This window comes from Candoia aspera, chromosome 4, assembly GCF_035149785.1.
Source record: "Candoia aspera isolate rCanAsp1 chromosome 4, rCanAsp1.hap2, whole genome shotgun sequence".
NCBI lineage: Eukaryota > Metazoa > Chordata > Lepidosauria > Squamata > Boidae > Candoia > Candoia aspera.
This window is the reverse complement of record NC_086156.1, coordinates 86372977-86614274: the sequence shown is the minus strand read 5'-3', so window position 1 is coordinate 86614274 and position 241298 is coordinate 86372977. Positions and strand designations below refer to the sequence as shown.

General features: G+C 41.9%; 9 protein-coding genes and 1 long non-coding RNA gene across 15 annotated transcripts; 3 read left to right on the top strand and 7 right to left on the bottom strand.

Moving 5' to 3' along the window:
• Positions 1-1886: 1886 nt before the first annotated feature.
• LOC134497275 (uncharacterized) lies at positions 1887-2876 on the bottom strand. The gene is made up of 2 exons (XR_010067904.1): positions 2763-2876; positions 1887-2186 (listed from the first exon to the last, which is right to left on the bottom strand). It is a non-coding gene; the product is annotated as an uncharacterized LOC134497275 (long non-coding RNA).
• Positions 2877-4474: 1598 nt separating this feature from the next.
• BCL2L12 (BCL2 like 12) lies at positions 4475-16872 on the top strand. Its single transcript, XM_063300943.1, has 6 exons — positions 4475-4680; positions 5463-5833; positions 11505-11666; positions 12345-12451; positions 15025-15276; positions 16000-16872. Exons 1-6 carry the CDS (start codon positions 4526-4528, stop codon positions 16048-16050), a joined length of 1098 nt encoding a protein of 365 aa, XP_063157013.1. The 5' UTR covers positions 4475-4525; the 3' UTR covers positions 16051-16872.
• Positions 16873-17440: 568 nt separating this feature from the next.
• RUVBL2 (RuvB like AAA ATPase 2) lies at positions 17441-29130 on the top strand. The gene is made up of 15 exons (XM_063300940.1): positions 17441-17553; positions 20172-20220; positions 20803-20858; positions 21874-22015; positions 22165-22294; positions 22715-22781; positions 22944-23050; positions 23544-23637; positions 24031-24154; positions 25117-25211; positions 25817-25935; positions 26558-26677; positions 26813-26942; positions 27988-28102; positions 28812-29130. The coding sequence occupies exons 1-15, from the start codon at positions 17539-17541 to the stop codon at positions 28835-28837; spliced, it is 1389 nt and encodes a 462-aa protein (XP_063157010.1). The 5' UTR covers positions 17441-17538; the 3' UTR covers positions 28838-29130.
• Positions 29131-29253: 123 nt separating this feature from the next.
• On the bottom strand, positions 29254-43573 carry PNKP (polynucleotide kinase 3'-phosphatase). 4 transcript variants are annotated; one of them, XM_063300937.1, is made up of 17 exons: positions 43388-43573; positions 41326-41465; positions 40337-40383; positions 39752-40183; positions 38521-38600; positions 37985-38042; positions 37790-37897; positions 36477-36548; positions 36322-36370; positions 36042-36112; positions 34638-34730; positions 32852-32948; positions 31847-31908; positions 31653-31762; positions 31472-31559; positions 29957-30018; positions 29254-29589 (listed from the first exon to the last, which is right to left on the bottom strand). In XM_063300937.1, exons 2-17 carry the CDS (start codon positions 41450-41452, stop codon positions 29469-29471), a joined length of 1677 nt encoding a protein of 558 aa, XP_063157007.1. In that variant the 5' UTR covers positions 41453-41465; positions 43388-43573; the 3' UTR covers positions 29254-29468. The 4 variants fall into 4 exon arrangements, with proteins under 4 accessions (XP_063157007.1, XP_063157006.1, XP_063157008.1 ...); XM_063300936.1 differs by lacking the exon at positions 43388-43573 and adding an exon at positions 42669-42816; XM_063300938.1 differs by lacking the exon at positions 43388-43573 and adding an exon at positions 42287-42550.
• A 2581-nt stretch (positions 43574-46154) lies between these two features.
• On the bottom strand, positions 46155-77716 carry TRPM4 (transient receptor potential cation channel subfamily M member 4). The gene is made up of 25 exons (XM_063300931.1): positions 77591-77716; positions 77413-77480; positions 75616-75793; positions 74846-75026; positions 73431-73597; positions 72799-72976; positions 71718-71782; positions 70703-70885; positions 70408-70507; positions 66977-67092; positions 65328-65672; positions 64003-64131; positions 61165-61294; positions 59329-59474; positions 57826-57938; positions 57316-57414; positions 55279-55632; positions 54979-55111; positions 54564-54738; positions 53228-53396; positions 51522-51703; positions 50590-50722; positions 49060-49132; positions 48471-48567; positions 46155-46611 (listed from the first exon to the last, which is right to left on the bottom strand). The coding sequence occupies exons 1-25, from the start codon at positions 77615-77617 to the stop codon at positions 46607-46609; spliced, it is 3546 nt and encodes a 1181-aa protein (XP_063157001.1). The 5' UTR covers positions 77618-77716; the 3' UTR covers positions 46155-46606.
• Positions 77717-98387: 20671 nt separating this feature from the next.
• PPFIA3 (PTPRF interacting protein alpha 3) lies at positions 98388-154623 on the bottom strand. 3 transcript variants are annotated; one of them, XM_063300932.1, is made up of 30 exons: positions 154428-154623; positions 144071-144374; positions 133761-133862; positions 132433-132597; positions 130460-130534; positions 128226-128306; positions 127606-127824; positions 126389-126535; positions 126007-126141; positions 125745-125828; positions 124373-124504; positions 123392-123454; positions 123084-123163; positions 122486-122549; positions 118169-118353; positions 115918-116140; positions 114044-114210; positions 112751-112896; positions 112186-112279; positions 111793-111874; positions 110635-110835; positions 110431-110493; positions 109385-109411; positions 106291-106466; positions 104543-104640; positions 104195-104370; positions 103574-103642; positions 103315-103486; positions 102041-102115; positions 98388-99738 (listed from the first exon to the last, which is right to left on the bottom strand). In XM_063300932.1, exons 2-29 carry the CDS (start codon positions 144305-144307, stop codon positions 102057-102059), a joined length of 3522 nt encoding a protein of 1173 aa, XP_063157002.1. In that variant the 5' UTR covers positions 144308-144374; positions 154428-154623; the 3' UTR covers positions 98388-99738; positions 102041-102056. The 3 variants fall into 3 exon arrangements, with proteins under 3 accessions (XP_063157002.1, XP_063157004.1, XP_063157003.1); XM_063300934.1 differs by having other exon boundaries at positions 112769-112896; XM_063300933.1 differs by having other exon boundaries at positions 122486-122546.
• On the bottom strand, positions 105256-105873 carry LOC134495460 (fatty acid-binding protein, adipocyte-like). The gene has a single exon (XM_063300942.1). The coding sequence runs from the start codon at positions 105818-105820 to the stop codon at positions 105485-105487; it is 336 nt and encodes a 111-aa protein (XP_063157012.1). The 5' UTR covers positions 105821-105873; the 3' UTR covers positions 105256-105484.
• A 21314-nt stretch (positions 154624-175937) lies between the features above and the next one.
• On the bottom strand, positions 175938-183063 carry LIN7B (lin-7 homolog B, crumbs cell polarity complex component). Its single transcript, XM_063300930.1, has 6 exons — positions 182277-183063; positions 181604-181722; positions 180806-180877; positions 179053-179262; positions 177584-177747; positions 175938-176423 (listed from the first exon to the last, which is right to left on the bottom strand). The coding sequence occupies exons 1-6, from the start codon at positions 182311-182313 to the stop codon at positions 176402-176404; spliced, it is 624 nt and encodes a 207-aa protein (XP_063157000.1). The 5' UTR covers positions 182314-183063; the 3' UTR covers positions 175938-176401.
• Positions 183064-190928: 7865 nt separating this feature from the next.
• On the bottom strand, positions 190929-204211 carry SNRNP70 (small nuclear ribonucleoprotein U1 subunit 70). Its single transcript, XM_063300941.1, has 10 exons — positions 204126-204211; positions 202981-203137; positions 202761-202823; positions 202514-202568; positions 202262-202326; positions 201635-201697; positions 200575-200656; positions 194285-194386; positions 192275-192362; positions 190929-191829 (listed from the first exon to the last, which is right to left on the bottom strand). Exons 2-10 carry the CDS (start codon positions 203125-203127, stop codon positions 191178-191180), a joined length of 1317 nt encoding a protein of 438 aa, XP_063157011.1. The 5' UTR covers positions 203128-203137; positions 204126-204211; the 3' UTR covers positions 190929-191177.
• A 10929-nt stretch (positions 204212-215140) lies between these two features.
• On the top strand, positions 215141-235933 carry KCNA7 (potassium voltage-gated channel subfamily A member 7). Its single transcript, XM_063300929.1, has 2 exons — positions 215141-216166; positions 232921-235933. Exons 1-2 carry the CDS (start codon positions 215591-215593, stop codon positions 233809-233811), a joined length of 1467 nt encoding a protein of 488 aa, XP_063156999.1. The 5' UTR covers positions 215141-215590; the 3' UTR covers positions 233812-235933.
• Positions 235934-241298: the final 5365 nt, after the last annotated feature.

Sequence of the window (241298 nt, the reverse complement as noted above, 5' to 3'; positions counted from 1 at the left end):
TCGATCTGCCATTTTTTCCCCATTGGAAGCCCCAATTTAGTGTTAATTTTAGAAGATCCACTAGAGGGAGTGGAAACATTAATGGGAAGATTAAAGGATATATTATTGGTGTATTACAGGCTTCAGGATTAATAATCAGAAGTCAAAGATGTTAACAAAAATATGAAATTGGAAGATCAAATGGAACTGATGGAGAAAACTGATTTTAAGATTGAGAAAAAAGTAAAATAATTGGGTATTACTATGACAAATATGAATTGTATATTATTTCAAAATAATTACGTTAAGACATGGGCTGAAATTAAGAAGGACATATTAAGATGCGAGAAATTAAAACTATCACTGTTGGGGAGAATTTCTGTGATAAAAATGAATGTTTTGCCAAAAATGATGTTTTGTTTCAGACAATACCTGTTTTGACAATGGATGTACCATTTAAACAATGGCAAAAAGACATCTAAATTTATATGGCAAGGCAAAGAACCATGAGTTAAATATAAGTGTTACAAGATGCAAAGGAAAGAGGAGGATTGGATTTACCAGATATGAAATTGTATGTCGCTGCTTATTGTTTGGTCTGGATGAAAAAATGGATGTTGCTGAGAAATAAGAGACTTTTACAGTTAGAAGGTCATGACCTGTGATTTGGATGGCATGGGTATTTATAGTATGACAAAGTTAAAATTAATGTGGACTTTAAAAATCATTTTATTAGATGTGCCATACTGAGGATATGGAATAGATATACCCAGTCCAAACCCAGATTGTGCCCAAAAACAACTTTATGGATTTCACCTCAAGCATTTTATAGAAGAGAATGGCATATAAAGATAAATGGTTAACATACTGAGACTTACTGGAAAATTATCAAAGGGAATTTAAAATCAAATCAAGAGAACTAATAGCATAAGGATATAGCTGTCAGTGGTTTTCCCATTTACAGTTACTTGAAATATTTAAAATGGATAAAAAAATCTTATGGTATGGAGCAGAGTAAATCAGAATTTGAAATACAATTGTGTGCTGATGATGAGCATGTAATTGCTAAAATGTACAAACTTTTATTGAAATTTGAAACAGGTTAAACAGTGTATGATAAAGTGGGCTAAGAATTTTGGTTATAATATACAGATGGATCAATGGGAAAATATGTGATTAGATGGGTTGAGATTTACATTGTGTTATGATCTCAAAGAGAATTTTTATAAAATGATGCATCATTGGTACATGATGCCACAGAAATTATATGTTATGTATAAAGGTACTTCAGATGTATGTTGGAAATGTGAACAGCATGAAGGGACATTTTCTCATGCTTGGTGGACATGTAAAAAAGCTAAAAAAAATTGGATTCAAATACATACTTTGATACAGAGGATTTTAAAGATCAATGTTCAGTTGAAGCCAGAACTTTTCTGTTTAGGATTAACGGTTAAAAGTTACAAAAAAGCCATGGAAGATTCTTTCAATATATGATTACTGTGGCAAGATGACTATATGCACAGAGATGGAAAGATTCAACGTTACCCATTATGGAGGAATGGTTGGTGAAGTTGACAGATTTTGCTGAAATTGATAAATTGCCTTCTTTGATTGCTGGAAGCCTGTTATGGACTTTTTGCATAAAAATAATTAAAAAATGAACTTGTGGTTTACAGTTTTGATGATTAGACAGGACAGATTATAGAAAGAAGAGTAATATGATAATTTGTTAGATAAGTTAAAATATATTGTACTTATATCTGCTGTGAAGAAGTTATCAGAAGCCACTTCCTCTTATATATTTTTTTTGTTTCTTTTCCATTTTTCTTTAACCTTTTTTCTTCTCTTGCACTTCCTACTTATTCTCTGATTTCCTTCTTTTTCCCTTTTCTTTCTTACTTTATATTAGTTTGGGTTAGTTTTTAATCTTCTTGTTCAAAAGTTTTAATAAAAATATATTTTTTTAAAAAAAAGGACAAATACAAACATAAAGGTACGCAAGGCCCTCAGGACTTGGCTTTGTGCCTGAGCTTGGAGCCCAGGGTGTGTGACGGAGCCTGTTTCCTGGTTATACTGAATGCTGATTGTTGCTTTTATAATTTTATCGGCTGCTATGTGTTTTATATTTTTTGTATATGTTTTTAGCATTTTTAATACTGTTAGCCACCCAGAGTCATATATTTCAGATGGGAGGCCATATAAACCTGTGAAACAAACGAATGGTTACATAAAGTAGTTCCAGGATCAAAAGAAGTACCCCTGTGAGTAAGCCTACACTAGGAAACAGGAATTGCATGGACTTGGGCTTGGTGGCATACTGTAGAAGTGGAATCCGTAATGTGGTTCTTATAGGGAAAACCTATGATGCTCCAATCCTATGTAGCTAATTGACTGACGTCATTCAGAATGGCATACCCCAACTTTTTAAAAACTGCTGTTCTGTACTGCAGTCCAGAAATATTTCTCCTTCCCATCCTTTGAAAACAGGCTGATGGGTGAGGGTGCTCTCGGACGGTTTGTGTCTTCTGTGATAAAGTCACTAACGGTGTTGGCCTAAGGCCAAAGAGACCAGGGCTGGATTCAAAATAAATCCCAGCTGGGCGTTAAGGTCCTTGGGTGACCTTGTTAGTCAGGTCCTATGCCCTACCTTATGTTTCTCATACCGAAAAATGATCAGGGGAGGGCCAAAGTGCCCCCTCCCTCCTTACAGGAAAATAGGTTGAAAATTAGTAAATATAACATATTTTGAGGTTTGTCTAAAATACCCTTCTGACACGTACCACGTCTTTCCAATCTCAATTAACAGAAGGCATCTTTTTTCTCAACCCACGTCAGCCATTGCATTTAATCAGCAGGTCGTATCTGACAGACGTATTCAATGCGCTGTATTATTTTACCTTTTAAGTATTTTCCCTGATCCCTTCATTCTAAACATTCTTGCCGATTCCAGCTTCGGCCAATACGGGAACGATTCATTTCCTAACGGGCAGTCAGTGGGGGGGTGGGAGAAATGATCGCTGGGGTGCGGCGCGGATGGTTTGCACACACCCTTTGGCGCAGCCAAGCACGAGCGCCGCTGACCCCGCGGTCGAAGTCTGACCCACAGCACCCCTTTCGGGGAAGACGGGGGAACGAAACTGGAAGTTAGCAGCGGAGAACGATAAGCGCATGCGCGGATCAGGAGAAGAAACTTCAGGAGAAGCTTTGCCGAAGGAGTGGAGAACATTTCAGGGTGAGTAGATGGACTCCCCCCCCGCCCCCGCTTTAGTAGTTGTGGGTTAAATCTATTCTCCTGGCAAGGGTGACGGTTTGGGGATCGCAGTCCATCCTGAAATGGATTCCTTTATCCCAGAGTAGGGTGGGAGGGGCAAAGGCTGGCAGGAGAGATCCGGGTCGGGAAAGGCGATGAATGAACCGCGGGAGAAGATGCAAGAAATGCAGGTTTCAGGTTGTCTCTCTTCCCTAGAAGTCCCGCCGTCCTCATTGCGGCTGCGTCTAAAGCTGACCTTCAGTTTTAGACTGAAACTGATAGATTGGGAGATCTGAGAGTGAGAATCGAAAGGTCTGAGAAGAAAACAGTTCCGGGTACTGTAGTAAGTGCCTTTTATGGCTGCCGTTTTGAGAGAATAGGAATGATGTTGGAAAGGTTGAATTGTGAAGGAGGCTTTAGGAAACAGATGGAAGAGGCAGAAGAAGAGATGCTCTGATGCACTGGCTAGAGAAGTGTTTCTCAACCTTGGCAACTTTTAAGATACAGGTATGTGGACTTCAACTCCCAGGATTCCCCAGCCAGCTGGGGAATTCTGGGAGTTGAACTCCTTATATCTTAAAGTTGTTAAGGTTGAGAAACACTGGACTAGAGAGCTGGACTATAGAGGCCAAGTCCAAATCTCCACTTGACCACAAAGCTGAGTGGCTGTTATCAGTGTAGTCTACTTCCCATGAAAGCTGTGAAGATAAAATCTGACAAAACCATGTAGCCCAACTTGCCTGCCTCAGAGAAAACCGCCCAGAGTCCCTCCTTTTGGGGGGGGGAGAGATGGGCAGTGATAAAATTCAATAAATAAATAAATAAAACATGGGAAATAAATTAAAATTCTGAAAGAAGAGTGTCATATTTGGAGTGAGGAAGGATTTTTTCTACCAGCTCTATTGAAAGTTGTTAGCTGAGGGTTGTTGCTTTTTTTTTTTGGCACAGCAGTGATCTTAGCATGATTTGATTCTAGATTGCACAGGATGGGTGAATGGATAGGTTTGTCTTTGGGCAGGCAGCTGAACGAAATGCTAACAAATTCAGGAGAGAAGGGGAATGTGATTGAAAGACCTTGGCATGTGAAGAGCCAAGGATATGTGAAGAACCATCCCAGAAATGGTGAGAAAGCAGGTGCAAGGGATGATGGGAAAAGGAGACAGCTGGCAAAAGAAAAGGCTAATATTCTCTGTGGGTTTGTTTCCTTTTTCCTTCCAGGGGTGATGGTAGATGTAAGAAGAAAGGAATCTTCTCCTGACTTGTGCCAGCCCAGCCTCGCATTACTCTAAGTTCATGGCTGGTAGCCCGCTGCCCCCCAAGAGGAAGGTGATTGAGGAGACCCGGCTGGTGTTGGAAGCGTTCCTGCAAGGGGCACTCAGCAGCGGAGAGGAAGGGGCCCCAGGTCATGTAGGCCGTGGGTACCATGACCCCCAGAGTTACATGTCCAGGTAATGGTTTAGCAGTTGAAGATTTGGGTTACCTGCAGAGGAAGGAAATAAATAGAGCAGCATTTCTCAACCTTGGCAGCTTGATGATGTGTAGACTTCAACTCCCAGAATTCCCCAGCCAGCCATGTGTGGAGTTGAAGTCCACACATTGTCAAACTGCCAAGGTTGAGAAATGCTGAAATAGATTGGGCAAGAATCCAACAATCTGTAAATGGCAAGGGCCTCTACAGTGTTGAAACTTAAAATCTAGGCTTGGGTTCTGTGGGGTAAATCTTCTGGCCTAATAGAAAGGCTTCTGATTTTAAGGAGAAGGTTAGGGGGCTGAGAGACCCGAGGTTTAAATAATTTGGCCAGAGGTGCAATGAAATTCAGGATTTTTTCCAAAGACACTTATTTCAGTTCCTCTGCCCTCAGAGGCAAAACAGGCACCAATCTGAGACTAATTTTCTCCAGAAAGCCTCTACTGTTACCATATCCATCCTTTTAATATGCCAGCTAAGGCTTCCTCCCCCCCTCCCAAAACCTTGTTTAGTCTTCCTGGCTTGGTGTTTAAATAATTTTGCCAACCCTCTGCCATATGTGTTGTTCTGCTGTTTCTCACAATTTTATTGCTTTCAGTTTCATGAGGTTGAATGGCTTGGCTGCTCTGAGACACCTCTGAGGATTGTAGAATGACTGAAGAAATACGTGCAAATAAAAATGATAAAAATCAACCAAGGAGATTGGGGAATAGAACAACAGATCGCGGTTCCCATTTTCAGTGTGCTTTCTTCTGTCCACAGGTCCCCAGTGGAATTTGATCTGGGGTGTCCTGCCTGCAGCCCTGCCCACGAAGAAAGCAACTCCGCGGAAGGGAAAAAACATGGCTTCCGCACCAGCATTAAGCATCTGTTGCAGAAGCGATCCAGCTCTCGAGGGCCCTCTGACAGTCTGCTCTCCCCTGGGGACTCCTTAAAGAAGTCTAAGTCAGGGGCCGAAGGAGCCCACCAGAAGCGCCCCTTCTCCTTCAAGAACCTCCTGAGGAAGAAGGGGGCTGCCTCAGCGGAGATAGCCGATCCTGTTGCTCACCCCAGCCGCCCCGACTCTTTGCCTCTTGTCACCTGCTATTGTAGAAAGCAGGCAGCTGAGCCAGAAGCGACCCAGACAGCAGGCAGTACGAAGCTTTGCTACTTGCGCTTTTGTCTCCCTGCTTCTTTACTATGGTGCTCAAGGCTTGCTTGGATGGATGGGTGATGGATGGATGGATGGAAATGTATCTTGGCTTCTTGGAGGAAGAATGAGATAAAGTTAACTTTTATCTTTCCAAAGTTCACTGTGAACAAAGATTTGAGTCTGGTTGTCTCCAAGGTGATCGCTCTGCTCTTTATACCACATTAGGCTGTATTTGTTTATTTTCTTTGATAAAACTTTCCTGAAGCACTGGGAACTCCCTGGCTCCCACGTTGGATGCAGCCCTCAGGATCTTCTTCTTAGCCCACTCAGACTAAGGTAGAAGCCACTCTCAATTTCCATAGCCTATCTTAAGGCCAGGTCAGATCATTCCATATCTCTCTGTGCATACTCAAAGATCACCTCATTCTCTGTGCCCAGAAGAACAAGGAGTGACCTGTTTATAGCAGGAAGTGCAGGAAGTTCAGCAAATCATTGACTCCCCCAAACGGTGACTTCAGAAAGGCTCTTAGGAGATAGCTCTGGAAGCAATTTCCCCATTGCCATTAGAAGGGATCCCATTGATTGCTAGGCCATAATTATGTTTGCTAATTGACTTTGTGAACCTTTTTTTTTTTTAAAAAAATGTTGGCCTGCCTGTTTTTCAAATCGCTTAAGGATGTTTTTCATGGTTCCCCCTTAGCTAGACAGATTATAGGCTGTGTATGGTTGGGATCAGTTGAAATTAGGCAACCGGTAATCAACAGAATTTAAGAGCATGATATCCTACAATTTTTCCACAGAAAAAAGAAGTTTAAGCTTTTGGATCACCTTAAGAATAATCATGTTGTTGTTGTTTATTCGTTTAGTCGCTTCCGACTCTTCGTGACTTCATGGACCAGCCCACGCCAGAGCTTCCTGTCGGTCGTCAACACCCCCAGCTCCCCCAGGGACAAGTCCATCACCTCTAGAATATCATCCATCCACCTTGCCCTTGGTCGGCTCCTCTTCCTTTTGCCTTCCACTCTCCCTAGCATCAACATCTTCTCCAGGCTGTCCTGTCTTCTCATTATGTGGCCAAAGTATTTCAGTTTTGCCTTTAGTATCGTTCCCTCAAGTGAGCAGTCTGGCTTTATTTCTTGGAGGATGGACTGGTTTGATCTTCTTGCAGTCCAAGGCACTCTCAGAATTTTCCTCCAACACCACAGTTCAAAAGCATCTATCTTCCTTCTCTCAGCCTTCCTTATGGTCCAGCTCTCGCAGCCATATGTTACTACGGGGAACACCATTGCTTTAACTATGCGGGCCTTTGTCGTCAGTGTGATGTCTCTGCTCTTAACTATTTTATCGAGATTTGTCATTGCTCTTCTTCCAAGGATTAAGCGTCTTCTGATTTCCTGACTGCAGTCAGCATCTGCAGTAATCTTTGCACCTAGGAATACAAAGTCTTTCACTGCTTCTACATTTTCTCCCTCTATTTGCCAGTTATCAATCAAGCTGGTTGCCATAATCTTGGTTTTTTTGAGGTTTAGCTGCAAGTCAGCTTTTGCACTTTCTTCTTTCACCTTCATCATAAGGCTCCTCAGTTCCTCTTCGCTTTCAGCCATCAAAGTGGTATCATCTGCATATCTGAGATTGTTAATGTTTCTTCCAGAGATTTTAACTCCAGCCTTGGATTCCTCAAGCCCAGCTTGTCGCATGATGTGTTCTGCATACAGGTTGAATAGGTAGGGTGAGAGTATACAGCCCTGCCGTACTCCTTTCCCAATCTTAAACCAGTCCGTTGTTCTGTGGTCTGTCCTTTCCGTTGCTACTTGGTCGTTATACAGATTCTTCAGGAGGCAGACAAGATGACTTGGTATCCCCATACCACTAAGAACTTGCCACAATTTGTTATGGTCCACACAGTCAAAGGCTTTAGAATAGTCAATAAAACAGAAATAGATGTTTTTCTGAAACTCCCTGGCTTTTTCCATTATCCATCGGATATTGGCAATTTGGTCTCTAGTTCCTCTGCCTTTTCTAAACCCAGCTTGTACATCTGGCAATTCTCGCTCCATGAACTGCTGAAGTCTACCTTGCAGGATCTTGAGCATTACCTTACTGGCATGTGAAATGAGTGCCACTGTTCGATAGTTTGAACATTCTTTAGTGTTCCCCTTTTTTGGTATGGGGATATAAGTTGATTTTTTCCAATCTGATGGCCATTCTTGTGTTTTCCAAATTTGCTGGCATATAGCATGCATTACCTTGACAGCATCATCTTGCAAGATTTTGAACAGTTCAGCTGGGATGCCGTCGTCTCCTGCTGCCTTGTTATTAGCAATGCTTCTTAAGGCCCACTCAACCTCACTCTTCAGGATGTCTGGCTCTAGCTCACTGACCACACCGTCAAAGCTATCCCCGATATTGCTATCCTTCCTATACAGGTCTTCTGTATATTCTTGCCACCTTTTCTTGATCTCTTCTTCTTCTGTTAGGTCCTTGCCATCTTTGTTTTTGATCATACCCATTTTTGCCTGGAATTTACCTCCCATGTTTCTAATTTTCTGGAAGAGGTCTCTTGTCCTTCCTATTCTGTTGTCTTCTTCCACTTCCGCGCATTGCTTGTTTAAAAATAATTCCTTATCTCTTCTGGCTAACCTCTGGAATTTTGCATTTAATTGGGCATATCTCCCCCTATCGCTGTTGCCTTTTGCTTTCCTTCTTTCTTGGGCTACTTCTAGTGTCTCAGCAGACAGCCATTTTGCCTTCTTGGTTTTCTCTTTCTTTGGGATGTATTTTGTCGCCGCCTCCTGAACAATGTGGCGAACTTCTGTCCATAGTTCTTCCGGGACCCTATCTACTAAGTCCAGTCCCTTAAATCTGTTCTTCACCTCCACTGCATATTCCTTAGGAATATTAGTGAGCTCATATCTAGCTGATCTGTGGGTCTTCCCTAATCTCTTTAGTCTGATCCTAAATTGTGCAAGAAGAAGTTCGTGATCTGAACTACTGTCAGCTCCAGGTCTTGTTTTTACCGACTGTACAGATGTCCGCCACCTTTGGCTGCAAAGGATGTAGTCAATCTGATTTCGGTGTTGTCCATCTGGTGAAGTCTATGTATAAAGCTGTCTCTTAGGTTGTTGGAAGAGAGTGTTTGTTATGCACATTGAGTTGTCTTGGCAAAATTCTATCAGCCTATGTCCTGCTTCGTTTTGTTCTCCCAGGCCATACTTACCTGTAATTCCAGGTGTCATTTGATTGCCCACCTTAGCATTCCAGTCTCCTGTGATGAAAATAACATCTCTTTTAGGCATGTTTTCCAGTAGGTGCTGCAGATTCTCATAGAACTGCTCTACTTCAGCTTCTTCAGCATTTGTGGTTGGGGCGTATATTTGGATCACTGTGATGTTAGATGGCTTGCCCTGAATTCGAATTGAGATCATTCTATTGTTTTTTGGATTGTATCCAAGCACTGCTTTAGCCACTTTACTATTAATTATGAAGGCTACTCCATTTCTTCTGTGGTCCTCTTGTCCACAGTAGTAGATCTGGTGGTCATTTGATGTGAAGTGGCCCATTCCAGTCCATTTCAGTTCACTGACGCCCAAAATGTCTATCTTTAATCTTGACATCTCACCAATAACCACATCCAATTTGCCCTGGCTCATAGATCTTACATTCCAGGTTCCAATGGTGTGTTGATCCTTAGAACATCGGATTCGCCGTTCACCACCAGCACCATCGGCCGCTAGCCGTCTTTTCGGCTTTGAGCTAGCTGCGTCATCACGTCTGGGGCTAGTTGAACTCATCCTGTGTTCCTCCCCAGTAGCATTTTGACCATCTTCCGACCTGGGGGTCTCATCTTCTGATGGTATACCGACATATCTCTGGTTGTACTGATCCATTTAGTTTTCACGGCAAGAATACTGGGGTGGGTTGCCATTACCTTCCCCAGGGATCGCATTTAGTCTGACCTCTCTGTCATGACCTTCCCGTCTTGGGTGGCCCTTCACGGTTTAGCTCATGGCATCATTGAGGTGCTCAAGCTCCAGCACCACGACAAGGTAACGATCCTTTGCTGAAGAAGAATAATCATACGCTCCCCCAAACCTAACATTTGAAGTGTTCTGCCCCCTCCACACACATTCTCCATGACCCACTAATAAAATGAGGAAATAGATAAGATGTATAACCCCCAGCAGTCCAAAAAAGTCTTTAAAATGCCCAATTCTTGTTCTAAAGCAAGATTGGATAGGTGCTAAATATGTGTTTCTCAGGAGATTTTGAGCTGCAAGAAATCTGCAAGAAATTCTGTCTGTAGATTAAGAACAAGAACAAATTGGATTTAGTTCCTAAATTAGGCCACTGAGATGGAAAACATACAGTATTTCTATGTGGAAGAACTGTTTACTTAGTGCTGGTACTAAAATTCTTGGTCTGAGGAAGTCATACTCAGGGAATCATATCCCTCAATTCCAAGTATACCCTTTCTACCTCTACCTCCTCCTATTTTCCTGGTGAAGCTCATACCTAGCACTACTAGTAGTACTATTTCATCAGGCAAGCCTGAAGTCATTCAAAAATTCGGAGTGTTTCCGGAATGTTGAATTTCCCCTTGACAATATCATTTAAGTTGCCTTTCCTAACCATTAGATACCCAAAGTGATAGCCATAACATAAAAATAACATTCCCACTCCAATATTAACATATTCTTAAAATCACTCCCTACCTTAAATATACCTTCCTAATATTATATCCCTCATTCAGGACAGAGTGACCCTTAATTGAAAGACAAGATTTATTTATATATTTGTTAGATTTATAGCCCAGCTTCCTTCTGGAGCTCCAGATGATATATAAGCACTCCTTCCTCCCATATTTCCCCACAACAACAGTCCTAGAAATAGGTTGGGCTGAGAGAGAGAATGGTTGGCCCAAAGTCACCCAGTGAGCTTTTGTGGTTAAGGTGAACTTGAACTGCCCCTTTCCACTGACAGTCCAACTCCTTAAAAAAAGCAATGCTTTTACACAACACCTGTTTATATAATCAGAAAGGTAGGCTTGTCTTCCTTTTGCATGCTACTCGACATCAGAGATCTAATTCTTATGGTACTGTAACAAGTAAATTCAAAACTGTTTGAAACACTTTACCTCCTCTAATCCCCACAGAGATTAATATTTCTACTGATAGTGCCATCAGTAATAAACTGCTGTAGTAAAGAGATTTGTCTTCCTTTTATTTTTGCCTATTCTGTTTAGTTCAGACCTTGCAAATCCTTTCCAAAATATAACTTGGTTATTTGACAGATAATCAGGTTACCATAGCCTCAGTAGATGGCAGTACTTAGCTGGCTTTGCTGATCTCAGAAAGCTAAGTAAGATCACATCTGGTTAGTTCTTGGATGGTAGACCAAGAGGACATTCCAAGTAAAATGGGAAGTAAATGAAAAAAAAATCCTAGAAGAAGGCAATAGCAAAACACTTCCATATGGCTGCTGTCAAAACTACAGACGTGTCCAGGTATTCACTAGGAGTTGGGCTTGATTTGAATCTTTACCTTTATCATGTTATTAGTGTTGAAGTCACCCTTTAATGTTTCACTGTTCACCCTGTTTCTTGTATCCTCCTTGATAAAGGATTTGGCTTTTTTGTGCACCTTGCTTTAATAACTTTCAATTCTTTATTCCAGATGGTGAAGTTGAGGGTGCTGAGTTTTATACTTTGGTGGCCCAGAAATTAGATTACTTTGTGAAACACCAACAACGGGTCAGCCCTGCAGCAGCAAAAAACTCACTTTCTCCCACAGATCTGAACACTACAATTCCCACAGACACAACCTCCGGCAGTTCAGGTAGTGAATTTATTTTCTTGTATGTTTAAGATGCCTCGTCCAAAAAGCCTGGGTTTATATTTGTGGTAACACAGGAGTCCCTTCCTGATCCCTGGATCAGGTATCTCAGCTTTTCCTATACTGTCACCTTCCAGGTGAGATTTTAATTCCCAGAAGTTCCAGCCAGCTTTTGGCCAACACACGTGGAAGGCACCAGATTGGGGAAGTATGTTTGGGAAAATACAAATGGAATCATGTGGAAGGAAGGATGACTCTGAATTTAAAACAGTCTCTCCACCTGAAAAACAAAGCTTAGATGAAAAAGTTCATCTGCTTCTTTTACAACAGTCTTAGCAAATCCTAACTGATCACTCTGTTTTAAATTAAAAATTTAATTCAATTCATCTAAATAATTTGGGGGGAAAATAGTCTTCCTTTCAAGCATAGGTATCCACAGGAGGGTAGGGATCAAATGACGACAAATACATCCTGATATCATCACAGAATGATAATGACCAACATATTTCCATCAGACATTACGATGCCAGCTGGCAGAAATTACATAATCATATCATTTGTGCAATGAGATCCCAACGCACATGCCATCATTTTGACATCTGTGTGGTTTAAAACTAACGACTGTTCTTTCAGGGAAATACTGTATTATATTTTGGAATCACAATAATATTTTTTGCTCAGTTGCCTTGGAAAAGGTGCCAGGAGAATTGGATGAGAAACAGAAAGAGCAGATCCTTCAGAGGCTGGTTACCCTTCTGGAAGAGCAGGCTGCTGTCTTCAATAAAAAGGTATACGTGCATGGAGTGCTGACATTCATACTGCCAGAGTCAGGCACTGGGTGTGATGTGGCTGCTGCTCAGTGTATTTAATTTATGTTGGGTTGCTTTGCCAAGTATATTCCTCCATTTTTTCAGTATATGTTTTGTAAATCTTGGGTTTTCCCCAAGTCTTCTAATAAGCCCCTGTTGTCTTTGGCTACCTAAGGTTCCCCACTCAAAGAATTTGTTTTGTGTGATACATAAAATTAACAAGTGGAAACAAACTTTGCATAGCTGAAGCTCCTCACTTGCCTTTCTCTGTTTTATAATCTATTGAATTCACTTTTAATTAGGTATGTGGAAGACTGCAGTTTAAGATGTTTTTTTTGGTCAACTTTTAGGCATAGATTTCTATTGGGTCTGTACAATTATTCAGATTTGATTTGGAAGAGATGTTTCAGAATGTGTAGGAGTCTGAACACAGCATATGTCTGCAACTCATTGACGCAGTCCTGGAAACAGACACAGCTACTTTATTGAGTCTCAGACTTCAGGCATTCCTACATGTTCCAAAGCATTTTTTAAATCAAATCTGTAACATTGCACAACCCTAATAGTTAATCTAGAGATAAGCCACAATGACTACATTAGAATTTACTATACTGTAGTTGCACTACACATATCCTTTTTTCCCACTGCTGTCTTTCTAAATGCTAATCTGGTTTTAAGCAAAAAAATCTTCCATTCTATAGTACTTTTTCTTCTGGTAATGTGGTGCCTTAGGGTGGGGGTGGGGTTTATTACAATCTCTCAATTACCTGGAGGATCAGATATTTATAAAGGTAACATAAGTATAAGTAGTTTCTGTTTGAAGGAACAAAACATCATGCTTATTTATAGATTGACTCTTTTTCACAATGTCTATCAGTGCTTCTCTTCATATTCTATCTATCTATCTATCTATCTATCTATCTATCTATCTATCTATCTATCTATCTATCTATCTATTAATCGGTTCAGTCGTGTCTGATTCTCAAAGACTGCCTGAACAAGTCTCTGCAGTTTTCTTGGCAGGGTTTTTCAGAAGTGGTTTGCCATTGCCTCCTTCATAGGACTCAGAGAAACTGACAGGCCCAAGGTCACCAAGCTGGCTTTGTGCCTAAGGCAGGACTAGAACTCACGGTCTCCCAGTTTCTAGCCTGATGCCTTAACCGCTACACCAGACTGGCTCTCTTCATACACTGTATACTTCTCTAACTTCCTTTTCCCTCTTTGCTTTTGTTAAATGTCAGTTTTCTCCTGTCACTGATAACTCCTGTATGTATCCCTCACTGCTTCTCTCCTGTAGTTCATATAGCCCTCTGCCCCAACTTCCTTATAAAGAAGTGCCCAGTTAAGTGTTTATTTGCCTTTCACTCAAGCAACAATTTACCATTTCATCACACCCACAAATTTTATAATTCTTAAGAACGACCAGCAAATAGGAAATTTGAACTGAACTAATGTTCTAAGTCTTAGAGCATTTGTGTCTTTGCAAGAGATTCTGTTTTTATCTCGCCTTTTCTCATCATTTTTAATAGTTGCATTATTTCCAGCAAAGGACCAACTAATTCATGATTGCATCATTATTGGCTTTATAGATCTTTGCTGGAGATAATTTGCAAGTCCCTTAGGAATATTCCAGTATTCAAAACTTTTAGGTAAAAAGTTACTAGTACTGAATTACATATGCAAAAAAAAATGTTTATAATTTTTGTGGCATTGATCAACTAGGTAATTGTGGAATCTTATGTTTTCTTCAGTTCACAAAAAACAAACTTTATTCATATAAATAAAGGTTCCCCAGACATAGGCTGATTGGTTCTGGAATGAGTGTATATACCACCTAAATTCTGCCATGTTATAAAAGCAAAATATAATTGAAAATAGTAGGATTTATTATATGTGCTCTACACAATTTTTTTTCCTTTCCACTAATATGCTGTTGTTCTTTTTTAAACTTCTGGCACTATATTTTCCTATTCTCCATGCAAGGAAAAAGTATTTCAGTCAAAGAAAAAATAATATTTCCACTCCTTGACTAGATTGAATCTTTTAAATGATGACTCTTTGTTAAGTACATATCAATTAATGACTGTGCTGTTGAGTTCCATAAGGTTTCTGAGGAACAGCTTCCAAATGAAGAGTGGTAGTAGAATATTAGGGTAGGAAGTTGGCTACTCCCACCCCAGGCACCTTAAGCAGATAGTTGTCCAGCCTTTATTTTTGCACCTCTACCAAAGGAGAATCCAAGTCACAAGTCTCCATTGTCAAATAATTCAATAAGGAAATGTTTCTTATTGTTTTGACTAAATCTGCTCCTTTGCAATTGACACTCATTCTATTCCTATTCTATCAGCAAAAGAAGTTAAGTGTGTTTCATGTTTGATGCAACCACATTTCACATATTTGAATACTGCTATTAGGTTTCCCCTCAGCCCTCCAAGTCAGAAGTTCTTATCTGGGGCACAGTGGATCATCTCAGTTTAATTGCAGTTGTCCCTTAAAAGCCTTCCCCTAACATCTGAACTCTTGCCATTCATCTCCTTTTCTTTCATTGGCAGATCGAAGCTGACCCACTGCTACGAAATACTCTCTCCCGCCTCTCCTACCGCAGCTTTACTCACCTGGCCGAAGCCTTCACGGCACGTACCCCACCTGGTGTCTCTAGTCCTCAGCTAGCCAAGCTGGCCCTCACCATGGAGCTCACAAGGAAAGTGGCTGGCATCAACAGCCACACAGTACATACCCTCATGGGCTACAGTTTGAAGTATATGGATATGTTCATACCTTGGCTGCAGCAGCAAGGTGGCTGGGTATGTGGAGAGACATGTAGTTCCCTGGGTTTTACTTATGCTGGGCCAGATCACATAAAAACAGGACCCCAAAAAATGATACAGAGAAAAAATCCTGATATTTTGCTCAAAATTTAATCAAGATTACTTGAGGTTCTGGTTAAGTACTTTGGGATAAAAAGCCATCTCTTTGCTAAATTGTGTGCTTTTTAACTTATAAAGTTGGAATAAGACACCCTATTTAACTGAAGAGTTGTACATTAGCTAAAAGCTGCAGCTAAGAGCTCATGGAGCACCACAAGAGCAACTTAGTTCTATAGTAGAAGGGAACTGATATTAAGTGTACAGTGGACGGGAACTTGTGTTCTCTATCCCTGCAGAAGCAAATACAATCTACCCTTTCTACAAAAAAAGAGAAATCAAAAGCCGTAATTAGATAATTATTGCAGGGCTATTCTTGTGACAAGGGGACTACATTTTAACATTTTTGGTCTCCCAGGGGAATAACAGTGATATAATAGCATTGCTCCAAGTATACAGGGCCATTTTTTTGTCTTCTAAAACCAGAGGGTTTCCCCCTTTGTGTGTCACAATTCTGTCTGCTGTTCAGAATTGCATCATGACACAGTGGAAGTAGTTACAAAGCCGGTAGATATATAGATAGGTAGGCAGGCAGGCAGGCAGGCAGGCTTAATGGTACAGTGGAAATGGCTGTCATTTATAATAACGTATTTTTCTTTATAGGAGAACATTGTAGCCCAGGAGGAGATATTATTTGACTTGCAACTTGACTGAACAATCCTCCCTGTGCCAGTGGCAATGCTCTTATGATGAATCTTGTCTGCAGAAACCTGAGTGCTGGCTAGTGCTTTAAAAGTCTCTGTGAAAAGCTCCACTGTCTCTTTCCAGCAAGGTTAAATCCAAAGAAACAGTTCTTGTTTTAGTAGCTGTGACTGGAGCTGAGATATGAAGAATTTGCAGAAACCGATTCTAAACTTCTGTGCTTGGCATACCACAATATGTCGAATTTTGTTGCCAACTGTTCCGGCAGAAATGTAAAGTAGTTACTCCCTCATGGACCTGTTAATGTCAAAATATTTCTGAAAGGCCATTATTCAGAGCTGCCTGCCATCAGAGACAAGAAAAGTGATCTCAGTAGGAGCCACCCTTCTTTTAAGAAAGCCCTACTGAGGAAGGCTTGCTGATTTTCTTCTTTTCAACCAATATCTTTTTTTTCCTCCAATTTTACACTTGAAGTTAAATAAATACTCTCAATCTTATTTTATCCCTGTTTTAAGATATCTGTTCTGTAATTACTGTCTTTGTGGTTTTGCCTTTGTTCTAAATTTTTTTTGTTTGGAACTGCTCTGAGAAACTTTGGGATTTCAGAACAAGGAAAATGTATGAAGTTAATTTCTATGCAAAGCTGACTTGCAGGAGAGTCTTGTTAATTCCAGTGGGACTACCTTCTAAGTATATATGGGGAGAAGAGAAACTTAAATGAATGTAACACTCAGGGATATGGGAGTGTGTTGGTTTAACAGCAACAGCTTCCCTGAAGCACTGAATATTGTCCTGTGATTTTTTTTTGAAAAAATAAAATTTTAAAGAATCTTATATTTCGGTGTCAAATACTTTTGCTAGCAACTGTCTCTTTTCTTGGGTGACCCTATTCTAATGACTTGATGGCACATAATCAGCCTTTGGCTGTGCTGGTTTGGAACTGAAGTTTTTAAGTCCAGCATAGTGCACCATGCTGCAGAAGAACAGCTTGACTGATATATCAAATGATTTAAAACTCGTGGGACCTTTGGAGATAAATGTATATTCGTTCGAAACAAAGTGAGCTGTTCTGAATGAGCCCCTGAACTACTTCCCCGAAGTCCAGCTCTGGCCGCATGATTGTTGCTTGCTCCGTTTCCCACCCGATCCTATAGAGGATCTAGAGCAGTCCCATTTTTAAATTATTTTTCTTCAGTACAAGCAGATCGTAATGCGCTTAGAGCAGCGTCACTGCAATTGGCCCCGAGGACGAGCAGGAGACGGGTTGAACGCAACTCCGCCTGGAAAGCGCAAATAAGAAACACGCTCAAAGTACCTCTAGGCAAGCTAGAGCGGTCGACGATCACCGAGGAAGACCAAGTGATCAGTGAGGCTCGACTACACATTCACCCGAGGCACTTCCTGTTTCCGGCTTCCGCTCTCGGCCTCTTGGAGTTTGGAGAAGGCGGAGCGGGCTGGAGCTTAGAAACGGCGCGAGAGGAGGGTTGCAGGAGCAGCAGCATGGCAACGGCCGCGGTGAGCGACAGCCTTGTTTTCGTCTTAGAAAGAGACCCAGATAACCCTCCTTCCCCATACGAATACACTCTGGCTCTCTGGTCGTCAGTGAGCTTCTGATGGGGGATCGAGGACCGAAATAACCCCCGTGGGGTGCGTTAGTGCCCCTTCTCCCCATTCGCTCCCTTCCAGAAAAGACTAGGCTTCTCCTGTCTGCTCTCCTTCAGATGCGTTGGACTACAACTCCCATCATTCGTTGCCAGCCCACATGACTAAAGTGGGAACAGTAGTTCAGCTCGTTGGGAAGACAACACACTGGGCCAGATTTCCATGTCGTATGAATTGCATTCATGTACAGCTTTCCCTCCGAGGAAGTTAGTTTCACTACTTTGTCCTTTCAACCCTGTAAATTAGATTGGGATTGCTGAAATCCATGCTGCGAGCTTTATAGCGGCGAGGTGACTAATGCTGATCTGATTTGAAGAATTTTGCTTTTATTGTATTTTAATCTGTAATTATTTTAATTTTATTGTAAACCGCTTAGAGTCGCTCTTAGTGAGATGGGCGGTGATGAAATATTAAATAAATAAAATAAAACTTCGTTTTGGCTGTGTTCACAAGATGCTTAGCCAGGTTGTTTAGATTTAGCAACAGCCTTTGCCCAATATGTAAAGCTTGGCTATGGTTAGCCTTCTGAATTTTTGCTAGATTTTGGTATGGTTCATTGTATGGTTTGTTTTCAGAAGACACATTAATTCAGTAACTGGTTTAAGCATGTTGTGTGAATGTGATCTATTGCCCTTTTATTTCCTTGTTTTAAATCAGGGGCTGGCAGTCTTTGTGCAGAGGCAAGTGCATCAGTTTTGAGGGTGGGGGTTGTATTCAGCCTACCATATCTGGGCGGTAATGGTGTGGATGACCACTTTTTGGCAGCAGAAACTCTTTGTTGCCATCTTGTGGTTGTCTGGATTTTTACAGCCCACATATGGTAGCTCTAGGCTATATACCTACACTCTCAGAACTTTCCTCTTATCCCTTTTCCTGAGTCAACCATACTAGGGCTGCCAGGAGGGAGTTGGGACAGTGATTAACTTGCCTCCCAGTGATTTGGATTAGATTTCTGCTTCTCCATTATCAGAATGGGAAAGTGCCCCTCAGCCACATCCAGAATAGCTGTTGGGTGGATGTCCGGGAACTCTTGTCGCACTGGCAAATTATGGGTCCTGTTAAACAACTGATACATGGCCTGATGATTTGGGGGAGAAATTGGAATGCTATAGAGTACTGTATGCCAAAAGCCAGTTTGGTGTCAGGTAAAGGCAAACCACTTCCATTCTGATGCCAAAGAACCACATAGACATGTTCATGAAGTCAGCAAGAGTTGAGCTTGACTAGAAGGAGACTATATTTTTATACACCAATATTGCTACCATCTATGAGAACCAGTTTGGTGTAGTGGTTAAGGCTAGAAACTGGGAGACTGTGAGTTCTAGTCCTGCCTTAGGCCCAAAATCAGCTGGGTGACCTTGGGCCAGTCACGCTCTCTCATCCCTAAGGAGGCGGCTAGGGTAAACCACTTCTGAAATCTTGCCAAGAAAACTGCAGGGACTAGTCCAGCCAGTTGCCAGGAGTCAAAAACTGACTCTGAAAAAAAAATAGTATGCCATGCAGGTTGCCAAATCACATTCTGAACTATCTAAGGATATTAATCTGGATCATCTCTGACACTAGAACCACTATGGTATTCTAAGTGTATTGTTTGTTCACTCTGGCTCTCATGTTTATATACTGTATGTGCACACATGCAAATACAGTGTTTATGCAAATGTATGCTATCTGTCCTAATAGTCAGAAATCACGCTGAGACGAGGAGTGGGTCTGTAGTGTTTATTACTGCTACATAAGACAGAATCCTAACAAACTGAAGAAGCGTGGGAAAAACCCAGACATATAAACCCCAAAGGTTAAGGCGGGTCTGATCTGTGTCTCTTTGAATGGCAGCTTAATTCCTCAGTACTACGCCTGCGTTTTCCACCCTGGATCGAGGCCCCCTCCTGCTCGCCATCAGTACTCATGACACTATCACTCATATAACTGCCATACTGTATTCAGCTTCCCAGTCTAACCTCATTCACAGTACCATGCTGCTTCTACCTATCTGACCTATCTCTTTGCCCATCTTTCTTTTTCTTCCTTTCTCTCCATCTTCCAATTATATTTCATTTTCTTCCATCCATTCCATTCCATATATATCATTCAATTTTTTTTCATCAAGTGGCTGTTAATACTTGGGACTCATATCTATACGTATGATCTAATTATGTAATATTCTGTGTTTGGAGTGATGTGAGATTATAAGAATGTTCACATTTGGAATTTCAGCCCATTTTGCATTTTGTGTTTTGGATACCACACAGAGAACATGTAAAGTGATTCTTATATATCACGTATCATATGAGGTGTTTCCAAATGAAATAACTGTTTTGAAAGAGATATAGAGAGTGCTTGATATTTTGCTTCTCTGCTCTATGTCTACATAGCAGAAACAATTCAGACCAAAATATGTTACCTTATTTGGGATTTAGGACAGAAAAGTTTTGAGATTCTGAACAACCTCATAATCTTCTCTCCTTTCTCAGGCTACAAAAGTTCCTGAAGTTCGGGATGTCACCCGGATTGAACGCATTGGTATGTTTTCATTGCTGCCTCTTCCTAGGATAATTTTCAATTTTATCCCTATGGGGTAGTTTACTGTTAAATCAATAATTGTGGGATAAATCTAACAAATAAATAAACATGCTGCTGTCTGTATGGAAAATGGATGTCTAATCAACAGCTACTGCAGGGCTAGCTGGCATTGTAATTTTGATTCTCTTGGTATACAGCAAGATAGTTAATGCTGAGGTCTCAGGACAGCTTCTTTATTTGTGGCTTCCCAAATAAAATGGACCAAAATGGATCGTATCCTTTATTTTGAGTGAGGAAAATCATAAAAAATTTAGAGAGATCTTAAAATAGGTTTAATGTACTTTAAAAACAAAACTGCAGAAGTCACCCTCCCTCCAAATTAAAAAAAAAAAACCCTTTCCAAAACTCTGCTTGCACCTACCTACTTGATATTGCCTCAACCACTTTGCATCATCACCCTGCCAATGGTGGGACTTGCCCTCCAAAACAGTATTAAGTAAAGCCCCCAGTCAGAAAGTTGTCTGCTTCTGGTATACAATCTCACCAACCTCCTTTGAAATAATCTTTCTCTCACATTCACAGGTGCCCACTCCCACATTCGAGGGCTTGGCTTGGATGATACATTGGAACCCAGACAGGTACTTGAGAAAAGAATTTTCAGAAAGTTTTTGGATTGATCAAAGTTGGGGGATAAAGCAGTTTTTCAAGTGAGAGAGTGAAATAATTGATGCAATCATTGAGGGGAGAAGTTTGGTGTTTAAATTTTTGCTGTTTAAATTGCGAAAGAAGAAAAATTGTTCATTAGCCAAATTATTCAGTTAATTGGCTACATCTGTGCTGATGTGCTTTGCAAATAAATGGATTTAAATGTAAATAAATTATCTGACTTAAATGTAAATAAATTATCTTAGAGGAAACAATATATGGAAGATTAAAAATATATAGTACACCCACATTTCTAAACAGTCCTCTAGCTGAAACTCCCAGCATTAGAATGCTTATTCTGTTAAGAAAAAAACTAAGTTCTTCAGACAATTGTATGAATGATGGAGGATGACTGTTCCCCCATTTGCAATTAGAAGTACATGATATTCGTTCTTTTATTTGTTTCTCTGCCACTGGTATGGAGCTCAAAAGGACATGACCATCTACAAAAAACAAAGGGAAGATAGAAAAATACATTCTGACCAAAAAGGAACCAAGTTCAGTTACTGTGTCATGCATGTATATACAAGGGAGTGAGTTTTCTTTTTTCTTATCAAGATGAAGACTGGACAGCTTTAGATTAGTTTTTCTCTGGCCATTTTTTTACAAGTACAATACAAGTAACATCATTACTATTTACTACTTGAATGTTCTCCAGGAAATTATTAGCCTTGATTATCTCCTACTGTTATCTGTAGAAGATAAGTAAGATAGATAATGTTCTTGGTTCTAATTTTGCAACTGAAAATGCAGGTGTTAAATCCATAACTCATTACATACAGTAGTTGTATAGTGTTAATTTGTGCATTTTAAGAGAGATTAACAGAAAAGTGTTACAGCATGGGGATCCAAATGTGAGAAATATGCTCTGTGAGGATTGAAATACTGTAAAGGAAAAGAAGTATGTCCTGCTTGTCCATTTTCCCTCCTTTTTTTCCTTCCTGTTAGGTATCCCAGGGCATGGTAGGACAATTGGCTGCTCGTCGAGCTGCTGGGGTGATTTTGGAGATGATAAAGGAAGGCAAAATTGCTGGTCGGGCTGTCTTGATTGCTGGCCAGCCGGGCACAGGAAAAACAGCCATTGCGATGGGTAAGGGCAAATTCTAGAAACCAGCAGAGCTGCTGATGTCTTGAATGATGCTGGGTCTACCAACATGAAGGTTCCTCACTCTGAGTCTCTTTTCTGGCTGCCTTCTCATTCTCATTATGTAGTAACCATGCTATTGTCTCCTCTTCCAGGAATGGCCCAGGCACTGGGTCTTGACACCCCTTTTACAGCCATTGCTGGGAGTGAAATATTCTCTTTGGAGATGAGCAAAACTGAGGCGCTAACTCAGGCCTTTCGCCGTTCCATTGGTGTCCGCATCAAGTAAGGAGTTGCCACAAATTCTTATTCTCTGAGGGCGGACTGGGGTCTGGGCTCCAACAGGAAGGATATCTCTGAGGTCCAGAAACTGAGAACCAGAGAGTTAAACAACATGAGGAAATCAACAGCCAGGTTTCTTATTGTTTACATCTATGAAATGCTTGTACACCGATTTTAGCTTGTTAGCCACAATATTTTCTGTGTTGCTTTCGATGTTTTGACAGTTACTGTGACACAATAAAAATAGAGCTATAGCTTTAGCTTCTTAAATGGGAAGTAGAAACAAATAAAAGGGGGGGATTTCTTGATTGACTTTGAAATTATATTTTGACCTCTTGTGAGAAAAGAGTCTCTCTGGAGTGAGAGATGCTGCAGGATGCCCGCTTTCTTTCTTCTGTGACCATTTCAATGCTTTTTTTACAGGGAGGAAACAGAAATAATTGAAGGTGAAGTTGTGGAGATTCAAATAGATCGTCCAGCAACTGGCACTGTGAGTTGATGCTAGAGCATAATATGGGAAAGATGGAGTTGGCTGTCTGCAATATGGAGTTGGCTGTCTCCATTTGCCCAGTAACTGCGGTGCTGTCTATAGAAGCCTCTTTGTCAAGGTCATGATCACTGGAAGATGATGATTGCTGCCTTCCTGTTGCAGGGTGCCAAGGTCGGGAAGTTGACCTTGAAAACAACAGAGATGGAGACGATCTATGACTTGGGCACCAAGATGATAGAGTCACTGACCAAGGAGAAAGTGCAAGCTGGGTGAGCTTGGGGACAAAGAAGAGGGCAATAGTTGCAAATAGACACAGATGAAAAGCAAAAGCTTGTACTGGAGGTGGTGGCAAAGACTTGAAGTTTTTGATTTATCTGGTAGAGAGTGACTTCCTTAAAATCACTCAGTTAATTCTGTGGTCAAGTACAGACTTGAATGTCGATCTCTCTGGTCCAGCGCTCTTAACTCTGCATTGGCTCTCCAGCAGACATTGGGATGACTTGTCAGGATCCCAGTGCTCTCACTGTGGTGTAACTGGAGATCATGGAATGAGAAGTGTGTATGGGGTGAAACAAAACAGGTAGCAGATGGGGAGCAGAAAGTAAGTTCATCCTTGAAAAATGTCTTTCAGTTTTGAGTAGAAAAGAGAAATTAGCTGCTGCTTCTGAAGTCGTAGGAGACATTGAGTTTCTTCATGAGATGTCTTTCACCAGTGTTGAATGGCAGGCCCAGTCTAAGGATTACCTCTGTCTGTTTCCACAGGGATGTCATTACGATAGACAAAGCCACAGGAAAGATTACCAAACTAGGACGTTCCTTCACTCGGGCCCGGGATTATGATGCAATGGGCTCTCAGGTATTGCTGTGGGCCAAGAGGTAAATCTGTGGGAGGCTAGAAAGAGGCCCCAAGGTTCAGCTGTGGGGAGAGGGGAGGCATGGATTGTAGTTTGAGATGCACAGCCTTTACAGGCACTATGGACTGTTGCCAAGATATAGAGGATCTGCTTTGGAGGCCAAAGGTCTCCAGTTTAGGCCCTGATAAAGGATCCTAGAAGCAGGACTGAGAAAGACCTCCATCATAGTCCTAGGAGAGTAGATAATGTTGGGCTTAGCTGGATATGGTATCTAGCTAAGCTTTAAATGTACCCACTTTTCAGATACTTTCTGTCTGAGCTCAGAATTACAGGGCTGGGCTTAGGGAGCAATGCGTTAGGGAGGATTCAGGTTTAACTGCACCTGTCCAATTTAGACAAAGTTTGTGCAATGCCCTGATGGAGAGCTGCAGAAGCGCAAGGAAGTCGTGCATACAGTCTCGCTACATGAAATCGATGTCATCAATAGCCGCACCCAAGGATTTCTGGCACTCTTTTCTGGTAGGAGGATGGAGTGGGAGAAAATGGAGACTGTATATCAAAACTCTGGACTTTGGTGTTTTCAGTCAAGAACCTAGTTATTATGTTGAATTCAAGAGGCTAAGATACCGTATGACACCATATACCATATCTATAGGATAGATATCTTCTCGAAGTGTCCTAATGTAGCCTTCCTTTACCTATGCCAATCATAAAGCCCATTATTCTATGCTGGCATGGTAGCTGGAGAGTGAAGGAGTTGTAATTCACTACAGCTACATGATTGGCAAAAAACCATCAATAGATTTAATACAGGATAGCAGTCTGTTTGTAAGTATTTTGTCCTGTAATCCAACACAAGTTCCATAGATTATATTTCTAGTAACTTTAAGCCTGTGGAATTCATGGAAAGTTTATTTTTATTTATTAATAAAAATATAAAATATAGGATCATGAGATTTATGTAACGGTAATTAATGGTCCAGATAGAATGGTCTTTTACTGTGAATTGTAATAAGTCTACTGAAATTATATCTGATGGTTGTTGTGATAGCTGAAAAATGTAAATAAGGGGGAACAATGAGTATGATCTTCATTTATTCCTTTCCTTTTATTTATTTACCCAAATATACTTTGAATAGTATTTTTTCAGAAATTGTAATTATTGAACCCTGATTAACTGAGAAAATATCTACCAAGCCATAAAGTGGAAATTGTTTTATGTGGGGTGGTGGCAATAATTTTTCATTTTTAAAAAATTTTTACATTGTTAATGATTTTTAGTAGAAAAAAGTAAGGCAACAAAGGATAAGTGATACTTACAACTAAGTAAGAAAATTTAAAAAACAGTCCCCTCCCCTCAAATCTTGGAATTAGAGTGGGTTTTTTTTTCAGGTATTCTATCTACATAGAGAGAGAGATGAAATGTGTGGGTAATAGCATCTCATGTTTCCTCTCATTTCTGATCCTATGTCTGTTTTCAGGTGATACAGGAGAAATAAAGTCAGAGGTGCGGGAGCAGATCAATGCCAAGGTAGCAGAGTGGCGAGAAGAGGGCAAAGCTGAGGTGATCCCTGGGGTGAGTTGTATGTTTTAGAGGGGGCATTAAACCTCCAGGCCCTCTCACTTGTTTTGTATAGGTAGTCCTTGCTTACCGACCACTTGTTTAGCGACTGTTCAAAGTTACGGCAGCACTGAAAAAATAACTTTATAGACAATTTGACTGTTTACAAAGTTCACAGTGTCCCTCAGTCACGTGATTGCCATTACAGTCAATATGTGTTGTCCGGTGCCTGACCAGTGTTTTTTTCCTTTCCCCCCCCTTGCAAAGCAGAGAGATTGGAGAGGAAGGGATTGCAAGAGAGTAAGCTGTTTAGCAATGACATTGTTTTCAATGTGTACAAGACAGTAAGCAGTCATTTGAGCATTCCAAAGGGTGGGGGAGTGGTTAGAAGGCAAACAAAAGCCAAAGGTGTGAAACTGGGTAGCCTTGTCTCTTTCTAGCTAGAAAGCACAGTCACGATCACGTGATTTCCCACTTAGCGACCACATTGCTTAGCAGCGGAGTTGCCAGTCCCAATTAGGGTTGTTAACTGAGGACTATCTGTACTTTATCTCTGGCTTGAAAATTCTGGAGACATAAACCTTCTCCCATGTAATATTTCATCTCTCCTTATTCTGTAGGTTCTCTTCATTGATGAAGTCCACATGCTGGATATTGAGTGCTTCTCCTTTCTTAATCGGGCCCTGGAGAGTGACATGGCACCTGTCCTCATCATGGCCACCAATCGTGGCATCACCAGGTTGGTATCAGGTGATTCAGTGAGTGGCTGAAAGATTTCATTATGGAGAAATGCATTAAAAGTCTGCTTCCAGAGGACCCAGATTCTGTGAGCTGTAATCTAGGCAGCAGTCCCTATTCTTTGCTCTGCATAATAGATTGCATCTCTCATGGGGCTGAGTGATATGCTAGTAGGACTCTGAAATGATTGTAATGCCTATATGGATCCTTCCTCCTTTTAATGAGATTAAAGTTGAGCTACAATGAGGTTTTGCTCTGTGCAGTGAAGGAAGGCAGTGAGATATTGGTAGACAAGGGTACAATTGAAAGTAAGATTATGTAAGAACATAGTACATTGCCGAACGGAGAGCTGTTATAAAGTATTAGAGATGTGGATGTTTTTAGTAAAGTCAGGTAAGAATGCACAGAAACAGTTGTTCTCAAGTAGTGACTTTTAAGAGGACTAAAAGCAAAGGTGAATCTGATAACAAACGCTGTAAGCTTACCTATATTCATTAAGGGTGCAGAAAGAAAAACCTGTTTTCCAAAGATGAATCCTTGACAATAGATCTTCACACTGTTCTTTCTACTGGCTTGTTGGTCCTGCGGACCCCACTCATTAATTTCTTCCCCTTTCAATGCAGGATTCGTGGCACCAACTATCAAAGCCCCCATGGCATTCCTATTGACCTGCTGGATCGTATGCTGATCATTTCAACCTCTCCGTACAGTGACAAGGAGACCAAGCAAATACTGAAAATCCGGTGAGGAGTACATTGCAACAGTGCTCCTACATTAGAGTTGCCTGTATTATAGTTGCCCCCTTCCCAACTACAACCCTTACAGTGGTTTATTTTTGTACATTCTGTATACTGAGCATTGTCAGATTTCTCTTACAGGTGTGAAGAGGAAGATGTTGAGATGAACGAAGATGCCTACACAGTACTAACCCGCATCGGTTTGGAGACTTCCCTGCGGTATGCCATCCAGCTCATCACAGCAGCCAACTTGGTGTGTCGCAAAAGAAAGGTGAGCTCAGACCCTGGTATGGTCTTTAATGTCTTCTGGGAGGAGATTGAGAAGGGCAGTAGGACGTTCTTGGCCATATAAAGATCTGGAGCAACAGCACTGTTGGTGGACCATGCTGTTGCTCAAGATCTTTATATGGCCAAGAACGTCCTACTGCCCTTCTCAATCTCATGTGCAGTATAAAACTCAAACAGATCAGGAACTCTGCACAGAGTTGGATCACTGTTTATGGACAGCTTTAAAAATTCACCAATACATTGGTAGGATTAAAAGTTTATTAATAAGAAAGAATTGAGAGACATTTAAAGCAGGGACCATTTAGAAATTTGGAGTCCAGTTATAATTTTGAGGTCTTGGTGGTGGTATGCTGAGGCCAGAAAAATCATCCAGTGGTCCTTGTTCCTTTTATCCAGAGACTCAGATGTGTAGAAAGAAATGCACATTCACAATTTGTAATGTTTACTTCCTGAATTAAAGCTCCACTTTTTCATACATTTTTACATTCCTACTAAACTGAAAGTCTATCAGAATAGGCTAGGTTTGAATTCCGAAACAATCGGTGTGGAAAGCACCCCATTTCTGGTAACTTGTGGATTGCTCCTGAACCTTAAAATTCCCATGCATTTGCAGTTTTCTCACACCTCCCAGTACCTTTCTGTGGTGTATTATTGCTTCATCCACTTCATATGGGAACAGTGTTATTTTGGGAACCATTGTTCATTACATGTCTTCTTCAAAGTCATCACTGTCCATATGCTGGGGAAGCTGAAATCTTCTGAAAGGAACCTTTTTTGGCCTGGTTTGTGCAAGTCTCAGATTCTCCATGCAAAAATGTGACATAAAACTATACATCATCAACCACCCATGGCAATGATTCCATATTCTCACAATAATGCTTGCTATATGGTTAACTTATTCTGACTGTGGAGAGGACCGTCATGAGCAGAACAGTTTTACTACTTTTGTGGTGGAATTAGTGTAGGGTCTTTTCATGGGTTGCTCCGTGTGCCAGGAATGCTGACTCTTTTCCCTTTCCTGTTCTCAGGGCACAGAGGTTCAGGTTGACGACATCAAGCGTGTGTACTCCCTGTTCCTGGATGAGTCACGCTCCACTCAATACATGAAGGAATATCAAGATGCTTTTATGTTTAATGAACTCAGTGAGTAAAAGTATGAGGAATAATCAGAGATCTCCCAGATTCAAGATCACCTTCCCCTGTAGTTAGCCATTTTTCCTAATGGCAACATTCTTACACTGAGCTATAAAGTTTGGGTTTAAAAAGCAACATGCTGAACTATGAACAAGCAAGTACATTATGGGAATGTGTTGTGTGAATCCATTCTATTGAAATTAAGACTTAACCAGCAAGCACACACAATGTCATTGCAAACAATTGAGTTTTCTACTTTAGCCAGGCCATCAGCGATGACTTTTCACTCCACATCCTAAGTTCACTGTTCTTTTATGGTAATGTGAATGATTGACCATGCACCAAGGTTTCCCATGGTGAAAGATCATATTATGGTTTGTCTGCCAGAAAGTATGAAAGCTGCTAAACAACATGAAATGGGAACATAGAACAAGATGTTCCAGGCTGGAGGCTGTCAAGTACGGGCACGTAGCCTTTCGACGCTAGTGCTCTTTACTTGGTTGGTGGTACAGACTGCAGTAGGCTTACTAATACCATTTTGTAAAATGAGTTCCATGATCACCAGGGATCCTGAGAAATTTCATGGAATTGAAATTTTAAGAGCAGCTCCTCTTAATCATCATGATTATTTATTGAGGATGATCCCCCACTCCTACCCCAGAAAAACCATCTTGGTAGTGTTTCTCCATCTTGAAGCTTTTTTGTTTTTATTTTTCAGAGGGGGAGACCATGGATACATCATGATGAGGTTTGAATACCCAGATAAGGCTGTGTGAATGGGTATTCCTTTATTGTTAATTAGTTTTTTATATAAATAAAGCTTTTAGTGAACTTCTGCAGTGTTTGAATTGGAAAGGCAAAAAAAATCAGCATTTTTGGTATTTCAGTAACTGTTTCCTTTCTGTGCCTATACTGAAATCCATTAGTGTTGCTCACTGCTCTAAATATGGTGCTTTCCTCAAACAGATCTGTTAAATTCTGCAAACTGTACTTCTGTGACAACATTTTGCCTCTCTCAAAAGGATTATGCTAATCAACCAAGAGTCAATTCTGTTGGATTCTGCCGGCTGGCATCAGCATTTTCTCTTCCTTTTTTTCACCAATCCATAAGATAGCCCATATTGTTGAGCGGAGGGTTGTGTAGGAAAAGACAATAGCAGTTCAACTTTCAAGACTTTATTTCAGACAGCTTCTAAGACATTTTTTCACAGAAAAGAGTCATTATAGAAATGTCTCTGCCCCCTTTTAGAGTTTCAGCCCAATTACAAAGTTTCTGTTTGACCAGCAGGGAGAGCTTACGTGCTCCATCAGTGTGCCTTCTCTGGCAAAGGCAGGACAAAAAGACCCTGTCCAATATTATGCTGCTGGTTTGATGTCAGCCCTCTGAAAACTGCCGGTAAAGTGATTCCAGTTCAGAGTCTGTAAACTGAGGCACAAAATTAATCTTGAGGATTTCAGAGAAACCCTCCTCCAGCGATGGCTCCACATACTTACTCCTGTCAGAAAGAAAGATGATAATTAAGTGGAGCTCCCCCCTGGGGGGGGGCGGCTTTTGCAGAGCTCTTTTGGCCGCCACACCATGGGATTTTTGCAAGGATGGAAAGGGACTGAGGAAGCTGCCTGAGGAAACTAAAGAGCAACAGAGATGTAAGTAAAGAAAAGGGGCAGATTTTATTCCCACATAACATGGTAATTAGCTTTTTAAAGTCAGCTTTTGGAAATAAGTGTTACAGTAGCAGAAACAGATGATCCTGCTAAATCTCCAACAGAAGTAGCTTAGCTACTCTGGGAAGAAGAAAGCCTGCCCAGAAAGGAATTGTTTCCCTTTGCTGCTCTCCCTCTTCAAGACTTTCAGAAACTTACTTATAGGTGTTCAAGACAATGTTGTTGACAGGCACGTGTTCTTTCTCTGTCATTTCCCGGAACTAAAACAAGCAAAGCAGAGAACTCTAGTCAGCAGGACATAGAAATGGGGAAAATAAATTGGATGACACTTAAGACAAATACGTGTAGTTGTCGACTTAGGATGGCAGTTGGGATTGGAATTTCCATTGCTAAGCAGTGCGGTCATAAAGCATGACTGCATCGCTTAATGATGGCAATCCCTGGTTGTCCTGGTTGCCATTGCAAATCCCACAGCCGTTAGGCGAGGCAACTTCCTGCCACCTTCCCACAACCAAGTCAGTGGGGAAGCTGGCAGGAAGTTGCAAGTCCCAGGTGTCTCGCAAGCAGGCTGGCAGGCAGGCAAGTGGCTGCTGCCAGGTGGGGGAGGGGGGGCTGCATGAGGGAGGTGTGAGGCTCCGCAAGGGTGTGCGAGAGGCCAGTGCAGTGCGAGTGTAGAGTTGCTGGGGGAGGGTATACGGGTGGGGGAGACGTACCTGAGCGACTTGCGACCTTCCCTGCCAGCTTCCCCACCGACTTTCTGGGGAAGCCAGCAGGGGAGGTTGCAAATGGCGATCATGTGATCGCGGGGCGCTGCAACCGGTCATAACTGCGAGCTGGTTGCCAAGCGCCCAGATTGTGATCATGTGACTGTGGGGATGCTGGGATGGCCAGAACACCAAAGACTGGTCATAACCACCATTAGTTCAGCACCGTCATTACTTCAGTCACTGAACAAATGGTTGTAAGTCAAGGACTACCTGTACACATAAAGAGGAACAGTAGAACATCACTTATCTACAGAGAACACAAGATACTGCTTTGGCTTGTGGGATAAAGGAGTTTCAGGAAGGGCTCTGAGAGGGCTTCAGAGGACTCCAGAATCAGAAGATCTTTCACCTTCCAAGACAGAATACCTGTACTAGAAGAAACTGCAAGCTACCAACACTACATTCATCTTCAGGTAAAAGTGCAATTTACAGCGAAAACAAAAACAAAAATTTCTAGGGATGTACAACTATTCAGATTCAATGTGGGGAAGATGCACCGGACACACCTGCTGTACCTCTCAGTGGCTCTTGGAGCACCTTTCGGCACATTTCTAATGTGTACGTTATAGGAGGCATACACAGCTCATATATTTCTGGAGATGACACAATTCATAGACCACCTGCTGCTGTCCTGCGCCAGTGCTACTAGAAATTAGCTTCCTGGTTGGCTTATAATAGTAAAAAAGAGAAAAATCCTGCAACCTTGATTCACTACTCAGAAGGGGAGTGGGGGGTGGAGATTGAATTCAAAGAAATTTGCTTTCCCAGATGAAGAAGGGTTAAGAAGTATTTCATAGTATAAGGCCGGGCTTCTCAACCTCCACAACTTTTAAGATGGGTGGACTTCGACTCCCAGAATTCCCTAGGCAGCATGGGGATTCTGGGAGTTGAAGTCCACCCATCTTAAAGTTGCTGAGGTTGAGAAACGCTGGCGTAAGGTACTTACTCTGTTGTTATGCTTGGCTTGTTCTAATGAGGCTGTAAAAAGGAAGCAGCGGCAGGGAATATTGGCCTTCTCAGCACACTCTGTATACCTAGGTAGGGGAGAAGCATGGTAATTTTTCAAAGAATCTGATCATTTCCCATCCTCGGACTTAAACCATATCTGCTAGAGGGAGGAGCCTTACCTTCGTCTTGATTCCAGGTCAGGATTGGTATTATCCACTACAACACTCTTTCCTGCTTGCAGTGATGTTTCACACAATGCCACACATTTCTTCCATGAACCAAGTGTATCCTGAAGGGGAGAAAGGCAGGATACATGGGAAGGGAGGAAGCAGTCAAGTATGGTGAGAAGAGTTTTAGCCCTCCCATTGCTTACCTGGTTGACATAAACATATCCAACTGAGGCCAAATGTCGCTTCAAAAAAGTTGATTTGCCAGCTGGAGTGAGGGAAAAAAAAGCTGGAGATAGCAGTATGAACAATGGGGTAGAGCAGGGATTTCTAAATGTCTACAGAACTCCAGGGACATCAGCACACATGCCTTAATGTGTGCATACATTTCTTTAAGATGGCATCCATGATCCTTGCAACATTCACAATAGGTGCTCCTCTTAGTTTCTGGACAAGCCTACATCTGACTAGGAAGTACTGGCAGACACTGAAAAACTTGCTGAAGAACTCAGACCAGGAAATAGCTTCAATTACCATGAGCTGCCCGAGCTTTTTCTCATAGGGCTGTGTAGCATTCCAGATTCACACTGGAAAAAAGGAGTCAGATTGGATGCGGGGCTCATCTTGAAGCTTCCTTAAACCAAACATGGATTTTCCTGGAACTTTAAGGAGTTGCCAATGGTATGCACCCCACATGAGTGCCAAATCACTGTTTCTTTTTTGAAACAGGATTGCTGCACAGCCTTCATTTCTAGACCCCAAAACTGCATGGGAAATGTGTTTTTCAGAATATGCCTCTTCTGCAGCACAAACCTCTACTGTGGTACAGACTTGTCATCTCATTTTCCCTTCTTGGCTAACCAAAGGCCAAAAAGCTTGAAGTTTCTTCACATCACACATTAACCCCTGGTTAAATAAACTATGGTTTACTGAATTAACCAAATTCCAAGCTTCATACTGCACTCTATACTAGCCAACTACTTTCTAGCCAAACATGTATGGAGCCCATTGAATGGTTGCAATAGAAGCTAGCTCTGGGCTCACCACTCGAGCCATATGGAAATCTCCTGGCAGATGACAAGAACAAAAGTTCAGGGAAGATTCCGAGATCAGAAGAAGACTTCATGTTTTGCATACCACTGTTTTCCCATTAACCCCAACATCTGAAGATGACACTGCATGAATTCTGAAGGGCAAAGGTGATCACTCACCAGCAGGAAAGCCAACAGCCACAACTAGCTCTGGGGAGGATGAGATCAGGCAAGCGTTGGGGGGATCATAGAGCCGAGCTTTGGGATCTATCACCCGCTAAATTCAGGAACAGAGAGGAAAGCAGTGTTTTAATACTAGAATACAAACTTGGATCCTGGATGCGCTTTGCAAATCTCAGTCATGCCTGATTTTTTTGGCCTGTTCCCCAGTTTTGCACTTGTCAGATCTTACTGGGCCCAGTGGCAGCAGAGCAGGTGAAAAACCACACATTTTTCAAGAACCGGAGTATTAATATGTGAATATAAAAGAGTGCAGAAGGTTTTCTTTTTCCATTCCAAAATTGTTCCACCGAGCAGTGGATAACACAACTTCATTGCCATAGTTTTGCATTTGGCTATGACCCTATTGCCTACATTGCCTTTGGAAAAAAAGTATTTTAAGGAGAGAGAGATATAACATTTTTTGCACAACTCAGAAATGGAATGTCACATGCTGCAATTCTGTAGTTTTCATTGGGAGTACATAAAGATTCCTTGTACTGGAATAGTTCTTTTGTCTCCCATAAAATCAACCTAGGTTCAAGCAAATGTTTCTTTGGGAATGCCCTAAAGCAGCGTTTCTCAACCTTGGCAACTTCGAGATGCGTGGACTTCTGGCTGGGAATTCTGGGAGTTGAAGTCCACACATCTTAGAGTTGTCAAGGTTGAGAAACACTGCCCTAAAGTGCCTTCATGTCTGCATGTCCCATTCAGGCCTCCATAAGACTTCTTTGAAACTTCCATAAGGCAAAGGCCAATAACACATTGCATACTTTGCATTACACCCTTAGGAGTATATAAACCACAGAACTGAAATCTTCTGCAAGTCAAAGTGCTGTGCTCATAACTAGAGTAACTATACCAGTTCTGTGCTGGGAGCAAATGTATGAGGAATGGGTTGTATTCTGAAGATTTTCGCAAGCCACTTTACAAGCTCTTTCTTCTCTCTTTCACGTAATATCTTTTAGGAGGATCAGAGGAATACAGAGGAACTGCAAGAGCCATTAAAATAAGAACATGTCCTTACAGGGCTTAGTATATATTGCCTTTTCATGAATGTGAAACCAGAAGGGCATTACACTGAATTGCTTTAGTGCTTCCAGCTGGGAATTGACCCAGCTCCAGCTTCAGCGAACTTGGGATTTAGTATTATTTTGGACAGTTTTTGGTTTATTGTTAAAGCCAAACCAGGAACTGTAGTTTAAAATGATGCCTAATTGGTTAAACAGAGCAGCATTTGTAGTTGCAGTTTTCAACAATTCATCATTTTAAGATGGTGCAGCTTCATCTCAGCTTACCTTGACAAAAACCTCAGTGGGCTTGGATCTAGTCAATATTTTAATGATCTTCAACTTCCAGAAAATGGGAAGTTGAACATCCCAGAAGAAGACAATGGCAACTGCTTGTTATCAAGAAAACTGCATGATGACTTCATATGGTCACCAGCTGAGCTTGACCTCTTGGAGTCTCTACCTTTTTTAGAGTTTATTTTAAGCAAAGGTGCTTGGTTTGCATATTGGGAACAAAACAGGAACTGGGGAAATTGAAAGTGAATCCAATGTATTCTTCTCTGCCATGCAAGTGGAGAGAGAGGCTAGCTGGTCTTTCTTCGTGGGCATCATATTAATGGGGTAAGGAATCCAAGCTAAGGCACACAGACTGCTTTGAGGTCACAGGTGGCCCACAACTCTATATAAATAGAAACTGGAAGAGAAGCTGGTTTAAAAGAGAAAGAGAATTGACTCACGGGATCAAAGTCAGGGAGTGCAAATGGTGCCTGTTTCCAACCCAGGAAATACTCTTCAGGGGTGTGAAAGGGAAGCCCGGCATTCAAAGCAAACTGTGTGGATAAGCAAGTCAGCTATTAATGTGGGGGAAGGAGATAAGCATCAGCAGATGAGAATGGTCTGTCCTCTGGCCTCCTGAAGATACATGTGCTCAAATCCAAGTAGACCCAGTTTGCCTCTGATCCTGTTCATTTTGCGTCATTTGTTTCTAGGTTCATTAGAAATCTGAAACTGGGGCCAGAACTGAGATAATGGAAATAACCTTTCACCTTCAGAGATCTCACTATTGATACATTCTCCCTCTTCTTTACAAACTAGCCGGTCATCCCTTGTTTTAAAAAAAGATTCAGGCTGCCAAATTTCTTACTGAATGTAAAACTAAGGCCATCCTTTTCAGTTTCAGAAGTTTGTAATCTTTGATGAGGAACAGGGCTAGGGAACTTGTGGCTCTTTGCATGTTGTTGAACCCCAATTCCCAGCAGCTCCAGGGCCATAGGTTTCCTGTCCATCCATGCATAAAAGTGACTAAGTTGGAAGGCTGGGAATTATGAAGATGTGAAGACTACCAACTCATTGTTGTATATTCTATGCTGATGCTATGCTGGCCAGGATTGTGTATAAATGCATATCCATGCAGCTTTTCTGCATTTTTTCCCAGCTGTAAAATGTCCTGCAAATTCCTGTTTTTCACTGATTGGATTGCCAAATCCTTCCTAAACCTCTAATCATCTTTATCTGCCTCAAGGAACTTTAAATTAATGTTACAGCCCTGTTTAGGTTAATTATGACTTCCATAATTTAGCGTAAAGATATTGAATTTTAGCAATCCCTACATTCAAACAAAAAAGCAACCTTATATATTATTCTGGATCAGTTTTCCAAATTATTTGTAGGACATATAGATATTTAAAGAGGGGCAAAGAAACCAAGAGAGGTGAAAAAAAATATCTCCCCCAATTCTACTGGAAAAGTATTAAAAACTGCCATCTGTAACATGGCTAGGAAAAGTAGACTATCAATTTTTGCAATAGTATTTTTTTAAAAAGTTGGCTTTAGTTTAGCTCAGAAGAGAAGAAAATAAATTCATGAATTTTGAATCTGACAGAAAGCAGGGATTCTGCAGCAAACCCACAGTCACACAGAATCCTACCCATAGAATGCTTGTGTCAAACTATCATATCATAGACAAGTAAAGAAAGAAGAGACACATCAATCATGCTGATAACTGGATTAAAGACAAAAGAAACAGCAAGGGATGTGGATGTTCTCAAACTGATCATCTTCTCATCCAGGAAGTCCAAAATGATTAATCCTGAGACAAGAGGGAATGCAAGATGCAAGGAGGAGTAGGTTTTCTCCCTTACCAGGCGGTCACTACAAGAAAAATCTTTCTTCTTCTGTCCAGGGGCCCAGTTTGCTGGACGCCCAGCAGCATCTATGGAGGGGAAGAAAGACATGAACACACCCATTGCCATGAGGTGGTAAACTGATCACCAGCATATCAGTAATAATTTGAGAACTGGCCTTTGAATTTTGAGGGCCCTAGAAAGTATCATTGGCCAGGACAGCAAAAGTAGATTCTGGGAGTGTCAAGTCCACTCTTCTACCGTAATGTCAAACGGTCTTCCTTTGCGTTTGACTCACCTCCCACGTAGACACTTTCTTGCAAAGACACTGCTAAGCCACCATTTGCCTTGAAAGAACGGGGAGAGAGAGAAAAGGAAAGTCCAGACACGGAACAGCAGAGTATGCTTTTGCTCCTTCCCAGCCTTCTTCATATGCACACCCTCTTTTTGTACCTTTTTGCACAGATGATCCCACATACCAAGGACAGGTTTGCGGTACATTCCTGAACTGGTTGCCACAAAGACCTGCAGAGAAAGGGAGGCAATAAAAGGGAGTGATCCGGTTGGCCCTGCAGCCCATCCTTCCCTCAGAAAATGACTCTCATATTTAGCAATTACTATTTATTTATTATGATCTGGGTAGAATCTTATGACAGTCAGTCAGTCGGTCTATTCCCAACTGATGAATCCCACTGAATTCAGGTGAAGCTGGTGAATGAGGAGTTGGAACATTTCTGCAAGATTACCCATTTGGGATACCTGATCCATCTCTGAGCATCTCAGAATGACAGCGTAGCTATAGCAACTGCAAGAGACCACAGGTGCACTAACAGCAAGCACACAGATACCACTTGTGAAGGGAAGGAGCAGAGCAGCCATTTATCTTAGCTTAGGGCCCATGGCTGCCATTCTTCTTTCTCTGATGCAACCAGAATAAAGGCTGGAGATGGACACAGCTTGGAGAGGTAAGAAACCTCTCCTGATTTGCCAAATGCAATTCCTCATCAAATCAAATGGTCTACTTGAAAATATTTGAACCCCAGTTTTCCATTAAATCCTAATGGATCTACAAGACAACTTAATAACAAAATAAAATGCTATTAAATATATATAATGGAACAAAACCACACAACAGCAGTATGAAAATACCATGCAAAGTAAAACATACCAAAATTAGCTACAGAATACTGGTTACTTACTACCTTTAAACTTTCTCTGAAATAGAATAGACTTCCCTAATTTGCACTTCTCTGCCAAATGTCAGTTAGGGATGATGGAAGTTGCAAATTCAACCCATCTAAATGGACATCAAATGAGACAAAACTATAGAGATGTCATAATCTGCTGCTTGAGCTGCCGATTACAGAGAACCAAGCAAATCTCTCTTCCTAGAAATCGCCATAATTTAGGTGCTACAACCAAGAAACATTTGAGAAATATTGGTTCGTTCCTTTAATCTCTACCTCCTATTTCTTTCCCTTCTGGTCCAAAACTTGAAGCTTTATTGAAGGCATATTTTTTTCCCCACGTTTTCTTTATTCTATGTGCCACGATATGCAACATAATGGCTATTTAACCACTGTTAGCTGCCCAGAGTCATGATGATGAGATGGGCAGCCATGCAAATGGAAATAAATTAATGATAAATTAATATTTTATAAGACTAACTGGGCTTTGCCACAGACATCTAAAGCCATCCCTGCTCAACCCTGTTGCTTGCTTTGCCAAGCAACTTGGGTGAAGTGCTGTCTCTCCCATCAGCTCACCTGCAATGGGACACCCAGTTGCTCAATCACAGCTTCTACTTTGGCTTTGAAAACTTCAGGCCTGAGGCGCCCACGGCCAATGCCCAGCTGGTTGGTAAAGATCACAAGCTGCCAACAGGATGGAGAAAAGGAAAGATTATTTGCAGTGAGAAGGGTATAAGACAAGAAGGGGATTTGAGATAAGAACAACCATACCTTGTACCCTTCGCTCTGAAGCTGCTTCAGCTTGCGAGGTACCTCAGGGTACAGGATCCTGCAAATCAGGAAAGAGTTAGGGTTGCTGTCTGTATGCTCCTTCTCATATGATACAATGCTATTATCATCACTAAAGTTAGCAAAAACATGTAAACCATAATGCAGAAACCATAATGCAGTTCCACTTTTAGTCCTTTGCTCTGCAAAAGTGCTAAGTCTTTCTCACTGCATTTGACTTTTCCACACGGAAGTATCACCATTCTTCTTTTTTTAAAATCTTTTTTATATTTCTGTTCTGTCTGACTTGAAGGAGCTTGAGGTGATGTAGTTCCCTTCTTCTTGTAGTTCTCCCAAGGGCATTCCCACATAACATTACAGGCTGAGAAAGCAATTGATTCCACAAGTTTCAGAGATAAGGAGAGCTTCAAATCCAGCACTGCCCGTTCCTCATCTAAAGGAACTTCCACATCAACTGACTGTCTGTCTACAAACTTGCTTCCTCTTCTACTTCCCTTGGTATTTAGCTCTCTGTTTACCTCCAGTCATCAGGACTTGTAGGAAACACTTTCCCAGATTGTGTTGTGATAAGGGTTCCATCCAGATCAAACCCTGCCACCTGGGTGAAAGAGCAACAAGGGAGAAAACCAAAACGTCCATTTAGCCTAACATCAAGACCCACCAACCATCTCAGGCAGGCTGCACCCAAAATCAACACTTTGCCTGACAGCACTCTTTTAAGTATTCTTACAAAATATTTATTTATTAACATTTATAACCTATCTTTCATTCATTCAGGAGCTCCTGGCAGCATATATAGTGTTCCTCTCCAATTTTTTGCATAACAACCCTGTGAGGTAGATTATGCTGAGAGAGAATGACTGGCCCAAAGTCACCCAGTGAGCTTCCATGGATGAGGGTGAACAAGAACATTAGTTTACTACTTTAACCAGTATGCCATCCTGGTTCCCTAGATTTCTTAGGCACTTCTGCAGGTAAAAAGCAAAATGTCTAGACTTTACACAAACAGGACACTGCCTGCCAGTCCTGGGGACTATGAGAAAGATACTCTCTTAACAACAGGAATCCCCCAAATATAAAAATTCCCTGGACTGCCTGGAAGAGCCAGTTTGGTCTAGTGGTTAAGGCACCAGTCTAGAAACCAGGAGACTCTGAGTTCTAGTCCCGCCTTAGGCACAAAAGCTGGCTGGATGACCTTGGGCCAGTCACTCTCTCTCAGCCCAACTCACCTCACAGGGTTGCTGTTGTGGGGAAAATAGGAGGAGGAAGGAGTATTAGATATGTTTGCCACCTTGACTTATTTATAAAAAATAACAAAGGCGGGATAAAAAAAGATCTAAAAAAATTATGACAGTATAGTAATAATTGAAATTGGGGCTCTCTCCAACAGAAATATACATAATTGCAACATATTGGATAAAAGGCCTTTTCCCAAAAGTGATACCAGTTTTCTTTCGCCCCATGGAACTCACAAGTGAATACTTTGTTTACTCCTTAATCTACACCTTGTTCCTCTGCATTTGTAAACAAAAGAGCAAAAACGTAAGAAACTGCCTTACTCTGTTGTTAGAGACTGATATCCACTCTACTTGCATAGCTCTGGACCAGTTACATAAATATTTACTTTATATTTCAAAGAGCTGGGTGGAATGCAGAAATAAACAGTTTCCCCTCCATTTTCCTTGAGCAACACCCAAATAAGCAGTGTTTTTGAAGCTAGATTTCAAAGCAACAGGCAAGGAGACTTACTTTAGTACTCGGTACTATTCCTTTCTTGGTGAAGACCAGCAGCTTGCCCCGGTCCTCCCAGGAATCACAGGGCTGGGGGGCCAGCTTTGAAAGAGGCTTCTGAGGAGAAGAGTGTGCCTGCGCTGCCGTCTCTTGCAGCTGCCTCAGTTTCTCAGCCACAGAAGTGTCATCATCTTCCTCATCCTCAGAAGGGCAGGAAGCCTTGAGACGTTTGACTGTGTGGGCCTCGCCATCTTCTTCTGTCTTCTTCTGAGTCCGCTTACTGCAGAAGAATTCCAGCGGGTTTTTCTTTGCGGAGTTATCCCCTTGCTCAAAGCGGATGCAATATGGGTACAGTCCATTTACCAGGCACAAAGTTTCTCCTTCTTGGAGGGTTGTGCTGTCTCCGCAATGCAGGTGTATCTCTTCCACAGAGGTGGGATTTACCCCTCGCTGCCAACACATAATATGACAGTCTCACCCAGAACCACTGGCTCTTAGACCCAGGGGATGGGTGGAGAAGTCTGAAACCTGTCCCTGCTTCTGGGAATCAAGAAGCTCCCACTGGGAATCAAGCGGGATATTCCAAAGTTTTCCCCAACTCACCTGTGTGACTCGAACTGACCGGTAGGCATAGTTTGCCAGCAATTCCACTGTGAGAGCAGAGAAAGAGAAGAGAGGGCTCATTATTAGGGGTGTGCAAAATATTTCAAGGTCAGAATATCTTGATCCTGAAACTATTCAGTCCAACCTTATTTATTTTATTTATTTGATTTCTATAGCCACCCAGAGTCATTTGTTGAGATGGGCGGCTATAGAAATCAAATAAATAAAATAAATAAACCTCCCCAGAAATATTCCAACTAATCTCACAGTCTGTTCTGAAGATGGGCCAACATGCTTTTTGAAATTCAAATTCAAACTACAAAGCAACTCGGGAAGAATACATATATACATAAGACAAGACCAAAAGAACTGGAGGGGTGGTATTTTTTTAAAAAAAGAATGGTGAGTTTGTTGGGGAATATTGGAATGGAGTGGAGAGAAATGGACAAAAGAAAGGAGAAATGTGGAGAGCAAAGGAAGGGAACAAGAAACAAAAGGAAAACTAAGATCATTTACTTCATTTACTCAAGCTTTTGGAATCCTTGTGTTAACCTGACCCCATTTTTACCTCTATCTTTCCATTCTCTTCAACAAAAAAGTAGCTAACTAGTTAACACTGAAGAACTTCGCATTGTATTTGAATCGATAGCCAAAATAAGAGAAAATAAGGCACAGAAAATATTTGGGCTGTTGGATTGCTAGAATATAAACCACAGGAGATGATGCAACTTCCTGTAACAGAACAGACCACTGAATCTTAGCTAAATCTCAACATTCCTCATATGTTTTTTATAGTCCATTTATGTAGATCACTCACTCTTTTCCAATTATAACATTTATACAGGGAGGATTCGAAGCATGACACACAACTGTCCAATGCAGCCACCCCAAATGTTAGGAAAGTCAGTGAACTAACTGGGGAAGGAGAAGAAAAATGTAGTTTTTTGTACTAACAGTGATATATTTTCTAAAAAAGAAAAATTACAGACCTTGTGTTCTAGAACATTTCTTATCAGTGACAAGTGTTTCTGGACCCCTGCCCAGAACCACAGTCACACCATCAGGCAGAAGAACTGGACCATGTCGTTTATCTTGACTGATGAGAAAGCACTGCATACTGCTGGGCAGCCTGCAAGCAACGAGAGACATCTGGCTTACAAGCAACACAGGGCCATGCACAGATGGCACATCACAGTCTTCCATGTTCCCCCATAAATCAGATCCCACTAAAGCATGCAAGAAATACATCCCATACTAAGAACATGTGTTGAACTGTGGGAGCAGGTTGAGAGGTTGCGGTATGAAGAGAAAGGCCTGAATTAAGAAAGTTTTGTTCTCTGAGACTATAAATCAACTAGAGGAACAAGGCAAGGTGGGCGGGCCAAATGGAAACAAGATATCCATCCATCCATCCATCCATCCATCCATCCATCCATCCATCCATCCTGCCCTATGAAGAGCAGAACTGTGGCTGCATCCTAGAGTTGTTACAAGAGAACTATCTAAATTATCTAAATGTATTATCTAAATCAGTGTTTCTTAATTTTTTTGCACTCAAGATCCCTTCCCACTTTTAAAAATTACGGAGGACCCCAAAAGAGCTTTTGTTTGAAAGGGGTATATTTATCAATATTTACCATATTAAAAATTAAAATTGATGCATACATAGAATATTTATTGAATCATGTAAAAATATTAAACCCATGAGATATTAACGTAAACAAAATGTTTTTCATGAAAAAGCCCTGTATTTTTTTTAACAAATAAAAAATAAGACTAAGAGTGACCATGTTTTAAATGTTTGCAAATATCTTCAATATCTGGCAAATCATTTTGATTTCTCCCTTGAGAGGGTCTTGGGGGGACCACATTTTAAGAAACACTGATCTAAATTATTCAAAATCCTGGATAGCTGCCAAGGAAAGACTGCAGGAGAGAGGAAATAACAACCTCGATTGGGATTATATACGTCTACGCGTTTAGAAAGAGGTCTTCTTTTTATGAATGGGAGGGCAAAACCGCCTTTCAGGTTTTGTCGCCCACACTGAGCGGGAAGAAAAAGTTCCACCGTACGAAGGCTCCTAACTAAAAGGGGCCATGGCACTCTTTTTCCGCATCCGCAGGAACATGAAAACCTAACCGAGACGTTATTCCAGAATACGAAGTCCGAAGGGGCGAACGACACCTTTCTCCGACCCGACTAGGAAGTGAACTTCATCCGCCCCCGGACGAAACAATGTAGCTTTGATCCAAAGCACCCCCTCTCTATAGAGGTAGGAAAATAGAGAGAGACACACACCATCGACACCGAGGAGCAAAAAACGCAAGCCACCTGATTTCCATGTCCTATGGATGCAAAACGTCATAGAGCTGAAAGAAAACTAATTCGCTTTTAAAGGGAGATTGTCCATTAGGAGCGGCGTGTGACTCTGAGGCTACAGCCTCGCACACCTTTGCTCAGGACTAATCCACACTAAGCAAAAGTTTGCACAGAATCGGAATGGCACATCCCCTTTCTGAACCCAGCACTTCCTGATTCATTGCGCGGGGGGATGGTTCCTCATCACTAGAGTCCTCCTATTTTCCCACCACACGCACAGACACGCGAATGGGAAAGCAGGTGTTTTCGTGCAGTTATTAATTGGATCGCGAAAACAGATTGCAGGGAAGAAATTAAAACTCCTCTTTCCCCTCCCAGGTCCTTGCTGCTATCAACTCTGCAGCCCCCCACCCCGTCAACAACCTTCCCCAACCTGGCGCTCTCCAGACAGTTCCCATCACTGGTGGGGAAGCCTGGAGTTGTCCTCCATAGCGTCTGGAGGGCGCCAAGTTGAGGAAGGGAAGCACACCCAGCCACGATGGAGAAGGAAGAGTCACTGGTTGCTCAATTGATGTAGTTGGAAACTGTAGGGGTAGGTCGTCATAGAGAAAATCTATCTATGTGGTCGCTAGGAGTCGAAATCGAAAACGACTTGATGGCACATAATTAAAAAAAAATCAAAGAAACTGTTTGGCCGTTGCGTAGTGACAAATCGCCTTCCCCAAACGCACCTTAGGCTGCGGCAAAGGTCGGTCTAGTTAAGTGGTTTTCTCGGCGCTCCATCCAGCCCAAATTCGGCGCTGAGCGATCCGCAGAAGCAGCAGCCTCGTGCTTCCGGGGCGGGCTGGCGGCAGACCCGTCGCCTTTGCATTTTAAGTGAAGCACGGCATCGATGCGGGCCAACTCGGAAATAGTGTGCCACTCTCTATTCCTATCTCTACGGTAGCCTGGCGCTTCCATCAGGCCCCCTTCCGGGGGTGCACGAGAGGGATTGGGAATGAGTTCCGGCAACTTTGGTTCCGTCTCAAGTTGCTCAGTGAAGTGGCTGGGACACTCCTCCCTCCCCGCTTGTGTAATTTGGCAGCTCAGAAGTGGCCTACGTCATTCCCAAAGGATAATTGGCAAAATAGCCTGTAATCTTTTTTAAGTTTGATGTCATTAAAAACAAAAAAGATGTGCAACATGGGGGTGGGGGGTTGACATTCGTAAAGTGAGAATTGGAGTATATGGTCAAGTCACCGTAGCAATTTATGGAATATTAGTATATGCCAGTGTTTCTCAACCTCAGCAAGTTTAAGATGTTCCCCAGCATGCTGGCTGGGGAATTCTGGGAACTGAACATCTTAAACTTGTTTAGGTTGGGAAATATTGGTGTATGACTTTCTTTCTGCCCCTTTTGTGTGTGTGTGTCTATGTGTGTGATTTAATTCCATGTTAAGGTCAATCTAAATCTAAAAGTAATTTTTTCAGTTGGTGGGAATTTCATAGTGATGATGATCAGGAACTTTTGTACAAAAAGATTTAAAGGTTTCTGGATTTTTAAAAATTAATACCTTGTTAGCATTTCATCAAATGCATTTAATTAAATATATTATAAACTATCACATAGTCAATAGCACTAATTTCCTTCTGTTATTAATTAAAATTCCAGACATAAGTTTTCTAATGCTTCTGTAATGTACCTCTAGCAGTGCTGGAAGAAGTAATATTTCTTTTGCTATAAAAGTGACATTTTTAAGGGAAAATTGATTTGGTATGTGTGGTTTGATTTGTAAATGCCCTTTCAGTAACAGTTCATAAACAAGTTCACAGTTTAAAAACCATAAAAAAACTGAAAACTAACATTGAAAACTTAATGCTATAATTATTCTCTGAAATAAATTTTATCTTCTAGCAATGTAATGCCTTCCCCCCCCATTATCTATAACTACTATCTAACCATAACAACTGCTTCCCTCTCTTGCTAATCTCCAGAGTGCTGGGGAGACACCCGTGATTAAAAAGAAAGCTGAGAATCAATATTCCATTAAGAGAGCAGCAGATTTTTTGACCTCAGGTCAGGACATAATCAAATATGATGGAGAGCTATGATCCTCTTTGATAGGATTGATTGCTGGATTTAAGAAACAAACTTAAAAACAGCTGTGGAAATGAGGCAGGGAGTAGCTGTATTCAAAACTGTTGTCCTCATAAAGCTGCTCCTAACACAGCCCGGGAGGAAATACATGTCCTGATACCATAAATATTGATTTCTCAATGAAACTAACCACAGTTGGAACAACCGTAACTTGACAAATAGTGCAGGGAAAAGACTAAATGCCTGAATCTCAGTAACTCCTTTGTTCAGTTAACTTTGCTTAGTCTTGGCTATTTTTATTTTCCTATTTGAAAAACATTCTAATATTTACTGCTGTTAGGTTTCCTTACAAAAAGAAAAAAGTAGAATTTGTTTTACTGACCCAGACATCACCAATGTTGAAAGTACGGGGGGGGGGGGAATTCAGGTTAAATATGGAGGATTGCGACCTTTTGTCTGTTAGCAAACAGGCAACTTCCTCCCCTGCATATAAAAGATCTTTAGTCATGTACAGGTTGAAATGGATGTTTCTTGATCCATCAGAACATTCTTTGTACTCCTCAGAATTGAGTGGGCTAACCAAGAGTCTTGTCTGGTCTTTTTTTTTTTACATTAAAATCCTAATGGTCCATTAATATATTTTTTTAAATTAGAAAGCAATCTCTTCTCAAGACACCACAGTAACCTACATGATTAAGTGTGTGTCCTTTTTCTTATGAATTGGCTTGCAGGTGTCAGCCATAATTGTTTTTGGTGAATCCCAGCAAGCAGAACAGGTAGATGAATCATCAGTTAGAAAAGTTCTAGTTTCTACTCCTTGCTATGTTAGAATATGGTATCACACATGTCTTCACTCACTCAATTGCTGACCTTGTACAGTAGCAACTGCATGGCTTCTAGACTGGTTGGCAGGTAGCTAAGAACAAGATGCCGAGCAAACATGCAGTTGGGAAATTATGTAGTATCAGCCAGGATTGTGCATGTGAAGATTTAGGGAGCTGATTACCTTAAGAATGCAGGAGCTTTTTTGTAACAGGTCACACCATTGCCTTGTCTACTTTCACTGATAATAGCATTAAGGCTTTCAAGCACAGAGAAGACTTTTCTATCACCTTTTCTGTCAAGATTCTTTTAACAGGAGTGCCATGGTCTGAACCTTGGGCCTTCTGCATATGAGGCATGAGCTTTCACTGACCCCCAACCTTCCTTACTGAGGCACAGAATGTCCTAACTATTCTCATTTATATTACACCAGGTGTATCCAACCTCCACCCTAGAGCTCTGACCACCATAGCAGAAACTTGGTGGCACCGTTTCTCACTAATTTTTGTCAGGAATCACAGGAAAACCATAGCATATCCAACAAAAACAAAGAACATTTCCCCAAGCACCCCAGAAAAACCAGCCTCACCTGCATTGCATCAGTATTATATCTTGCTTTGAGGAGCTCAATGTAATTGTGGCCCAGCCACCAAAAGATTGCCCATCTCTATAGTTAAACAAATACAGCATTTTCTCAAACAAAAACAGCACCTGCTTCAGGTATCAATGTAAGTATAGGAAAGGGATGATTATCCATTGTTTTTGCACTTCTGGCATATCAGTTTTTTTAATTGTCCACATTACTGTCATTCTCATTGAAATGCTCTGAGGTAGATCATTCTTATTTCCAATGAAGGAAACTAAAGTCAGAGGGAGGGTGTTTGCAGCTGAACTGAAATGTGATCCTGCACCCTCTCAACCATTTCCAGCTGAAGCTTAACTTCTGTCCAATTCTCTGAGGCACCAGGTGTCGAGACACTTTTGGGATTCTGAGAATAGCAGCAGCTGACCACTCTTCTTCATTATCCTTTTTCACGAGCCATGGAAAAAATCAGTCTGTAGGAAGAGACCAACAAAAGATGTAAACTATTAGCTGTTACATCCAAATGGTCCACCAGGGGGCAGTGCATTCTCATCAGGCTAACCAAGTTGTAGGTAGGTGAAAAGTGAGATTAGCTGTACAGTATGCTGTTGGGGAGTATTTCTTCTGAAATAAAATGCTACCTCCAACAGTGGAATTTTCCACATCAGAGGAAGAAATCATTTGATTTTTCCCTTCCACACTTGCAACTAGCCCCTTCCATCCCTCCAGCTGATGCTACTTGGTCTTTACAGAAGAACTTGTGGGAGAAATGAAGGGGACCAAGGACCGGAAGACTTAAGATGTCATCTGGTTGCACCTAATTATTGTTGCCTTCAGGAACTTTAGTAATTCAGCTGTAATTTCTCACATTCCTGTAATGGAACTCAGCTTCACCAGTGAGACTAGAAAGTCTAGTTAGTAAAGGGTGCATGCCATCTGCATCAACACAGCAGTTGCTGTATTGCTTTTCACCACAACCTTCACCCATCTTTATTTTGCAAAGGGCAAACACGTAAGACCCAATACAGATTCAGTTAACTAAAAAAGCAGGACGCTTTTTTAAAAACCTGTATTTCACGCTCTACTGAATATAATGTCAAGAATATATGTGAATTGTGGCAGTACAGAAATTAAATAAGTAAATAAATAACATCAATTGAATGTACAATTGAAGTGTTTTATATATATATATATATATGTGTGTGTGTGTGTGTGTCTATATATATATTTTTAATGGTAACACTTTTCCGGAGATGAGGAGCAGGCTGAAGTGTAACATTACAACTATCCCTAAATCAGTGCTGTGCACAACCAGAAGTTTCAAAGCTACTCAGAAGTTTTACAGTGGAAATCCTATGACAGAGAAATGTATATGCATGTTTCAAGGAGCGCCATGACAGTATTGAGCCTAATCTGCTTGTCTTAGGTGGCAATCATGTGGTACCCCAAGCTTCAGATGATTTTTTCCATTCTTTTCTTGCAAGAGCAGTGAAAGAAGGCTACTGCAGATCGGGAGCTCTAACCTCTCTATGTTCACCATGATGCTGTGGGAAGACCCATAGTGGTTCTTTACCCCTGTCAGGATTCATAGAATCAACTCTGGCACTATAGAGCACAAAAAAGAAGCTGTGTACGAGGTGCCCGAAAAGAGGTTGTAGTTCCTGTAAATCTATAGCCACCCTGATGCACCTTAGGAAAGGAGGAAGGATACAAATAAATGAAATGACATCACTGAAGATGCTGGAACAGCTTAGCCTAAAAAACAAAACAAAAAAAGGGGGGGGACTGCTATTTCTTCCCATCTGTTTTGTTGGTCTGAGCATAATGGAGGTTTGGAATAAGGTGGTTCCTCCAGCTCTGGATCTCACTACCCTTACCAGTAAGAAAGTTTTCCAGAGAAATATATTTATTGAACTAGCATGTTTTGTATATCTTCAGAGGGGTGTGGACACAAACACCTGGAGTTTTCTAATTCTCTTGCAAAAGACGCTGATGCATGGCAGCCTCATCCAATCCAGTGAGGCCTTGGACCATTCTTCTCCAATCTTTTGCCCTCTAGATGGAAATATGAAAAGGAGCTAAATATCTCCATGGCCTATGAAGATTTTCTTCGGTAATATGGCCAACTTTTCTGTGGTTCATTCCCTGTAAGTTCATTCATGGCAAGCATTAACTCATAACTGTACACAAATATGTATATACATGCGAAAATGCACACTGAGAGTTATACATACAGTAGATAATATTGTGCTTTCCTGTACCCAAAGTATTGGTCATCTGTCCATTAAGTATATATATCCTTAAGAATTCCTGAATTTACCTGTCTGCTCACCTTTTTTCTGAACCGGAGGGGCCTGCATTCCTTTTGCTATGTCGCTCTGGGCCAAGGTATCCACCATCCAAGACAGGGCCCTGGTACAATACTCCATCTAATGGGAACCAATGGAGAAATGTGTTTAGGAGGTAGTGTTTCTGGAGGATTATAGGAGGCAGTAGTTGTCTTAACCTGCCATATTACATCATATTGTGATTTCCTTGATGCTGGCTTAGCACACCACTGTGGTTTTTTTAAATGAAACATAGTTAAAACAAACTATGATTTCCTTAGATCTATGAATCCATTAATGAGGAAATACTGTTTTAGTCCTAGGATGAGAAATCTGTGGTTGGTGAACTACAATTCCCAACAGCTCTGGTTGGTATGGGTGGTGGAGAGGAAAATTCAACAACATCTTGAAGATCCCAAACATCCCCCACCCCTGAATTCTCTCTCCTGTTCTTCACATTTCTTAGTTAATGTGGCTAGCATTTTTCACCTCCTAGTGGCTGCCACTTGGAATGCCTTTGTCCCCATCAGTTCCCAAGGGATTCTATTGTCCTCCCTGTTCCCGTTCCAAAGAGTCCATTACTGTTTCTCATACCTGCATCTCAAGGGTCTTCAGACGTCGCTCTGATTCTTTGATATCAGAAAGCTGCTTTAAAACCTGATCGACTCTGCAGAGTTAGAGGTATGAGGCAGTTACAAAGAGGAGAAACATTCAGCCTTCCTTCTTTCTCTATAGAGGTATGAGATGGTCCTTTTATCCTCTCTGATGATCACCTAGATTTGATTCCAATGCTCTCCCTTTCACCACATAAGAATGCTAGAAGTGTTTCACTAAACATCAGAAAACCTGTTCTAATACCAACTAGGCCAGTGTTTCTCAACCTTTACGGCTTTAAGATGAGTAGACTTTAACTCCCAGAATTCTGGCTGGGGATTTCTGGGAGTTGAAGTCCACCTATCTTAAAGTTGCCAAGGTTGAGAAACGCTGATCAAGGCAGAAAGATTGAATTTTAAGAATTTGGAGACAGGCTTTCTTAAAGTATCTCTTTCTCCTGGAAGGGAGGCCAAACACTCTCCTAAGCATATCTCAGTACTGAGTAGAAAAATCTGTTTATGCATGTGCTAATGTTAACAGTCATACTTAGGACAGATCCATTGAAATGAATGGGACAAGCTAGTAATGACTAATGTAAACCCCATGGCTTTTAGTGGCTCTCCCCTAAGTATGGGCATTTCTATACCACATCAGGAACAGAGGCAAGGTGAGGAAAGAGTTCTGACTTAACAAGGGAATGCACCACCCAGGAGTTCTGCAAAGCTACAGTCACCCCCTGTTATGGAGATTGCCGGTGAAGAAGAGGGGGGCCCTCTCCAGGAGGAAAAGCTAAATCTTCTGATCTCAGTGTGGTTCTCCCCTCTATATTCTTGACACACACACACACACCACAAAAAAAGACTAGCAGCAACTCTGTGATGATACTGATTGCAGTCCAAGGCACTTCCCCAAAAGGTTGAACTGCATTTAGCCCCACTATTGCGAATTTTAGGAACTGTTGATCAATAAATAGGAAGGATTCTCTAGATAAGGCATGCACCGAAACCCTTTGTTCTCATTTTCCCAAGCAGTACCTCTGGAAGAAGCCACCCCAAATAGCTGAAAGAAATCAGGTTTAGGAAATCTGTCTATGATTCTGCACCAACTAAAGATAGGTATGAAATTTGATCTCCACAAATTTCAGTGCAAACTGATTTGATCTGCACATCCTGGACAAACACGGTGGACTTCTAAATGCCATTTATACTTTGGATTTTGCACTTCTTTGCATTTGATGATTTGTTCTTGATTCAATACACGTTTTAAAATAAGATGGGTTTTAAAATGCACATTTTGAGATTAAATGATTACATTGTATTTTAAGAAATTGTTTAAAATACCCATTTTAATGCAATTTGCACAAACTTTTGAAAAATTTCAGTAAGGAAACAAAATAGACACCTTAATTAACCTAAAACTGATTCAGACTGGACTTGGACTGATCAGTCCTTCCCTAGTCTCAACTACATCCTCCTTTTTTCTCTTTAAGTATCCTCCATTCAACTCTTCTCCACCATTCCCCATCCTTACTTTTGGGAAGTTCTCCGGAGCCGCTCAGTGTCGCTGTCACGTTTCTGTCGAGCCTGAGTCACTAAGTAATTTTCTTTCTGCACCGATTCCCATGTCAGTAGCCTCCTATCTTGCGTCTCGGAGAGTTCTAGCACTGTCCGAAATAGACGTAATTGTTGGTTCACAAACTGGTAAAGATTCAGGAGTCAGTTTAGTAAACAGCCACCTGCAGCTATCCATTATCAGTGAAAAGAAGCTCTCCCCACCAGCTGATATGAAACACATTACAAAGCAACTACGAAAGTCTCTGCCCTAATGTGTCAAGGGATCAGTTGGCTATACACTGGAAATGGTTCAGTTGCTGAAATTTTTGAAACCATATCTCTCCCATCTCAGCAAACCTTGTTAAAGATTCTCACAGAGGAAGAATCTTGCTTGGAAGAAGTGAAAATCTTGGGTAGCAGCCAAGGGTGTGATAAAACATTAGGGGCAGAATGAAGAAGAGAATGGTCGAGGATGGTATAGAGTTAGAATTAATCCTTTTTGATATTCACAAAGAAAGCTGGTATAGAGCAGTGGTTTCCGCATTATACTTGGACGGTAGAGACCCAGCTCCCTCCACTGGAGAGTTCACTACATAATGTCGGACTAGTTACTCTCTCCGCTCTCCTCCTCTGTGAATCTATCCCACGGAGTAGTTGTGGAGCTGAACTTAGGGAAGTCTTATGTATGCCCACCTGAGCTTTCAGATGAATGGAGAAATGTAAAGAGAATGAATGAATGAATGAATGAATGAATGAATGAATGAATGAATGAATGAACGACCTTGCACTGCCTTCCCATATCTGATGGTCTCTAGATTTGTTAACACTGCAAGAGTTCCAGCATCCCTAGGCAGGTTATCCCCATCCATCCATCCATCCATCCATCCCAAAGTTGCCTATAGCACTCACAGAAGTCACGTCCCTTTGCAGACTGCACCTTGCGGACATGGCGCTTGAAGAAAAGATGTAGGTGGCTGATCAGGATGAAGGGTGGAGCCAATGCAGGCCGGCTATGATACTCCAGGATGAGGTTGTAGCGCTGTGATTTCCAGTAGATATCGCTGTTCCCTTGCACTTTGGAGAATGTGTAACTGTTGGCAGGAGAAACAATATGTTAGTCCCACCTTCCTCCAAGTTGGGGGAGTTCAGCTGGAATGGATCATCCCCCAGCCTGCACACGGTTGTAGGCGACATATGGATGGAGAAGAAAACATGAGCCAACCCAGGCTGTTTATCTACGTTTCCTGTTCTACAGGAAAATCTCCACTCCCCAACACTTTTGCTCATCAGATGATGCATCTTTTCACTCTTGGTTCCAGACTGGATGCTGACTGTTACCCTTCCCTTCCTCAGAAGGAGGAACCTTCATTTTAGTCTTGTTCTGCTTTACAGTTGTTTGTTTATCAGGGTTGTAACTAGCTCAAAAGTCTTGGAGGCCAGCCAAAGAATTGGGGACCATCCTTTTTAACCAGAACGATTGGGGGTGGGCTGAAGAAAATTTAGAGGAGCAGCCCTCCTGCCACACCAGCCATGGGCTTTATATTTGCTTAGCAGGAGATATTTTTCAGCTGCCCATTGAAAAACAGATTTTCCTTGAACTTGAACCATGGAAGAAGTCGTAAAAATATTGTGAATATATTATTTATAATTTTATTTTTATTTTTTTTATTCTACCTTTATTATTTTTACAAATAACTCAAGGTGGGGAACATACTTAATACTCCTTCCTCCTCCTCTTTTCCCCACAACAACAACCCTGTGAGGTGGGTTGGGCTGAGAGAGAGTGACTGGCCCAAGGTCACCCAGCCGGCTTTCTTGCCTAAGGCGGGACTAGAACTCTCAGTTGCCTGGTTTCTAGCCCAGCACCTTAACCACTAGACCAAACTGGCTAGGACACTGCCACAAGTAAAGTATGATCATATGGTTAGTTCAACTCAGTTTGAACTATCTTTGAAAATATTTTGTTGAAAGCTGAGCTTAAAAAGGCTAAGATCAGTACACTGTAAATTAGTTTTGAAAAGTATATCTCATGTCCTATTGAACTTGATTGGGACCATATTTTCTTCCCAGAAATTTTTATAGTGTTTTTAGAACGTTGTTTTTTTTTTTACTGTGGAGCTTTGTGTAAGTTTTGGAAGTTTTGTTTTGTTTTTTAACTGTGATATGACTATTTTAGGGCTTACACTAGTTTTCATCTCTCTCCTGCTTGACATGGCAGGAAACTGAATGTCAGTTTTCAGCCGTCATGGTCAGAAGAGGCTCTAAGCTTAGGCCACAAAAAGAGAATTCAGGTCTTCAGGTGGCCTGCCCCTGGGATAATGGGTGACCTCTCTCTGCCTGAGATCCTAGACAGCCAAAACCAGAATAAATAATCCTGCTTGGGCCAGGCAAACCAGCAGTCTAGCTTTATATACAGCAGTGTTTCTCAACCTTGGCAACTTTAAGCTGTATGGACTTTAAGCTGTGTGGCAATGGCTGGGGTTTCTGGGAGTTGAAGTCCTCACAGCTTAAAGTTGCCAAGGTTGAAAAACACTGATATACAGTATATGCTTCCAATGGCTTATACACCTGTACAAACACATCCCCAAAAATGTTGGAATTGGAGGTAGTGGTACCTGAACATCGCAATCAGCAAGTTGAGGAGCAGAATATTGGCTACCAGCAGGAAGATCACAAGGAGAAGAAGTACCAGCCAGTTAGCATAGGTATTGGTACAAGGGTTTGCGTCTTCCATCAAGATGGCTAAAGGGTCATAGGTGCAATTCGAGGCTGTAATCTGGGCAGCTAGGGAAGAATACCAAGGAAAAAACATGAGATGAAGACTCCTAGATTGAGGAAGGCATTTCTGCTACTTTTCCAGAAGACAGAGTGCACAGAATTCTTGCATAGGGTAGCTTTTTCCCTAGCTAGTTTAGTGTTTAATTACCTTTCTCCAAATTTGGTTTCCTTAAGATTCAGATCCTTCAGATTCAGGATCTTTCAGAACTTTCCTTCCTCTGGGCTTACAGTTCTCATCAGCCCTGTGCACTGGCCATATTGGCTAGGACTGATGGAAGTTGCAGCCCAAAAGTTCTGGAGTGGCCCAGATTTGGAAAGGCTACTCTGAAATAAAAGATAAAAACCTAAGAATCATTCTACTGGATCAGACTAGCTTGTTGAGTGCAGAATCCCATTCCTATCAGTGGCCATCCAGATATTTTACAGAAGCTATAGGTTTCTCAAGAAGGCACCTTCATAAGGTGACACTGTCTCTCCTTTTTTGTCAACTAGCATTTGATATTCTGAAATATACTGCTTCTAAGCTTGTATAAAAATATGAAGGCCTAGTGGGAAGGAAAAGAAAAAGAAAAATATTGCAAATATTTCTACTTATTTCCTTTTTCCTCACAAGTCTTTACAACTCTAAACTCGCAGAGATTACTGAGTTGTCATGGCCAATAGTCCAATCTCATTCTAAGGTAATCCAAATCATTGGTCAGTTGCTAATGAATTCCTTATATTTATAATGCTCTGTATGAAAGACTGTTCTTTTATGCACCTTCATAAGCCTACTCTTAATTTTATTAGTTGTTTCCATCTAATATTTTTTAAACCAACACTTTTGTAATCATCTTGTTCTTTATGTTTTCCATTCTAGACTATCCCTGTCTGTATTTAGGAACTAGCTTAATCGCCATAGGTAACCAGAAATTCCATGCAGGTGAGGGAGCAGACTGCCAGAGGAGAGATGGAAAGCTCTGTCCTTTTTCTGCATTCAGCACAGAAACCAAGTCAAATGAGTCTTTGGAAATAAATAAATAAGAAAGAAAGAAGTTGTTTAACAGTCCCCAGCAGGCTATTACCTATTTGGTACTTTATCCGTAAGCCTGCACTACTCTTTCTTGAGTCTCAACAGGCCAAACTGGTTGTGAATCCAGAAGAGAAGTCATCAAGCACCCCCGAAATACATACCATCAATTTCACTGAGTGGGATCTGTCCAAAAATTTGCAAGTAAGGTCTGTAGAAAACACGTCGGAATATCCAAGGGAGTCGTCGATCATGGGGGAGAAGGAGACCCTCAGTCGTGACCCCATAGGCTACCAACCATACCCCAAGAAAGAAGAGAAAGAAAAATACATCCTTCATCTATGAAGAGAAGGAGAGAACAAGGAGATTAATTGCCATATTGAAAGACAATTTGCTCTCTTATATTAAACACAGTAGCCTTTGCATCTCTATTTTATTTGCACTTTGGCTTCAATTTCTTTAGACATCCTCTGTTCATTCTTGAACAACAGCAGCAACAACAAAAACAACATTCTTGCACATTCAACTATCCTCTTTCTGGATATTATTCCATGTGCATCAAAAAATGCACCTTCTCACCATCTTGCCAACAATAATCATCTTGGGCCCCAGCTGTTTGTTGACAGCAAAGATGTGGATGAGACGAAGGGTGAAGACCATGAAATCGAGGCACAGAATGGTGCGTCCTGATTCGTATGACTGAGGAAACAGCCTGTGATGTAGACAATGGCGTAAGGAAAACAAGAAACGAATTCTACAGAGTACAAACCATTCCTTTTTACCTCCAGCACCGTTAATCTCTGACTTTACAACCCTACTCAAAAACTTCAGAGTAAATGAATAGCACTGAAAGCTCCTGTGATACAGGGGGGTGCTTACCTGCATACTAGCCCTATCATGAAGAGTAGCAGGGCTGTGATATCAAGCTGGTTCCACGTGTCCAGGAGGTACCGTCGTATTCGCTGCAACAAAGGATGGGAACCCACAAAGCATCCTTGACGCACCTCTTCACAAACCAGTGTGAAGACCCAGATATACAGAACTATCTCAGTGCCAGATGGACCTTTGGGAGGTGGAGGGTCAAAATCCAGCAGCAAGACGTAGGAGAAGAGGAAGAGGAAGAGCAAGTACATCACCACATTGCCCAGGAATGCTGTCACAGGTGCCACCCAAAACTGATGCCACCGTCGTAACCAGGATTGTCGAGCAGAAAGCGGGGAGGGAGCTTCCAAACTGCTGGGTCAGGATATGAAAAGGAAAGGAAGGGAGAAATGTGTGAATTCCACCTTAAAAACAAATGGATTGACTCTATCGCTTTGATCAATTCGTTCATTAAATAAAGGCTTATGCATTTGCCTATGAATAAATGTTTGTGAGTGACCTGGAAAACATATATTCTGAAAGGGGGCAAATGCATTTTAAAATAAACAAGCTAATAAGAATTGTGCTTTTTTTTCACTTTTTGTGAATGTCCACGTCTAATGGCATTGTTCAGAATAGGGTGTCCTCCTATGAGAAAGAAGGAAAATGCCTCTTAAGGAAGTATTTCTCATCCATGGTTTTTGGATACACTGAGTATGTTAAATATGATTCGACAACAAAGCATTTATTGCATAGTATTTTTATATAAAATTTCAGTATTCAATATTATTTTATTAGCCACAGTGATAAACATAAGATTTAAGTAATTATCTGCATCCTTTTCAAATGCCAGAACAACTTGTCTGCAATGCTGCTTGATGCTTTAAATTTCTCTCCGCACCTTTTCTCTCCCTCTCCCTCTCCCTCTATAATATGTGTATGTATAAAGGTAAAGGTTTCCCTTGACATTAAGTACAGTTGTGTCCGACTCTAGGGGGCGGTGCTCATCTCCGTTTCAAAGCCGAAGAGCCGGCGTTTGTCCGTAGACACTTCCAAGGTCATGTGGCTGGCATGACTAAACGGAACGCCGTTACCTGCCCGCCGAAGCGGTACCTATTAATCTACTCACATTTGCATGTTTTCGAACTGCTAGGTTGGCAGGAGCTGGGACTAGCAACGGGAGCTCACCCCGTCACACGGATTCGAACCGCTGACCTTCCGATCGGCAAGCTCAGCAGCTCAGCGGTTTAACCTGCAGCGTCACTGCGTCCCACTATGTATATGTATGTATGTATAAAAATAAATAGCCTAATTTATTAAAATCACTTAAGCAATTTTTTTGTCTATTATATTCTTCCCCCAGTGGTGACTGGGAGACCCAGTCCTTTGGCTACTTAAAATCTTACTGAGCAGCTACTTTGATTCCTGAAATGCTACTGGGCATTGCCTGAATAATTCCAGCCATGTAGTTGCATCAATCAAGGTTAGACAGCTATATGACAAGCTTAGCAAACCACAAAAGGCCATAGACAAGTGCTTTGGGAGACCTATGATATCCAATATCCAATGATTTTTCCTAGCTGTTTGCTGAACACTGGAGGAGTGTTTCTCTGTGTTGTAGTTTTTGCTGCCCTGAAATCTGAAGAGAAATTGTGCAGTCATTGCATTCCATTCAGCATGTGCAGAATTCCATTCTTACTGTGTAGTAAGAAAGATATCAAGTTGACAGCCTGCAAATGGCTCTGGATTTCTTTTATCTTCAAGATGTGTGACCTTCCAGGTGATGTTGAATTTCAACTTCCATCAATCCTAGGCAATAGTGAGGAATGCTAGAAGTTGTAGTTCATCTAAATTTCAAGGCCACATTTCCACTTCTGGATTTTTCAATACTTTTTGATGAAAGCTGGACATTCACAGAAAAAAAAAACTAGAATATCCTCAAGAGATCCAGGCCGCCATCAGTCCCATTGCATCAGTAGCCTTCATTTACGATAACCCCTACTTCTGCCCCCCCCCACGGCCCATGTTTCCCAAGATCATGACCATTCCCCCTACTCAGAGAACATGTCTCCGATGGTACTTTTCACATCCGTATCAAGACTGTCCAGTTCAAACCGTTCCAAGGAATCCAGCCTCAGGTCTTCATCCATGCTCCTATAAAAGATCACATGATTGATCAGAGTGACTGCCTGACCAAGTACATATTTTTAAATGCAGATGCATTTAAATTCAACCACAAGTCATAGCACTGCTAGAAAATCCAGGGACAAGGACCTAAGAGCTGAACTCATTTGTTCCACTTGTTCTAGCAGGTGGATTGATCGCCCTCTGGCAGGGCAACTCCAGAGTTTGGAAGGCCTGCTAAAAAGAGAACTGTTGCTCCTGAGCTAAGGAAACTATACACGTTCATGCTCTATTACCTAAAGAAGACATCCACTAATTTTGGTATTCAGGAATTACAGTTATTAAATATCTATAATAACTATAGGCTGCACAGCAATGTATTGCTCCTCCCTCTCCGCCACACCATTAAGTGTAAATCAGACCATGCCCAGCAGCACCCACCTGAATGTAATGAGTTTAGTAAAGATGAGAAGCGGGCAAAAAAATGTGAGAAGCAGCTGCCAGACAGAGGTACTTTGGTCCATTTCTCCCCACCAGTTTTGGGTAAGCAGGGACTATTGGAAAAACACAAGAAAAACAGCTTTGAGAAACACTGAGACATTCCACTGCCCTCGCCCCAACTTTATCAGCATCCCAGCGGTGCTTGACAATACTTGTGCCCTCCAGGTTGTAAACCTAAGCATGCAGAATTCAACGCTCAACCCATAGTAGTCAATGGGAAGTAGGTTCACCCCAAGGTTGGAGCTTCCCCAATCAGCTGGTAGAACGAATCCAGGATTCAGAGTATTGTAGAACTGGAAAAACCTCAATAGTGATTCAGTTTCCTGCTACAACAGAAAGTCCACCACTTTGGCATACCTGGCAGTTACTCATCCAACTGTGGTTGAAAAACCTCTGATGAAAAAAGTCCATCACTGCCTGAGGCAGCTTGCTCCACACTCAGCCAGATTATTCTAATGTTCAACTGTTATCTTCTTTTCTGTTATCTGTTATCTTCTTTTTTTAAACTTCTTCTGTTATCTGTTATCTTATTTTTTTAACTGTTATCTTTTCTTTATCTTACCTATTTCTCAGGCACTGATCTCACCCACTTTGCTGCCATTTATCTGGATGATCTGAGTCTTGAACATATAAGAAAGAGCTCATTTAATGACTGCCCTGTTTAGTGACCATTTGGTTATGATGGTGCTGAAAAAGTAACTTTATGATGGGTCCTCGCACTTACAACCATCACTGCATCCCTGCAGTCATATGATCGAGATTTGAGCACTTTGCAACCAGCAGGCATTTACAACTGTTGCAGTGTCCCGTGGTCACATGATCGCTATTTGCGCACTTCGCAGCCAGCTTCTGACAAGAGGTCAATGGAGAAGCCGGCAGTAAAATTACAAGTCATGGTCAGGTGATGTTTCGCTTAATGACCTGTGGTGACCCGCTTAACGACCATGGCGCAAGTGAATCATGTTGTGGTCACATGATGTCTCGCTTAACTACCACGTTGCTTAGTGATGGAGTTGCCAGTCCCAGTTGTGGTTGTTAAGCAAGGACTACCTGTATCTCCTAATCTAAAGTTGCTAGCCTGCATTTTTCAGTCATACAATGTTTTGGTTGTTTTTTTAAAGCTATTACTTACCCAATCTTATATAAATGTTATTCCATAAAAGCTCTGTCCCAGGCAAATAATTTCTAAATAAACACAATCCCATGGTAGGAACCTGTGGCCCTCTGCAAGAAAATGAATTATATCGCCCAGCCCTCTACACCATTAATCATTCACCAACTTCTGGAGGGCCGTAAGTTCCCTGCTGAGCATGATATTTAAGAGGTCCAAAGGGACATAGTCCATATCCAGATCAAATACAGGATGGAATCTAGTGACCCTATTCATACTTAAACAGCAAGCACCCTTGAAGCCTAGCTCAGTGGATCTCTATACAGTCATACCTGTACACCATCCTGTGCAAAAAAGAGGCGGGCATCAGCCTGGTGAGCCAACTGGAGGATAGTGGCTCCACCCCAGAGGTGGGAACAGCGCACCAGTAGTTTGTAGGCCCGTGGCTCACTATTACGGTAACATTCACCAAATACTCCTAGAATTGTGGAGGTAAGAGGGAGGAGAGACATATTTGAGCATAAAAAGTCAAGGAATTACAAACTTCTGCACATTCCACAACCCACCCTTAATTTTAAGAACCATTAATAAAACAGCAGTTAACATTAATATAACACTCGCAGAGGCTTTGCAAACAGCCAAACCATCAGTTTGCTAAGACTTTCCAACTCATGTCCACATAAATTTGTAACAATTCTGACCTGTCTTTAGATCTTTCCCGCATTCATACTGATATTCATATTGTTAAAATCATGTGAAAGTCTATCCTTTTGCTAGTCTAGAGCTGACAGAGAAGGTAAATCAATCAGAGTTTTCCCACTTGCCCCTAAACAGGTCAGTAACTGAGTGTCCTTTGTACCTACCCAAATGTTCTACAGGCTGACAAAAATCACTTGATTCTCTCATTCCACAAAAATAATGTAAAATAATGTGTTAGCATTGCTCCCCATACACACTCCAGTGATCCATACCTGCATTCCTATATATTTGTCTACATTTGCTCACAACCATCTAAGAGGCTCAGAGATGGAGGCAATGGAAACTTGATTATAAAAATAACAAATATTCCTGGATGTGGCAGCCCTATGGTGATATAGCAATTACCTTGCACTCAAAAGTGGATGTCAACTAGACAATCTGACACTAAGCTTCATTCAGAAACTTTTACGGGTAGCTTCTCATTAAAGTTTTTCCAAGTAACTGCAACCATGACATCAAACCTTCACACAGAAGTTCTTCTAAGTGGTGAAGGTGGGGGAATGAATTAGTTGAAAAAAATGCAAATACAAATACTAAGTCATGGTAGCTCCACGATGCTTAATCTTTCTGAACAGGGAGGGGGAGAAAAGGTAGACGGCAGATGCTATACTTTCCCTCATTTCAGATGAAATGAATAGCTAAAGCTGAGTGCAGGACTGAGAGGTTATGGCAAGAAATTGCACCCATGGAAAACATCCATTTCCTAGGCTGCATATGTGTTGCAGTTCAAAGGAAAAAAGGGTTGTTTTTAATAGGAAACATGATGGAGGGCTAAGAAACATTGGGTTTGAGATGGGACAGCTTGGATATCATCCTACCAGCCAGAAGATGGGACATTCTACTAGTGGACTAAAAAAGAAGTCTGAAGTGTGTAAAATGTTTTTTCCATTCTCACTAATCCCAATAACTGGTCAATTTTACATCAATTTTACAAAACAGTGAGTAGAGATGGTCAATGCAAAAATCATCCAAAGCTAGCTAGTAAATCTATATTTGAGCAATAAGGGATTTGAAATCTATTTCAGCTAAATGCCAAAATTTTCAAAACCCCTGGACTTCAGGAAAATCTGAGAACCTACCACCGGGATGCTCCATTAACTCTTTCATTTCATGAGCATTACAATCTACTTTTTTCTCTCCTCTTCCTATATTCCCCTGTATGAAGAATTGCATGTTCTATTATGTCAAAAATCTCTTCCACTTTCCCCTAACATAGACTCACTCCTATTATGTCCTGTAGATGGCTTGGAAGTCACTTTCATAATCTATATGCCTGTTGGCATGATGGGGACATTAGTTCAATATATCTAGACTGGCTGATCCAGACAAATATCTTCAGTCATGTCAAAAATCAGCCCCTTTTTCTCTTGCCAATCATTTCTCCTCTCACCCCTTTTCCCATCTCACACCTATGGCCAAGTGTTCAAAGTGCATTGCCAGATCCTTCATGGCCATCACTTCTTCTGCCTCTGTCTCTAGATGTGAAAGCTCCCGCAATATCTGTGCTGCTGCCAATGCCCCGGCCACTGCATCAGGTGCCTGGGATGGAAAGAATCAATCAGTGGAGACAGAGGGCAGATCTACATGTGCTTTATAACCCATCAGTATGATAACTGCTTCAGTGACAAAACAAGTCATGCGTGTTTCAACATATTATTTTCTCTCTTGAGTCTTCTTTCCTAATTTCGTTTACAGAAAGTGTTTTAGGCAATTGTGACATCCCTGCACTGCCAAATACAGTTTGTTTCAAAGCTGTTTAAGGGAAATACATACTGGCTACTTGTAGAAACAAGGAAAATCAAGCAAAAGATTTTTCAATCAACATTGTAAAGCTGACCAAGGATTTCAGAAATTGACTAATATTAGGTCTGATCCAATTGTGAAATTGACTAGAGAATGGTCAAAGTACCAAAGAAACAGTTGGAGGAACTTGCCCCCGATCCTTTCTTCCTTCAAGAACTTTATCTTTTCTTTAAAGTAAACTACAACAAATGCTCAGAAAGAAAATGATTGTTCAAGTTTGCCTATAATTGCAGACAGGAAACTGGGCAAAAATAACAAAGCAAATACAGCATCAACTGAAATCTGTCACTGCAGTGCCATTAGTCACCAAAACACATTGTTCTTATAGCATCTTCTATTTCTCTGACAATTACAATATGTTTTTGCTTTATCTCCACATGCTTACTGAGCAGCAATTTCAGTTTGGAAAATTATTACTCCTGCCAAACCTCATACATCCTGCTGTGGAACATTTCTGTTAAGGAGCATAGAGAAGATTGGCATGAAGATAAGTCCTTGACTTTCATTCTGAGCATATTCCTCTGCCTTATGCCCTGTCCCATCCACCCCTCTCTCAAGAATGCAACTAGATGAGAAAGCAACAGAGTTGTGTTTATAGCAGACATATTTTAAAAGGGTAACAGCAGCTAAATTAATTCACTGGCAGATAAGGTTTTTCTCTTTTCCTCTGCACCATTTCCTGGATTTGAATTATACCCCTGGACTGCTACTTGATCCCTACATAAACCATTTTAAAAAAAAGCAAGAGAACCAATTAGGGAGTTCCCACTAAATTGGTTTCACTCTTCTATCAGCCATGCTGATCTGGGTCTGGCGGTGCGTTTCGGTGACTCCACAGTGCTGAAAGGCTTGGATCAGCCTTGAGAAGCAAAGCCAATTAGATGGTTTGGCAGCAATTCTTCTGGAGCTGCAGGGCAGGGAGTCTCCCAGTGCTAGAAACATCTACCTCATCTTGCTTTCTGGCTCCTGGATTCCCCCCCTCTCTCCTGTTGCCAAGGTGCCTCATCATTATCCATTCCCATCCATGCCAGTCACTCCAGAGTGGCCTTGCCACTCCACCAGCACAATGACAATTGTGGGTTGGTTTGTTTCCTTGCTTTTCCTCACCACAAAAAGCAAATGTAGCGAGAGAAGAGTGACTGTTATCCCCATGTCTCTCTAGCCACAGCACCCACACGCCCTGTTTATCATCTTTAAATGGCATGTTCCCGTGACATTGATTTGTCTCATCCCCAGCAAACAACAGAAGCAGCTTAAAGTTGTCTTTAGCTGTTCCACTTTTAAAGTAGCACTTCCCCTCTTCTCCTGATATGGTTTTTGCCATGGATGTGATCTAGGATGCTTCATCCACAACATAGTTGATGATGGGGTCAGTGGTTGGGATCTGCTCAGCTCCTATTGGCTACTAGGCTGCTGCTAGCATGATTCTCCCCTCTAGTCACGGGGCACTACTCTCCACGGCCATTTTGGCTTGGGCTGCTGGAGATACCAGACACCCAACTTTCACAGAGGATTCTGCCCCTAATGCTTGCCTGCTGCTCCTCAAAGTGCTTGTGAAGTCTTACATGGGCTCTTTGTATGCAACGGGTTTAGCTTTTTTTGAAAGAGCACTAGACCGGTTTCTAGTAGTCCTGCACTGCGTAAGAAAGTCAATTTAAATTGGAATGGGAGCTGGGTTCTGCTAGCTGTGTGTTGCTGTCGCCAATAAGTGCGTTAACATATTTTCTGCTGCTTCTGTACTGCTCCGCTGTCCCTGTTAAGCAAGCTCACAAGTCGCAGGTGCAGGAGACAGACACGACGTGATGAGGGAGAGAACCTGATCAGATACATTGTAAGAGCTTCCTCTTGCTTCATCTCATGCTCTTCTTCCATATCTGCAACCTGCCAGCCAGGCTATATTTAGACATGAGTTTAGTGCTCTTTTAAAAGAGAGCTAAACTCATGCTTAGAAATAGGCTAATTTACAGCTTACAGGCATGGTGTGCCCATATTTCATGTTAATCAGGCAACTTGACAGTTGACCAAACTTGGCATCCAAAGCACCTGCCTACGCTCATAATCTCACCTACCTTACGTTAAAGAGAGCCATAGGTGCTGCTTGATGGGATGTGAAACAAAGCCAGGGGGATCCATCAATTACTTTCCTTAACTTGTCTTGAATTAAAATTGTAAGGACAGCCCTGATCTCATTACTTAGGCAAAATAGGGCTCAGCCATCAGGAAAGCATAATTTATGCCAGCACATTTTTCTGCCAACTTGAAGCAAGAAAGTACTTTCTTGTGCTGATTTACTGTAAGGGCACCCAGGCAATCAGGTTCTGGGGTACCAGAGGAATTCATAACAGTCATCTCATTTTCCTTTCTATGCATTTGCAATATAATGTTTCTAGCTCTGTAGAATACATTGCCTAATGTTATTGCTAGATTCCTATCAAAATACAGACCATTTCCCAGAAATAAATTGCCATCTCTTTTCGATTCAGCAACACCGCCCAGATAAATAGATCGGTCCATGGATCTGGTGAAAACTCATTTTGGTACGTGGAATCTCCATTGGGTAATAATCCCTTTTTCTAGGCAGAGAAAGCAGTTTGATCAACATGAGAAAGAGAATATTCACAGACACACATTCTTGGCTTGGCTTGGTTTCATAAACTAATCAAAATTCATTATCAAAATCAGAACAAAAACTTAATCCAATTTTTAGCCTCAGCAACATCCCAAATACCTGAGATTTTGCTGTGGAATTTAATATGCTCCAAACTTCTCGAGTCCTAAAGCCATTTTTAAAACATTCCTGCTTCTTTCCAAAACATTTCCCCACAGTGAAACTGGAAACTTGATTTTAAATATTCACAAAATCTGATAGTAAGAATCTGTTTCAGCTGCAGCTAGCATTGTATATTATATAGCCCTGAACTTCCACTATTATTAAAGATAAGATTATGCAATAGATCGATTTTTTGTATGTTTTAAATCAATCATTAGTTTATCAAAACCTGCAGCAATTATTTGAAATAATAATGCAGCAACAAAGAAGTGATCTTGGAAACAATGCATGCCATTTAAATTCAAAGTGTTAAATGCATCTCCAATGCAACCACAGTAAGCCAGCCTTTTTTAGGAGTATTTTCATCCTTTTGCTGATAGGAAGAATGTTATGGGAAGGAAGTCAACTGGAGAGAGGGATTCAGCTTTCCTCAGTCTGCCTTGAAAAGGCCAATTTTAGCTGTTTTAAACTCTTTTTCAGCAATACACGGCTAGGCAAGACCAAACCCATCAGCAGGCTAGAGAGAAGACAACCAGGCACCCTGGATTAAGATCACAGGGCTAAAAACGTGGAAATATTTCCTGGAGTTGCCACTTAGGGAACCACAGGGGTTCCTTTCCCATTTTTAAAACTCATTGTATTCAAAATGCTATCCTCTCCTAAAGAGAAAGAGGCTTAAAGCATCAACTATACGAGAAGCATATTTATTTAGTTTATCTCCCATTTTCCCTCTGAGAACTCAAGTTGAGCGGGGTGCAATCTCTCCATGTGTTATCCCCACAACAACAACCCTGTGAGATAAGTTGGGATGAGAGAGAGGACAACTAGTGAGCTCCACGGTTGAACAGAGTTGTGAATCTAGGTCTTCCTAGTCTTCAGTCCAATATCTTAACAAGTACACTACCCTGGCTTACATGTTTCCTAGTTCTCAAAGCATCCTACTTGTCCTTGTGTACTCCCTACCTAATCAAATTTACACAGCTGAATGTCACTACTTACACCTGCCCCTCTGTGGCCAGTAGGGTATAGTCCTACATAAAAAGGAGCACAGACATCCCCTAGTAGCTCATGCAGGATAACAGCCACATGAGACAAATGACAATCAGGCAGAGATGGTTCCAGCAGCAAGTCTTCAGAAAGTGTGGACGGCTCAGGGCCTGTCCCTTGGCATCGCTCCAAAAGCTGGTGCAGCAGTGAGACCTTGGGGGACCCAGCATACAGGTGTTCCAGCTTTCCCCATGTCAGGAACTGTCCAACATCCAAGCCGTTCTCCACAAAGAGGCGCACCAATTCAGGTCGATTACCTAGCAAGGCATCATGCATTGGCTTCTCCAGCAGGTTGGGCTGCAAGAAATGGCAGAAGAAGAATAAAATATTTACATCTCTGGAGAATAGCTGATGGGAACTACTTAGTGATCAAGGCTGGGCCCTCCATTAGATAAAGTATGGCAACGGCAGCTTGCAGGGGTATGGGTACAACAAGTTATTCTTCCATGAATCCGTGGCTGCTCTCTTCTGTTGGAGGACAATGCTACATATCACAACACACAGTAGGCTGTTGCCTCAGCTGTGGTGGAGGACATTATTCTGTTACCCGGACTGAGATAAGTTCAGCCAGTTTCTGTTTATGGATACCATCTCATCCTTCACCTTTAGGCAGCAACATTTCTTGAGCCAGCCCTGTTGATCCTCGGCAATGTGTGATTCTGAAAGTCAGTAAGTCTTTCAACAGAGCAGTCATCACACTTCGACTATCCTGGAAAGGATTTGGGGTGAACAATGGCCATGCTCTGCCTCTCAAATAAAGGATTCACCTTGTACTGTATTGCCCAACTTCTCATCTCCATATTCTGCTCCCTCCCAAACAGTTTGTGGCTAGTCTTCAACTCATCTCCTTCTTCCTCCTAACTCAATATAGCTTCATCACCCCACATGAGTTTGGGAAAGAATCCAAGGATCCCTGCAGCAGAATGGGCAGACACTCCCAAATGCAGCAGCAGCAGCAGCTTACCACATGGCAGAATTTAGTGAAGGAAGAAATCATTATGTCTGAAATCTAAAATGATTTAATGGCACCACTGCACTTAAAATGATTGTCTTGCAAGTATGGACATTGTAAGAGGAGAGCCATGTTACACTACACTACTAGCCCCAGATCAGGAGAAGTCTGGTTGCACCTATCTAGACTCTCATGTTTTATTTAAAGGCATAAACTTTTTGTGAGCTACAGGCTACCAGCTCATGAAAGCTTATGTCTTTTAATATAATTTGTGAACTGGAGAAAGTGCTACCGGACTCCTCCTGGTTTTCTGCAAGTATAGGAAATTCTGTTTAAAAATGGAGTAAACTCTTCATGAGCACTAAAACTATTTCTGAGCAGGCCTGGTGTGCATTGTCCTGAGCTATGCATTCCTTCTGCACCTTCCACAATCAAACAACCCCCATATGCAGGCAACTGCTCAACCCACATGCTATTTTGAGGTCATGAAAGCCAGAGTCCAACACATATGGAGGGCACAAGATAGGGAAAGGCTGTTTGTGTACCTAAAACAACTTAATTCAAGGCTGTTATTTTCTATTCCACATTCCTCATGCTTTTTGTATGTCCCAGTAGAGGATTAAAAGCTAGAACAAATCTGCCAACTCACCTCCCAGAGAATGTCCCCACGGAACAATTCTGTGCCGGCAATGTCCACCCGATTCCAGGCCACAGCCAGACGTAGCTCATCCAGATAACAGGTGGCCTTGCTTGACCGCTTACAAGCTGCCAGGAGGAGAGACGAAGAGACTCCCATGGGTATAATTGTCATTGTGTGTATGTGTGTATATAATTGGAAGTTTTAACATCAGTAATAAGAACTAATACAAACTAAAACAGAACAGAGAAAAGGAAAAGGAAATAAATAAATAAAAGGAAAAGCTAAAAGTGCAATAAGAAAAAAGGTAGAAGAAAGTAGAAGAAAAAGATATTAAAAAAAGATATAAAGATACAAGGAAGTGGCTTCCGATCTTCTTCATAGCAGTTATAAGTGTAATTATATTTTAACCTCTCTCTCTAATGTTACATCATGATTCTCTTCTTTCTATAATCTATCCTGTCTGATCATCAAAACCATAAATTGCAAGGTCATTTTTCTTCATTTTTACGCAACAAGTCCATAAGGGGTAATTGTCATTGTTCGTAGTTCTGCTCTAATTTAAATGTCAGTTATTTTTCTGCCTGGCTCACTATTGATAAAACAGTGTCTGTACTTTCAAGGCAGTTTTTGTAATGTCTATATCTTCGACAAGAAACAGGTAGGAATGGGTGCCTGTATCTGATGTAACCTATGCATGACATCACCTCCAAGGTTTTCTTCCTTGTATTGCTAGTGCCTTCTCTAAGTCTCCCACTGACAAAGGTGTGTCATATCTAGTCACTGTCTAGTCACTTGTGAACTGTCTAGCTGAGCTACTTTCCTTATCCCAGGATCTTCTAGAAGTTTTGGGACTGCAGCTCCTAGAATTCCTAATAGGCTGACCAGGATGGCTGATTGCTTGGTACACGTGAGACAAATTACAAATAGCTTATCAATTAACAATCACAATGGGTTAAAAACCCATTGCGTTTGTGGAGACCTTGCAAAACAGCTTGAAACCTTCAAAAGGTTTCAAGGGATTCAAAAGGAAATTAATTAACAGTCGCAATGTGTTAAAAACCCATGTTTGCTGAGACCTTCCAAAATTGATAAACTACTCTTAATCTGTCTCACATGTACCCAGATTACAAGTATCTTATCAATTAACAATCGCAATGTGTTAAAAACCCGTTGTGTTTGTTGAGACCTTGCAAAATAGCTTGAAACCTTTTGATGTATATGAGTTTAGCAACCTCTCACTCAGTGGTGCTGTTTAAGTCTTGTTTTTCCAAGATGGTCACTCTGAGGTCTGCAGTAGACTGTCCTGGAGGTGGGGTGGGGGTTAAAATGCACTTTATCCTTGTTTTGAATCCTGATGTCAAACTTGTGTCCATTAATTATTTTGCACAAAGTTTGTTCTGTTTGTCCTATGTAGAATCCAGAGGGGCATTAAAGAAAGAGAAGGTGCCTCTAATTTTGTGTATGATATTGTGCGGGCCTGTGATGGTGCTCTTGATGTACAGTAGGTATGGGAGCAAAGTAGACATCTGGGTTTGTTGCAGTCTGGTTCCCATCATTATCCTGTTTTATCTTGTTGTTTATGGGAATCTGCTTCAGTTGGTTGGCTGTATACAAGTATGGGCCTGTCACCCATATTTGCCTAAGAAGATGCAGTATCATTGTCCAGTATGGGCTGTAGTATATTAATAATGTGTGTTAGTGGTTTGAGCTATGAGTTGTAGATGACAAACCAGTGATATTCTGTTGTCCTCTTTTTGTGGTCTGTCTTTTAATAGGTTCTCCCTGGGAACTGATGTGGCTCTGTTGATTTGTCTGTTGATCTTGTTGGCTGTTATTCAGTCTCCTGAATGCCTGGTTTAATTCTGTCAGTTGTGTATCTCTGTCAAGTGTGTCAGAACAAATCTGTTTGAAGCAAAGAGCTTGGCTATAGATGATAGATTTGGTGGTGTGTTCTGTGTGGAAGCCGGAAGCATGTAGATGTACATGGCAATCTGTAGGTTTCCTATATTATGTGGTGTTACATGTCCAGTTTGTAGCTTCACTATGATATCAAGAAAGTGTTGCCTGCTTGTTTTGTAGATAGGTTGAAGCTAAGGTTGGTGAGGTGGAAGTTGTGGAAGCCATGATAGAATTTTATGACAGGCTGATTTCCATGGGTCCAGATGATGTTATCTCATCAATTAACCTCAAGTAAAGGAGGGGCTTCATGAGTGGGAGCTGAGAAAGGTGTGTTCTAAGTCAGCCATGATGTTGGCATATTGAGGAGCCATGCATGTATTCATGGCTGTGCTACTGATTTGCAGATACATGTTACTGTCGAAGTAGCAATATATGGTGGCTACAATGGTGTTCTTAGGGAGATTGCCTATGGAGTCCAGTCTTCTTAGGAAGTCTGTGGTGTCTCTTATATAGCTGGGAGTGGCAATTCTGGGAACCACATTTTAGTGAATCCAGCAGACACCCTTTGGGGAAAAGGCATAGCTCAAAAACCCCATGTCCTAATGTTCCATATAATGTTAACTTCCATTATATTAAAATATAAAAGGCATGATTACTGTTTCTCTGGATCCTAAAAAAGCATAACTGATTGGAACTGAGTTTATTTATTTAAAAGGGGGCTGATCAGATTTTTTTTTTTACTGAAGCCCCCAAATCCACCCAATTCTGCCATATGCCAGGTAGTATCTGGAGGTGGGTGTGGTGACATTCCTTTAAAGTTAAGAAACAGGATGCTTCTGGGCATATGCTCAGCTTAGAAACTAGCTTCATGCCAGAACAAAGTACACAGAATGAAGCTCACCATCATTCTCCCTGATCTAAAATCAGAAGGAGTAGCACCTTATCTGACTAGCAAATCTTATTAAAAGGCATAAGTTTTTGTGGGCTGCACACAAAAGCTTAGGTCTTTTAATAAAATGTGTTAGTTGGAGAGGGTACTACCAGACTCCTCCTGATTTTGTGTCACCTTATGGCTCTCCTCCTACAGTGTCTCTCTGATTTAAAAGATTTATAGCTTGCTTTTCTCTTTAAATATCTAAAATGTTACTTACTACATTATGTTTTTATTTATAACTGATGATGGCATTTTATAAAGTGTCTTAATAGGATCTGAATCCTGAAATATGGGACTAACACCATTTGGCACTATGGCTCTTGGGTGTGTTAGGATAACGTACTACACACACACATACACACACACACACACAACACGCACAAGTAGAGCCATGTTTTGTATGAGTTCAGTTATCCAACAAGATCCCAGGGATAAGACTGCTGGTGATTTTCCAAGATTGTGGCATTTACTGTAATCTCTTTTTCAATTCCAATTTAATCTAATGGTGTCCACAGCACCATATGCGATTGCATATTTGTGCCCATTGCCCCTCACATGAAAAAGCTGCCAATCTTTGAATCAGGGATGTAAGTGCTAAGCTAGTTACCTTTCACTAGAGCTTTGAGCAGGACAGTCTCAAACTCTTCCAAACCCTCTTGGTCTGAATAGACAGTCACCAATTCTCTCAGATTCCCAATTCTTTCCACCTAGTAAGAGGACAAGTAGAGAGGTCAGTGGAAATATCTTGGAAAAGAGAGAGAGAGATTCCCAAGTGCCCTTGGACTTAGGAGTGTTGAAAGTTCCTATAGAACAGGAAGAAATAGGAATGCATTCCAACAGCTCTGAGTGATATAAAGAGAAAGGACAAATGGAAAGTAAAGTGGTTGCATTCTAGGTCCTACCTGCTTGGCCAGCACCTCCAAGTCATTGTCTGGGAACTTTCCCTGCATTTTCTTCACTGCCAGAGTTTTCAGAGACTCCCCAGGTTGTGTCTCTTCCAGCAACTCAGCCAAGCAGTCCGCTGCTCCCCCAGATCCGGCTAAGAGGAGACAGGGAATGGAGGCATGCACAGCCTCCGATACACGCTGGGGAAGTGAACAAGGCTAGTGTGAGCAGATGTGTGCTTCAGGAAGGAGCTACAAAGCCAGCCTTCCCTGATCCAATGCCTCATCTCCTCCTATCATCCCCAACCAGCCTCATCATCCCCAACCATTCCTCATAGTCTTCCTCTTTGACCTCTGAATTTTTATTTGTTCATGTCTGATCAGGTCCACTGCTGTTCTCATCTCCCGTAATCTCAGATCTTTAACTCTCTCCTCTTGTTTTTTCCCTCCTGCCTATCTTTACAAATTCAAAAACTGGATATATTTTCCCCCTCACACTTTCTTCCATAAGGAGAATTGTTCACTGTCTCACATTTCATGACCCCTCTCTCCATCTCTTGCTTTGTTTCCAGCATGCCCTGCCTGTTTTCTGTTGCCAGAATCTTTCCCTCCTCTTCATTTCTTTGACCACAAATAAATTGTATCAAAGCTTTTACACATTTCCTTCCATATTTCATGTTCTACGCACAAGAAGACTAAACTTTCCATCTTGGTCTATTTGTTTCTTCAGTTCTGTGTTTCCCCTTTGTCCTCCTAAGCCCAGAATAGAATTAGGTAATTGAGACTCTGGACTTAATGATCTTATTGGTGTTTTCTTTTTAAATGAATATCTGTCATCTATCTATCTGCAAATAATTTTATGGAGCCACTCTTCCACTGGAAAAAGAGGGCACATTTCTTCACGTCCAAATGTGGCAACTTAGCTCTATTCTCTTTGGAGTGGAACTACAGGCCATTTCCCTAAAGTCTGATTATGAAACTGTTTCTGTTCAAGGCCCCTTCATCTTCTTCCACAAGACTCCGGTCCCTTTACCTGGAACATGGCTGAGTCCCCACCGATGAGCAGCAACAACACAGGAATCTCAATGCTCCCTTCACCTACGGGGTAGGGGAATGGCAAGCAAGATGCAGAAAAATTAGGCAAGGGAACAGAGGCCCAAGAAAACCAAGTCCTAGTAAAATGATGTGAGAGTACCAACTGCAAACATTTTCTGAGATTACTCTAGGAAGAAAATAAGGTCAAGATAATGATCCCCTCAAACTAAGTTAAATCCTGATGATGACATAGATGCATCATATTGTTTTCTTGGCCACAGTAGGAAAGTAGTTTGTCAGTGCTTTCTACTGGGGTGTTTTTTCCTACTTATCAGTCTTGCCTACAGCTGTGGGATTTCTTAGTGGCTTCCCATGCAAGTATTATCCAGGATCAAACCTGCCTAGCTTTTCAAGATCAGAAGAAAAGAAATTTCTATGGAAAAGAAATTTCTATGAAAAAGGTTGACCAGGGGCATAAAGATATAACAAAGCAATCCACAGAATTCTGAGTAAATATGGATTAACCAATGCAGCCCTCTGACTGGGATCCAGTTTGGGAGTAATTAACACAAATAGTTATGTGCAAAGGGTCTGTAAAGATGCCAGAGCATTGTATTTGTTAAAGAATCAGAGGAAACAGGATCCTTGGATCAAAAGAAGAGATAAACTGTTATTGTAGACACAGTGGAGACAACAAGGGGATTAGAGTCAGGGACTTACAAAACAGGAGGGGCTTCTTCCCATGGAGTAAAGATGCAGAAATGAAGGAAATGGAATCAGAAGACAGCATAAAAATTGTGAGTGTGGATGGACCCCCACCCCCACCCCCAGGCAGACACCCCTGAACATAGGGCTTATATCTCACCCTGGGAAAGCTAGGCCTTTGGCCTCATTTCTAGGGATGTAGAACAGACTGCAGTTCTCATATTCTTTGGGTTTAGCTATCTACGGATTAGAGAAGCTGAAGTCTGACACATCTGGAGGTAGAGAAATACTATTAGACAGTCTGTTGCAGTAAGCTTGATAAACAGGGTCACATCCTGTTCCATGTTCCTGTCTACATGGAAGAAGTTCCTCACCACCAGCTCCCACTTTCTGCTGGGCAATATAGCGTTCCAAACGGGCACGGAAGGCAGCCTCTCCACTCGCTCTGCCCAGCGTCCCATCGTCCACCAAGAAGAAGGCAGAATGATTGGCATCTAGAGGGCAGAAAGGACTCACAGGGTTTGTCCGGGGGTAACGTGCTGGGAAGGAACCCTTCAGGAGGAGAAAATAAGCAAATGAATCAAACAAGGATAAAGATGGGCATTATTGTGTTTTGTCACCTTGAGCTAAACCAGGAACTCAACTTTTGGGAGGTCAAGAATTAAGTGGCATCATGGAAGATACAGGGCATACAGTGCAACGAAAAAGAAATGGGCAAAGCCAGCACTAAAGTTGAGTTGAATTGAAATAGTTAATTGAATTAGTTTAATCAAATCAGTTAAATACAATTAATATAGCTCACTCTGCATGTATTATTTTCCCATTTCTGATATTAAAAATGATTCTCTAATGCAACTTGGGTGGGGGCTCTTATGGAGCACATCTATGGCTTTCAGGGGACGCCTACATCCCTGAGACCTCAATCACCCCAATCTGTAACCTTTAAGTCCCAGACTTAACCCATCATCTCTGTTTCTTAGCCCTTCCCTTCCCCAGCCCCTCCTACCTTGGGGTTCACAAGACAATGGTGCTGCTCAACGATACCCCATGGAGCAATGCCCATCGCTACAACTCGAGTGCTGGGGTTGGTACTGGCCATTGCGTGGTCCCTCACCGCTTCCCCCACATATCGGCCCACACCGGCTTGGAGACCACTTGTCATAATCCAGGCACCTATGTAGGAGCAATAAATATAGGTAGGAGCTACATAAATGTATTGGCTATTCACAATACAGTATTTTAATTGTTGTGAAATCATATAAATGTTGAATAGAAGTTAAATAAATTAGGTATTATTCAATCTTTTAAGATACTGTACTTTCCAGGCCTGATATTGAAAATTCAAGCCAAGCCATGGGTGACCACAAGGCAGTTAAAAAAGTCAAGATGGAAACCGTGACCATGCAATCAAAGTCTTTTACCCCCCCGTGGACACCCTGGGCCAAGCTATCAGAATTCTGCCTGAAAATTTCCCTTACCACCATCACTCACATGAGACCTGTTATAATGGCTCACGTGACTGAGAAATGGCTGTACATGCCTATTGAACAAAGTGCAATCATAGTACATGTAAATAAACTCTTATCTCAAAAAGGTACCTATTAAAGGATCAATCAGGTTAGAACCAGCCTTGTCAGCATCCACTCATCCATAGAGCCTACATTACCCTTTCAAATACGATTGCTGTTACACACCCAGAAACAGCACTGTTAGGCACAGTCAGCATTTTAAAAAAGCCACCCTCAAGGAAGGGACAATTTGTCCACGCGAGTGTCCTCCCTGCTCAGTAAGCATACTATCCCTCCACACCTTCCTTTACTCGTGCAATAGTAAAGTATCACAAAAATCTTGTTCAAATGCACGCAGTTTGCCAGACATGGAACAAAGGATTTCGTATTTTTTCCTGCATACCTCGTTAGCAAAAGTGGCTGGATTAGGCAGACATAATCACCACCCACCAAAGTGAAGACTTTTGTTACCAGCAGTGTATGGATTCTGTGTACCAGTGTTTTTCAACCATATCCACTTTAAGATGGGTGGACTTCAGCTCCCAGAATTCCCCAGCCAAGATTGAAAATACACTAATATAAAACATGCCAGATCTTCCTATTCTTTAATATTCAAGAACCCTAAACTAAGAAGCATATTTATTTAGGTTTACCTAGTTGCTATATAACATGCACCTGGAGCTTTTAATTAATTTTACATCCCAAGGAAGCCTCGCTTTACCTATCTGCTCCATTTCTCCGAGAGCAGAGTGAACTCTTATTCCAGCAAACCTGATTGTCATTATTCTGATGTATCCCATATCACATTAACTGTTGGTTCCCCAGCCTTCCCTTCAAAACATTTGTCCCCTTGTCCTGCAGTGATGTTTTAAAACAGTTGCTAGAATTAAAGCCAAGCACAGGATGAGCTTACCTGTGCTCTGAGCTGCTTTAACCAGCCCCTTTCTCAGCACATCTTTGAGCCAGGCCCTTACATGCCCCTCGCCTTCACCTCCCACCACTGACACCACCAAGTTGGGATGCGGGATTTTCCAGTGGTGCGTTACTAGAACATAGGCATTTGCAGGATCAGATGAGTCAGAGAGGCGAATGAACTGCAAGGGAGAGAAAAGGGTTAGACTGAAGACCAGAAACCCTGGTTGATAGCTTGGTCCAGGGCCATCCCTGCTTTGTCATCCTTCAGGCATGTTACTCTCTGGATTCGTCTTGTCTTCTTTCTTCCCACCTAGTTGTTCCCCTCGGTGGGCCACTCGGAGAGACTCTTCCGGGTGATGGTTTATAAGATGGTTGGGGCATCTGCCTGCCAAGATAGCCAATGTGGCCACTTCACAAGGCATTGCACTGAGCACCCATTCAAAGAGAGATCTATAGAGCAGCCAGCTCAATAGCTGGCCAGAAGATATGGTCAAGACAAGGGTAGATTTGTGCAGGAGGGAACAATGAGAGGAATCATGGATCTTCATCCTGCCTCAGGGTGCATGTCCTTCTGAGCTGCTCCTGGCTCTGTCCTCTAGTATCCTATCATTAGATCATCCCTGAGTACATATGCCCTCCCTCTTGTCATTGCATTCAGAGCCAGGAAAAAGTTGCTTTGTCTTTACTATAGGGCCACAATCTCTTGCCATAATCCTGACTTTGCCCTATGGAATCCATAGCTTAGCTCTTGTCCCATCGCAAGCTCACCTTGCTAGGTCTACGGCCAGTGCCTAGAAATTCCACCTCCCCATAAGCATCAGTTGGCCTCTCTGTGGTATGTTGTGCCGAGTCCCATTTGCTGACAATGGCGGCTCCAAAGGCATCTTCTATGGCTACAGATGTGTGGTTTCTGCGGGGTCTGCCACACTGACAGAGATTGGAGGCACTATGAAGCAGAGAATGACAGGGAAGGGAGAAGAAGAAGGTTGAATCTCTTAACTCTGAGGCCCAGTAGAACAACATTCTTTCCTTTATTGTTTTAGTTTAGATCGCATTTTAATGCTCAGGTTTTTTTAATGTTGCAGTTTTCTTGGCAAGATTTTGGAAGTCACCCAGCTGGCTTCATGCCTAAGGTGGGACTAGAACTCACTGTCTCCTGGTTTCTAGCCTGGTACCTTAACCACTAGAACAAACTGGCTCTCCAGTTTTCTCAGTAATTCAGTAACGCTCAGATATAGATAACTCCTAATAACAGGCAGGGGAAAAATTACTTACAAAGGAAAAGTTCTGGAACAAGTATACCAGTCAATCAATCTGTATTGAATCAGTTATTTTGCTGAATAGGGGTATTGTGTTCAACTCTTGAGTGTTGCCTGAAGACGGATATAGAGCAAACCTATGGCTCTCCAGATGTTCAACTCTAGTTCCCATCATCTCTCACCACTGGCCAAAAAGGCTGGGGCTGAGGGGAACTGGAGTCAAGAACTTGTGCAGGCTCAACAAATCCCTCATTCTTGATATAAGCAAACTGGAAGAGTTTCAGGGGAGGGCAAAGAAGAGGATCAGGCATTTGGAAACTTGAAGGACCAATGTATGTTTAACTTCAGGAAGTGTAGACTGAAGATGAACATACTCAGAAAGTGATATTTGGCATAACAACAATAATAGAAATGACAGCACACAACAGACATGTTTAGGGGGCTATGCAATGTGATAATGGGCTTTATGGGATGGGATAATTGTAGCCTTCCAAATACAAATATTTCTGAATAGCACTACAACTTCTAGCATCCTTCAGAAGTGATCATGCATTTTGAAATGTAGTTCAAGAACTTCTAGAAGAGAAGGAATGGAGTTAATGCAGCAGAACAAGGAGAGGAGAGAAATGGCGTCTTGGATGAAGAAACAAAAAAGATGCCAGGAATTGAAGTCATGGGAGAGTGGAGGTGGAGAGAAAACAGGGAGAGAGAGAACAAAATGGAGGAAATCTGTGTGGAGGGCTGGCTAGAATTATTTTATTACCAAAAGACAAGATGACATTTCTTTGCCATTCTACATACCCATTTAGAAATCAATTGGATTTAATTTGCATCTTGTTTCTGTACCAACAAGAAATCATTCTCCACTTCATCTAAATAAGGCTGATCATTTGAGGAGCACAACACAAGGATGCAGGCCACACGTAACTCTGTCTTCCAAAATAGAGGGATGGCCAGGAAAATGGTAGAGGACACTCTCTCACAATCCACTAGCCAGTTCCTGAGGCAGTGCTTCAGTTTCAAAGATGACTAAACAGAAATATTGGGCAAAGAGGAACTTACTGGAACAAAAAGTGGCATAGAGGATGCCATGAATACATTGAGCAAAATGCTCTACCCAGAGTTTAGCAGTGCTGAAATGTAAAATATGGTTAGCGTGAGTGAAGCTTAAGACTCATATGGGGATTATAGTGCAGTTTTGAGAGAAAAACTTTAAAAAGCTAAGCTGTAAATGAGCCTCAGAGGGAGCTAGAAGTGCCCACTTACCTGTAGGTAAGAGAAGAAAGAAAAATCAAGCTTCACTCACCCGGTTTCATCAGGTTGCTCAATGAAAGTTGTGCAGACTTTCTTCTTGAAATATCTGGGGATCCATGCCTGGAAAGAAATCAGCAGTTAGGAAACCTCTCAAGAAACGGTCAGCATGTTCCAGCGGTTTAGGTTACTCACAGCATAGCACAGGAAACACCTGACTGAGGAGCCAGTACCTGATCTTTCTGGTCGGAAGTGGCCATGGAGCAGGGCAATCAGGTACGTCCACAGACTGGTTGGAGCAGAAGTCCCAAGGCACTGTGCCCGTTGTCTAATCTACTGTGCATAAGTGAGAGAACAAGCAGGAAGAGCAGTTTCAAAACCCAGCCTCTTGGCAGCAGCACCGCACCCTATGCAGGAACTTGTTGAACTGGATAATCACCTCCCAGTGAGCACAGTGAAGTTCCTTAAGAGCTAGGTTTTCAAGAGTTATCTGCCTAGCAGTATTGATATTATTGGTGTGTCTGTGTGTTTATGGGGGGTGGTGTACTGAGGTGTTCACAATGAAGTCCACCATAGAGTCCTCTCAGTATTATCCAAATCACGCCTTCGCTCTGCGATCTGATACTGTCTTCAGTATACACATTTATATGTGAGTCACCCAAAGGCAAATTTTAATCAGCATCTTTCTGTATGGGCAAGAGTGAGGCTACAGATGTGTCTGAAAGTCATCTTGAAGTGTTTTTCTTTCCTGGCATTAAAAAAAAATCAAATCCTGTAATTTGCTTTAATTGGACATGAAGTGTTGAGCTATTAATGGGTGGAAAACTGAGGTGACTTGGTTAACGCTGGGGTTTTTCTCTCTTTCTTAAGTCATTTCTAATTCCTCTGAGGTTGGAGGGGATTTGGAGCATATAACATTGTTATTGCAAATGGGAAAAGAGGGTAGTAAAAGCTTTATAGCAAGGGTTGGGCTTTATTTATTTATTTAATCAGCCACAATCACTCTAGGGCAGTATTTCTCAACCTTGGCGATTGTAAGATATGTGGACTTCCACTCCCAGAATTCCCCAGCCAGCATACTGGGAGTGAAGCCCACACCTTACAATTGCCAAGGTTGAGAAACATTGCTCTGGGGGTTAATTTATTAGAACTGGGTTTCTTGGCACTGACCTTTCAAGGTCTTTATTTCACTTAATATTTCTATTTACTGCTATCTTTCTCTCCTCCTCCTCCTCTTCCTCCTCCTCCCTGTCCAAGCACTGACCTTAATTGAAAATGCAGAAGCTTTTGAAGTTAGGCCAGGAAATTTGGGCGAGAAGACTAGAGTACCATTTACCACACACAGAAAAAGAAAGCAAAAGAGGTCACAACTTTGCAAAAAAGTATGCATGTACCTATTTAAATGAATATATATGCAAACAAGAAATAACTGCTATATAATTTAAGTAGACATAAAACACAAAAGGCTGTGAACAGGTGACCTGTTCACTTTGATTTTTGATAAAAAAGTTTTGATAAAAATTTTGATTTTTTTGATTAAAAAAACCCCTTTGCAATGCCAACTGGGAGGTTCCCAGTTTCTCTTCTTCAACTTCTTTAGTGTTAAACCACCAGCGTTGAAGTCGGAAGTTCTTCAAAGACAGAACACAAAAGTGACTGTCTGAAGTTGCCAAGACGATTGTCCACTGTATAGTGCGATGCACATCCACCCCAGCAACGACTGTCAGCAGCCCTATCAGGGCCAGCTGATCCCCTGCTCTCCACTGCTTTAAAAAGGATGCAGGATTGAAGAGTTATCCACAGAAGTGACATTTTAGGAGATCTATGAACTTTATGCATTTACTTTACAGAGGAAGTGTTCTCAGTAAGCTGTCCTATCCTACAAAAATGCTCGGCTATTAATTAAACTCAGGGCAAACACATAGCAAAATCTGGAGGAAAAGGTTCAGCTTTCTGTAACACAGCTTTGAGCTCTTGCTCTAAAACCTTTCCTCATCACGCCTTCAAACACTTGCTCTAAAACAGAGGTCAGGCATGTTTTTTCTGACAAGTCACAGAAAGCATGCAGAGCGTGGCTTCTGGAATTCTTTCCAATCCAGCTGTGACAGGTTGGGGAAAGGAAGACCTTAGCAGAGTAATTCCCACCCAACTTACTCATGTTTGGAAGATTCCAGGACTACAGATAGATTTAAATATGAGGAAAAGGAAGTAGATATTATTGCACACAAAATCCTCACTCTTTGTCCATCAAGAGAGAGCCAGAGATCTGCCAGACGGAACTGCATTGGCACAGCCCTCAACTCAGGAGGCTGTTGGCTGAGGCCCAACGCCCCATGCACTGGACTAGGAGGTCTTTATAGATTAAACATACTAGGCCACCCAACATCATTCTTCTCTCTTATGATCCCTACATCTGTCAGACCCATGAAGATTCTGTGGGGCCCATTCATTTGCTGGGCCAGAGATTTTTGAATAGCCCACTTGCAGTCACCCCAGAGCCATTTTCCACTCCCAATTATGAAATTTAGATTGATTACCAATCAAGACTGACTAGCTGGTTTTTAGGTGACAATGTCTTACCGAAAACCTCCTGTGCTATACCAGCAGTGGCCATATGTTTGAAGGGGTCATCTGGGAGGTATGGACTGAATACACACCGCTCTGCATCATGTGACTGGGAGGAGGGAGGGGGCTTAGAATGGAGGAATTCCCAATATTCCAAGCAGCTGTCCAACAGGGATTGGGAGTGGGGTGATTTTTCTTTTTTTCTGTTGCCCAGACATGACAGTGTGGTGCAGCGGTTAAAGTGCTGGACTATGACTGGGCAGAGAGAACCAGGTTCTAGTCTTCCCTTAGCCATGGAAGCTTCTTGGGTGACTTTAGGCCAGCCTGCCTCTCTCTCAGCCCCAATTATTCATCTGGGTTATTGTTATGGGGGAAAATAGGAAAATAACATTTAAATCATTTTGAACTCCTGGAAGAAAGGTAAAGGTAAAGGTAAAGGTTTCCCTTGACGTAAAGTCCAGTCGTGTCCGACTCTAGGGGGCGGTGCTCATCTCCGTTTCAAAGCCTTGGAGCCGGCGTTGTCCATAGGACCCTTCCGGGTCATGTGGCCAGCATGACTCACGGAACGCCGTTACCTTCCCGCCGAAGCGGTACCAATTAATCTACTCACATTTGCATGTTTTCGAACTGCTTGGTGTGCAGGAGCTGGGACGAGCAACGGGAGCTCGCCCCGCCGCGCGGTTTCGAACCGCCGACCTTCCGATCGACAGCTCAGCGGTTGTATGTATCTGTAGTGTTCAAACAATGGGCTGTTTACCCAGCTATAGTTTAAAAAAAACACAGCCACATGATACATATTTGATGTATTGTGTAGTTTGGCCCTCGGACCATAACTGTTGCAGCCAGCCCAAGAAATCTAATACTGAGTCTACACATGCAGCAGAATGAGGTGAAAGAGAGTTTCATATTGCAGGGGAAGAATCATAGTTTTAAATGCTCTCCTATGTTACAAGTTTTAAGAAAAATAGGGGAACTAGGTTTTAATAAAGTATTCTTTATATGCTATTTTTCTACCTGCAGGGAGCTTTATTTCCCCATAGAAATTCAATTAAAAATGAGTAACTGCAATTCTAATGGTGTGCATTGAAATTTAGCACTTAAGGTTATTTTATTTATTTATTTTCTGTCCCGCCTTTATTATTTTTATAAATAACTCAAGGTGGTGAACATAACTAATACCCCTTCTTCCTCCTCTTTTCCCCACAACAACCACCCTGTGAGGTGGTTTGGGCTGAGAGAGAGTGTCTGGCCCAAGGTCACCCAGCCGACTTGCATGCCTCAGGTGGGACTAGAACTCACAGTCTCCTGGTTTCTAGCCCGTTGCCTTAACCACTAGACCAAACTGGCTCTTATTGCATGGATTGGCAGCTTTGCGTGCATATGGGGTGGGGAAGGTTGCCAAATATCATGGACAATACAGATGGACATGTCAATTTCATTTTATCTCCATTTGTTATTTTTGTGAATCTGCCAAGTTAGTTTTTTTCTCAATTTCTATTTTTCTGAAATTGGCAATCTTGCTTCTCTGAAACTGAGATTTTTTTTAAAAAAATCACACTGAAAACTATATTTTGGTGTATGGTTTTCCAAATATAGGCATTTTTTGACAAAAAATAGAGTGCTTAAACAGTTTTCTTAATATATTTAAAATTTTTTATGACTATGTATTTTTGTATAAACTTTTGCCTACTATATCTTATCTTAATGGCAAAGTGAATTGCAAAATTCAGAAAAGTGGGAGTTTTAAATGATAATTAGGTTCTGTCTCATGTATTGGTTAAAAATACTAAATCACCTAGGTGTGCATTTAAATACTGTATAAGCCGAATAATTTTCCTTTCTACCATCTCTAATGGATAAATCTGTGTCTTGAACAGGGCAAGGATTTTTCAAGGAGAAGGGAAGATCCCCCCCACTTGTTTTAGGTGTGTTAAGATTATTTTAAAAGTTATACAACAACTTATGTGTCAAAAATGGCAAGACATTATATTACTATTTATTAGCAATTATGCTTCCAAAATACAGTGGCATTGTTGGAAAAAGCTCCAGAGGCCTGAGTGAATCAGCTACATGTATTTTAGTAAAGAATCAAATAAATATGCATATAGTTAAAGGTTGTTTTATTTGTTTGTTTGTTTGTTTGTTTGTTTAGTGAATGGCATACAATGCCAGGGAGTCTACAATGTTTTTACACACGGTAGATGTTCTGGCACCGACAGTTGCTAGTTCTTTGTTGCACCGGTACACTGCAAGAGGGTGAGCCAACTTCGCACCAGCTGGTCAGCAGCATTCCCAGGGAAGTTGGCTCATCCGGGGCTTTTTCTCCACCGATCCTCTGCCAATCGTGTCCAGGCAGTTAAAGGTAATCCTCGCTTAACAACCACAATGGGGACCAGCAACTCCATCACTAAGTTACACGGTCATTAAGTGAGACATCACGTGACCGCGACTTGCGATTTTATTGCTGGCTTATTCATTGACTCTGCTTGTTGGAAGCCAGTGGTGAAGCATACAAATGGGGATCACATGACCGTGGGACGCAGCAACAGTTGTAAATGCCCTTCAGTTGTGAAGCGCTTGAATCTCAATGACGTGACTGCAGAGACATTGCAATGGTCATGTGTGCAAGGTGCAACTTTAACAGTCTTAAAGTTACTTTTTCAGTGCCATTGTAACTTTGAACAGTCACTAAAAGGGCAGTTGTTAAGTGAGAACTACCTGTATATGTATGTGAATTTATAATTAGGAGACTACCCAAATGTGGGCTGTAAGACACCAGTGTCCACTAGATGGCAGCAAAGAGTTATAGAAAATTCCAATTCTTTGTTGCCCTCTGGTAATTGTCCTGACTTTACAGTCCATGCAGGATAACATTTAGGCAACTTTTTGCTACCCAGATGCTATGGTGACTCATGCCTTTATCATCTAGTGCAATGTTTTTCAAACTTTTGGCAGCTTTATGATGTGTGGACTTCAACTCCCAGAATTGCTGGCTGGGGAATTCTGGGAGTTGAAGTCCACACATCTTAAAGTTGCCAAGGTTGAAAAACACCGATCAAGTGCTTGGACCACTGCACTTCACTCTGCATGGGGCTGACCTCATAGATGACTCAGATGCTTCAGCTGTCCATACAACAGAATAACACCTATATTCTGGGAGCTGTGTTGGTTGCCAGTGGGTTTCTGGGTCCAGTTCAAGGTGTTGGTCATTTCCATAAAACCCTTTTCATGCTCCAGATAGAATCTGTCTGTTAAGTTTTGGCTGAGAAGGCATACTATGGAACATCCCCACCCCAGCAAGTTCTGGGTGAGGGCCCAGAAGCAAACCACCTCACTCTGGAAAAGCTTGCCCCATTTCCGTTAATATTCATGGAAACTGTCAAGATGATTCTCTTCTGTAGAGCACAGGGCAGAGGGTACCACTGAACTAGCATGAGAATCGTTGATGAGCTGAAGTACAAGTGGCTATAAAAAAAATGAATGAATGAATGAACTGTTTTGAGGGAGGAGCAAGGTTATGATGCAGAAAAGGCATGGGTAAAGACAACATTTTTTGGATTTTTTTCCCACTAAGTTTTGTACTTGCCTGTTTTTAACATTATTTTAGGACTCCCTTGGGCTGAAGCTACAGTATTTACCAGTTTCCTGCCTCAGAGTATTAGGAAACAGAGCTTCTGATTTTTTTTACCATTACCATTTTTTATCATTTACCAAAGATTGGGAGAAAGTTTTGAGGGCTGCAAAACAGAAATTTACAGGCTGTTTGATGCTTCTAAAATGACACTTGCCACATTCTTCTTCTAAAACTATTTATAAACATCGGTCTGATAAATCAGGTGCATATTTTTCTTTTCTTTTTTTCACCAAGCGTAATGGATTAATACTTCTTTAAATGTGGCAGCACTGAAAGTTATGTTATGTTGCCAGTTTAGCAGAGTGCTATTCTGGTTACCAGAGAACATATTTCTCTTGTGAAGCTACCAAGGGAAGTTATGACTAGACAATCACTGTGCTTCATTCTTGAAATTGTATGACCAGGACAGGCTACAGTGATAGGCATGATCATCTTCCATTCATAACCTCCCCCATTTTCTCAATAATTATTCCATTGTATTTCTTATTACTGTTAAACAGGGAAAACTGGAATAGCTCCTCAGTGTACCGGCAAGAGTGGGCAAAATTTGCCTTGAAGCATGAGGTTTTGTTTTATTCCAGGCAGGCAGTGTGGGTCCACCTTTAAGTCATGGGAGTCATTAACACTAATGAAAAAAAAAACATTTCATTCTATTGTCAAGAATACCTGGAGCTCCTTAGAAAAGTAATGCCTAACTCTCTAAAAGAGGACTTTCAGCACAGTTCATGTCTGAATATGTTTGTTTGTCTGTACATGTCTAGTCAGAAGACAATCCAGTTGGTCTTGATGGGATCAACTCCAAAATAAGCATGAATGGGCGTACAGCCTTCACTTAGCCACTAACATTTCATTTATGCTTGTGTCACTTGATTTCTACAACTTCAGTTGTGGTGACTCTATAGGAAATGCTTATGATTTGAGAAGATCTATTTTTGTTGTTTATTTGTCTAGTTGCTTCTGACTCTTCGTGACTTCATGGATCAGCCCACGCCAGAGCTTCCTGTCAGTCGTCACCACCACGAGCTCCCCCAAGGTCAAGTCCATCACCTCTAGAATATCATCCATCCATCTTGCCTTTCATCGGCCCCCCTTTTGCCTTCCACTTTCCCCAGCATCAGCATCCTCTCCAGGGTATCCTGTCTTCAAAGCAATATTTCCAATGCACAGCCATTGCATGCCACAGCTATCTGCTACTGCAGGTTACTTCAAGCAGCTCCTATCTGCTGTTGCAAATTGTCATTTGAAGAAGCATTTTCCAAGGAAAGAAGGCACAACCACAGTTCCTGAAACCCTTTAGGGTAGGATTTGCAGCCACATTGTAACCTTTAATGTGCCAAAAGGGAGAAATGATTAAATACATGGTGTAACGGTATGTGGGAATGACCTTGGGAGATAGGAGGGAGAGCCGCAGACTGGACAACCAGCATGTAAAAGATGTCTCAGCCCACAGAAGGAGGGAAGGCATAGGAAGGGTTTCAGAAGGGACCCTCCCTAGTTATCTGGAGAGTAAAAGGAAAGGAGGGGAGAAATACTTTCAGTCTTGCAAGGTTCTGTTAATAAAACCTTGCAATAAAGATACCACTAGTACTCCTGGTTGTGCTTCTTGTCTGGACTACCTCGCAGGGCTAACACATGGGGAGTGATCACATTAACAAAATCAACTTTAGTTTTTGTCCAGGTCTGGTTTTTGGCACAGTTTCCAATGTACAACCTAAAGGCCAAACATATCCCAGGCCACTAAAAATCCTATTCTTAGGATTTTCCTCTTTTTGTACCATCACTGGGCAGCTCAGTTATTTTCATTCTTGTACTTAATGATCTTCCAGCAGGCCCACTTTGAAAGGCTGTATATTATTTGTTATGGAAAAGAATAATAAATTTTAAAGTAAAAAGAATAAAATCAGCCTCTATAACTGGCCATTTTCCATACCTTCTGGGAAGGCCATATTCAAGAACTTGGAGAAACTAGTTGCTTCAGGAATGTTTCCATTTCGATCAAGAACATATACATGAACTAAAAGTTTCATCCTTTCCTGTCTCTCATTCATACCTTAGTTCAGGAGTTCTCACAACCTTAACCCCAAAGCTCCTGCTTTGCATGTGATGAGCAGAGATGCCAAGAACTCAGATAATTGGCATGGAATCTACCAGTTGTAGCTAGAATTGTTCAGAATCAAAGGTCCTTAGATTATTTGCAGAGTGGGATCTGCTTGGCAGCTAGTGCATCCCTTTTTGTGCCTTCAAGGCGACCTTAAATTTCAGGTCCTGACAGGATATTGAATTCCAACCTGAGCAGCTGCTTATTGGGAGGGCCTGGTCTAAGTTCCCAAAGAGTAAGAAATTCCTATTTTTAGTAGAGTAGCAATTAAGAGAGGGTCTCACAAGGTGTCAGTGAAGTAGGATTCTCTGAGGAAGAGACAAGCATAGAAAGGCAAATTCAGTAGCTAGCAGAAACTTGTTGAAGAGCAAAAGGAAAGGAGAAGCAGAACCTTTCGCAAACAGTCTTCCCTAATCTGGGTGTCTTCTATATGTCTTGGGACCCCAACTTTAAGGACTTGTTAGCTAAGTATTGCAGGACGAGTGTTCCCAAGACATCTGAAGGGTAGCAGGTTATGGAAAGGGGCAAACGTGTTCATCAGGACCTGTTGTGAGAGGTTTGTGACTGTGCTTTGTGATGATGTTTGGGTGTAGCATCCACACATGAGTAGTTTATCTCCATAAGCCTTAGAGAGGTTAGATGTGAATTTCTCCTAGAGTCTGGTGGTGTTCAACAGCCTGATTGGCTAGACTGTGACCTGTCATGGGCCCTTCTTGCACTGCCCTCTGGAGAACAGAACACCAGGAATCAGTAGGAGTACGGTAGGGCGGCACAGGTATTTATAGATCTCAGCCAGCACTTTGGATTCGGTTTCAGCTCCCAGGACCCATCAGCACATTCCTGAGGCTGCTGGGAATGTGAGAGCTCCTCCAGATCACTCTCTCTCTCTCTCTCTTTAAATACTCGGGACCATCACTTTAGCTTCTGACCACATAATTCCCTTCAACCACCCTCCAAAGCTCTTTATGCCGTACCCCAGTCTTTTCCTGATCCATCCACTTTGCTCTTTTGATACTGCTCACAAAACCTGGAGGTTGTGCCTTTCAGTCTGCCCAGCCTTGCACCGCATCCAACATCAGAAAACCGAAGAAGGAGATGCTGATAATGTGTCTATGTTTGTTTGTTTGTTTATTTTCTATCCCGCCTTTATTATTTTTATAAATAACTCAAGGTGGCGAACATACCTAATACTCCTTCCTCCTCCTCTTTTCCCCACAACAGCAACCCTGTGAGGTGAGTTGGGCTGAGAAAACGTGACTGGCCCAAGGTCACCCAGCCAGCTTTCATGGCTAAGGTGGGACTAGAACTCACAGTCTCCTGGTTTATAGCCCGTTGCCTTAACTGCTAGACCAAACTGTTGCTTTATTGCAGTCCAAGCATAAGTAAAATGGCCATGTTACAGCAAATAAATACACATACACACAACAGCAGTTACAACAAGCAAATTGTTATTTCTATCCTTCTTTCACCTTCTTCAGCCCAATTTCTAGTCTGTCTGGTTTAGTAAAATCCAGCTATCAGCTCTAAACCCACAAAGTCTTTCTCTCCTTTCAAGGACAGACCCCTTGGTCTAATTCCCAGACAATAAAAGAAACCAAGATTCTGCTAGATTATACACTCCTCAGTCTGAGATCCTCCTAGGAGCTGTAGCTCATATTTCTCACTGCACTAAAACTTGCTGGCTTCTACTTTGAGGGACTAAGGGGCAGTTGCTCTGAGCAGCTAATAATAGCATGGCAGTATGGCAAAGAGTTTAGTTCCCTAATGCTGCTTCTCCACCCGTTCCAACCCAGTCCTGTCATATAAGGGCATGGCAGGAAGCCCATGGCTTGATTTTCTCATCTATCCTGGAGGCTGGGTCAGGCCACCATTGGCTGGGGGCTGAAGGGCTAATCTAGGCCAGCTGCAAACATCACTCACATAAGCCCTAACTGGAAATTGTATTCTAGCCCTGAGTTCTCCTTGTGTGCTGTCTGCCTTTCCTGATTGCCTGTCTCCGGGACCTCCACTGAGAATTCTGGGTGCAAGCAGCAGGGCTTTCACCCTGCCTGAATTACCATGGCTTCCTGGAAAGTTTGTATGCTTGGCCTTCTTCTGGTCCTGCTCTGTTCATTCCAGCTTCCTAGAACACAGGGACAGCAACACCATCACCATAGTGATGTAGAATACCATGGAAATGAACAGCATCATCCCAAAGAGCACCACCATGATGGGCACCATGATCAACATACCAAAGTTGATGGTGGTGGTGATGATGATGATGGCCATGCTCACCACCATGCTGCTCACTATAACAATGCTGGACATTACCAAGGAAGCCATCATTCTCAACATGATGATGATGATGATGAAGAGGAACACCATCATCCTCATAGTGCAGATCATCACATTGACCATCACCACCATGATGATAGTAATGATGATAATGATGATAGCCATGGCGAGCATCATCATGATAAACAACATGGGAATCATCACCATGATGATGATGACCATTATCATCAGGGACATCATGCTGACCACCATCACCACAGTTACAACTATGACAAAGAGGAGCATCATCATGGAGACCATCAGCATCATGAAGATGATGATGAAGATGATGCTGAACACCCCCACCACTACCATCATCAAAGGCATGATGATGATGACGATGAAGAAGAAGAAGATGATGATGATGATCAGCCACATTATGATCATCACAGCCACCACCAGCACCAAAAAGATGATGACAATGATGACAGTAATGATGATAAATACCACCAACACCATCATAGACATCATGGAGATCAGCACCATGATGATCACGACAGTGATGATGATGATGAAGATAATGAAGAAGATGATCATCATCATCACCGCCATCACCAGAAGGATGCTGCTGTTGAAGATGATGAGGAAAATGATGATGGTGATGAGCATCACCATCACCATCAAGAAGAAGGAGAAGGAGAAGGAGAAGGAGAAGGAGAAAGCAATGGTAGTGATGAAGATGATGAAGATGTAGATGAAGATGAAGATGAAGATGAAGATAAGATTCACAGGCACCATCACCGCATTGTCCGTCATCACCATAGGAAACATGGTGATAAGGAAGAGGAGTCTGATGAAGTACCTTCTAAGGAGAAGGATGAGCATAAGCGTGAACGACCCAGACAAAAGCACCACAAACATGAAGGCCATGAAAAAGCCAAGAAGCACCATAGAGAGGAAGAAGGTGAGAAAAATTTGCTGAATATTATGGGGAGGTATATTGATGGATGTAAGGTTTTTGTTAGGGAAATCTTGTCCCACCTGCTCTCAAGCCATCATAGACAAAGGGATATGAGGGCTACATCTGAAGGACAGCAGGTTGGGGAAAACTGTGTTGGGAAAAGCAGATATGATGGGGAAAGCCAGCAATGCAAGCTTCCAGCCTCCATCATACCCTGCTTTAACGTCTGAGAGAATCTGAAAATTATGCCCCTGCTGACCTATCTGTTTCCCACTTAAACAATCCAATCTCCAAGATCCTATTCCAGCTTTCCCACACCTGATAGCCTCAGATGTATAGGACTACAGCTTCCACAACTCATAGGTCATGCTCTTTGTGAATAATGGGAACTAGATCTACTCTGGTGAGGTGAGGGAAAACAACCTCATGCTTTTACTCTTGGCTCTCAGCCTCTTACCAAATCAAATGAACTTTATACCTTCTTTGGCAAACTCGAAAGTCCAGCTATCTCCTGTTCAGCCCCTACCCTGTAGGCCCCATTTCCCGCTTTGTTTATAGTCCCCCTCTAGACCTATCCCACCAAGAAAACCAGAGAACAACCATGATGGAGCTGTCTGTGTGTCTCTCTTTTCATTTGAAGAAGAGGATGAGGAGGAAGAGGAAGAGGAAGAGGAAGATGAGGAAGGTGAAGACAATGAATATGAAGCAGGTTCTGTTTGCCACTACTGTGCCTTCTGCAAGGTAATGAAAGAAAACCTTTGCAAGTGACTTTGATTGACAGGTTATTATTCCCAGTTAGGAACTCACGTACAGGTTGCTGACCTACAGCAGCCCCACTGATATGGCCAATGGTGAGGGTTGGTGGAAGTTATCATTCAGAAATTTCTGGATGAACACTGGTTCCTTATTCCCGTTCTAATCCCAAAGTGGGATGCCTCTTCATTCCTCCTAGAAGTAGATATAGTTTCCTTCTTAACCCCTTGTAATAAGTTATTTTGCTAAATGATTTGGGAATGTTACATAATATGTCCTTCACAATCTTCCTTCAATTTGGATGTTTGCAGCAGAAATGGGAACTCTGCCTTTGTGCCTCTATCTTTCCACTAATGCATTTGGGGCATTTGGGGCTTTACTATGGCATGGATTCTCCCCCTTTTCCTCTCCTTATTTCTGGTTCTGTCTTTGCTGAAAGCCTATTTTACTTACTTCTTATCAGCAAAGCTAGTCTGCTGCTGATCTAGACATTTTGGTTCAGAGACGGCAATTTGGTGTGTGTGTGGGGGGGGCGTATCTGTGAGATCAAGTCACAGAGGAATGTGAAACGTGGAGTTTGGCTGTAAGGCCTTCCCTTGCTATAAGCACTCTGTTTCTGCTTATATAGTGTGCATATATGACATAGATGAGCATAGAATCCTCTCTGAACAATAATACAATAATGTTATATGTCTGTGTACGTGTATGTGTGTACACACCCACATATATACCCTTAAAATTTTCTCATAATTCATCCTGCCATAGATTTATTGTCCATATTTCCCAAGGTTGGTGAACTGTTGCAATGCCAGCAAATTAACTTGTTTATTTTCTACCTCTTAACTCCAGATTTATTCTAGGAAGTTACTGAAAATCTACGGAATATTTTTATTGGAACTGATGCTATTTAAAAGTGTAATAAATAGCCCAGAAAATAACAGCAAAGAATCTTGAAAAACCCTTTAGTTTGATTGTTTTATTCAAATTATATATTAATTTTAGTCTATATTGGGCACATTATTTACTAACAGATTACCTTTGTGTGTGTGTGTATAGACATAGATATATTGATTAGATATTGATAGATAAATGATAGATAGATAGATAGATAGATAGATAGATAGATAGATAGATAGATAGATAGATATAGAGGATAGAAACTTTGGGCTGTATATCAGGCTGGATTTGATGAGGAAAAGATTATTTAGCATGCATGTGGGTGAGTATGTAGTGTCTGTCAGCACCTCCTTAAATCAGATGTGAGCCTAAGAAAAGATGCAGCTTCCTTAAGGTGTTACCAGTGGGTGCAACATGAACATTGCAGACCCTTAATATATACATGCAATTTGGATAGAACTATTGAATATGACTTTTAAAAATATTTCTATTTCTCTTTAAGAAACATATATGTTAATGCATTAGCATACCTAAATTAATGTAATTTATTTGTATGTGTGTATGTACACATGCACAAATACACAATACTATAATTGCAAACTTCTGGTCCCAGGCCCATCAGTGCTTGTACTTCTGAAGTTTAAACTGTACATCAGAAAGCCCCTTTTCCTGAGCATTTCCTATGCTTTAATTTTATATTATTAATTGTAAGCTGCTCGGAGTCTTTGCAAATGGAGCAACATATAAGCCAAAATAATTAATACATACATACTGCTGCCCTCCTACACAGCTTTGGGCATTGCTCCACAGATTCTCTTCTCAATTCACCTTCCTTCCTTGTGTTGGCCTTTGACAATCCCCCCACAAACAAAAACACTGGGTCAAAAATTTTGGCTCCTCTTGTTTTGGGGGTCTGTAGGGATGCTCTTGGGGGGTCACAAAAGGGAGCCGTGGCTCTGCATGCATCCGACACTTGCCCACCCAGCTCTGCTCTAGAGGAGGAAGAAGGACAAGTCTCTTTTTATTTTAAAAGCATGGGATGCTAAATTTGGGGACGCTGTGGAGGCCCAGATTCATCCTCAATGGTCCTGCTTTAACAATGCCATTGGCATCTGGTTGGGACCAGAGTCTGTCTTGGAGAAGCCCAAATCCTGTGGCTGAACATCACTGAGAGACTAGGTGGTACACAACATCAAAATGCAACATGAGGAACAATATAGCAATATAATAAAACTGTAAACAGCCAAGAGTGGTGCAGATCTTCTAGCTGCTTAATCACCAAAGGCCTTCCAGAAAAGCCAGGTTTTAAGTGTGCTCCAGAAGACCATAAGAGTGGGGGGCATTCTTGCCTTGAGGCCTCCCCTCCTGTTCCAAAGGCCTTGGGGGCTCCCCTCCAAAGCATCCAGAGCACATCCTGCAATGCAACCCTGGTGCATCTCTCAAGCTGACAGGAGTTGCAAATCTCTGCTTTGGGGCAGGACAGTTGTGTTGCAGCAGGCAGGCTCAAGGGACTAGGTGTTATCCTTGCTGGGTTTGGGGTGATCTTCTTTGCAGACATTTCAGTGTCTCCGCATTGCCCGGCTAAGCAACCTACCACCCCCTTCCCCTTCCCCCTCTCTGTCTTTTTTCAGCACTGTGGGGAGTGTGACAAGTGCCCTTGTAAAGATGGGGACAGCAGTGACTACTGTATGAGTTGCCAGGTTGGTATTTCAGCCTCTGTGATCTCTTCTCTGTCCTCTCCTGCATTGCTTGGTAGTCTGGTTTCATGAATTTTATTACAGTAACTTCTCATACCCATGTTCTTTTCCTCACACAGTATTGTCATTTCTGCTACATTTGTCCTGTGTGTGAGACAGCCTGTGCACCAGGTGAGCAGCAAGTTACTTTTTATTTGTTTGTTTAATGGACAGGATGTCAAATTCAGTCAGGGCAAAAGATAAACCTGAGTTCAAATCCTGACTGGTTCAGTTGAGTTGCCATCTCTCAGGTTATTGAGAAGAATCAGGAGGGAAAAAAAACCCCTCAAACATCTCTGTGACTGGATTCACATATCACATTAAGCCATATATTTTATTTTGGCTTAGCATGTTGCATGAATGCAGCCGCTGCAGTTTCTAAATCATGGCTAATAGCTGTCAATGATGCAAACTCACTCAATTGTGGTTTATTCAATGAACTATGATGAGGAAATCATGGTTTGGGGTGATGTATGAACCCAGCCTATGTATGCTTCTTGGAGACAAGATGATACAAATTAACAATTAACAGAGGACTTCATCTTCCTGAACTTTGTTCTAGTAACATGAAACTCTTACTTGTTCTATTTTATGCAGGAAGCATCGTAGATGAATTGTCTGGAGCCTTATTTCAGTAAGTGAGGGCCTCCTTCCAGAGTGGCACAAATCCTTTTTCTCTCCTCAGTTCTGATTTTGCCATCTCTATTTTCGTTGTTTTTAGCAAGCTTTCCATTTAGTACTTGGGTCAGCCATGAGTATGATAGCTAATGTTCCTCTACCCGAGTGTTGCCCTGATGACCTCTAGGAGGAAGAGCAGGGTGCAAATTTAAGAAATTGTCATTAGATTATAATACAACCATGTAGAATGATAGAAATAACAACGCAGAAGGAAAATTATCACCATCAAGCACTGAATAATCTTTTTTTTTTTTTGGCAGGACGATTGCTACCATATTTGAGCAGCAGCAACACTGATGCACCCTCTGGTGGAGAAGCCAAAATTAGGAGAGATGGTGACCCTTGACTTTTAGAGCCAAACTGTAAACAAGGGCAAATATATTGTATGGTTGTTCTTTTCAGCAGTTTTTTCCTCTTCCTCATGTTTGCAAAAAGCCTCCTAAGGTTGCTTTTCTCTTTTTGGGGGAAAAAGGCAAGAGAGTTCTCCTGTTTCCTCAGAAGGCAGGAAAGCGACTTGAGGTTGATACCAAGTGGACAAATGGCAAGTAAAGGGGAGATGTAGCAAACCATCTGCTTCCTTCCTTTGTTTGCTCCTAAAATCTACCTTTTTCAACTGCTTTTGATTAAAATAATAATAATAAAAAACTCCTGCTGGGAGGAAGGATCATAGAACTGTTGTCTTGTGCAATTGGGCTTTTATAAACAGCAGGGAGAGCCTCCCCGTGCAAGCCAGGGCACACTGAGTGAGAAGACCAGCTTATACCAAGACATTTCACCTTGAGATAGGGAATACCTGTTGTCTGTCTGTGTCTTCCTGGCTATTAAATCTCTGAGAACCTCATCACCCTTGCAGCTGACTCCTGAGCAATAGGTCCACTGCTCATGCTTTAGTCCAGCTTTCCCCCACTCATGACCTCCAGATTTGCTGGAGTGCAACTCCTATGTCAGCTACAAGAGTAATCAAAGCCTGCCATCTCTGGACAGTCCCAGATGGAACAAGACAGTCTTAGCTGAATAAGCCAGAATAGGAGGTGATTCATGTTATTGTGAGTTTGCATCATTTGATGTTTGTTTCTGAATTGTGACTTGGTTCAGTGAAAAATATCCTGTCCAGCACCATAATGAAAGTTAGATCTATTTGAATTTGGATCTAGGTGCATTTATTTTTTTTCAATACTTAGCCTCTCCTTCTGCCCAGAGGGCCCTCGGTGTTTGGTCGGTGAATGACTCTTTCAGGATAGGAACAACTGTCACTCAATAATGGCCTTCATCAAAAGATTATAGGCCTACCTAAGCCAGCTTTCTACTCTGCACAACCTTTTAAATATTTTATTTATTTATTTATTTATTTATTATTTTACAACAGTTTGTATGCTGCCTATTAGTAATGACTCTAAGTGGCTTACCTAAAACCTCATGCTACCAATCTCTCCTCTCCCAGCTCCCTCTGGTTTTTGGAAAACTACTGTCTTCATGGCATGTTATTCTTCAGTAGAATAACAAAAGGGAAAACTGAAAACATAAAATTGTATTGCTACTAAGTATGATTCCTGTCCTTTGCCCAAGGAACTCTGAACATTTGTAGACTTTATGAAGAATGCAGAAGAATCTGACATGGGCAGCCATTTCCTCATACAGCAGCTTTCATAACCTGGGACCTTTCCAATGGTCTGGACTATGACACCTTCTAGAGAAGGTTGTCATAGACTAAGTCCTACCACAAATCCTTTCTGAAAAGCCATCACAGCTAAACTAGTAGTACTTTCAGGAGCTAGGTTTCTAGTGCTACCCATCTAAAGATACCAGGTCCATTTCTTCTTGTATAACTGTACAAAGAAAAGACAGTTTGGAAAAGAAGATGTTGCTATTTAGGCCACCATTAATATTCTGTGCTTCAAAGTCATGCACAATAAAAATGCTGATGCCGAAGTAACCTTTTGTAGGCACAGCCACAGGCTATATACCCTGTTCTACAAACTTAAAAACTGTTTTTCTTATTTAAGTGTTTTGTGCAGTTTTCTTTAACCGGGTGTTGAGAAATGAGTTAGTTTACAACCCCCATTGTCCATTCCATTCCCAGCCATTATTGCTTATGTATTAGCTAGGATCCCTCACTTAACAAGGGGTACAAATGATCTGTCCTATCACCTTTCCTTTTCCTGCATTATATCATGCTGCATCTGATGAAGTGCCTTCCTTTATTCAAAGGTAAAAGACCCTTTTCTTTTATGTCTGGCCATCGCACTGAATCCCAGGAAGCCAGAACTGGAAATTATACATTAAACCAAATAGGGAACTCCAACTGAAGACTGGAGTCCATAGACTCAGACTGAGGATAAATTGCAGCTAGACCTTAGCTAAGGATAACTGATGATTTGTCTCATTTGTTCAGATGTGGATTAAGTTTTTGAAAAAGATCAAAGCACAAGAAAGAAATAGTTTGATCAGGGGTATTGACAGATCCTACTGCTTCAAGAAGTAAACAGTGTGAACAAAATCTCAAAACAAATGTGGTAGATAGACTCAAAGCTCAAATCCCAGCTTCCTCATGACCTCAGATTTTGAGACTTACCTGCTTTGGCTCAAATCAAAGTAATCCTCTCTCCCCACTCCAATGATGGATGCTCTTCAGATTTTTTAAATCTTAATTTATAGCCTCTGCTTTGTCTAGTTTTCATGAAGAATAAAATTAAAAACTTGCTTCTGATAAGGCTGCATGTTTTCTCTAAAGCCTTCACTTTGATGAAGTTGCCCTAGGAAATTTAGTTATCATAGGAGCTCAAGACACTTTAGGGGAATTGGGAAAGTAAGGGGTGTATTTTTTTTCCTCATGAAATGGAGGTAACCTTTTGGATGCAATGAAGAATAGGGCAATGTCTTGCTACTGCTCCATTCTTCCTTGATTTACTCTTCCTTGGATCCTGTATTTCATCAAGGAAAAGAAAAGCCACCCCTTATCCTTTAAAATCCTATTAGGAGTGGCACCTTTCTCGTGACCATTGACCACTGAACCTGCTGTTGGCTAAAATCAAACCTGCTAGCAATGTGGGCTTCTGCACTTAGTGCACTAGGTTGACACTGGATTAAGACTGCCAGATCTGGGCTGCACAAATCCAGATAACCATTATGGCAGCAAAAAGATACCACAGACTTTTCCCTTTTTGCAGCCTGTATCTGGTAGACCAGATTATCCTTGAAAACGCTACCAAAACACATACAAACTGGATGCTAATGGGGACCTGTGGTCTGACTGGGGCAGGTGCAGAGGTACTGATGCTAGCAAAATGCCCATCCTTATTATGAATGGAGAAATGTATTTATAGAAAGAGAGTTAGTGTTATAGAGAACATGGGGGAAGTTGATTGTAGGGAGGAAGGGTCTCAAGCATATCTGTATCCATTGGTAATAGAGCCCAGGTCTGTGTTTCCATGGACATATCTTTTTTTCCCTAAAATAAGAGGAAAGCAGTTGTCCATGAAGAGGTGATAAAACCAATGGGTTCACTCTTGGACCTGAGGGGAGACTGGACAAATCCCAAAGCCTTTGAACAAAAGGCTTTTTACCCTCATGTATCCTGTTTTCAAAGAATTCAATGGACACACAAAGCATTAACCAGCTGCCAGGAGGAAAAAACAAACCTGGTCTCTTTGTTGTTTATTGCTCCAATTACGTTAGTATGGAGAGGAAGACTATTAACTAGGGGCACCTCTAGATAGATGGCTCCTACCACAAACAATCTAATGGCATTGCGGAACCATGCATTCTGGTAAAGAGAAAAAAATTAAGTGGAAGACATACTCATCTGAACAGCCTATGAAGTTCATTAGCTCAGGGTGATTGCTTAAGAAAAGCTATGCCTGGAAACAATCTAAATTCCACATTCTGGCTGCTTCTGCAGTTGTTATTATTAACCCTCAGTTTAATGGATTTCAGTTTAACGGTCTTTGGATTTAATGGACAATGCTTGCTGAATGAGATATGTTGTGCTGAAGCACCAGCTGAGGCAGGGAAGGGAAGGTGCTGGGAAAATCAAGTGAGCAGACAGAATGCATTGAGACATTAGTGGTGGCAGCTAAGAGAAGAGATGGAAGTCCTTGGAACAATTGGGGGTAGGGGGGGCCTCTGATATATGCCATGCTGGGAGCTACTGAGGGGGAAGGGGGGGCCTCACACTCTTTTATTGCTACAATACTCCTGTCAGGTGAGTCAGGTGGGCTGAGATGGTGAGTAACCCTAAGTCACCCAGCAAGCTCCATTGCCAAGTGGGAACTTGAGCCTTGGTGTTCCCAGTCTTTTTGTACTAATGTTGAGGTTACATCAGAGATAGCACTATGTTATCATTAGAGTGGTGGCATGGCAGATACAAAAGCTAAAGCTGGCAAGGTCAAAAGCAAAGAGTCTAAAGCAGTATTCTAAAACCTAAACCACATCCTGTTCCGGTCTTTAGACCAGTGTTTCTCAACCTTAGCAACTTTCAGATGCATGGACTTCGACTCCCAGCAAGCTGCTGGGGAATTCTGGGAGTTGAAATCCACACATCTGAAAGCTGCTGAGGTTAAGAAACACTGGTCTAAAGACCGGAACAGGATGTGGTTTAGGTGTTAACAGGACATGGTTCAGGTTCCTTCCCTTCAAAGACCAAGAAATAAGGGGCAAGAAGTCTGCTACCAAATAAAAGTGGAAGAAAAAGACCTGTTTTAAACCCTGAAGCTATTATGTAAAGCAGGCGGGATTGCTAGATTTGTAGTAGCTGCTCCTCATTATTAGGGCTTATGATCTAAGCCATGTCCTTGAGTTTTCCACTAGCTCTTAAGTGCTGGTTGTGTTTCCAGAAAGCAATTTATCGCGGTGCCCTTGGTGCAGCTCTGGATGCAGGATCTGAAACCAGGCAGTACTAGGCAGAGTAAGAACGCCTTGCAGTCTCCCTCCAGCCTTGGTTCTGTTAGAAAACAGAAGAACGCTGGGCAATTAAAGGCTAGAAGAGAAGCAAAGAATTGTCTCACAGAAAACAGGAGGAGATTCTTTTGCCAATTCTGTACCTTGGTCATAAAGAAAAATCTGCAGATCCTAGAAAATGTTTTCAAACTCTTTTTTCTTTGTTATTTTAAAAAACATTTCTTAGCTCACTCCACTTGTGACCTTCCTTCTCTCCCTTCCCTGGAAGCAAACGGGAACTAAGGGAACCAGAAGAAGCCCTTTCTTCCGGCACCTCAGCTTCCTGCTTACCCCTCACAATCTCCCTGACAGATTTTATTTCCACCAAGGTTGTGTTTTTTTATCTCCCCTCCCCATGGTTTTTTTTTGTCATGCAAAACTACTCTTGTTTTGCCCCTCACATCCACACACTCTCCCCAGAAGAAACAACTGAAATAAAAATGTTAAAAAAAGGTGAAAATATATAAACATCAAATAAAAACTATTGGCGTGCAGGGGAGAGGGGTAGCAAGACACATGATTAAATTAACAGAGAACCTGTAATGGCGGTCGAAAAAGAAATTCAATTTACACGAGATTCCACAGCACAGATATACACAGAAAATACAACTCTTATATTACAATAGTCTTGGAGGGAGGGAAATCTGTGTGCCATATCATAAAAGTCCAGAGTCCTGTCTCCCATGACCATCACAGGCTGAGGTCTACCCTTTCCAGTCTGAGCATCTCGGGCTTGAATTTCCCACTCTCTGCTCTTGTGAGAGAAAAATAAAAGAAGATAAAATCTGATGCTCCATCAAGATAGCGTCATCACGCCAGATGGACCTCATATCCACTGGGACTGCTTAATGCCAGCACCAAGAGAGTTTGGGAGACAACTTCTCGTCCTTCTTTCCCCCACCCTACTCCCCAGGCTTTTTCTCGTCCTCCTCATGATCCTGGGATAGTCCCTTGGAGGAACAGGGAGCCACAAAGGCAGGGGGAAGAGGAGGAGGAAGAGGAAAGTCTTTTATTTGTGCACTTGTGCCGAGAGGCAGCTACTTCCAGATAGAAGCAGGACCTTTATATCCGGGCACCGCAAATTTGGAGCTCTGCGGGTCCGGCCTGGGGGCAACTTGCTCTTTGTGGTGGGCATAAGCAGAGGGAGGCACACCGGCTTTGCCCCTCCCGGCTTTGACACTCTCCCCTTGCTGAGAAGCGGGATGGGGAGGGGCCAAAAAAGAGAAAGAACTGGCCTCTGAGCAGCAATCCCCTTCTTGCCATCCGGAGGTGAAACGGGACCCCTTCATAGCAGCAACGCAATGAAAGGGAGAAGAAAAGTGCTGACAGAACATTTAGCACCCTTGGGAGGGCAGGGAAGGGGAACTGGCCAAGATGGGCTGGTTGCTCCAATATGTGGCACATAGCAACAGGAAAGAGAGGCACCCCCTCACCCCCGCCCCCGTCAGAAGGGTCTGGCGGCAGAGCATCGGGGCAGGATGTGCGGGCAACCACATTTTCTCATTCACATTCTTAGGTCCCTGCCCGGAACAAACAACAACAATAAATAGAGGCCAAGGTGGAAGGCCGTTTCCCTCTGCAGCTCTGGGGGAGGAGCCTCTCCTTGGCTTGAGTCCCTTGAGTTCTTCAGTGACCATCAGCCACTGCTGCTGCTAGGAAGAGGGCAGTGGAGAGGAACATGGTTGGTTGGTCGGTCGGTCTGTCCATCGTCTCCCACGTGCTTCCGTATTCCTTCTTGGCAACAGTGGCGGCAGCAGCTCTTCATACCCTCATGTCAGCACACGATGGGGAAGGAGAGGCAGCGGTGGCAGCAGCAGCAGCAGAGGGTCTCCTGTCCAAGGCAGGGAGGTCAGACATACTTGGGACAGCAGCTTGCAAGAAAAAGAGTAAGAAGAGTAAGAAAAAAGCATCTCTTTCCTTCAGGACGTCTTAACAGTTCTGAAGAGAGCCAGTTTGATCTAGTGGTTAAGGTGCTGGGCTAGAAACCAGGAGTCTGTGAGTTCTTGTCCCGCCTTAGGCATGAAAGCTAGCTGGGTGACCTTGGGCCAGTCACTCTCTTTCAGCCCAACTTGGTGCACTGTAGACTAGCCTCCTCATGATGTACCCCGGGCAACGTGACTTGTCACAGCTAAATAGTCTACACGTCTGGCTGCTGGACCTCACAAGGATTTCCCAGCAAGAAAAAGCAGCATGAACATCGAACTGCTATGTCATACAATAAAAAAAAAAACAGTTCTGAAAGGTTGTTTCTTTGGTTTTTACCCCAATTTTCCTCCACAGCACACATGACACTCTATACCAATGTTTCTCAACCTTGGCAACTTGAAGAGGTGTGGACTTCAACTCCCAGAATTCCCCAGCCAGTATGCTAGCTGGGGAATTCTGGGAATTGAAGTCCACACCTCTTCAAGTTGCCAATGTTGAGAAACACTGCTCTATACAAACCTGTTCCCATTATTCTCCCAAAATACTGGGAAGTAGGTAAGAAAAGAGAGGTGCCAAGCCAAAGGTCATCCCGGAACATTGTGAGTTATAGCTACACCGCCATAACTCAACACCAAGCCTTAAACCATGTTAGCCCTCTCTTTCTTTCAAGTGAGAGGCTCCCTCTGGATTAGATTTCATTTGAGAAAACAAAACCAACCCCCCCCCCCGATTCATTTCTCAGAAAACTTTCTTCCCTCTTGATTTTCCAATTCATACTAAGGAATAACATAGGTAGCTTAGTTGTTATGCTAACACATATAGGATGCTTAGCCTGGTTACTGAATCAATTCATCTTCTGTGTTTGTACCCAGAACCATAAACTTAACCACATGGGTTGGGCTCACACAATTTTGTGAGCCATGGAGAAACACAAGGTCAATGCTAGCCAAGGTTAGCTTGTGTGCAACTGTACCGGTGAGGTATTTAACTGACTTGGTTGAGCCTATTGTGTGAACAGAGGCAGTGAGTCACATGCTCATACCCTGGAACTATGCGTGAAAGTTGCTTGCAAAGAAGAAAGCCACAGTTGGACAATACCATTATGGGGACCAACCAAAATGGTCTGAAAGAGATGAACTTTTTAAAGTTTTCAGTTCCTCAGAACTGTTCCTCAAGCAAAAAGTTACAAAAAATATAGGATGAGGAAAAACCCTAAAGTCCAGAAAATTAAGCTAGTTTTTTCAGCCTTGAAGTCTACAGTTCAAAGTCGTCCTCAAGATGGAGATTGTCAGCTATATGCAACTGTTAAGTGAGAGGTGTCATTGATATTAAGGTATTCCTATCCTTCAGGGACAAAGAATAGTGGTTGCTATCCTCACAGAGGCCACTAGTACCTATTTTGTCTGTTGCCATAGATGAAATTCACAGGCTCCTATACTGGCAGAAAACAGAAATAAAGAAACATTTACAATTTTTATGTCAAGAAAGCCAAAAAATATTTTGGGGTCAGAGATTGCTTGCCCTACGATAAAAAAAAGTATGCATTTTTAATCTGCAGCTTTTACTATCTAGAATGTTATGCTTGTTTGGCACTGGCAAACTATGTAGACCCCTATTACTGCAAAGTATTTCACCACCACTATAAATGGTGTTGGGAGACCTGGTTAGTACTTGGATGTGAGAATATCAGGAAATCCTAGGGATATAGATTAGATCAGGGAGTTTAAAAAATTCAGAAGTCAGCAATAACAAACATAACCATATTGTTGCCAAGAAAACAACACAGATATGTTCATGTAATCAGAAGTTGGGCTAGTTCCAATGGAAAGTTTATTATACCTTACTTTAAATATGGATTGTTCCTAATAGAAAGGAACACGGTTTTTTATCTGTGAGGGTGTGCATTTTATCTGAAAAATTGACTCACTGTATTGGGATATAACAGAATCCAATACAATACATTACAATACATGTCAATTATTGAGTTCCATTTATTACATTTTGTCATTGGCAACCATCTCCTTGCAGAAACCTTTTTAGCAAGATGCCTTCTAGTTGTTTTACATGTATTTGATGTTCAGCTGTTTTATTTTGTTTCTAAACAAAAAAGAAAGATCAGAATTCTGACCATGATAGTCTATCCTTTGGACACAGTCACATCACATGGGTGTGTGTTTTGCTTTGTATGTTTCCAGGGTGCCCTATGCCCTACTAAAGCATAAGCAGTGATGAATAGCAGTAGCCTACCTCCACCATCTTGGCATTAACAGGAGTACGTTCGCACTGACATACTGTCTGTCCGTTGGCTACCTAATGAGTTCCCTGAGGGGGAAAAACAGGAGAAGAAAAGACAAAAGAGAAAGCATTCATAAATACATCCACCAGAGCTTTGGAAAATACTTCTTGACTGGCCAAAGGTGCCCTGAACTGTTAATGTCTTGGCCCATGTGCTGGCCAAAGGAAGAGCCTTTATTACCTACAAGTTTTCTCCTCCTAACCCATAAACAGATAAAATACACCCCCACCCACACACCTTTGAGGTCCCCAGCCTGGCCATTATTGTTGAAAATTCTCACCCTTCCACATTATTCTGCATTAGGAAATACATGAAAATTGAAATGTAAGGGCTAAGATTCTTTTTAAACATTGACTCCTCCCTGTAAACTTAAGGAAACGAAGCAGCCGCACCAACTGACACTGGCAGACTCTCCAGGAAGATGAACTGCTTCTCTCAACAGCAAAAAGGTTTAGTTGTTATCCAAAACCATTTTATCCTACAAGAGTCCCACAATGGGTCCTGCCAGAGGTAGCGGTCTTGATAGCACCAGTCCAGTCCAGATAACAAATGGCTTTTTCACAAGTACATACAACAGAGACGAGGAACTTGCAGCCTTCCAGATGTTACTGAATTACAATTCCCAGCATCCCTCACCAATGGCTATACTAGCGAAGGCTGTTGGGTGTTGTAGTACAAATTTCCCATCCCATAATTGTTTGCTGTGATAATGAGAAAGAAATTTGTGTGATTCAAGAACACTCTCTTCCTTATTAGCTTGAGGATGCAGAGAGGGGGGGGGGGGAAGCATACTTTCCTGACAGCAGGAAGCTTCTAATTTTATCTTTTGTTTGTTCCTTTTTTTTTTAACGTATAAGCAGCTTCAGCAGATGGCAGCACTTAACTGTCATTGTCTGGACTTGAAAGCTAAGCAAGGCCAGGCCAGTTCAATATTTGGATGGATGAGTCCCAGAGAATCTCAGGGCTGTAAACTAGATTGGAAAGGTGAAAAAAATTCCTGGGAGAAGAGAAAAACAAACCACTTCCATATGGTTACCAGGAAAACCACATAGATGTCTCCACCAGGAACCAAGCTTGACTTTAAGGCGGCTTTATATTTTTATTGGATAAGCTGCCCAAAGAGTATTTTGATAAATAAATGGAAATTAAAGCACAAAAAGAAACATGTGCCTCCATTCTATGCTCCAGTCCAGAATGCAGGTTTGGGTAGTCTAAGAGTACATACCCTCTGGCTGCATCTTACGAAGCTGCACCCCGGGTGAGGTAATGGAGGCCACGGAGGCTGTGCGGAAATTGGCTGGCAACATCTCAGCTGAGTCAGGGCTGACACCACGGAGGTCTTTCTCCCGGAACATCTTCCGCCAAGATGGGGAACGACTGAAGGTCTTGGCACTGTCCTAGAGGCAAAGGGGCAAGAAAGTATGGGCCAACAGTAAAGTATGAGGATGCCTCTCAAGATTAGATACTCTGGAGGAAGAACTCACCTCATCCAGTCGCCGGTCTGTTCCCATGGTGATGAGGTTCCCAAATTCTTTTTCTAAGATCTGCCGAGCCTAGTTTTTTAACAAAGTACGTTATTTTAGTCTTCCTTTTCATTCCTCTGTTCTTCTGTAAAGCACAGGGCCCCCTCCAACCCTCCCTTTTTTTCTCTCTCACAAAGTTTTAAGGAATAGAGAAAAAAGGGCCTTGGGATCCCATTGCTAGGACTCTGTGTGATAGGACTTTGGAATAAGGACTTTAGAATAAGAATTGGCAACATTGTGCCCATGGATTCCAGGCACTTACAATTAAATAAAAATTAAAACAATCAAATAATTAACACGAGTTGCAAATCTCTTGCAAGATTTTTGCAATATTGCATGAAAACTTCAACAACGTGTCTGGACAACTGTGGGGACTATGTGCGTTAGTTTCGGTATTTAAGTTTACCACTGAAGTCAGAGCAGCCTACTTGTCATACTAAAGGCACTAAAACCCACTAGGTTATTGCTACATTGAGAAAGGCTCTAGATTCCCTTCTTCCCCTCATGGAAGCGCCAGGCACAGCTCACGACTCCTTGGTCCTCTTCCCACATTTACCCAGCTTTCCTGTGCTTACTCCTGACCTGTGTGTTTTGGGTTGGGATCTGCAGCAGCAGGGCCAAGTCATTGCAGTCAAAGGTGTCATCCAGGGCCAGGAGGGCTCCATGTACCCCGCTTTCAACTAGGTTGTTGGCAAACTCTTTCAGCCCAATCATCTGCACCCAGCACATCACACGCTCGTTAGACCACACCATCACATCTACAAAGGGATGGGGAGGGGAAGGGAAGAAACAAGCTTAGCACCGAATTCAATCCTATGACCACCCACCGCTGCTAGGTCAGTGCCATCCCTTATTTACTTTCCCCAATTAAGATTTGTAGATGCTGCTCAATGCCAACCTGTCATCTTATTTTCTCTCATCCATATCTACCTTTGTTCTGGTTTTGACTCTCCTCTCGTCTTGTTTCCAGTTCCTTTCGGTCATAGTTAAGACGTTTCAGGCACATGATCCCATAATGAAGGCTCACCCTTGGAAGATATATAGAAGTTACACCTGAGACATGGCAAATGGCTCACTATGGGATCATCTACTACATTGGTAAGTGCTGGTGGAGTTATTTAATGGCAGCAGCAGTACTAATTAATGCTGGGTAGCTTGATCATGGAGTTGGAGCTCCCATTAAAATTCCTAAAAACCGCTTGATATTGAACAGACATTAACTTGTTGTGGGAGGGGGTAAATGATGAAACGTGTGTTGCAACATTGCGACGCAAACTCTACCCCTTCTGTACATGCACTGTGACATTGCACACATGTATATAAGAGGTGGAGCTTGCATTGCAATGCCACTATGCACATTTTGACGAAAACTCCACATTCAGCAGACACTTCTGTGAGCATTGGGTAGAAATCAAAATGCTATCTCTCACTTCCAGCACTGATTGGAAGTGCACCAGGGCAGGACTTTGGGACAAAATCCAGGCCTCCACTGAACAGAAAGTCTCCATAGTAAAGCAAGGTCGACTTACCATATTCTGAAGCAAGTAACTATATATATTTCTATCTAAAGAGAGTTCCTTGCAAGATCATTATGTCCATAGTCTACTGTATTTTTCTTAACTGCACCATTGGGAATGAAGGTAAACACTTTATTGAATAACCAAAATGTTTTGGATTAGGAACAAAAGTAGTTGGGAGCTGGTCTGTCAAATTCAGCTTCTGAAGAACATTGATTGGTAAGGCTCTGCTCCTTGAACCAAGCTTTCTATTTTGCTTTGGGATCCTGCCAATTTGTACAATATGGATTTTTCATGCTTTCTCATACATTCTAGTGGAGCTAGTTTTGTTCATAACACATTCCACAACCATTTTTCAATCCACTATTTTTCTTTTTATTATTGCCTCTTTGCCATCCCATTTCTGTACCTGATTGAGTAAGCCATTATCTAGCATCACAACACTCTTTATTTTTCTGTCATCCGCTGTGATCTCATCAAATTCTTCTCCCAATTTGAAGGAAAGCTCAGTGTTCTTGAAACTGCTCTCTGTCTTGATGGTTATAACATCCCCATTGCAGTTGATAATTACACTGGGCTTGGCAATGTCAGCTATTTCCCTAGTGGCAAAGCCCACACCCAGCTCCTTCATGTAGTCATCAAACTTTTCACTTGAAATTAGTTTCCAAGTTCCCCAAAATGGATCGCACATTGTGAAGAACTAAGTCTTCTAACACACTCCAAACACCCACCTAAAAGCCTCAGTGTGGCACCAATCATTGCGAATGATTGGAAAACAGGACTGTAGCAGATGCCCAAGATGATGATGATGCTGGATCCAGGCTAAGCAACTGAGGGGTGTCCTGGTAAATTTTCAGTTTGGTCTGCACAGAGCATTTCCTTGAGGATTTCAGTTCTAAATGTTCCATTTTAAGGCTGAGAAGAGCAAGTGATATTCCAGGCAGCTTCACCCAGCCCTAATCTTAATATCCCCATGAAACTGCAGTTCCAGAATCTTTTGTAAGTGGAGGAACATTAATAGATAATGTTATATGCAGTTGAAACTACAGACCTTTGCACACATATGTGGGTGTATGCCTCATAAACTTAGTGCTGCAAGTTGTGTCAGTCACATGAATCTGTTCCTCCACATGGAAGACTCAAGCCATTTGTTCTTCTCACCTATGGAAGCTGTCCACCATCTTGAGCTGGCCCCGTAGTTCCTTCTTGTTGAGGTGGTCCAACATCCGGGCATCAACTAGCGACTCCATGAAGTAACTGCGGTACTGGGGCAAGCCTAAGCTGGGCAGCCAATCATTTCCCACCCACTCATGGTTCATATCTCCATAAGCCAGGATCTGCAAAAGCAGAGAAGGGAGAGACTGAAGGGCTATATTTGCAGAATGAACATAACCTGGTCATTGAAATAACCTATTTTCTGGATTCACAATACACTGAACTATAAACTACAAGGCAAATGGATGACAACCACAAAGGACAAACCAAAGTTAACACTAACCAAGCTTAGTGTGTTATATGAATGCATCTGACCTGGTTAAGCATCTTTTGTTAACACAACATGTGAGTGAGAAGAAATGTGCTCTCTTTCCTTCCACATGTATGGAAGATCTGCATTGTAGCCTTTCCATTTTCTTGCTCCTGCAATTTTTGAACATCCACTATAAATCCATATCCATTAATTTGCATCCATTGCTTCAGTTAAGTTCAGTTACTAACCTGGCTTTTCTACGTAGCCTAGAAATCATTCTGTGAACTTGGGGCAGGTCAATGTCTCTTAGCAATACATATGTCATAGGATTGTTGTGAGGATAAAATGGGAAAGACTTTGGAATTAGTGCATGTTTATGGCTCTCTTCCTTTACTGTGTGAACTTGCCTGTGTTTTTTGTGTCTTGCTCTAGAGCAGTGTTTCTCAACCTTGGCAACTTCAAGATGTGTGGACTTCGACTCCCAGAATTCTGGGAATTAAAGTCCACACAACTTGAAGTCGTCAAGGTTGAGAAACACTGCTCTAGACATTTTCATGTTAAGGCAGCTTTTTCTAGATATATCATATGACAATTCTCTTTCCCAACCATGCTACTGGGAAATAAGGGAGCTGTAGTCCAATAGAGAGATAGAGATAGAGATAGAGATAGAGAGATAGAGATAGAGATAGAGATAGAGATAGATTTTGGAGGGCACCAGATTGGGAAGATTGTTCCAAGGTTTCTGATATTAGAAGTTGTCCATCCCAGAGCCTTTCCTTGATGGCATTCCAAAAACAATATACCTTCCAAAAACAGTTGATTTTTCATGTTGATTTTTTTTCTATTGCAGATGCTGAGTTAAAATTACTCCATTTCATCAGCATAACAATTTAGCTGCTAGCTGTTGCCTGATGAATGCTTCTTTTAAAATATATTTTGGGAATCAGAAGATTATTTTTGATTTCTGTATCCCTTACTGTGGATATAAGAAACCTTAAAATGGTGCTGCTATCTCCAGTCCAGATGGTACTGACGCAAATGGACCGTAGATCTGAGTCAGTGGCAGGCTTCAGATACTGTGCTCTATCAAATGTTTGTTTGATTTTGTGCTATGTGAACCCCATCATTGTGGCTTGCACACTACCTTTTCAGGTTTAATACATTGAGAAAATTCAGGGAATTGTTGTTTCTTCATGGTTAAAATATGCTTACTACTATGTAAAAAAAAATGTTGCGGGCTTTGCTAAACAAAGCAGAGAAATCTTAAATAAAAGCAGAAAAAGCAGCCTAGCTGAGAGAATAATTTTCCAGCCAGGATCCAGTACTGAATAATTTTCTAATCTGGGATCTGATGTGAAATCCCTATACCAGGAAATCCTAACATTTATTCTTAGTGAGTTTGAAACCTTCCTATGAGAAGCAATTGCCTCTGGATAGGTCACTGAGAACTGATAGCTCCCCCTGACTTTTAAATGCTTTCTTTCTGTACTTGGAGCTCAGCCATTAAGTCTACAAGTAGCATGCTCACAAGCTGTGAAGACTATTATAACAGAATCATAGAGGTAGGAGACCAGTGAATCCAACCCTCTGCTCAGAGCGGGAATCCAAGCTACAGCATCGCAAACCGATGTCTGCCTAGCCTGTACATGTATCTATCCAGTGAAAGGAACTCAGCTACATTCCTAAATAATTGGCTCCATTGTTGAACTGCTTTTCCAGCTCGGACCTTTTCCCTTACATTCAGTGAGAATCTCCTTCTAATTTAAAACCATTATTCTGTGTCTTCACACAATAGAGAATAGCTTTTAGCCATCGTCTATGTGACAATCCTTCAATTACTTGAAGGATCTTATATTCCTGCTAATCTCTCTTTGCAAGATTTAATTTCCAGGTTTTTGACTGATCATCTTCACTGCCCTTCTGTGAATCAGTTTCAGTTTCTCTGAAACCATCTTAAATTGTAGGTATTTAGAACTTGAGTTGTAGCCAGTGCAGAATATTTTTTTTCCAACCAAAACAGGAGAGGTTTTCAAGACATCCTTTTCCTTTTTGCTTATTTCCAAAAACAGAGAACTTCTTCTGGTTAATGTGTGCAGCTATTCACAGACAAGATTCATCCTGGCTATCCAGAAACTCAGAAGATATAGAAACAGCAGACAGATACCCATAATACATTGAAAACAGAGAAAAAAGGAAAGGGAATCAAATAGATCCATAGGATTGTTTTTCTCTTCCAAACACTGCCATAATCTCTGATTACTGTAATGAAATACCAGCTGCACCTGAGTGAATAATTCTGTTTAAACAAATATTTACATAGAACTTCCTCAAATGAGCAATACAGTAAAATTATCTATTGGAGCTAAAGGGAGAATTCTGCAGAATTTCTGTTATGAACTTCAGCACTGATTCAGGAGCAATTTGTAAGAAGCATGTTTTTGATTCACATATTTCCCTTCACTTTTATTTATTTAGCGACATATATCATTGTTTATATTATGTGGAGTTTTAAAAAAATCACATGGCTGTGTGATGAGGAGGGTGGAGATAAACAGGGTGACACAGAGAGATGGGGAGTGCGGACTGTGTAATGTATAAAAAACATTCAATAAAGCATTAATACTGGAACATAAAACAAAAAGAGAGAAACTGCATTCTTGGGAAACCTTCCATTCACTTAATGAACTGCTGGTGCTTTTAGCATCAGTCCTGCTCTCTGCCATAAAAGGAAATGCACACATACAAACATATGCATATTAGGAGTCAGCATGTGAATCCCGCCCATACCTGCTCCAAGCTGATTTCCTTTGTCTCCTGTATAGTGGTTAAATGGAAAGCAGGAAGGAAAGTAGAAAGGAACCATTATGGCAAGCTTTAGATGTACTTTATTCACAAACACATCACAGCAGCTCAAAGCTAATAGAAAAGTCCCTATTGTGGTAAGCAATTTCCATTTGGTCTTAAGTAAATCTACACATGCAATAAAAAGAGATGGTGGAGTCTGGAAGTTGAATGGATCCCATTACATTAACCAATGAGCCCAACTGTGTCCATGCAAAAAAAACAGAAAATTGTTCCTGCTAAGAAGAAACCAAGTACCACAGGGAGAGAATTGGGTTACAGTTTTTCTTCCTACTCTCTTCCAATAAAAATGGCCTCCTACAACCAGAATAATCCACCCTACTTGTTCATTCTGCTGCATCTGGAGATCTGGTCTCAAGTTAAACAGAACCAGTTTGCAGCAATCAAGGAAATCAGGATTAAAGGAGACAATCAAATGAGTTCAGGAAAGAGTGACTACTGTACTCTATCAACAAATTCCTTAGGTTGCCATTCCTGTTTTCAGGTAGTAGACCGTGCACATCATTTCAGATGGTTTCAAATTGTTTCACTCAATGACAGTTTCTAGATCTGGCAACCATGCAGATCCCACAGTCCCACTGCTGTTCTGAATGTAACTTGCATGGTGACACAGAATGATAGATTAGCTCAACATAGGACACTATTCAGGGTCGGCACTAGTCAGGAAAGGCTGGCCCACATTGGATCAATGTTTATTACTGGTCCTTCCAAACAGAAGGAAACTAGATTGCTTTCATCAAGTGCTGTCCATGGATTTCCTGCCAAATCAACAGGAAGAAAACAGTCAACTTGGGTAGGAAAGCTGCTAGCAAGATAACTCCAAAGGTAGTGCCATCTAATCTTCTAGCCATGCATACATACAGAATCACACACAGGAAATTGCAATATATGGTCCTAGAAACAGCCACAACATAGAGCCCAAGAGGGAAGGCAGCTGATTGGAGGACAGCACCCATAGCAGCAACACTTACTGGCTTTGTTGTGGCTGTGAGAGATTCCATCTCTTCATGTGTCATCCACACATTTCCAGTAGACTAGCAAGAATAGCAGAGGAAAAAAAAGAGAGGAGGGGGGGGCAGTTGTGAACAAGTGGAGAAAGCAGAAAGCTGTCAGCTTTCCTGTTGGTCAACAGAGGGCCCAGCAGAGGGCAGTGTGATAGAAAGCCTGCCACTTACTGTACGTGAAGTCGCAGGGGCTGAGGGACTGGTCAGGGAAACCATCTCCTGAATGGCAAGGCGCAACTTAAGCCGGTGCAAAGGGTTACTGATGCCGATTTCTCGCTGGATTTCTGTGTCAGACAGGTTGGCCATAATGGCACCACTCTTGACGTTGGCACGGCAAGCAGCCACATACCAGGCTGGCATGCCCACCCATAGCTGCCAGAGTAAATGAGAAGAGAGGTTAAGTAGGTGTTAAGCTTGTGCAGCTCTGAAGGAAATAAAGTCCCTAACCCATGGATCTCATTTGGCCCTGGTTGGAAGTCCCCATGAAATTATTGTTGGTTCTTGGATGAGCAAATTTATCCCTTTAATCCACCATCAAAAGTTGGGATTTAATGTTCCCTGCCAGTGCTGGGGTGGGAAGACTTCACAGCTCCATGTTCCATGTATTCTTTAGCCATGATGGAATGCTGCCATATGATGGAAAACAATCTCTTTCTGTGGAACTTGTGTGTGCTTCAAAAAATATTTGGAAACACTGCACCAGCAGAGAATCTCTGCTCTATTAAAGCAACCATGACTTTTTTTTTAGACTCATGTAGAAGCATGAAAAAAATACAGGGTGCTTTAATGAATAGAAAAAATAAGGAAGGAGGAATCCCACGTGCCAATTCATTGGATTTCAATTCAATCCAACTTTGTGCCTGTCTTTCTCCCTTGTTACTTTATGAACAGTGGAGAGGTACTGTGCTCACACAAGGTGCACAGTCAGTTCTATTTTTTTGGAAATAAAAATGGCTGATTCATGCATTGTGCTAAACCAATTTTTTAAAGAACTCTGCTTTTCTATGGAAAGCACAATTGGTCCTATTTGGCTTCTATCAGGGGAAGCAGCTAAACAAGTCACAGATGCACCTTCCATTAATTTGTTGAACATCTCATATGGACTAGGGGATTCTAATGCCTTCCCCTCCTATTAAGCCAGAGCCAAAAGCCAAGAGGCTTTCAACCCTTGGCTTGTTTGGAATGGTCAGAACAGGGAACCCCATTTGCATATCATGCTAAACAAACCACAGAAGGAGCTTCTGTAATTTGCTCATGATACTGGCTTAGTGTGATTGTGAAGCTAGTAACCATCTTCCCAGAACCTGAATTTTCATCCACGCTGATTACCTCCAGCCATGAAACAACAGTAGGTCCATCCCAGGCAGCAAAAGGCAACCCCTGTCGACAAGCTTCTTCCAACAGTTCATGTCTGGGTACAGAAAAGACACAAACAGAGAGGATTGGGGGAAAAGAAATAATCTCTGAAAATCTAAAGACTCTTTTTCCTTCTGATCCTCAATTTTCCTTTGTCTACATATCAACCATTTTAACGTTCAATATTATCATTCTAGAAATGGTACTATTATTCCCATTTTGCAAGCAGCAAAGTTGGGGCTGCTCAAAGTGCGGTACTGCTTCTTCCAGCTACCACCCAGTGACTCCCTGAGCCAAGCTGGGTTTGGTCTTGCAGGTGCAAATCAATGGAAGCTCTGTCAACCCTCCTCTTCATCCCCTTCTTACTTCTTTTTGTTCTTACGATCCTTGTCCACAGGTCCCGAGAGTTTAGCAAAGCCCAGGGGGTCTGCAGATGACATCTCATCAGATGGTGTCCCAGCTGTCAAGAAAGATGGACCAATTACACAGGGAGAAAGAGAATCACATCATGGCCTCCATTAACTGTCTTAATTTTCAAGAGGGAATTCCTATGCAGCTACTTCTTCATGTGGGGAAAATCACAAACAGGAGGTGGCAGAGAGAAATCTTTGGGCAGCACCCATGTTGCTCATTCAGATAAGATTCGTGCAATCAGAAGTTCGTGTAGATAAGGGGAGTGAGGACAGGATTCTCAAGAAAGGCAAGGCTTTTTTTCTAATTGTTACAGTCTTTGTTTGCCAAGGGACAGAAAGGACAGGTTATAAGGAGCCTTCCTGAACTTGACGTGCTCCAGATGGGCTGGATTACAGTTCCAAGCAGAGCCCTTGGTCATGGGGATATAGGGCAGAATTACATTTACAGGGAAGGACTGGGGCTTGTTCTGGTGGGAGAAAAAGAAGTCAGACTGAGGCTGTGGGTGGGGAAAGCATACCAAGCGAGGGGGACTCACGGCCCAACTGCCCCAGCCTCCCTTTCTCTTTCTTGCCAAAGAGACGCCCGATGGAAGATTTGATGCTTTTCTTCTTGGTGGACTTGTGTAAGGAATCCTGACTGCTATTCGTACCCTCTGTCCCCAGGCTGTGACAAAGGAAAGAATCAGGGATAGAAGTACTATATGGGTGGCATAAGAAAAAAAGATTCAAGAACAACTTTTCCCCACATTGAAATTGTTTCCATACCTACTGGGTTGGTACAACATACTAAACTAAGCTAAAATAGTTTGAGGGTAGGTAGTTTAGTGTGCTTGGAGACCCAACCACTGTCTTAGCATATAAAGTGACTCAAACTATCATATTACACCATAACCAGGTATATTTGTTTGGGCATTGCATGGTATATAAACTCAGGATAAAACTTGCATTTACTGTAAGTGTCTTGAGTGAACTGAGACTTTAAAGCTCTGTTTTACCTTTGTACCCCACAACCTTTCACTCAAAACTGCACCCTATAGTCTCCTTTTCTCTCACAGCTAATTTTTTCTTTGAAACAGGTCTTCTCCTGAAGCCCTCAGCACAGCTTCAGCCATACTACAGAGCCAGAATGGGCTGACTGGAATCTACTACCAGAACTCAGGGAGGTCTACATAGATCAGCTAGGGTTTTTTTTAATTCCCAACCTTTTAAAAAATAATAACTAAAACCCTTTGTTTTGAAAGAAGACAGCCCTAAATTAGGCAGCTGAAACCAAGAAAAATACATACAGTGCATAGGTATATGTATATATGTTCATTCATTCGTTTATTCATTCAGTTTTTTATAGGCCATCCCAATTCAAAGGTTCTGCACAGAATTCAGTAGAATATACATGGGCAGGGGAAAACCAGAAATAGATTTTCATGTGAAATGACTATGAGCTTGATTCTGACCTGAGCATTATTCCTGATCACTAATTGTAAGTCTGCTGGCCACTATATGCGGTAACTTACTTTGGCTGCGCTTTGCCATTCTAGTAAAACGATAGTTTTGAGTCTAGAAGTTGGACTCTGACACCTTGTTCTAATGTAGTTAAGCCCTACTAGGCACAATTGAAATAAATCCATGAGTCCAGGTTGTGGAACTCAGCTGTGGACCTCTTTGAGGTAGGAAATCTGTCTGTCTGACCTGTTTATTCTTTTCTGCCACATCCTTAAAACTTAAAATGTCACCCTCCCCACACTTCAAGCTTTATTTCAGTCCTCCAATCCTCCACTCAAGACCCATTGCCCTGCCCCCTCCTTGCAACTTACCTGGTTCTCAGGTCCCTTCCATCTTCCAGTGTTCCAGGCTGTAGAGCTAATGCTTGGGTCATACGATCAAGACGCATTGTGCGGGGGGTTGAGGGTGTTGGGGGTTCACATAACGCTAAAGCCTTCTCTTCAGAGCCTCGTACCTCTTCCTTGGCAACATGGTTCTGCTAGGAGGAGAAAATGGTACAAAAAAGATCTATTTGTCCCTGTTGTCAGGTGGGAAAGAAGGATGCAGCTCTCTGGGAGTCTCTCAAGTTGCATATGCTGTTGTAAGAATGAATGTCTCACACTCATGGGATTAAAATCAGGGATCTAGTTGAGCAACATAGTATTTCATCCTTAGATCTCCATGTGAATTGCAGCAACTCTGTAGGTGGGTTTGATTCTTTGTTTAACAACCTCAACAAGAACTTGAGAGTCTTGTTCTAAAATTGGCTGCTGCTGAAGTTTATGAGAAAATCAGGATTTACAACAAGAAGACCAGAAGCTTTATTGTGCAATTAGATCATTATGGATGGAGCATGTATTGAGGGAAACCCTATTCCTTAATTCTAAGTCTATGTCCTGTGTCAAAACCCTTATTAATTTAGGAAGCATGAATTTAGCCAGCCCTGGGCTAAATTAGATCTAAAGGTAATTTAGTTCAACTAACTGATCATAAATTAGGTATCTCTTTTATATACCTCTCTCCTATGTCCTTCAGATTATTGAAATAACAATGTGATAATAGGTTTCTGACACACATGCACAAGAAGTAACTGAACAATTAAAGAGAGATTTTGATTTAAACAAGCTGAGATTTGCTGTCAAGAGGAGAAGGCTGAGCAAAGCAGGCCAAGGGCCTACCTAAACCCTACTGCTTCTAACAGTGACCACTTTAAATGTCAGGTGAACTTCTATTGTTGCCTCCAAATCTGATGTTTGGGACCCTTGAAAATGGGGATTTATTCCCTGACACTTGTAGTTAAATGATAGGAATGGGAAAGATCCCTTGAAGAACTGGGATGAGACTGCATAATCCCAAGTGGACAACCTGTGACCTGGGGACCACAAGCAGCCCTTGAAAATAAAATATGTGCATTCTGGAGGTAGAGAGAGTCCTGCCTTTTTCTCTACTGGACAGCTGATGAACATGATCAAAGAACCAACAAAAATTAAACTGGTATTTTCTGCTGCCAGTAATGGTAAACATATTAGCTCCATCAGAAGCTGATCAGCCAACTGCTGGGGAATAGGTCACTGCCTTCTTGCTGCTACTGACCTGCAGTGGGTTGTGAAGAAAAAGGGATATGGGGTGGGCAAATTATTTGGCATGTGAGTGAAAGGGAAGAAGTGCATGTATGAGTGGCCCCAATTCCCAGCCCAACATTTCATGCAGCTCTATGGCTAAAAAGATATGCACCAATGCTTTGTTAGATTTTCAGTATATCCCACCTTCATTCAGAGTTCAAGGAGGCATACATAATGCCCCCTCCTCCCTTTTTCCCAACAACATCCCTGTGAGATAAGTGGACAGAGTGACTTTTGGACTCCATGGCTGAAAATGGAACCTGGGTTTTTACATTCCTAGTTGAACACCTTAACACAGTGTTTTTCAACCTTGGCAACTTGGAGATGTATGGACTTCAACTCCCAGAATTCCCCTGCTACCCATGCTGGCTAGGAATTCTGGGAGTTGAAGTCCACACATCTTCAAGTTGCCACGTTTGAGAAACAGTGCCCTAACAGCTACATCCCTTTGGTGATTAGAATTAATATTTCTTCAGTGGAATCTTCCGAGATATTTCTGATGGTGTCTCTTTAGAATGCAGCTACCGTGGGGCGAGGGGCATGCACACAGTCCATGTTCCTGCCCAGACCCATTAACAATCTACCATTTTTTCTCCGTCACGAGCAGGGCTGTGGGGTGCCAAGCGGGGCGTAGAATGGCCACTGCTGGGGGGAGAAGGGCTGGCAAGAGTTGAACTGGTGACAGATGGAGGAATGGAAGTGCCCGAACGGTAGCGGCCCAAGGATCCATCCAGGTTGGCGCTGGTCACTCGGCTCTCAATCTCCTCTGCTCGCTGTTCTGTGGATTCTTTTTCCTCCTGGATCAGTCTTGCGTAGCCAGCAAAGAAAAAATATGAGAAGGTTGTGGACAATCAGGCAATGTGTTCTACCTTCTCTTCTATAAATTACACAAGCAGTATAATCTACAAGCAAGGCATGAAATTAAATGGAATTACTGTGCTTCATTTGGTCGATGAATGTAGCCCATAAGCCACTGGTTATTTACCCTGTTTATGTAGAACAATATATAAATTAATCGTAAATAAATAATTATAAATAATAAATAATTGTAAATAATTATATATATTTATTCATCAAATAAATAAGAACACAATTTGTTTAGTTTACTGGAACCAGGCTACTCTAACTGCATTTTCACCAAAACTCAACTCCTGGATTGGATTCAGACCAGGGCTATCCACAGGGAGCTGTCAAAAAAGTCAAGATGCCAGCCATTACCAGACAATCAAAGCCCCATGTAAGTCACGATTGCCATCTTTACATCTTTGACAGACAGCCCCCTGCAGCACCAAATTCAAATTAAGCACCTTTAGGTCCCACTGAAATCATACAGAACATTATTTATATTATTTAAATGCATGAATTTAAATGGTCCTAAATGTGTTTAACGTAGTCTGGATCAAATTTCCCTGTCCCTAGATAAAAGGGCACACTCCATTATCTGTATGTTGCATATTCTCCTTCAATCTAAAGAAAATCCTGTTTGCCCAAATGTTTGCCATCCATAAATAGAAGCCAACTTTTTATGAGGATAGAGAAAAGAAAGAAACACAGCAAGATTTCAACATACAAAATATTCCTAACAAAATTTAATCACAACATTTCACACAAACACCGAAGTTTCACCTTGAACCCTAGATGTTTTGCTGTCCACTTCCCATGAAGACGGGAAACTTTTTTTTATATAAATACTGAAACATTACAAAATAAAATGTCTATAACTTTTAGACCACAAATAGACAGACTTATGTGGTAAAGAAAGCCCAAAGTCACTGGATTGAGATGGCGGCTATATGAATTGAATAAATAAATAAATGTGTCATCGGCAGAGAAGAAAATATTGCCTAACCTATGTATGCAGTAAGAATAGGTGGTAGAATAGGCTGTATGCTATAGACCAGTTTTTCTCAACCTCAGCAACTTTAAGATGTGTGGACTTCAACTCCCAGAATTCCTCCAGCTAGGGGAAGTCCAAGTGCACACGTCTTAAAGTTGCTGAGGTTGAGAAACACTTCTATAGACTATATATCTGTATAAGGGATATTGCTTTTGATATTCCTCTAGCATGGCAAATAGTGGGCTATATGGAAACAGACCCTCCCTTTGGTTGTAATTTAGTGTTCTTACTATCCTATCACCAAAGGAAAATGGATAATTTAGAAGCAAGAGACTTGGACTGTTCAGGAACCAAATCAAGACTCCAGAGACACATCTCTCATACAGGTAGTCCTTGCTTAATGACCACAATTGAGATCGGAATTTTGGTTGCTAAGTGAAATGGTCATTAAATGAATCTGACCTGATTTTACGACCTTTTTGTGGCGGTTGTTAAGCGAATCACTGCAGGCATTAAGCAAACCACAAGGTCATTAAACAAATCATGCAGTTCCCCATTGATTTTACTTGCCAGAAGTCGGCTGGGAAGGTCAAAAATGGCGATCATGTGACCACAGGATTCTGCAATGGTCATAAATGTGAACTGGTTGCCAAGTGCCCAAATTGTGATCACATGACCACAGGGACGCTGCAACGGCCATAAGTGTGAGGACCGGTCATAAGTCAGTTTTTCCAGCACCATTGTAAGTTCGAACTGTTACTAAACAAATTATTGTTAAGCGAGAACTACCTGTATACAGATTTCCTACTTTAGGGACTGGGGCATGTGCTGAAAACACTGGACACTGTACTTAGGGAAAGCCTTAAAACTATGAAATAGTTTCAGGAGAAAATGTAAGGCACAAAAACACCTGGGTCAAGCAGGCAGGAACAGAGAGCTATAATTTAGGAAAACAGTGGTACATGCATGCTGCTCCGTGTCTGGCCAGGACAACTCACTTGATCTCTTTGTTGATGGCTTCCAGCTGCTCTTGTAACATGATGGCCAAGGTCTGCACATCAGCCTGTCCGCTGGGAGACAGCAGGTCAGCTGAGCTGAACAGAGGATCACGCTCATCCTCATCTGACCCATCCAGCCCACCCTCAAACGAGCCTCCAGCTGCCTGCTGAGCCCGCTCCCACTCCTTAGATGGAAAAAACACCTGTCAAGGAAAAAAAGGATCATAAGAGAAAGTGTAATCCAGTTACCCCACCTTTCTTGGTTAGTTATTAGAAAGCAGGAGTTACAAACGACACCCACCAGAACAAAGATGTCCATTGCATCTTAAAATGGCACTGAAGTCCCTGCACCCCACCCCAAAATTAAAAACCATATTTCACAAGATCATCACATGAAATTGTAGAATTCCATTCTAAACTGCTCTTAGGGCATGATCTTGAACACAGAACCATAATCTGCCTCATGTTATTCCATATCCTGCTCTACAGGAATACCGAGGAGAGATTTTGACCTTGTCTATGACCCATTTTCATGTACTTGAAAAATGCTATCATAGCCCAGCCCGCCTTCTTTTCTCATCCCCTTATTTCTTTCCTTCTAAGGCTTCTCTAAATCTTTCTTAAAATGTGGTGCCCAGAACTACATGCAGTATTTGAGACTGGATCTGACTGATGCAAATTGTAGTGGAACTATTATTTCCTGTGAGTTAAAACGTAAACTATTGATGCAGCCTAAAATTGGATTTACCATTTTTGGTGGTTGTGTCACACTGCTGACTCACATTCAGCTTGTGATCACTTATAACTCTAAGAAGTTCTTCACCTGCACATTTCATTCCTATTTCTATCCCTTGTGCATTTGGTTTCTTTTCTTTTCTTTTCTTTTTTGCATTTGTCTCTAAACTTTCATTCTCTTTTATTTTTCAGCCCACCTTTCTAGCCTACAAAGAGCATTTTGAATTCAGCTTCTGTTTTCTAGCTTATACCTTATTTTACACCCTTTTGTATCATCTGTTGATGCACGATTCTAGTACAAGAGCTTATGAAATTCAGCAATATCACAAGAGCTTAGACAGTTTGAAAAAAATGAATTCAGAAGGAGGGGTATCTGGAGCCTGAAAAAGTTGATGATTCCTACCACATAGATATGGGAAACGCCCATAAGGGCTGCCCAGCTTCAGCAGGTAGCAGCAGGCCCATAAGAGACATGACTAGCTTTCCCCAATTGCTAGTACTGTTTTGCTGCAACAACTCATTCCTCAAAAGTGACATCAAAAGAGACTTACCAGGTGTGTGTCCAGCAGCAAGTGGAGTACAGAAAAAAAGGAAGGGAAACAAAATAACAGTGAGGACAACATGGAAAATGGAAAGCAAAAGATTACAACCACTGTTACATTCTATGCACCCTATTCTCTAAAAGCAACATCTACCTACTTGGGTTTGGTACTAACTTCTCTAGGTGTGCTACCCATTCTATGGAACCAATATCATTTCCTCTGGAATCTATTATTATTTATTATTTATTTTATTTTATATCCCGCCTTTATTATTTTTATAAATAACTCAAGACGGCAAACATACCAAATACTCCTTCCTCCTCCTATTTTCCCCGCAACGACAACCCTATGTCTAGTTCTAAATATCCGTGCATCTCACTGAACCATGCAAAGCTCAGTGAATATTACAGCACTTTTTTTCAGTGCCCTCTGCTTAGTTTCCCCATCTTAATAGTTTTAATGATTGCTTTTTCAGTTTAGTACATCCCCCCAACATCATCACTGCCCATAAATCAGCTGTTATTGGCAATTAGGTATTCTCTGCTTAGCTAAGCAATATAAAACCCCAAATCAATATCCCCTTATATATGAAGGGTTTGATATTCTGCAGGAAAGTATAAAAACAAATACTGTGTTTGTATAATTACGGGTTATGGGAGATTGGATACCCATTATTTATTTCAGTTTAATTACACTCCTTAGGGAAAAAATAAATACTTAATTCCAGTGTATGATATGCAGATGCAGCAAGACAGCTAATATGCCCAGACTATACAGTGTGTTGTCTGATTGATTCTAGCTAGAAAGAGCACCTAGGAACCCCAAAACACATCACTTTTTACCTCCGTGATGGAACAAAAGCAATATTAAATGCTCCTAAAGCATAAGTAATCCCGATATATCTAAAATGCAGAAATGACATGCAGATTCCTGGGTCCTTTAAGAGCCCTTATAGGAGCCCTTTCACATTCTTCATCCAGCATCCTCCCATATTCTGTTGCAGTGAGTGGACTAGATCTAGATATTAGCTGCATAAATCCCAGTGAAATCAATGACAGATTAGTTATCTCTCAAGCCCCACTGATTTCATCAGGCATCAAGTGTGACTGACAGAATAAGGGCGAGAAGGAAGGGTTGAGGCAGATTTAATTCCCAGCCTTGCTGACCCATCACTTTCCCCACTCCAGTGCCTTCCAGATGCTGCCTGGGGCTGATGGAGGTTTTAGTGCAACGTATCGAAAGGACACCTGTTGGGGACATCTGCTTTAGAGTCATGAGCTGGGAGAAGGCAACGGGGAGTGCTTGCCAAGAAATTTGTCTTCCTTGGATTGCTAAGAATTCAGAACTACTGTGATCAAGACTTCTAAGAAGCATTGCTGAAGTATTCTACAAGGAACTGCAAAATTCAGGATTATTTTTATCTTAATAAGCAAATAGATGTACTCTGACTTTCTATCATTTACCAGTGAAAGAATTTACCTAAAATCAAAACCATCAATAAATATAAAAAAGTATCTATCTATCTATCTATCTATCTACCTACCTACCTACCTACCTACCTACCTACCTACCTATTCCGTTTAATCATATCTGATTCTCAGAGCCTGCCTGGACAAGTCCCTGCAGTTTTCTTGGCAAGGTTGTTCAGAAGTGGTTTGCCATTGCCTCCTTCCTAGGGCTGAGAGAGAGTGACTGGCCCAAGGTCACCCAGGTGGCTTTGTGCCCCAGGCAGGACTAGAACTGACGGTCTCCCAGTTTCTAGCCCAGTGCCTTAATCACTACACCAAACTAGCTCTCAATACATAATATAGCAATCCACACATTTCTAAATACTAAGCCTTAGCTTTCAATCTAATTCCAGACCAACACATGCATAGGTCTTACCCAGAGTAAGGTTGGGAGAAGAAGATGAGAAAGATGTTACAATCTCTGGGCTGGCATCTCACTCTCTCTATTGTGTTGTGATATACATGTGTGTACCTGTGTTCTACATGTATTTTTGAAGAGTTGACCTCAGAAGTTCCTTGCTAGGTCTGCACCAAGAAATAACCATGGAAAACACTAAAAACCTACTTCAGAAGGCTTTGCCCAAAATGGTTTCGAAGAGCTTAGCTTCTTTAGGTTGTTAACAGGGGAGGCTCCCTACAGAGCTACATGGTCTAATTTGACACTTGTCTTTAACCATTTGTTATAAGAGGGTCCCACAACAGTTGATCTTTCAGCATCTCTTTGCTTAGAAAGCTAGTGATTAGCAACTGTCTTTTACCATGATCTCTTGATAGTGCTCTCTAGAGCAGTGTTTCTCAACCTTGGCAGCTTGAAGATGTGTGGACTTCAACTCCCAGGGAGTTGAAGTCCACACACCTTCAAGCTGCCAAGGTTGAGAAACACTGCTCTAGACCCTTCATCTTTTAGATTTCAGGTAACCTTTAGCATACTTCTGCTTTTTTTTTTTTGCACTTATCATTTTAATCTGCTAGTCTGCAATATTCTGCTTTTAGTTCCACAGCTGGGTTACAGAATCTTACCACAGCGATCATTTTGTACCAGTGACCCATGGTTTGCACTATTTAAACTTTTCATTCTTTTTCTGGATTGCTGCCCATAAAAGATGCCCTGCCTCTCATACTCCTCACACCATCACAGCGAGAGTTTCTCACCTTGGTTCCATTTCACTGGCTGCCACTTTGAGGACAGCCATATTCTGGGAATGATGATGTCATATCATAGGTTCGCACTGCTAGAAATTAACATGGAGGCCAAAATATAAGACCGTTGAGTTTATTGTAACTCATGCCCAGCATTCCTCAATCTGCTGAACACCAGATGTGTTGGAACAACTACTCTCAGATTTTCCAGCAAATGGGAATTTGATAAAGTAGTCTCTTCACATTTGGAGGAATTCAGGTTGTGGAAGGCTGTTCTGAGCAAACATCTAACACCTTGCTAATACCATTTCAGAACTCCCTGATGACCCCTTTCATTTTGGTTCAGTTTTTTTTTCATGAACTTGTCAATTGTCAACACAGCAATTCCATACCTTGGTGGCCTCGTCCTTGACAGTCCAGCGCCCCTTCTTCGAACGTCTTGCCACACCAGCACTGCTGTAAGGGTCCACGTGGGCCCCTACCGGCAGCATGGGTGCTTGGGAGTAACGCAACTCCAGCACACTGCCTGGCAGAGACCTCCGTGGAACAGGAAAAAAGAACTGTGAGCAAGAATGACCAGGGAAGAAGAAGATCTTCTCCATTCAGGTTCAAGAGCCCCCTTTTTACATCAGCCCCTTTTCTATTAATGGCCCAGCCTAGAAAGACTCTTTCCACCCTTCAAGAAGTTGGGAATGTTGTAATCTTGGCATAAAAGACCATCAAAGTATGGATGTGAGAGGAACTTTAAAGGAGTAAGACAATACTCCTATACTACTATAAAAGGCATGTTCTAGATATAGAACACCTTTCCTAGCTTTAACTAAAAGTAATAAAATAATTGGCTGGATTTACAACACTGAAGACTAGTCTAGAACGGGCTGGGAATCAGTGGTTCAGTTGTGGGAACCCAGCCATTATCTAGCACAGTTTGAGAACTTGATAATTGGGAATGAACACTACTTGGTTTCTGAGAGCATGAAGCCTCCTTACCGAGAATAGGTAGAGACTGGGCGTCCACGTAATTGGTCTATTTCCATTTGCATCCTCTCAATCTCGGCCAATAGCTGCTCCTGCAGGACATGGCCAAAGGAGGTGATCAGTTCTGGAAAGCAACCTAGAGACCTCAAAGACTCTATCATACCCTTTAAATACTTTGGGAAACTTTCCTCGTTCTAACCCCTAACCCAACCCCATACTTCCCCAACTTCAACATGTTTCTCTCCAATTTTGGACTTTGAGATTCTCATCATGCCCCCAACCCCCGCTGCTGCCCAATTCTCAGTTGCTATCTGCCTCACCTTGTTTGCCAGTAGCTCATCCTGGACCTTCTTCATGTTGGCAATTTCCTCACTTAGCGTGTTCTTGATGGGGGTAAAATGAGAGAAAGGGAAAAATTTAATGAGAGCAAGAACACTATGACAAGCCTCTGACAAGCCAGTCATCATACTCTTCCTCCATATCTTTCCTCTACTCCTAAATGGAGAGCCAACTTGCATTAGAGAGCAGGCTGGGAAACGAAAGATAATCCTAGAACTCTCCTCTCAAGTGTTTTATGACCACTTCTAACTGTTTTCCTGTTACAAACCCCCACTGTCATGAGCACTGATGGTGAGCAGGAGGGGGCCCCTATCCAGGGGGGAAAACGCATGCGTAGTAGCGAGGAATTGAGCAGTCATTCAGAGACACAGAACAGACCCGCCTTGACTTTTGGGGTTTATCCGTATGGGTTTTCTCACGCTTCTTCAGTTTGTTAGGATTTTCTATCTAATGTAGCAGTAATAAAAAAACTAGATACTTATTCCTCATCTCAGCGTGGTTCCTGCCTGTTAGGACACCCACAGCAGCCAAAACCCCATGTAAGATTACAGCTCTCAACTGACAATCAAAGGCCTAAGCAGCCTCAATTGCTGGCTCTCAAAATGTTACAGTTCTGGGGTTCCTTTTATCCAAGAACCTGGATGGTCAGTCCCTTTAGCGACTAGAATAAAGGCTATCAAAACAAAATGAAAACCATCCACAATGGCCACTATGAGGTTTTGTTTTGTTTTTTGCAGTGGTTACTATGCTTTTACCCATAATGCCCTAGATCCAAAACATCCAGTAAACTGCATTTTGGAAAAATGAAGACCAGGGTTACAATCTTCTGTTTCAAGGTACAACTCCTGGGCTCTGGCAGTTCCTTCAGTTGGATTCTCACTCAGCTGACCTACAGATACAGGATAGTTGATTCACACTGGCTCTCACACCACAAATCCAGTTACACCTACGGAAACATGTACCTTCTCCTCCAGCGCCCCCATTCTTTCCTTCAGGTGCAACTGGAGACGTTCATTGGATTCAGATAGTAGCTTATCGACTGTTTCTGAGAGGCGCTTGTTGTGTTCATCATTCATTTTCTCCCTTTGGCGTGCCTATTTTTCAAGAGAGAGGGCAAAAGTAGCCAGGATTACCTGGAGGTCATTCCACCATGCTACTGTCCTACCCTCTGGTCTGTAATCAATGAGTCCAGCTTCATCACACCTAGGATCCCTCTTTTCCGTACAGGTAGTTGTCAACTTACTATCACAACTGGGACTGGAATTTCCATCGTAAGTCATTGCAGTCGTAAGTCAAGTCACCATGTGACCAGACCCAATTTTACAACCATTTTTACAGCAGCCATTAAGTGAATCATTGCAGCCATTAAGCAAATCCAGCTTCCCCAATGGGTGTTTTTTGCTGAAAAACGGCAAAAAATGTCACAAAACACGATCACGTGACCCTGGGATGCTGCAACCAGTCATAAATGCGAGCCAGTTGCCAAGTGCCTGAAATGTGATCATGTGACTGTGGGAGGGTTGCAATGTTTTGTGACCCTCAGAAGTGCTTTACAGGCCATAAAGCGCCCATTCCGAGGCTGTCATAACTTCAAACGATTGTAAAACAAACGATCGTAAGTCGAGAACTACCTGTATACATTTCCATTGTGTTTTAATGTCTTTGTACCATTCCCCATGCATGTGAAATAGAAGCATCAGAAGCTGTCTTGTACCAACTCAGACAGTTGGTCCATCAAGCATGTTACTGTCAATACTGACTGGGAACAGCTCTCCAGGGATTTGGAGAAGTCTCCATTGTTTCCAGTCATATATGGGATTGAACTTGGAACATTTTTGAGGCAAGGCATGTGCTAAACCACATTGCTACAGCTCATTAGCAATGGCCTGGCACCTCTGTGTCATGTTCATCGTTCCAATGTTCTGAATACATCGTAACGTTTCGCATGTCACTTTCCTGATCCGTGTTTGCTGGGTGGAGACTTCCAGCCGTGCCAGGCTGTAATCTCCTTGCTGTAACTGTGGAATGTATGTTTGGGTTATGGAATGTGTTCAAGGTTACTTTCTCAGGCCGATGTGGGCAACGGTTGCTAACACCTGGGAGGGGGTGGTTGCTAAGCGCGAGCGAGGGTGGAACCGGGTCTGAAGCGAGGGTTTTTAGTTTGTATTTGGCGCGCTTTTGCTCATTCTCAGCTTTCTCTGTATCTGCATACTATTCTTTCAATAAACCAGTTATCCTTAAGCACCTGCTTGTGAGGCTGAGTTTGTCAGAATAGGCAACCATTACACTCTGGTGCCCATCAAATTCCACCCAGTTTTTCACTCATGCCCTTACCCGCTGGAGCTCCTGATTCTTCTCTTCCAGTTGGGCCTCAAGCTGACGCAAACGCTCCTCAAAATTGCCATGCCTCTCCTCTGCCTAGAATAAGAAGTGAATGAGAGAATTAAGTCATGCTTTCTTTTTCTTAGAACTTGGAATCCTCCCATCTCTCCCACTTCCTTTCTTTCTCTGACACCAGCAGTCAGTGTTTCATTGGCCATTCCCTCCCTACATCTCTTGATGGCAGGTTCAGTTTCTTCCCTGTTTTGCACAGTACCTTGTTAAGGGCAGCTACTCGCTGGGCCAACTGGGCCTCTATCTCAGGCAAGGTCTCAGCCTTCTGAAGAGTCTGCTGAAGTTTCTGCTTGGCATCTTCCAGCCAGTCTTGTAGCTGCCTGTTTTTTTCTTCACTCTGCATAGGAGAAACAACTACTTTTCAAGGGTTGTCAAGAAACAAAGCCCTGCAAGACAAGCCATCATACAAGTATTACCCACTAGTAGTATGCAATGAAAGGCGGGGGGGGGGGGGAATGGGCAACTTCTGACTTATCTGTAGGATATGCAAAATGTGAATATTAAGGACAACCAGACATTAGCAGGGACATACTGGGGCCAAGGTAATAGATAGAATGGACCAAAAGGCAAAAATAGGAACTCACTTGTCTGTAGAGGGACTCCTTACTGGCCAACTCATTCTCTAGCTTGTCATTGACATCATGAAGGGACGTTGCCTCCCGCTGAGCACTCAGGTAGCGTTTTTCTAGTGTGGTAATTCGTTCCTCCATGTCTTCTCGCTGAGCTAATGCCTGTTACCCACACCACATAAGAGAAGGAAAGGATGAAAAAATGGCAGGGGGTGGATAGTGCCATCCTTTCTCCCATTCTCCGGAAACAGAAGAAACTTCTGCTGAGATCCTTCAGTTACTAGTTATGGGTGAAATTAAGATTCTCTGTGTCTTATATCTTATATTACTTTTAAGTGAATTTGCCCATTACATGCAAAAACTATACATTGCATGACAGGAAGACACTTGGTGTAATGATGTTGTTTGTTCAGCAGATGGGAAAAAATGAGTTCAATTCAGTTTATGGAAATGAGTTCACAGTTCCACACCAAATGCAACTATCAGCCCACCTCTTAATAATTTTTACTGTTCTTTCTCCGCACTTTCTAAAATTCCAAATGTGTCATGAGTACTGATGGCGAGCTGGAAGGGGCCTCTATCCAGGGGGGAAAACACATGCGCAGTACTGAGGAGTTAAGCAGCCATTCAAGGAGACACAGATCAGACCCACCTTGACTTTTGGGGTTTATCTGTCTGGGTTTTTCCCACGCTTCTTCAGTTTGTTAGGATTTTCTGTCTTATGTAGTAGTAATAAACACTAGAGACCTACTCCTCGTCTCAGTGTGATTTCTGACTGTTAGGACAAAATGATTCCATATTCTACATATGGATGCCACATAGCTTCATACATTAACCTTACATTATTTGCTATTGTAACACCAATCCTTTTTCAAAAACTCCCAATACTATATTGGCCTCTTCCATTTTCACAACCCATTATTGCCATGGGAATCCATCTATTGAGTAAGATGTTTTTCTGAAAAACTCTCTCCGAATGATTCCTACCCTCTGAAGTTCATAACCTGAGACATTTGAGTAATGATTTATCGCAGATGGGTCCATTCTGGTGCCCTCCTGATATGTTTAGATTGCAATTCCCAAAGTTCCCAGTCTTTGGCCATGTTAACTGGGAAGTTGCACTTTCAGCACACCCAGAAGGGGTCAGATTAAAGAAGGCTGGATTACTTGATCTAGATAAGAGGCAGCCTGTCATAAAGTAGGCAGGTGGAACACCAAGCATTGCCTTTTACCTCCTTGAGGTCCCTTTGTAGTTTGGCATTAATCTCTTCAGATTTAATAAGATCTCGTTGGGCCGTGGCTAACTCTTCCTCCAGTTCTGCCATCTGCCGACAGAGCATGGTAAGTCTTTCTTTCAGCTGGGATAGTTCTCCTCTCTGGCGCTCCAAAACCTCCTCTAGCTCTGATTCCCGACCCCCACGCCCCAACTCAAGGGTCCCAGATCCATTGGCCTAAAGAATAAAGAAAGTAAAAAAAAGATCCATGTATTATAAGTTAATCCTGTTTATGATATATACATCAAGTCTCCATCCTCTCCCCACTCCCTATGTTCATTGCATAAGAAAACAAAATACCTCACCATTATTTATCTATCTATCTATCTATCTATCTATCTATCTATCTATCTATCTATCTATCTATCTATCTATCAAATTTGTCACCACCCATCTCCTCTCACCAGAGGGACTTTATGGATTTCTATGGAAGAAGCTTCCACAACCCAATAAAAATTTTAAAATGTCTCCATTAGTGAACATGTGTGCTTGATCTAATCAATTTTTTAAAGTATCTCTCCATAATTTCTTCCCTCCTTTTCTGCTTCCCTTCAAATTTGCCTTCCAGAGCCACTTACACAAATCTGGGCATCTCCTTCTTTGTTGGGATCATCTAGGCCGGATCGGCGTCGGGCAAGCTGCTCTCGAAGGGAAAGAGACTGCAGAGAGGAAGGAGGTAACGAAATTTTTAAAAACAAGATATGTAGAATTGCTTACATTTAATTTTAATAAATGAGATGTAGGTGGCAAGACAACCCTTTCAGCAGTAGTGAAGAATCTTTTTAGTATGGAGAATATATTGCCAATATTATATACTGGTTACTATGCTCCACCATAAAATATTATATCCACGCTGTTTCACTCTCATGAATTTTCATCCAGATGCTGAGACTGCATCGTCTCTCTACTGGTGTTATCTAGCTCCCAAACACTGGTTACTATTCAGAGTGGTTTCATATAGATATTAAATAGCATTGGTAACAAAGTAGTGCCTTCTGGCACCCCACAGTATAGTTACCAGGCTGTGTAGTGCTACCATAACCCAATACCCTATGAAATCTTCCCTGCAAGTTGCAGTATAACCACCATAAAACAGTCCCCCCAACTCACAGAGATGGTCTTCAAGAACATCAAGTTCAGTATGTGGTGGAAATCAAAAGCCACTGAAAGATCAAGCAGGATCAACAAAGTTGCATTCCCTCTGTCTTTTTTTTGTAAGAGGTCACCTATCAGGAGTCAATATCTATCCCAAAACTGAACCCAAACTGAAAAGGTTCAAGACAATTGGTTGTCCTCCAAAAAATATCTCCAGCTGCACAGATTCCAATCTCTCAAGCATCTTGCTCAAAAAGGATTTGTGACTGAACAGTTGCTAGCTAAAATATCGATATCCAAGGAAGGTTTCTTCTAGAGTGGACAGATTATTGCCTCCAGCAGTCTCACTCCATCACACAAAGATGCATTCACTCCTCCCTGGATCTACCCAGTCACCCCCATCCACTCAGCTATTTCAAATAAGCCAAGATAAGCAGGGATCATATGATTGTGTGGTAGGCTGAACAGTGATACATCTTGTCCATGTTTCCAAGTCTCAAACTATATGTGAATGTTATATTTTCAAGGGAAGAGTATGCAACAAAAGCTTGACAAAATGTGACCAAATTCACCAGATGATGATCTGACCATGACAAAAGGTAACCATAACTCAACACTCTAATATCTAGGTTACTTCTCTCTCAAGGTGAGGTAAAATCTAAGTCACAGGTGTACCTCATTTTATGTGTTAGGTCTAATAATGGTTTGAGACAGACTCATACAGTAATTGTCACAGAGATCATGAAACCTGTTCAGAGTACCTCAGGATGAATGCTGAAGTCCCCCAAGATCACTGTCCTAGAGTTTTCCAACCTCATACTTGAGACTACTGCTGTAAGTTCAACTCAGGGAAGCTGCTGGGCAGCAGGATGGTGGTTTAGCAACAGTATCCCTAGCCTGTCTCCTTGACCAAGTGCCAGGTAAAAGGTCTTCAAATCTTTCCCAGGTTAGAAAGGCTTTCTGGGGAGCAAGATAGCATTCCCATGGCCCACAGCACCTTCCCTGCTCTTACCCCCCACAATCTGGATAGATGCTACACTTGATTGACACAGCTGAATCAGCTCACAACACCTACTCTGCCACCCAGATCTCAGTAATGCATACCAGGTTAGCTTCTGAATGGATTTTCATAAGGCTCTAAGCCAAAGCCAAACCATTACAGCTTAGTGCTACATATGAACTGACCTCTAAGGTCTATAGGCTGTATTCCCAATAACTACTTGTATCATGGCTTCAGGGATGAGATAGGCCACTGAACTGAATTTTTGAGAAAATGCAGTTCTGGAGCTCTAAGTGCAAAAGCAGTGAGCCTGCTATCAGATACTGTATAGCAGTTGAATGGAATAAATAAACACCTTTCGCAGCCTTTGATATTTTTCCTCAACAAAGTGTCACAGGTACCCACAAGCAGAAACAGAAAGCAAGCTCAAAGAGTGGATGCACGGACCTGTGTATTAAGCTTGGATCTCTGGAAAAATTCTGCAAATATATTAAATAATTTGTTTTCAAGCAATAGGCCTGCAGCAACAACCCAACTTCCACTATATTCACAACACACAATGAAATCCCCAAAGTCATAATTCTTTCGTCAGTCTCAACCACCACTCATGTGAAATCACTGATGTTCAAAGCATCCCCAGATCACATCTGTATGGCACAGTGTATTTCTGGAACACTCTTTAGGTGCTCATAATATTCCTGAAGACCTCTTTCATACCTCTTGATTGGACATTTCCAGCTCCTCCTCCAATACTGCAACACGCTCTAGCGCCACTCGCAGCCGTTCTCGAACCTGCCATATATCAGAGATAGTTGCCATTAGTGAAGAAACAAAGGAATAGCTGGGTTTCTGGGTGAGAAAATGGTAAACTAGTTGTCTCCAAAAGAGTGGAGACCGACAGACCGGTGGTAAGCATAGTCCAATGAAACCTCTCTGGACAAGGAGAGCATGAGAGATTGCCCACTGATGCTCCAGATGGCTGCTCCTCGCAAGGAGACTGCAGAAAGTGGTCATCCCATGGGTCTGAGTGCCGGGAGACGAGGAAAGCCATCAAGCTTTCAAACGTGGCGGAACCTTTAAGGACAATGGATTTATCTAACCTCACTTTCTAATCATTTTTGGATTTACAATTATTTCACAGTTAAAAGAGGTCTTCCAAATAATAAGTTTGAAAAGCTAGCTATTAAGTATAACCTATCTTAATTATACTTCATCCCAAAAGAGAAGAAAAATTAACTAACAGCTTAAAGAATTGAAAGAATATAAAATAAATCAGAAAAAGCTAAATAAGAATTTAAGAAAGTTTTAAATGAATTAAGGGACCAGACAATTTTGGAATATTAGGACTTTTGCTAAGTCTTTTGAAAAACTGAGTGAACAAAACAATATTTTTGTGGGAACATGAATTGTTTAGTCTATTAGGAAAGAGATCATTGGTTGAAAGTTGAAAATAGGAACAAAGAAACTTGAGACTTTGTGAATACAGAAATGGGACACTAGAGGAACTAAAGTTCCAGGCAGGACAAAGAAAAGTGAAATTTACAAAATGACACTCAGAGGTATGATGCTTGAGACATTTCAAAGGATCTTTGAAGTACTGGGAGAGAAACATATAACTAAACTGACAGCAAAAAATTCTGCACCTGTAAATGCATTTTTTGAAGAAGATTCTAAAGAAGAAATAAAAGATGTGAAAGAGAACAACATGGAAGAATTTATAGACAGACAGGACGAAGAGGTAAAACAAATCCCAGCTGATGTAGAAATATTGGAAAATAAAGAAATTGTGGATTATAAAACAGAGATGATCATCAGAGTGGAATTACAAATGATAAACCAAGAAATGAAGATGGGCAAGGACTTATTGCTGGATTTACAAAAGATGGTTTTTAAAGCCTTGAAGAAAGTTTTGAGGAAGGAAAGTCTGAATGGAGATTCAATCCTACAACAGCAACTTGATGAATTAAAGATTAAGATTGTCAGAAGCAAAAGAAAGGAATATAAAGTTGACTTGTTTGATCAGGGTTAAAATAAGAATTATTTCCATAAAACTCTGGAAACCCTTTATGGACTTTTTTGCTGACATTTGGACAGAAGCTACAATGATTTTTGGATTTGTGAATGGATAAGGGGGCGGGTATGGGAAGAAGTGAATTATTTATGTAGTCTCATAGGAGGTGGGGAAATATTAATTTGCCTGTACTTGTTGCAAGGAAGATTGGGAGTTGCTTCTTTAAATATTCTTTTTTTCTATCTCTTTTTTCTTTTCTTTTCTTTCCTCTCCTCTCTTCTTTTTCTTCTTTTTCTTTTGCACCTTGTATTTCTTTTCTTTCTACTCCCTTCTTTCTTTCTGATTTCCCTCTGTATTATCTTTTAGTACTGTAAAACTCTTTAATAAAAAGTATTTTAAAAAAATAAAGGAATAGTTATGCCTTCTCTCCTAATATAAGTGCCTCTGCTTAACCCTTCATCCACCTCGTTTATGCATCTTGGGAACAGCTCAGAATAATTCACCCAATTATGTGCTGCTTAATATAGTGGTGGCTTTTGCACTAATTTTAGCCAGCAACACAGCTGAAGTAGATGCCCTCAGGTTTTCAGAACAATACAAGTAAAGCTCCCTGTCCCCACAAGCTAGGCATCTGGGACAAACTCTCCCTCCCGGTTCCCCCAGTCAATAGTTCTTTCACCTTCTCATCCAGAGCCTTGTGGTGTTCAAAGAGTGACTTGAGAGCCTTCAGCACCTCCACCTCACTGGAGACGCCAGCTGGGGACTGAGCCTGACGCTTCACTACTGTCATGCGAAGGGAACGCTCATGCCGGGATACTAGGCATTCCAGATGCTCTAGCAGCAGCTAAGGAGAAGCAGACAGATAAGGAAGCTGAAAGATTGAGGGAGATACATTTTTGGCTCTGTAGATGGAAGGAGGTCAAGTACCAAAATCTTCAGAGTTACAGGACACGATGCAAATGTGTATTTGTTTTGCAGAAATAATCTCCTCCTCCCTCTTTTCAAACAGCCACTTCCATCAGTAGATAACTCAGGGCCAGGATGGTGGGATTTTCAAACAGACATGACAGAAAGGCAGTTTTCCTATCAGATACTGAGACAGGATCCACTGAGAAAAAACAGCTCTTGGAAGCAGAAGGGGATAAGTCCTACTCTAATGGGGGAGTGTGGGTGGGGAACCCATCAAGAAGATCATTTCTTAATGAAAATTAAAGAAACAAACCAGTTTAAAGTAATGAACAACAACTAATAAGTAAAATAAATAACAGACAATAAATAATGACAAAAAGTATCTCCTTTTGCCTGTATACACATCTGCATCAAAATTATTTTTGTGTGATGTTTTACCAGTGCACATATACAGTCAGATATGGTGTAAGAACATGACAAGGAAAGCAAAATTGATTTGATGGTGCATATGGCTTCATCCCAATTATTTAGCGTGGTATTTAGGAGCACGCATGCCTATATCAATAATACAGCGCACAAAAGTAATCTTGTAAAATATGTGGAATATATCAACATTCCTTTTTTGGAGGAGGGTTGTTTTATGTCAATAAATGTACTAGTTATGTGGAGGATAGTAGGCTGAGGGTGGGGGAAACTGTCATATAATATTAACAATCAATATACAAGAATTTGGGAAGTTCTAAACAAAACTGAAAAAAATTGTATTCCTTCTAGATCAGGGTTTCTCAACCGGGGTTCCGTGGCACCCTAGGGTTCCGTGAGAGGTCACTAGGGGTTCCCTGGGAGATCACAATTTATTTAAAAAATTATTTCAAATTCAGGCAACTTCACATTAAAGAGGTAAGTTTCATTCTTTATTTTTAGTTTAAGAACACTGTTAGTGCATATATACAGGCCTACCCATGAAACAAGTATAATAATTTTGTAACTTCTGGCCTAGATTTGAGCCTGAATGTGCAGGGGTCCCCCGAGGCCTGAAAAATATTTCAAGGGTTCCTCCAGGGTCAAAAGGTTGAGAAAGGCTGTTCTACCGCTTACCCGTGTATTGTTCCGTTCTGCCTTTAGCTCTGAGATCTCCTCCTCACGCTCTGACAGTTGTTCCCTACATAAATTCAACTCCTTAGTAAGTGCTGCAAATTCCTAGTAGAGAAAACAGATAGTTGTGGTGAAAAGAAGCAGTGAAGGGGGAACAGAATTAGTTTGGTCTAGTGGTTAAGGTGCTGGGCTAGAAACCAGGAGTCTGTGAGTTCTAGTCCCGCCTTAGGCACGAAAGCCGGCTGGGTGACCTTGGCCAGTCCCTCTCTCCAGGCCAACTCACCTCACAGGGTGTTGTTGTGGGGAAAATAGGAGGAGGAAGGAGAATTAGGTATGTTCCCTGCCTTGAGTTATTTATAAAAATAATGAAGTTAGGATAAAAATAAAGTAAAATTAAATAAATAAATAAATAAATAAATAGTACATGTTATGGTATATTGGTCTCCTTGAATAAGTCCCTGAGCTGAGGAAATGTCCTTGTATTTTTATTTTTTTCCTGGCATATTTTATATTACAATTTGCTGGCAGCTTTTAGAACCTCCCTGAGAGCCACACTATGGGGGTGCATGCAGTTCTGGAAGCTCAGGTTGGGCAGCTTGGCCTTGATTATAAACTTGCACTTTGTCTTGGACATGCAAATGGTACCAGAGCATAAGTAAAAGATTTGAAGTGTGTCATTGCGTACAAAGAGTAAAAGGCAAAATATTCCAAAACACAAAATTGCGTCACAATGGAGAAAAGTCTAAACAAAGACTGTGCAGGATTCTAATGATTACATTTCATGAAACACCAGTAATCATTATCCTGTGTGATAAAGCATTTATTCCTTCGTCTTTAACTTTGTTAGTTAGTTAGTTAGTTTACTTTTGGTTCTCTAAGCTAGAATTACAGCAGTCCATTGAAAGTGGGGCCGTATATCTTCCATTAGATGCTTGAACAGAATGAACTGAGGTATTTGTTTTGTTTTGAAACCCTGGTGTAGTGGCAAAGCAGAAGACCATTGTATTTGAGGAGTTTAAGTGGCATATTTTGATTTCTCCTTCATATTAAGAAAATGCTAGAGTTCATTCTGAGCTATGTTTAACCTGCTTGTTATTTCACTTTTACTTAGAAGTTGGGGGGGGTTGGGGAGAAGAGAAAACCCAAAGATGGTTTACGTTAGCCTTAGCTTATCTGTATAGCTTCCCAGGCTCTTGGATTATGTCATAAACAGGTGCCCCAGACCCTGGGACCTACTTAGTCAAGGTCAGATCCTGCAGTCTGAGTACCATGGAAACAGAGTCTAGAGGTTTTAGGGCCAGACTTTGATAGCCTTAGGATTGCCTCTTGAGTTTGGAGCTTGGCCACAGACCCTGGTGCCAGGTGCTGTATGCAAAACTGGCTTGGGGACTCTCCGCTATCATTTACGGGGCTCCAGACAGCTGAAGTGAGATTTCTTATCATCTGGCTTGATCTGCTTTCTTGAGTTTCTGTTTAATTTGCCTACCACAGTTAAACAATAAAGCTTAAAGTCTCCTTACTTACTGGTGTGATCATTGTCTCTGGATCTAAAAGAACCAATTGTCTGGGCACCTGATCAGTGCCTGGATACTTAGCAAAACACCTGGGCTCTATACCTTTCAAAATAACAGGGAGAGGAAGCATGAAGTGATGTTTAATAAAACCAACTTCAGGTTTTCTAATGGAATTTTCATTTGAGACAGTACATTCTTTAGCCACTAGGTGGAAACAGACAGGCATATGGACCAAGTTTGTTAATTTATGGAGAAGTTCATCCTTTGATTAGAGAAAGTAGCCTATTACTTATAAAGCAGTGGGGTCTTCAGCTTTTGAAGGTCCATCCCAATCTAGTACAACACATAGAAAAAATGGGATGGACAATGTTTTCGAAACCACTGGCTGGATTCACACACCCAAGTAAACCATAATTTCTTTTAAATCGTATTTTGTTTTACTATAGTTTACTGAATAAGCCACCATGCTCTGGTTCATGCATAGGGCTATACCATAAACTATGCTTTACAAACTGCAGTGGCTGAGTTCAAAGATACGTCCAACCCTATTTCATGGTTTAAGCATAATGTGTAAACCCATCCACTAAAGCAGCCCAGGGAAAAAAATGAGAAGAGGAAAAGTCAGATTGGAGCATCAGCATGAAGTTATATTTTTTTCATCCAAGTATCATTGTAACAGGCTGAAATTTCCCTTCTTCATATAAAGCAAAACTACTATTATGCTCACAGCATAATGACTGATACCAGTATTATGCATATTTTCCTAAGCAAAGCCAATATGTAGCAGTGCTGAGTTCTGGGAGGACAATTTTGATCAAGAAAGCAATGGTGACAGAAAAGATTAAGCACAGTTACCCCACTGTCACTGCTCCAGTCAAAACTAGCGGACACAGCTGCTTAAGTCTCTTTTTAAAAGTCAGATCCAATCATGGTTTTCTGCTTTAATATCTGTTCTGGCCTGTTATGTAATGAAGGTAAAATAGGATGATGTCTTTAGTTTCCATTCTCAGCTAGGGATGATAGCTGTAGTTCTGCATTTTTGTGGGGCACCAGGTTGCAGAAGCTAGTCTATTTCAAATGAATGTACTGCAACTCTTTAGGAGTATCAGTACTATAGGAGAACAAACACTGGACCAAACTGTTAGTGTATTCCCTAAAGACAAACATCTTTACACAATTCTGAAGGAAAGAAGCCTTTGGCTTAATAAAGAACACACAATACATATTCTTTGGATATGTCTAACTTTTTCCTTCAATGTCCTCAGAATGTTTCTATTAAATTTTTGGTAGCTGCTTGCTTGCAGTGCTAAGATCTGGGTGTTTGTACTCATGTACTTTAAACTAGGATTCTGTCCTCTTCAGAAAGAATCCAACTCTCTCCTGCTCCTTATGCCTTCAGATGCATTTGTCAGATGTGTTTACAGAGTATTCATATACTGATTTACTCACTGGTTTTTGTGCATCTTCCTCATACCTTCAGGTAGATTGCCTGATGTTTTACAAAGCATCACTTGCAACTGCTTCAGTGACTGAGGGAGCAAATAAATGCATAGTCGGTTGGTTGCACAGTCAGCCAAAAGTTTAAACTGGATTTGGCATTTTTGTCCACCTATCGAGTCTTTCCCATGGACATGGGATAGGCAGATGTTGTTTGATGATGTTAAAGGTATTGACACAGGATGTAAGCTGTTCCAAGTAAAGCTGCCTTTTGCAATTGACTAGTGGTGGTTTTGTCAATGCCGTTGGTGTTCAAACGGTGCTCCAGATGTTTTGGAATTGCACCCAAAGTGCCTATTACTATTGGTACTATCTTTGCTTTCTTTTGCCACAGTCGTTCTACTTCTGTTTGCAGGTCTTCATATATTGTGATTTTCTCCAGTTCTTTCTCTTCTGTTCCGCCATCTTCAGGTATTGCAATGTCCACTATCCAGACTTTTTTGTCTTTCTTATCAACAATTGTTAAGTCTGGGGTGTTGTATGGCAGATGCTTGTCTGTTTGAATTCTAAAGTCCCAGAGCACTTTGGCTTCTTCATTTTCTATTGCTTTGTCTATTTTGTGGTCCCAGCAGTTCTTGCATGCAGGCAAGTGGTATTTCTTGCAGATATTCCAGTGTACTATTGTTGCTACTTTCTGATGCCGTTGTTTGTAATCAATCTGTGCAATCTCCTTGCAGCAGCTAACCAGGTGGTCCACTGTTTCTTCAGCTTCTTTTCAGTGAAGGCATTTGGTGTCTGTTGCTGCCTTCTCAATTCTGGCTTTATATGCATTTTTTCTGAAGGTTTGGTCTTGTGCAGCCAGAATTAGCCCCTCTGTCTCTTTTTTCAGCTTTCCTGCTCTTAGCCATTGCCAGGTCTTGTTATCTGCTTTGCCTGCTAGGTTTTTTTATGTACTGGGCATGTAATACTTTGCCTTGCCATGTCTCTTTTCTATTCTTCATTTGGTCTTTCTTATAGGCCAGTTTGGTCTCTTTGGTATTCAGTAAGCCTTCATGGTATACTAGGTTCAGTGCATCTTCTTCGCTGTCCTTCAGCTAGTCTTCCAATGCCCTTTTTTCTTCTTCAACTGTCTGGTGTACTTCCAACATTCCATGCCCACCTATGCTGCTTGGTAAATAGAGTCTGTCAATATTGCTGCATGGATGAAAGGCATGATTCATTGTCATTATTCTTCTGGTCTTCCTATCCAGGGCATTTAGTTCAGCTTGAGTCCAGTCCACTATTCCAGCTGTATATCTAATGACTGGAATTGCCCAGATGTTAATCGCTTTGATGGTATTTCTTCCACTGAGTCTTCTGATGTATTCATTAATAACCTTCTTCTTGACTTCAGTGTGCTTGATGTTGTCAGCCTGAAGAATGCCCAGGTATTTGTAGTGATCTTCTTCATCCAGACTCTTGAAGTTATTTCCATAGGGCATCTTGATTCCTTCAGTTTTCACTATTTTCCCCCTGTTTATGGTAAAGGTGGCACATTTGTCCAGTCCAAACATATTGTCCATGTAAAGGAGGTGGGATAGCCTGGCAGATGTTTTTGATGTTTGATAGCCATGGCCTGAGTTGTTCAGTATTGTTGACAGAGGAATCAATGCAATAACAAACAGTATTGGTGACAATGTCACCAATGTTTTAAGGAGACAGTGAGTCTCCTTAAAAGATTCCTCTCGATGTTAACCTCTCCCAGTCTATCTCCATTGACCAGCAACTGTGTCTTCCACTGTGCCATTGACCTTTGCACAGAGCTTCTGATGTTTCTACTGACTCGTTATTGTTAGGCACTTGATTATCCAGTTATGGGGCAGGGAGTCAAATGCCTTCTTTTAATCAATCCAAGCTACATTCAAGTTGGTCTTCCTTCTATTACAGTTTTCCAAAATCATCTTGTCAATTAGGAGCTGGTCTTTTCTCCCTCTGCTGTTTGGGCAGTTTCCTTTCTGCTCAGATGGAAAGAGCTTGTCTTCAACTAGATGCTGTTGGACTGCATCAGCTACCACACCAGTTAGCAATTTGAAAGTTGTTAGTAAGCAGGTAGTTGGCCTGTAGTTGCCTGGTGCTGCCCCTTTTGTTGGGAGCTTTCATTATCAGGTAGGTTTTGCCAGATGTTAACCAATCTTCAATTTCACCTCCTTGCAGCATGTTGTTAAACTGCTTGGCAATGAGTGGGTGCAGACTAGTCAGATGTTTCAACCAAAAACTATGCAGTTCATCTTCACCTGGTGCTGACCAGTTCTTGATCTTCCTTGCCCTTTTCTCCACTATTTCTGCTGTTATTACAAGATCTTCCATTTCAGCTTCTATTTTTTTCTTTTCCATCTCCTTTATCCAAGCTGCATTCTTGTTGTTATTTTTTTGTGTTGTCCCATAGCTGTGCCCAGAACTGCACTGTTTCTTCTTCGTCAGGTGTTGGCTGGTTCACTGCAGTTTCTCCGTTGATGGATTGGTAGAAACGTCTCTGATTTGACTGAAATTGGAGATTCTGCCCGTAGTGTGCAATTCGAGCTTCTTATCTGCTGATTTTCTTGGCTATGGCTGTTATTTGCTGCTTTATTATTTCCAGCGCTTCTTCGATCTTTCTGGTCTCTAGGTGATATTTCTCAATCAGATATTCTTTGGTCTTCTTGTTCTTCAGCTTCTTTTCTTTCATTTGTTCATTGTTGTTGTTGTTATTTCAATCCTTTTGCTCACCATCTTTAAAAATTAAGAAGTGTCTGGGTGAGGAAGCTCTGCAGTGTCATAAGCAGCAGATAATCTATGTTGAATTGAATGGATTTCTGCTACAAATATGAAGGGTGATGTTCCTCCAAACTGTGGTGCTCAATGCTCTCCTCTTTCTGTCACTCTTGACTCTACTGTTTAACCACGTAGGCGTCCTCCCAGACTTCTCTTCACCTTTTCTACACCAAGTGTATGTTTGAGGACTCTCTTGCAGTGGCTTTGGTCTCTGCACTATACCTCTTTCTTTGGAAACTTCTCTTTTGAAATGAAACGAGTGTTACTCAGAGTATTGTCAGAGTTGGTCAAAAAAGTCAAGATGGCAACTGCAACTGTGTGATTGAAGCCCTGCCCTTTTGATCATCCAGCTGCTATCTTGACTTTTTTTTACCCTCCCTTGCAGACACCCCTATTAGACATTCATATCTTTAATTTATGACCCTGCTGTTAATATCACCAAGTAATTTCACATCACTCATTCCCTGTACTAGCTGATCCTACCAAGTCTAAATCACTGGCAGTTCTCTTGTTACAAGACACAGTAACTCATCTAAAAGTCCTATTTTGTTTGGCTGTGAATTTACACTTATCTGCTCAATTTGATAGCTAGAATTCACTTGTTACTGTACCTTAAATATCACCCTGATTTTCTTCATCTCAAAATCCATGTTTTTAAATTAAGGAAGGAATAAAGCAAGCAAGCAAGTTCAAACAAGGTGTTTTGCAATTTGTTCCATACTGATTTATATATAATCCATATATCCAAGCATTCTAGCTTTGTATCCCTCTGCCATGGCTTGCCTGTTTATCCCTTACATGGCAATTGATTCTGCACCGTCTGTGACATTTTAATGTTTATTATGGCTGAGTTTCTCTCTTATTGCTACCAGTCCATTTCTCCAGTGCAAGAGGATTATTTTGCATTATTTTTTGACTTCATTTCCCTATTCAGTTTGACATGCATGATTTAGCATCATACAGAACCTCTCATGTGGAAGGATGGAAAGAGAGTGGTAAGAAACACGGTATAGTTAGCCTGCTATTATTAATATTAAATTAAATTAAAATATTAAATTATTTCTTTCTGTTTAAACGATTGGCATTATCATTTTTACTGTTTGTATTGTTTTAGTCAACAGGGAGATTTATTTATTTCAATTATATAGAGATATGTGTATTGTATATATTATAACTACCTTAAGCTACTTTAATATTGTTTAAATGCAATGTAACTTAAATTTAAATAATAAAGTGCATCAAATTTTCTCAAAGATTTTTTTAATTATAACCTTACTGCAGGTCTAACAAACCTTTCAACCATTTTCTCTACCCTTGGAAAATATATTGATCCAAAAGCTGTTTAAAATATTAAACTATTTTATTTGCACTATACAAAAAAATGAAACTCTGCATTTGTACTGAAGGCAACAGTCAAAGAGAATTACAATGAAATACTTTGCCTTAATTTTTTATGTTTAAAAAACTGCTATTCAAACAAGTCAAATCCAGCAAATGTGAAGACCATTGTACACTGTGCTTTAAATTATGCTTTTGGTAATTATTTAAATGCTTTAAAAGCTCACAAATGGGAATTATGAATCCACTGCCAGATTTTCTTCTTTACATTATTATTTTTTCTTAGCAAAAACTTCCAAGACATGTACAGGGTCTCTTCTGTGTCCTGAATGTTTGGATTTAATTTGGAGCAAGGCGGGTGGTGATGGGGAGGAACAGGGGCAGCCTGACATTCTCAGAATTCCAGTCAAGCCACTGGATTCCATCTTAGATGTCGGGGTCCACATGGCAAAATGGCAGCTTTGTAGATTTTCAGGGCCCTTTTGGTTCATAATACCTTCTCTTCCCTCTCTAGTGAATCCAGAAATTAAGGCTTGGGGAACTTCGTTGAAAGAAAACAACTAACTCATCCTAGTCAAACACATTACTATAGCTATGTTATTACAAGGCATGTTATAATACTGTAGAAGGCAATCAGGTGCCATCCAGATGTTTTAGGTGTTAATTCCCACAATTCCCTGCTAGCTGGGGTTGAGGACAGTTAAAGTCCCATACCAGATGGCCTATTCTTGTGCTAAATTCCAGATGAAACTGCAAATATATTCTAAACTAATTATGATTTCATAACTTCCCATATCACCTTTTTCTTCTCAACTGCATAAGAAAAAAGCTTCTAAAAAAGCATAAAACAGCAAAATATTGTTTCTCACACAAAAGGATACATATGTGAATGTATATTCACATATAGAGGATCTTAACAAACTCTTGTTTTTTAAAACAATGCAAATGATTTCATCTTTAGTATTAGTAAAAATGGCAGTCGTCCTACAGCATGGAACAATTATTGGACAATTATTATTGCAGCAGTAAGAGAAAAACTCTAACCACTTACCTCTAAAAAAATATATATTTTTGAAAAGAAAATGTGAGTAGTCGCATGTTAAAATGGGGCAAGCTCCTATTTGCATCAAGCTCATATATACAAATATTAAATCTGCAAGTTGCTTAGAGAATCATTGTTTGACTAATAATTTGTGTCCGGATGATGAACTCACATTTTCTCACACTCCTAGTCTGGAGGAGCAGGAGGTGGGTGTGAAAGGAACTCAGGAGTGTACCACTGGCATGGCCTTAGATGTACCACCACCACCACCACCTCGATTACTGCAACACTTTGCATGTAGGATTTTTCTCAGAAACAGTTTAGAACCAACATCTGGCGCAAAATGCAATAGCCCAGAGTCATTGAGAATCAGGCAACATACAAGTTTAATAAAATAAATTAGCCAGAATATTTGTGTATCCACTTATCAAATCATACTAGACCAATCCCATTTCATCTGCATCCATATTCATTTCTCAGTACTATGCAAATAAAAGTTATTATCAACACCAATCCATTGTCATGAGGTGGGAAATCTGCAGACTGTTAGCCTTCAACTTTATCACTCTTCATCTCCATTACTATGTGGATGGAAGGTGGTATCTTATACCTGGAGGACCTCAGTTCCTTCCACCATGAATTACAATAATCAGGGATACTGCTATTTCATTGTAAGGCAAGTGAAGCTGGCGATCACATAACGTAGGGCACCACAGATGGAGAACTACTTCCCATCAGAAATGTGGCTGATTTCTTTGTTGTTAGCTTCAAGAAGGGTTACCAGATGTCCAGCAAAAGGAGGACATGTCCTCCTTTCTATCCTCATGTCCTCTGTCCCACAGGCATAGCATTAAAATCCAACATTGTCCAGCTTTTTTAGTGTCTTGGGGGGGGGGGGTTGAGGTGGGAGTGCTGTTTCAGCAGCATTAGTCATTCTAATTTTTGTGTATTGTGACCTTGTAAATTGTTCGTTTCTTTCTTTCTTTCCCTGGTCCATCGACAGACTTGACAGCCTAGATTTATGTTATTTAATTTATTTCCTGATTCCAGCAATTGACTTCAATCCAGCCCCTTCAAATCGATGATCTCCATAGTCTGTAGATCACATGACTTGTCATATGTTTCTGTGGTGAAATTTGAAAAGTGTGTTGTTGTTCTATATTAATTTGGAATCAATAACATAGAATGTTCTTGAAAATAAATATAGGTTGGAAAAAATATCGTGATTGCAGAACTGGTCTTTCTGATGCTGGAAAAACTAATTTCATAAACCATATATGTAGGCCTAAGTACTTTTTTTTTTGCAGTTTTTCACAGTAATTTTTGTTGCAGATGCCAAGAAAAACAGCTAGTATGTCCTCCTTCCCACCATGGTCCTCCTTTCCAATTGTCCACGTCCTCCTTGGCCTGTTCAGATATCTGGTAACCCTAGTTTCAAGGCATAACATCACTGTATTCTTATTCTGTGAAGCATTTTCTGAATTTTACTTCATTGAAACTTCTGGCTGCTACATTTCCTGTGTTTGCTTCTAAAATCATTTTATATATTAGGGTTCTGTCTAATTGCTGGGAAGTGCATTGTAGGTCCTTAAAAGGACTGAAAAAGATGACACCAATACATGCATTCTTCTGTTAAAAAAAAAAGCCTGTTCTCATATTGGTGGTGAGCTTATTGACACAATCCAATAGGTGCCCATGTGTGACATCAGACAGGATACCCAAAGGGATATTTTCAAAATCTGCACATTCTTAAATTTACACTAAACAAAAGTACAGTATGAATAGAGGGTATATTGTGCCCAGGGAGAACAGGATCACACTTTTGTAGTTTCCAAATTGGTCATCTAGTAAAAGCAAAGAACTTCACTGCAGTTCAAGACACTGATTTTTATCTTTTCTACCACTTATAATCTGAGTCCCCAAATAAACAAAAGCACGCCTTGTCCAATAAAAAGCAGGATAAAAATATTTCAGATTAATAACTGAATTAATTACTTAATGCAAGCACCAAACATATACTTTGCCAAAGCTACAGAAGAACCTCAGGGACACTCTCACGATGCTGTGCATTCGGCCAACCCATCTGATGCCAGTCTTTCCAACTGGCAAAGGTTTTGAGATCCCTACCACTCAGTTCCCCCACGACAGCCCTGTAGCCTTCCAGCTCTTATTCTCACTTCCCCATTCCTGACCTGTGGGAGGGCAATGTTGAGCTGGCGCTGGAGTGATTCCTTCTCATGGCCCAATTCACGCAGGCGGAGTTGGGAGGTAGCCAAACTTTCCTGGGTGTCACGCAATGTCTCCAGCAGCCGCTCTCGCTCATTCAACATGTTGACCATGAGTTGCTCGAAATTGGCATCGTCAGCCCCATAGGCTGAACCACGGCGGTTGTCCTCACTGATGGTCGGCATCACCTCGCACATCATCATGCCAAGCAGAGTGGGGAGGGATGCCCTTGGGGCTCCTCTGGAAGGAACAGAAGAGTAGCTCTAGGTTCTGCAAAAAGAGAATGAAAAACTTTCAGATATCACAGACCCGGGAAAATGAGAATCTGTAGGAAAAGAATCAACCGGAATTTTGATCAGGTAGCCATTGGTAGAATAATAGCTTAAGTGAAGAACATTTACTTTGCACAATGAGAGTCTCCAGTTCAATAGTAGGCAACTTGAATAAAAGGACTGAATCAAAGCAAATGGAAGAAGCCATTGCTTAAGACCATGGGCTGTTACTGCCATTCAGAACAACCATATTGATCTAGGTCAGCTATAAGGAATGGTGGACTTCTCCAAATGGTATAAGCTACAATTTCCAGCATCCCTTACTATTGGCCAAGCTGATGAAAACTGCTTGAAGCTGAGCAACATCAAGAGGGCCATAAGATTCCCATCCTGGCCTACATTGAGAAGGTCTCAGTACATCTTGAAAGGAAGACTCAATATTTTCCCCAAATAATTCCCTTTTAACATGAGAGAATTGTCTTGGATTTGGTGACAACATGATAACAAAGGCAGATGTGCCTTTTCTGTCTAATCTTTATTTAGGGGGATTGCCTTAAATTCAGATCGCCTTTCTTGGTGGTAGTAGGATAGTCTAAGCCGACGCAGGAATCAGAGTCCCAGAGAGGTAAACAGACACAGAGGGGGTATTTTGAGGGGGAGTCAGGAAAAGGGCTAAGGACCCTAGAAAGGAAGGCTGAAGCCTGTGTGCCAAAACCCACCATAGCTTCAAGCATTTGACGTGGCAAGATAAATTGAACTCAGACAGCTACGAACGCTAGTCTAGAAGAACAGCTCTTGGGGGGAGGAAACGGAAAAGAAACTTACAGCCACAGGGCCTGGAATCAGCTGACAAGACGACACACATATTTCTGCTAATTTATTACAAATGGGAATAATGGGATCAGGGATGTTACCACAGTCAGTACGCACTTTTGTCACCGCCTCCCAAGCCAAAATATTGGTTCCTCGTCAGCATTGGGCTGCTAATGGAGGAGAAGAATTGAAGGATAAGAGCTTGAAATAATTAACTTTGTGGGCAGATGGGGAGAGGAGCCAAATCATGGGGCAGGCATGAAGTTCAGCTGGTTGGGGAAGTAGAGATGCCAGAAACCAACCCAGCCTCGCCCTATCCTTGATTTCCAGCCCCATCTCAGGGCTAGTCACTCTCTAGACCTGTCTTTCCCAACCGGTCCTGTGCAGATGCTTTGAACAGCAACTCTTATCGCTACTGACCATTGTCTATACTGCCTAGGAGAAGGTGAGAGTTATAATCTAAAGTAGATAGAGGCAATCGATTGAGGAAGTGTCCCAGAGCCAATTCAGTCTCAGTTCTGGGTGCCACAGATTAGCTGATATCCAAGAGTTATACTGCCTGTCTTTTACTTCCAGAAGTATAACCCAGTAGCCATAGATCTCTAAAGGCCTGATTCACAAATTAGTTCAGCAAAGTAAGCTTCAAACAAGCTTACAACAAACTAAACCATTCCTTCCCTGTTAAAACTGGTAGACAGCTTAGCATTCATATAGCTCTTTTTAATATTCAAAACATGGTGCATATTTTATAATAGTAATGCCTTTCATTGGATAAAAGTTTAGAAAGGCAAGTAAGATGTACAAAGAGCTCCAGTGTTCGTTTGTTTAGCATACTACAGAGTTGTAAATTTTACACTGAGTTATGAATATTAGGCAAGATGCTTACTTGCTATCCAGCAAACCAGTTTCATTCTGTACTTGACTTATCAAATTTATTCTAATGTACTAGATGCTGCACAAAACATTGCAACAAAGCAGTCCACATTATTTAGTTTGGAGGACTGATATCTTTCAGATAGTGGGAAGGAACCAGAACTATGTCTTCTATTAGCAGACAAACTTTTTTTTAGTTCAGCCTGGTGTTTAAGAGGATTCACTATGTATTATTATTTGTTGATTTATGCACTACATCATTTAATCTCGTTTTACTTTATTTTTTCCTACTGGATTTTTACATTTTACATGTTGCTATTTATTTATATATTTAAAATATTTATGTGTTCCCTGTCAAATGATAGATTTCTAGGCTTTGTATATTTAAAATAACATACAATAACATACAATAATAAAACAAATAAAACAATAGCAACCAGAAATAATTCAATTACGTCATCATAAGCTCTCAAACGCTAAGGTGAACAAAAATGTCAGTGTAACCCTGAAATTGTAGAAAGGCAAGGTATAAATTAAATAAGTAAATGGCTGTGTTCACACAATGCATGGAACCATAAACTCACTGACCATATTTTAGCCAACCACGTGGAGCAAATTCAGCTCATCTAGTTAGTTTATGACTCTATGTGCCATGTAAAATCAGAAAATTTAATAAATCATGGTCAGGTTAATTATGGGTAGCATCTATTGTGTGAACACACCCTATAAGTAAGTACCAGAGGAATGTGGGAAAAGGCATGGCTGAAAATTCCAAGGGTCTCCACGTGGTCTCTGGTGCAATATTCTCACTACAGACAGAATAGGCTCCTATGAGGATGTAGGGAAATTGCCAGGAACAGTGTAGCTTATTGTTGATCCAAAGTTCTATACAATTTAGTCCTGTGCCAATTCTTTGGGTAGAGAGTTGTCATTCCTGTTCTCTGTGCAAGTACCAGGCACAAAGATCAAAGATTCACAGAAGGTAGAACAGGATTTACTGGTAGGTCTCTGGATGATATGCAGTAGATCAACAAGGTTTTCAACGTAGCAGCACTTTAACAAAAGCAATTAAAATGGAAAATTAAACACATACACTAAAATATGCAAAGTCTAGCTTTATGCTAATCCCTTACCACTTACTCTCAGGAAACTTTAAATCATTTAGTTGCTTTTGGAACTCTGCTAGAGATTTGTGTTCAAATTCCCCAATCTGTATAATTCAGATGCAGGTTTCTATTTGCACGCAAAAGTAATAAAATAAAATAGACTCAGCTGCACCTCCTATTTTCTTCCTCCAATCTAATTTCAATCAGGCTTTGATCAGTGGATTTTAGGAGGCTAGTAAATTGTACAAACCAAAAGGAAGTTCTTGAAGCATAAAATATGTCTACTTCTGATCATAATGGAATTATACAAACAATCCAGCACAATTTCCCCCAACCGGATGCCTTCCAAAAGTTGATTGGCTATTATGGGGACTGAAATCCAGCTCCTCTGGAGGAAAGTAGGTTGGGGAAGAGTGTTAGTGCAATTGTCAGATCCACCATAAACTTTAATATTCTTACCTTCCCTTACAATATAGGAAATAGGTTCACAATGAGTTTGCACCACACAGTACATCATAGAAACTTCAATTATTGGGTAGATCAGAAATATTATTAAAAAGTAATAGTGATAGCTATGTTTTCCAGACCCAATGCCTGCATTCACACAACATGCTTAGTACCGTATTTGAACTCAATCAGGATGAGGGGAGGGAGGAAAGGAATAACACAATCACATCTCCCTAAATCTTTTCATCTGCCCCACAATGCATGATTCCTTTATTCCTGCCCTTTACCTTCTCTTCAAGTGGAGTGATGCTTATATCCTGCAAAAAGGAAGGAGACACATCACCCTAGAACAGAACAGAACAGAGCAGAATAGACACAGATCTGCACAAATTGTGCACATACTAACTATATTTATATTTTTATTATTTTAATATTGGTGATTTTATGATGTTAGGTTTTAAGGTGAATTTTATTGTAAACCGCCCAGTCCCCCTTTTAGGGGGAGATGGGCGGTGATAGAAATGTGAATAATAAATAAATAAATAAACTTCTTCTAAAGGCAATCTAAAAATAATTGGCATAATTTAAATAAACATACAAGGCATCTTGCCACCATGGGAAGAGTATGTCAGTTGAGGACCCTGTCCAAGAGCTATTAATGATAGCTTCAAGACTTCCATCTTCTTACAAATCTTTCCACGGGACCAACAACCCTTGAAAGAGATGACGGCCTTCTATGAATTAGGACACATGGCCCTCTTGTTACCAGTACATATCCCCGTTTTCCTTTTATTTTTGCGATTATTGACACTCTGGATAGGGAACCTAATTCATTGTAAGCAATGGCACTTCTAAAAAAAAAAAAACTACTATCTCTGTTCACACTGAACTGAGTCTTTGTCCTAAAATGCTCCCCGTTTTGTCAGTTCACACATCTTCTCCAGCACCATTGCTATGACATACCTGCCCCTTCGCCTTCTGCCAAGCTAAGTCCTAGGTCTGGAACAGCCTCCATATTCAGGCCCTTCTCAAAACCCTGCCTCTTCCACAAAACATACCTGAACTAACGCAGCTATGCCATCTTCATCATATCTTTTTCTTTCATTTTCTGCATGGAAAGCTTTTGGTTCAAATACTACTTCAACTGGACTAGCTAGGTAATTTCAGGCCAAGCCCCACAGCCCTAGTTACATAGACATGAGTGCGCTGCACAGGAAGATATATTATTCTGATCTTTTTTGCAAGCACATGAATACATATGCACATAGAGGCTGACCCTGAGCAGAATATTTTGCTTGTGTGATAGAGACAAAAAAATTAAGCAGCTGTTTCCAGACAGAATAAAGAAGATCCTGGCTGAATTCACCAAACATGCTACACCTTTATCATGGTAGGGAGGACACAATAAAGTGGTATGGGGAGTCAGATAGCTAATGGGGACAGGGGCTTTGGGAAATAAAAGGACACAGCTGTAAATGTAAAGCTTTATATCCACAGAGCTGTAGATATAAACTATGGCGTAATAAACAGAGCAGGGATGACTCTGAGGAATAGCAGGTTCATTTAGTCGTCCAGTCTTCAGTCACAGAATGGATGGGGTCAGACAGCACACTGAACCCAGGTTAACAAAACACAACTGCTTTGTGTTTTATAACCTCTTGGCCTCCAAGTACTATGGCTGAATGGATGGCCTGGTCCCCACAACATCCTGAATCATAAACTATGCTACTCAGTGTTAGCTTAGCATAGTGTTTTGTGCAAACCCAGCTCCGGGCTTTTAAGTGGACCAAAAGAGGGCTCCATATAAATTTAAAAATAAAATAAAATAAATTATGGAACTTAGCAGATCCTGCTGCCCCTCCATCAGCCTCTTCATTCATTTATTTTCAACACATCTTTTTTCAACACACACTAATTTAAATTCAACATGCACACACACCATATATTGCAAGCAAGCTATTCAGCCTCAACCCTGCCTCAAAGCCACATTCCTTGATCTAAAGACCCTTTCTATAAATCCTAGGTGTTCAGAAGTCTTTTTGAGGTGAGAGAAAGATGTTCTGCACTTTGCCAAAGCCACATCTTCCCTCCAGCTGCTTTAGGCTGCTAAAGAGCACAATATAAGGTTTTAACTCTGGATACTCTACCTGGCCAATCAAACAAATTTCAGCACTGTTACTTAGGAATCCTACACTTGGAAAAACCTCTTTTGGTCTGATGCATGTTGCAATAGCTGGAGATATTCTATTACCTTCCAGAGCTGCCTGAAAAAGATACAGGCAGGACTCAGAAGAAGGGAATGCATTTGCTTCAGTAAAAGAGATCTCAACTATTCAAGGGCCAGTCACTGCCACAAATCACAACAACTGAAGCTGAGCCCTGAGGAAACCTGGAACAATCCCTACCAGTAGAGAAATAGAAAGCAGAACAGATCAAAAGTGAGCCTCAATGCCTGTCCCTCACCTCAAGCCAACGAAAGAGCTCACCGAAGAAAGCTGGGGAGTGCTGAGGCCTTACAGTATCTTGTTGCATACTTAGTCTCACCACATAAAACACCCTTCTTTTTCTCCAAGACTAAGAACCCACGAAGCAGCTGTAGCAATCTACAGGTAAGACACAGCAGTAACCTACCCAAAGCGACCAGGCAGGTGAAACTACAGAGCCCAGGAAGACATTTTTGTTGCGTCCATGCTACAGTCCAGCAGATAACTCTGACATGGACTTCTACATTTATTTGGCACACAACAATCAAGGGATAGGAACTTCCAATCAAAGAGAATATCTGTAGCTCAGGGTTGAACTGTGGAGTTGGTTGGCAAGGTTGGTTGGCAAGCTCAGAGAGCACCAAGGACTCCATAATAGGAACTTACGCACAGAACTATGGCAATTGAAGCTCATGGGGAAGACCACGGCAAGATGATTCATATAGTCTCTCTTCATCAGACTTGCAGACAAGAATAAACAAAGTGGATTACAAAGGCCTTAAAAATCATATCATCAGTACTAAATCTAGAGACTTTTTCATATAGAATGAGAGAAAAGAAACCAGCAAAATCAACCCAAATTATGCTAACCTAACTTAAAAGCAGTTTAACATGAGTTTATTGTGTGTGAGAAACTTGAATATATTTGGAACTTAATATAGAATTTCATCATATTCACACTTAGCCTATAAATGCCTTCACACACTGCTAGGATTGGGGCAGGGGCGGAGGTGCTCAAATTATGCTTGTGCAATAGTGCCGACTTCCATTTGCCTCTACCAGAGCATCGTTGCCTGCCACAGCTTAGGTTGGATTCACACATAGCCATATGGCAGAACAAAGATAGCACCTGTCAAACCCAGGAGCAGTCTTCATATTTATTTGTGAGTTTACAACTGGAAAGTGTGTCTTGGAGCATGTCAACAAAATCAGGGTCACTGCAGAGGTATAAAAACAGAAGAAGCGCCCAGGTGGATCAGGCCAAGAGCTCATCTTAGTTCAACCACACAAGGGCCAAGCAAGTGCATTTGAGAAACGTAGAAGTAGGACTGCATGGCAATCTTCTTCCATTGTTGCTCTCCAGCAGCTAGTCTTTAAGGTATGCCTCCTGTGCTCTAAGAGGTAAGAGGTAATCAAGATTACTGGTCACTAATAACCTCCTCCATGAAATTGTCAAGTCCTCTTTAAAAGCCATAGTTGATGGCAATGAACTCCATATTTTAACTACACCTTTGGTAAAGCAGTAAAGCATGAATGCTATTTTTATATAGCAAAAATAATAATATATTTATTATGGGGGAACCTATCCATTGCTGTGATTTCTAGACACCTGCAAGAAACTATGTTTTGAGTTCATTACCAGTTTGTTCAGAAGCACATATCATTCAACTACATTCACCTTGACATACTGATGAGATGCATGTCACACCTAATGTGGACATACATCTCTAAAGATGTATACTTAGAACAAATATGCATAGAAAAGAGCTTTGAACACCTAATACTAATACTGTTTTTTTAGTATTTTCCAACACCTCTGCTCACACATGTTGTAGCAGAGGTCTACCCCTAGCATATAATCTCTAAATGGATACATTCATTTCACTGTTTGCAAGTATGTAAAGGAATAATTCTTCTGTTCAGATGTGCACATTCAAATATTCATGTAATCTGATTGGGTCATTGTACAACACTGGTCATTGTTGTACACAAGCATGAATCTATGTCAGTACGTGTGTATTCTGTCCACAAAAGTGGGAAATGCCCTCCCTGCAAACATATTTCACATGAACATTTGTATGAGCAGAGCTGAGAAACTCTCCTGAAAATATGTTTCTTATCAACAACTTGTATGAGCACAGCTGTGAGAAAGAGGTGATTCATGAAGCATGCTTGTGAGTCTGTCTGCAGGTGTCTGACCATACAGTATCTTCATTTGGGCCATATAGGTTCATCAAAAATAACTGGAAGGCTGTCAAACCTTTGACGGTAAAAGTGGAAAGCAGACAGTAAATCCATCAACCCTTCCAGTGGGCATGCAATGAGGATGGAAAATGTAACCCCGGGAGATCACAAGAGGAGACACCCCAACTCTTAACCTGCATATAAAGAATGTTAGGCTTTGGAAAAGAAATTGTAATGTATTGACTGCTACTAGATACTCTGAGCTTTAAGACAGACCCCTAATATTTTGTGCTATCAAAGAATAAATGCATCATACATGTTCTTTTTTCTGTATATTATAGTGCAATGGCCTCATATATAGCAGAGGGAGCCTTAGCAGAAGCAGCTGACCCAACAGACACAATGTCTGGGTCTGTGGATGCAAGGAAGGGATTTCCAGGCAGACATCTGGGAAAAAGGAATTACATCTGAAGAGAATTCAGTGCAGATGTTTGAGAGATGAACACATAGGTAGGCAGAATGAATGAATGAACGACCAAAACACTGATCTGATATATATGGAAGGGCCAAAGGGGAAAGAGAAGAATAAACTAGTGGGTAGATGGAGTGATGCCGAGCTGGAAGCAGAGGCTGTTTGGGAAGAGGTTAGATGCAAGCATGGATGTGGAACCAAAAGTTGGATTAGGTTTACACTTCATGCTAAACCATAGTTGTTTTAACCAGGGTTTGTTCTATAAGCTACCATTGACTGAGCTTATGCAAGCTACAAACATGGTTTATAAATTACAATGATTGGATTCATGCAACATACTAAGCCCAACCAAGCAAAACACATAACTGCTTAGTGTGGCACACATATCCAGCCATGGGATAGAAGGCAGGAGGCATCTAGGGCTATAGGTCTTGAATGGGTGTAGCCTTGGGGAAAAAAATAGCAGCAATGTCTGTAATTGTGGACTATGGGAACACAGTTGTTGAAATGGGCATGAATGATGGAATAGGACCATCATGATAAAACTGGGATGTGCCATGAGTGCAATATCACATGGAGCTGGAATAGATATATGACACATGTTCCTAAGAGGGTGTAAGATAGAATAGAATACAGACCCCTTTGGCAAAGGGCACCAAGGCTGCTTAGGCATAAATGTGGGTTTTGTAGACAAATGGAGGTAGGAAGGTGAGGAGATGTTGGCTAAAGTGGGAGACAAAGTAGAGGCAATGGGTAAGCATGAGGTGGAAACCTGGGAGTACCTTTCAGTTTGGGAGGCTTTGGAGGCCCAGTTAGGATGAAATCAGAAAAGAGGGCTATTGGGGGATGCAGTTGGGGGGTGTAACCCAAAAGTTCTCTGTGGAGGTAGGTGAGGGTGTAGGGGATGACAGCTGAGCAGAACACAGGCAAGGTGGGTGAGAAGGTGAACAGCTATTCATAAAGCCTTCTTTTCTCATGGATTGGGATCTATGAAGATGAGAGGTTCACAGATAGAACTCAGGAGATGTTGATGGAGAGAGGCCCCTGAGAAAGACAGAGGGATTTTGCTGAGCTAATGACATGAGGCAAATGGGTGGGATGCATGGGATTTTGGGGTGGGAATTCAAAAGGCTGCCAGTGGCAGAAGCCCCCTCCCATGCAGGGCCTCATGGAAATCACCAGGGTTGGGCCCCTGAGTCCACCATCCTTTTGGGAGGTGGTGGGCCTGGGTGGACAGAGAGATGGGGAGGAATGTGAGTCTGGGTTAGGTGCTAGGGTTTTAGAAGATTCCAGGAGGAAAGATGCTGGGAGCTGGTTGCATGCTGGCGGGGGGGGGGGGGGGCGGCGGCACTCAGAAAAGGATAGGAGGAGGTAGCAGACAACGTGGCTGAGGGGGGAGGTTAGGCAAAAGGGAACAGGCAAGAGACAATCTCATGAGAACGGCTCGGGAGCCTTGGTGGTTGGGTTGGACAGCGAAATGGAGATGCCCAGAGCTTATCAGAGAATTGGGATGGCTGAGGGGGGAAAGACAAATTGTGGATGCTGTGGCTGATGGGACCTCGCCGGTGTATGCGGGGGGGTCTTTTTGAGGCTCAGTGCAGCGTGCGTGGGAAAGACGCAGGTGCTCTAGGTGCAAAGCAAGGAGGGTGAGAGTGAAGCGGCGCGGGTGGTGGAGAGCAATGGGAGCCGTCGGGAGCCCGGGGATGCGGAAGCCAGTGAGACATTGAGGCGAAAGGGCTAAGGGAGGGGGAGGGAAGGAGAGATGCAGAGCCGGACGGTTTTGGGCAGCGCGGCTGCGAGAGGGAGAAGGAGCAGAGGTTCCGGTGGCAGCCTAGGAGCAGCCGGTACGTGAGGAGGCGAGGCACCCCGAGAAAGGACGGAGAGGTCGGAAGCAGCGGGGCGCAGCGCAGGTTTCCAGGGAGGGGACGGGAGTTCCCGAACCCGGTTCTTACCTGCCTTTGCAGCAGGCGGGGGAGGCGGCGCTGCTTCTGCTGGTGATGGTGCTGATCCAAGAGGGATGCAGGAGACAGCCGGGGGTGCTGATGCGTAGCCCCCTCTCCCGGCTTTCAGGGACGGATCCCGTCCCCCCGGGGGAATCCACTCCCCAGCTCCGGCATCCCTCCCTCCCGGCCGGCCGGTCGGCCACCGCCTGGCGCCCCCCTCTAGCCCGCCCAAGCAGATCCAGAGAGCTAAAGGAGGAGACAATCCCGCCCCTTCGCCCAGCGCAAAGCTACGGTGCGCCTGGCCCTTTAAGAAAGCCCTGACTGATGAGTATTCTGACCAACGAACTCCCCGCATACTCCGGGAGAGCCCCTGAGATACGGCCCACTCGTGGAGATGGGAGGGGAAGCCAGACTCCGAGTGGCAAGGAGGCCAAGCCAATGGATGGAGGAGGTGGTGGGCGGGAGGGGAACATGAGAAGCCAATTGGGGAAGCCTGAGGGCGGGGCTGACTTTGAGGATGATGTCATTCGGTGGTTCTTCAGGAAAAATGAGGGGGGAGAAAGAGGAGGAGAAGAAAAATCAGATGCATCGCAGGTAAAACCGGTGGGGGAAGTAACGAAAAAGCAAGTAGTCTTTGGGCCCCTGCCCAAAGAAACATCCCAGCACTTGTTAACTAATCGAAGGGAACCCAGCCGTCAGGTAAAAAGAAAGAGACGTCGCCAAGGGTGTAAAAATGCACCAAATACTCGCTGAGAGAGAAGGCACTGAAAATGCAGCTCAGGAAGGGTCTGGCTGCAGGCACTACCTGGAGGAACACCTGAACCTGCGAAAATACAGCAGTCTGGAAAAAACATCAATTATCCTGGAGATGCACAACTCCACCCCAAAAAAGAGGATAGTTTCATGCATGCATTATGAAGAGGGAAGAAGCAATCGAGGAAATGCACCAGTCGATGCAACATCAAGGGAAATTAATCAAGCTGCCCACTATGAAACAAAATGATGCATCAGTCTGTTTAACCGAGTGGAAGACCAATACATGTACAGTACCTCAGGGAAGAAGAGGATGCTCTGAGGAAAGGATGGATGGATGGATGGATGGAACTAGCTCAGAGAACATGATTCTCCATCATCTGGAGGAAAATTCATGCAATAAAATATAAAAATCTTCTCAAGAGCAAAACCTGAACCTACTGCCCTGGAAGGGAAGGTGTTCTTTGCTGTCACCATGGATGAAATGTGCTAGCTTAGGGAATCCAGCCCAGACACAGAAATATATCAAGAGATGCTGCAGGGGAAAGTGCAAAAATCAATGTATGAAGCCAAAGAACTGCAAATCAATGCAACATAGAAGACAATCCAGGGATGGAAAGGCAACACATGCATCATTAAGGGCCTTTCCAGATGGTGGGGTGGAGGGGGAATAACACATTTTATTTTTGGTGCTATATAAATGCTAGCGCTGAATCAACAGCAGTAGAGCACACTACGTTCTCCCCACGTAAATACACTGGAGGACCAGAGATGTTAATTTTTCTGACGTTTTCTTCAAAAATGGGACGAGTGTGCACTTCCTTTCTGGAGGGGAAGGAGAATGGGCAGGCTACAAACCACAGATTAAACATTTTTAAAGAGGCAATGAATGCAAAACAGACAAGAGATGACAGGACAATATTGTAGAAGGACAGGTGTATTATGTTTAATTTTGTCTTTCCAAGTCTTGCGATGTCCTCAGCTTTTTTTAAAGTATACAATTCTTCACTTAAAATCAGTGGTGCATGGGAACTAGCCAATGGGTATTTATGCAGCTACAGTCCTTGGTGGCATGGGGAGAGGGTCCAGGGATGCAGTTATGGGTTTTAGGATTGGTGCTACATGGTACCCCCTTAAGGGAAAGGTACTTTTGGGGGTGGGAGATGACTAAATAACAACTAGAGCCTTAAATATAGTCTGGAAAAATCCCAAGGTAATAATCAACAAGACTAACCATCCAAGCTATGTCAACACATGCAAGCAAAAACAGTATGCTAAACAAGAACATGCCAACTAACTTCAGTAAGCATTAATTCACAAGCAAATGTATTAAACAGCACAGTTCAAAAAGATAATTCCACATAGGGAAGTAAACCTGGGAAAGAACAGAAAACATTATTTTCTGTCATTTACAGTGTGTGGCCACATACGGTGACAGCAATAAAATAAAATACACCCTTGCCTACAATTAAAATTACAATTACAGGTTCAGTAGAACTGAGAAAATACACACATTCATGTAAGCTACATGGTCATAAAAAAATCTGTAGCCCCTACTTACACAATCAGCAACAAAAGGGAAGATATGCACCCCATTTTCTGATCCAGCCAATGCACTGGATTCATACATTTATAAAACACCCAGAGGGCTAAAGAAATGGGCAGTGCATAAATGTTTAAAGCCACTCTTTAGAATCGATCCACTGAAATCTGGATCCAGTCTCTTATCATTACAGAGAGATAAGAAAATCTGGTAAGCAATTGTGTAATGGTGTACAGTATATATTTCTCAAACACATATTGTTTTTTTAAATAAAGGGGCATTCCAGAGGAAATTGATTTCCTCTGTGATGGGAATGTGTCCACCATAAAGAAGTCTTCATCAATCAAACCAGGATTCCCTCTAGTTTAGGGATAGGGAGCCTCTCTGTTGCAGCCTCTCAACTTTTCTTTTCCCCTCTGTCCCCCCAGTTTGTCTGGTTTTTTCCCTCACCTATAACAGTGATGAAGGAAAACTTTCAGGTGGAAATGCAATTTTTCTTCTACTGAACACTTGACAGGGAAAAGATTGTCACCCTTGATCTAGTCAACCATTGTGGCTGAAAACAGACAAGCAGTTCTAAGAAGTTTGCAAGGAGAGCAGAGGGGCCCATTTTAGAATGTTTATAAATCAGAGATATACTGCCTCTATAAATGGAAGTTCAGTTAATTATAGCACATTGCTGATAGCATCAGCACATTTCCTAAACTGAACAGAGCCAAGGAAACTGGGAGCCTTTGGGCCTCCAGATATTATTGGACTCCAAATTCTATCAGTCCTGGACAACGTGGCCAATGATGAGTACTGGAGTTCAACAGCATAAGGAGGACCACCTATACCCCTCTTCTAGTGTAAGCCAGAGTGGCTATTGTGTTAAACTCAACCTACACATTATGACATATATATGTGAATGCATTTCCATTTCCCCCACACACTTCCCCAATATCTGTGGGGCAGAGGCATGTAGAACTTATCGGGGATGCAGTAAACAGAAGATGGTTTTTTAAAACTGTTTTGCAGCCCTTCCATGCTTTCCTAATTTAACTGTCTCCAATGAAGCTTCTATTATCTGAAGAGGATGCATGAGTTAAGTCAAGAAAATTGTGCATCCTGTATGTCATATGTCAGAAGAGTTCATGTACCTCATTTTTGGTGGGATATAAGCAAACGCATTGGCTTGCAAGATGTATGAACTTGCTTGAACTAAATCTAGCTTTTGGTTGTGTTTGTGGCATAGTGGTCAGAATGGGCTTAAAGTGCATCTGAGGGTTCATCCCATGTCCTGACAATCAAAGCACAAGGATGCCTTCTAAACCATTTTAAAAGGAGAAGCCTACATGATATCAACTTTGTTTCATCCCAGCCCGCTGCAGGGGCAGCTTTCAATGTTCGAATGCGCTTTTTATTAAAAAAAAACTGATTAAACTTCAAAAACATTATAATTAATTTTCTTTTTAAAAAAACAACTGTGATATTATACTGTATATAAACTAAAGATAACAATTGCTCTTTTATGTTACTATTCTATGAAAGAACTATATAGGTTAAAAAAGAAATCTAACCTATCATTAAGCTATATAATGAAAAGGAAAAAAAATTAAAAATCCTATATTAAACTAAGAAAATAAAACCAAGCACTACACACACACACACACACACACACACACACACACACACAAGTACTTCTAGGCTGTGCTGTCCATGGCCAGCAGTGCCATTTCTTTACAGCATTTATCAAACAATTCCTTCTGTCATATCCTGGGCCCAACTGATGACCTGTCGGCCAGGCTGTTTTATTTTTTAAGAAAACATCTCTACAACACTTTTCCAGAAGAGCACCAGACCCAAGTTTAGCAATAGTACAAATGACAGGTGCTCCAGCATGGAACACTTCCATAACAATGACCTGTCACTTATTTATTTGTTTGTCTGTTTATTTATTAATCAAATGTATCTGGCCACCCATCTCACAAAAAGTGACTCTGTGCAGCGTACAATAATCCAATAAAACAATAAATATTAAAAGCATTAAAAACTATAAAGGCAGAACTAAGAAAAGAAAATTATAGGTGAAGGGATGTTAATAATGGAGCCATCTCACTAGATCACCCGTTCCCCGGGGACCCCAGGCCTGCTGGCATAACCAGGTCTTGAGGGACCTTTGAAAGCTCAAAGGCCACCCTCATCTCTGCAGGGAGGAGGTTCCACAGAGCAGGCACCATAGCAGAAAAGACCCACCACCTAAGGCCCCCCCAACATAGCTCCCTAGACGGTGGAACCTGTAACATACCCACTGTGCTGGATCTAGTAGGATGGGCAGATAAAGTCAGGAAGAGGCAGTCCCTCAAATAACCTGATCCCATGCCATGAAGGGCTTTAAATGTCAACACTAGCACCTTGAATTGGACCTGGAAACAGACTGGTAAGCAATGCAGCTCGCAAAGCAGAGGTGTAATGTGTGTTCTACCAGAAACACACATAACTGCCCACACCACAGCATTCTGCACCAGCTGAAATTTCCAGATACTCTTCAAGGACAGCCCCATGTAGAGCACATTGCAGTAGTCCAACCGGGCGTGTGTGTGTGACCAGGTCATGAGTGACCATGGGTAAGTCCCTTCAGTCCAGGGCATCTTGAAAGGTGGTGAAACTTTTCAGCTGAGGCTCATGCCCTTCAACCATCTTGCATTAAAGTATAAGGACATCATCATTGGCAAGCCTCATTGAGGCACCACATTTTATGACACATTTTTCTTCTGTGACAAGACTTGAGGAATGCACGTGAGGCAGGTAACCTGGTCTACATTGTCAGTGAAAGAGGCTGTGGATTGGAAGAAAAAAAACATATAAAGATCTCATGTAAGAAAAAACATGAGGAGATCCACTGTATTCAGAGAGAAGAAAACAGTTGTAATGTAATTGATGAGATCAAGGAGCAATTAAGATTAGGAGGGACAAAAAAAAAATGCAGAGCAATATTGATGGAAATAACATTTGCTTTGGAGGTAGATAAAAGGGCTAAACAAAGAGCCTCCAGCAGAGTTAATGGGATTAAAAATAAAGGGATGACATGGTTTGGAATGAAACTAAAGTGAGGGTGCTATGTTGAAAACTGGAAATATATAGCATTGCAAGCCCATACCATACATATTAGTATTGAAGGAAAAGTTATGAAAAGGAAATAATAAGTACTATGAGAATGCTGAAAAATGAGAAGGCTGCCCATGTAGCTGGTATACCTGGAGGAATGTTATAAAATTGATGTGATTTGCCTATGGGGCAGCCATTTATTTAATATGTATGAAGACTGCATCTGTGCCCAATATTGGAAGAATATTGCTATTGTTTCTGTGTACAAGGAGAAAGATAGCAAGAATGAATGCAAACACTACTAGAAAGGGGAATTAGTTTGGTAAACATACCTGGGAAAGTGTTTGGCCAAATTCTACCTGAAAGGGTACAAGAGATGACCATGAGCAAAGTTTGAGAAGTGCTAGGCAAGAGGTGCAGACCAGTTTTTTGCTCTTCCAGCAAATGTATTACTATGAGAAATAATGTTATTGTATGTATATCTAAAGACATGTTTTCTTTAAATATGCATAAAATACATGTTTTGCATGGAGTTGAATAGCTGAAAATGAACAATGTGGTATAAGAAGGAAATAAAGTATGGAATGCTTAGCAAAAGGTCCCACACTGAACAAGAAATACAAAGGGATGTGTGACGTCCCCTTGGTTCTTTAATAATGTAAGGAATACTTACCATGACATTAGACTGTGTAAATTAGAATGTGAACATATGTGTACTTTTCTATACAGATGATGCTGAAACAAACACAAATGATTTGCAGTGAATGATAGATTGTATGATGTAACAGAGTGTGTGTCATGAGTACGGATGGTGAGCAGGAGGAGGCCCCTATCCAGGGGGGAAAACGCATGTGTAGTTTAGAGACTTTGAGCTGCCCTTCAAAGAAACTCAGAGCAGACCCGCCTTGAGTTTTGAGGTTTATCTGTCTGGGTTTTCCCAAGCTTCTTCAGTTTGGTAGGATTTTCTATCTACAATAGCAGTTAATAAAACACTAGAGACTTTCTCCTCATCTCGGCGTGGTCTTTGCTTAGTCAGGACAGTGTGGATTTTAAATTAACCTATGAAAAAACAAGTTGTGTTTGATGGGAAAAATGGAGCAAACAATTACAAATAATATACAAATGGCAAAAAATCCCTGGAGTAATTAAATTAATTCGCATATCTTGATTTCCTAAAGGTAGGAGAATAGATGGAGACATTTTAAGACACACACATGCTGGTAGAAAGGTAATGGGTAATATGTAGTCTGTTGCAAGGAATCAATGCTTGTCAAAAGAAATGAAAAAGATTGTAAAAGAGTGTTCTTCTGCTCACTTTCTTACATGAAGATGACAGTTAAGTATATCAGGAAAATGACCAGTATGAAACAAATGCAACAGAGTGTGGATCCTAAATGTTGAGGTGGTTTGGTAGTATGGAGACAACGAATGATACAACTTCAAAACAAATATACAAATGAGAAGTGAATGGGTCAAGAGTGTGGTTGGGTAGAGTTGATAACATCCTCAAAAGAACAAAGATGAAAAATTTAAAGAAGAAAGGCAATGTATGAAGCAATGCATGAATGTGAAGGAAGCAAGGACAGTTTGCTAGGATACAAAGTTAAAGGGAGATAGACTGAATGGTGTTTTTCTTATATAATGTCTTTAATTCCTTTGACTATTGCTTCTTTTCTGTGCTCTGCATAATATTGCTTATCCAAAAGTGAATAGCACCATCGGTATATATGAATGTATGTATGTATGTATGAATAATTACTGCATATTTTTACTATATTCCAGTCTTAAGCTTCATTCTTCATACAGACTCTGAGTTGCTGGGGTGTTGTTAATTAAAGAAAGAACTTTATAATCATCATCTGCAACTTGAGCTGTAGAGGTGAGCTGTAAAATTAAGATATCTTGAGCTAAATCATTTGGATCTGTGGAAAGTGAATCCTGTAAAGCATTACAATCATAGATATGGGGATGCTGGAAGAGATAGCCTGTCCCCCTCGCACCTGGTCTATTTCTAGGCAGTGAAGGAAATGCCACAGGCGGTTCCCCTAGGCCATCCTTTTTGGTGCCCCAACCATTTCTACAGCTCAGAGGAGCTGTCTGATTCCTTGTTTTGCTTTCTTGATTAGAAAGAGAGAATGCTCCATTTTTGGTCCTATGCTTCAGTGCTGAGAACTTAAAGCAAAGGGGAGAACGATAACACAATATGGCTGCATTCATGTGTTGGAGTATGCTAAAATAGACCTAGGTGGTTAGTGTCAACTCAGCAGGTTGTGGGAACTCAGCTGTTGCCTTAGTATCATGTAAGCCATCTGTTTAGACCTCTGGTGAAAGTGATTCACCTCTTCCCAAGCAGGCAGCCTGCCATGTGAGGAATAAAGAGAAGGGAAAGAGGGCATCAGGAGAAGAGAGAGAGAAAGGGGGTGTCAGAAAGAGAGATAAAAGTTGGCCTCTTTGGGGTCTGACCTAGGCTACTTGCTTCAGACCTGGTTTTTTCTGGCCTACAGTGCAGTCTCCAAAAGATGACTTCAGCAGGAATGTCACCATCAGCAAAACAGAACCCCCCAAACAAGCAACCCTTAGTCTAAATCAAATTTTATTTCATTGACAAGCAGGGTGCTATTTAAAAGCATGCAGCTTCTCCTAGTACTACCCAGCCTGTTTTTTTCACTCTGATAATTTTTCAGGAAAACCTCTGCTGTACACAGCTGATACTCACATAGACAGTTTTCAGGGGAAAACCCTTACAGACAAAACACAAGAAATGGCTCTTCAAATGCACATCCTGTTTGCAATTCAATCCATATTCAAATATTCTCTCTTGGGGAGGAGCTGTATTATCATGATGGAATCGATGCTTTGAATGTAGAAGCTATATATTTGATCCCTGGTCTCTCCAGTTTGAGCAGCTGCCTGTCAGAACAGGAAGGACTGGTCCACAGGGATAGGTTGACTTGCTGGGGCGCTTCCTCTAACTGAGAAAATTGCTGCGTATCCTGCCTTCACCACTGAAATCTCTTCTGTCCCCAGTATGGAAGAATGCTCTGTTAGGTTTGTTCATATGTCCTGAGTGGGAAACACTGAAAGTGGTCTTATGGTGGAGAAAGCCATTGGTCCATCTCATACTGTCATTACTGATTGGCAGTGAGCTCTAAAGGGTTTCTGGCCATTTTAATAGCCTTGCCTTGAGACATCAGGGATTACACTTGAGTCCTTCTGCATGGAAAGATACAACTTCATTATCTGATCATTCCTGCATCTCACTGAGGATGATCAGAAGACTGGAAATTTAACCCATTAAGATGAAATTGAAGGGACTGAGAAGAAAGACTGGGGAAGGGGCACATGAGAACACTTTTTAGATCTGAAAAGATGTTATGAGCTTCTCTACCTCTTCTTCCAGAGCGTGGGATGCAGAATAATGGATTCAAGGTAGAAGAAGGCAGATTCCAACTTAATTTCGGGGGGTGGGGGGTGGAATCCTAATACGAAGAACAGTTCAATAGTGGAACCAGTTATTCAGCGGTGTTCAAGCAGAAAGGATGCTTTAGTTTGGCAGCTTGGAGCAGGAGATTCCATTGGACAGTCTCAGTAGCCCCTTCCAATTTCATGCTTCTGTTATTTTTCCAGAGACTTTGTGCTGGATTCTATTTCTGTACATGTCTGAATATTTTTTTAATGTCCCTTTTATTCCACACCCAGTCTCCATAGCAGCAATAGGTTAATTTTAGATAGTGCATACCAACCATCATTCCATAATGTGGAAATCTCTTTCCTGTATTGTTGTTTCTTGTGATGATGGGGAAGATGGGAATTTTTCAGATCTTCACTCCAGAACATGAGGGTAGGGCTTTAAAAAAAGCAAGGAGAAGGAACCATATCAACCTGAAAACCAAGGCATGAATTTGGTCCATGGTAAGTACTTAGAGAGTGGTGTTCCCTTCTTCATCTGAACTATTCATGATGGTGATTTCGTTAGTGGACTTGGCTTGTTTTTGGCTTGTGAAGATTCTTACCAGTCTATAGAAAAGCAAGGAAAGAGTAGCTAAACAGAGGGAAAATTATTTAGGAATTGGCCCTTCTTTCATCTGCAAGATGACTGGATTACTCTGCTTTTCTGCAAGGTTGTTTCTGACTTGTTCAATAAAGATGGTAAAAACAAATATTGGATGGAATGTGAACTCAGCTACCAAGGAGAATTACAGACTGATTGGAGTGGAACTTTCTGTTTTGCATTTGCTTGCATTCTTCTCAAAGTTCACTGCTGTAGTTTATCAAGGAAAAACAAACTTAAAGGCTAACAAATTGTCATTTGTTCTAACATTCTGCTGTATTTATAGTGACTGTTTAATTGAGTTAAGAATTTAAAAGTGCCATAACAATTGAGCCCAAATTATATTAAAACAAAGGAGAAAGGTAAGACAGATCTGTGCAAGATCAAGGAAGCAAGAATTATACAGACTTCAGTAAGATGTCTTTAATATTAATCTTAGGGGTAAATAGAGAATCTTGGAAACTGCAAGAAGAATTTCCAAGCCTCATTTATGAGTGAGTTCATTTAATGCAAAAACTCTTGAAACGTTTTAGAACATTTCTTCCCAGGTTTCTTACCACCTGGACTCAGTTGCCATTTAAGAGACAAACTACCAACAGGCTCTTATTCTGTCTCTTGACTGTTTATGTCTAACATTCCTTTCATTATTCTCCGAGCTTCCCCACTTTCTCTCTCACACAAAGACAGGAGTATGAACTGACATATAAATGAGTAGTGATTAAGCAAAGATGCCAACTCAACACAAATCCTCTAGTTGCCATCAAAATACTTAAGGGTAGAGTTGATAGCAACTATCTTGAGGAGGAGCACCAGAGAACCTCACTACCAGCTGAGCAGGGTGTGTCTTACTACCAAAAGGGGCTGGTTTGAGAGGTGCCAGGAAATTGTGGGGGCCACAAGTAATGCCAAAAGAAAGGGAGAGCAATCAAAAGGAAAGGGGTTAAAGAGTAAGATCTGATCAATTAAAAATGATGTGGGCTACTTAAACCAGAATCTCTGAGGAAGTAGGTTGGCTGGTGGATAAGGCATTTCTACTCTTTCATCTTGAAGATGCCCTGGAAGCTTGTTGTGAGCAAAAGCAGGTAGTGAGATACACAAAATGCATCACTGTGATTGGAAGCAGTGTGGATGCACCTGGGGATGGAAGACACTCCCCTTTCTTATCTTCTCAAACTTGTGATATAACTTTAATTGATTTTTAAGGATTTTTACCCGGCAGTGTTAGAGCTTGCAAAGGTTAAAAACAAACTAACCTGCCCACCCACCACATTTTGACACAAGACCTGATAATGAACTATATTCCAAACAAATTCTGTTGGGAAAGCATAGGATAGTTGGATTATGACATCTAATCCATGGGAAAATGTAACAGGGTGGGTTAATTTAAAAGACTTTGTTCAGCTATGAATTAAATCTGTTGAATTCAGTTCCTTTAAGAAGGCTTTCTACTCCCAACTGTAACCCATTTACGCTGTCACATAAATACCCAACATAAAGATCCAGGCAGGAAGATCAAAGCAAGAAACAGGCAAAAGAAGTTCTGATGGGACCCCAAAGAAGTACCTGCAGGATTTCACATATATTTGACAGCATTTCAGAATTGAACTCTGAACTTCAAATCTTGGGGAAAATGACATTCTGAAAAATAATTAAGACCCTTTAGAAAACAAATGTGTCGCTTAACACATAGACCATCTTGTTGAATATGGCATCACTGCATTAAGTCTTAGCACGCTGTTTCAAAAAAGGCTTTTCACCTTTAAATTGAATTTAGACTCAGATGAAGAGTACATAAATTAAATTGGTTGCTCCTTGCTCTCATGTTTTCTGAAATTAGTTTTTGTATTTCTTCTTTATTTATTTGGAAGGCTTATTCCTGGCTTTTTGCCTTGGTCAGACAGAAGAAGCAAAAAATGATAGGACAAAGCTTCTCGTTTCTTCTGTCTGACCAGGTCTCTGATATATCTCCCCACACTGCTCATTCTGTGCCTCTATTTGTTCTATTCATCCCATTTATGACTGAAGAATAGTATTGATCTTGGGGATATTATCATTTGTACTATTTGTATCATTATTTTTGTTATCTTGTTTTTGCTTATTTTTATTTATATCTATAGCTTTTAAGTGTAGGTGTTTCTGTATATATCTGGTGGACATATTTGATGTATTGTCTTTTCTGGCTGTAAATAAAGATTAGGATTAAGGCCTTGGCTGATTGAAGCAGGATTGGGCCTCCTTAGTATTTGGAAGGGAGACCCCCAGATAATTCCAGAGCTGTAGGCTGATTTCAGAAGTCAGAAAAAGAAAACATACCTAGAGATTGGGGACAAATCACGTCTATATTGCTGTTGAGAAAACTACATGTCTCGGTCCATGAAGCCCCTAGTAGTTGAGCTGAACTCCAATGAGACTTTAATATTTTTTTTTCTTCTTTCACTTAAAAAAAAATAATCCTAAAGAGGATTGGTTGGTCTTCTATCTTTTTATGGCTTTATCACAGTATCTTCAAAGTATCTGATCCTCTAAAAACCAGAATTCAAGTTAGCATAGTACTTTTACACAATTGTAAAACATATGACAGGTCCATCTTCATGCAGATATAATATTGAATAATGATCTTTTAACAGTATAGGCTGGTTAATCCCCCCATCCCTGGGGTTGATATGGGCAGTCTTATAAATTTACTAAATAGATAAACCCCCATCCACATATCTCCCCCAAGCCCAACACTGGATTTGTAATATCAAAGCCTATTCTAAGACATCCATGGGATTCTTGCATCCTGACTCATGCAAAACCTCCATTTTTTAAAATGCTAATGTGGTACAAATAAACCTTTAAAAAGGCAGCAAGCTGAACCTGCGATGCAGGACAGCAGAAACAACAACTCAGCCCAGCAAAAACAGCTACCTGTGTTGCAGCAACTATTCAAAATCCTCTGCTGACACCTTCCATATGATCCCCACTAATGAGGCATGTCTCCTCCCTTCTCTCCACCTTCTTCTTCTGGTGGAGAAGTCTGTAAAGGGCAACCCAACAGGTTCAACCAACTTGGGAAGGACAGAAGGGGTGATTCATGCAGCTTCTGGGCAGGGAGCAGACTTAATGTTCTTTTCTCTCTGATGCAAGAAGAGATATCCATATGTAGATGACAAACCCAGGGCAGAGCAGAATTTGACTTCTCCCACTGTCTTCTTTGGTCTAGGAAGTGAGTGAGTCCTGGGATATGAATGAAAGCAAGGGGTGTGGTGCTGGACATCCCAATGCCTAAGTTGTCATTTTCAAGTGATGCAGCTTCCACTGAACCAGCTCAGACTTGTTGAATTGTCATGATATTTCTTGGGATGGGAGCAGTGCAGATGAGAGCAGGGAGAGTTACAGGATGCTCTGGGGCCTTCGGTTAGAGAGCCTATTTGGAACCTGAATTCTATCAGAGCCAAAGGGTCACTGGTCTCTGATTCTTTCTGCTATTCTTCACTGCAGCCTGAGCTGCTGGTGGTCTCCCATGCTTCACTCAGCTGTTTCTTAAGCCAACTTCAGAAATTCCAGTGCAGATTGCTATGGGTTGGCACTGGGGCTCAGTCTAGTCTAAGGCCACCACAAGACCCGACTGGTCATTCCCCTGCTTCTTGCCCATTCCATCTCTGCAGGGAAGGCAACCTTGCCTTGTTGGCTCCTGTGTGTAGAGCAGCGTTTCTCAACCTTAGCAACTTTAAGGTGTGTGGACTTCAAGTTCCACAACTCCCCAGCCAGAAAAGCTGGCTGGAGAATTCTGGGAGTTGAAGTCCACACACCTTAAAGTTGCCAGGGTTGAGAAACACTGGTGTAGAGGCTACAAATGCCTGCTCTTTCTTTTCAGGGATTGTTCCCTCCTCACAAATCCCCATGCCTTTCCTTTGCTTTCCCAGATCTTTGCACACATGGATACCTTTACACCCCTTTCCCACATATCTCCTTGGACTCTAAAGCAGACCCTTTCTTTTTTCTCCCTCACGGTGCTTTGGTACAATAAGCAAAGCAATAGGGAACAGGTTATTCTTCCGCTTCTACCTTGCGCTGTAGGTCCATGGAAAAATTGTAACAAGGAAGAACTGACAGTTTAGCTTCATAAAAACAGAGCAGAAATGTTCCTGTGTTGCAGCTTAGAGATATTAAAATAAAATAAAGGCAATGGGAAAGCAAGGGGAGCAGGTTTCACCCAACATGGGCTGAAATGGAAATGGTGCTCATTGCGAGATGTAAGGGCTCAATGAAGCCTGAGCTTTTAGGGCTCGGGATGGTTGGTTGACTTGATGGGCCATCATTAGATCAATCACAAGATATTATTCCAGATAAAACAAAAAAGCAACTACTGACCAGCAGAGAACATAGTACCCTGACTACCCAGCACAAGAAGGAAGGGGGCAGGCCAGACCATGCAGACAATCAGAACTGGGATTGCTATACTAGCATGGAACAAAGCTCCTGAAACCATCTGCTCTGAAGATAGCTCCGGTTGGAAAACAGCTGTTTCCATTATCAGATCTGGAACATAAAGGAGCAGGGTACATTTGCAAAGAGCTGGGAGTGGGAGGAAGACAAAGTCATTTGTTCCTACACTCTGGAAGTGATGAGTTGCCCAAACTGGCAATGGGCCAGGCAGAAAGTGTGAATCGGCCTTTAGGGAGCAGTAGGTGAATTGTGAGTAGAGGGCTATTGGAGCCAAACATCTGAGCTCTCTGACAGCCTGAGCCAGGTTCTGTGCAAAAAAGAGGACCTCCTATATAAAATTGAAGTCCTGTCATGCAACCCAAGACATGGTCATTCAACATTTCTGCAGAGCATGGGGCTGGGGGTTCTGGGTTTGATACACATCTGGAGGGCATCACCTTGGAGAAGATGCAACAAGGTCTGCGTGACCCACTAAGCTAAGTTGGGATTCTGAGGACCCAGCCATTGTCTTAGTATGTTAGGTGAATCAGGTTATTGGTTAAGCCATAATACTATTTATGTGTTTGGGCATACCATGTAATGTGAACACAACTGCGTTTTATTAACCCTGGGTTAAGTTTAGCTTTAGTATGCTCTGTGAACTTGGGATGTGCGAAATGTACAGCTGGCAGTTCTTTCAGAGGCACAGAGATAAGAATTCTGATTTGTGTGCAGTTTAGGAAAGCTTATTCCCAAATTGTTTTCCATGGGATATTTTGCCTTTTAGGAGTACCTGCTAACCTCTGCTTCTCTCTGTTTGTGTCATGATCATAAATCAGCTAGACAGGCTTAAGCCTCTGGTCCTCTCTCTCATCCAAAAGAAAATCAGCCCATTGATGTTGCTTCTATAATTTCTTATTGCTCAAGGAAGTGAGAAGCACCCAACATGAACATCACTTGGAGGATTAATGGCTATAGAAAGAGGGCCTTTAAAATTGGGGCACCTTCTCTATAGCAGCTACTTGAGCCCTTAATCCTTTCAGACCTGGATGAAAACAAATTGTTTCTTCTCCTGGTTTAGAGGATTGCTTCCTGGTTTTTGTTAGATGCTTTTATCTTAACTGGTTAAAGTAGCCTGCTTAAATGAGTTCATACTAGCCGGCATGTTTATATGATTTTCTTTTGTTCTTTTTATTGTTTGATGCTTAACATTCACTTGCCTTTATCTTTTTGAAGGGACAATTTTTTAAAAATATGTTCTCTAGCAGATATAGCATATATAAAACACAATATTGTTTTCTCCCAGGTTAAAATTCACTGTGTTGTTAAAGATCCCACCTCCAGTGGTTTAAGCTGCTTCCATGATGAAATGGCATACTAGGATTGAGTTGTTCAAACTGGATTCACTTCTGGCAGAAATGGTAAGGCAAAATTTTATAAAGACTTCTTGTTGCTGGGGAAATACTAACATTACATCATCCTGACAGGCACATGTACCAATGAAAACTTCCATTGCATGCATAAAAACATTAATTATTTATTGCATTTCTTTCTTGCCTTTCTCTAAGAATTCAACATGGTGCACCTGGAGGGCTTCCTCTCATTTTATCCCCTCAAGAATCCTGTGAAGTGGATTAGGCTGAGAGTCACTCCTGAAGTGGGTTGGACCAAAATCACTCAGGTGAGCTCAAAGGATTAAGTGGGAACTCGGGTTGGGATTTATAATGGTATGTGGGAATGACCTTGAGAGACAGGGTGAAAAGATGCTGCCTAGGGAACAGTCAGATAAGAGAGGGTGTAGTCCACAGCTGCATAATGGGAAGAGCAAGAAGCTCAGAAGGGACCCTTCCTAAGTTATTGGGCTGTAAAGGAGACGGTGGGAGATTTGTACTTTCAGACTTGCAAGACTCTGTTAATGTAGCTTACAATAAAGTAGAATTAGCGCATCTGGTCGTGTTTCCTGTCTGGTCTACCTGGGAAGGCTGACAGTCTTCGAGGTCCCAGTTCAACATATTAACCACTATGTTGCACTGTATAGGCATGTATGCGCATGCACAATCAGTCACAAGTCAGTATAAGGCAGACTTTTTTTTTTTAATCTGTTCAATTGTGTCTGATTCTCAGAGACTGCCTGGACAAGTCCCTGCAATTTTCTTGGCAAGGCTTTTCAGAAGTGGTTTTCCATTGACTCCTTCCAGAGCTGAGAGAAAGGGACTGGCCCAAGGTCACCCAGCTGGCTTTGTGCCTAATGCGGGACTAGAACTCACGGTCTCCCAGTTTCTAGCCTGATGCCTTAACCATTACACCAAACTGGCTATCATAAGGCACACATTTACACTGGTGCAAATACATTAATGGCTAATAGAAAGCCCACTCAATGGCTTTAAAACTTGGATCCAGGACAGTGTTTCTCAGACTGCAGCCCATGGCCCTGAAGTAGTCCTTGAAAAAAATTACCGATCCTTAGAAAAAATATAACTAATCACTGCCTGACTAGATTGCTGCACCCATGGTCTTGCCAGAGCTCTAGCTGGATGGGAAAGAGGGTAGTTCTCCTCTGAAACTTCTAACCAAAGCACTGATGATCAGGCAAGCTAAGCCTTAAAAACTTACTTTACACATGGGGAAAAGCCTATCTGCCATTTTCCACTTGATCATGTTTGTAGTTTTGGGTAGGAAAAAAGACATTGAAAAAAGACAGTCTCCAGCTATGTAGATTCTGTCATATCCAGATTTCGGAAGCAATTCTGTGAATATAGAATGCACTTACTCAATACTAACTTCATTATATTTTACTCAATTAACCCAAAGGCTTGCATTCATACAACACCCTGAACCATGAACTAGTCAAGAGCTCAAGGGTCAGGTTTGCCCAGCACACTAGACTAAAATGTGTCTGTCTAGTTTGTGGTTCAATGTGCTGTGTGATTATAATGCTAAAGCACAGTGGCAACAAGCTGGATTTTTATGGCCCAATTTTCCACTTTTGTTGAGAACAAGATTACAGTAGGTCTGTCAAACTTATCTGTAGTGATTACAGAGAAATTCCCTTTGAAGAGGTAGAGGGGTAAAGGAAAGGTAGCTAACCTGTCAATCCCAGATGGCTGATGATGGGCAGAGGCCGCAGAAGCTTAAGAAATTCAAATATCAAGGAGCCAAGCAGGAAGGTGGCTTTCCCTTTCAGGTGAGTTTTTATAATCAGTCCCCATTTTTGCCTTTGTCTTCTGGTCTTTGTGTTTTCTTCTCTAAAGTTGGATTAAAAGTTAGGTAAGGGCAGAGCCCTAGCCACCAGCAAGTGAGCTGGAACCCAGTGAATTTGAACAAGATTGAGTCAGGGAAATTCATTGCAATATACTATTTTATTTTATGGATTGAGATCTGGACTGTGTAGACATGTTCTGGTACATGTGTATTTGTGTGAGAGCCTGGCTGAGAAAGCAGCTATAGTTCCTGAGCTGAAGGTGTCTGAAATCAGCCTCTTCAGAAAGCAGTGTTCATTTCTTCTCTCTTCTTTCTTTTCAACCTTCTCCTAGATCTCTGAGCTTGCTATATATAATAAAGATTTTAAAGTTCTTAATGAACCTTTGGTGCTCACTATGAGAACGCACATCTCCCTGAAAGATCAGGCTACTTACAGAAAGGAGTTACCACTTTCCTTCTTCCTGGCAAATCAGTGGGATAGGGATTTCTCTGGAGTAAAGTGGGTGGGAACCAGCAGGAACTCAAGCCACTGCTACCACATCCCTACATGTGTGCAACCCATTACAAAACTCTAGGAGTAACACAACTATTTTTCATTCATTCGTTCATTCATTCAATTTATATAGCCACCCATCTCAAACCAGTGACTCTGGATGGCTAATAATGATAAAACAAGTCCCCCATTTCTGGCCTCACCTCCAGTAACATCACTGTGTCACCTACTGTACATTATGCTCCCTTAGAGATGAAATTTCATTTTCTTACATTTCATTTTCATTTTTTCTCCTCACCCCCTTCCTGCTGTAGAAGAGTTGACCACCCTGTCATGTAACAAAAGGGTATATTTCTTCAAAAACCACAATAGCACCTTACATCACTTTGGCCAGACAAGGCCCTGGACATAAGTTGCTCCTCAAGCATTGATATATCAGAATGAAAATTGGTACATATATTTATACCATAATTCTCTAGTTGACGTTCCAACTCCTGCCTCATCCCCACAATATTTTTGAGATGGGGAGAAGAGATGCCAGAAACACTCGTCTCAAGCCATGTTCCTTGAACCACCATGCTTCACTCATTTATTGATGTCTTTACAAATATCACATCTTTCAGAATTTGCAGTTTTCACAGAGACCTCTGGCACCTCTTCACTCCAAGAAGGACCAAGTTAAGTTTGCCTAGTGTGGCATCAGGTGGTATCTCTAGGGCAGTGTTTCTCAACATGTTAATTCCCCATGGCTGGCTGGGGAATTCTGGGAGTTGAAGACCACACATTTTAAAGTTGCCAACGTTGAGAAACACTGCTCTAGGGTCAGGTAGTAGTGAGTCCCAGCCAGGTAACTTCCTCAACCTTTTTTTAAAAAATGTATCTCAGAGATAGTGACAATAAGGTAGTTACCTGCAAGCAGCTCCTTGTGAGGCTGTTGTCTACAAGTTCCAATGTCAATAATAGATTCCAGTGAAGGAAGATAGACTTCCTTCATTGGAATCTAATGAAATAGGACAGTGCAAAGGCAGATTTAAAGATGAGGCATAAAATGATATAATAAATATGAGTAAAAGTAAATCAATCCCATGGGCAGACAGAGATCTTGAAGGGAACTATCCCTAAAGTGCCTCTTTGCAATCAGGATATTTCTTATTAATGCTTATTTTACCAACACAGGAGAGACTATAGTAATTAACCATCAGCCGTAGCCTAATTTTGGGTGTTGTTTTAAATAATCAAATGCTCATGAACCTTGTCAGGGCTAAACTAATTAAATGCATCTTTGCATCAATTGAGGATTTAAAAAACACAAATAGCATCAACTGGTAGACGGATAATTAGCAAGAACAGAGCTGTTAGTGCCTCCCCCCTCCCTGCCAAAAAACATCCCAAAGCTATTATTTGATTTGTGGGTGAGGAAGCTGACTCTCTGTATGTATCCCAACAAATGCTAGTTTCAAGAGAGGGGGTTTCATTAAGATAGCTCCTAAGGGAGGAAAGAGTTAAATCTACTTTTCAAAATGAGGAACATGTGCTAATGTCCTGGAGTCCTCTAAGTTTCCCAGAATTTAATTCCCTATCATAGATACAATATGATAGCAGGCAAGTCTACAAGTTCAACACTTTTAAATGGTATCATAGCTCTTCTAGTGCTTGCTTCAGTTCTTAGTCAACACAACGAAACAGTTTTTCTCAACCTTGGCAACTTTAAGATGGGTGGACTACAACTCCCAGAATTCCCCAGCCAGCATGGCTGGCTGAGGAATTCTGGGAGTTGAAGTCCTCCCATCCTAAAGTTGCCACGGTTGAGAAACACTGCATTGAAAACTATACCCAATTCTTCTAACCATAATGCTGCATATGAACCATATCCTCAAAGAGGTGGGGTGTGTGTGTGGGGAATAACACAACTGTCACAATCTTGGGTAAACGACTGCATGCAGTGTATGGGTCCAAAAAATTTCTATCAGGACCACCCCCTTTACATCAATCCATTTTTTGTACAAGATGTCAGCCCTTCCTTCATACATTGTTAAGAAATTCCAGTATTTGATTCAACAACATGCTATTTTTTTTTCTCACTGGGCTTTTGAAGAATACAACCAGATTCATTGGAATATAGTGTCAACTTCCCAAAAAGCTTTATGATTTTTTAAAAAAACAAGCAGAATTCTTCTGGAATTAAGGGAAAGTTTAGGTTTGAACTTTCTTTGATATCTATATCCCAGGACACTACAACAAACTCACAGGGGCACCACAGGATATTTTAAATTTTCAGAGAAGACAGAGTGATACTTGACTGTTAGCTTGAGGTAGCTCAGTTTGGGCCTGGGAGCACTATAAAAAAATTACAGAGCCACTGAGGGCACCATGAACCAAGCTTGGGAACCTGATCTAAATTGCATTTTGTGTTAAAATGCTGCCATGTACCAGGCCAGAACTCGCTTAGGTTTTTGCCATTTGGATAAAGGATGGGCTTATCTTGGACAAAAGGGGGGGGGGAAATGCACTGCTAAAAATCAGTGGTTACACCACCAAATTTTGGCAGCAGTGCATGTAGGTGTTCTAGCAGCAATACTGGGACCAAGGACCACATAAATGGAGTTGAAGGCCATATGTGACCCATGAGATGCTCATCCCTGAAAATACTGGAGAGTGAATCAGAAGCCTTGGTCATGCTATGCCCCAATCCCCTCCCTATTGCATTCTATGGCCAGTTAAAGGCTTTGAATCTTGATCAATTCCATGCCAACTTTCAGCAGTGGCTATCTCATCCTAGAATTCTTTGGTTATGTTCATACACTTGCTGGACCCAGGTCAGTTAAAGATTTTGCAGCTGCACAAGCAAAGCTTGATTAGGGTTCCTCTTGGTAAGTTTTTCATGGCTTAACTTGGTTGGCTTGTGGCACAATAGTGCAATCAGAGACAGTGGGTTAATTCAGGAACTGGGTTATGTAGGTTGCAGAATGTTAGTCAAGCTTGCTGAATATGACGACAAGTAGCAAGGTGGTTTTTAATTTCTGTTTTCAGCACACCTAAGACCAGAGGTTCTATAATGTAGTAAGATCCCCACCCCTGCTGGTAGACAGGAAAAAAATCACATTTCCTCCTATTTCCACCTTGCCCCAAGCATTGCTGCTCTGCCATGAAAAGGAAGAGGGACAGAAAACCTCTGGCCCTCAGCCTGATAGCCAAAGCTCTCTGCAAGAACTTTGTTCAGACCGCTGGTGAGAAGAAGGTCCCCTTCCCTTGGCAACCAATTGGGCAGGGGGAAAGGAGGGGGCAAAAGGGAGAGCAATAAACTGGGGTTCAAAGGCAGTGAAAAGTGGGGTGGCACAAAGGGATCAAAAAGAAGAGGTCACCACTTACATCTTCCTTGTGGTCCCCAAGAAAGTGCCTCTGAATAAAAATCAGATTAGAACAAAATGCTGGCTGGGGACTTCTGGGAGTTGGTCCACACATCGTCAAGGTTGAGAAACACTGCTTTAGACAGCTGACAAGAGAAGTGTAGTATAGATTCCATCTTAATCTCACTGTGGGAGTGGGAGATTCTGTGCTCTTTTGTACTATAATGGGGATACACATCATTTATGCATATTTCTATAGCATTTTGCATCATAGAAGAACAGTACTCTACAACTTTTTCCTTCATGGAATTCTACTGCAACTCCCTTAGGCACTGGGCAGTTGCATTCTCATTTTACATACCAGGAACTGAGGCTGAGGGACAACCAAATGAGCTCTGTGTGTTTCCCACACCCACATTTGTTTGTTGTAAATGCTGTATCATGTGGACTAGCTAAAGAAAATTGCTTGGATTAATAACGATGTCACCTTGGATTATCTTCTCCCTCCAGTGTTGTGTATGTCACCCTTTCCCAAAAAACTTAGTGTACCAAATATACAACATTTGCCATTTTCTCCTCACAACAACTCTGTCATGGTGGTGAGACCGAAAGAACAATATGGACACCTACAAAGTTATGAATCCAGACCATGCCTAATGCTTTATCTAGAATTACATCTCAGTAGGGCTGCTTTTTCAACATAATAAACTTCTCCTACACCAAAAGTGCAGCAATGGGGAAGAGACTGGATAAATGGAGGTTCGTCACCTACAGTGGTGAAAAGACCTCTAAGGTTATCTCATGGAAGAATATCTTTCTCTTTTATACATCTGAGGCCAGGATGATTCTCTTGGTAGTTTTGTAGCTATTGTCTTCAGCTTCACAAAGGATAGGGGCTTGCACAAACAGAGACAATTGTTCACACCAAACATCTTTTTGAATAAGAGGAATGTGAAGAATAAATACTGTACACTGAAGCCCTCCTCCCAACAAAGGGGAGGAACTAAATAAATATGTCTCCGCTATACAGATAAAACCATTCCAAAGGGTAGGGAGGTCATCAGGGTCATCAGCCGCCCAATCAACTGTTGTGCAAATTTATCCTCGTGACTCCAAGGATCTGTGGAAATGAAAGAGAAAACACTAATTGTGACAGCAACATGGCATGCATTCTTCATAACTCCAGCAGGAACCAATATTAAGTGTTCCCTGTTCTCCCAGTGTATAAACGTGATGGACTTAAAGATGTGGTGTTCCATATAACTACAGTATCCTGGCCCCTCCAGTTTGCAGCAATGACAGGGTATTATCTGGGAGGCATCAGGCACCGGTTTCAGAAGTCACGAAGTAGATAGACAGAACCAACTGAAATTCAGAGCCAAAATTCTCAAGAATGAAAAAAAAGTTTAGATTTCCACAAGGATATCTAATAGTCAGAACGTCTGAAAACCTTCATTTCAGATTTGATGTTGGAACTTGAAGGTAGATCTGTTTGCTGTGGTTTAAGTCAGCGTTTCTCAACCTCAACAACTTTAAGACGTATGGACTTCAGCTCCCAGAATTCCCCACACAGCATGCTAGCTTTGGAATTCCAGGAGTTGAAGTTCACATATCTTAAAGTTGCAGAGACTGAGGAACACTGGTTTAAGTGATTACAGCATTTAGACTGCAAACTTTTGTCTCAAATCAGATGCTTGGTCAATGATTCCAATGAGAGCCAAACTAAACCAAACCACACACCATCAACATAGCTGGCAATATGATATAAATAGTTGTTTAAAAAGGAAATCACAGGTATGTGGAAGAAGGGATGATTTAAATTCAGACCCTAGCTTGGAGCAAATAGGCCTTTTCCCCATCCTCTATTACAATCCCAGTCTGAGTCAGGGCTCCAATCCAATTAACTGGATAGAGAAATCGTGCTCCCAAACAGCAACCCCTGTTATTGAGAGGAACCTCTAAAAAGAATGTGCTTTTTCCTTCAGTTTCCCAGTGAACTTAAAATGGTCTTCCTGGACTGATGGACTAAAAGGTGCATTACAAACATCATTCTCTTTTGAACACACATGGCTCTAAATACTCACAAAACAGACCATCCCCTCCACAATGTATCTGCCTTAAAAGGCTGGAAGCAACAGCTGGTACTTTCAAGGATGTGAAAGGGGGTTAGGGAAAAAAAATCCTTGAAGCCATCAACTCCTTCTCTAGCCTCTGAAACAGGTGCTGGCAACCTGCTGGGTACCTGTTATTCTCAATACCCATTTCACGGCCCATTCTTACGAGTAACTGTTGTGTTGCTGCCGGCGTCGCGCTGTCCTCATCTTCTCAAAGCGTGCCTCCATCTCCTCAAGTACTTTGGGTGTGTAGCGCACAACTAGTTTCACCGTGCCTTGTGCTGCCTTCAGAAGCTCCACTGCCCGTTCATGTTGCTCACCCTCCACACTCTGCAGGAGGGAAGACCAAAAGGCAGGGTCATCGGGGAAAAAAGAGGGCTGGTCCTCTGACAATCCTCCCAATGAAAAAAGACAACTCTTCACCCCGCCCTACCCCTTCATGTTAGGGTCAGTGAGGAACCACCACATGGTCTACCTTAAATGACAAATTTATGCAAGGGGAACTTCAGAAAAAATGCTAGGGAGAGGGGAGGGTGCCTATGCAGATTTCAAGCCAATAATACCTCTAAGAAGGTACTCTGTTCCACCTTCTTCCATATTCAGCCAGTATTTCTTTGCCAGTGAGCATGGTCAGTCATCGCTGAGCTGGGGTTTGTGTTCTGCTACACCAGAGTTTCCCTTCTCACAAAATGATGATTTTGGACCCCCGCTCTAGTCAATCCCTCTATTACAGCATGTATCATTTTGTTTTGGCTTCATAAAGATTTGCAGTTAATATACAGCTTCTTCTACAAATTGGTGCCCTCCAGATATATTGGGACTGCAATTCTCAGAATTCTGCCAGCTTGAGTTTTGGGAGAATGCCGAATTAGGAAAGGATAGGACAGAGGGTCATCTCAGCTACCACATGTCCTGTAATACCGACTGTCGTCTTTCATAATCTGCATGTGGATTGATCACCATCTCATGTCATAAATTATTTTCCCCATGCATGAACCTGCTCATATTCCTAATAATCGCTAAAAATATTTATTTATTTTTATTTATTATTCAAATATTGTTACTGCCCATCTCCCCCAACAGAGGATTCATACCTTCTAAAAGCTATTTATCCAGTATGGAGGTTCTCAAATCATTAATTGGTCTACCCATTAAATCCCAAGACTAGCATAAGCATGGGAATCTTTGAGCAGTTGTCAGCACTACAAAGCCTCAGCAATCCTACTACCTGATGCCTATCCTGAGCCCACCTTTAAATATTTTTTCCAGCACTCTACGTGTGAAGAGAGGCTGGCTCTGGGGGAGCTGCCTTTTTAATTTCCCCAATGAAGCATTATGCCAAGGCATTATGGGAAATTAAAATGGTAGCTTATCATTTCTACAGTGGCCTAGAGCAATACTGGAAGAATAGTCCCCCATTCCCAGGCCACCTGACATTGCCTTCCACTAGGTAAGATCAGCAGAAGGCACACTCCCCTCTATTTGCTGAAAAACACTATTTGCCTAACACATTTGGGGTTCACCATACACTGGAATCAGGAAGTGGTCAGTCAACCCCCACCCTACTATGCACATCCCAACATCTCTGCCATGTAGACATAGAAGGTCCCATGTCTCCCTTCACCCAATACCCACCACACCATTGACAGATAGCAGTTGATCTCCACGCTTCAGCCCGCCATGGCGATCGGCAACACCCCCTGGGATGATGCGGGAAATATAGATGGGGGAGTTCTGCTCCTTGCCCCCCATGATGTTAAAACCCAGGCCCTCATCTGTCTTTGGAAGCTCCACCACCCGAGGGTGCGCATGGCCTTCACTGGCTGCAAAGGCTGCTACTGTTGCCTGCATACACAAAGAAAAGAGCAGGAGACTCCCAAGTTATCATTCACAACATACCAAATGGTACCAAATGGACCGTGGGGATGCTGCGATGGTCGTAAGTGTGAGGAATGGTCATAAGTTGCTTTTTTCAGTGCTGCTGTAACTCCAGATGGTTGCTAAACAAACAGTCATTAAGCGAGGACTACCTGTATAATCATGTACAATTTGACATTAAGAACTTTTTTTTCTTATTCTGCAGTCATCCCCTGGTCACATCCCTTAATTTGGAAATTTCATATACAGACTTACTTTAGAATTATTTTTACTGGTTTTATGTAACCCCCTCTGGGAATATTTTTAGCAGAAGAGCAAGGAGCTATAAATAAATGAATATAAAGGTGATACTGTATATCCCCTTCCCTTTCTGAAGGTAAGTTTTAAGGAATGTGAAACTCTGTTTCTCATAATAAGTATATTTCTGCTCCTTCATTAGTTAATGTCATCCTGAAAGATTTTTGCCCTTGATTCCCGAGAATACATATACCCAGTAGGATGAGTTACTTCTGATGATCTTACATTCCATGATACACTCTTTTGAAGACATCTACAGATAGCCATCATTCTGTTTGGTTGACCACAGATGCACCCAATTTTATTTTTTAAATAATTGTTTCAAAAATTCCTAAGCTACCATTTATCCCAAAACATTTGACCAAGATGTGAATAAATATTAATTATGCTAAACTTAATGAAGTAAGGATTAGAAAACCAAGAGGCAGATACAACAAGCATATAAAGCAGGCACAAGCATTGTTTGCATTCCAGATGCTTTAAAATTTAAGTCATAAGCAGGTATCTTACATACAGATATTAATGCCAGGCGTACTTGTTTGGAAGGAGCTGCAAAGTCATGGCATCACCTTTCCCCCCACCCCCAAATATATTTTCTTCGTAGATATTAGGGCTGTGCAGCACTTCAGATTTAACGACAAAAGGGTGCTCTGGAACATGCAGGGGCAGGCACGTAACACCTGTCTGAAACTAAACACCTCTTTTCTCAGGATGCGCTGCAGCTGTGGAGGGCAGACAGATACTATATGACTGCCCCCATACGTCCCAGAACACTTTTTTGCCTTCAAATCCAAGTCATTACACAACACTGGTAGATGCCAAATCCTTAAAAGGAGGCCAATGGATGGATCCCTTCAGAGGATCTGCAGGCTATGACTCGCAGTGGTACTTCAGATGTTTTGGACTGTAACTCCTATAATACCTGACTGCATCCCTTTCTGGTCACCATATGTAGTGCAGAGTGTCTGGAGGGCATTGGGTTGCTTATCGTTCTGGAGAATAAGGGGATGCAAATCAAAGGTAATAGGATGTGCAGAGATTCAGATTTGAAGGAGAAAATGTGCTTTGAAAAGCATGTGGCTGTGCATATGGCACCTGTCAGCAACAACTTAAAGCAGCTGTGTTTTTTTTCTGGATTCACAGAGGACAAGACACAGATCCAGACTTCTGCGGAGCCCTAAGTGGTAGTACAATAACAGGCTTGTTGTATTACCTTAGCAGTGGCGTGTGCCCGAATTTCAGGGCTTCCCGAGATATCCAGAGTGTCATACAGCTGCTCATAAACCTGTCCAGAGATACAACAGAGTACAGGGAGGTTGTTTTTAGAGTGGCAAAACTGTGCAGAATTCAAGATCCAGGTAGGTGCCACAGGTAATGAAAGGAAACAGGGGAGAGAAAAAAATAATAATAATCAGAAAATCAGAAATAACTAACAGGAGCGAAACGGAAGAGGTGAACTGAAATCCTGGGAGTGGATCCGATGCAGAACCACAGAGGAAAAAAGACTGGAATGGGGTGGGGGCTGGATTGAAAGAGGAGTCCTGTCATGATATGAATTACACAAACTATGCAATTACCAGAAATTACAGGTCAGAAGGTGGTGAAGAATTGTGGCTGGGACACTGGGAAACGAGGGGAGGACCCACAGCACAACTGCTATGTGTTTTGTAATGTAGCAATCCATACCCAGACAAATCAGATATATTCTGCCCTTAACATGGGCCCGGTTCATATGCGGTAAGGTGATGGCTAGGTTCCCACAAAATGCTGAACCAAAAATTTCCCAACTATCTTTTAGCTCAGCCTAAGCCCAGGGTGGAAACCAGTCAATATATGGATTCTGCAAACTGTCACGCTAACTATAATCTTTACCTCCTGCCCCCCCCCCCCCATTTTTCTACAGGAGTTGGTCCCTGAACTGGGGAAAAAAGGTTAAAAAAACGAACAGAGATATGGAAGAGAGGAAAAGAAAGGAGGAGCAGCTTAAATAGGACAAACTTCTCAGTCTCACCTCCCGTATGGCACAGCAGAATTTGCTCTGTAGCACCCTCTGAAGGGCTTGCAGTTTTTGGGGGGGCACCTCCCCACTGCGCTGCAGCCGCTCCAGCAATTCGACCGCCCGAGCCACATCTACAAAAAAGGGAAACAGAGGACCGGGAGTCGCAGAGGGCATTTGGGACCGCTACAAGGCCACCGGAGGAAGAGTAACCCCCCCCCCCCGGCCTCCGGCCTCGCCGTTCGGGAGAGCAGCTTCTCGCTACCCAGGAAAGGGGGAGAGCAGAGAAGATCCCGGCTAGACGACCAGCATCTCCTCTATTTCCCCGGGAGCAGCTCGGCTCTTCTCGACGGGAGCCAGGGCCAGAAAGGACACCAGCAGCAGCCACCTCCATGTTCTAGCAGGAAGCAGCGCGTATCCTCACCTTCCCATCCCTGATCCTCCGCCACCGAACCGCGCGGAGACTCTTATGTCACCACCCCTCCCTCAAGATACCCCAGAAGTCTCCAGATGCAGCGCGGGGGCTCTCTCGTCTCTCTCGGCAGCCCCCTCTGAGTCGGGGCTGCTGGATTCCAGCCACGAGCGCTCCAAAAGCTTCCCGGGCGCCTCTCTCCGGTCCACAAGGCGCATCCGCCGCGAACCTCCGTTCCGAGGCAAACCCTTCTCCGTCCTTCTTCCCCAGCCTTACCTCTCTCCAGCCCCAAAGGTTCCGCCAGCGCTGCCATCTTCACGTCCGAGAACCCCACCACCGCCTCGCACGTCAAAGCGGAAGGGTGGGAAGCGCGTGTAGGATTCGGCAAGCCGGTACGCAGCCCTGCCCCCGGGCTACTGCTGCGCGTGTCTGCCTGGGCACGTGTGCGAAGGCCCTCGCTTCTCGGGCGCTTCTTAGGCCAGGTAGGAGCCTCTTCCGTTGCCCAAGAAAAAGACAGGAGCTACCAAGTCTTACAGCCCTTAGATGGAAGTTCAACGCTCAAACAAGCAAAGGTCCACTAGTTTAAGCTAACCCTGGGCTTCCTCCATAATTTGGCTGAGCCAACGACGCATAAGCAGCAGGTGCCGATTTTTCCCCCAAACTAAAATGGACTCTGGTTGAACGTGCCTGGAATCGCTGGATGAATCTTTAAATAAGCAAAATATACCCATCGGGCCTGCCTTCCCCGTGACAGCAAAGCAGGCAAGGCTTTTATTTTGCAGGCATAGCAGCGACTTAATTTTATGGCATAAATTGGTCTCTTGTACACATTTTTATTCTAATTCAGAAGTCTAAAGGCCTTCAGTTATATTGGAAGCTTATTTCCAGCAGCTCCTGCTACCAAAGTAAATATTGGAGTAACCTGCCCTGACTTGTAAGCAAGTACTTTGTCATTTCATTGCTTGTGTTTAATTATGCAACAGTAGGGTGTTTTGCAAAACTATCTCAGTAAAGGACAGCACTTGGCCAACCTTATCTGGCTTGGGCAGCTAAGCAGAGTTCAGTCCAATTAGAACTTGGAAGGGATTCTTCCAGGAAGAAGCCAGGCTGCAGACTAGACTGGGAAATTTAAAACACACACACATACAAACACTTAGGAAAGCAATGGGAAACCACTTCAGTATGGATACCGAAAACCCAACGTGTTCCCAACTCACCAGGAGTCAAGCTCAGCTTGGAGGCTCTGCCTTTACTTGAACATCAGTAACATGTAGCAGAGACTATACCTTGATCATGCAAAAACACATTTGTATAAACATCATACAAAAGTATGCACAAGTAAACAAATCAAGACGATACAAGAAATAAAAACATCACTGTGGTACAGTGATGGGAGTCACAGAATTGGATTCAATTCTCCATTAGAGGTCATGAGATAACTTTAATCCAGTAAATTTCAGCTTAAAAATCAAACTCGATTATGAGAAAATAGCTCAGGTGTGAACCAATGCAGAGCTGCTTCCCATCAGCTTCGTTGTACGTTTCTCAACCCACCCTGCTACTGTTCCGTTACCATTTTTTTTTTCCCTCCAGGCCCAGGTTTCATCCAACCGCTGTATTTCATTTGCCAAATTTTGCTTGCAAGAGCCTGTGTCAGGGTAGCCTTGCTTCGAATAAGACACGGACTCACTTAAGAGGGTCTAAGGATTTCTGGGTTTATTGAAGCAGAATGCATACGGAGAAAAAGACGGGAATGCAGGCGTGGTAGCAGGGTACCTCGTTTATACCCTGGTGGCGGACCTTGTCCTCCTCCACCCCCCATTGTTCCCCAAGCCGGGTCCGGATGGGTGATTTGAATTGGTATGGGTCTGACGATGGATGATTCGGGTGATCTCCGATGGTTTCCTTTGTCTCTTTGCCTTCATCCGGTGCAGGTGCGTCCCCCGGGGTAATGTGTGGGAGTTCCCCTGATCTGTTAATGGTTTCCATGTCCTGTCCGAGGTGCACTTCTATTGTCCTGGTGATTGTTTTAGGAGTTTGGGTGCTTAAGGGATGATGTGTGTGTTTAAAGGATAATGGTTATCCCTTCCTCTTTCCTGATGGGCCTGTTCCCCGTTGTGATGCACTTATGCTTTGCAACGGGGAACATGACATGCTGCCCCCCTAAGAGAATTCGAAGGTGCCGGTCTGTCTGGGTATGCTTCGTGGAAGCTTTTGACCAGCCGTTTTGCTGAAACATTTTGCGCTTGGACCCACTCCGGGTGGGGAAAATGTCTCCATTTGACGAGGTACTGTAGGGTGCCCCTTAGCCTCCTGGAGTCTAGTACCTCCTTAATTTCAAAATGTTGTTGCCCATCTATCATGATGGGTGGGGGTGGGGGTTTCATTGTGCCATTTTGAATGGGTGGCCGGTTTTAGTAGGGCACAGTGGAACACTGGGTGTATGCGCCTCAGATTGTGGGGTAGCTCCAACTTGAAAGTCACTGGGTTGATAATTTCTATGATTGGGAACGGTCCAATGAATTTGGGTGCCAGTTTCTTTGAGGGCTGTGGGGACTTTATGAACTTAGTGTAGAGGTAGACCCTATCTCCCACTTTGTAGTTCGGTTGCGCCGCCCTGTGGTTGTCTGCGAACTTTTTGTATGTAGCTCGTGCGTCTGTGAGAGCCAGCTGGATGACGGGCCAAACCGTGGCCAGTTGTGCCGCCCAGTCATCTGGGGAACAGGGCGGGGTGTCTGGTTGGGGCAGTTCCGGGATTGGAACGAAGTCTCTGTCATAAACCACTGAATGGGGTGTGACCTGTGCTCTGGTGCACTGCATTGTTGTAGGCTACCTCTGCAAAAGGTAGCAGGTCCACCCAATTGTCCTGTTGATAGTTTATGAATGATCGTAGGAATTGCTCCAGGGTGGAGTTAAGAATCTCTGTAGAGCCATCTGTGTGGGGGTGCCAAGCCGTGGACAGTGCCTGCTTGGTACCAATAAGTTTTAAAAATTCTTTCCAGAACCTGGAGGTAAATTGTGTGCCCCTATCGGTCACCAAACGGGAGGGGGCGCTGTGGAGTTTATAGATGTGATTAAGGAATAGGTGTGCCAGCTGTTGCGCAGAGGGGATGGGCGCGCAGGGTATGAAGTGTGCCTACTTGGAAAAATAGTCTTTTACCACCCAGATGACCATTTTTCTTTGGCTGGGTGGTAGGTCTACAATGAAGTCCATGGAAATTTCCTCCCAGGGACGGGAGGGGCTTACTACTTGCTGCAACAGTCCTTGGGGCTTCCCCACCTTTCGTTTTGACATGGCACATGTGGGGCAAGCAGCGACATATTCTTTAACGTCCTTCCTGAGAGTAGGCCACCAGAATTGTCGCCTGATTAAATGTAGTGTTTTGACAAACCCAAAGTGCCTGGCCGTCTTGTCATCGTGAGAGCGGTTTAAAACTTCCACTCGCAATGTCTCTGACACGTACAGGTTCTTTTGTTTCCAGGCTAGACCGTTCGTGAAAGATATGTTGTGTTGGTTGGTTTGCAACCATGTATCTGTTTTGAGGGCTTGAACGAGCCGTTGTTGCCAGTTCGGTGAAATTGACCTGCGTCTCCCTCCATTCGCGGGTGTTTGTGCTGGGGTGCGTTGGGTTCTTGTTTGGCTGCGCATGACGGCAGGGCAGCCCAGCTGCGTGTCGGTTCACACAGTACCCACAATGTCCGATGCCTGGCTGGCATCCTGAGGCCGTCGGGAAAGAGCATCTGCTAGGAAGTTCTTCCTCCCCGGTATGAACTTTAATTTAAAGTTAAATTGGCTGAAGAACTGCGCCCAGCGTACTTGCTTGGGGCTGAGGCGTTTTGGAGTGCTGAGAGCCTCTAGGTTTTTGTGGTCTGTCCAGACCTTGAAGGGGCAGGAGGCCCCTTCCAGGAGGTGCCTCCATGTCTCTAGGGCTGCCTTGACTGCGAATGCCTCCTTTTCCCACACGTGCCATCTCCGTTCCGTTTCGGAGAACTTGCGGGAAAGGTACGCGCAGGGCTTCAGCTGATTGTCAAAATCCCACTGAAGCAGGAGTGCCCCGATGGAGAAGTCGGATGCGTCGACTTGTACGACGAAGGGTCTTGTGGGGTCGGGGTGTTGCAGCACTGGCTCTGCTATAAAGAGGCTTTTGAGGCGATCAAAAGCCCTTTGACAATCAGCAGTCCAGTTCAGGAGCGCCCCCGGGTTCCGTGATTTTCGTGTGTCTCCCAGGCCCTTTGTCCGGAGTAGGTTAGTTAGAGGCAGCACAATTTCCGCCAGCCCCTGGATAAAACCCCTGTAGAAATTCGTGAAACCGAGGAAACTTTGGAGTTGCCTCCTCGTGCATGGGCACTCCCACGCCAGTATGGCTTGGACCTTACTTGGGTCCATCTCGATTCCCCTCGCCGAGATCCTATAGCCCAGGTAGTCAATTTGTTCTTTATGAAACTCGCACTTGGAGAGCTTGGCGAATAGCTCTGCCTTGCGGAGTTTCCTGAGCACTTGCTTCACTAAGCATTCGTGCTCTTCTTCAGTCTCTGAATATATTAAAACATCATCGAGATAGACAAGCACCCCCTTAAATAAGTGGTCGTGCAAGACCTCAATTAACTGCATAAACACTCCTGGTGCCCCCGCCAATCCAAATGGTAAAACTTTATATTGAAATGACCCCAGCGGGCAGTTGAAAGCCGTCTTCCATTCATCCCCCTCCCGTATTCGTATTCAGAAGTAGGCTTCCCTCAGGTCCAGTTTTGAGAATATCTTGCCCTTTGCCAGGTGGGCAAGAATGTCCTTGATGATGGGTAAGGGGTATTTATTTGAGATGGACGTGGCATTCAAACCGCGGTAGTCGGTACAGAGCCTCAGAGACCCGTCCTTTTTTTCCCGAAAGAGGACTGGGGCTCCGACTGGAGAGTGTGGGCTCAATAAAGCCCCGCGCTAAATTTTTATTGACAAACTCCCTTAATGCTGCCAGCTCCTTCTGGGTCATCACATAGATTTTGGGCTTTGGTAAGGGTGCGCCAGGGACCAGTTCTATGGTGCAGTCTGTTTTTCTATGGGGTGGGAGTTTGTCAGCCTCCTTTTCGCCAAACACATCGGCAAACTCTGCATATCTGGCTGGCAGGCCCTCCAGGGTCGTTGCCTCCAGATGCATCGAGGTAGTCGCCGCCCTCCCCATTGCAGCACGGGGAACCCGATCCCCTGTGGGTGCTTGATAGCGCCCATCCGAAAATGTGATTTCCCTGGTTGTCCAGTTTATTTGTGGGTTGTGTTGCACTAGCCACGGGATTCCTAGGATGATTAGGGGTTGGCCCACCGGTGCCACGATGAACGGCAGTCTTTCCTTGTGGCTGCCGAGCTGCAGCGCAACTTTGTCCGTGTATTGGGTGACCGGGCCCCCTCCCACTGCTGATCCATCCAACTGTGTAAAAACAATATGGTGCTGAAGTGGATAGCAGTGGAGGTTTAGCGCAGCCGCCAGGTCCGGGTGCATAAGGCACTTCGAGCAGCCAGAGTCAATTAGTGCCCAAACTTTTTCCGTCTCTCCACCATGGGTTAGGGTGACTTTCACATATAGGGTGGGACAATTTTCACTCACCCCGAAGTTGTCGCGCCTCTTGTTTTCTTCCACCTGTCCTCTGGCACTTCTTAGGGCAGGTGGCTGGCGTTTCCCGCCGGTTCGTCTTTGTCGCTTTCCTCTTCTTCGGTGAAGTAAGGGAAGTCCTTTGCTGCGGTTTCACCCATCGCGACTGGCATTTTCCTGGGTGCTGGGGTTGGCTTGGTTGGTGCCTTCCACGAGCTGTCCCTCGCCTTCGCTTTCAGGCAGGCCGCCACCTTGTGGTCCTCCTTCCCACACCTAAGGCACTGACCCTTGGCGAACCGTCGGTCTCTTTCTTCCTTCCAGGGCTGGGGTCTCGACCTCGCCAGTCCTGCTGCTGTCCGGGGTCCTCTCGCCTCTGCATGCTGCGCTTCCCTCTTTGCTTGGAGGAAAGTGTCTTGGGCGTCCTCTGCCTCTCCTGCCAGCCGGATCCACTCCACCAGAGTGTTGGGGTTATTCCTGCACAGTGCCCACCTGAGTACGTTCAGGTTTAAACCCTCCTTGAACCGCTCAATGAGGGTGGACTGGGACCATACTTCGACCTTACCAGCCAGGGCTTGGAACTCCATGGCATAATCTGCCATGGAGCGCTTTCCTTGTTTGAGGGTTCTTAGGGCTCTTTTCGCCCTCTCTCTTTCCAGGGGGTCCCTGAAGTGCAGTTCTACTGCCCAGAGGAACTCATTGCAGTCCTCCAGTTCCGGGGCGCCTGCCTGGCATAACTGGACATACCAGTCAGCGGCCCGTCCTTTTAATTTTATTGCTATGGCATTTACTTTGCCCTTTTCCATTCGGAAGTAGGGACCCCATTCCTCCATATAGTTCCTCGCGTTTGTGAGGAAAAAGGAGAGTTTTGTGGGGTCCCCATCGAACTTAATGCCGAAGTCCTTTATCGCCGTGCTCGGTGAGCTCCAAGCTGCATCTGGGCATCTAGGTGTGCTTCGGGCAGTCGGGGCTCCTTGGTCTAGACGTGGGGATTCCCTCCGTCGGGCTTCGGTTGGCGTTGGTACCATCTCTTGCCGGCTCCCGCTTCGTTCCAGCCGTCTCGCCATCGGGGTGGGGGTGGGGGTGCGGCCCATCTGGTGGGTTCTTGGAAGCGGACTCTGCCTGGCGCTGTGTCGTCCTCCGGACCTCTCCTCTGTCTCTCCGGCTGGTGCGTCTCCGAGGGGGGGGTAAGGGGTGTCGGGCTTCTGGTGCCTGGCCCCTCCGCGACCTGGCTGTGGGATTCGTACACCTCTGCTAACCTCTGGAGCAGCTGCTGCATCGCCTCCAGCTTGTCCTCGACCACGCTCAGCCTTGCCGCCGTTCGCGAGCCCTTATTGGTGAGGTTGCCCCTCCTCTCTCCTTTGGTTCCTGACGCCGTGGATGATGGGACGTCCCGCGGTTCCTCCGGGGTTCTGGGCGATCCGGGTGAGGATCCCTCCGTCTCGTCGATGGTGGCCCATGTGCCTTGGGACTCACGGGTGGCGTTTGTCGTTGCTTCCCCCTCCAAACTCGATCCCGAGCTCTCCTGGACCTTGCGCCGTCGGGGCCTCAGGCATCTGCCGTTCTTGGGGGTGGGAGTTCCGTTGCCGGTCACCGGGTAGCCGCCTCGCCGTGAGATGAAATCTTCCATCACTAGCTTGGTTCCCTCACAGATTGGATCTGGACTGGTGCTAGTGGAAAAAAAAATTTTTGGATTCTCTTTATGTCAGGGTAGCCTTACTTCGAATAAGACACGGACTCACTTAGAGGGTCTAAGGATTTCCGGGTTTATTGAAGCAGAATGCATATGGAGAAAAAGACGGGAATGCAGGCGTGGTAGCAGGGTACCTCGTTTATACCCTGGTGGTGGACCTTGTCCTCCTCCACCCCCCATTGTTCCCCAAGCTGGGTCCAGATGGGTGATTTGAATTGGTATGGGTCTGACGATGGGCGATTCGGGTGATCTCCGATGGTTTCGTCTCTCTGCCTTCGTCCGGTGCAGGTGCGTCCCCTGGGGTAATGTGTGGGAGTTCCCCTGATCTGTTAATGGTTTCCATGTCCTGTCCGAGGTGCGCTTCTATTGTCCTGGTGATTGTTTTAGGAGTTTGGGTGCTTAAGGGATGATGTGTGTGTTTAAAGGATAATGGTTATCCCTTCCTCTTTCCTGATGGGCCTGTTCCCCGTTGTGATGCACTTACGCCTTGCAACGGGGAACATGACAGCCTGCCATTCAGTTAAGTCACACTGGTGTAACTATTTAGCGAAACAAGCCATGAATTCTCTTTCAATACTGGGTGTTAAACAAATGAGAGCAGAGAAGCTGAGGGTTTGGAGGGTTCAGTTAAGCATCATTCTATATTCTTCTCTTGCCTTCAATAAAAACGGATTTTGCTCGTGGTTTTCTGCTGTAGTAATCCAATTCTGGCAGTTTTTAGCTACCAAAACGAGCATTCACTGGTGATTTCAGAGGAGCCAAAATATCTGAAAAATGTTGCCAAGAAATCTTCATGTTCTTGTTCATGTAGCCACCAGGAGTAAAGATTGATTCAAAGGCATTATACTTAATGTGTTATTAAGTGCCGTGTTTTGTTTCCCCAAGAATCTTCCACCTCATTATTAGCGAACAAGTTCCTGGGTTTTGTGACTTCAACTATGTACCTCAAAATGCAGACACTACTCAAAATTTTAGACACCAAAAGGGTAGTTAACCATGCCCAGTAGCTGAAAATAAATAGTTATCATAACTTATTGTGACTCCCTTGCCTAAGCATAGATTGAGCAAGGTAAAATGGGTTTTAAAATGCAGAATTAGGTACAATAAGCTCTAAAACTGCACTTAATTCAAATTGCATGACAGAACCTTTCTTTTATTGCTGACCTTGAAACTGTTATTTCTTCTGTCTCTGAATAAATGTAACCCCACCTAAATGTTCCCTTTAATATCATTTCACACATTGGTCAAATGCAGGTAAACCAAGCTTACCTCAGTGCACCCTGATGAAGTACACTTATGTTCTTCCTCCAGCCACAAAGCCATTCTCCGTTGATAGGAAGCAAATGCTCCAAATCTATTTGTACCACTTGGTCCTTTTGCCCCCATCCCTCCCCCATATCCAGTAGCTACAACATACAATTGAACTTTTTCATTATCTTTTGATCCTTTTCCATTTGCTGCTTCTTCCTCCAGTCTCCCTCTGCCTCCCCCCCACCCCACAGCACCACAAGCAAACCCCTGGATCGCTGATTATCAGTATGTTTCAGTTATTAGTTTGACATGTAACTCAATACCTTCTAATGGCTTTCTCACTTACTGGAAGTCTAGAATCAAAGAGCATCTTCTAACATGCCAATCCCATATACATTTCACATAAAGAAGAAAACATTTAACACTTTATTCTTGTTTAAACAAAAATATCCAATTACACAGGGGATTGGTGGAAAGTTACATGTTAAGAAGAAACGGGGGGGGGGGACAGGCAGACCTGAAACACTTACCCTTCTAAACAAAACCAGTTAGAATCAATTACCTCAACTGGTTGACAGGGCCTCATTGGCTAGCAGCCTGGGAAGCAGAGCCTCACCTGGCTGGACACCTGGGGCAAGGAAGAGTCTCCATTCATCACTCCAGTGGGGGCTCCATCATGTATCCATTTTCAGTAGATAAGTAACCATCAGCTGACTGCATGGATTCTTGGTCCAGGAACATATCCTGACTGGTTTCCTCCAACGCTTCTCCCATCCCATTGTCCTGCCCCCTGTCCTCCCGTTTTTCTCCACCCCGCTCAGCCCTGTCACGCTTGTGCTCACGGTCACGGTCCCTATCTCGATCCCTGTCACGGCGACGCTCCCTATCACGCTCCCTGTCTCTGTCTTTGTCACGATGACTACGCCGACGGTCCCTCTCTCTCTCCCTATCCCTATCCCGGTCCCTCTCTCTACCTTTCTCTTCCCCTTCAGGCTTCCCCTCTATCCCATCTACACCCATTTCGCCAATGGCAGCCTCATCGGGCTGGGCTTCTCCCACTTCTGGCAACTCCTCCTTCTTGTCTCTGTCCCGGTCCCGATCCCGCTTGCGGTCTCTAGAACGACTACGACGCTTGCGTTCCCGGTCTTTATCCTTGCTGCGTTCCCGACTGCGTTTCCGCTCCTCTTTCTCTCGGCTCCGTGTTCGCCTCCTGCGCTCTCGGGATCGGCTGCGACGGCGTTCCCGCTCCTTGTCCCGGTCTCGGCTGCGGTCTCGGCGATCACGTTCACGTTCACGGTCCCTATCCCTGAGAGAGCCCAGATAAAGTGAGCATCAGATCAGTAAAATGAAAAAAACTAGCAGTCTGGGCGCATATTATTGACAATATGATCTGGTTTCTTCATCAAGAAAAAGTAGTAACTTCCCTTATGATCAAGATGTTTCAAATGAAATCACAAAGATACTATCCTTCTAAGATAAAATACTACCTATCCACCCAATCTGTACACTTCTGTGTTGTTTTTTTAACCAAATATTCTGCTACAATTAAGAATCTTCAAATTTTAAATATTAGAAGATTCTCTCACTATCAGCCTTCTGGACCCTCTAACACACAGCTAGAATTGTGTAAAATTTTGGAAGAGAGTAAACAGTTAATTCTTCTGTTGCTTCTAGAAGGAAACACAGTTAACACTCTAAGATCAGGAATCATGGCAGAAACGCCATCCTACTTTACCCCCAATTTAGCTTACCGTTCATCATACCGAGAAGTGTCATCCCGACCTGAATGTCTTATATTTACATCAGCACCTCCCCGTCGAGTACCACCGAGACCGCCACCTGCAAATGAAAAGAAAATGAAAGTTGTTTCCAGTTGTATTCTCTCTTTAGAAGCTGGCTTCTCTGGAATTTGATAGAGTAGGAAAAAAATTCTCATGCAGGTAGTTTTTCCTTACTCAGTTTAGTTTAACTTAGGCATTTTGTGAAAACAGCTCATCAGAAGTTCAAATTCAACCTATAGTACTCAAAGCTTCTGATTTATACATGCAATAGAAATGATTTCTCTTGTGAATCAAGGGAAAAAGTTAAGAAAAGGGAATCCTGTTTAACACAGAAGAATCGGGAGCACTGAAAATAGTATTTTGTTAACATAATGGTTCATATATAATGCTAAGCCATAATGAAGTTTGTTTTTGTTTAGTATGAAGTGCCAACCCACTCAATTTATTTATTTTATTTATTTATTTATCTAATTTATCCCCACCCATCTCCTCCCATCGGAGGCCTCTGGGCGGTTTACAACAAGTGATTAAAACCATCAGAATAATACAAAAAATAAAATACAGTAAAAATAGTATAAATAGAAATAAAAAATAAAGAATAAAAAATCCAAGCAATGAAACATCTAAAACAGTCCAAGTGTGGGAGGAGTGGTCTATAACAACCATCCCCACATAACTCTATTCCCCTCTCCACCCCAAGCGAGGCGGCAGAACCAGGTCTTCAGACTCCGCCGAAAGGCCAGGAGCGATGGGGCCAATCTCACCTCTGGGGGCAGCATGTTCCACAGGGCGGGAGCTACTGCGGAGAAGGCCCGCTTCCTGGACCCCGCCAGATGAAATTCTTTTAGACGGGGTCCGCAGCATGCCCTCTCTGCATGATCGGGTGGGACGGGTTGATGTAATGGGGAAGAGGCGGTCCCTCAGGTAACCTGGTCCCATGCCATGTAGGGCTTTAAAGGTGATAACCAACACCTTGAATTGGACCTGGAAGCAAACTGGTACCCAATGCAGCTCGCGCAACAGTGGTGTTACATGTGCCCTTCTGGGGGCACCAAAAGCAGCTCGCGCAGCTGCATTCTGGACCAGCTGAAGCTTCCAGATACTTTTCAAGGGTAGCCCCATGTAGAGCGCATTGCAATATTCTATCTGAGAGATAACAAGGGCATGAGTGACTGTTCGAAGGGCCTCCTGGTCCAGGAAGGGGCGTAACCGGTGCACAGCACGTAGCTGCACAAAGGCTCTCCGGGCCACGGCTGCCACTTGCTCTTTGAGCAGGAGCCGTGAGTCCAGGAGGACCCCCAAGTTACGCACTGGGTCTGTAGCTTGTGGTAAGTAAAACCCAGGCTATCACAACTTATTCAACAAAGCACAGTTCAAATCATGGCTTAATGTTGTATGAATGCATCACAGGGTTAGATGACATCCCAGAAGTTCCTTTAATTAGCTTAACAAAAGCCTATTTAGAATGCATCATATTCCTGGATTGAATCTGCTAATAACGAGATGCAAGTTTTCTCTTTAGAAAAAAATGTCACTCCCCTGCCCTTCAATTTACTGAACCTCATTTATCTCTCTTCCAGACTTAGTCCCCCTTTAGTAAATGTGAAAAAACTTAACTGTGGGAGGCTGAACTGCTGTCATGAGTAAGGATGGCGAGCAGGGGGCTCCCACCCAGGCTGTAAAGCGCATGCGTAGTACTGAGGAATTAAGCAGCCATTCAAAGAGACACAGATCAGGCCCACCTTAGCCTTTGGGGTTTATGTGTCTGGGTTTTTCCCACGCTTATTCAGTTTGTTAGGATTCTGTTTATGTAGCAGTAATAAACATTAGAGTACTACTCCTCGTCTCAGCATGTGTCTCACTGTTAGGACAACTGCACACAGTACTCCAGTATATTCTTCAGAATCTTAAAAAAGATGGCCTTTGTAATCCAATTATTAAAGCAGGGGTGTTTGATATAATGCTTTTCCACATGCTTACCAAGTCTACGTGGGCGCCATCCCTTCACCGTCCGGCCTCTTTCTACATCCACTAGCACTCGCCTGCCATCAATTTTTTTCCCATCGGCGTGCTTGTATGCCGCTGCAACAGATTAGGAGGAATATCCAGGGGAAAGGGAAGGGCAAATGGAATTGCCATTATCTACAGTGTACATAAACAAACCCACCCTCCCCCAAAGACTAATCATATGGAAAAGATTTGGAGAGGCAGCTTCTATGGCCCCAATGATTCCTTGGGTAAGGGATTGCTCCACACCTGCCTTGGGAAATCTTGCCTCAGGTTTTCTAGGAGGAAACCTGAATAGAGTGCTTGCCCGGGACAAAATCTACATTACTGCAGAACAAAGGAACCAGCAAGCACATCAAGAGTAACCTGGCCACAACAGCTATAAATCCCTCAGGTTGTGGAGCAAGCCCAGTTCCATCCCATAATGCAACCCCCCTTAGCCTCCGCTGCTGCAAAAAAAGAAATGTTATTGAGCAGTCAAGACGTTCACATTACATTCATCACTTGCCCAGAGGGAAAAAGTCTGGATAAAAACCATTTCTCCGTCCATCTTCCCAGCTCACTTTAGGGTGGGCCAGGATCTACTGTTCCTTCAACAGTATCCCCCACCAGCCAGTCCCAAAAAAGCTAGGCCAAATCCCTCGCCCAAAGCGAGAGCTCCTGTAATTAAACTAACAAACGAAAAACAGATTAAGGAAAAAGGGAAGTGAAAAGGGAGACAGAATTTTCTTCTATGTTACAGAGGTAGTGGAAGGTTTGACTGGAAAGAAAAGAGAATATGCACAAAAAATGGAGTAAGAACCCTTCAGCGGAACTGGCTGGTCCCCTCCCTTAAAAGACCCAACCCACTTTAACCTTGTGTACCACCCTTGTCACTGTCACCCGGTTGCAGATCTCTAGGATATTTTTTAGGGAAGGGAAATATACTGAAGCAACTTGCTAAAGGAAGGGTGGGGCGAGCACGCTAATATGTAATAAGGAAATAAAAGCATTTACCTGGAGAAACTACTTACAAAACCATTGCAACTTTTAACTCCTCAAACTCACTGCATCGGGCTGCTAGCGCTGGGGCCCGAGGCGCAGCTCCCCCCTGCCCGGGCGCCCCCGGCTGGGGCGGTATTTTGGGTTTTGCATTTTAGCTGCTGAGCCGACCTTCCCTGCCTTACCTGTCTCAGCAGCAGAAGTCGGACACTCAGATTCCCACCCCTGCCAGCCCCTGCCCAGTTCCCCCATTCTCAACCCATTTCCCAAACTAGGTAAAATCTTTTATTAAGAGCTTAGGCACACTTGATCCTTTTAGGGGTCCTCACAAGCCTTGGGAGTCCCACACTACAGCCCCAAGCCTACTGAAGCCATTTATGTGTGGCAATGAATTGCAACTATGACAAAAGGCCACACAATTAATTAAGTACTAGATAAAATTAAATCTCCCACCCAGGTGTTTCAGAAATGTTTCTTTTTAAGAAAAAAACAGCTTTCAACTTCAGATAACTACAAAAATGTAGCAATAATGTTGGCTACCAAACTGCTGGTACCCTTGAGAAATGGCCACAATGACTCTTCAACTTTGGGTTTGTTTTTTAGTGGGGGATATTTTTAGGAAATTAAAATGTAATTGCTTAATTAAAATGTCTGGGACTAGAAAGAGGACAGTGTTTGTACAAAATTGCAAGGAAAATATTTGTGGTTGCATTTAGAAACCCACAAATTTTTAATAATGAGGTTTGCAAAATCATACACATACAGAAATATGAGAGAATCTCTCTCCTCAGCATGTGCACAGAAATAACGCAGAAATGTTCTTCCCCATCTCCTCTGAGATGGTAATTCTCATAAAAGTGGATTCTAGTGTACAGACTTGCTGTCATAAAAAGTATTACTTCAGAAAAATATTTAACAATTACCAGTTTTGAGTAAAACTGATGAAAATAAATACTAACTCTAACTTCTTACCACTGAGAACATTTTCACCTTGTCTGGTTTACTCAGGCAAGCTTTTTTAAAATCCCAAAGTCCAGAAAGCAGTTTCTCTGATGAGGGATGCATTTTCCAACAGTCTGCCATCCTCCCTCCTCCGTTAAAAAGAAAAGGGAATTTTGAAAAAACGGGACTTGACAGAATCATCATCAAATTGTCTCCCATAGCAAAGATGTCACTCTGGGCTTTGAAGCCACCCATCAGGCTGAGAGTCAGTCAGTCAAGTTTGGATGTTGGACACGATGACACACCATCATCTCTTACAAACAAAGTTAGTCTCATGGCTCCTCTCCAGACAGGGTAGCCAGTAGACCGGAGTCACTACTCCACATATTCACCACCATTTTACTGTAGAAAGGAGACGAAGCTGGGCCTTTTCCAATGAAGAGGTCAGTCCGAGGCAAGAAGAGTTGCAGCATGCTTACCTGAAACCACCCTCTGTACTGAATCTTACCTTCTAGGACATTTTACATAAAGCAAAATGGGCCTATTATAAGAACCTCCTGATTTTTTTCAGAGCTTCAAAGACTTCTGACGGGATATGAATAACCATGTGGGGGCAACTCATCTGGAACTATTCTCTGATGAATATACAATTAGGCCTGAAAAGTTATTTTCAAAGCCCTTACATTCTACTGATGCCAATAAATTTACAATTCAAAGCTTCTGTATACCAAATTGGAGCCTCAAATTACTCTTATGTGAGAGGTCAACCACCTGACTTCCAAAGGATGAGATGAAACATTCACTTTTAATACAGAAATCCCATCCCCAAAAGAGAAATTATAATTCTTCCAATTTCCAAATGCTTATACCTAAGTATCAAGAGGGAGAAATAACAAGGGAAAAGGCACTTGATTTCCACTGGTTATATTTCTTTGTATTTTATTGGAAGGCATATTTATGAGAACAAATAAATATGCAAGAAGTATATGGTCTTTTTTAGGGAGATTGTTACATGACAGGACTCACATATTTTTCAGAATTAGCATAGCTAGTTCTCTGGTCTGAATAAGGGAAGTTATAGAATTGAAAGGTTGCATGAGGACTTAGTTTTTAGATAATCCCTCAAGGGACCAATGTAAATTGATCACACTATGTGACTTACGGCTCAATGCCAAAATCACAGCTGTTTTGTTTGCCAATATGAGACCCAAGGATAAGACTTATGATTTCTTCCCCTGGATACAGGGGCCAGCAACTAATTTTCAGGGGAAAAGATTGGATTGTTTAATTATCTAAACAACTCAATAGTGCCTAAATACAAGACTAAAGTGAAGAACGCTTGTCAGTCTTTTAAGAGTTCACCATTTTGTCTTATGCCACTGTTTTGGACAGTCTAGATCAGTCTTTCCAAATAATCCCCAACAATAGGGACTACAACTTCAATCATTCCCAAAGAGAATATTCTGGGAATAATAAGAACTGTAATCTAATATATCCAGAAGACTTAAGGCTGGGAAAGGCTTCTCTAGATACAGTACTGACCTGGTAAAGATAAGCTGATAATGGCCCCATTTAATTCCTACATTTTAAAATCCAAAATTCCAGTGATTGAAGGTATCTAATAGAAGATATCCTTACAACTACAAATTCAGGGAGGCCAAAGAAGTCTTGAATGTTAGCCATGAGCTTTCTTAACATTCCTAGCTATAGCCTCCTTCAGGCAGAATTGAAAGCTCCAAATGCTACACAATTGAAAGAGCTAAGCTAAAGAAGCCAGACAGAAAAAAAAGATACAAGAAAAAACAGCAAGAAATGTGTGATGTGTCTGAAATGCCCTCTCTACCAGTATTCAGGAACCCAGCAACAGTGGTATAGTTGCCTGCTTTCATGTGGAAACCCTTATTTCAGGGGAACAACAAGTTAGAATCTCTGTTGAGACAGACATCCCAACCATGTCCCACTTCAAGGTTCATTATGGCCTTGGCAAGCCATACCAGGGGTAGCTAGAAGAAATCCACCTTAGTTTTGTGCCCCAAGTTAGGCCAACAGTACAAATGCCCATTAATTTACTACCTAAAAGCAGAGCTCAAATATCCTCAGTGTTGCTTCCTATCAACTGAAAGTTCAGGAGCACATGCAAAAATACGCACTCCCTCCTAAGAAACACATATTAGCTGCTCAGTGTATTTTAGGATTATTTGCTAGAGATTATCTGTCCCAGGTTTAACCAAAAGTAGGCTGCATCTGCTCCAGCTAAAAGATCTGCATTATTCTACAGAGAGGTAAAGAATTTCCCAAAGACAGAATCTAAAGGATAAAACATGCAACTAGGCCTTCTAATATCTCAAACTCAAGTAACTGGAAAGAATGTTTCCGTTATTTAAGTACAACTTTATAACTTTTAAATTCAAGAACAGATTCCAGGAACATGTTCACTCAAACCAGATATCCCTTATACAGTGTACAAATAAACACTCATAGATGGCTGCCAACTTCCATTTAAATTAAACTGCCCTTCAGACCCAGGTTATTGTCAGCTATTCCTCCCAGGGAATTAAGTGTTTCTATTAGAATAGCAAAATTAACAGCCAGATGCACAAACTCCATAGTTTTGCCTTGTTTTTAAAATGACAGAGTTAAAGCAGATTTTTGCTTTGTGCAAATAGCAGACAAAGTATGCAACCGTGTTAACCCAAGAAAGCACTATAGAAACTGTGCAAATGGTGCTATTTTTTTTACTATGGAGATGCACCTTTAGTGACCTCATGTGATCAGGTAAATGCTAAATTACAATTTTATTGTCACATATTTTATGTGTTTTGGAATAATTAACAACATTCTAGTTTTTGTCCTTGTTTTTCCAAAGAACACTAACCCGGATAGGAACTCTATCCTATGTTTACAGGACTATTTTGTGAACTTTACATTAGAACTTTGCCATACAACATTTGGATTTACATAGTTTAACATGGACACAATCCAATCAGAATTTATGATTAAGAGGAAATATTTTGGATTAGGCGATATGAAAATATGTTACTCTACCACTTTCACATGCTACAGAAAGAAAATATTTTGATTCCTCCAAACAGATTCTGCCTCTCTCTCTCCACAGGTTGCCAATTTAGGTTCACAGATTATACAGACTATAAAATGGCACATGTGTGACTTAAGGAGGGAGGATTCACTCAGGATATTTGAGCTATACTAGAAATGGCCGGCCTGTTGTTCCCTCCCTCTCCATTTAATTCAGGCTGTAAAATGTAGAGCTAACATTAGAGCACGAGGAACCTATTTCTTTTTCTCCTTCTATACAGCAAGAGAGGTGTACAGAAACCAAAAGAGAAATAGATTCCTTCCTTCCTTCCCTCCACCCCCAACTAAGCCATATTACCTAGCATCTGCCTTTGACCTGGCTTGTGTATAGAAGTGTGTTGGGTACTGAGGTTCTTACCAATTATACAAACCCTTATACCAACCATACAATGAGATGTTGTAAAGGGGAAGCATAAGGATCAGCTGCAAGCCAGCAGTGGCAATAGCCATCAGAAAGGTGGCTGCAGTGACAATAAGAACACAGAATTAATACACCCCGCTCACAACAGCCTCTCAACAACAGCATCTTTTCAAAACACAACTTCAGGTCAAAGTTACACTTGCTTCAGAAGAACTTCTTCATAGCATTCATTCTCTGTCTTTAAAAATTTAACATAAAAGAATGGGCAACAGTTCAGAGGGTAGGGGCAACTTTTCCTGGGACCCATAATACAAGCAGTAACTCTAGCCTGCCCCAAAAGATGCTGGCATGACTAGTGGCCCACCCTTGGCCTACAGGGATCCATCCCAAACACATGGGAATTTAGGGAATAAAGAGAGGAACTGTTGCCTGTTACTTTAGCACACACATTAAATTTGCGGCACCCCAGCTACGTTAATTTGATTTTCTGAAACTAGGTAAGGAATGAAAAGGATGCTCCCAAGAGATACAGCTTACCTAGGATAAACTGAGAATCCCAATACAGTATCATCCAAGAATTACAAAGTCTGCTAAGAGAAGGGAATAAAAACTTCCTTCCTTTTAGACTACATTGTTGACCTGATCATAAAGGTCCCCTGAAAAACTATCTGAGCTATATTAACGGAACTTGGGTGCTCGCCAAACCAAGCCAGGCTCCCCCACTCTGTACTTACCTGTTGGGGAAAACCCAGGCCCTCAAATAACTTAAGGGCTTAAGATAGTTAAGGGATATTTATAAAACACATGCTTTTCTAATAAAAAGTTAATTTAGATTAAAATATACATACAGAAAAGGTTAAAATCATCCCATAAAAGGACTTACAGTGCATGTCACGTTCATGTTCATATTCAATGAAGGCGTAGCCACGTGGCTTGCCGGAGTGCTTATTGTACACCATGTAGATCTAAAAGGATTAATTAAGCAGGCATATAGGTTCAGGGAAGCTCATGTAACAGCAGCCTTACTTCTTTCAGCATGAGGGTCACAGTGGGCTTCACACGGCTCACTGAAAATTACACTCCGATATAAGAGATGCCTTTTATTTTTCTTCTACCTTTATTATTATTTTCATTTTGATAGTTTTTCAGGGTTTCATAATAGCAAAATGCTACAAAATGTTTTGTTTTTTAAAGGTCTGGAGGTGGTATTAAAGAGGCAAATTGAATGCTTTAAATGTCTTTTTAAAATGTTCTATTTCTTACATTTTAAGGAATGTTTAAAGAAACATTTGAATTCAATGTATGCCTTATACTCATTTTGCCTCTCAGCCATGCACAAATCTAAAAAAAAAAAAAAATCCACCCACCCAATTTGCAGTTTTATATCCCTGTCTGACAATATCTAATAATCTCCATTTGAGTTCTAAAAAAATACCACTTTGAAGAAGCCCATCACTTAAGAGATTATCAGTCAAATGGAAAAAAAAGATCAGCATCCCCTTTTACACTGTTCTTGGCTGATCTTGTTTACTATTATGATGATGTATCTAGGCAAGATTTCCACAGGAAGATTCCGTATGATATGAATATGATTGTCTCCCATCCCTCAGTTTTATGTTGTCTAATCAGTCATTATGGTTGCAACTATAAAACTTCAGTTTGCCTAATAAAGATATTGCCTTTGCAAATTTTAGAATTTTGAGATATGGACCCCAAACTATACTATATCATCATTTATTCTGAAATTTCTTAAATAAGTATATTTTTTATGAAAAGAAAAAACACATTTCTTCCCTCAAGAGCAAAAACAGGAATGTTAAATGGTAAACAGGAATATGATCTCAACCTAGACAAAGAGATGCACAGAAAATAAGGCAACCCCGCCTTCCACTGTGGAGATAGTGTTTTGGGGAGGGCTGACCTAAACTAATATCCTCACTCACTCTTTTGATGGGTCCATAGACTTCAAATTCCCGCCTCAGCTTGGACTCTGTTGTATCATAGTTCTGGAAAGTAAATAGGAAGCTAAGTAAGAACAAGAGCAAAGTTAATACTAATGGAAAACCAAAGATACATCTGTCTGGGATTATTAAAGAAGCTAGGTGATTCAGCTGGCACCTCAACAGCTCTTGTGAACAACATTGTCAGTTTATACAATAAACTGGACGTGGGACAGACCTCAGCATGTACATTCTCTACCTACTGGAATGGAAGGAAGCCCCACTTCACCCCAGCAATTATGCCTCCCCAACCACCACCACCAAATTCTTCCTTGGAAAGTTGACAAATTTGGGGATGGGATCGGGGAAGCAGTAGATTAAGCAGATTAAGCCTATTCTGTTCTTCAGCAATCTCTGCTGCACTGGGTTTCCAAACAGTGACAAAACAACGGACCCTTCCCCATTTCCCAGCAAACGATCAACTAGGCTGCATGGTACAGGGAGTAGTGATGTCTGGAGCTCTGCAGGTCACCAAGAGTGCAGTCAAGGGCTGCATGGGGCCAGCAAGCTGTTTACATGCATTTTAAGCTGAGCACTGATAAGAGGAAAAGAAAATAGGAAATAACTTACAACTCTGGCTACAAAAAGTGTCTTAAAGGCATCTCCTTGAGCATTAGGATCATTATGTGGATCCCCTAAATGAAAAGATAATAAATCATATTAGAAGAGAAATGAGGAGAAACACCTCTTTTGCTTCCCTATTTGTTTTTTCACAAATGCAATGCCATGCCTCATCTTTAACTAATGGGACTATCATTAACTTCAAGTTAACGATAAAAAGTATCCATTCCTTTCCACAGCTTGCTACTGTGTCTCACTTACACATCTTCAATTCACTTTCAACCTCTTGCTGTCGGCGTTCAATCTTCTCTCGCCTCTGCAATGAAAAGGACCAAGGAAACATAAGGAATGCTTATCTTGTTTTTCAGTGTATCCCCATGAAGGACAACTGCTTGGATCTTACAAGAGCCATCTCTTCAACGTCCTTCTATTTAATTCTTTCTGTTTTAGGACCTTGGATCAGAGCAAATGCTGATATACCTCACATTTAGCTTTGTGCTACACATACCTTCCGTTCCATCCGTTCCTCCCGCGTCTCTGCGCGAGTGGGTGGGGGAGCATCACGTGGGTCCTAAAAGAGAAGCTCATTTGTAATAACAACTCTGAATGTTTAATTAAGAGAGAAAATGTTGAGAAAGCAATTGCTACAACGGCCATCTGCAAGCATTAGCCAACGTCCCAGTAAGTAACAAGCCAAAGAGAGTCAAGACCAATATTACTGCACCTACCTCAAACTCACGGATGTAGGGAGCAATACCACTGTAAGGCTGATTATGATGTTTCTCATGGGGCAGTTTCTCCAAAGGAGGCAGATAGGGTATAGGATCACGGGGCGCAAATAGTGCTAACAAATTTGGGGGCAGGAACTGTGTCATCTTGAAAAACCTGTCATGAAAGAGAAAAAAATCCAGGCAGTTTGAAAAAAGACCAACAGTGGCTAATCCTAGATGTTATCTGCATGGAAGCCATAAAACAGATTTAATTTTAAGCCATATGTATATACACATACATCCATACACCTACACACACACAATCTGTCTGCAACAGGGTAGAAACAGTCAACTCAACTGACATATTTTGCAGAAAGTCTCCAGTTCAAATCTTGTTGCTACTCACACAGCAAATAGAATCCTGAAAGTTCTATTTTTCCAAATGGCAAGTGGAAAATTGTTTTTCTTCAGTATTCCATCATATACAAAGAATTCGAGATGAAAGAGGCTTCAGCAGGATGGTGCAAATCAGACTGTTCTCTACAGTGGGATTGGGCAGCTTTTAAAAAGTGGCACTCCCTCCTACAATCTGAATTGGTACAACCACCACACCACCTCAGCATACAAGCCCCTGGTTCCATCGCATGGGCTATCTCGTCTTCAGAAGCTCTCCGCTAACCACTCCTTTCTCGCTCGTGACCTCTACCCCGCAATGACAACGGCAGGGGGCTTATCAAGCCCACGACATCTCCCGTTGCAAGAAGGTAATGCGCGCGAAGACCGTGGAACTCAGCAGAGTATGCTTCGTATTGTTGTGGCTGCTGCCGCTGCTGTTATCCCAGGAGCCCCTTGGACTTCTCACTCGCTCTGACGTGCGCGCGTGTACGCGCGCGCAAGGACCTCTCCCACCCACCCCCTTTCTTCACCCACAACCTCAAGCTCGCCTCACCCCCTCCTCTCTCTTCTGTGGCAGGCCTTCCCCCCCTCCCCAGATCTTGCGCAAAACCACCACCCTCAGATTCCCCTCTACCGGCCACAACACCCCCTCCCCGGCCTTGTTATTCCCAAGCAGCGCCTGTTCTCTACCCCGCACAAATCAGCTAGAAAACGGCCTTCTCCTCCTTCCCACGAAACAACACCCCGCGCGCGCTTCCCGCACCCACTTTCGTCTAACTAGCCGTGGTGACCGTCTGCGATCTTCGTCCGCTGTTCGGCGCCTCCCGCCGCTTCAGGCTGGGCCTACTAGGCGCGCACTCTGCGCGTGCTTGGACCGATGCCCCATCACCACGCTTGAATCCTTACGCGCCGGTTCTTGATTTGTTGCTGTCGTCTAATCAATCCGCGCAAGGTTTTTTTATTGGAAGGGTGGAAAGGCTAGGAACGTAGTTCCCGGGCCGATCGTGGAAGGCGGCGAGCTTTTGAGGGGTGAATAGGCTGTCTCAGTTCATTATCGTGGTCTAATTGTAAAGGCATATGCCAGCCAGCGGTGGTGAAGGATTGTTCCGAGCACGTTAGAATTGGACACTGATTCAGTGCTGGCAACAGGAAATCCTGTACCAATCGAAGCGAATGTTTGTAGCTCAGGGTTGAACTGTGGAGTCCTTGGTGCTCTCTGAGCCTTGTTTTCTTGCAGACGTTTCATTGCCAGACCAGGCAACATCTTCAGTCTCTGAAGCACTGAAGATGTTGCCTAGTCTGGCAATGAAACGTCTGCAAGAAAACAACAAGGCTCAGAGAGCACCAAGGACTCTACAAGAAATCCTGTGTAAATTTCCCGAGGTGTCATTGGTAGTTGGCAACCAAGGCAAGAAAACCCCTTTGATTTAAAAAAAAAAAGGTACTCTGCTAAAATGCAGGCAATACCTTTATTAACAGCGCTAGCCAAAATGCTACAAAAGTATGAGTTTGCATTAGTATTTCTGTAGTTAGAAATACTAATCAAGGGAGAGAAAGGCTGCCCTGACCCGGTGCTCTCCTGTTACGTTGGATCCCAGATTCCCAGCCAGCGACAGAAGGTTGCCTTGGATTGTTCCACATCAGGGTTTAGGTTTAAATGCTTGCCAGTTTTTAACAATGACGTATTTACGAACATGTAGATATAACAAGCTTATTCTTAGTCCTCTTGTGGCAGAGTCTGGAAAAGCATAACCCCTGGCTTCTGCAGTTTTGTGTGAATATGGCTTAAATTGGGAGAATTCGGTTATGGTGCTGGTTAGTGGCAGTATTGGTTGCCTTTGTCTAAGGAAGAAGCAGAAGCTGTTTTGCCTTGAATAACAAGATTTGGGGGGAATCCTGACAGGGACAAATATCTGTCATTTTCCCATCAGATTTAGGACAAGAAAGTAGGAGCTAATAGTTTGTGTCAGGAGAGTATATAGCAAAAATGTTTTTCAGTCTCCCTCTTACCTATTAAAGAAAGGTGGGATGAGGAAGTTTAAAGTTGTGGACTATAAACTGGATCGTTACCTTGTCGTGGTGCTGGAACTTGAGCACCTCAATGATGCCATGAGCTAAACCGTGAAGGGCCACCCAAGATGGGAATGTCATGACAGAGAGGTCAGACTAAATGCGATCCCTGGGGAAGGTAATGGCAACCCACCCCAGTATTCTTGCCGTGAAAACTAAATGGATCAGTACAACCAGAGATATGTCGGTATACCATCGGAAGATGAGACCCCCAGGTCGGAAGATGGTCAAAATGCTACTGGGGAGGAACAGAGGATGAGTTCAACTAGCCCCAGACGTGATGACGCAGCTAGCTCAAAGCCAAAAGGACGTCTAGCGGCCGACGGTGCTGGTGGTGAACGGTGAATCCGATGTTCTAAGGATCGACACACCATTGGAACCTGGAATGTAAGATCTATGAGCCAGGGCAAATTGGATGTGGTTATTGGTGAGATGTCAAGATTAAAGATAGACATTTTGGGCATCAGTGAATTGAAATGGACTGGAATGGGCCACTTCACTTCAAATGACCACCAGATCTACTACTGTGGACAAGAGGACCACAGAAGAAATGGAGTAGCCTTCATAATTAATAGTAAAGTGGCTAAAGCAGTGCTTGGATACAATCCAAAAATGATAGAATGATCTCAATTCGAATTCAGGGCAAGCCATCTAACATCACAGTGATCCAAATATACGCCCCAACCACAGATGCTGAAGAAGCTGAAGTAGAGCAGTTCTATGAGGATCTGCAGCACCTACTGGACAACACGCCTAAAAGAGATGTTATTTTCATCACGGGAGACTGGAATGCTAAGGTGGGCAGTCAAATGACACCTGGAATTACAGGTAAGCATGGCCTGGGAGAACAAAACGAAGCAGGACATAGGCTGATAGAATTTTGTCAAGACAACTCACTCTGCATAACAAACACTCTCTTCCAACAACCTAAGAGACGGCTTTATACATGGACTTCCCCAGATGGACAACACCGAAATCAGATTGACTACATCCTTTGCAGCCAAAGGTGGCGGACATCTATACAGTCGGTAAAAACAAGACCTGGAGCTGACTGTAGTTCAGATCACAAACTTCTTCTTGCACAATTTAGGATCAGACTAAAGAGATTAGGGAAGACCCACAGATCAGCTAGATATGAGCTCACTAATATTCCTAAGGAATATGCAGTGGAGGTGAAGAATCGATTTAAGGGACTTAGTAGATAGGGTCCCGGAAGAACTATGGACAGAAGTTCGCAACATTGTTCAGGAGGCGGCAACAAAATACATCCCAAAGAAAGAGAAAACCAAGAAGGCAAAATGGCTGTCTGCTGAGACACTAGAAGTAGCCCAAGAAAGAAGGAAAGCAAAAGGCAACAGTGATAGGGGGAGATATGCCCAATTAAATGCAAAATTCCAGAGGTTAGCCAGAAGAGAGAAGGAATTATTTTTAAACAAGCAATGCGCGGAAGTGGAAGAAGACAATAGAACAGGAAGGACAAGAGACCTCTTCCAGAAAATTAGAAACATCGGAGGTAAATTCCAGGCAAAAATGGGTATGATCAAAAAGAAAGATGGCAAGGACCTAACAGAAGAAGAAGAGATCAAGAAAAGGTGGCAAGAATATACAGAAGACCTGTATAGGAAGGATAACAATATGGGGGACAGCTTTGACGGTGTAGTCAGTGAGCTAGAGCCAGACATCCTGAAGAGTGAAGTTGAATGGGCCTTAAGAAGCATTGCTAATAACAAGGCAGCAGGAGACGACAGCATCCCAGCTGAACTGTTCAAAATCTTGCAAGATGATGCTGTCAAGGTAATGCATGCTATATGCCAGCAAATTTGGAAAACACAAGAATGGCCATCAGACTGGAAAAAATCAACTTATATCCCCATACCAAAAAAGGGAAACACTAAAAAATGTTCAAACTATCAAACAGTGGCACTAATTTCACATGCCAGTAAGGTAATGATCAAGATCCTGCAAGGTAGACTTCAGCAGTTCATGGAGCGAGAACTGCCAGATGTACAAGCTGGGTTTAGAAAAGGCGGAGGAACTAGGGACCAAATTGCCAATATCCGCTGGATAATGGAAAAAGCCAGGGAATTTCAGAAAAACATCTATTTCTGTTTTATTGACTATTCTAAAGCCTTTGACTGTGTGGACCATAACAAATGGTGGCAAGTTCTTAGTGGTATGGGGATACCAAGTCATCTTGTATGCCTCCTGAAGAATCTGTATAACGACCAAGTAGCAACAGTAAGAACAGACCACGGAACAACGGACTGGTTGAAGATTGGGAAAGGACTACGGCAGGGCTGTATACTCTCACCCTACCTATTCAACTTGTACACAGAACACATCATGCGACAAGCTGGGCTTGAGGAATCCAAGGCTGGAGTTAAAATTGCTGGAAGAAACATTAACAATCTCAGATATGCAGATGATACCACTTTGATGGCTGAAAGCGAAGAGGAACTGAGGAGCCTTATGATGAAGGTGAAAGAAGGAAGTGCAAAAGCTGGCTTACAGCTAAACCTCAAAAAAACCAAGATTATGGCAACCAGCTTGATTGATAACTGGCAAATAGAGGGAGAAAATGTAGAAGCAGTGAAAGACTTTGTATTTCTAGGTGCGAAGATTACTGCAGATGCTGACTGCAGTCAGGAAATCAGAAGACGCTTAATCCTTGGGAGAAGAGCAATGACCAATCTCGATAAAATAGTTAAGAGCAGAGACATCACACTGACAACAAAGGTCCGCATAGTTAAAGCAATGGTGTTCCCCGTAGTAACATATGGCTGCGAGAGCTGGACCATAAGGAAGGCTGAGAGAAGGAAGATCAATGCTTTTGAACTGTGGTGTTGGAGGAATATTCTGAGAGTGCCTTGGACTGCAAGAAGATCAAACCAGTCCATCCTCCAGGAAATAAAGCCAGACTGCTCACTTGAGGGAATGATATTAAAGGCAAAACTGCAATACTTTGGCCACATAATGAGAAGACAGGACACCCTGGAGAAGATGCTGATGCTAGGGAGAGTGGAGGGCAAAAGGAAGAGGGGCCAACCAAGGGCAAGGTGGATGGATGATATTCTAAAGGTGACAGACTCATCCCTGGAGGAGCTGGGGGTGTTGACAACCGACAGGAAGCCCTGGCGTGGGCTGGTCCATGAAGTCACGAAGAGTCGGAAGCGACTAAACGAATAAACAACAACAATAAACTGGTACACAACTAGTTGGGGAAAATATGCTGAAAGTAGGAGAATCTACTTTTTAGTAAGATCGAATCTGTTACTTTAGATTGCAACACTAGTAATATGCTGTGTCTTCATGTAGCATTTTATAAGCATAGGATAGTTGCCACTGAAAAGTTTCCCCAAATCTTCAGAACTCCAGTGAATGCTATGTTCTGTGTATCTGTAAAGAGGCAGGTACTTTGTGGCAATGGTTCTCAAAAGTAGACATGATATATTATTGCTATCCTATCCATAACGTTTTACTCTTTCACAGTACTGCATAAACTTTATCCATATATGTATTTATATAAGACACCAGCTCTGTAAATATGCCAATTACACATTCAGTTTAGGGAAAGAAAAAGAGGTACTAAGGAGGCATGGCAGAGAACAGATCAAGTGAAGTAGACATCACCATGAGAACATCTACAGACAGGGTAATCTTCAGAAGCTTCCGTACAGGCTTTTATTATGAAAATGTCTTGCTCCATTGATAGAATTTTATGGTGAGTCTGAACAAGTTCTATTTATAAACCTATATTATCATGTCTTGTTATTTTCCTATCACAAATATAAAGGAAGAAGTGGAAAGGCTGCACAAGGCTTTTTAAAGGTAAATGCCAATTAGAAAGGTAGAGTCTCCAAGTCAAAATGCCTATTGACTTCATGGGATATGCATAGTTTGTCACTTTTTGTAATTGCTTTCAATTTCTCAATCTAGCCTACTGATTTGGTATTCCTTGGTGATATCTTTTAGTTCAGAAGTGTGCAACTCACAGTAGATTTATTAACTGCACAGAAGGGGATTTTTTTTAGTGAATTGCCTGGCAGCAGGTGGCGTTGTTAGCCAACTAGCTAGAGATGAGATTTGTTTGGGCAAAGTGTGGGGGAGCAATTGTACTTGGAGCAATAATTGCTTTTCAAAATCTAATGAGGATATGAAAAATCTGCCCTCCTTGCAAATTATAAAAATAAGTTGAGATACTGTTATGTCTTAAGAATCCCTTATACAAGTTAAGTATTGGGTCATACACCAGGCAGAAAAATAGCTCATAAATGCTAACTCTGAACACCATCCTCTGATAACCAAAGGCGCCACAATGAACACGGAGTGTTAAGAATTGAAAGCGTGTGCAAAGCACACTGAGATTTTATATAAATTTTCCAATTTATGGAAAATATATAAATTTATATAAATTTTCCAATTTTTTTCCAATCCATGCAAGAGCATAATGTAAAGAAACCTGGAGATGAGCATGAACATTGGTTTCACAATTGCTATGACTTAACAAACCATCCACCATATTTCACAAGTTGCAGATAAAAGGCAAGGCCTTCCTTCCATGATAGTGGGTAGTCAGAAAAAGTAAATAAGATCCAGAGAGCACACAAGTGGTCCTCATTTGAAACTGGGGAATAACACAGGTTATGCTTTACAGTTCCTTCAAAGGTAGATTATAGTGAAACCAATGGGGGGCAGAGGCAGAAGTAGTTGAAAATCAGCTGCAGTGAACCCAACCAAAAGCTTGTTGATGTTTTTGTTGTTGTTTATTTGTTCAGTCCCTTTAAAAAAGAGAATTTCAGGTTGCAGAAAATCAAGGAATGAGAGTTCTAGGCATTTCTTCTGGTATGATGACTGGGACTGATGGACATGTAATTAGACACTGCAAACAGCCAGATGATCCTTAAATGGCAAGAATGAGAGTTTTCTGTTTATGCTGTCATTTAGAGATCATCCAGATTTTGCAGCCCAAATATAGTATGCCTAGTTGTAATATAAGCATCCCGGAGGTACTAAGCTTAAGGCTGATATAGAACCTTGAAAAGCTATGTAGTGAGGCACTAGATAGTACCCTGATTGTCATCCTACAATATAACTTAAAAATGCTGATCATGTGAGAAGAGACAAAGGAACATCAAATGCAGAGAAAGTTCTGGAAATTTAAGGCCCAAACTCATGCAAAGCCTATTTTCTCCAGGTAGTATTACATCTGGCATATCAGCATCAGCTGGTAAAAAATACTCTTAGCCACTCTAAGCTCATTTTCATAAACAGTGAAATGTACTAGAGATTAGGTCTGTTCCAATTTCTGTGGCTCCATGGCCTTTCATTGGGGAAATATTTCTTCATCAGTAAATTCTCACATTGGAAAAAAAAAGTTGGAAAAGACCCAGGAGTTTCAAGAGGAGTGGCTTTTCCCCATGTGGGGGAAATGCTCCTGGGTAAATTGATTTCTAATTTAACTAAGAATGTTTCTGAATGTAATTCCACAACTGAAGCATGCATGCTATGAGTCAGGTTTCCTCCAGCTTCTCTCAGTCTCACGTAGAAGAGCAAGGGTTTTGGAACAAAAGCAGCAAGGCGATTTCCCCAACCCTTCTTCCTCTGTAGAGAAAAAAGGGTTTTCCTTTTCCTTTTAAAATCAGGCAGAAATTACTGGATGAGAGGCTGGAAAAAATAGGATTTAATATCTCCCCTCAGCCTCAGTTTAAGGTGGAATTTGCAGGAAGCAGGATTTTCCATGTAACAAAATTGGTACAAGGTAACTGATCCAAAGGTGGTCTGTTCTCTAGAGAAGTAGAGAAAATTAGCTAAGAATAGTGCTAAGTTTAATTTCTGTGTTTGCTAGTTAATGCTTTATTGTTTCTGGTATTTATGGTCTTCCTGCATGCTCACTAAATGGTTGGCTTTTTTCTGGAACTTGGCACTTTTTTACATCAGAGTTGAGTTTATATTAGAAGCAGGTCTATCACTTGGGATCCAGCAGCAGCTGCCAGGGGTGTGTGTGTGTGTGTGAAAAAAAAAGTCAAGATGGTGGTTGTAACAGCATGATCAAAGTCCTGTTCCTTTTGTGCATGCACATATAAAGGGACTGGGTGTTGATCACACTGCTACAACCATCATGTTGACTTTTTTAACCTCCCCTGACAACATCGTTGTAATTTGCTCTGACCTTATCTTGTCCTTTGTAGAATTCTTTTAAGCTGATGTTGTGATTTGAGCAGCTGTATATTCTCTTTTACCATCAAATGTTTTCCTTGCAACTCCTGTATTTAAATCTTAAAAAAAACCCAAAGAGGTATTTTTACATTTTTTAAAAATAAAAGCTGACTTTATTTATTCTTTGTGAGACTGATCTTACTCCCAAGGAAGGGGCTGATTTCCTTAGTCACTTGCTTCAGCACTACAGGCCCAGGAGGTGGCACTATAGAATTTGTTTCATTTTTATCATCTTTTTTCTTTATTTACCAGTAAGGTTGTGGGAATCCTCTCTCTCTAACGTTAGGGGAAAGATATCAGGTAAAGGCATTTCCTTCGAAGATTGGTGATGGTAGCAGTAAATACCAAGCAACTGCACAAGGCAGGAAGGTAAGGTTGGGGCAGTCCTCAGAGGACTTCTGGGAGGTTTCAGATCTCCAAGCTTTCATGCCTTAGACTCATTCCTGTGGCTACAGATGTGTACATGTGCTCTTGCACATTTGTAAAACAGCAAACCAGAAGAATCTTCTTGTAATCATATCTACAGTTACATCAAAAAGGTCTTTGTGGTGTTTATCATAATGCATATGCTTGTCAGTAATATGGTGGAATTAAAAGTATACAAATGAGCTGAAGGACTTGGGAGCTGTGGCAAATTGCCCAAACACAGAAAGACATCTGCATGTTTTTATTGTTTTCATTTGCTGAGATAAAGCAAAAGAGGAAAGAGATAAGGCTACTATATTTGGGCTGCAGAGCCTGAGATCAATTCTAGATGGCAGCGAGGAGATACATAATGTTAGCTCTTTGCTGACATCTCATGGTCAATTGGATTTTTGCAGCCTAGATATTTATTTATTTATTTACTATTCCACCTTTTATTATTTTTATAAATAACTCAAGGCAGCGAACATACCTAATACTCCTTCCTCCTCTTTTCCCCACAACAACCACCCTGTGAGATGAGTTGGGCTGAGAGACAGTGATTGGCTCAAGGTCACCCCGCCGGCTTTCATGCCTATGGCGGGACTAGAACTCTCAGTTACCCAGTTTCTAGCCCGTTGCCTTAACCACTAGACCATGGTGGCCAACCTGTAATAAGCCTATTCCTGTCTTTCAGTGATCTGGCAAATCAATGTAAAATAAATGAGAAGAAAACTAACAATAGATTTAAAATGTTGAATAGAATTCAGGCTTTATTATAAACACAGGATATACTCCAAAATCAGTTAATTCGGTTATGACTAACTTAAATCCCATTGATTTTAATAGTCTCGGCAAAACTAAAGGCGTATTGAGCCAATTCATTTTTAATTTACTCCACAATTAAATATTTTCAATTTGTATATATTAACCTATATAGGTGGTGCTGTTCCATTTGCATGGAGGGATGTCTGCCCATACATTTTCTGGCTATCAATTTGATCTCATCTAACTTTTTCCTTTAGCTTCTGTAATACAGTAAACAGAATGGGACCGAAATATTATAGTAATATTTGGGACCCTGTTAATTAGCTAGGACAGTCACTTGTAACTCTGTTCCAACTACTGTATCAGTTTCCTGGGATCCTTATTACAGTCTTTAATTATAAGATCAGCAATGGTGAAAAATTTTCCACTGAATGTTTATTGCATATCATTTTCTGGATTTTCTGAATTTTCTGAATTTTCGCATATCTTTGCCAATGAATGTTGTTAGAAGTTTGTTCCTGATAATAAATCCTAAGATTCTGAGTGAACAAATACACCAATGTTTGTTGATTGTTTCATTTATTTCACAAAATCATCCAACATGGTAACTGCAAATATAGTAGCTTTGCTTAATTAGTTCTGTTTAAATTAAAGTTCTTGTCCAGGTCTTGCCAACTCTTTGGAGTATGGCCTCCAGCACACATCTCAAAGGCCAAGTAAATCTCTTAGCAAGAGCTACCATACATGAACTGCAAAGTTCTGGATAAACACCAGGTGACACCTTAGCAGTTGTTCAGATTTTCGAAGACCAGTTACGGTAGCCCAGTCTTAGCTCCTGACCCTGCAAAATAGCTGCACATTTCTCATCTATGGAGAGGTAACATAATATCATTAAGCCTAGTTTGGCCCTTTGTTCCAAATTAATGTGAAAAAGATGGGCTAGAACAAAGAGTCTTGAGGCCTGGCCACATCAGGGGTAGAAGTCATAAAACTAGAAAAATAAGCTAAATCTTTTTTTTTTTTAAAATACAGAATAATTTAAATGGAGAAACAGATGTTTACATAGATCGGATCTCAGGAAGGCTGTGGGGGTTCATGATCTGGTTCCTTAAACTTTCCTTCCAGTTCAGAACATAAGGTCCTGTTTTATATCTTTTTTTTTGGCAGGGGGGAGGCTTTTTTTTTAATACTAGAGAAAATGTTTGAATGAGGAACCAAACACCTGAAGTGTAAATCACCATCGCCACATATTAATTATAAAATACTCTAAAATTATATTGGGCATTATGGATGAATAAGATAAATAGGCCCCTGTCTATGTTTTTACAATCAGGCTTGAGAGAAAAAAAGGGAGATGTTAGCAGCTCAGGGCCAACTTTGCAATAAGCTAAATGGGAAGTCAAAGAAAGGGTTAAACCTGTACTTGGACTGTAGTATGCAATTATAAAGCTAGCAACAGGAAGAGAGATGATCAAAGGAACCAAATAGAACATCCGGAAAGAAAAACAAGAGAAATGTGTTTTTAATCAGTTCTTAAAGCAGGTCAAAGAGGAGGCCAGTCAAATATCTAAAGACAGCAAGAAACAATTCTATGCAGGGTTGCCACATGTCCTGCAGGGGAAAGTCCTTCATTTGAAAGCCTGTTCAAGAACAACTCTCTATTTCAGGAAAAGCACAAGAGAATCAAGTTTTTGTAAGATAATTAGCATTTGGTGAAAAGGTGGACCCAAAGAAAAGAAATGAGAAAAAGCAATGAAGACAGATGGGGGGAATAAGAAAAGAAGTTTAAATAATACAAGGAATCTTTTTAGGAAATACAGTGGGGAGGGGGACATTTTGTATACTGCATTGGCATCTTTTCAACCTCTAAATCTGTAACTCAGAGTAACCTTTGAGTCCAGATTCTCAGTCTTTGCCTACTCTTGTATATGGCTCATGAGGCCCTATTCTCTTACGAAAAGCTGGGATGCCCAGGCTCAAGCACCACCTCTCTTTCTGGGGGAGCACAAGAGTTCTGGCTGGCAGTCTTCCGTACTCTCCTGAAGGTGCCCTGCCCTTCACACTGCCCACTTTTTTCTCTGCCCTGGGCACTCTGCCTGCCCCTATGTCACTCCCAGTTATTTTTAGCTCTTCCCTCTTCTGATCAGAGTACTGTTGGGATTGCTTTTAGGCATGGAGTTGGAGGCGGTGCTGGGATTTTGGCAAGGGGGCCAAGAGTCTGTAACGTCCTGGGGCTATCTGATATCCCTAGGTCTAGGGAAAGTGTTTACAGGCAGAAACCTTGACGCTGGCACTGGAAGGCAGGGGTGTTCTCAGAAAGGGGACATAGAGAAGAACAGTTGGGGAGGGGGAATCTAAATTGTACGTATAACCCCTTTGGAAATACCAAAGCAATTTTGAAAGTAGTGTAGATGAGATGGCACTGCGATTGTGATTGTCCATGGCTGAAGACTGGCTTTAAGAGAAAGGTTCATTCCAGGAAAAGAAAGGAGATGGCATGAACTAAGGAAATGAAGGAGGAGAGAAGTAAGTCAGAAGCTAGACCAGATATGTTTAAAGTAGGGAGTGAATGAGTGAAAATAGACGAAGGGGAATTAGAAGAGAGAGATGATGTCAGCTGAGATACAGACATTACTGTGAGTAGACTGATACTGGAAAGAATACAGGATAGAATAGCTGAACTGGCAATTCGCTGGAGAAGGCCTCAGCATTTGGGTGAACTTTGAATCATGGCCTCCTACATCATCTCAGGATCGCTGTAGCTGCCAGTTCTACCATGGAGAAGCTATTGCCACTGACAGCAGGGGAAAGTGAGCCCATTGTCCACTGTGGGGGGCATTCCCACAAGGACTGCTGTGAGCGGGTGGTGATAAACGTTTCTGGCCTACGATTTGAGACCCAAGCAAAGACCTTGAAACAGTTCCCCAACACTTTACTGGGTGACCCTCGGCGGCGTATGCAGTACTACGACCCATTGCGCAATGAATACTTCTTTGATCGCAACCGGCCTTGCTTTGACTCTATCCTGTATTACTACCAATCTGGAGGGCGGCTTCGAAGGCCAATCAATGTCCCTATTGATGTTTTCTTGGAGGAACTCAAATTCTATCAGCTGGGGGAAGAAGCTCTCACCAAATTTCGTGATGATGAAGGATTCATCAAGGAAGAAGAGCAGCCTATGCCTGAGAGAGAATTCCTCAAACAAGTGTGGCTGCTCTTTGAACATCCAGAGAGTTCCCAGGCTGCCCGCATCATTGCAATCATTTCAGTTATGGTCATTCTTATCTCCATCGTGATTTTCTGCCTGGAGACTTTACCTGAATTTCGGGATGAGAGGGACATCTCTTTGCCGGTAAGTTATGAAGGCCATATTGATAACTTTTCTCTATAACTGGTTGCGTTGTTTTGCATGTTCTCCTTTCTCTGAGTGGTGAATTTCAGAATGTACTTACTTCAAAACCCCTTTCCCCAGTTTGGTGTCATCCAGATGTCTTAGACAATAGCCGCTGTGTTGTCTAATGAAGATGAGAGTTGTAGTCCAGTAAATATAGAGTTCTAGCTTGGGGAAAATTACTCTGCTGTCAAATTATAATTTAAATGATTTCAGAAGCTTCCAAGTATAATATTCTCTTACTGGTTGTTTAACTTCTATTTCTATCACATAAATGGCAGTATTGTTGCCAGTATTTTGCCACTCAAGATTTAGAATTTGTCGTCTCTGTTACCCCAAGGAATTTTTTTTAAGAAAGTCACATTCCAAATCTGATATTTGCAAAAATCAGATATGAATTTTAAATTGTCACCTCTGTAATCCTTTAAAGAAACAAAGAATAAGAATATGACAATTTCTTTAGTTTATAGGCCCCCATCTGAAAGCATTTCTTAATGCAGTCTTGATTCAAAATCATTTAATATCAATTCCCCAACAGCATTGGACCTCACTTTTCATTCCAGGAACTTCATAGTTGAGTCTGCACATAATCACCAATGAATGAGTTGAAACAATCATGCCTCTGTTCTCCTCAACACAGTATGTCTGTATTGTATCATAGGCTATAGAGAATGTGGGGATCTCCAGCTACAATGTTGTTACTCAAATGGTGATGTTTTTACCAACTGCTGTTCCATGTGGGTTTCAGAGCCTCCTTATTTACTATTGTGTGATGGGAAGCGGGAGGGGGAATTAGGCACCTGGCCTGAAAATTGTTAAAGAAGTTATAATAATGACAACAACAACTCCCACCAAGGTAATATTTCCTCATAAATCAATTTGTTTCTTTCAATGCTAATTATTCTGTGCTTTGGTTCTTCCCCCACCTGCTGCCATTTTATAATGGTCAGCCTTCTCAGATAGGCCCCATGAACATAAAGTGAGATTCCCTGTCCTAATGGGCTGATTAGTGTGTTAGGGACAATGACTCAGCAAGAAATGCAGTCCTAAAAATTTGTATACTATGCTTGCTGAACCTTAGAATTCAAAAAGCTTTCAAAAAGGAGGGAGGTAGATTTGCATGACTTTCAGTGCCAGCTTCTAAGCCAGTTTTCCCTAATGTAATACTCTCCAGATGTGTTCAGATTGCAAATCCCAGAATTCTCAGCCAGCCTGAGGAAATAATGATTCAACGCATTTAGATAGCAGATAATGGGGAAGATCCAATAGTAACATATATAAAATTTCATGCAGTTTTCTTCTCTGCTATGGTGTCAACATATACTGCATCTTTTATCTTTCCTGCTCATGTATCTGTCACTCTGAGACTGAGTGCGGTCAGCTGAAAATATGTTTTTGGTTTGTCTGACTGTATAGCTTCACCTACCATATGCCTTCTGCAGCCAAGGCCATGTCATATGTCTCCATCATCTGTAGAATGCTTCAACAAACACTAAACACAATTGTGCCATTTGAATCTGCAAATTGAAAAAAATGGTACAGTGGGTAAAATTTAGGAAGCCATGGGATAATGTTTTTCAGCCTAGAACCATCAAATGAGATCAGATGAAAATGTGCTTGTCATTTCCTGTGAACATGGCTAATGATCAGGGTGGTGGGGGCCATAGTCCAGTGACATCTGAGGAATCACAGTTGGGACAGGATGCTGTAGGGATGTAGCACATAGATGTTGGACCCAAAGGGCATCTGATCTCTGATTTTGCCTCTGTCTTTGTCTGTCTACCACAAAATTGCCCCAGAGACTACATACCATGGAGTTCTCAATATGCCATCTATCATCAATGTAGATACAGTGCAGCCTGGCTGTACCTGGGGCTTCAAAATGTGTTGAGCTACAACTCCCATCCCCCTCCATGTTGGTTGGGAATAATGAGACTTGAAATCCAAAAATATGGAAGGCATCAAAATAGAAAAAAGTCGGTAAAAATACTTGGAAGGAAGTACTGATGAGAATGAAATAAGTATATAATTCTTCCTCTTCACGTCAGTGTTTTCCCCAGTGGTTCATTCCCATTGCCCTTTGTCTGATTCTCAGCCAGCTCTGAAATCAGAGTTTTCCTCAACTGGGAGGGGAAAGAATCTCAGGAGAAAATTCAACAAATGGGGAAAAGGCCTCAGCTATCCTTTCACTTAGTAATCTTTGGAAATGCTCCATCTTGGCTAGTTAAATTTGTAATTCTACCCTTTATAGGTTATAAAAGGAGAGCACTCAAGAGGATTGGTTTCCAGACACTTCACTTGTTAAGCTCCATTTCTGACTCTCATACTTTTGGAAACAAGCAACTGGAACACTTAAGAGAGCAAAAGTTGTTTGGCCAGGAAGAATTGTAGCAGAAATTCAGTTGCAAAGTAGAAAATTAAGCATCCATCTAACTCAGAACCACTATGCTGTATGTCTGGAGGGGGACTGGGGAGATACAAGTTTCTGCTTCTCTGTGGAGCTCATTGGGTGATCTTTGATCACTCAATATCTCTCAGCTCAACTTCCCACAAAGTTATTCTAAGGACAAAATGAAGGGATACCCCTTCCCCCATGTGTGTTGCCTTGAACTCTTTAAGGAAAGGCATGATATAAATACGTTAAATAGCTTGGTGTTTTTTTTAATTGTATGGCATAGCAGTTCAATGTTCATGCTGCCAACAAAAGCATTGTGGGGATAGTTTGTTCTTAGAGAGGTACAGGCTGAAGCACTGTTACCTGCACTCACCTGCAAATTTCCATGAATGATGCAGGGTGTCTAAATGAGGATCATATCCATTGCTATCTGTCTGCTCAGGATGTATTTGACAAGGTTCCACATGACATTCTCATTGACAAGCTGTTAAAGTATGGTTTGGATGGCACTATAATGAGGTGGGCCCACAACTGGCTGGCTAACTGCACTCAGAAATTTGGCATTAATGGCTCTACATTAATTTGGAGAGCAGTAACCAATGGGATCCTGCAGGGATCTGTCTTTGAGCCAGTATTATTCAATATTTTTACAAATGATCTGGGTAATGGGATTGATGGGCTGCTTATCAGATTTGTGGATGACACAAAATTGGAAGGTTTGGCAACATCTAGAAAGACAGGGACGCGGTGGCGCTGCGGGTTAAACCGCTGAGCTGTTGATCGGAAGGTCGGCGGTTCGAAACCGCGCAGTGGGGTGAGCTCCCGTTGTTAATCCCAGCTCCTGCCCACCTAGCAGTTCGAAAACATGCAAATGTGAGTAGATTAATAGGTACCGCTTCGGCGGGAAGGTAACGGCGTTCCGAGTCGTCATGCTGGCCACATGACCCGGAAGTGTCTATGACAACGCCGGCTCCAAGGCTTAGAAACGGAGATGAGCACCGCCCCCTAGAGTCGGACTCGACTGGACTTTACGTCAAGGGAAACCTTTACCTTTACCTTTACCTAGAAAGACAGAAAAAGATTGCAGTCTAATCTGGGTAGGTTGGAAGACTAGGCTGAGAGGACAAGGTGCCTTTCAGTTAGGAGAAATGTAAGATAATCCATTTAGGGAGGAAAAATACAGGCTACACATTCACGGCTTGGAAGTACTATCAGGCCCGCAACTAGGGTCTGTGTCACCCAGGGCAAACATGGATTCCATGCCCATTTTGGTGCTCCCCCAGCACTCATTTTGGCACCCCCCTCAGTGCTCATTTTGGTGTCCCCCCAGCATGGCACCAGGGGCACATGCCCCGCTTGCCCCCCCCCCAGTTGCAGCCCTGAGCTCACCCCGTCACGCGGATTTGAACCGCCAACCTTCTGATCAGCAAGCTCAGCAGTTTAACCCGTAGCGCCACCACATCCCAGCCATAGAAGTTAGGATCAGAAATAATGAGTATGAGTTACAGTTACCTTCATTTGATTTAAATATAAGGAAAAACTTCTGACTGTAAGTTCTGTACAACAGTGAAACAGTCTATCTACGGAGTTCGTTGAATTCTAGGGGCTTTTAAGAAGAAATTAGGCAGCCTCCTCTCAAGGATGGGTTAGTTGGTTTTCCTACACATTGCAGAGGGTTAGACGAAAGGATCCTTGTGATCTCACCCAGCTCTGCAACTATACAATTCTATGCTTTTGCTTCATAGTAAATTTCTGTCAATTCACAACCAAAACTGCCATAGTCACTGGTCCTGCCCCCTCCATTACATTCCTGTTGTGTGTTTTTGTCATTCTCCACACACTGCTTATGGAAATCTCCAAAGGAAAGCCTGACCCACTTCTTTTGGCTCTCCGTGTGAATTAGAACTTTTAGAACCTGGAGTCTTAATTGCACAAGGAGGCAAGAGGAGGAGAGCAGGCTCCCAGTCAAGGGTGTACTCACATATTACCGCTGTGCCTGCCCTGTTCCACAAAGTGGTTGCCCCCTGTATTTGAGAAGAAAAGAGGACCTCTCTTCCAGTACATCAGGAACAAATGGAACTTTCTTTTTTTTATTACTTTCTTAAGTCCCTCTTCAGTCTGTTCATAGTAGCTGGTGCACTAGCCAAGCTTGGCTGATCTTGAAAAAGCTAAGCAGAGTCAGATTTGGTTATTACCTTAAAATCTAAGCTGTAGACTATACTGGGAAGTTGGAAAAAAGTCCCTGAAGAGGGCAATTCCATATTGGTATCAAAGAAAAAAAAAAGCATGGGATGTATCCAAGTTTTGATAGCAACTTGAGTCTCCCTTTGTCACCTCCTCCACTATTCCTTATGGGGTGGATAGGCATCCCTTTTTCTTAAACACATTTACGGAACTCCTGCATTCTGGAAAATGAAGCTGATGGGTGCAACTGCCTAGAGCTTCCCTCTCTAGTGGTGTATTTGTTCCATGTGACATTTACAAAGAAAAAAGATGTTGTGGCCACTGTCTCAGCTGTGGGGGAGGGGGACTCAGCTTTGGGAACCGGGACCTGTGCCCACCGTCTTCACTACCAATGTCACCGCTCCAATGTGTTGAGAACCACAAAGCTAATTAACAGGAATATGAATGACGATAAAAGACCTACAATTCTGTTCTTCCCTTCATTTTAATTGTATGGGACCTTTAATCTGTCCTAATTTACTAGGATAAGTACTTTTAAAGCTATAGTATTTTTCTCAGGAACCAAAATAAGGGGTAGGGTGAATTTTTTTTGGGGGGGGGAATCTTCAGCTTTGATGAAAGTGGACTCCACTTGTATGGCATCACAGTAAAAAATGGAAGATATTTCATAATCACTCTAGATTTATTTATTAAACAAATTTATACAGCCACCCAACACACACAGTGGCTCCAGATGGCTTACAGAATTAATATCCATAAAAACAAAACACACACCCCACGGTGGCAGCAAACACATTCAAATTAACCACTTGATTTTAACTCACCATTTCAACAAAATTAATTTTATTTACCTTATTCCTCATGTTGCACAATTCTATTAAGCAGCTTCTCAAATGCACTTGCTACTGTCATGTATAGGGTAATTCCTATCTGTCTTTATATTTACAAGTTCCTTTACATAATCAGGCAAAAGGTCATATTTCAGAAAATAAAGTTCTGCTCTGTGAAGAGAAAGATGAATGGTCAAATGAAGTTCTTGCTGTGTTTGGAAGAAACCAAATAAGAATTCATATTTTCATTCCAGGGAATGTTGAACGAAATTTATCTAGTAAGAAACGACAACCTGGCACCTGATTATTTGATTTGGGGTTTGCAGTATTCAGGGTGCATGTGCTCAGTGCGTCTTTTTCAAGCTGGTGCCCTCCAAGTGTCATGAGACTGTGTACTGGCTAGGAATGATGAAAATTTCAGACCCAATATATCAGGAAAGGCTGGTGTAAGGAATTTCCTGGTCAGCGCTATCCTGTTTATTCCCACATACTTCCTGAGTAGCTTGTACTCAAACCTTGCAGATCTTCACTCCTCCAAAACAGCTTATAAGGATTCTGCCTGACAAGATTTCTCTGGTGTCTGCTTTCCTGCTGGCAACTGGTGCTAATTTGCTGCTAGCTGGGCTGGAGCACAAGCAGATGAACAGGATTAATATCTTCCATACTTCAGTGTTCACCAACAAGGGATCCTGAAGGCAGGAGAGGATAACTGCTAACAATGTTCTTAATTTTAAAGGCTGGAAGGACCTGGCTTTTGATGCCAACAGGGGAATCCCTCTGGGGCACATCGCCATGGAGACCCTCCCGTCCCTCCCCATCATGTGCTCTCTCTGTCACACAAAACACTTCCCTCCATTGTTCCAGTCTCAGTGCAGCCATACAGCCATGTATATCCACGGAAGTGGGGCCATCCTACTACTGTACTCCATATATATTTTGTGAAGCCAATCCATTTTTCTCCTGTAAAGCATGCCCCATTTATAAACTTTGTTGTAAAACCTCCATTTGAGATTTTAAAATATATATAACTATTTACCCTGTTCCCTTTCCTATCCATATGACTTTTGTTGATTCATCTAAAATGATAGCATGTTAAGAATCACCAATATTACAATTCTATACATGTTTATGTAGGAATCAGAAATAAGTCAAATTGAGATATGGGTAATTCAGTTACATCAGGAATAACATCTAGCACTGTAGTACAGGCTATGCTGTAATTCAGGTTGATCTTATAATTTAAAAACTTCTGAAAGCTGTTAGTGCAGTGGAAGGCAACAGCAGGGCTACTTGACTCTGGATTGGGCCTAAGTCTGTCTGGAAGACCTACTAAGCTCAGTAGCACTTATTCCTAGTAAGCACAAAATAATACATCCTGCAATATCTTACCCCACATTTTGCAATACTTATATATGCAGTTGTGATTTAGTTCAGTATTATCATGATAATGAAAGCTGCAAATCAGTATGGTTCATAGCAAGATCTCTTGCTATGTTGTTAGTTACTCACTGATACACAAGATTTTATGTAATGCAGATACTTCCACGGGTTGAAAAAAAATGAACAGCCAAACCTTTTGTACAGGATACTAAAAGTACTACTGGGTCTTTTCTGTTTTTGCACATAAATATAAAAATGCTGTAAACATAGGACAGAAAGTGGAAAACAGACATTTTTAATGACAGTATAGATAAAATATAGATTATGTAAAGGCAAAAAATAGTTTATGAATTATATGAGCCACTCAGTTAAGCTTAATGAGCCACATCTCAATCCTGAGCTATTTCAAGTTCTTCACTTTAAAGAATCAGACACAGCATTGAACGATGCTCTTCATGTCCATATATATACATTTAATAAAAATTGTTAGATTTTTAATGCTCCATGAAACCCTTCCATGGCTATCTCTGCCACAACGGAGTCAATACATCAGATGTAATTGTAATCCAGCTATTGTGTTTTATGTAACAGGTCCAAGATGGTGTAGAAAAAAACAACTGTAATACTGAAGGTAAGGGTAGAATTCCATAGGGACTGGAATCAAAGCCTTCCTTCTCCAAATGGAATGTAAGGTTTCCATTTGGAGCGAAAGAATGAATTCTATCCTGTGATAAGGTGCAAATAGGGAGCAGACTGTATATAACTGCTTTTTTCCTCCTAAAATTGCAGTTAACCCTTACACAGATCATTTCCAAAACATTTTCAGGTTCTTTACAGCCCAACTCCCCTCAGAAACTGTGAAGCAGAGATTTCTGCAGACTATCATCTTATCTTGGTCACCCCATCTAGAGGAAACCATCAGTACCCACAGCTAATTGCTCAGAACTTGCAACTATATTGAGCCAAGTTCTTTTATGTAATGGCCTAACTGCAGCCAGTGGGGTTAAACTGAGCTATGATTCTTGCTGTACCAAGCTAAATTTCTGCCGCTGTGAAATAAAGTTGCCTTAGTTGGAAATTGTACTGAGTGCCAAAATTCTCATTCAGCAGGCAGTTTCCTCTGGCAGCTGAGTTGGTGTGACAAAGGGGTAGCAAATACATACTTACAGGGTGGGCATGCCTAATTTTCTGCCTTGACTGCCAAATAATTCGACCAGAATATCTTGTCTTTCAAAGGAGTGGGTTTGTGCACTGATTCAGACAGCAAAATGCCCATATTAACAAAACAATATTAAAACTGTAGTTAGCGCAGTTAATCTAAAACATACTTATTACTGAACAAATAATAGTGCCAAGAACTAGAGTAATTATTTTAATTCTGTTAATTCAGTTTAAAAAATGTTAAAATTATATTCCTTGTTTTGTTCTTCAAAATGTTTTCTTTTCAACAGAAAGGTGTTGATTGTCTTTAAATATGTAATATGTATGCATATTATATGTAAGGTGAATGAAAAAAAAAATTCTTTTTGGCCTCTCTTTTTCCCTGTTACTTTGCTAGCAGTCCCTTTTTTCCAGTTTTAGAAACAGCTTTGTAACTGAATGACTCTTCCTATGTTGTAGTTACTACGTTTTTCTTGAAATTAACCATTGAGGTATGTCAGTCATGGTTTCTGGCTTAGCACACCTGAAGCATGATAAGAGGAGCAAAGCTGGTGGTTGATCCAGCATCAGATTTGCTGGTATGAATTTAAGGCAAACTGCAAAGCTAAGCAGCAGGAACAGGCCCCCAACTCGGGTCTGTGTCACCTGGGGCACACGTGGATTCTGCGCCCATTTTGGCACCACCCCAGCACTCATTTTGGTGACCCCCCCAGCACGGCACCCCAAGCACACACCCCGCTTGCCTGTCCCCTCAACAGTTGTGGCCCTGAGCAGGAAGAAGTCCACTCCTGTACTGAGGGTGTCTAAAAGCAGGAAATGTACAACTTAGTTTTATATTTTTATCCCTAGTAGCACATTTTTTATTTCTGGCTCAGAGCAGACCTGCCAGTTGTATGCAGCTATTGCAGTTCTCCAGTTGTATAACACATGTAATGAAACAGGAATTACTTTTGGAGAAGTAGCTTTGGGAGGGAGAGACAACAGAAAACAGTGAGGACAGACTTAAATCATCCTCTGCAGTTCGCTTTGCTGTAGCTACTTTTTCCCAATGATGTTCCAGATGGGCATGTGCAAAGGAGGGAATCTACTCTGTTTTCATGAATTAATCTAAATTTAACAAATGTTGTTTTCCCAAGTTGCTTTACTTAGAAGAACCAGCCATTGGACTTTTATTGTACTTACTATACTTTATTATACTTAATGCCATTGTAGCTTTTAACAGCAAGAAGCTTGTGATACTGCAAAGAATAACGCATTTTTTTTAATGTAGTATTTTGTGAAGTAGGGTGCAGGAGATTAGCAGACTGTAATCCTTGACAAATTTTACCTGGTTATGTAATGATATATAACTCTTCTACTCCAACACCGAAATAGCATAGGCTACACTAAAGAAGGGCCCACTGTTAAAATGCAACAGCTGCTTTCAACTATAAGTTGTACTTCCTCAAGGGCTTCTCTTCAGTTGGCTTGATCTAATGCTCCTCTCATGTTCTCACAATTCCAACGCTCTTATAAATATTAAAACGCAATGTAGCCCTCCTATATGTGTGTGTGTGTGTGTGTGTGTGTGTATGTATGGAAGCATCTCAAGCTGCTCTAAAGCTCTGGCTAAGTGCTGGTTGTACAGAAATGTGCATTTCTATGCAAAAGTTTAGGGGCACTGGGTCAAAGAGTCAGTAACTTTCAAAGAGTCCCTAAGTGAACAGAAGCTGATACAACCTCTACCTTGTACAAAGTTAAGCACAACTTCTTTCTTCGAATTTGAATGCACGGTTACTGTGTGCACTTGTTTACAGATTCAGAATAAGAAAACTGTGAACACAGCAGCTGCAGAAGTTTGGAAACCATTCCAGTCAGTAATCATTACACTTCCTTTGGCAGAAATCTTCCAAACATTTCCTGTAGCCAGCTTAGAGTCTTTCTATTCTTGCTTTTGGATTTTTTCCCTACTCTTCCTTGCAAATGTCTTCTACCTCAGATAAATTATTCGGTTTCCTTGCATATACTGCATGTTTGAGACCTCCCAACAGATTTTCAATAATATTCAAATCTGAGGGCCATTCAATAATTTTCATCTCTTTTTCCTGTAATACTTCCTGGGTTGATTTGGATATATATTTTACATTGTTCTCTTGCAGAAATATCCAACCACTTTTCAGCTTCATTTTTTTTTTACTGCTTATGGGACATTAGTTTCTAGGATATGTTGCTATTTAGTTGAGTCTATTCTTTTTTTATCTGCACAGCATGTCCTGTGTCACTGGTTGCCATACCACTCCAAAGCATGATAGACCTACCCTATGCTTAACAGTTGGCAAAATATTCTTTTATTCAAATGCTTTACTCTTTTTTTTCCTAATTAATCTTGTGTGGTGCTCAAAAGTTCAATTTTTGTTTTATCAGTCCAAAGCACGTCATTCCAAAAGATTTCAGGCTTACCAAGATTTTCCTTTCTGTCCTTTAGACAATGATTTTTGAGGTAAGGTTGGAAAAAAGGGATTTCCTTCTGACAGCTCTCCCATGCAAACTGGTACTGTGGATACAGTATCAGCTAAATCTTTAAGCAGATCGTTTTCAGTGATCTGTGGATTCTGTTTTGCAGATCTAACCAGTTTTCAGGCAATTTGAATAGAGATTGTTCTTGTCTTCAAGTACTGTCCTACAGTGAAGAAACTGAAGCTGTAAAGAGGTTAGATATTTCAACAAAACACCAATCTGAAATAATGTCCACATCAACCATGAAATACTTACGAGAAAGAGAGATAAAAATTATGGAAAGATCTTCACATTTCCCAGTCTTGAATATTACTGAAAATTGGTTGGAAGATCTCAAACACACTGTTTGCATGGAACCTAAGAATATTTTTGAGCTAGAAGAGTTCTGCAAGGAAGAGTAAGGAAAAATTCCAGAAGCAAGAATAGAAAGATTTTTAGCTGGTTACAGAAAACATCTGGAAGCTGTTATTTCTGCCAAAGGAGGTGTTACAAAGTATTAACTGAAAGGGTATCCACACTTTTCATCTGCTGTATGAAATCTTTAAACAACTGCACACAATAAGTATGCACTGAAATTTGCAGAAAGATCTTGTGTTCAGCTTTTTATCATGAAGAGGTGGTGTTAGTTTCTGTTCACCTAGGGATTTGTTGAATCATACAGTTTGACCAGGAGTGCCTACAGTGTTTATTTTCAACTGTACATCTTGGCACTCTGGTTAGTATAGAGATGCATGTCGAGATTAAAAGGGAGCTAAGCACAATGATGGTCCACAGTGTGCTAATCCTGAACTGTATCTCTGGTAAGTATCAGGATCACTACATTGGTCTGATTGCAATATCAGTAAGATGTCATTGTTTACTCAAGCCTAACATGGATTATTTATTTCAGTTAAGCTTATTGTTGGCATGATCCAGAGGTTTAACATTAATAACATAACACTGAAGAATAAATACTGTAGCTAGTCTTGTATAATTCAGACTGCAGTCCAGACAAGTGCTCTTGTTGTCTGTCATATACAGTTGCAAAAACTTGATACAGTATTTGGTTATCCAGATTATGGATGAATGCAATTTTGATCCTGTTTTGCTCAACCAAAGAATTAAAGCAAAGTCTTTCAAAACTTGTGAGATGCCCAGAGAAGCACAGAATATTTATTTGGGTCCTCTTCTTTTTACTGCTTACTATTTCAATATAATTTTTAAAAATCTTTTAATGTTAATGGCAAAGTAGAGAGTCTGTGGGGAAACCCAGAATAATTCTTTAAGTTATATTTTATCTGATTGGTTTTATTCCCTTGAATGAGAAATATTGATGCATCTCATTATTTAAAGTATTAAATCGTCATTTAATCATATCCCTTCCTTGCGTGAACCTGGGATAATTGCCTTGAGATAGAGAAATCTGGACAGAATCTAATGTTACTATTTTCATTAAGGCTGAGACAGCATTAAGCACATACTTTTAGTATCATCTACACCCTCAAAACATCAGAGTTCAAAGAGATGTAGGGGTTCTGCACAGTCATATGCAGTCTAACCTCAGATGGTCAAATTATACATTGTACTAAGCAAAGGACATATCTTTAGCAGCATATTCATCACTAACAATTCCATATTTTGTTCTTGGAAGATGCAGTTATAGGAGCCCCAATCCAGATTAGACCTGTGGTAAATGGGGAGTTATCTTTCCCCCCTTCCTGCTTTTCTGTTGAAGCTCTTCATCATTTGCTCCTTCAGAGACTATTTGTATTAAACAACACATCCAGGGTGTAAGGAATTAAGAACTAGTTGTGAAAGTGTCAAAAAAAATGGTAGAGTTAAGAATTACATTTCTTTCTGTGTATTCATTCTTACATCCTGCTTGCCATACAGGTAGTTCTCGACTTACAATACAATTAGGACTGGAATTTCCACTGGTAAGCAATGCAGTCATTGAGTCACGCCCAATTTTATGACTTTTTTGCCACAGTTGTTAAGCGAATCCGGCTTCCCTCATTGACTTTCCTTGTCGGAAGCCCCTTGGGAAGGTTGCAAATGGTGATCACCTGACCCCGGGACACTGCAACCATTGTAAATACACGCAGGTTGCCTGAATTTTGATCCTGTGACCACAGGGATATGGCAACGGCCGTGTGAGGACCTGTTGTAATTCTTTTTTTCAGCACTGTTGTAACTTCAACCGGTTGTTAAATGAATGGTTGTAAGTCAAGGACTACTTGGTATAAAGTTGGTTTACTACAATAACTGTTTTTGAGGGACCTGTCTTCATGGCATTGACTCCATCTCATCCCCAACCTGCTGCCAAGGCAGCCTACATCTGTCTTTAGTTCTTCCAGTTTGGAAGTGGGGTTTTCCTTCTCCCAACATAAAACTTTCCATATAGACAATCTAGAGGGCACTGGGGACAATGTTGTCAGGAGCAGCCTTCTGCCCAGCCCCAGTTCACTCAGCAAAGGCTGCTGTGGAAATGCCTGTTTGATCATTGATCACTGTGCCTCCATGCTAGGTCTGATTTGTGGCTTTGGTTGCGAGAGAGACCAGATTCTTGGCCTTTTCCCTCGTGCACTGGAATATTGGCTTCAGGGAGGTTGATAGACCTACCTACCAACCAACCAAGGATCCTGCTATGTAGGCAGGGGGGTGCATGGGCATGTGCTTGGGAGCTTGTAAAGTGTGCAAGGCCACCAACACACACAGAGAGATGGAAATTGGACAGTGGGGAAGAGGGTTCTTTGCGTGACCACAAACAAGTCATGGGAGGAAATTGGTTTCTGGAGGGATAAAGGAAAATAAAATCCAGAGGCGCAATAGCACTGAGAGCTCTCTGTTGGGACTCCTCTGGTTTTTGTCTTCCAGTCTCTGACAGAACAATTAATCTCTGGGTGATCAATAACCAACCCTATCAGAAGAAGCACATTGTAATAAAAAATAAGGCTTGAACCCCCAACCAGGAGCATCCGCAGTGATGGTCAGTGGCTTCAAAATGGCAAGCACGACCAGGGCATTGAAGCGCAGCATGTTTTATGTGTGTGCAATCCATGGGACTCACATTGGACAGGGATGGGTCTTTGATCACCCAGTTGCCCCTGCCACCTGAAGCCCCCGACCATTGCCGCAGATGTCCTCGCCTCCAACCCCACAATGGCCCATGTTCAGCAGAACAACTGGTGGCTGGTTTTCCTACTGGTAGGAAATTCGGGGAGTGGAAAGGACAACTGAAAAACCACCCTTTGCTACCTTGATGCTTCCCTCTTTCCATTACACTGCCTGGCCTCTTGGCTGATGCAGTGATGTTTGTTCACTATAAACATTGTTTTTTTTTCAAAGGTAGCTATCTGTTTGAAATGTAGTAAAAAGTAGAAATGTAGTAAAAGGTAAAATATATGTGTGTGACATGAAATGTAAGAATATATTCTGGTGTGGAATTTTCCTGTTCAGAATGCTAAGCAATCAGACTCTTTCCTAGCATACGCCATTCCATTCCAGCCTTTTGGATTTTCCATTTTCCCCATTCTAACATTTGTGGTTCCAATTGGAACTTTCTGCCCCTTTGGGGTCCCCGCAAGGCCTGGCATTTTCCCAAGTCTGCTGATACCTCCCTCTAGTAGACAGATAATACCAATCTGATTACATAAAAATCCAAATAAAAAATAGGATATAATGTGATCTGAATTATAGAGAATGGACTGAAGGCAATTAATGTAGTTCCTAAGTGAAGCAAAGAGCTAAGCAAATCTAGAGCTTGCGAAGAGCTTTCTGAGAGCTTGTGCGACAGCTCCGTGGATTTGCTGTGAATCCCCTGAAGGGTAGGTGGGATACTAATGAAACAAAAAGACCGTTCGGAAAATGCATGAAAGTAAAAATACCCTTGTCTGTATCCTAAGCCCAGGTATGTCAACATACAGAGGTGCAGGACAAACATTCTAAACATGTTCTAAAAGCAGATATCAGACACAATGACCCAGTCCAGGGGCTTTTCTGGATCCAAACTGATCTAAGAAATTCCCCACAACCAGAAGGTTCTTCCCTTGCTTGCAGAGCAAACAGGCCCCACTACAGAAGTCAAAATTAGAGAGGCAGGAAATCAGAGCTGACCAGAGGACAGAGCTGGGAGGAATATCTGACCTTGACATTCTGCTTTTCTCCTAGCTTCAGGCACAGCTTTGATTTGATTCCTTCTGCAGATAACTGGGCCAACCTGGTATCCCACATTCTCTGCCATCCATTTCCTGGTACTCCCTCTGTCTATTGTCTTGAATTAAATTTGCAGCATATCGATTTTTGTATTATTTTTTCCTCACAAGAACACGTAACTTACTCTTTGTCCTTCCATTCTTCCTGTCCAGTTCACACCAATACACCAATCTAGGCTTGAATGTATAATATATAATAGAAACATAAACACACATTTGCATATACTTCTTGAGTTGCATTAAGCCTTCAAGTAATTATATTTTGGGTAAGTTTGTGGCAATCTTGTTTTCCTTGATTTGGTCCACTGAATATTTAAAACTACAGTATGCCCTCTCTGTCAGAGAGCTGATTAATCTGAGTGGTGGATAGATGCCAGCCTGGATACACTTTATCAACCAGGGAAAGAGGCAGGAGACCTAATCTGCTGCTTAATGCTTATGTTTTACACTTGCCAATGTGAGGAGGGCAGAGCATTTAAATTGTTAGTGGTTCATGTTATATATTTATATTTTATATATGTGCCAGCAGAAAAAAAACAATTTACATATATTTTACTCTGCTTTTTTGTACAGGAAATAGATTAAAAAATAAAGTCCAATCAAGTTTAATGGTATTCACAAACCCATTCAGAAGCATTTAGAGTGAAAAACTTTATTTAGCATTGGTATGGCATTTTCCAGTATTCAGAATGCTGCGTATGCATGATTTAGTTGGAAACTTATAACAGTCTTACATTATTACCCCCACCCCCCACATAGCAGATGGGAAAGAGAGAGGCAAGTTCATATAAGGTTACTCCTTAAGTTAATGGCAGAACTGTGATTCATCAAGCAGGGAATTTCTGTTTCACAACTCTGCCTTTTTGCCAGTAGACTGTACAATTTCTTCAACCATATCATACACAATGATGGCCAAGAAACCATTCTTGTAATTCAGTCTTTTCCCTCTAGCCCAGTCTCCATCCTTTTACCTCATTGCCTGAGCCTGAACTCTGAACAGCCATGAAAAGAATATGTTCATGGATCAGAAGATGCATGGCAAAAGCTCACCTTGCCATTCTGTCTGTGATGTAAATACTGTGCTATCCTGGTTTCATGAATATATACAGGAACAATGTGGCAGACGTTATGGGAAAAGGGGAACTTGCCTCAGGCCGTTCTTGAGCGGGGAGACAGAGTCTGAAGCAGTGGTCCATAGATTTGACAGTTGTTCTGGGTCCCCCCTCTTTAAATGTTGAAGCATATTATACTCTGCTTATTTTCAAAATATGGTATACTGGCCCCGCTGTATTTGGGCACTCTCTTGTTCATTGTGCAGAATGGAGCTCTGAACATCTCCTTTGATAGAACAATTGGTTTGCTTTTTAATTTCTGCAGAAATCATACCTGCCAAGCATCAAATAAGGTCTGGTACTTGCTTAAAAGATTTCACTTCAGCCCTCTCTCCATGACGCTAGCTGAAATATATCAGTCTTCCTGATGACTTGGGCTGCTTCTGTCAACCCCAGTTGGGAGTGATGAGGAAAGCAGTCCCAGGTATTATGGCACACCAAACTGGGGAAAAGTCAGTGAAGACAGAAATCCTGATTGGTGATTATTATCTTTTATTATCCTCATTAATTTTACTTTCTAACCAAAAGGCAGGCCATGCTGATGAGACTCAACTAGCAAAACTGCTACAGTGGCAACATGATTCAAGGGCAGTGTTTGTGGTGATGATTGGGTTTACCTGACAGTTGTGAAGATGTCAGTATGTTAGGACATAACACATTTGTCTTTAGAAGGATATTGATATTTTCAAGGAGAGTGTGTGGTGACCTGGCCTTTCTCAATGTGGAGCCTTCCAGGTGTATTCATACTGCAGTCTCTAGTAGTGTTTTTCAGACTTGGCAACTTTAAGATGTGTGGACTTCAACTCCCAGAATGTACTGCTGTAGTACTTGTCACCCAACAGTTTAGCCATCTCTTCTAACTGAAACCAATGTTTTGTACTATAAACACTAATTTTTCACCTCCTTCGGGTTAATTAAGTCACATTAACCAGGTCATTCTGTTTTCCTTTCTTCCTTTCCACAGCTTGTCCACCATCATTTGAATAGCAGTGCTGCCCTGCCACCACCAAAGTCTCATTCTGAAGACCCTTTCTTCATTGTAGAAACCATTTGCATCTGTTGGTTCTCCTTTGAACTCCTGGTGCGGTTCACAGCCTGCCCAAGTAAGCCAGCTTTCTTCAAGAATATCATGAACATGATTGATTTTATAGCCATCATCCCTTACTTTGTTGCCCTTGGTACCGAGTTTGCACGCCAGCGTGGGGTAGGCCAGCCTGCCATGTCATTGGCTATCCTCAGAGTCATCCGGCTGGTGAGAGTCTTTAGAATCTTCAAACTCTCCAGGCACTCCAGAGGATTGCAAATCCTAGGTCAGACGCTGAAAGCCAGCATGAGGGAGCTGGGCTTGCTCATCTTCTTCCTCTTCATTGGGGTCATCTTGTTCTCCAGTGCTGTCTATTTTGCAGAAGCTGATCATGAAAAGACAAATTTCAGCAGCATTCCTGCTGCATTCTGGTGGGCTGTGGTTACCATGACGACTGTGGGATATGGTGATATGTACCCTGAAACTATTGGAGGCAAAATTGTGGGGTCCCTCTGTGCCATTGCTGGAGTACTCACCATCTCACTTCCAGTGCCTGTCATTGTCTCCAATTTCAGCTACTTCTATCACCGAGAGACCGATTGCGAGGATCATGGTCAATACACCCACATTACAACCTGCCCATATACCCCACCACCATCCCCAGAACTTGCTGCCATCCAAAAGAAGGCTCACATCCAAGGGAAGGCTCAACTTAGGGAGAAACATTATGGGGACAAAGAACTAATTGTGCCCAGTTCAGAATTTCTAGATGGCATGGTGCCTATAGGCAACTTAGAAGTGCCCAACAGACGTCTTGTGACCCAAGTGTGATCGTCTCATCCACCCAAGCAATTCTTGCCTGCTACATGCCTTCCCTTACTTCATCTCAGCATGTTTAACTGGAAAGTTCTGCATAATAATGCAATGAGCCAGAAGTCTGATCTGTTGTGCTTAAAAACTAGTAATGGGTTCAGAGATATGCTTCACCTTAATTGTAGAGGGGGAGGATTTGAATAGACAGATATGTTTAAATTTGGGATGGGGCAAATTACTATGGGTTGCCAAAGGATCAGACTATACAGTAAGAAAAATGAATTAAATTGCAAAGAGGCAGTTCAACAAACACATATTCTGCCACACTGTTCTTTCTTTAGTTGGAGTTGCAGTCAATCAAGAAAAAGTGTCTTCTCTCTGATTCTTTTATTTCCCTCTACTGTGTCACCCACCTCCTTCTGTGACTCAAAAAACTGAGGGCATGAAGGTGCCTTTAGGAAACCACAGCACTGTGTTCTTGGGTTATATCTGCTGGATCGTTCAATGGAACATACCCAGGACAACCAGATCCCAAATAGCAAGAGTGGGAATAAATAAGGGAATGCCATCAGGCAATTGTTTTTGATTCAGGGTATCACAGGGAACATTGTCATCATGCTAAGAAGGAACTGTAAATACATCTCTAGGCAAGACCTGCTGCTGCTGCTGCCACCGCTGCTGCTACTACTACGGTACTACAAGTTTTCCATCAGCCTGCTTCTTTCCTAACATAGGGCTCCTTTACTTAGATTCTACAATAGATAATTTGCCTTCATTTTTCTGGGAATTTACTTTAGAAGGCATATGCTGTTGTTGTTTTTTTAAGCAATAGCAAAACTGTAATGCTTATACAATTTGTTTTAGGAACCACTTCCTTTTCTTCTGAAATCTAGTGTAACCCCCTTCTCATCAAGCAATTCCAAGAACAGCACATTCTTCTGCCTCGGTGCTCACTCCCCTACAAAGAAAGGGGACAATTTAATATAACATTAAATCCAAGGTCAGCCCAGTTAACTATACCCCAAACCAGCCCAACTTAAAAACAGGCAGGGCAAGGCAGCCTAGATTGAGTAACAGATCTTGTGTGTGTGTGCACACGCACACTTTTGAGTCAGCTTTGACTCCTGGCAACTACCTGGACTAGTCCATCCAGTTTTCTTGACAAGATTTTTGGAAGTGGTTTGCCATTCCTCCTTCCTAGGGCTGAGAGAGCGCGACTGGCCCAAAGTCACCCAAATGGCTTCATTCCTAAGGCAGAAGTCTCCTAGTTTCTAGCCTGGTGCCTTAACCACTACATCAGACTGGCTCTCCTTAGGGTACCATTAAAGAGCAGCAGCTGATCATTACTCAACCCCTCCCTCTTTCAGTACCGTGGTTTTTTTGCCTATGGTGTCAAAATATTGTGAGTTGTTCCTGGACAACCCAATGGTCTATCCTTACAAATATGTGCAATTATGCTCTTTCATTGCTTTTTATAACCATGGAACAAAAACTCTTCTGCTTCAATTTAAACATTGTCAGGTTCATTCAGGGAAAACACAATCCTTTTCCATCACAAGCCAGAAAACTGTTAAAAAACTTAGTGTTGAACTCAGGTTAACCTTCTGCTGGCTATAGTCAAGCAGCTTCTTTCACTTCATGTACATGAGAACAACAATTTTTTCCAACCTGGTATCTTTCACGTTCACTAGATTACAGCTCTAATCTTTCTGGCTGGAGTTTATAAAAGCTGTAGACCAACCATTATGGAGGGCACTAGACTGGGAAAGATCGGGTTAGACATTTGCTCTATGAAGGTAATTCTCTTTTTCAGTTGTCCCATGAAATATTTGTAGGGAATGGAAGGGGAAGTGGTTCTGAAAGTCTTAACAAATATCCATCTGTCAGGGGAAAAAAGTAAAACTGAAAAAGAGACAGACCTCCCTAATACCCATCTCCCAGCCACTTTATTTGTCTTAATATAATTTGTATTCCACTGGTCTTAAAATGAGAGAAAGGGAAAAGTTTACATTTTTAGTCGAACAACAGCACTTTCTCTCAGTTATAATTTGTTTTATTTTAAAAAGTAGGGCAAAAAGAACTATACAAATGGGGGGGAAAGCTTCTTGAGCTCAATCAAGTTTAAAAGGACAGAGAGTGAATAAGTAAATATAAACAATAGTGTGCGTGGTGTTGGTTAGTACAGAGGCTACAGATATCTCAACAGAAATGCAATATAACAGAATTAGCTGACAAGTGGAGATTGTGATAAATTCAAAGAAAAAAAATCACTATAGCTACAGTTAAACTGTTCCCCTGCCCATTCCTTTGATCAGAATTTTAATGACAAAGTAATGTTATGTAAGGTTTTAATTATAATGTAAATAATGGATATGTTGTAACAAGAGTGGGCAGGGTAGGGTGAGCAGATGCAAAGGAAGACAGGATTCTTGCATCTTCCTCTTGGAAAAGGGGAAGTTTCAGCAAGTGGAGCTGGCCAGGCCAGTGTGAACTTAAGGACAAGAGCTGCTGGACCAGACCAAACATCTGTCTATCCCAGTATCTGTTGCCCACACTTGCCAACTAGATAACCCTTAGAAGAGCACCAGCAGATCTGAGCAAAAGCTCCTTTCCTGTTGTGCCATTCTGAGCAGTGGCATTTACCACCTGTGATGTTTTTTGTAGCCATCCTGATTTGTCACCATTGACAGGCATCATCTCCAGCCTTGCCCATGCTGGACTTTGGCTCCTATAAAACCCGTATGTTTGGGAAGTTTGGGAGTTGATGTCCAGTGTTGCAGAAAATGGACCTGATTGAGCAAGGCTGGACTTGGCGTTAAACCAACTCTTTAATAGAGTTGTAACACATGAGCAATATAATTAACTTTTTTAAAGAATTCCTGTTTTTTACTAGTACACAGAAGAAATGGCCAGAGCATAAACACTACAGAATTTTAATTTTAAACTTAATGACCAGCTATGGTTAAAACAATATTTGTAAATAAATAGTGTTTGTTGCTGAAAAAGACAAATAAATCACATTATGGCTAAATGTACTGCAAGGACCCTGCCTATAAATTTGTCTGGTCTTTAAGCTAAGGTTTCTTATCATATCTTGTGGCAGGGAATTCTACAGATTGTCTAAAGTTAATTTTATTTGTCCTAAATTTCCTGCAAGTTGGTTTCATTGGATAACCCCATATTCTACTAGTATGTGTGTGTGTGTGTGTGTGTGTGTGTGAGAGAGAGAGAGAGAGAGAGAGAGAGAGAGAGAGAAGAAACACCTCTATCTGCCTTCTGTTCATCACACAAAGGTATGCTTATGAAAGTGAGTGCAAGAGGGAAAGGATTACTCGGGTGAGAACTGCCACCTTGTCACTCATAGATGCTCTGTGTGAAGGAATCTCAAAGTTACATGATATGTAGAAATTCAGTCATGTAGCTCTTTAGAAGTACAGTGCCTCAGCCAGGAACATAGATGACGTCCATCTCTGTTAGCAACTGTTAGTTCTGTCTGTGCAGCTGTAATTTAACCGTTTTGAGTAGCATATAATTTCTCTGTGTAATTTTGGTAACTGAAGTGTAATTTATGTCCAGAACAGTTGCACTGTAGTTGCTAACCACAGTCCTGCTGGCTATATTTGTAAATGGTACCATCCAAAAATGTATTCGCAGTTATTACTCAACTGCTGTGGTGTGGAAGATGAACTCACCACCTGGAGTGGGCAGGCCTTTTTTTCCCTCCTGGGATCCAGAGTTTTGGTGCTGCCTGGGAAGGAGGGTTAAAACAGGCCCACCCTCTCCTTAATTGGGGAGTTTGTTTGATAAAAAGGGAACTGGAAGCAAGCATGTGCATGGGTGTGTCAAGAAGGGAATTAAGCCAGGGAGGCCTCAGAGACTCAGGAAAGAGAAACCTCCAACCCAAAGGCTGGCACTTCTGCAGTCGTCTTCAGACAGCAAGAGAAAACTTCAATTCTTGAAGCTGCAAGACCAGCTGAGAGATGGGGGACGAAAAGGGCCTGACCAGAGTCTGCAAACCCAAGCAAGCCCACCGCGTACAGCAGCCCAGGGGCAGAGCTCTACAAACCAGCTCCAGAAACAGAGGACTGTGAGTGCTGGGGGTGGGGGGAGAGAAAAGCCCATTTGCAAGTCTGTAAAGGAGTAAAAAGGGTTTCCACATGCAACTGGACTGAGACTGGCTACAAAAGCTGAAGACCTAAGGGAAAAGGAAAGATTTAAAGAGCTATTTATCTTAACTATTTAAGAAATAGCTAAGATAAGAAAACATAGTGCTACAAACATAGGAATAGGAACATAGAAATAGAACATAGAGATAGAAATTTATAGATTAAATAAAAATCAAAATAGTTGCAAACTTATAGGAAGATAGAATATGATGGGTGTTTAATTTTGTACAATAAAAGTTTTGTGTGGGAAAAGCAAATACAGTCTGTGTGCTGTACCATATTAAGAAAAACCCTAATGTGGATGTACGCGTACAGTAAATGCTTAGAAAATACTTCTAATTGGTACGAAAATAAGGTACGTGGGCATTCTGAAAACTGGGATCCAGATGGAGGCTGCTGCAACCTTTGTTGGATAATGAGATACTTATCTGCACCCGTTGGATGAGGGTTGGGGAATCTGTTGCCCTCCTGGTGTTGCTGAAGGGCAGCTTCAAACATTCCTCATGATTAGTCTTGCAAAAATTCATCAGTATCTGGAGGGCCACAGATTCTCCACATTTGCTTTAGACCGATAAACTTTACATTCAGCAATATAACATGGGAGTATCCTGTTTTTCTGGACAGTACCATCATTGTTGAAATCTCCACAATAATTTTTTTCCAGCATATAATAATTAGGTATTTATGGAAAAAGGATTTTGGACTAGCTTTTGCTAACCTTCTCTTCCATAGTAGTATTGGATCCACTGATGCGGTAAAGTAAACTCTTCACTGTCTTTGGTTAAAAGTGACTGGCAGATTCACCAACATCAATCTCCAATGTAATCATGCATTATAAGCTGCCATATTAAAAACTATATGGGAGGTGGGCAATGGGATCTTTCAGATGGAACTCAGGTTCAGTTCCTGTGGGTGCAGCTGGAAAACCTCCTGCTTGAAAGCCTGGAACGTTGCATCCAGTCAGTGCGTGGAAGAGCAGGCTGCTTGAACAAAATTGCAGGGACGTGTCCTGCCTTCCTTCCCTCCTATCTGAGCCTTTCCCCCAGGCAGAGTTGCCAATGAAGCTGCAACTGGGACACAGGTGTGGGAGGAGAATGGAGGAGATGTGTGTTTGGGAGCTCTGCAGCCACCAGCAAACAGAGTACAGCAGTCGAACGAAAGAAGGTGGTTTTTCCTTCAGAAGGAGTGGATGGTCCAAAAGAGAGGAAAAGAAGTATAGTGACCCAGCAAGACAAAGCACACTGTAAAAAAGGTGCAAGAGCTCTACATGCTGGCCATTAACAGAAAAAGAAGAAATCTCAGAAAGAGGGGACTTAAGGCAGAGCAAGCTTAAGAAAGGAACTTGGATGCATACTAGTAATAGTATAGAGCAGCCTTTCTCAACCTTTTGACCCTGGAGGAACCCTTGAAATATATTTCAGGCCTCGGGGAACCCCTGCACGTTCAGGCTCAAATATAGGCTAGAAGTTACAAAATTATTATATTTGTTTCATGGGTAGGCCTGTATAGATGCACTAACAGTGTTCTTAAACCGAAATCAAGAATGAAATGTACCTCCTTAATGTGAAGTTGCCTGAATTTGAAATAATATTTTAAAATAAATCATGATCCCCCAGGGAAGCCCCTAGTGACCTCTTGCAGAGCCTTAGGGTTTCACAAAACCCTGGTTGAGAAACCCTGGTATAGAGCATAGTATATAGGTAATTGTAATAGGTAATAGATTATAATAGATTGAATAGTAATAGTATTGTAATTGTAATAGTAATCATCATAGTAATAGTATAGAGATAGCGATAGAATAGAATATAGGAAGCACTCGTATATCACTTTTATATGTTTGTTTTTACAAAACAAAACATCTCTCCAACCCTTAAAGGGAGATACAAAGAAACCACCCATCCAGGGTCTGGTGCTTTTGTGTCTCGCTTGAGTCTGGGTCAAGCCAATTGGGCATGGTTTAAAAAAAACACTGAGATACAGTGTCAAAAAATTTGACCTAGCAGTAAACCAAGGCAACTTTCCAGGTTCTCAGTAAGATCCGAGGGGTACATAGCTGAGCCCACTTCTGTCAATAGGCACTGAGGTGGGTGCTTATTTTAGTAAAGAGGGCTGCCAGCTTTTTTGGTGTTTTGGCAGAGTCTGTAACTTTAACAACTGCAGGACAGTCAGAAATTCAGCCAGCAATGCTCTTCCCAGCACGGAGAGAATAGAGAAAAACTGCCCTTGTTAAAGAAACAAGCATTCCCTGCCATAAAAATGATTCTAATAATAAATCCGCCCCCCAAGTAACTGGGAGCTATTATACAACTTTGTTGAATGTCTGGGCATTAGCTGCTTAAGTTATAGGTTCTTCAAAATTAAGAGTAATAAATCTTAATTGTAAAACATGGAAGATAATCTACATCTTGTTGTACTCAGTGGTTCCAGTAGGTACATGTTAAGCATTATTACCTGGAAGTAGATTAACTGAACCCAGTGAGATTTATTTCAAGTAAGTACTGTGTAGACAGGATGACAGTGTCCGAATGCTATCTGGCCAGGTGTATATTAGTAAGAAAAAAACACTGTTAAAATACATAGTTATTAAGATTGATTGTGGAACTCTCTATTTTTTATTGCTTTTGAAATAATAACAGAAAAAGAAGAAAAAAGAGTAAAGGTTATCATGATAGAAATACATTGTCAAAGAAAAAAATGCATAACAAGTGCTTTAAAAAAGGTTAAAAAGTATAATGTATTGCTATAATGGTAAGTTTCAATTCTATATATACTTATCAAATGCAAATATTATGCAAAAATATACATTTATTTCTAATACACATATAATTATCATGCTTTTTTTTAACCTACTGTATTCTGTATAAATGAGTTCCATATTTTGCTCTACTTGTCCGTACAAATTCTACATCTATAGGCAATCCTCTCATTGGTGGCAAGGGTAACCAGGTCTTCAATCCATTGAATAAATGGGGCCATACATTTATCTTTCCAATGCTGCAATATCAGTCTTTTGGACATAGTAAGGGCACGGAGAATCCATTTATGTTGTCCAGTTGTCAAATTCCATACACTAGGTATGGAATTCAAGAAAATATTCTCCTCTGAAAATTTTAGCTTTTGTTGCACAGTCACATTTATATAGTTCACTACTTTCTCCCAAAATTTAGTAAGCATAGGACATTGTAAAAACATGTGTTTTAAAGTAGCGTTATCCTTATTACTGTCTTAGTCCTTTTCTATGAAAACATAATGGAATCCAATAAATTCTAAATATTATTTTTTTGTTTTGTAGGTCATAGTTTAAGGTCCATTGACGCTCTTGCTATAGAAGTTAAGCCA

Excerpts from the sequence above, each read along its gene's own strand:
- BCL2L12 (XM_063300943.1), top strand. The coding sequence starts at position 4,526 with ATGGCTGGTAGCCCGCTGCCCCCCAAGAGGAAGGTGATTGAGGAGACC. Across the intron at positions 11,667-12,344 it reads CACAACCTCCGGCAGTTCAG|TTGCCTTGGAAAAGGTGCCA; the intron begins GTAGTGAATTTA and ends TTTTTTGCTCAG. Across the intron at positions 15,277-15,999 it reads TGCAGCAGCAAGGTGGCTGG|GAGAACATTGTAGCCCAGGA; the intron begins GTATGTGGAGAG and ends TTTTCTTTATAG.
- RUVBL2 (XM_063300940.1), top strand. Across the intron at positions 23,051-23,543 it reads AAGGAGAAAGTGCAAGCTGG|GGATGTCATTACGATAGACA; the intron begins GTGAGCTTGGGG and ends CTGTTTCCACAG. Across the intron at positions 24,155-25,116 it reads ATTTCTGGCACTCTTTTCTG|GTGATACAGGAGAAATAAAG; the intron begins GTAGGAGGATGG and ends GTCTGTTTTCAG.
- PNKP (XM_063300936.1), bottom strand. Across the intron at positions 30,019-31,471 it reads AAGCCAAGCATAACAACAGA|TTCCGGGAAATGACAGAGAA; the intron begins GTAAGTACCTTA and ends TGCTTGTTTTAG. Across the intron at positions 29,590-29,956 it reads ATTGTCTTGAACACCTATAA|GAGTAAGTATGTGGAGCCAT; the intron begins GTAAGTTTCTGA and ends TCTTTCTGACAG.
- TRPM4 (XM_063300931.1), bottom strand. The coding sequence starts at position 77,617 with ATGGCCACTTCCGACCAGAAAGATCAG. Across the intron at positions 70,508-70,702 it reads TGGAGGTGCTGGCCAAGCAG|GTGGAAAGAATTGGGAATCT; the intron begins GTAGGACCTAGA and ends TCCTCTTACTAG. Across the intron at positions 54,739-54,978 it reads TGATTATTGTTGGCAAGATG|ATGAAGGATGTATTTTTCTT; the intron begins GTGAGAAGGTGC and ends TTCTCTTCATAG.
- LOC134495460 (XM_063300942.1), bottom strand. The coding sequence starts at position 105,820 with ATGTGCGATCCATTTTGGGGAACTTGGAAACTAATTTCAAGTGAAAAG.
- PPFIA3 (XM_063300932.1), bottom strand. The coding sequence starts at position 144,307 with ATGATGATGTGCGAGGTGATGCCGACCATCAGTGAGGACAACCGCCGT. Across the intron at positions 123,164-123,391 it reads ATGAGCTACTGGCAAACAAG|GAGCAGCTATTGGCCGAGAT; the intron begins GTGAGGCAGATA and ends CATGTCCTGCAG. Across the intron at positions 110,836-111,792 it reads CTGTTGTTTCATGGCTGGAG|CTATGGGTGGGCATGCCAGC; the intron begins GTAATCAGCGTG and ends TTACTCTGGCAG.
- LIN7B (XM_063300930.1), bottom strand. The coding sequence starts at position 182,313 with ATGGCAGCGCTGGCGGAACCTTTGGGGCTGGAGAGAG. Across the intron at positions 180,878-181,603 it reads TCTGCTGTGCCATACGGGAG|GTTTATGAGCAGCTGTATGA; the intron begins GTGAGACTGAGA and ends ATCTCTGGACAG. Across the intron at positions 177,748-179,052 it reads TGCTATCTGTCAATGGTGTG|AGTGTGGAGGGTGAGCAACA; the intron begins GTGGGTATTGGG and ends TCCCTCCTGCAG.
- SNRNP70 (XM_063300941.1), bottom strand. The coding sequence starts at position 203,127 with ATGACACAGTTCCTGCCCCCAAATTTGTTAGCACTATTTGCGCCCCGT. Across the intron at positions 202,569-202,760 it reads AGGAACGGATGGAACGGAAG|AGGCGAGAGAAGATTGAACG; the intron begins GTATGTGTAGCA and ends TTTTCATTGCAG. Across the intron at positions 200,657-201,634 it reads TCTATGGACCCATCAAAAGA|ATCTACATGGTGTACAATAA; the intron begins GTGAGTGAGGAT and ends TAATCCTTTTAG.
- KCNA7 (XM_063300929.1), top strand. The coding sequence starts at position 215,591 with ATGGAGAAGCTATTGCCACTGACAGCAGGGGAAAGTGAGCCCATTGTC. Across the intron at positions 216,167-232,920 it reads AGAGGGACATCTCTTTGCCG|CTTGTCCACCATCATTTGAA; the intron begins GTAAGTTATGAA and ends TCCTTTCCACAG.